This window comes from Poecilia reticulata, chromosome 7 (assembly GCF_904066995.2).
Source record: "Poecilia reticulata chromosome 7, P_reticulata-male-v2, whole genome shotgun sequence".
In the NCBI taxonomy this organism is placed as follows: domain Eukaryota; kingdom Metazoa; phylum Chordata; class Actinopteri; order Cyprinodontiformes; family Poeciliidae; genus Poecilia; species Poecilia reticulata.
In genome coordinates this window covers 7,055,457-7,338,177 of record NC_088836.1, presented here as the reverse complement: position 1 = coordinate 7,338,177, position 282,721 = coordinate 7,055,457, and the positions used below count along the sequence as shown (strand labels likewise).

Below are 282,721 nucleotides of genomic sequence, written 5' to 3'. Positions count from 1 at the left end.
AGTTTCATAGTTTCTACAAAGGACTGAATATACAACTAAAACATCACCTCTACAAACCTTTCAGTACATTTCTGATGAACATGATGACTATTTATCCAGCCCAGTGCTAAAGACCTTCACAGGTCTTTAGAACTTGCTGTCCTTTACAAATCAATTGGATATTTGTGATTTGATGTAGTGTGATCCAAGATGTGTGTTGATTTAATGTTATAGAACCTGTTTTATTCAGAACAGCTCTCTATATCGCTGCAATCAGCTGAGCTTACAGCACAAAAACACAACACTTTGGGACCAGACTGATTTCATGAAGGAGCAGCGACTGAGGCATCAGTGAAACTAGATTCATGACACGAGGAGGAAACCATGTCACTTGCCCGCATTGACCTGTCGTGATAATTACTGTGGGGTTGTCATGAACCGTGCCATGTCTGCTTCTTTACTTCACATTTCTGAAACTTACGAGAATCAGAGCAAAACAAACTAAAATGTTTAAGCTGAAGGCTTCAACATTGTGGCTGTGATCTATTATTTTCTATTACATCACAAAGTCTAGAAACAATGACGCTGAAGGATTTTACTTAGAGAGCCGGAACTGTGACACTTACATAACCGCGCTGCTATTAAAAGAAGAGTCGTAAACATAGCAGCTGGGTTTAGTTGGAAACATAGATTGAACTAGCAAAGATTGAGTTAGTATCTATAATATAGAAAATAGTATGATCAGCAAAATCACTAACTATATCAGAAGAGGCGGACATAAATAAGTCAAGTAGAAACCCCGACCTGAGCTGAAAAACGTCTGAATCATAACTCTGTGGCTGGTTTTTTAAGTTTTTGAGTTTATGGTGCAGCATTAATGTTAAACGTCTAAGTGTTTAGTCAGGAAGAAAGTCTCTAACATGTCGCCAAGTAGTACACTGTGTTCTCGTTTGCGCTGGAGGAAGCACAGCGTTCTCTCTGTGGTTCTTCTAGGTGATGTACAGTTACATCACTGTCAGACAGGAGGCTGCAGAAGGAAATCCATATCACTGGAGCAGAACAACTTTTCCCTTCAACTACAGTAAAAAAAAAAAATGTAAATGCAAACTACTTAATTTGAGTGCAGAGTTAGCTGCTAGCACCAGCAGGTCCTAATTTCATTTTATTTTGAAATACAGAAAAGTGATAAATAGTTATTGCTTTTAGCTAATTTTAGTAATGCAGGCTAAAATTATTTGTGCTTGCTTACATCCAATCAATTGGTTAAATCAGAAGTTTTCTATGCAGCAACAACATCAAAGTTTGGCTATAAGTTGCTGACACCAGTCAGCACATTAGCTCCTAAATAAACTCAATTTACAGGCCCTTGTTTCAGGTTTCAAGGCCTTTGTCTAAGCACTGTGTGTTTTGCAGAAGCACAGATACCTTTGAGGGAGGTCTCCACTAGCCGCAGATACTGCTTGGACTTCTTGTTACCGTGGCTCATCTTCTGGGCCAGGCCGTTCCGCTGCAGCACGCACTCCTCTAGTTGAACCACATTCTGGTGTCGGTTCTCCAGGCTCGTCAGGGCCCAGAACTCGGCCAATGCCAGTTCGACGTTTTCTGGGGCGTCGCACTGGAGCCTCTTCACCGCAACCCTGGCCCCTGTTCTCCGGGCCACGGCCTCGTACACCACCCCGTAGCTTCCCCGACCCACCTCCCGCAGCAGGCTGTACCGCGGAGACACGGCCGCCGCCGGCCTGGAGGGGTCACTCCGGAGGAAGGAGATAGAGAAGCAGTCCTCGTCCTCTTCCTCGTCCATGGCCTCGGCACGCTTGTTGTTGTTCCCCACTGTGAGGGAGCGGAGGACCTTCACTGCCTCCCGCTTCATCTTGGCGGCCACGCTGCGCCTGCAGCTCCGCACTCCGCCGCTTACCTTTCTTCTTCTCTTCCCGTCGCATATATCCATAACTTATTTTTTGTTGAAAGTAAACATGAGGCGATTACGTGTTTATCTGTCATTACTTAAACTCTTACCAAATAAAAGTTGGCCGTTCTTACGTCTTTCTGGTCGAGGTTTGGAGAAGTTAAACCTCTGCCTGTCTAAAATGTCAGACTTGCTTCTAGCTGTTAAAATATTAAAAGTTGCCGATAAACCTGCCGATGCGCCACAGGCTGCCAGTCCAGATGTTCTAAATATTTGGGCTTCCTAAACAAAATGTTCCAGCTCTTACAGAGAACAGAAGGCGTGGCTAGGCTGCAGCTCCGCCGCACATTGATTGGTGCAGAGAGAAAAAGCTCTCTAACATACAACTCCGTATTTGTTTTAGTTTGAAACGAACAATTGTTATTAATAGCAAGCTAATTGCTACTTAAGTTAAGAAACACATGTTTGCACCGGGTTATAAATTATTATCCAGCGTAAATGGTTCTGTCCTCCAATTGTAACATGGTGGTGGGAGCACGTGTACTCAGGCATGCTGCATGCACGGCTTTAAATCTGTCACATAACTGCACGTCTGGTTGCACATGCATGGATGGATGGACAGATAGATAGTAAAAATACAACATGTAAGTAATATATATATAGCCCACATTTGTACAAAAGATTGTTTAAGAGAACCAAATGAAGACAATTTACCTGTGCATAATTGTTTAGAGACGTTATTAGAGAGGGGACAAATAATTTAAACGTTTTTGTTAGCGGAGGTGGGGGGGGGGGGGGGGGGGGTTGTTTGTTTGTTTGTTTCTCCCAGAAGGAAGAAGGTGATAAAAACACAGTGAAGGAAATGTCCTTTGTGATCAAGGTAGCATTCCTGACCACATTTCCTCACCTGGTGATGAACAATATAAATGTTTCAGGCTGAGGTCAACCCTCTCCTCCTCAACATAACACATGAGCCTGTTGTAAAAATGTCAGCAACTTCAAGCAAATTTAAGTTCATTCATACAGATTTTCCTGGCTTCTCCAACTAATCTCATCTCTGAAGTTACATGTATTATTAAAAATGTAAAATCAAATGACAATCATCAAAACAATGATAGTATAGCCAACTAGTTTTGATTCAACACTTGAATCAGTTAGTTTTGGTTTCAGTCTAGATTTTAAGAAAAAAAAACATAAATGCTGATACATGTATTTTATACATGTATCAGCATTATCACCCTGAATCTTAAACAATAACATTAAAATCTCCAGTATATGTTTGAAACACCCATTAAATCACCAGACATTACTTTGTATTTATCCAAACCAAAGCCATGTAAAACACTGTCACATGTAACTAGTTCATATTTTTTACAATCACAAAACATCCAGCAGATTTCTCTAAAAGGCACCTACACTGTAAAAAGATATTAGTTCAACCAACTTAATTGAATTGCTTCAACTGGTAACAAGTAAATCAACTAAGTTTATCCAACCAAACTTATTAAGTTTAACCGGCTCAAGTTATTATGTCCATCCATCCATCCATTTTCTTACACCCTTGTCCCTTGGTGGGGTCGGGGGGGTTGCTGGTGCCCATCTCCAGCTGATGTTCTGGGCGGGAGGCGGGGTCACCCTGGGCAGGTCGCCAGTCTGTCGTGGGGCAACACAGAGACACACAACCATTCACACACACAGTCACACCTAGGGGCAATTTAGACAGACAAATTAACCTGACAGTCATGTTTTTGGACTGTGGGAGGAAACCGGAGTACCCGGAGAAAACCCACACATGCACAGGGAGAACATGTAAACTCCATGCAGAAAGACTGGGGCCGGGAATCAAACCCAGAACCTTCTTGCTGTTGCCTTGCAGCAACAAGGCAACAGCTCTACCAACTGCACCACTGTGCAGCCCCGTTATTATGTCCATCCAACTCAATTTACTAAGTTTATCAAACTCAATATATTATGATAATTCAAGTCAATTTACTAAGTTTATCCAACTCAATTTATTAAGTTGGAGTTGTAACTTTTAAGTTAATTGAACACAAAAAAGCAAGTTGTCATCACTAAACCAAATGAAATAAGTGAGATTAACGTAAACAAGTCCATAAAATAAACTACAGCCAAAAACACTTTTTAGAGTGTACATCTGGTTTTGTGCCGTTTCAACGATCTGCGTGTGTGGTGCTGCATAAAGTCATCAGAACTGTCTGGATCACGGTGACTTCTATTCACCATTTGCTTTTGCCAGCAGAACTAAAACCCCACAGACCTATAAATCCATCCCTTCTTTTGTATCCTTTCTTGCTGTGCTGCATTCAGAGTCCTGCATACCAGTCTTTTCGCTCTCCCAGAGTCGATGTGTCCACTGTCACAGCTCAGCAGCCAGTAAAGCTTTATTTGTGGAACTTGTCAAAAGGGGGAATTAACCTAGGCTCAGACCTCTCCACTGAAATCAGCAGGAATCTAACCGAGTCCACAGCTCTGTGGACTCACAGTGGGCGCTGAACTGCGTCATGTTTTATTTCTTTAGCAGAAAATAAAGAGGCTTTAATCATTTTTAATTAGCTTAAGTTTAGTTTTCACAACAATTTCCAACGATAAGTTCGGTTAAAGCCAATTAAGATAAGATGAGACGTTTTTCCCTCCAATTCCATCCATTCCTCCATTATCTGAACACTCTTATCCTTGCAGGGTTGTGAGGGGGGGCTGGTGCCCACCTCCAGCAGCCATTGGGCGACAGGCAGGGTACACTATGCAGTTTTCATTTTTATCCACCTCCTTTTTCTGAAGGACAAAGAAAGCTGCATTTTCTGTGCAGCACTGTGACTTTACGTTGATTGCGCTCGGGATGCGTGGTTGTGCGATCAGCTGTTTGTGTGTTTGTCCAATCCGGCTAGAGGCGAGGCTCTGCCCAGACAGGGTCGTGAAGGCCATTTCTCTACAACACCGATGGCCTCCCTTTACCTCATGGTGTGCTGTAATGTGCATTGTAGACACTCACTCATTCTTGTTGTGAGAAAACGTTGGGAGTCGTCTTTACCTACAGGAATTCATACAGCAGTAGTCTGTGATCCCAGCAGCTATACTGGATCGATGGCTGAGAAAGAATAAGGAAAGCGACAGATGGAGCCAGATAGACAAGATGGACAGGAAATTTGATCACTGATGTATGAAGCCCCAACTCGAAAAATAGAAATACACACAAGATATGATTGAAAGAACAGTATAAGAGACAAATAACAATCTTCGTTTTCTTCATACTTTTTTATACAAGCTTGCTCAGAAGACTACAGCCGTCTTGAAAAAGCTCTCTACACGTCCGCACACCGTGTGTCTTCAGGAAACAGCCCCACATGTGGAGAAACACATGTGGGGCTGAAAGACAGTGAGGAAAGAGAGAAATGTCTTTATTCCTGTGGTTTGATTTAAAAAAATTAAAAAAATATGGGTTTTGCAAAAATGATGATCAGGAACTTTCTCCAAGTGGCTACTGCACTGGATCCATGCTTTAAACAGAAGACGGACGACAGTCTGAGTCCAGATCCAGAGGAAACTGCTTCAGCAGGTGAAATATTATTCATGCACTATTGCTTTAAGTTATTAAAATCTTAGATCTAAAAATTAGCTGCATTCAGAACACTATACAAAGTAGACTGAGGAAAGGCCTGAGAACGAGGAGAATGGAAGTGCTACACATTTCTTTTATCATACTAATCTAATTTAATTTAATTGAATGGAACGTTATTAATTTTTTTAATACTTCTTGTCAATGTAATTTTTGATTTTCTAAATTTTATTCATACCAAAGATGCAGAGCTATTTGATCTCATGTCATCCTGTCAGCTCATCTTTTATGCCACTAGCAACAGTTTGCATTTCAGGTCCTGGAATGAATAATGGACTGTTGTTGTTTTGTTTTTGTTTTTACACCGTTTTCTAATATTTTATTTACTTTCCACTTGTTTCCACTGTGGAGATGATAAGCACATGGGAAATTATTACCAAAATAATAATTAATGTGGTTATACATGCAGGCTAAAACAACTGAATATTTTATGTTTTCCCATTTTGATAAGAATGATGCACAAACATCACAGAGCAGAGAGTCAGAATCCATCTGTAAGGCTTTTTGATGCCACTTTTTAGCCATTACATATGACTCCAGGAGCTATTATGACAAAAACAAGGAGCGCTAACACTTCAAAAGCATGCTCTCCTGACCTCTTGTGGTGGAGTTGGAATAACACTCTATAAATTACACTTTTATGGACTTTTCCCATTTGTGTTCCACCTCCTGATAAAGAAAAGGGACTTCAAAGCGTGGAGTGCCTTTAGATAATGTGGAACCGTAAAGACATCCTCAACAACTGGACGTGTGTTCAGCTAACGGTGATTATTCCAGCGCAGCTGATGACTTCAGCTCACATTGTTCTGAATCTAAAACTACATACGATTAGAAAAAGAAAGAGGAGAAAACAGTTAGTGTGTTTAGTTGAGTGGAGGCGGATATTCACCGTGGTGCTCTCTGTGTGTGTGTGTGCGTGTGCGTGCGTGTGTGTGTGTGTGTGTGTGTGTGTGTGTGTGTGTGTGTGTGTGTGTGTGTGTGTGTGTGTGTGTGTGTGTGTGTGTGGTGGCTCTGACCTCGCCTGCAGAGGTTTTGTGCTGCAGTCGAGATCTGGCTGCATTATTTTCCTCTGCTCTGCTCCAGGATGAATATCTTTCACGAGTTTCAGGGACGCTCACTTCAGCTTGTGAGTCAGAACAAAAAAACGGCGTTACCACGGCAACTTGAAGGCCAGTGGCGCTGAGGTAAAACGACGTGGATACAGATATCGTGATGCTTGTTAGTTGATGTCTTTTGTCTAGTTTCCTGAGAGGTTAATTTCTTGAGCTGAGGCAACAAAAGGCTCCTGAACGCACCACACGGAAGTCAGTATAAGGGGATGGCGTGTAGAGAAAAGGGAGGAAGTGGAGGCTTACCTGGAGCAAAAGTTATGACAGATGCTCCAGTTTGAATAGTCTAGGTGGAATCCATGGTGCTGCACAGTGACAACAGCAGCAGGTGGACTCACCTGTAAGCTTTTAAAGCGTTTCTTCAGTAGTTTTTATCTGGACTTTGTCTGCTTTTTCATTGATTTCATGCAAAGTAAACCATTCTCATCTGTTTCTGAACCAAATTTTGTATGGGTGCTCAACTCGCTCCTTTACTGAGTTAGCAGCTAAACAGCAACAAGATGATTTCCAGATAGCTCTTGGTGGAAAAGCTTCGAGTGTTGTTCAGGTTGTCCTTGAAGGTTCAAAGAAACTGTACGAGTACTGAACATTTCTCTGACTGGGCAGAGTGTAATCAAAAAATAGAAAAATTAAGAAACGTGACAAAAGCAAAAATCCCCCCCAAAAAATGAACAGGTTGCCCATTTCAGACTGGATCAGTACATGACCCAGCATCTGAGAGATTTAATGGACACAAACAACATGTAACTCATTCAGGTGCTGTTTGGATTCACTGCTTTCATTTGAAAGCCTGAGTTTCTTTCTCGCTTTGGAATCTAATGCTCGATAGCTTACACTTACACTTTTCTTTCCGCTCCTCTCCTGTTCATATTTGAAAGACTGATTATTAGCACCACGTCGGACTGAATTAGACTCAAGTACCCTTTCAGGATGAAGAAGCTGTGTTTCATCTCCTCTTAGTGGGCAAACAAAGAAAAATCCTTTCTCTCAGTAAATATTGATATTCAAATCAGATGTTTCATTGAGTTGTTTCTTAGAAGCGGCACATTCAACCTGTTACCTCGTTATCCATCTATTCTGTCATCCTGGCCCTTACTGCTAATCCAGAGGTTGGGTGAGTTTTTTTTTTTGTTTGTTTGTTTTTTTTTAGAATGGTAAGCCTGTTTGTTATCCCTGTCTGGGTGAAGATGTGTTCGTTTCTCACCTTCAGCATTTGGCGGAGCCGCCTGTGGAACCTGTGAAGCCCCATGTCAGGTGCAACAGGATTCCAGCACCTCATCTCCACCTGCGTGATGTGGACTGGCAGATTCTGCAGCAAGTTCATACAAATCACATCCACAGTGCCCGCCAAAAGATCAAACTTTTTCATGTTTTCTTAATGGAATCAGTAGAACTGGTTCTAGTTCAACAAGGAGAGGCTTTCTGAATCATAGGGGTCTTCACATTTTACACCCGAAGCTTCAGAGCTTCCGACTTACAGAGCAGTCGTCCCCCACTACTCCCCTGCTCAACTCCTCCAGACTAGTCAGCAGCAATTAGCAAACACCTGGTGAAACTGTGCATCTTCTGAGCTCATGATAGGAACTACTTGTCAGTGCAACGCTGGTAAAAACAGTGCTAAAGGGTTAATACTGGGTATTTTCACATCCTTGATGCCTTATTTCCGGCGTACTGAGCAATACTTTCTTCTATGAATAATGACGTTTGAGAATCCTAACTGACTTCATCTGAACATCGTATGTGACAGAGTTAAAACTAAACATTAGTTCACTTCAGCTCTAAATTACAACAAATGTTATCTCAAGGCACTTTGCAAGAGAATCATGTCCAATTCATATCCCGTTGTTTATTTATAATCAAATCAATGTGATTCATGTCAATACAATGCACTCAGATAGATTACCATAGTGCAGTTCAGTCAAGTTGGTAATAATTATAATACATTAGCGCATTTGTGTAAACATGAAGGGAAAAAAAGCATTTTTCTCCTTTTTCCTCACTGTAGAAATCACATTTTTTTAACCACACACTCATCTTTGTTTCTTCCATGAAAGCACAACAATCATTTACCTGAATCAAAGTGTCAGGATGAGGCGTTGATTTTCCTAGATTATTATTTGGATGAGGTGCTTTAAAGGAGAAAAAGAATTAAGCCGTAGTATGTAAGATACAGTGACGTGCGGTGAGGTTTCTATTTATTTTTTACAATTGTCCTCGCAATAGCAGGAAAAGCCTCTTCGCCTCTAAACGCAGAAATGGTTCAGCTGCAGAGAAAACTTCTGACTTTATCTTTATCATTCTGCCCCAGTGCTGGACTAAATGCCTGGTTCGCTACAAGGAGCCTGAGTCGAGCCCACCAGCAGAAATAAAGGATGATAGTCTTTATATCAGACGTGCTGGTATAAAGAAACGGTACCGCGACTGTCACCATGATGCAGTGATGTTTGTGTCGCGGCGATGATTTCAAAAACATGTTACAGAAGCAGACATTTGGTGCGACAAGAAAGACATGAAATCCTGCTTTCAAAATGAAAATTTAAGCAACAGTTTTAAAAGTTTTGAGAACAAAAGAGATGAAATCCTGCTTTCAGATTGAAAATGTGTGGTCTTGGATTATGGCAGAAAAAAAATTCCCCCATGTAGGACATGATCTATTTCATTACCTGAAATATATACTTAAAATGTGATCTACTTCATAATATTTACTTGTCACCTTTAATGTTTACTCTGAAATGTTTAATTACACATAAAATGCGTAAAGACGGGCTCTTTCATCTGGTTTGCTGGTTACATGAAACATTTTCTGCAAAATGTCTGATTACATAGCTGTTTACTTTAATCACATAAAATGTTTATTTAAAAATATAATCTATTTCATTACATGTATATTTATTACCCGAAATATTTTAAATATCAAATTTTTGCTTAAAATGTGATTTATTTCATCAACTGCTTACATGCAACTTGAAGTGCTTGAATCAAACGTTTCATGAATGTTTACCACATAAATGTATTATTTATTATTAATGTATTTTCTGTTAGAAAACAACGCTTTCCATGTTAGCATTCAACAGATTTCAGCACAAAATAATGAGGAACAAATACAATTTTCTTTTTTACTATCTGCATTTTACATAAAATGGTGTTAACAACTGTACAAATACTTCAAAAATAATGAGTACAGAAAATCTTTTTACAATCTGCATTTTAATTAATATCAGTTCATATTAACGCAGTTTCACATTAACATGTGCAGGTTTCATCTGCATTAGGTTTTACAACCACACTGGAACACATGTTCACTAAGCCGCAGCACGCACACACAATCTTGTCAAGAAGTGTCGCCTCTTCACCCTCACTTGTAAGCAGCAACCTAATTATTATAGTTCGGTGTAACGTTTTGTATTTGCTCCTCGTGCAACCGATCGCTCTTTCCACATGATCTCTGAGGTGAGCTGCAGCTCGTGTGCCTCCGACATGTTTAGCATCCAGTTGATACCTCCCTTTAGTGAATGATGGCATTTTGACCTCAGCACGCATCATTCCTAGACTGTCTTTAATATCAAAGCCTCTGTCAGCTAACACAATGTCCCCAGGTAATAAATTGGAGAGAATGCTACAGTTTTATGATGCACGTCCACCCCATCCCTTAGAAATACAGGAAATCCACCCATGTGGTGTTATACTAATAATGTATTTCATAGTGTGTCTGCCTTTGTACCGAGAGAAGGTCTGTGCACATGCTTTTAGATTTGAGTGTCTTTCTGTGCCTAATTCAAAACAGCCAATAATAATTGCTGCACGTTTTCCTGTCTTTAATACTGTTGACATATTAAATTTTAACCAGTCACAAACATTTGAGAGGAATCAACTTCAATCGAAAAAATCCCAGACTGAGTACTGAAGGGAGATGAGATTTCATTGGAATTGCATTTTAAAACAATGCTAGGCTGAGTTCCTGGGTGTATCTTCAATTTTGTTGATATACCCATGAACTGTACACGCCTAATCCTAACCCTAATTCAATTCACACCTTAATCCTAATAAAAAAAATTATATATATTTTTTTCTTTTATAAAAAATAAAAAATAAAATTATTTATTTTACTATCTATACATTCCATCACCATCTCAAGTTCTTGTGTGCTTTTTGGTCCCGTCAACACTTCACATTTTATGACATTTTCCAGATGTTAAAAAAAACACAATGTAGGAATATTTCATCCTGGAAGAAAGTATTGCTGAACCAGTATTCTGCTTTTCATACTTGACTTCTTGCATGTGTTAATGGATGTTTCTCATAGAAAGACATTACTAAATTGACTTTAGTTTTAAAGTAAGCTTTTTTTTTTATCTAGTACAATTATTTGCACAAATTTCCAATGGATGTGATCACTCTGCATCTGAAAGCAATGCCAAGTCACAAAAAACTGAACAGGTGAAGTTTGTAGAACAGGTTTGAGTCAGACGCAAAACTTTTTTCTATGATTATGTAACTTTTTGTGGGCTTTGTTTCAATGTGCTTTCCTCCAGTTATTCCTCCTAGATCAGCTTCTCTAAACAGAGTTTCTGTATTTCTTTGCCTTGCACTGTTATTGGCTCCAGAACGTGGTATAAAATTAATCTGATCAACTGTCTGTAATTTTCCAACAGCACTACATCAGGTGACCGTGATTTATTAGATTCAGGGTCATCTTTTCAAACATCTCATTTTTTACAATCTTTTGCAGCATATTTATTTGGTTTTACTCTCCTACAAGTTATCTTTCATTCAAAAGCTCTTTCACTACACCTCTGCAGTGCTCAGTTGAATTATACCAGCATGAAAAGCTCATTCTGCCCTCAAAACCTATCAACTCTGAAAAATTATCTCTTCATAATGTCATGAGATGTGTGCAAATAGAGAGTGACGTAAATGAAAGTTACACAGTTATTTGTTTTTGCGAACTCTCCGCTCATCGTCACCGCCTTCACTTTGTGCCTCTATTCATTGAGGTGAAAATGTATAAAGTGATCCTCCGCCCATCAAGAAGGTTTATTTCTGGTCATAATGGCAGCTTCTCTTTATGGCTGCTATGGTTACCTTCACACCAGATTCGGTGCAGAGCTCAGGTTGGCGGTGTTATTGTCGCTTGTGCGTTCACCTCACTCTCGTCTCATAATAGATATTTTTCATTGGTGGAGGTGTGAGGCATCTCGGAGAAGGTGGGAGGGGGTGGGGGCGCTGTGTTAGCATGTGTGTGTGAGACAATGATGATGCATGAAATGGCATATGGAGAGGTGACAGGTTACTCTTCAAACACTTCGTCAACCACCACCGTGTCATGATGGTGGTGTGTTTGGAGACGGAGAGACTGCTGCGGAACTAGAGCAAGTAGATGGGAAGTAAATGCCATTATTTTATGCCCATTGAACACTAGACAAACAATACAAGGTAACTCAGTGTAATTGTGCTGTAAACCATAGCATGGGAGATAACACCAGGCTCTCTTGCGGACTGTGTGTAAGTCCAGGAGCATGTGGGAGTTGTAAGTCAGAGATGTGAAACAGGTGTCTCCAGGTTACTGAAGAATGTAAATGTAAGCAAGACTGCTCAAACAAACTGGAGCAGGTAGCATACATCACTGAATACTGACCGTTCAAGACAGAAGTTGTGTATGCGTGTGTTCTTGTACTTGATATTGTAAGGACCATTTTCATGATAATGTAAGGACTGACTCCCAGGTCTCCATGCCTGTGCTGTTAGGGTTGGGGTTAGGATTAAGGTGTGAATTGAATTAGGGTTAGGGTTAGGATTAGGCGTGTACAGTTTAGGTTTAGGGTTAGGGTTAAGTAGCTAGAAGTCAATGCAAAGTTCCTCTGAAGAAAGGTGACGATAGAAAGACATGCTACATGCACGTGCACACACAAACACACACACAAAATGCGCACACAGACTTATATTAAACCAATTTAGAGATCAACAGTCATGTTTTTGTATTTTATGAGGTAAATAAAAGCCAAAATACCAGCAGGAAATGGAGGAGTGTCAGGACACACACCTGGGACTTTTCTTGCTGCAAGGCAGCTGTTCTAACCATTATGCCATCATGTGGAAATCATCTAAATTAACCTAAACTCAAACCAGTGCGAGTTATTAAGCAAAGTAATAATAAGTATTCTTACACATCATTATGTTTAAATTACAAAAAAAAGGCATTTGCAATAAATTTAAAACATGCAACTAAACAAATAAAACCATGCAGCAAATAAAAAAAACACAAATCAGAAATCTCATTTTGAATTAATCCCACCCCCCTCCAATACCACCACCAGAGACAGATCCAGTATGGTACAGGATCTGTCGCTGGTGACACAACTAATAAGCTGTCACTCATATTGGGCTGCTCTAAGGTGCAGGCCAGCAGAACATCCAAACTCCATGCAGAAAGATTTGAACCGAGGATCATCTTTCTGTCTCTGAAGGTCAGTAGCAGGTTGTTTGCTGATGAAACAGAATAATTCATGATTACTATTTAATTTTCAGTTCATGTTGGAAGAATTATTTTCCTGTCAAGTGGAACAGTTTGTACCATTTTTGCCTCGCAGGTTGTGGTTCAAATCCTAGTCTGAAGTGTTTCTGCATGGAGTTAGCATGTTCTCCGTGGGCATTCATGGGTTCTTTCTGGGTACCATGTCTGCCTCCCTCAGTCCAACGTTCAGAGGTCTCTCCAAAGTACACTCTAAAAAGTGTTGTTGGCTGTAGTTCATTTTATGGACTTATAACTTAATTCATTAACATGACAAATTTAAGTCACTCTTACTCAGATCATTTATGTTTTTCTAATAAATAATTCAAAACTCTTTGACCTAATTCTATAGAAAGTCAACTCAAACTTTTAAGTTGTTCCGACCTAAAAAAATAAAAAAATATTCAAAATTACATATCACTCACTCATATCACTTGCTACACCTTGAATTAAATAAAATTAAATGTATGTTTTAACATGTTAATTTATTTTTTCAATGATCCACTGAAAAAAGAATATACTAGAACCAACTTAATCGAACTGCTCGACAATTGGTAACAAGTAATTCAATTAAGTTTATTTAACTTAATTGGTTTAACTTAAATGAGCAAAGATCATCAGACTGGAATGGAACCTGCGACGGCCGTGTCGAGGACTAGGGTCTTCTTATGTGAGTTGTGCTGTCGTGGTGCTTAATAAATACTTATTTATTAGATATAAATATAAATTAACAAGCTTCATGTCTGGGACACAAACACAGCATTGAAGTTAATTGTTTCAAATAGAGGTTTTAGAGTACATTCTGAAAAGTGTATTTTTAGAGTACACTCCTTAGAGTGCACTCTTAAAAGCGAAATAAAAACATCGGTTGATGGAAAGTAAATTTTGGTTGTTAAAGTAACATAATTTGTTTATGTTTAGAACAAATGAAACACAAGTTCGCTGAAAGAGTGTTTGCTTTGTCAGATGAACACAACATTTAAGTGAGTTTAACTAACTTTTTTTTAGTCAATCTGAAGTGATTTGAAGTACTTGGGTTAATTCATTAATTATAAAATGTATAAAAAATTAAAAATAAAGTTGGTCTTCTGGCAGAAGATTCTGCAGGATCTACTGTAGAACAGTCGGACTCAGAAATAGTTGTTTCCCATTGGCAAGCGATGACATTTAATTGCCAATTTTACTTATGTGTCTTTGTGCAACAACAATGAAATAAGTCTAAAAATCATTCACAATGTAGGGAAAAGAAATACAATTTAGTGCAATGTCAAAGGTTCCTTTAATCACTTATTTGCCTCTACTATTTAGAACATAAAACATAAAAGAGATTCAAAATGACAATTGCCATTTCTGAAATAAAATATGCATATGTAGCAATATTCACTGTTTCATCATGCATACTGTTAATTTGTAATAAATGTATAGTGAATCTTTCTGATATATTCAATTCCAACTAGAGCCAGTTTTCATCTCTATTTCTCACCTTAAAAATAACAACTTTGTTAGTTTTATGACGTTTTATTAAAAATGTACACTTTAGACAATGAAAAAGTCGATTTTGGCCTTGCTTTTAATACAGTAATCAGTAGGTCTGCAGTGTGTCTGCGCATGTGTGTGAGTGTGAAAAGCCCGAGGAGTGGATTAATCATTTATTTTAAAAAAACAAAAAAACCCAGCAGAAACAAACAGAGGCACGTCCTTCAGGAGATGAGCAGAAACATCAGAGTCTTATTTGGTTTGTTGGACTAGAAGCTCCTATTATTTATGGCTGCTACCCAAAGATTTTTCTCTCTCTCTGAGAAACCGATTAACTCTGTTCTAAAACACAGCAAAAGAATAATGCAGGAGTAAAACACTTGGAATTTAACATCTAAAAGTGTCTTGAAACAATGCAAGACAGGTTTATTTGGATAGCACATTTCACAAAAAGATAATTAAAGGTGACACATATAACAAGAAACAAGCTACAAAGAATGTTCTCAAATCTCATCCTTAACATAATTAAAAATCATCTTTGTAAAATGTTGGAATGGAGACTAAAACGAATCTATGTTCAGTTTCAACTTTAAGCAAATGGGGTTTATGCATCTATTTAAAGAAATTCAGTGCTTCAGCTGTTTTGCAGTTTTCTGGAAGTTTGTTTCAGATTAGAGGAGCATAAACACTGAATACTATTTTTTCATGTTAGTTGAGGGCAGAGTAGTCTAGAAGCAGAAGACAGAGTGGTACAAAAGTAAGATATATTTAATGTATTTTGGTGCTAAGCCATTTAGTGATTAATAAACTAACAGAAGTATTTTAAAGTCTGTTCTCTGCGCTCCAGGGAACTGGGGTAGCCTGGTCATTCCTACGCAGTTCTGCTCTGTTCCAATCTCACTTCAGGGCTCAGTCTGGACTTTCTTCCATTCAGATGGGTTTCTCCTGCAGGATTTCTTCAGGGCCAATCAGGAACAGAAGGAGAAGTTGTGAACGATGACTTTGATTTTCTGCACCGCTTTAGATTTGCAGTCTGCCTGTAATGGTAGCGGAAGAAGTGAACAAAGTCATTCAGTCTGTGTCGGTCAGCTTCCAAATACTCATTCTCATTAGTTTCTACACTTCTCTCTTCGCAGTGAAGGATGGTTTTCTACAGTCCAGGCGATTTCCAGTAAGCTTCATAATGTTATTGCCAAACATTAGCGATTGGGTACAATTTTAAACTTCATCAGAGTCCAGAGTGTTAATGTCTTCAAACGGGTCTGAAGGTTCAGGTCTGAGTCCATCACTACATCCAGATTTCATGCCTGATGACGGGTTTCCAGCTGTAGGCGTTGAGTTCCTGTCAGCATAAAAACATCACTCTTTCTGGCAGATTCACCTTTTTTCTGGGGAACATAAGTCTCATACATTTTTGCAGCTTGTTTACAAATGTCTTCGTAGAGCACAACTAAAACATCTAAAATATTCGCTGCCATCTAGGAGCCCGATTTATTTTTCTTGGTGCTGATTGGCTGTACCCCCCAAAAGCAGAGATGAGGAAGACTGCTGTGGTAATGCCGCGGTGGTGTTTGAACTATTTAAATAAGCAGGTATTTTAGAGGAGGTCTCAAGCGTTCATAGATTTCACAGGCGGCTGTGATCCCAGTCCAACACCTCAGGAACTTTACTGAGATGTACTTACATGCAGCTATTTAAGGGTTTTTCATTTGTTATCTTTAAACTGGTTTGTGCTGTTATTGTTCATACTCCTCAATTATAAATAATTCCTAATGAAATGCTATTTCCATTCAGTGACATCATAAACATAATTTTGTGGGTTTTCTGGTGATCGTACTAGTTTTATTTCTACTCGTCATTAAATTTACATTTTAGTTATTGTACTGAGGAATTGTAGGCATGTTTGTCACCATGGACACTCTTTACAAATCTCCAACGTCCGTTTGATTAGTCCATTGCAATAAATCATTGGCTTAGCTGCTTTAAACAAAACCATGACATAAAAAAATCCAGCTAGAGGCTCCAGCAGGTAGAGGTGAATCATGTTTTACATTTCCAGGCTTTGTTTCTTACTGTGCTTGTCATTATACCTCAGGGCAAACATTCAGATCTGTAATGTTTCATCACACAGAAATTGTTTTTTTTTCTCAAACTGAGTCACTGTTGTTAATCAAGGTCAGTCTTTCAGGCTCTGTTTAGCCCAAAAATAGCACTACATTTAAAGAAGGTAAAGTGACGGCTTCGGCGTGGGCACGTTGCTATCTCTACTGTTGAAGAAGACACGACTTGCTACAGGGTAAGACAATGGAGCGGTTATTTAAAGTTAAAGAACTTCATGTTGGCTTTAAATAGTTTGCAGCGTAATATTACATACTCCAGAAGTTCATCATAATAAATAAATTAAAAACATGGAAGAGAAGAACAATACCAGAGTCCACTTTTATGAACAACATACATATTTACCTTAAATATTTCATAAATAAGCAAAAGAAACACTATATATATATATATATATATATATATATATATATATATATATATATATATATATATATATATATATATATATATATATATATATATATATATATATATATATATATATAGGCTGTACCAATATATATATTGGTACAGCCTTCTCTTTGGCCAAGAGAAGGCCAAAGAAATATATATATTTCTTTGGCCTTCTATTGGTCAGAAAATATAATTTTTTTTATATAACATTAACATTTTGTTCAGTGTTGCTTTTCTGCAAGGCTTGCTCTATCAAAACAATTAAAAGAAATGATCAGTCTGAGTTAAAGCACTGCTGAAATATTGTAGCTAGTTTGCATGTGTAGTGGAAAATGTTGATTACTACATGATTATAAGTAAAACAATGCATAACAGTGTAATGATTCTTGTGTAACGCATGAGAAAGTCTTCTGAAGCTATTTCTCTGGCCTTTGTACAATAAAGTATGACTTTGAACACTGGAAAGCCTTCGAATGAATACTGATTGAGAATATATTCTTTCTCTGGTTCTTTGGGTTTTGAAACAGTTCTTCCTGACTCTTTGTAAAAAAAACATTTCCACAACACATACAAAACATTAACTTAAAAAGAGGAGCCCACAGTGAACTGATAACAGAAGTCCCACAGAAACTGCTTGGAGTTCAGAGGGTTAATGAATCCAGAGATGCCGCTTTTCTGACTGAACTGAATCTCACTTCATTATTGAACACTGAATTACGGTAGAGTGTTTCAGTTTTGAGAAAAATTAATACCAAACCAAACAGTGATTAAGAGGAGTCATTAGAGAAGGCTTCTGTGGTGGGCAGAAATGACCTCAGTTCCTTTTCACAGCGAAGCTGTAAAATCCCTTTCTGACAAATATTGGCTGGTTTAATCAGTTTGCTGTGTACAGGCAGTTTTCACTTTTTTTAGAAAGAATAGGTAATGGTCAAGAGATGAGATGAAAAAACCTTTCTATAGTGTTCTTGTCAAGGGTGTAACAACTCTGACTAAACACCAAGTAAAACCACAGCAAATGATGAGCAGGAGATGTGTGTTAAGGCTGATCATTCACTGTTGACTTCCTCGTTTACATATTAAGATGAAAACTGCAGACAAATGAACACAATACACACAACTTAGTTATGTGTCTAAACAAACCTTACAGTACATCGGCTTAACCTAATTAGGAGCTGAAATCCACCTGAAATCCACCATGAACACCCAGATGAAAATATCAGTCACAATGATTAAACGTTAGTAATTTAACAAAATAATTTCTGAAACAATTCATTTTCAGATGTATGATCTAAGATCTATCTATTAGTGAATGGCATTAGCTCCACTTCACACTACAGACCAGATGGTGGCGGTAATGCACACTTTCAGTTTTTTCTTTAAAAGCGCCATAAAAAGAAGAACAGCATCATTGTGAAGCCGGGGAGAAGAAATGCTGTTCAAGTTCGCCATTTTTACTCACATAATATTTCCTTAAAAGTAGAGAGAGCCTTGATACTAGCTAGTAGTTTTGAATTTACCAAATCTAGCTAGTAGTTAGCTAGCTAGTTTTGTAGCTAACTACCAAAACTAGTAGGTAGTTAGCACCAAAAGATTACACACAATAAACAGGACAAGAATTGGATGGAAATTAAATGTGGGTCACGAAAGGAGCCTGAATGGACTGGATCTCCCAGTATCTGTAGCTCTGTGTCCGGTTTAGTACCAGCCGCTTAGGGTGGTAACCTCTGTTTAGGGTTCAGCCTTGGTCAGGTCGGATTGGTGGTTTCATATTCAGCATAGCTCCGCTAGCACTTCAAAGAGCTTCAAACTTTGCTTGTCTCAGCATGGCAGCACAGCATTTATTTTTTGCTCGTTAAGGGGATTATCACCAGCTGTAACCTTTTTCAGTTTTGCTCGTACAAATTACTCAGTCTTCTGGAGAGAAATGTTGAGGGTACAAAGTTGTGTTCAACTCCGTCTCTCTCCCACTGCGCTCTTCTCCATTTTTCGTGAGAAGCGATCCAGATTCACCTCACTTTTTTTTAAATTACAGCCAATAGTGACACAGTGTGGCATTATCTAAAATTACACCAGTCAAGCGCAATATAATAAACAACTGCTCAAGTAAAGTTAACCTTCTTGTGTTTCTTCCAGTACAGAAAGGTCAGCTGAGTATGACTTCACCAGGGCTGCCCTTGATAACTTCTTCTGTTTGTGCTTCTTTATGGACAGAATTTTAGGGTATAGTTGAGTAGAGAGGTATGTTGGTTTTGGGAACCTCGGGGTCTCAATTTTTCTTTTTGAGATCAGCTCTTCTAAGGCTACATTCACACACACCAGGCAAATACGATACAATTTTTTTGCCCAGATGTGATTCACATCCACCTTTTTCACAGCAGTCTAAGCAGTACAATTCCGATCTTTTCACCACGAAAAAGTCATCTTCGTTCCACCTCCACATGTGGTACTAAATTGGATGTGTGTTGGATAGTTTTCAAAGTGTCATCACATTTTACCCGACTTTTGCATCATTGGCGTGAGATATGCATCACAATTCTGAACCTGAATAAACCAGACACCGTAGATCTGGTAAAGAAGTATCAACAACGTAACTATAAGCTTCGGTCATCTTTTGATCTTATGACAATACTGCTTCACAACATCTTTAAAATTGCTAAATAGATGGCAACATCCATTAGCAGAAGTCTGATTGCAGTCAGGATTAATTAGTAGTATAAATAAACATGCTAACTGATTTCAGCAAAAAATAAAAAATAACATCTCTATTGAACATCAAGACCTGCTGTGTGAGCCTAACTCTGAGACCAAGATTTCAACCACACAAAAAGCAAAGTTTCCAATTCACTAGTCCATCAATAGTTTATTTCTATGGTCATGAAATACAGACAAAGACCCGAAGAATGAGATTCAAGATACAAGCAGTCACATTAGCATCCTCTATAGCGTAACCGAATTGAGCCTTAAAGACAGGGTGGAAATCTTTATCCTCTGGACGGAGCTTCAAGTAAGGCTGTTCCATCTCCACACCAAAAGCGGTCAGTTTTGGTGGTTCATGAATCTGACTGGGATGCCTCCTGAGCATCTCCCTTCAGAGGTTTTCCAGACATGCTCTATCTACTGGAACATGTCACAAGAATTATTTTGTTTTCGGTTGATGTTGAACAAGTCTGGAAGGAGCCCAGATGTCACTGGAGGGATTTTATCTCTTCTATAGCACCTTGGGATGCCATTGAATGAGCTGGAGTATGTTGCTGATGAGAGGGATGTCTGGGTTTCCTTCTGAGCCTGTTACCTATTCTTGTATTAGCAGAAGACAATAGATGGATAAACGAGGTCTATGCATCTCTAAATAGTTAGTTATATGTCTCTCTATAATGTTTGTTTTTTGTGTTATTGTTTTTATTTTTGTGTTCTTTTCTACTTTGCAAATAATTTAATTTCCAGATATATTTCTTATTAATTTTTTAAAATCTGTAAAGCTTAACTATTTTTCTATTGTTACTTTGTAGCACACATAAAATACATTTTAACACGGTGTCTTTAGACACATCAATGTGCCTTGTGTAAATTGTGTACATTACAGCTGATGAATGGTGCTGGCTTATTCAGTGCTACATCAAAACATTAGCAACAGAAAAAAACAGAAATGCTTCTTCAGGTTGCTTAGGAACCTTTTTGGCATTGTGGCAGAAACTCATTACACATGAGATAATGTGATACTCCAACACTTAATAGTGCTGCTCTGAGAGGAACACAGACAAGAAGACTCACACATCCAAAAACTTCTGGTTTACAGTCTACCTTTATTAATTCTAGATCAGGGTCATGATGGACATCAAATTCCCTGTCAGTTCAAGAGGAAGAATGAAATAGCTTCCATTCTTCCTCTTTAAAGGTTCAGAATGTTTAGACATATAGCTTCAAATTGTCTTTTTTTTTTTTTTTTGTTTGTGTGTTGTCTTTTCGCGATGTGCATTGACAGTGTTCTCTGAAAGGGCGTTTAGCTCATGCTAGAGTTTTCCAAATAAAAGCAAATAAAAGCTTATGTTCTGCAAAAGAAATCCATCACAATTCAAAAAGTTTTGACCATTTTTTTTTTTGTTTGAAACAAAAAATGTATTGCAACTCTAAAAGTTTTGAGCCCAACTTTATTGTTTTTAATTTTAGATTATTATTATTATTTGATTGAATAATTGTGAAACAAATTTAACTCCATAAATGAATTCACAGGAAGGAAAAGGGGACAAGAGCAGGAGAACTAATACAGCAAATGAAAGGATCCGGCAAATGTAGAGGGAAAGAGGAGGGAAAGGTGGGAATGACAACAGGGACCATATGAGTTGGTTGCAGGAAAGTGGATGTAGCTGAGGAAAGGAGAAGGTAGAGGCATATAAGGGAAAAATAATTTGCTGGGAGTGGGTAATGGTGGCAGAGGTTGTAGGAGTTTTCCCACAATCAGAGTTTGCCTCCTGTCTCTGTCTTGGGCAAGACACTTCACCCACGGATAAATGTGTGTGTGTGTGTGTATGTGTGTGTGTGTGTGTGTGTGTGAGTGTGTGTGTGTGTGTGTGTGTGTGTGTGTGTGTGTGTGTGTCTGAATGTTGTGTGAAGTGCTTTGACATCCTCTGAACTTCATACAAGTACAGACCATTTACCATGAAAATCTGTTAAATAAATATTGATCTAACAAAACAAATTCAAAATGCAAACAACGAGAACTAAACTAACCCTAAATAATGATCAATATAGAAAATAAGTGAAACTAAAACTCCAAACACCTATGGATCAAAACAACTAATGCATTTTACATTACACTTTTTTAAACACCTTGTTGGCCTTGCATACAGTTTTAACTAACGTTTTCTGGTCTTGTCAAAATATATTTCCAACAGAGAAATACTGGTCTTTTCTTTATTTTCTGTTGAGAAAACTTGAACTGATATCAAACACAATGACATTGTGTGCACTGAACTGCATGTAATATCAAGATATTTGAATTTCAGGGCCGTGCGAAGACCTTTGGAGGGGCGAGGGCTTAAAGTTAGAAAGGGGCACATTGAACAAGATCAGTACAACAACATAGCAACAACCCATAATAATCAAGAATCTAATATTTAATTGGATCACACTATATCTTTGTCGTCATGTGGGAATAATGCAAAGCAAATCTAGTCTGTTTTCCTGATAAGTATAAAGTTGCTGTTTCTGCTAACAGAGCTGGAGGGCTGAATTGATCTGAGACTGTAGCTGGTAAACAGACCAGAGGAGAGAAGGTCTCTGGTTATAAAGTTGTGAAATAAGCAAATTTGCTGATATTTTAATAAATAAGCCCTACGACTTCTGTTGAACCTCTATAACAACTTGGGTGCATATTGCTCCATAGATCAAAAAAGCTCAGAGAGATTGACTCTACATAATTTTTCGATGTTAGCTCCTCTGAGGTCTAGAATTGTAAAGTTGTGAAATATCAGGGCAAAGAAAACTCAGCTGCTGGTGAGGGCCTCCAGACACACCACACCACAGATCTAAACCTGAAGCATGCATTTATTGAGAACGATAATGTTATTAAATTTTATTTAATGCATTCAACTGAAAAAAAATAAATAAATAGTACATTTAGGATTTAATTAGGAAGTTTACTTTGTAAAAGTTTAAAGAATCATCTGGACATTTTGTTGTGTTACCATGGCTGCAATATGGTGTAATCTTTGTGTTTGTGCTAGGTTTGTTCACAAATACATCAGCTGCGTCACGTGACAGTCCGGTACTGTTTCTTTATATCACAATATCTGATATTCCATCTGATACTCCACATTCTTTATTTCAACATCAGACTTGCGTTTTTATTCACAAACAAATATATGTTGGGAAAAAAATATTGTTGCCCATAATTTGATAGTTAGAGGGTGCAAATCCGCCCCCTCCTCCTCACCATGAGCCCGGTGTCTGAACAACATGGAGGTGTGTAGTAATGAATCCTCAGAGTCATTATTAGATGAGGGCAGCCAGACTAATTTATGTTGCTAAATTATTATATTTAGCTAAATATTATTGTCGAGGGGTACAAGCAGGCCTCCTGACACACAGATAAAAAAAACAAAAAAAAAACCAACAAAAAAACCTCAAAAAGGGCACTAAGGGCATCAAAGATAAAAAGTTAAAAAGTTCAGGGGCTCAAACCCCATCCCCCCCCCCCCCCCCCTGCACGTGCCTGTTGAATTCACTATCTTTACTACTTAGTGATATTAAATTTGGTACATTGGACCATTTCAAACTAGACGATATATATTGCGAAATTAATAGGACGTCAATTGTGAAAATATAATTTATATATTTGCAAGCGCAAATATATAAAATTACTGTTTCCAACATGTCCCCCTGATAAATCTGCGGTGTCTATGGGCCAGAAAGCTCTTTCTCCCACTCCACAGAAACAACGTAGAACAGAGTTGAGGTAAAAAAAAAAAAAAACTGGAATCTTGAAGCCTCTAAATCAGCTGCAGAACGATTGCCAGAGCTGCTCTCTCTCCATCTTCATACTTTAAGGGCTCAGTTGTTTTCTGGGTCGCCGAAGAGAGGAAAATAAAGATGTCAGTGTGATTTACAGCCCGTGTTTTGATCCAGACGCCCCAGAGATGGAGTGATGATCGCTTCCATAGGCCACCTTTCAAATGTGGGCGTTGTTGAAAACTCCTAAAGCACGGAGGCGTTGGGATCACTTATGCAGCACACTTGTTTCTCATTGGTCGGCGAGCAGAAGTTGATCTGATGACACAGGCGAGGCTCCGCGGATAAAAAGGAAGGCAACGCGCGAGGAGGAAGTGTTGATCGGAGCGCAGAAAACCGCCAGAAGTATCTGTCCAACTTCTGAGGTAACGACTTCCACTTTATGCTTTTATTCAGCTTTGGAACTTTAATGTAAGTCACTGTTGTTTACTTCCTTATTCAATTATTTGTGAAATATGCAGAGAAAAAAATGTTGACGCGCAATTACGCACAAATCCAAAAATGCACCAAGTACATAGGTTGTGTTTTTATTATTATTATTATTACTATTTGTTGTTGTTTATACAAAATTGGTGTTACTCTGGAGACAAAAAATGTTCTTCCATCTTTCCAGGTGAATGTTTTCCATGAGTCTGTAAAATCCTGGAAGAGAACTGTTTGTTGGCCTGTCTTTTTTTGCGTGCGCCACCGAATCTGCTGAAGAATGGAGTGGTACGTCCTGGTGTTGATGCTGAGCCTGCCGCCCTGCGTCCACACGGACTGCTCTTCACAGTGCCAGAGATGCGCCGAACAAATGCTGCGCCCCGAGGCCGCTCTCAGCAGTCTGGTAGGATCAACTTTACGCGGGGAAACAGAGGAGAAGACAGAGCTACTTGTCGCTTTTTAATGTTCAAATTAAACCACATATGATAAAACTGGAATTACAGAGAGATAAGAGAAACTTTTATTTAATCACAATTCAATAACTTTGAAAGAACTTCACTTAATTCAAGACACAGATAGCTCCGAGACCGAACATTTAGAACAGGTGGTGGTGAAACTCTTTTGGTTTAGGAAATAATTATATTTGCGCTTTAATAGAGCATCCCCAAGTTAAGTTTAGCCGTCGTATCTCACTCGTGTGTCTGTATCATCTCCAGTCGTGCAGCGCGGAGTGTGACGAGGAGGACCTTGAGAGCTGCGCTCCGGCTCCGCGGCTGGCCGACTTCACTGAGGACCAGGCGGCGGAGGCGGAGGAGAGCCAGCAGGCAGAGCTGGTCAAGCGCTACGGCGGGTTCATCAAGAGGATCGACAAGAACAAGAACAAAGTGTTCGTCTCCTCCCCGTGGCGCGACAACTCCGTCCTAAAGGCCGCGGCTCTGCCCGAGCACTACGAGGAGCTTCTAAAGCGGCTGGAGGTGAGAGACGCGCCCGCCGCGCAGGAGCCCATCCCGCACACTTACGTGAAGCGCTACGGAGGCTTTTTACGCAAATTCGGCCCCAAGTCAAAAAGGAGGAGTTTTGCGGAGGAGGAAAGCCAGGAGCCCGAGGAGCTCCAGAAGCGCTACGGGGGCTTCATGCGGAGGGTCCGGCCGAAACTCAATAACCTGAAATGGGACAAACGTTACGGAGGCTACCTGCGGCGCCACTTCAAGTTCTCCGTCCGCTCTGCGGAGGAGCCCTACTCCTCCTCCTCTGCGGAGCTCAGCCTATAGAAGAACTCACACCGGTGACTTGTCAGAAATCGTCTCCTGCTCATTCCCGGCTGACTCCACTCATCTGTCACCGTGTGTTCGTCAATAAACCATGTCTGTTTGTAAGGGTCCTGTTTAGGCCGGTTACATCCCTGTTTGTCCCAGTTCGAACCACCTATAGCCCACAGTTTGAGCAGCTCTCCTTCTAGACTTGCTAGAAGTTTGGTCAAGATGAGAACAGGATCAGAGGAAATAGATAGCAGAAAAGCCAGAGTTTAGATCGGCTCCATCTGAAACCGGTGAGCATCCAAACGGACCATTTATTTATTTATTTATTCTGAAATTAAACTCTTCAAATACAATAACTGGGAAAATTTTGCGGTGGTGCCAAATTATTAAAAAATTTTTAAAAATTAAGGAATTCTCCTAGTCCACGCAATTTACCTAAATGGGGGTTTTCTCCTGTAATTAAAAGAAAAAAAATAAATTAATCAAAAAAACTTACACGTCATATAATAAAGGTTAAGCATTTGTATTCTTTTTGCCAAGCAGAGTTCTTGCGCCACCTCATGGGAAAACTGCGTAATGTTTGCTCCATCTCGGATAACCAGGAGCAGGTTACCATGGCTACACCTGATGAAGTGTTTCTGACTCCTGTAACCGTTTGTTTGCCAAAATGCTTTAAACTACGTTCAAGACTTCCAGCTGACAAAAAGTTGTAAAAAAGTAATAAAGTGACAGAAAATAATAATTAAAAAAAATCAATAAATCTTTTGTTCCTGTCAATTTCTTTGTGTGCGTCTTACAGATGTGAACGTGTGACAGATCTTTTTTATGGTCTTAAATACGGTCTCCAGACTCGTATTCATGAAATTTATTTTTTATTGACACCTAAGGAGAATTTAGACTAGTTGACCTAACAGTCATGAATTCAGACTGTGACCAGGAAGCCGACGCACCAGAGAACAAAGGAGATGATCAAATCAAACCCACTTTCCATCATGAGAGAAGAAGTGGAGGTGGTTGAAGAATATAAACACTTCAGTGTTCATCTGGACAACAGTCTGGACCAAGATGCAACAGTGAAGAGACAGTGGACAGCTCTGCACCTCGCTTCACCCAAGTGTCCAAGACATACGGCCACAGATCCGACGAAACACTGACAAAGTCGATCATCGAACTGCGGCCTAGGCCGTCCTGATGCCAAATGCACATATGGACACCCTTAGGCCTGGACATGGTGCTCGTTATGGATAATCCATAACGAGCACAGAAGTCCAACAACAGAACACCACACGAGTTCAGATCGGGGGGACTGTTCCTCCCAACTACGCCCCTCCAAGTCTCACTGTCATTACCTACGTGAGCGTTTATAAGGTTTGATAAGATGATCAATCACGTTTAAACTTCAAGAGGCTCAAATTTTCCATGGATTCCCAGTCATTCAGTTCATTAAGGGACTTGAACCATCTGGGTGGAATGAAAGCTGCTTCTTCACATTCGTCTGCGTCATGTCAGTCGACTTCGTTCAGGGTTTGAGCCCAGAAAAACTAAACAAAGAGAATGGATACTCAAGTTTAACACAGAAACAGAAAACTTATTTTACAAAACTCTTCTAAATTACATTACAGCAGCACATCACCTTGCTCATCAGTGTCTCACCAATTGCTAATAGCTCTTTCAGAAACAACAACATTGAGTAATTTTGATGAATTCTGACATGGGTTTCCTCCGCAGGGTGGCTGGGCTCTCTCTCCCTTAGAGATAAGGTGAGAAGCTCGGTCATCCGAGAGGGACTCAGAGTAGAGCCGCTGCTCCTCCACGTTGAGAGGAGCCACTTGAAGTGGCTTGGGCAACTGGCCCGACCAACCAGAGACAGGAGGAGAGTCTTAGCGCTGTCAATCAACTTACCATCACAGGAAAACCGTTTATCCACTGTCATCGATGTCCATGCAAACTAGCCTTAACTTTCATCCTATGAGAGGTTCCGTTAGCTGCAGCGTAGCCAAACGCAAGAGATCGGGGAGAAATGGGATGAGCAGCACCACAAGAGTTTGTGACTGACACACTAAGACCTGCCCCGTGGCTCTGACTGTTTGAATCAAGTTAACATTGTCTAACAGAAGAGCTAAAAAAATTTTCACAGATTATCTCTCATGGAATATCACTACACAGTGACAGCTTCAACAAATATGTAAAAAAAAAATATCATAAGTTACATAGTGCATTAGACATTATTAGAAAGACATATAACAAAACATTATGTCTATGTTACTGTATTGTAGAAAACACCACACATTTCTTAATTTAAACTAAAGGTTTAGTAAAACAAAAACACATGTACACACCTATTATAAAGATGCCTAGTTGCTTGCCAGGAAAAGTTCAGGAGGGTCTGGAAGCAGCTGTTCAGGAGAGAAAACAAAATAACCATATAAGGAGAAAGAAATATAAACACCAAAACATGCAAGTCATCCAATAATTAAATCAATCATTTGTTTTTTTTTAACAATTAAATCATTTGTTCTGACAACAAATTTAGTACTATTTATATAGTTTTTAAGCTAAGCTACAATAACCTATAATGAGTTTGCAAGCAGGCATTTCAGTAAAAACTCCCAATTGGAAGATTATTTTTTGCAAACGTCACTTTTATTTACTCTCAGTGATGTTTGTTCCTATTTCAGAAGTAGGAAAATTAACTATCTGTATGTACAATCCACTAACTTACAATTTATATGAGGCAAGAAGCTTCTGACCCACTCTAACAGTTTATCAACCTAACCTAATCTCAACATGCCTGATTAGAGCACCAAACATGCAACAAATTTAACGCTGAAACAAGCCGCCCTACCCCCGTCTTACCCCCGGTCTAACGGTTTCCCTCCGCCCCCACATTACGTTCGTTCGTCGTTCGACCCTACTACTATACTCCGCTCTAAGCGACATTTCCCATATTCTAAAACCCCAAACTTGACATGGAAAGTATATTTACCGAAGTTAAATGACCACCTGCTTTTATGTTAACAACCGGGACATCAAATCATGTTTAGCAAATAACACAACTGCATATTGACATTTAAAAAAAACAGGATTGAGACATAAGTAGCATGACGCCATGAACGGTTAGCTTTCACGCGCCCAGTTCAGTTTGATTTGAAAAAATGGACGGTACGAGTTCTGTAAAATAAAAAAATTTTTAAAAAAAAGACTGCAAAATAGTTCGCAATTATAGACTGTGCCAGGAGTGTCACGAAGTCAAACGAAGTCAACTACAAATATTTCAAAACATTATTCACAGAAAATGTGTTTTTATTTATTTTTACTTTACCAGGGAGGTGCCAGAAAGGTAACGCCAGCTCTTAATCCAACCGAAGTCCAAAAGATAAATGTTCCAGGGTCCGGCTAGCGAACTTGAAATGTCGTCTGACCAGTTGTCGCGCTTTGCGGGGGTTCTTGTTCCCATGATGCAATGCGTAAAATTGAAAATACAGTACAAATACCTGTAAAACTAAAAATGGAAAAAATCCTTCAAATTTCTACAGTGCGTTTACCAAGTTTTTTTTTATTTTTTTATCTTTTTTACAGTGTAGGGAAGATTGGAAAAATCATCTGGACAGTGGTCTCTTCATGGGTCCTGTCTTCTAGTGCCATTTTCATCCAAGGAGAAGTTCAGTATTCAGACTCAGCTGTCGCCTTTTCACAGCATACTTCCCCAGCCGGGGAAGCATCAAAATGATAAGCATCGACGATATCATACCGAGAGAAAGTGCACTCGTCCTGAGAGCTACTTTTTTCCAAATTGCTACCAGAAAGTAATTTGTCAAAACTGTTCCTCATTCCTGATGTAATAAAATATCCAATACCAAAACCCAGGGAAAATAACATGCTAAGTTCTCTGCCATTCTAAAAATCAGGGGGAGTGCCACAGATGTAAGATGCTGTCACTCAAGATGGCGGACAAGACGGACAACAAGAATTTCTAGCCTGATGTTTGTGGTGATATTGAGCCTGTTGATCGCAAGCTGGGCTTGCGGCGAATCGAACACGGTAGATATCCTTTTTTTTCTTGCCCTTTTCCGCATGACGCAAGTTAAGGTTCCAGAGTCTGATCTCTTCTTTTTAGAGCAAACGTCCTCAACCGAGGAAGTCTGTTCTTTAGAAAGTTTGGACAAATCGTTCCCTTCTACCGGCGTCTCTCCTAGTGTATAGTCATCAGACAGATCTGACTGAAACGAGTCGTCAGACAGAGCCAACAGAATCGAATCGTCAGATAGAGCTTTTTTTATATAACTTTATTTCAAACAAATAACATGAACATACATATGGACGTTAACTCAATGACAAATATTAAAATATAATAATAAAAACAAATAATAAAGAATAATTATAGACATTCAGGGTGTTGCTGTTAAAGTCTAGAGAGACAAAAGTTAAAGAAACATATATACATTGGTAAAATAAAACTTTGTGTACTTTTTTCAGTTATAGTTTTCATAACAAAAAGTGTAAAAAATATAGGATACATTACAGCAAAAAACAACAACAACAAAAAAAAACAAAAAGGAGAGAGATCTGCTTATGAGATGAAGTAACATTTTTGGAGAAGAGTTAAACAGTTAAACTGGTAAAAACCAGTTTCTTATTATTAAAGTTATGTTTTTCAACAGGCAATATACATTTTTAAGCCAGTTTCTTGAAAATTATTAAAAGAGGGGATTTTTTCACTCCATTTCATCTTGTGGACATAATATTTTGCTAGGATTATAATAAGATTCACTATATATATTTCATCGGAAGAATGATGAAATATATCATTCTTGTTAAAGATGAGTAAAATATGTAAATTTGATAAAGCAATATTTTTTCCAATTTTTTTTGCAAGCCCGACTGAAATATTGTAGTGTGAGAACATTCCACAAATAAATGTTCAATACTTTCGCCTTCACACTGACAAAAAGAGCAGTTGTTGCTGACATCTGGAGAGAAGCGACAAATGTTATTTTTAACTGGATAATATCTATGTAAAATCTTAAATAAAAATTCTTTGATCCTATTAGTAATTATATATTTATGAGGCAATAAAAAGATTGCACTCCACAATTTTTTGCTCAGATAATCCCATCTATGTTTACTTATGGGAGTGGAGAAAGTTTGTGAGTTATCAGTGAGTTCTGATAAACCCGTTTGTAAATTTCTTATTCATTATACTAGTTCCTTCAATAGAAATTGTGTCATGAAGGTTTAAATCGTTTGGATGTTTGGTTTGTGCTCAACAGAGCAAACTATGAGGAACAGCTTTAATGACCATTTCAAATTCTTTTTGAGATATCTCTATGTTATTGTTGTTCATAAAATGCTCATAAGTACTCACCATTGCTGTCAAGTTACTGATTTATCAAATCAATATTATTGTCAACCCACTTATGAAGAAATAATGATTTGTTTTGATGTATTATATAAGCTTTGTTCCATATGATGCAGTAATGAGGAAAGTAGTTGTGTTTATATAGAAGATTCCAACATAGCAAAACCTGCTGATGAAATTTAGCTAATTTGACTGGAAGTTTTACAACTGAGAAAGGACAATGCAATAAAAAATTTAGACCCCCCCAGTTTACGGAACAGAGCGATTTACTAACATCAACTGATGTGAAAAGATATGACAACCTTGATATTCCTTCTGCTTTGCTTAATAGTACTCTACCATAAATAGTTAAATCCCTAGCTAACCAACTGTTACATTTCTTTTTAACAGATTCACAAACAGTAAAATTACCCATCTTACTGTGGTCAGTGGAGATTTTAATTCCTAAGTAAGCTACGGTGTTTTTTACAGGAATATTACATATTTCAGTAACAGCGGTTGTATATAAGGGAAGGATTTCACATTTTTTTAGATTGAGTTTCAACCCTGAAATGCTAGAGAATTTAGCTATAACAGAGAGAGCTACAGGAATTTCATTAGCATCTCTTAAAAACACTGTAGTATCGTCAGCAAGTTGTGAAATTTTAAGTTCTCGATCAAATATTTTAATTCCCTCAAATGAGGTCTGTCTAATTAAATAGTTCAAAATTTGGCCAAGAAGCAGAAAAATGTAAGCTTTCCCTGCTATCTGATCGTCTTTTTTACTGCAGTGAGCCTCAATGTAGCCAAACTCCGTCAAGTATGCCATTGTTTTTATGTCGTATTAGCTTCGTTGTGTTGATGCATTTTGACGTGCTTCAATTTTCCGCCGCAACACGCAAACTTCCCCATTCACTCAGTGCATTATAGTTCCACATCGCTTAGGATTTATTGCTGCGCGTTTGCACAGTGTGAAGGAAAGAGGAGACCAGCTGCACAGGCAGGCTGCGAAATGAGATGCAGGTGATCGATATCGACAACAAGAGCCAATGATCGCCGATCACTGATCATGCACTTTTTCACGAAAATTGGCCCGATTATGATCGGTGATCGATCGATCGGCACACCTCTATTAAATGGTCTTTATTTGGTTTAGGGATCAAGGTAATAAGACCCTGTTTCATTGACAGGGGTAGTTCTTCATTGTTAATGGATTCATTATGAACTGCGAGAAGAAATTCTGAAGTTTCAGCCGAGAATTTCTCATACAATTCTGACGTTAAACCATCATTACCTGGTGACTTGTTAGATTTCAGGTGACTGATGCTCCATTTTATCTCCTCAATACAGAGTCTTTCATCACAATCCTCTTTTAAAGATTCATTAGCTTTGTTCACTTCTACTAAAGAGTTTAATATATCTGTGCTATTTATACAGTTATTTTTATAGAGATATCTATAAAAATTTGATATATATTTTGAAATTACTGAATAATCTTGCATTACAGAATTATTTATATTTAATTTGGATACTGATTTCCTTTCAAAATTTCTTTTTTCCATGTTAAAAAAGTATTTGCTATTTTTTTTCACCCTCCTCAATCCACTGTAATCTAGACCGAATAAAAGCGCCACGTGCTTTTTCTTTATATATCTCATCTAACTCTTCTTGATGTTTCTGTAGTTGTTTTATAACAACTTCATCATCTAACATGTTAGTAGTAATGGTTGAGATAGATCTAATTAATTGCTCCAACTTTTCTTTTTTTATGCAGTTTATTCTTTTCCTAAATTGGATTGCATACCTTCTAATTTCATACTTCAATAATTCCCAATATTTTCCAAATTGGTTATTATTTTGAGCGATTGTCCAGTACTGTTTGATTAGTTTTTGAATGAATTATGTAAATTCTATGTTATTTAATAATGAGTTGTTAAGTTTCTAGTGGTTATACACTCTTTTACTGTCCTTATTACAAAGATTTACTTTTAAACAAATGGTTTTGTGATCAGTTAAACTGCAGGGCAAAATTTAACCTCCATTACTTGACTTTCCATGTCCTATGAAATAAGCCATAAGTCACTTCTAGATTGAGTTGAAAGCTTTTGTTACTTCAGATGTATTGTATGTCAGTAGGATGACGACGTCTCCAAATGTCTAATAAATTTAGCCGGGTAGAGAAGTCCATAAGATAGTTCTGTCTGTTTCTAAATCTAGAGGGATGTCTATCCAGTTGATTGGAAAAGACCATATTAAAATCTCCCCCTAAAATAACCTTTGCTGATGCTTAGTACCAAGAAAAAACATGGTGTCCTCCAGCTCTTTTAAGAAAATAACATTTAAAGAATCAAAATTATAACCATAAATATTGCCCAGCAAAAAGATGTAAGAGTGAAATTCAACCACTATGAAAATCCAATGACCCTTATTATCAGATGTAACATCTAAAACTACCTTTGAAGTAATATTACTACACCCCCTGACTTGTTTGAAGCACTGTAAAAAAAAAACTGTAAAAAAAACGGGTAAATGTACTGTAGAATTTGAAGGAATTTCTCCGTTTTTTAGTTTTACAGGTATTTCTACCGTATTTTTCATTTTACACATTGCATCATGGGAACAAGAACCTTCGCGAAGCGCGAAAACTGGTCAGACGACATTTCAAGCTCACTAACCGGACCCTGGAACATATATCTTTTGGACTTCGGTTGGATTAAGAGACGTAGTTACCATTCTGCCACCTCCCTGGTAAAGTAAAATAAATAAAAACACATTCTTTTCTGTGAATAATGTTTTGAAATATTTGTAGTTGACTTTGTTTGACTTCGTGACACTCCTGGCACAGTCTGTAATTGCAGACTGTTTTGCAGTCTTTTTTTTTTATTAACAAAAAATTATATTATTTTTTACAATGCTGTGTTTGCTTGTGTATTATAAAAGTTAAATGCGGTGATTGTTGTGTTACTACTCATGTATTTAACCGAATTCAAAGTACCGGCTGTTTTTTCAAGTCAAACTGAACTGGGCGCGTGAAAGCCAACCGTTTATGGCGTCATGCTACTTATGTCTCAATCCTGCTTTTTAAAAATATCAAGCTGCAGTTGTCTTATTTGCCAAACATGATTTGACGTCCCGGTTGTTAACATAAAAGCAGGTGGCCATTTAACTTCGGTAAATATACTTTCCATGTCAACTCTGGGGTTTTAGAATATGGGAAATGTCGTGGTTGGGGAGTATGGTGGGGTCGAACGACGAATGAACGTAATGTGGGGGCGGAGGGAAACCGTTAAACCAGGGGACGACGGTAAAAATGGGGTGGCGACGGCTCGTGTTTCAGTCAGCGTTAAATTTGTTGCATGTTTGGTGCTCTAATCAGGCATGTTGAGATTAGGTTAGGTTGATAAAACTGTTAAAATGGGTCAGAAGCTTCTTGCCTCATATAAATTGTGGATTGTACATACAAATAGTAAATTTTTCTGTTTCTGAAATAGGAACAAACATCACTGAGATTAAATAAAAGTGACGTTTGCAAAAAAAAAAAAATCCAATTGTGAGTTTTTACTGAAATGCCTGCTTGCAAACTCATTATTGGTTATTGTAGCTTAGCTTAAAAACTATATAAATAGTACTGTTCTAAATTTGTTGTCAGAGCAAATTATTTCATTTTATTGTTAAAACAAAAAACAAAAAAAAAACTAATTGATTTCATTATTGGAAGACTTGCTTCCAATAATTGGAAGGTGTTTATATTTCTTTCTCCTTATATGGTTATTTTGTTTTCTCTCCTCAACAGCTGCATCCAGACACTCCTGAACTTTTCCTGAAAAGCAACAAGTAGGCCTGTTGCGATAAACAATAAATCAACTAATCGATCGAGATCATTTTAATTATCGTCTTTATCGTCTCTTCCTGCCTTTTTTTCTTTCTATTGATGACGCTGAATGAAAAAGGCACAGCTCTGGTACTCTCCACTGACCCTCATTTCCTTAGTCTAATGTCCAGTGCACATTACACGAGTTGTCGGCCCATTTTCAAACCCTGAGAGACACATTAGCCGACAGAAATCCCAGGTATAACGGTTCGATCGGGTTCGTCGTGCCGTGTGGTGTCCAGCCACATGGGCACAAAATAACGGCTGCAAGTCCATTTAACTAATTTTAAAATTCGGCATTAATCAATGCTTTACTAGAATGTACCTGTGATGCATGTGGCTATAGAGTCATCGTAAAGTCCTAGCTGAATGAAAATAATTATAACCTATTTATTTATGTTACGTTAACGAAGAACAGCTCGCTCCCCTTGTCATTTCTATATTCTTTGCACGAAACGGTAAATAAATATTAATGTTGTTTCCACATATCATCTCCGATGTCGCTGGAGTCAGCTGGGAGTCAGCTGTTTGGGATTCCCCTCCGTAATTTCCCCTCAAAAAGCAGGAGGAGAATCCACGCTGTGATTGGCTACCTGTCACATTTAGCGTTAAGCTCCCAGACGGGGAAAACCCCTGATTTAGATCGGAGCGGCCACCACCACACACTGCAGGATGATGGTTAGATCGACCAACGATCTAAGATTGTCATAAGGGGAAAATAGGGGCAAAAAATGGTGTAGTGTGAACTACTGCATTAGGTAGTCAGATGTGCCGGTTTTTTCTATTTAAATCTAGAGATTACTGAAGGGCAATACAGACTTCATAATCTGCACTCTTTTGGTTGAATGCAGTATTTTTTTCCACTTTGGCTTTATGTTGTTTAGTTTTTATTCAAGTACGTTTTTTGTTAATGGAGACTGAGAATCCATTTTATTTTTGTTTTTGCTTGTTTTGTTTATTTAGTTTATCAGTTCCAGTGTTACGTGTTATTTTGAAAATAAATATTAGGAAATCGCATGTATTATTAGTCATTTCCATTAAATCAGTGTCAAAAGGTCTTGAAACAATATTATCGTTTATCGCAATAATTTCTTTAGACAATTAATCGTCCAGCAAAATTTGTTATCGTGACCGGCCTAGCAACAAGGTTTAACAGGTTGTTTTACTCAACCTGTTAAACCTTCAGTTTAAATTAAGTGTGTGATGTTTTCTGCAATAACATAGGCATACTGTTATGTGTCTTTCTAATAATGTCTAATGCAGCACTATGTAACTTAAGATATTTCTTTTACATATTTGTTGAAGCTGCCACTGTGTCGTGATATTGCATGAGAGATAATCTGTGAAAAAAAATGTAGCTCTTCTGTTAGCCAGTCCTAATTCAAACAGTCAGAGCCACGGGGCAGGTCTTAGCGTGTCAATCACAAACTCTTGTGGTGCTGCTCATCCCATTTCTCCGTGATCTCTTGCATTTGGCTATGCTGCAGCTAACGGAACCTCTCATGATTGTTAAGTCTAGTTAGCATGGACACCGATGACAGTGGATAAACGGTTTTCCTGCAATGGTAAGTTGATTGACAGCATGAAGAGGTTGATTGACAGCGCTAAGACTCTCCTCCTGTCTCTGATTAGTTGGTTTTGGTTGGGAGTGATGGATTTCTTCAGATGGAAATAGTAGCTCAGGGGAAGTGGAGTTTTTATTTTCACAAATTATACATCTCATAACATAAAATCATGACATGGTGACTTTATTTTAACAAATATGCAAAAATCAGTGTATGTTTTTATTTTCAAAAGAAAATATTTGTGTATTGTGTATGTTAGGGGTGCACCAATAAATCTTCCCCAAATCCTTAATTTTGAAGATTGGTGATCCGCCAATACATGTGAAAGTGATTTCATCCACTGATCTTATCTAAAAATCAACCGCTTTCCTCTCCTGTTAGGGATGTTTGACTGATAGACTGGCCCACCAGGTCATGTCTCCATGTTTGCAGTTATCAATAGTCACCCCACTGTTGCCAACCCACTGACGTTTTCTGCATTTAGCAATATTCAGACAAGACGATCAGTATCGGCCAAAATCAGAATTGACAGGTCTGATTTTTAAAGATTGGCCAGAAATCTGCAATTGACGCACTCCTAGTGTAGATTTTTTATCAAAATTACTCTATGTTGTTGTTTGTGAAGAAGGTATTAGCAATTGGTGAGATGCTGATGAGCAAGATGATGTGCTGCTGTAATGTAATTTAGAAGCGTTTTGTAAAAAGTATGTTTATAACATGAAGTGTTTATGTGTCAAACTTGAGTATCCATTCTCTTTGTTTATAGATTTTCTGGGCTCAAACCCTGAACGAGGTCGACTGACACGATGCAGACGAAGGTGAAGAAGCAGCTTTGCATTCCACCAAGATGGTTCAAGTCCCTTAATGAACTGAATGACTGGGAATCCATGGAAAATTTGAGCCTTTTGAAGTTTAAACATGATTGATCATCTCATCAAACCTGGTGCACCAAGAACCTTTGCGAAGCACAAGAACTGGTCACTGAACATTTCAAGCTCTTGGTAACTGGACCTAAGAGTTGGATTAACCTTTTTTTGCAGAAATGGACTGTTTTGTTTTATGTTCACAGCAACTAGAGGTAATGAGAGCACACACTCATGAATCCAGTGTCTTCCACTATCGTTGGCATTAGGCTGTTTATGTAGCATTTGATTTTTAACTAAAAATTCATACCTGTATTTCATTTATTTTGAAGTATGTTGGTCCTGTTTAAAACTATGATTTTCATGTTCCAAAGCAATTTTTGTATGTTCCATCTTATAGTAATTAACAAAACTGTTTGACTACAAAGACTAGTCAAGATTGCTTTATATTTAATTTATACATTGAAATTTGTACAGTAAAATGCAATAAATTAGTTGTGATGTGCAGAAGATAAACATTAGCAAGCTCAAGAATATGTTTAACTCTTAATATATAATAGCAAAGGTTAGTTATGAAGACTAGATGACATCAATTTATGGTCTTAAATTGCAAAATAAAATTAATTGTTTGTCGAATGTTTTTATTTTTATATCACTTTACATGAGCTACTTCCAAACTGTTTCGTGTTCTACAACTACATTTTCTGTAGACTTAGGCCCCGTTTACACGACAACGATTTCGGGGGAAAACGGAAGAGTTTTGTTGCGTTTGTAGTGTGCGTTTACACGAAACCACCGAATGTTTTCTCTAACAACGGCACAGATTGAAAACGGGTTCCAGACCAGCTCATGCATAGTATGACGCAAAACATAGCTGCTTCCTACAATCCACAGAAGAAGAAGAAACTACTCACAATGCTGGTGTTACTGTTTCCCCATCAGATTCGGTTCCCTCAGCGCCTCTTCACCGCTCTGCACCGCCCAGGTGGCAAAATACACGGCTGCTTGTTCAGCGCTCTCATCTAGAGAACTACGGACCAGGACCAGCCCGGCTCCAGACGAGTTTAACAGGAGGGGCATCGACTTATTTTGGGGGGCAAAATGAGTCTACGTAGCTGAACATAGACAACAACACCAGCAGCCTACAGGCTACTTGTTAACAAGCTTAACATGCTGTGTTGATATTAGCCAGTCATCTTTTAGCTAACATCACCTGCATCCAACAGCTTTACTCAACTCAGTCGGTTAGTTCGGGGGAAAAACTGTGCCAAGTTATTTACGTTTTGCTGGTTTGCTGCCATGATTCTAACACACACACACACACCTGCGCAGCAGCAGCAGGTCTCCTTCGCTGCCTCACAGGTGTAAACCCAGCGCAAGCGTCTCAGCGTTCATGTTGCGTTTGAAGGCGGCTCGGAAAAACAGGTTACGACTTGTTAGCGACGGATAAAACTGTTTTAACTGCTGAAAAAGATAACAGAGGACACGGATATGGGACGTGCGGGAACTCCTATTTTATCAAATTGATATAGGAATAACAGACTATTGGCCATTCCAAGGTAAAAACAATAAACAGCTTCCAGTCCGGGCCGCTACAGACACCGTGAAAGCTCAAACAAGGTTTTTCGGCAAAGTTATCCCACTTTTTCCAACTGCATGCGCCCTAATCAGACGCACACAATGCGTGTTCTCTCACGGAAATCCACATGCCTTCAAGTACAACTTTTTTTTAAACACATGCGCACTTTCAAAGTTTCAAAGAACCTAGCACCAACTAGGCGCAGCAAGAGCATTACACGTTTTCGATGTGCACCGTTACTGTGTAAACACAGATCGTAATCAGAACGTTATCGTGTAAACGATCCAACAAAAACGGAACAAAAGTGCCGTTTTTGTTGGATCGTTGTCGTGTAAACGCCCCCTTAGAATTTAGTTTTGTTTCAAAATTATGCTAAGAATATATTAGATACATTAACTTTAATATATTTTACACTATAATTAATATAGAATACAGACTTCAATGGTTTGGAAGACAAAAGTATTTGGAAAAGTCCAAGGTTTTTTTTTTTTTTAAGTGTGTGAATATACCACAAGAGACAGAGACAAAGATTTACCGGGGATACACAGTACCTGCAAGAGAGGGGAGCGGCTGTCAACTGTAAAAAAAAATCAGTCGGTTCACTGTGCAGCTGTGACTGCACCCACTAATTAGCCATGACTAATTAGTTTTTCAAAAACAATCTAAAAGACTTAATCAGTTATTGAATACCTTTTTTCCCATTTCATATATGAAATCCATATCTTGGCTTCATAAAAAGAACACAATGTACTCTGATGCACTCATTTTAAACTCAGAAGTACATTGAGAACAATCTCGTTTACTATAAGATATTTTAATTCAGCAGAAATATACAAAAGATGTGAAAATGGAGTTGCAAACTAAAAAAGAGAAAATTAGTAAAGTAATAACCTTACTGAACACATCCTTGTTTAATTATTAAAACTACTATGACAGCTGAAATAGCTCCATGTTACTTTTTTTTATACTTTTTTTATAATCTGTCAACATGTTCATTTCTGAGTGAGTGAGCGTCAGCAGCACGCTGTGCTTAGCATTACGTCCTTACACATTACATACTTACCAGGCGGAAAAAAAATAGTTCCCATTAACAACGTCTCATTTAGGCAAGATCTCAATAATTTAGTTACTTTCTAACGTGCTCTTGTTAATCTACATTATCCCAAATTACTAAAGTGTTGAAAGTATTGATCCTTGGATCTGACAATAGATTTTAAAGAATTAAGTTCTGGTATCGGAAGAATCGATATTTCAGTATCAATCCGCACATCACTAACGGCAACGCCAGAGATCATTTAACTGCCCTCATTAACGGTTAATTCAGTTGTAACAGCCTAACTAAGCTTTTATCTACTGTACTTTTATAAGATTTTCTTTTGGCAAATTCTCTAATCTCGGTTGGACATGGATGAAGATGGAGGACTTTTTTACGTGTATAGACCCTACAGCTGCTGTACTCAGAGGTAAGTTTAAAGTCTGTCTTTCTAAGATAAGCTAACTGAAGCTAGTTAGCATGTCGTGATATGCCAATTTTCATCCGCGGTTAAAGAGCCGCTCTTGTAAATATGAGCTTTGAACAGTTATACCACAATAGCTGTGGCTTAAAAATAATATCGACACGAGTTCTTGGTAGCTTCCGTTTTTTAACATAGCTAAGGTGGCTTCTCATTCGTAGCTTCTGATTCGGGAAATGGTTAAAGGACAATTCCGCCTAGTATTTCACTAACTGAGGGTGTTTGATGTGCTGTTATTTAAAAACTTAAATGCAACGAGTCTAAAAGCCTAGGTTAGATACTCCACACTGTTACCAGGATATTTTAAACACTATTTTTGATTGGTGAATTTAAGTAGTCCTTGTTTGATTTAATTAAAATAACTTTCTTGCCATCTTGAATTCATGTAATATTGTAATTGAGCACATAAACTAAAATAAGACTTGTTTTATTTTTCAAGTAAACCAAACTGTTGCCATGGTGAAGCCTATGCCAGACACATCTCCAATCACGTATTGCACCATCTACAAGAAACTTTGGGAATTGCAAGTGACGGCGTCCTTCACATTCTTGAGGTAAGAAATTTATGATACTGATTCATCATTACACTGATTAGTCCCTAAAACGTGGTTTGTTTTGTGATTGTTTTTCTGTCTGTGCTCCAATTAGCAGATGACCCAACAACTTCAAACAAGACCACTTTTCTGTGGTGATCGTGAAACCAACTTTGTACTGGCCATTGGAACCATGCCTGCCCTGATCTTCTGAAAGGAGGACATCACAGCTACTACACCTTTCAGCATGCTTGTCTGTGGCCACTCCTCTCTGTGCTGCTGACAGACGTCTTGAGAACAGCGTCCGTAACTGAGGCAAGACTTCCACATATAAAAGGCTATGGCTTATTGGAAGAAGTTCATTGCGGAGGAAGCTCCTATTGTTGACATCTAATCCCAAGATTTTTTTTTTTGCTTTGGACAATTTGGTTTGCTTGACTCTTAGTGCATCTTATGAGTGCGGCAGATGTGTCAGATCGTCATTGTTCTGTCATTTTACAGGATTGTTTCAGAATCAGATGCCCATCCAGACTTTAAATTCTGACCAGTAGTCATGTTTTATTGTGTTTATGTGAAACTTAAACGTAATAAAGATGTTAAAAGTAATTGAACTTATGTCTTCATTTCAGCAAGCCAATAACATCTCTTGTTCCAGTATTCACAGGATCAATTTTTGGATTTTTGTCTTAGCATAAGAACCTTGAGTAAAGCCATGATGAAATATATATTTTAACCCTTTGCAACAATAAAAATAAACTAGTTTTAGGTATAACTCTGCAAAAAGTCCCCTTTCAAAAACAAGGGGGAAAAAGTACAAAAATAGAGTATAATTTTCTTAAAATAAGAAAAATTATCTGCCAACAGAACAAGAAAATGTATCTCGTCAAGATTTTCCAAACATCTTAAAATTAGTGTATTTGTTCTTAAAACAAGCCAATTTTACCAATACAAATAGAATATATGAGATTTATTTTCTTAATACATAGAACATTTTTCTTAAAATAAGAAAAATTTACGCTGATTTCAAGAAATTCATTTTCTTTACTCGAGATAATTTTTCTTAAAATAATATCTTATTCGTATAAGTAAAATTGGCTTGTTTTAAGTACAAATACACTCATTTTAAGATATTTGTAGGTCTATCTTGGTTAGATATTTTTTCTTGTTTTAGAAAATCTTGACAAGATAAATTTTCTTGTTCTGTTGGCAGATAATTTTTCTTATTTTAAGAAAATTATACCCTATTTTTGTACTTTTTTTTCTTGTTTTTGAAAGGGGACTTTTTGCAGTGTATTGTTTCTGAACTGTTCGTGCTTTGCTAGAGCAGCGGAAGGTTTTCAGTCTCGGCATTAGGTGACAAACTGAACACCACCAGGACGCTGTGACCAGCACGTCCTCCTCTGGCTCCTTATCAACACGTCCGTAACTTTATTAAAAGAACAACAACAAAAATCAACAAAACGTGTTCAAATTAATGACCCAACAACAATAATAATCTCAGTGATTATTGTTTCAACAAGATGCTGCGCAATTCTGTGCGTTTCGGTTCCATTACCAAAATAACTAGCAGAGCAGGAGTTTAAAATTAACTAAATAACCACCGCTGTGTTCAGGGGAGCGCTTATTAACAATAACAAAAATAAATATCAAGTCTGGGTAACGGCTCTTTGATACAATGTTTAACGGTTGGTTCTTTCCGGAATTCCCCGCCGCCTTCGCTGAAAATTATAGCAACAATTACTGAATAAACATCTAGCACTGCACTTAAACCAGAATCTTTCCGTCTCTTAATGCTATGTCCAAATATTCAACTCAGAAAAAACTTCTCTTGATTGTTGTCTTTTTTCCTCGCAAAGTGAGGTGAGACCGTTAGTGGCTAACGAATCTCAACCGCTAACGGCTCTATGATCCCGGATTTCTGAGTTGATGGTCGATCTGTTTTCTTTTTTACTACTACTTAGTGATGTTGAATATTTATCCAGCAGCGGCAGTCAGACGATCTCTGATGAATTTTCTCTATCGATGAACAGAAGAATCGCTGCAAACACTGTAATATTCAGCTCATACAGCAGATCCGTCTTTCCTCTTCTCTTCTAGTTTTGTCTTTTTCCTTTCCGCTCCAAACTGCTTTTTCGTCAGACAGAGCTGACTGAAAACTCCCACTATGGCCACAAGAATTTCTATCTTTGTGCTGATCGGCGAATTGCACACATAAGTCCTTTTTTCTTGCCCGAGGAAGTCTGCTCTTTAGAAATTTTGGATACATCGTTCCCTTCTACCGGGGTCTCTCCTGGTGTAGACCCCATCACAGCAAGCAGCCTGGGGCAGCTTGCTGTGATGTGCTATCTGGCTAAGTTCTCTGCCATTCTAAAAATCAGCTCCCCCTGATGTCCATCTTGTTGTCCGTCAAGATGACGAACAACAAGACGGACACCAAGACGGACAAAAAGTCTCTGGCGGATCCACAAATTCAACGCGGTGGATTTTCCTTCTTCCTTCCCCTTTCTTCAATATACCAGTTAATTTTTTAGAGCAGACGCCCTCAGCCGAGGACGTCTGCCCTTTATTGTCAGAACAGACGCCCTCAGCCGAGGACGTCTGCCCTTTATTGTCAGAACAGACGTCCTCAGCCGAGGACGTCTGTTCTGCCCCAGCCGGGGCAGCTTGCTGGACAGTTGGGGAAGGCTTGAAAAGGTACTGATCAAATTCGTCATACTCATTCTCGTCCTTGTAACTGCTTATGTCGAAAGTGATCCCAGGCAGTACCTTGTTAAAAAGCTTTCTCACTCCTGTCGTGATCAAATACCCTGCTCCAAATGTCAGGGGAAAAAACATTGTGGTAAATCCAATGTGTTGCATTATGAAAATGTCAAACACGGTGCTATTGCTAAAAGAGATACTTGGATATAACCTCCTGTTTTGAGACCCAAGCATTCATAACCTCAGATGTTCTTTGATCTATGTCATTGATGAGGTCATAGCTACAATGAGCTCACTGTAGTTCTGGGGGAATATCTTGCTTCTGATCATTGCTATGGAAACAGTCAAATCAGTTCTGCATGTCTCAAACTATTAACCCTTTGCAACTCCATCACTTAATCATTCGAGGCGCCATGACGGACTTCAGAAGGGTTAATTTCAGGAGGCTAGGGATTAAAACCACGGATTTTAATGGCTGAATATTAAGTTTAGATTGACAATGTTATGTTAAAATCATTAATTTAAGTAGGGTTTTTCATCATTCTATCGGGTTTAAAATTTTGAATTATACTTGACTAAAAATATCTTCAAAAAAAATTAAATGTAACTGACAAACATTTGCTGCAGCTGCTGTTGTAAATTGTGGCAAGAAATTTTGCCTGCTTGGAAAAGAGCTACAAATAAATAATTTTAGTTTAATAATTTTACACGTTAGCATAAAAATAGAATAAAGGATGATCCCAAAGAAATGACGCTGCCGCTCCATACTTGATGGGTTGTAAACAACCCACTCGAACACATTTGTTCTGTACGGTGCGGAAATGTAAACAATAGACAGAACGTAATGTCTTCCAGCTTTTTTTGTGTAACTGAGCTCGACACCAACAGCAGCACAGCGTCAGCAGCCCATATTGCTGATAGCCGGGAAGGAGATAAATGAGTCAATTTCTATGCTTTCCTGTAAACTGGTTATGAGTCTGTTGGTTTTTCACTTTTCTTGTATTTTAACTATTAAACCAACTGGTAAACAAATGTTTATATCTGTTTTTAGAAGAATAGTAGCTTCTCTTTTATGTCTCCATCAGACGGGCATTATTATTAATAATAATTAGATTGTTTTTTAATACGATTCAGGATTTAAAATGAACTGATGAAGATGGTCTATGTGTCTAGTCTGGACTGGGAGAGATGCCTGTGGTTCCCTTCTGGACCTGTTGCCCCATCAACCCGATGTGGAAGACTAGCTGGCCAAATGCCTTTCCATGCAATTCAGCTTGATTCGCATCTCCCTTCAGTGCTCTGTCTGAGATTTCTCCCATTGACCATGGTTTCTCCAGTAGAATTTCAACCGGGCCAATCGGCAAACAGAAGGAGAAGTTGTGAACAATGATATTGATTTTCTGGCTTCCTTTAGGGTTATAACCTACTTGTAGCTTCGTTCACTAACCCTGCAGTAAACAAAATCTTTCAGTCTGTGTTGGCCACTTCTCCAAGCATTGAGAAATTAAAGTTGAACCAAGAAGAATGTTTTAAGACATTTTATTGCTGGTAAAGATGCCATTTGACTTGGCATTTTCCGGTAAGCTTCATTGCGTAGATTCCTTCATGATCAAGATGGCACATTTTATATGTCACGGCCAAACGCCAGCAATTATGTATCGTAATCTAATTCTTTGAAACTTGAAGTTCACACCTCCATTAGGCAATCATTTCTCAATAGGCGAGGGTCTAGATTCTGTGTATGAAGCATAGCGTAACTCAAGGAGTTGTTTTTTTCCAGGCTAGTGGGACACAACAGATAGAAATTGATCTTAAGTATGTGTGCATCGCGTCTTTGTCAGTGACCCTTGTGTAACCCACAAGAAGGGTTACTTTAAATACCTTTAATAGTAGATGGCAAGTTAAGTTAATTTACCTTACTAAAACCAACACTACAAAAGTATAAGGAAGTTGGGCCTGATCAGGAGATTCTAAATTCGGGGGAGCCTAGGTGTGAACAGAGGAGAGCACACAATGTATATAAAAAAGTAGAATTTAATTTTTAAAAATATAAAATATAAACAACATTTGTGGATCCACATTGTACAAATAAACAAAAATTACATGCTTTAAAAAAATAAATAACCCAGTCTTTTTGATGTCTGTCAAATGTTCTTTCAAAGTTTGTTCAGTCTTTCCAATGTGTCTGTCAAATGTTCTTTCAAAGTTTGTTTAGTCTTTCCAATGTGTCTGTGAAATATTTTTTTATTGTTTCACGGCTGGTGACCATTCGGGTCACCGTCTACCAGTTCACTTGGTCCTCTGGGCTGGGGCTCACCATCCAAGTTCTTGTAAGGGTGATCTTGATGTCTCTGGCACAATGTTTCAAAAGTGCACCATAAGAAAAATAACCTGACCTGGAAGAAGGTCAAAGTAAAGCATCTTAAAATTCAGGATGCTAATATCAACAAAGCAATTCAATAATTCAAATTTCAATCTAAAAGTGCCAATGTACATTTATAACACTAAATCTAACATTCAAAATGTGGATTAGAAACCCGCATTAGCTCTGACCTACAGAGAACAGAAGTTCTCTGTAAGTAATAAGAGCGCATTACAGCACCATGACATTAATGTCGAAATATTAAAACGTACTAATGGAAAAAGAAGTACATTTACATAAGACAAATACAACATACACTATAATAATGATATAAAGTTTACAATACAATTACATTTTTTATTAAATTTGAACAGTTATTAGGTATTTTAGCCAATTTTTAGCGAATTTACTGGCCAACGGCTGAGCGCGTGCGATTACTCACCGATGCTTCAATGCTACACAACTACCAGGGATTTTTTCCGGACGTCAGCTTTCAGAACAGAAGGTTTTGGAGATCTAATTTAAAAAAAACAAAAACAGATTCACTATTTTGAATTATGAATTCTGCGATACTAATTTAACATTGTCTTACCAATTTCCAGGATTCTTCAAAGCATAATCTTCTAGGCAATTTACGGGACAACCGTCAGCTCTCAAGGGAGTTAGACACAATCTGAGCTAAATCAAGCGCTGCAGTTAAAGGGGCGGGACAATCAACCTGATTGGCTGATGTCAAATCAGACTGTGCCAGTTATTGGTTGTTTAAAATGTCACTAAAAGCAATCATTAAAGGTATATTTCACAGGTTTAAAAGATTTTTAGCACTTTTTAATCAATATTTATGAACATATTTACAAACATATATATATATATTTTTTAACTTAAATACTTTTTAATCTCGTTGTGGAATGAGATATTAAATCAATATCTATTCATTTTACTTGTGTTTTTAACACTGGGTTACACTTGGGACACTGAACAACAAAAACCTCCAGCAACCGTGGTAACTGTGGCCATCAGACAGCAGAAATAGATGCCAGAGAACATTGTTCTGGTTTGTTTTGAGTTTTAGCTGAAATTGTGATTTGTGGGTATTTCTAACCGTTTCAGAAAAACAGTTGTTCTGATTCTGGTGCAACGAAGAAAAAAAGACAAGCAGCACAACGCTTACTGTCGTCTTAGTTCTTGTTTACATAAAATTAAGAGAGAGATCATCTCAAAGCAGAAAGGGGTACAGTATACAACACGTCAAACATAGGTCCCGTGCAAAAACAAGCTAACAGAAGTTTTACTAACTGCATGACTAAGAACATTAAAAAAATGTCACATTTATATTTATATATACTCATGTATTTGGTCTCATTAATCACAACGTCATGGAAAACACCAGTTATTTTCGAAAACTTGAATTATGTAGCCCAACATCAGTTTTTGATGAAAAAAAAAACTGTCAAACAATCAGCGTTTTGGAGATTTTGCATTTCAGTTGATTATTTTGGTCCAATAACGAGCTCTTGAGATGTTTTTAGTATATTTACTGTTCCTGTCATTTACTCATATTTCCTCTCTAACCACACCATAGAAGCCTAATTTGAACTTTTCCAAGTGAGGATTCATATCTACCGTAGCAAAACCAAACATCCCTTTTATCTGGTACTTAACACTTCCCTAGAGCCTCCAGCTACGTCTTTCACCTCCATCCCTCTTTTTTACTGCATTTTAACCCCCTCCTACCTTACTCTCTCCCACACAACAACTCGTGACGTTTCAAGCAGATTTTCATTCCTTAAGACTACAAGGCCTTCTTCCTCTGCATCCTGCCTAGATAAGATGCTTTAACATCATTGAAAAGGATTCCCTTTGTCAGTAAAGTTTGCAAAAAAAACTGCATTTTTTTGTTTCTGACAGTTCTTGGTTAGTTCAATTGCAAACTGCTGGAAAAAAAAGGACAGAAATATTTCAAGGAACAGGATGACAAACTAGAGGAATTAAAGGGAAAAGGGAATAAATCAAGTTTAAAGAGAGTTGATTTGAGTAAAAGTGTTGGGACGTTAAAAGGTTTGGAGATGACTGAGAGATAAAGAATTGGTGGAGACGTGAGTCACCGTGGGTCTGAAACTGAATCTGTTATGATCCCAACCAGTGGAAGTTGTGGGAGGAAAGTTTCTCATTAGTGATCCAGCTACAGTGTTAAAGACCTAGCAACAGGGACACGGAGCCAGAGAGCACTGAAGAAACTAACTTTGACTAACGGTGGTACATAAAGACATTGAACAATTTGCTTCTTTTCCTCCCAGTCCAATGACAGTTAACCAGCAGGAACCTGTCTTTTCCAGAAAACACATGTTGGCTGTTTCAAAGTGTAAATTACTGCAGTGTTATGGTTTTAATGGGAAGATGATAAGTGAATGTTATTGACTTTTTGTATATTGTAAAAACTTATGACAGGGTGTATTGAATATTTGAGTGCGGCAGAGTTAATTACATTATCGTTGTACAATGTTTGTTTAATTCTTTAAAAAGAAAGGTCCTCTTTTATTTTAACACTCATAATACACAATTTTTGATCAACTGGCCCAATGCAAATAAATTGCAACTTGGTTGAAACTGTTTTGGTTCAGAGCAAAGCTCAATTTCTGGACTCTTTACTGACCACACAACAGCATGGCCGAATACAGACCAATACATGAGCAGATGTAACCGGTCTTGTGCCAGCCCCGGCTCCAGATGAGTTTAATCAGCTTATTTTGGGGGGACAAAATGAATACAATATTACTCAAATAAAAGAAAAAAGGTACAGTGCAGTAAAACTACTCGTATAAGTACCTCTTTTCCAAAAAAGTTACTCAATGTAACAAGTACTACACACTTTTGAACATAAACAACATCAGTAGCCTAAGTGTGTGTATGTATATATATAAACTTCTGTGAAATCAAACTGTCCACTTAGGAAGCAAAACTGATTGACGATCAATTTCCCCTGCTGTTGTGCAAATGGAATAGACAACAGATGGAAATTATTGGCAATTAGCAAGACACACTCAATAAAGGAGTGGTTCTACAGGTGTCTCAACCAGCGTCCTGCACGGTGTTAGGCTGTGAGCACAAGTGGTCACATTCCCCTTGTGCTGTGACCTCCCTTCGCAAGTGGCTCAGGTAGTGCAGCTCATCCAGGATGGCACATCAATGTGAGCTGTGGCAAGAAGGTTTGCTGTGTCTGTCAGCGTAGTGTCCAGAGGCTGGAGGTGCTACCAGGAGACAGGCCAGTACACCAGGAGACGTGGAGGAGGCCGTAGGAGGGCAACAATCCAGCCGCAGGACCGCTACCTCCGCCTTTGTGCAAGAAGAAACAGGAGGAGCACTGCCAGAGCCCTGCAAAATGACCTCCAGCAGGCCACAACTGTGCATGTGTCTGCACAAACGGTTAGAAACCGACTCCATGAGGATGGTATGAGGGCCCGACGTCCACAGATGGGGGTTGTGCTCAGAGCCCAACACCGTGCAGGACGCTTGGCATTTGCCAGAGAACACCAGGATTGGCAAATTCGCCACTAGAGCCTTGTGCTTTTCACAGATGAAAGCAGGTTCACACTGAGCACATGTGACAGACCTGACAGAGTCTGGAGACGCCGTGGAGAGCGATCTGCTGCCTGCAACATCCTTCAGCATGACCGGTTTGGCAGTGGGTCAGTAATGGTGTGGGGTGGCATTTCTTTGGAGGGCCGCACAGCCCTCCATGTGCTCACCAGAGGTAGCCTGACTGCCATTAGGTACCGAGATGAGATCCTCAGACCCCTTGTGAGACCATATGCTGGTGCGGTTGGCCCTGGGTTCCTCCTAATGCAGGACAATGCTAGACCTCATGTGGCTGGAGTGTGTCAGCAGTTCCTGCAAGATGAAGGCATTGAAGCTATGGACTGGCCCGCCCGTTCCCCAGACCTGAGTCCGATTGAGCACATCTGGGACATCATGTCTCGCTCCATCCACCAATGTCACGTTGCACCACAGACTGTCCAGGAGTTCCCTTTATTTTTTTTAGCAGTGTACACGGCTCTGTCAGAAGAACCAATCAGTCAGGAGGAGTGTCAATCACCCTAGTGTACCCCCTGCTCACGTTGTCTGTCTTTCTCTGCTACGCTGTAGCTGGTTCCCTACTCTGAAACCTGCCATGAATGCTAAGGTTATTTAGCATGGCCACCCAGAACAACAGATAAAACAGTTTTCCTGGAATGGTAGTAAGTTTTTTTTCTGTCATGAGTACATTTAGCAGCGTGTACAGGAATCGTTATGTATATATATATATATATATATATATATATATATATAAAAAATTCCCTTCTCACCCTCCGCGGGTGGTCTGTTTCATCCTCTGAGCTCGGGTCCTCTACCAGAGGCCTGGGAGCTTGAGGGTTCTGCGCAGTATCTTGGCTGTGCCTAGAACTGCACATTTCTGGACTGAGATGTCTGATGTTGTTCCTGGGATCTGTTTGAGCCACTGCTCCAGTTTGGGGGTGACTGCCCCGAGGGCCCCGATGACCACAGGCACCACTGTGGTCTTCACCTTCCAGGTCTTTTCCAGTTCCTCCCTGAGGCCCTGGTATTTCTCCAATTTCTCATGCTCCTTTTTCCTGATGTTGTAATCACTTGGTATTGCTACATCCACCACAACGGCTTTCCTCTGTTCTTTATCCACCACCACAATGTCCAGTTGGTTCGCCATTACCATATATATATATATATATATATATATATATATATATATATATATATATATATATATATATATATATATATATATATATATATATATATATATATATAATGTATGTACAGGGAGAACACACATTTACAGTATATATATGACTCCACTGCTCTAGAGTCCAGAGTGAATGCCACTGTGTGTCTGTTCCATTTGTATCACTTGATCTTTTCTGGCATTAAAGCCTGTTTTACACTTAACCAAATCTCATCATTTCTTAAGGTAATGACTGACTGTGGTGAACAAAAATGTTATTTTTTGGTGTGTGCACAACTAAACAGATAGTTTTGTGCACACACCTGTTTAGGCCTGTTTAGCTGAACATCTTACTGCAAAGCTCGATTTTTGTTCACTCGTTTTCTGGCCTTCATTTGTGACCATAAAGAGGCAGAGGGACATTCACTTAGTCTATAGATTTTTAGATTAATCAGATTGTTTGGGTCAGGGATAGGCTGAAACGCCGGAAAGGGCAGATACCATACTATGCAAAAAAGAGACCCACTCCCGTTTCTCAATTTGAGAAGCGAGTCATTCCCTGAAGAAAATTAGAGTAGTGTGTAGTTTTGGGTCTAATGGAAAATAATCACCAAGCTGATGTAGGCCTGTCACAATAACAAATTTTGCTGGACAATTAATTGTCTAAAAAATTATTGCGATAAACGATAATATTGTTTCAAGACCTTTTAACACTGATTTAATGGAAATGACAAATAATACATTGAATTCCTGGTAGATATGCCTTATTTTCAAAAGAACACCTAGCACTGGAACTGATTAACTAAATAAACAAAACAGCAAAAAACAAAAATAAAATGGATTCTCAGTCTCCATTAATAAAAAACGTACTTGAATAAAAACTAAACAACCTAAAGCCAAAGTGGTAATAAATACTGCATTCAACCAAAAGAGTGCAGATTATGATGTATAATCAGTAATCTATAGATTTAAATAGAGAAAACAGGCACATCTGACTACCTAATGCAATAGTTCACACTACACCATTTTTTGCCCCTATTTTCCCATTATGACAATCTTAGATCATTGGCTGATCTAACCGATCATCCTGCGGTGTGTGGTGTGTTACGGTAGATCGTAGTGGCCGCTCCGATCTAAATCAGGGGTTTTCCCCGTCTGGGAGCTTAAGGCAGTCTGTTGAATGTGACAGGTAGCCAATCAGAAAGCGCGGATTCTCCTCCGCGCTTTCTGAAGAGAAATTATGAGGGGAATCCCAAACAGCTGACACGTCCAGCGGACATTGGAGATGATATGTGGTATCATTAATGTTTATTCAAGATTTCGTGCAAAGAATATAGAAATGACAAGGAGAGGAGTTGGAGCCAAATTGCTACCTCAGTTCAGCGCCGATCTATGTTTTTGCATCCACCTGAATAATGTGTAGTTGCGCCACTGCCTTAATTGATAAACTCGGTAAGTTTTCAGCTGTTCTTCGTTAACGTGATATAAATAGGTTATAATGATTTTCATTCAGTCAGGACTTTACTCTGACTCTAGCCCAGTGGTTCTTAACCTTTTTTGGGGTACCGAACCCCACAGTTTCATATGCGCATTCACCGAACCCTTCTTATCTAGAGTATAGAATTTGATCAAAACGGTGAGTTTTGCTGAAAGACACAAGCTCAAATCCCTGCTGAGAGTGGAGCTCCTTCAATCAGGGCTGCTCCGCAGCTCTGATTGGCTAAGCAATGTAATGTGATCCTCTGCAGCAAGTGATGGCAAAGCAGCGCGTCATCACGACTTTACACAAGTGTGTCTTTATCTCCGCGGCAGAGGCTCCACCGAACCCCTGGGGTTCGATCGAACCCAGGTTAAGAACCACTGTTCTAGCCACATGCCTCACAGGTAGATTCTAATAAAGCATTGATTAATGCCGAATTTTAAAATTAGTTAACGACTTGTAGCCATTATTTTGTGCCCATGTGGCTGGACACTTCTGTCGGCTAAGATGTGGTCTCAGGTTTTGAAAATGGGCCGACAACTCGTGTAATGTGTGCTAAGGACTAAGGAAATGAAGAAGGGAAGGTCAATGGAGAGCATCGGAGCTGAGCCTTTTTTCATTCAGTGTCATCAACAGAAAGAAAAAAGGCCGGAAGAGACGATAAAGATAATTAAAATGAGGTCGATAGGTTTAATTTATCGTCCGATAAATGTTTATAGGCCTACAATGATGTTTTATCAGCCAGCAAATGCACACAGTGAGGCACTGTTCACTTCCAGAGCATTTAATCCCAAATAAAGGAGCATGTTGTGCTTCTAGAAGCAGCGTGAAAACAAGCTTTGTCAAACATATTATTTAAAACCAGGATTAAAGCACAGAAGGACACAAGACACACAGTCTGTTGATGCTGAAATGTGAGACAAATGGATGAGGAAAAGTTCAAAGTTTGTCCAGATGTTAGTCGTCACAAGTTCCTGAAAGCAGTTCCAGTCCAGACTAACTGGGAGCCCAGCAGCTGTTCTTTTTCTCACTGCTGCTCCTCTTCCTCCTCCATTGCCAGCCCTGGCTGACCTTCCTCCTCCCCGTCAGCCTGGCTCACCTCCTGCAACTCGTCAGCAGCCGTTACCGTGGCGTCCACCACGGTGACGGTGCTGACCTGCTGCTGCACCGCGGGGTTCTGAGTGGCCAGCGGCAGCGTGACCAGCTGGAACTGCGGCCCCAACACCTTGACAAAGGATCCGGAGGTGCCGGAACCTACGGCGGTCCCCTGACCCGTCGCCGCGGACAACACCGTCACGTTGGAGCCGTCGACCCCTAGCTCAGAGCCAGAGAGTGGTGAGGTGAGGAGGGTGTAGCTGCCTGCCTGGGCCCCGGCCACCGTCAGACCGCTCAGTTGGCTGAGCGGCAGGGCAATCTGAGTGGGCGTGGCGTTGACCGCAGCCGGGCCGGAGACGGCTCGGGTCAGTCGGGGGCGTTTGGCTGCCGGCGGGGACGGCGCCGGGGTCAGGTTCATCAGGACATTGTTGAGGTGCTGAGATTTACTCTTCAGCTCTTTGGCTCGCTTCCTGTGCTCATCACACTGCTGCTCCAACGCTGCAGAGGGACACAGACCCAGTCAGGCAAAACATTATGACCACCAGCTACCCTAATGGACTGACCAAGACCTAAAACATACTTCTTAACCAAATCAGAGTGGAGCTAAAGCTGTAGATGGAGCTAAAGCTCTGAGTTGTAAAGCTGCAGCTGAGAAACCTAAAGAGCTGATGAAGTTCCTGTTAAGAGAAATGCATCAAAACCTCTCCTGAGATGCGATGAGACCCGGTGAACAACTTTATGTGTCATCGCTCTGCTTGCTAATAAAGGTTTCATAAAGGCAGCTGCTGCTACATCCTAAGAGCCTCGAACAAAAACAGACCTAGTGGAGCCATCTGCTGACAGGGGTCTGACCTTCATCATCATCAGTTACGACTGACTGCTGGGAATGAAAGAGAGACAGAGATAACTCACCCGCCAGGCTGCGAGTGTACTGCTCTCTGTAGCGGTCCATCTGGCTCTTGTGGCTGGCCAGAACCCTCTTCACCAGGTCCAGCATGCCGAAGTTCTGCACTATGTTGTTAAGCAGAACAGCGTCTGAGGAACAAAGCAGAGGAGGGTGACGCACCAGCTCAGAAATCAGCTTCCAGGAGATCCAACAGCAGCTGTGTGCGCTTCCGACCTTTGACCTCCACCGGCGGATCACATACTCTCTCCTGCAGCCCCTTCAACATCTCCTGCACCTCTTTCTGGAAGTCCTCCACCACTTCCTCCAAAAGGCCCGCCTCCTTCACGGCCCGCCAGAACACCACAGAGTCCTCTGCAGACCAGACACACACACCATGTTATCACTGGGTTATACTGGGACGACTGGGAGGGGTCGGGGGTCCAGGAGCTGATGATCACCTCCGATCGTCGTGACCCACTCTGAGGGTTCCTCCGTCACATCTGGTAATGAGACAGCTGCTCCGTTCACTGCGACACAGAGCAGATGGGTTTAAAGAGGATCAGGTAGTGACGCTTTCCACAGTTTATACGTGAGCATTCACAATGTTATAAAAAAGTATTTGTTCTCAATACATGTCTTTCAGACTTTTTGTCACAGACGTTTCAAACTCTCATCCCAATAAAATCCTAATAACGTTACCATGCTATTTCAATACGTGGCTATGAGTCTTTGAAATCAATGAGGAGGAATTTGGTTCCACCCACGTATAAAGGATTGCATTAATTCAGCCAGGCTGTCCAGAATGTGACCCGCCGCTCCACCCACAGACCGCTGGGTGAGCTCAGACACCAGTTGATGGTTCAGGCTGAGGAACTCACAATCAGCCGAAGAGGCAGAGGCAGACAGCAGGTCGGCGGGCGGGTCGCAGTTGACCGACACCTTGGTTCCCACCAGGTCGATTTTGGTGCTGCGGCAGGTGTTGGAGCACACCTTACCGTGTTGATAGAAGTCCAGCTCACCGGAGTCCATGATCTTCCTGGGGCAGGAAGAGAAACGGCAGGGTCTTCACTGACTGGGGGAACAGCGCCACCCTGTGGTGCAACTGTAAATGATTAATGTATGAAATGATGACGTAGTCTTCTTTAAAACTATCAATTTTTATTATTAACATGGAAAACATTTCATCGCCCTTCATCTTAAAGGGGCAACATTTATTTTCCAGCCACATAGTGCCATTTAACAGCACAAACAAGTAACTATGTTAACTTCATTTGTTATGAAAATGCTGTATGTGATAGAAATTTGATTTTGTAATTTAACGCCTTGAAACTGAACACGTCTCTCTTTAAAAATGGCTGCTCTTTCTGAAACTCAGTCTTCAGAAATTCATTACAACATGGCTCCTTTATTAGCCCTGTAGCATTTTTATCACCATCGCAACCTTCATTAAATGTGCAGCTTAAGCTAAAAACAAAGTTATTACTTCTACAGTCCTGCTGTCTTTTAGACATGCTGATTTATCAATTCATGTGTAAATCACAGAAACATGTTCAGACATTTCAAACATGTCACCAATAAAAGTCCAAACCAGCATTCCCAACCTGAGCATGGTGCCGTTGAGGCGGATAGCTCTCTTCCAGTCCTTTAAGGTGGATTTTCCTGCTAAACACACAAACTCTTTGGGGCTGATGAGTTGATCAGTGAACTAAAAGGAGAAAAACGGATGAGTAAAAAGTTCGTTGTGGTGAGTGAGCTCAAATGTGATTCAGTATGAGCCAGCGGAGCACCTGCACACACTTCACGTTGATCCCAGGACAGACAAACTTCTTCCACACCAGCGTGGCCTTGGCGTCTCCACAGGTGATCGGGTAGAAGACGTCAGCCTCCACGTCCACCTCCTCAGAAAGCTTCACTGCAGAGACAGAGACAGAGACAACAGAAGTAATAAAATTTTATTTCGCAAAACCTCTGAACAGGAAGGAACCCAGAAGCTATGCGCCATCAGCTCATTCTTCCCGCTACTCAGCGCAGCTCGTTTTTACCAATGACTGCCTCCTCCTTCGACATGGAGTCAGCTGTGGCCTCGGTTTCTGCGTCCACTGGCGTTACGGTGAGGATGTCCTCCCTGGAAGACAGCAGAAAGATTCTGCTTCCTCAGAGAGACTTCTTCAGATATATGTCAAACACTAAGTAGAATTCACACAAACAATTCAGCTGCTTTTCAAGGGCTTTATGTCACCAAACCGTCCACATCCAGCCACTTTCTTGTTCTGCACTTTTTGAATCATTATTCATCTGAACTTTATGATGGTATTTTCGGTTTTCTGTGTCTTGCACTCTGGCAAAGTTCAAACAGAAGCAGGCCCACAGCATGCCTAACTGTAAGGTGCTTTTCCACATATTCACCTTTTGTTTTGTTCACACCTGGCCTGTCTGTTGCAGAAAAATCTAAATCTTTGTCCTGATTTTGTAACGGTCGGACAGAGCAGTGATTTTGCTACATCACTTCCTATTGTTACATCATGGAGACCCGCTGCTGCTCTGTGGGTCTTCAGATTCTTTACCCACCTGGTCTCCCACCTCTACCAGCCTACCCAGTGGATAAACCATGTATATACCCCACGGAAACAGACAGGGTTGCTATGGGAACCAGTAGCTACGCCTGTAGTAATTTTGTAAACCCAATTAGTTAACTCAACACTTATTTTATTCCAACTAAATTTACTTTCACTAAAGGCTGAATTTGTTTCAAAATGCTTAAATCTGAGATTATCCTGCTGCACGAAAAGATTAAGCAGCTTCACAGCATTTTGCAAAATTTTACCAAGCGGATAATGAAGAATATTGACCACTGTAAATAATGGACAGTCAAAATCAGTTAATCTTGTCACATAGCTAAAGGAGAAGGTGCGTTACCCAGCATGAGGAGCCAGCTCGGTGGCTACCAGCACAGCCTTATCCTCCTCCACCACAGAGGGAAGCTGGTTAGACATGACTTCTGGAAGGGTGACGATGACCACCTCACTCATCTCTGCCATGCTGACCGAGTTATGGACGGACGTCTGAAACCAAAGCTAGAGCAGAATAGAGACAGTCGTCATCGTCATTGACCTGCGCCTCAGAACGGAAGCAAGAGAAGCGTAGAAAATGTAGAAAACCACAGAGGTAGTTTTACTTTCCTGTATTACTTTCTGTGGACATCGTGTCACTGAATGTTTCATGGATTAAGCAGGGCTGAAAACTACTGAGTGGAGCTTGGAGTTAATATTAGTGTGGTTAGGGTCAATATTCAAAAATGTAAGTTTCAATAAAAGATATTGTATTATTTTAAAATAACCAGAAATGTTGGTTGCTTAAAAATTTATATTATTTTCATAAGAACTACTTCTCTAGTGAAAGAGGGAAGAAATGTGAATGGAGATAGTGGAAAATGGAGAGAAAAGGTCAGGAAAAAAGTTTAACAAAATAGTCAGTTCTTACATTTTCACAAATATAATAAAAGGTGTGTTTTTTAGTCTATCATTGGTGCCGAATAATTCTGATGTGTAGTTGCGATGTAGTTTTAAGCAGAACCACGTAAAGCGGTCTCAAATAAAATAAAAGTTTCCTAAAAGCTACAACCTATGAAGGTGAGGTTTTGCCGTGGCTAGACGCAGCGGAATGGTCCTTTAGTCCGGTGAATCAGCTGTGAATCAGATGCCAACTTCAGCACCTCTTTATTATTAATTTTAAATATTTATCGCCGCAACTGTGCTCCTCTCTCCAGATGCGACTAAGCTCCTAACAAATGGGAATCTTACCTTCAGTCTTTGCCTGCTTCCACCAGAATATGAAAACTTGTCCACCACAAACACTCCAGTTAGACTTAAAATGTACCAAAAAGAGACAGGACAGATGGTTAACAGATGTCCCGTTTATTTGATTATTTTTCTATGAAATAATGAAATCTAATAATGTCTGCCGCTTCAATGTTGGGACGAGAATCTTTAAACTCATGTTAATCTACTCATTTACCACTGAGCGGTTTTCTTTTCTGTGTAAACATTCGCCTCTTCCGCCTCAATTCTTCTTCTGTTGAGCTTTTGGTAGTTTGCTCTACCCCCGCCCCCTTGTGGCGCATTCTTGCATCACCAGTCTTTGTTCATCAGACGTCCCCAAGTCCAGTCGAAAGCGTCCCAGTCCACACTCCACTCCACTAGATGGCGGTAATACAATCCATTTGATACGTTGCTTGCCATTCGCCATAAGAAAAAGAAGAAGAAGAAAAAGCTATGCTTCTCCAACACATCTGCACATGCGCACTGCACAGCTGATTGTTGACGTAACACATGTTGACATATGGTTTAATATGGCTTCCAGCGCCTGGTCCGAAAGAATACTGCAGCTCCTCCGGCGAATGAACAACTTTTATTCAGCAGGTATTCAAGTGAAGCGCCACACATTCACTTCTACCACACGGAGCCGTTTTTAAAGAGCTGTGTTCACAGGTTCCAGTAGGTCCAGCTGCTTCAGGTTTGAGATAGACGGAGCCCAGGTTGGCTGGATTCCTCCCCATGTAGCCTCACTGCTCATGCCACACACGGACGTGTTCCTTCCGCCACAAAAGGGCGCTGTTTCCCTCTGTCCCAGCCTCGACTGCTACGAGAAGAGGTCAGAGGCGGTGAATGATGTTGTAGAGGCCCTCAGGCAGGAGAGCTCTCTGACCTGCCTCAGAGGATGGAGGGATGAGGTCAGACTTCACACACCTTGATTATTATTGCAGTAGCACTTGAGGATTTTATAATCACCAAAATGACTACATTAAACTGGAATAAAACAAGAAATAACTAAGTAGTTTCTTAGTTACAAGTACATGTGGAATAATAGGTATGATCTGTGATGACTTTCACCTGTCTAAAATATAAAAAACCCAAATGTCCATTTGAAACCAGAAATTTACATAGGCATGCAACCTATTTTTTTCCCCACAGGGTCCAATTTTAAATCAGAGTAAACTTTTCTAATTTTAGGTCAGACAGAATTGCCACACAATTTCTATTTGCATATTATTGGAATAATGTGAGATATTTTTAAAGCTATCTTTAAGTAGATAAGTTTGCATATACTTCCTCTGTATTTAGTAGAATTGCTTTTCAAACTGAATGACTTTGGTCAAACGTTTGAGTTAAAAAATGTTTAAAGTTGACAGGAAATTTGAAAATGTCACTTGATAATTATGTATAATTGAAAGATTGGAAGATTAATACCTGAACACCAACTATAAAGTAAAAAAATGCAAACATAAAAAAAAAAGCAATGCTAAGCCTGGTGGGGGCACAAGTAAAGCCTGGTGGCCCGCCAGGCTTGTAATACACTCGGGGGAAACCCTGGGTGTATTGAGGAATTGCATTACGGCTTTTCTGTTGCTTTTGGAGTAATAGCTTTGTCTTCTATGAGCACCTGTTTAGTCTATGTCAGTACAGAACTTTTTCACACCAAAACATGTTTATTTTTAGGACACAAACTCTTCTTATTATTTTGGCATTTAGCAAACACACTGGCTCATCCTGTCTTACCTTAAACAGGAAAGTCTTAGTTTGATTCATCTAATAACACAATCAAATCTAAAGCAGTCATATTTTTTCAGAGGTACAGTGTGAAACCGAGATTCTGTGACGTGCCTCTGATGTGGATGGAAAGAGCAGCCACAAGTACGTTTCAGCACACCCAGGTTTAGACCCTGCAGCTGCTGCATGACCTGACTGTGCTCTTGTTCTGCAGGTCTTTTTGGTGTGAAACGGTACGGAGTTCATATTAATGGATACACCGTGAATGGCAGTGGGGAGATTAGCATGTGGCTAGCCCGACGGTCCAACACCAAGCAGACCTATCCTGGACTGCTGGACAACATGGTGGGTGCAGAAGGAGACTTAAAAGGCAATCAATATGGCTGGATCCAAACGTTTGTCAATATTTAAGTCATATGAAGTAATAATAGATAAGTCTTAATGCTAAACCCAGCGCCAAAGTTTGAAGATGAGAGGATTTGACTTGAATAGTGACAGTTATGGTCTTGATTCTTTTGTCTTGGAAAAAATAAGTACATAGCTCAAATTTAGGAAATTTCTTTTATCCCAACCTAAACTCAACATTTCTGCACCAACTCCTGGAAAATAATTTTAACCAGCCACAGAGTCACAACAGAAATATTTCAGTTGCTGACTAAGATCTTGCATAGGGATAAAGAGACTTTAGAATCTCATTAAAAAGCGGTTTCCCCCTCGTTCTATCTCTACTGAGTAGTCTCTTCGTATCTTTCCCCAGGCGGCTGGTGGTCTGGCTGCGGATGTTGGAATCAAACACACTCTGATTAAAGAGTGTGCGGAGGAAGCTTGTATCCCAGCAGACATCGCTGCGAAGGCGTGTCCAGTATCGACTGTAAGGTCAGCTATATTCTTTTAAGTAATCCCAGAAAAAAATTGTTAAAGGAGTAGCTATGTCTAAATGTTGGATCATTACTGATTATTGACAGTAAACTAGAGGAGTTATCAGTTCATGTCATCATCCATTTGACTGATTTCCCCAATAAAAACTAAAGAAGAGTCCTTAATTTTGGGTGAGTGATGATCGGCCAAAACACAAAAAACTGACCTTATTCACTTCCACGAAGGTCTGAAGATCAGCCGCTGGCAGTGAGAGGGGCTGACTGACAGAGGTCACATCAGGTCACATCGGTTCAGCACATGCATTGATAAACTACAGTGACCTAATTTTTGCAAACTTAGTCACAATATTTAGAGACTTTTACAACAAAACAATCTGCATAGGCCAAAATACAAATTGGAAGGTGAGGCTTTTTAAAATATTTTTAAAAGCAAAGAAAGTGCTTTACACTACAGTCCCATTCACAAACACACACACACACGCCAAGATGCAGTGGGCAACCTGGTGTCTTGCCCGGGGCTTTCTGAGAGGAAAACCCGCTTTCCTGTTTACATGTCTGCAAATCCTGAATATAGCTGAATTAATTGACTTGATTAAACTACTCTGGGTCAGTTTGATTACATCATAGCATTGAGAAACACATCCTGTATTCCTGCCAGGATTTCTCCCTTTTTTATCATCCAAGAAGTTTACTTCCATGAAGGTTCCCAGACATTTAAAATCTCCCTCTCTTTTGACTGGAATGCCCACGGCAGCTACACCTATGAGGATGAGGAGGGGGTGTTCCCAGAGAGCCAGTTTGTCTTCGATTTAGAACTTCCTCTGCACTTTGTGCCCTCCGTAGGCGATGGAGAAGTTCAAGATTTCTACCTGCTGCCCATAGAGAAGGTGAGGTCTTTAATTTACCAGCGTTCCCAGAGCCTCTTCAGCTCACTTTGTCTTGTTTCAGGTGAAGGAACTGCTGGCCACTGATGACTTCAAGCCCAACTCTGCCATGGTCATCCTGGACTTTCTCATTCGACATTCGCTCATCGAGCCGGACACAGGTTTGTGGCTGTTAATGGCCGCTGCGATAAATGAAACCAGCCACGCATTTGACACATGACGATGCTTCTCATTTCAGAATCGTACTATCAGGAGTTTGTAACGGGACTCCATCAAACATTGTAGACCAACGATGCAGTTTTCACGTCATCCGTAAATGCAGAGGCCATCTTGGATTTCGGTAACCCGGAGCCGAGCATTTAGGGGAGTTGATCACTTGACAACAGCAGACTGGGCGTCAGAACTGGGACAGATCCGGTCTACCTCAACTCTCAGAAGTCTTTCGTACAAAGAGAAGATACCAGATGGGTTCTAGTTAGAATTTTACTGGACAATCTCAGTACTCAGAGATGCTTATATAATGGGTGAAGGTTGTGTTCAAGTTGAGATTTTGATCATTATTTAAGAGATTCTTCCAAATCTGTACAACGAGGAATTGAAGGTGGAACGTTTAGGTGCAGAACCCAACCTGAGGAAGATCTCCAATGGACCAGACTTCACCCAGCTCTCCTTTCTCCTCCTCAGCCTTCTCGTCATCTCTTAAAGCGCTCCTCATCTCTGAAATGACTCATCCTTTTAACACAGCCTTCTTAAGTTACTGTAAATCATCAATGTTGACATTATTTGAATGAAATGAGCTGGGTTTTTTGGTTTTGGTTTCAGCTGTTTAAAAGCCAGATGTTTGTTTTTAAGACTATAGATGTGTGATAACTAAGCATAGTCAACAGGGTCTTCCAGTGAGTAAACCAGGTACATCTTCACATTTCCTGTCAATACAGAATTTTTTTATAACAGAACCATGGCAGCCTGCTGGTGAACTGCCTCAGTGCCCCATCACCAGGCTTAGCAAGTTTTTATGGGTGAATCTCTGTATTGCAATGATCTGCTTCCCAACAACTGTTTGATAGCCTATTAAATATGGATGCACAAACATGAAAATTGGGGCTGATAACCGATATTTACCAATATCACAGATTTAAAGTATTTCCTTTCGATTTTGACACTGTAAAGGCAACCAGGCCACTTTCATTCTCTACTTCAAAACTGGATCAAACCTGTTGCCTCCTCTCAACATGGATATTCTGTATGGCACAGGGACAAATGGGTGGAAAATATTCATAGACAAAATATTTTACTTCATATTAGTACATCGTTTCAGGTCTTTGTCTTTTGGCAGTTTGTCATGTTTGGATGTAAACGAATAATGCGGTCTTCACTTAAATCGCTGGAAAACAGGAACTGGTAATAACTGGACCACTTCAGCTGCTTTCCCACATCTTGATCCATTTTTTATGAGAGAACTCCGTTCCCGTTTTAGAAAACATTTAATATCTTTGACTGTGAAGCACTTCACTTGAAATCGTCTTGACAAATCAAACGAGAACGAGCCGCAGCGCCTTTCTCCGTTTACTTTATTTCCTTTAAAATACATTAAAATCTGCAGAAGTTTCAAGAACGGTTTTGTGTATAAAGGAACAACCGTCTTACAAATCCCTCAGGAGCTGTGTGCATTTCAGAATGTTTCCAGAGTGTACACAACACTGACCTAATGTTTAATATTTGTGCAAAGTACAAGGTAAGCCAGTAGAATATCACATAAAGTAACAGAAAACCCAAGAGGAGGCGAGTTAGCTTGCAGACAGGAAACACGTTAAGCTGAAATTAAAAAGGTCAACTTTAAATAACGGGAGAACGACAAAGTAGATGAGTTTCAGCAATTCAGCAGAATCTGTCACTGAACAGCAGAAGTCACATCAGTGCAACAAAATCCTGAGAAACACCGACGGGGTTTTTTTTTTTTGTTTGCTTGCCCATTTCAAGGGTTTGTCAAAGTTGAAAGTCGTTCTGTTGCAAATGAAAAGCCTACAAAGGTAACAACTAAGTGATTTGAAAAACAGCCCTGCTTCTGCAGAATGCGACGGTCGACTGTGGAGACAGATTTTACTGAAAGCACCAAGACAACATGGGAGGAGACCAGAGAGCGTGGAGAGCTCTGCCTCTCCGGCCCATCTTAAAACTGCTCCCAACGCCTTAATATTCCATTCAATTTAGTTCTCAAGCAAAATAAACAGGTTAATGCACGAGTTAGATGATATTTGCCATTTTTAGACGTCTTTAAATACAGAAAAAGAAGCAGAGGAGTATTCAAAAAGCTGTCACTACACAGTTCAGAGAATGTGCTTACTAGTTTTGATATATCTTGAATTATTCCTCCTTTTCCAGAAAATATACACATAGAAATATCTCAGTAATAACTAAAAGATATATATATATATATATATGCGTGTGTGACTTTCATTTGGAGAATTTGGGGGTTTATAATTGACTTTGAGAAACACAGGCTTGCATGATATCTAGGGACAAACTGTAAATTCTAGCTGAATAACTGAATGTGAATCTGCACTAAACACAACGGTTGAACTAACAGCTGTGTGTTTACACAGGAACAAAAAAAAAAAAGATCATTTAATACTCTGCAGTCTACAGGAAAAAAACAATTTTCTGACTGTGTAGCCAAGATAATTTCAACTAACTGAATTAACATGGTTATGTGTTGAAGCCCAAACGCAAAGCCAGCAAATACAGTTTTATAAAACAGAAATTTAGGCCCAAATAAAGAAACCTAGATAATACGAAATGAACCCATAGAGATCAGGTGGGAGTATTATGGTGACCTACTTTATAGATGCTTTATGTCATAATGAGATACTCTTTCAAAAAGAAAATTAGCCAAACAAAATCAGAAACAACCTGCGATGTTCCCTTCTCTGTGTTCTTTTATATTCTCTTTTATGTAATGGTGAATTTATAGCTAAACATGTAGCCTTACGTTCATAATTCTCCCTTTCTTTTTTCTTTTAAATCTTGGTTAATTTTTCCCTTTGGCTGACAACAACATATTTTGGACTCATCTCAGTTAAGAGCAAATGAAGTCTGCCTGCTCTGGTGACAAAGCAGACCCAGGAGGAATGCTTGGCCTTTCCCTTCCCACCACGGACTCTGCAGTGGACTCTCTATAGCAGAGCGCAGCCACTCTTCCTGCCCCTTTTCTTGGCTTGCAGCGCCGCTCTGGTGGCCATCTCAAAAACCTCCCTCACACCATCTTTTGTCTTGGCTGAGCACTCCAGGTAACCAGAGGCATTGATCCGGTTTGACATGTCCCTGCCCTCCTCCGTCTTCACCGGTTCCTGGTTGGATAAAACATGAAGGAGAAAAACAAAAACTTGATTCAGTCAAAGCAAAAAGAATCAGAGTAATAAGTTACTTGGTACACTGCTGTTACAAGTATTTAGGAAACCCTTTTTAGGGTGTTTTCACCTGTCAATTGCAAATGTGTTTCATGTTCAGCTGGTGCGGTTCACTTTCATACTGCACTTTGTCAAACAAACCAGCCCCTCTGAAAAGCCTTTTGCACCCCTGCTGCACCAAGAACCACTGAAGGAAACAACATGAAAACCTCCGAAGAACGCAAACACTGAGCGCAACGTCTACCATCATGAAACGTAAAGAGAAATTGAGTGGCGTCAGATTTCAGCAGTTGGAGGTTTTCTTTTTTTTTTGCCATGGCAAAAATACCACAAGCCATTTGTTTTGGTTGCATTTACCCAGAATGCCCCTCACTTCCTCTAGTTAACTTCCTAATTTTGGAGTGGTCTTTGATCCACTTGCATCCACATATGCATTTGGCCAGAGTTTAGCTCTGTTGGTCCTCATCAGAGGTCAATTGTGCATTCACACCTCCCCAAATGAACCGAACTTTCTAGACTTTAAGGTGGACTAAACACGACTGGTGTGAGCGCACACTTAGTGCCATGTTTGTTTATTAAACACCCTAATTCTGACCTGGAAACTTTTGGGCATTAGAAAAGCTAAGATCTACTAAAAGGTGTACAGTATCGGCACATACAGACGTGGGCGAACGAAATGAACGAAAGGCTCAAAATGGCTTTGGAATACCTTAAAACTGTTGACAATAATAAATTATAATGTACTGAAAATTAACCAACAAAATAAACAAAATCATTTTAAAACAACAAACTAATAAAAAAAATAAGATATCTAATGAAACCAGATTGGACAAAAATGACGGCACCTAGAATTCGATATGTTGTTTTTCAACTTTTTGAGGCAATCGCTGCAATCAAACAACCTCTGCTGCTTCCAGAGAGACTTGTGTGCCCGAACTCTGGGCCACTCCTCATCGGCAAACTGCTTCAGCTGTCTCAAGTCTGAAGACGGTATGTTCAGATTCTTTGACAGATGTTCAACAGGATTTACATCAGGGCTCACAGACGGATAGTTCAGAACAGTCCAATGTTTTTGGTCTCATCCGTTCTTAGTTGTTTCTAGCTGTGTGTTTTTGGTCATTATCCTGATGGAATACCCATGACCTGTGACTTGTGACTGAGACCAAGCTTTCTGACACATTTCTCTCTCCACATTTCCTGCAGATTCAAAACACCCTGTGGGAGCAAAGCAGCCCATGAGCATAACCAAGCCTACTCCATGTTTCAGAGCAGGGACTTTTTTTTTGGATTATCTGAGAACACAGAGCTGATATCTTGCCAAGAAGCTCCTGTTTTATCTAATCTGTCCAAAGGACTTTCTACCAAAAGCTTTGTGGCAAATTCCAGCCTGGCTTTTTGATCATTTGCTTTCCTACCCAGTTGTCTCCCATGAAGTCTACTTTGGCTCGAGAAACAGATGCTGCCATCTGACACTGATGTAGCCATGCTTTGGAGTCCATCTTTACTTTCTTTAGAGGCGGGGAGTTCAACCTGCTTTAAGCCATTAAAGAAAAACATACATTTTAAATACTGTTCATCTGATTCGGAGAGTTGTGGAGCTACGATTTGTAGACTTTTGTCTGGTTTCTCCCTTTCCAGTGGCGTACTCTACACCATGGCAAGCATATAGTGTGACTCCACACTTCAACTCTGCACTGTGTGCAGTGTCACAATTTTGCTCTTCTCTGTTTATGTGATATTTTCTCTTTCTTATGAAATGACTTCAATAATCCATGACACATAGTGTGAAATGTTTTTGTTACTGTGCTTCGATTGAATGGCAATGTGTTGTTTGAACCGTTACCACTGAGTAGAACACATTTGAAATTTGGACAAGCAGAAGCTTTACGAAGTGAAAGCTTCTCCGACCTGTTTCATCTTGGCCAGCTCTCTGCGGGTGTGCTCATCGTTCCGCAGGTCTTTTTTATTTCCCACCAGGATTATGGGCACGTTGGGACAGAAATGCTTCACCTCCGGAGTCCATTTCTCGGGAATATTCTCTACGTGAGGAGCAAGGAGAATTGCGGTTCACTTGGAGTGGAGAAATCCAGGAAACAAACGAGTTGAGAAGTCATACCTAAGCTGTCGGGGCTGTCGATGGAGAAGCACATCAGAATGACGTCTGTGTCTGGATATGAGAGAGGTCTGAGACGGTCGTAATCCTCCTGACCTGCAGTGTCCCACAGAGCCAGCTCCACCTGAGACAACACAACAAACACACAGCTGTCTGAGTAAAGCTCTGTTGTACATTTCAGAAAAACAAGCCTTGGGTTCGAAGACAGACATTGGTTATTTAAATCAAGAAGAATGCCTCTTTAGGCCCTTTAAATCATACTTACTTATCTGGGATCTGGGTATTTTGTACACCTTGCGATCAGAGAACAGAGATCCTCCTTGTCTTCAGCATGACCTTCCAGTGTTTTGTCTGATCTGAGCAATATGTCAATTACCTGAGTCTAACGCAGATTAATTGACTGCTAAACATGCAAGATTTCATGGGACTTGAGTTTTTAAAAGAAGGGCGGGGCGCACTGTTTGGTCTGGGAGAGCATGTGGTGGACAAAGAAGTTTAGGGCTGGCTGCTGCAGGTGGGCTTTAAATTATTCGAAATAACTTGTTTTTCATTTTTTATTATGATGTGCTTACTGATAGTCTTTCATAGGCCTCTATTGTATGACCACTTCTGCAGCCGTCAAGAACTGCAGAAGGATGTTTATCACCCACAGATTCAATCCAGGTGTGGCAGAAGGGAAACACCTGAAACAGGTAAGGCAGGTGGGCTGAAACACTGATCTAAACCTGCTAACGACTGATTCAGTCTGTTGATTTTTGGATTGGTAACTGGTTAAACAGAACTATTACTACTTTTGTGAAACCTTTATCAGCATTTTTGAATTAATTCAATCATCAACATAGTTGGAAATATTTGTGGTTAATGGAAGATTGAACCAGTTATTTGATGGAAGTTTATCATGTATATATTGTAAATAATGTTTCCAACTACAATATAAAACACCTTTTGCTCTATTTTTCTGTCTCTGGAGTGTTAAATCAACTCTGATCCTCACTGAGTTTTATCTTTAGGTCTTCTGATAAACAACTCTATATTTTAAATATTGATTCCCTCACTTTAACATGAGTGCAGCATCACAAATGCTACACTACGCTGGAGCTTGATAGGTAAATGTAATTGTATATGTCAACTAACACTGAGATACATATTCATGAATAGTCATTAGCGTGTCCTTATTAATTTAACTGAGTGTACAGGGGGAATCCTACGGTTTGTGTTTGTTCCCAGACTTATAACCAGTACACTATTTAATATTTTATTGTGTTTCAAAACTTTTCAAATGTTTTTTATCGTCTTTCTAACCAGCCGAAACCAGCGGCTTCCTCGCTCTTATTTTTGTGTTTTTCAGCTGCTGCTCAGCAGTTTGACCCAAAGCTGACTGTTGAGGACTTCAGTGAAACTATCAAGAAGTGGCATCATTACGCGCCAGAACGGGAGGAAGGCATCAAGGAACCAAAGTGACGCCAACCAGAGCTAATCTTGGGTTACCCCAACTGGTACCGTTTCCCTGGTTCATACAGTACAACGGGGAATTATTGAGAAGCATGCTCAAGTTTCACTCAAGATTAGAGCCAGTAAAGAGGAATACAGGAAGAAGCTGGTCCAACAAAACAATATCACAGATGTGTGGTCAGGGATGAAGAAGAGCACAGGCTTCAAGAACAAAGAGGATTGGCTGGATGGAAGTCTGGACAGACCCAACAATCGGGACACCCATCGGTCCTCCATGACTGTGGACCTGTTGTCCTGATATCACATAATGAAGGTGCTATAAATAATGAAGGTATTTATGCTTTGAGTTGACGCATAAATCCCTGAGTGTTAACCTGGACAACAGACCAGATTGGAGATGCAACAAGGAAGTCGTCTACAAGAAAGGACAAACAACTACAACACCCTCCTTGTGGAAACGTGCATGTTATGAGCAATAACAACGTTTCATTTCTCTTTGGGATAAATCCAGCATCTTTTGAATTGAAAATATATGAACGCCGTCGTACTTTTATCAAATCATCAGCTCACCTGTTTGCCATCCACCTCGATGTCTGCCACGTAGTTCTCAAACACGGTGGGAACGTAGACCTCAGGGAACTGATCTTTGCTGAACACTATGAGCAGACATGTCTTCCCACAGGCTCCATCACCCACTATCACCAGTTTCTTTCTGATCGCAGCCATCTGGTAAGACCACAAGACAAATGTGACTGTGATCACCAAGTTCAGGATGGTTTACAGCAAAGTGGGAAATGTACAAGACAGATTACATGTATTACAAATGTAGAAAATGAAACTGATGATTAGCAAATCATTTTTGTGTTAACATAAAATGTACTGACATTCTGTCTTGTTGTTATATATCTAGTATGTAAGCAGTCAGATGTGTATTTATTCTTTAAATCTTCATCAATAATTCTGTACATTGAAATATAATTTTCAGATCCCACTCGTTTGGATTATCACTTGCAGATATCAGAAGTGTGTCTAAAATATTTGAAGGTAGCTGAACAAGTCTGGAGCCACCGCTTGTGCTCCAACTGACTGATCTGTGACTAAAAAATAGATTTTTATTTTTGCTATTGTGGGTTGTAGTTTGGAGTCTTTCCACTGATCACTAAGCACAGCCAGGATGTCAGTCGTTATTGTTTTTTTTTTCCCCATTCTTGTTAACATGATATTACAGATATTGACTTTTGCACAGAAGTGATTTTGAAATAGGAAAAAAATAAAATCATTTCAATTAGAAATCTTCATAAAGTCATATTGTACTCATGTTGTACAACTATTATTAGTTGAACAATAGATTTGTAACTACATGTAACCAGCGATCAAAAAAATAAAATTTTTATTTTTTTCTTCCAAAGAAATGATGAACAGATTTAGAGATATGATGAACATATCTCTAAAAATCTGAATTTTTTTCTTAACTTAAAACGGGCTCAGTTCAGTGGCAGTTTCTCTGTGCATGAAAAATACACAAGATGTTTTCCGGAATGAAATGACCTGGTATGTTTTACATGGATACTGAAACATGTTTTTAACCGGTCAAGTCATTTGGCGCAACAGAAAATGCAGCAATCTGCCATGTAGGGGGACCTTCCTATGTCGTCTTTTGTCTTTATAGTGAAAGACAGCTAGGATTTTAATAAAAAGTTCAATCCGACCTGAATGTGACTATGACGTTCAGTACTATTTCTGTGTTCTTTACGGAAGTGTCAGGCAATCACAAGAAGCTAACTGTTAGCCTGTTAACTTTGGGTAGTTGTTCGGCAGGAGCTGGCCTTTTCCTGAAGTGAAAACAAACTCATTTAAATGCGTCCGACTCTAGCTGCTGTCCTGGTGTACAAAGCGCCCGAGTAGAGAGTGGTTCAGGTCAATAAATTATGAGAAGTTCGATGGTTTTAGGTGAGATACTTGCCTTTCTGTAGTTTTCCTGTTAGACACAATAGTCCCGCCCCGGTGACGCGTAATCAAATTCCTTGCCCACAATTTAGTCTTCCACCCAATGGGACGCAGAGAAATCTAGACTGACAGGTAAACTGACCATCCGGAGGCATGGATACTGATCATCAAGTTTTCCGTAAGCTAACAAAACTTTATTTTGTTTTACTTTATCCTATCCTAATTTTCACTCGTCAGTATTTCCACCTGCCTACTAACACGTTAGGTAATTTTTTACTGTTTGAAAACAACAAAAAGTATTAAAGTCGCTATATTGAGTTGGTAAATCACTGCTGGATTGTATTGGGATGCAAAATATTTGCACAAACTTGGTTAAATTAAGCGATTTGTTCCAGTCTGACTGTTCTGAATGTAAACGCAGCTTGATTGTGTAGAATAGAATTAGATTTCAACTGAACCTCAACAAGATTGAATTTATATTTTTGAGTTTTTTGTGTAGCTCTCTGGGTTGATTCCTAGTCCCGTGATAAAAATCCAACCCATTGATACATGAACAGCTTTCAATTATTCTCATGGCAGTGCCATGTGTTTTTTTTTCAAGTTCAAGTAAAATTTGATGGACCTCAGACTTGTGTGGCCCCATGTGAAGTTACTTTTGGGATTGGGTCACAGAACAAAGTTTCACCATTCTCTCAAAGTGAAATCTTTAGGACATTTACACACTGGTGACTTTTCATTTAGCTTCCTCAATCCTTCGTTCAGACTGTTATAAAGATGAAAAGTGCCATGGTTATTTAAGTTAAACTGAAAACCATGAGAACTGTTGTAGTAAACCCATTTTCCCTCCTGTGCACCACCCAGGTCCGTTTACCAGAATAATTTTATCCCTAACAGAACAATTCTTACATTATTATATTCTATTTATATTATTGCTATGTACTATGATTATGTCCAAAATGTTAGTTATTTGGCTTTTGGGGGAAATTTTAAGATGAACTTAAAATGCACAATAACCTCTAAAGGTGAATTTAAAGTTACTTTCTATGAACTTTTTATTGCACATGTCCAACTGTTCTGTGTGTCAGTACTTTTTTGCACAACTTGTTCTTTAACAAGGAGGTTAACAACAAAAGTCACAAGTGTTTGATCTATGAATCGCCCATAAATTTCCTGGTTCAATCAGAATCGGTGTTAAGACAGTCCTCATCATGCTGTTCACATTTTGACACAATGAGACAAAGACAACACCTAACAACTGATTAACAGTAGCTCAACGTTGCGAGGCGTCAGACAGGATGTTCTCAGACGGAAGTGGCCTCTGAGCTCAGAATGTCACAAAGTGTCATCAGCAGGTTGCAACAGAGACACAGAGAAAGTGGAAGAGTTACAGAAAAGCATCGAAGTGGATTTTCTTTGCCTGAATGCAGTCGTCATCTGTAGGGTTTCATTGTGAGCAGTAGCTTGCAAAGCTGGATGATAAACGGCAGCCAACTTCAGGAGCATTTAAGGGAGGTCAGAGGTATCCAAACCATTCAACCTGTTTACATCATCTCTGTCTGCATCCCAGACAAACTGCAACGTATACTTGACCACACCACCAGACACGAGCGTCATCGTACTAATCAGCCATGCAAGATTTACTGATCAGTTAATCCAAAGTTCCCTTATGGTGAAATACTTTGACTTTTTTAACCGAGCATTTATGCTTGACAGGGGGCCAATGGGCCCCAGTGTTGTGTTGTGTTGTGTTGTGTTGTGTTGTGTTGTGTTGTGTTGTGTTGTGTTGTGTTGTGTGTTGACCAGGAATGATGGCTACCATAAATGTTGGAGACATCAAGGAGAGCTTTATGCTATGTCTTTTTCCAACAACTGATTGTCGGAAAGAAATGACGCCAGATGAGCCTTTAGAGGTCGTAGTGTAACCATATGGGCAGGTGTATCTAGTCAAAACAGACCTATCCAATACTTTTTGAATATTAGTGTCAATCCCATACTATCTGAATAATATCATTAACCTGGTCATTGTGCCCCTGTATGAATAACACAGGCCTAATTTCATTTTCATGAACCAGAATGGTTCCAGCTCAATACGATCGCCTCATTAGGGTTCGGCACTTGTAGTCTGGGGGTACCTCAAATGGAGTGGTCCACATTTTCTCCAGACCCAAATCCCTTTAGAAAGCCTCTGGGATCAGCTGAGTTGCTGTTTAGAGGCTTGTAACCTTGTACCCCAGAACTTAATTACCTGCAAGCCACCCTTCAAATTTAAATTCAAAAATACTTTATTGATCCCAAAGAGAAACTAAATGTTTAATCCAATTTCTTTAGTTACTATAGATAACTCTGAAGTTGGCAGGAAAGATCTCTTTTAGCGATTTGTGTTAATCAAGAAGAGACAGACTTGTGAACAGAATGAGATGCTGTTGTCGAGCTGTAATTGATTGTACATTACACATTATTGAGACATTGTTGTGGCATACCAACCCCAACACTTGGCTTTTGTTTCAATGCACAATCTGATCTCTCCATCCTGGCCATATACACATCTTGTATATTATTTAAAATTTTGTTTGGTCTGATGCTCTTTCTACTTTAATAACTTTACAGTTATATTTTTCCTATGCTGTAAATTTTCCCCTACTATACAGTCTCTTATTTATTTTACGTTTTACCTTTGTATGAATTTGCAAGGTCCTGGGTTTGAGTCTTGGTTTGGAGTCTTTCTGCATTCACATGTTTTTCCTGTGCTTGTGTAGGTGCACTCCGGGTAGGTGTGTGTGTGTGTGTGTGTGTGTGTGTGTGTGTGTGTGTGTGTGTGTGTGTGTGTGTGTGTGTGTGTTTGTGTGTGTGTGTGTGTGTGTGTGTGTGTGTGTGTGTGTGTGTGTGTGTGTGTGTGTGTGCGCGCGCCCGCATGCGTGTAGTGGTGACTTGCAGGGTGTACCTCTGCTGGGTTGTATAAAGGGTGCATGGATGAATTTGCATACTTCCATTTACTTTAAACTTGCTACTATTTCCCCACTATGGGATATTCTATTCTATTCTATTCTATTCTATTCTATTCTATTCTATTCTATTGTACAACATGTTAACTGAAGGACATAATCTTTTCCTCATTCCCTCAGTTTGTACTGCTCTACCACTAAAATAATCCAAAGAAAGTAACAATAATATCAAGAAGAACTTATAAGGTTTAGCAAAGTTGTGGAGCTTCTAATCAGATTAACAGTAAAAGTGATAGTAATTCTTACTTTAGAAGAAATTAAAATTAACATTTTTGCAATTTCTTCTGTGGTGCACAGTTATGAATGATCAGTTGCATAAAGTTATTTAAATTTGTAAGTTGTCTGAAAAAATGTAGTCACTTTTATAGAAAAAAAAATCATCGCTTAAAATATTATTCAAAGACTCTAGATGGCAGTTTTATTTTTATTCTTTGCTGTCTCTTATTGAGAAAATATGTTTATAAACAAGTAATTCAGTGAAAGTTAGCTGGACCCATGACGTTTTGTGCGTAGAACTCGCTACGTAATACGTTTTTGTATAAACCAATGAGCATCGAGTTGATGACTTACGCTGACAGCCATTGGCTGGTTCGAAATGGACCGGTCTTTTTAAACGTTAACCTCTCAGCCCGACGGTTGCGTTTTAATACTGTGATACTGAGGAATAGATTAACACGGTGAGTTCTTCGGATCGTTTCTGAGAATACATAAGTTGTCTTAATATAGTTTTGGGATATTCTTGCCAGTTTGACGCTTTCTCCAATGGTCCAGTTACAATTAGGCGGTACTTTGAGTAGAATTTTTTGAATATTGGGAACGTGTTACGTTTTGGAGTTTTTTGCTAGCATGTTTTGGTAACCGGGGGAGGGGAGAGAAGCTGACATGTAAAGTTGTTTATCGTTATTTATTAACTCTGTCTAATAATTTTTAATTAAGGCTGACGAAGAGCTATTGAATTGAACTGTTTTAGAGAAGCTGTTGGAGAGACGTGATTATGGCCGACACGGACTCTGGGGAGACTTCTGGGCGCTACGACTTTGACGCTCCGTCTCATGTTGTGGACTTCAAGGAGCTTTTAGATGCAGAAACCGACGACCATTGGTTTGGTAAGTGTCTACGAAACTCCTGAATCCAGCATCGATTCTAATTTGGCTCTCTGTTTACGTTTGGAAACCCATTGTTGCTTTGTTTCTATAATTTGCCACTTCCTGTTTAAGCTGAAATAGGCGGTGGAGATGCTAAACATTTAAACCCGACTTCTTTGAATTGGATAAAACTTTCCTATACAGAGGGAAGGTTTTCAGAAACGTGATGCCGTCTGCATTGTCTTGAACATTCAAACACGTTTGCTAGATAAGTGGACGGATTCAAAGGAGGTGAAAAGCGATTCCAAATGCATAGACGGCAATTTAAAACGCTAAGCATTCTAACTCAAATGTTACTGTACAAGATCCATAATCTGTCAGCAGAATGGTGTGTGTGTATATATACAAAAGCTGATAATTTTAGGTACATGTGGTGGTGCTGCTTCTTCGGTGTTGTGGTGGCTTTAGGGCAGATTGGGGGAGGGGGTTTCGTTGGGCCTGGCTAATTTTTCTTCCAAGAAACCACACTACCTTTTTAAGTGACTCCTTTTGTTAAGGGGAACTTGATGGAAAGAAAAAATACAATTTGTCGAAAAGAAATCTGACCTTAAAGCATATTAACCAACTTTCCTGAGGAACATGTGTAATTTAACTTTATTTTTATTTTTTAGTTGTCCTAATCTTCCTCCATATCTTGCAGAGATAACTTGTTCCCATTTTCGTATAATTGTTCTTGCTGCTAATAATTAACAATGGAGAATTTTGTCGACTAGTCAGCTAAGAAACTGCTACATTCTGCAGATTTTATTTAAAAATTAAGCTTATTTATGTCTGCAAGCACTTGTATCAGTGCAAACCTTTCTATTGAGGTATGATGACTTTTAGAATTAAGTAGATTGTATTTTGATGTTATTGTTATATGTAACAGACCTTTGTAAAATTAGACGAGTCTCAAGAGATTTTTCTGAATAAATGAAGGATTAATTTACAAAATGTTGATAAAATGCAAATTAACAACTCAATTCCCTTTTCTAAATAAGAAAATAAGCATTTTATTTTCTACATTCAATTCCATAGCATTCCTCCAGCTTAATCATTTGTAGCAAAGAATCATCTACAGCTAAATGCTTCAGTAAACCATTTCTGCTCAACATCAAATAGTGTTGGACTGAGCTTGTGATTATTTTTATAACAACTGATAACTGGATGGCATAAGGTGGGAGAGTTTTACAGAATTTGAACCAAGTGAAGATAAAACTGCTCCACAAGCAGTCCTGGGTAGAAACTATTTACAGTTTTTTTTTTTTTTTTTAACTTTCTGGATTAAATGCTAAATGTCTTTTGGCATAGTTTTGGCTTGATTACTGTCGAGTAAGTTCTTTCAGAAAATGGTTGTATTTTCAAGTTAACTGATTTCTAAATTAGTTGATTTTCATCATTTATGTTTAATCTGATTAATTGTTTGAGCCCCAATTTCTCTAGGCGTAGCAGAATCCTCCCCACCAAATAGTGATGTGAAGTAAAAGCTGTGGCTAATTCTTGTCTTTATGCAAGACAGTTTTTTTTTGTGTGTGTGTGTGTGTGTGAGAGGGAGTAACACTGTAACACTCTTTGGACTGTCCTGAACAGACGTACATGCTGACGGAGCAGGTCCTCAACTTCTCACCCCTGCAAGACCAGACCAGCAGTTCATGGAGGCTGATCGTTCTGGAGCTTATGGGGATAAAGTTGAGAAAGATGTGGAATCTGGTCGGTGCTTCTGTACGCTTGTCAACAAGATTAGAATTGTATTGGTAGGAATAAAAGATCTCTAAAGGCTGAATGAAAACTTATGAGTGATCGCTTTGTTTCAGGTCAAAGCCAAGCTAAACGTGTCCCGTCAAACGAGGAGACCCAAAAATCAGGCCAGGCGAAAAGAGAGCCTGTCAAAGAACGCAGGTACAGTTTGTTCAGGAATTATTAGTAAAGGATTATCGCGTGTTGTGTGTGTTGCGTATAGCGTTGCAGAACTGTGACCTGCATTTATATTACAGGATTTCAAAACGTAAAGAGGGGAGCTGCAGTACAAATGTTCCTCCTTTAAAGAAACCAAAAGGGTAAGAAAACACCTGAAATTATTACATTTTCCTAAAAAGAAAATCTCAAATTACCAACAAACCTTTATTTATTTATTTATTTGTTTATTTCCTGAGTAAGTTTTATTCTTCTTAGTTTCTTTGATTCTTTCATGTATTCTTGAGAAATCCTTTTATCTCCATTGGAACCACTCTTCTGTGCAAAATGTCTGGATGAACCAAGTGCTGCCTTCCAGACATGGATCCTCCTCTGATCTGCAGTTTCTAAGATTGAGCCTCAGAGAGCAGCCCTCACACTCGACTCTTCTAGACTAGTGGCAGCAATTAAAAAACACTTGATGGAATGTTGTATCTGCTGCATTACACAAACTATAAGCTAAGAACGGTGCAACTGAGAAGAATGCAAATTGTTTTACGCTGATAAATACGTGACTTAAAAGAAGGGCAATGTGATGACTCCCTTTCTTTTTTAGAAAGAACAGGAGTTTTTAAGGAGACAGGTGTCCAGATTTCAGGGTATTAATTTACAAAGTCAATTTTCTTTGGAGTCATATTTGATAAATACAGCATTTTTATTTAAAAAAAAAACTGAAGTTAACCGTTACTTGATTGGGCTTATAAATGGCAATATGCTCCTGGAAAATGCATAATGCTGACCATTTAAATTACAGGGTCAATATACAACAGTCAGGAACATTCACTTTGTCCACACAGGCTGAGTAGCTCTGAGGAGCTGGAGTTGGAACGCATCAAGAGCCTGCAGAGGGAAGTCGCTCTGCATCGGAGGAAAAACGAGGCCAGCTACAAAGCTGCTCTGGCTGGCAGTGAGTAAAGACGACTCTATGCACTAACACTTGTTGCAACGGACAACAAGTGTTTGAGAAATTTCAACAGCCTCTCTTTTCAGATCCACCACCAAAGAAGATGTTGATGTCTGTAACTGTGCCTAAAGACTTCCGCTTCAACACAGACTCCCGCATTAAAGCACCTGCCTCATCAAATGCCTCGCAGAAGGAGGTGGATTTCATCAGTCAGCTACGACAGCCCTCCTCCCCTGTGAGCGACTCCTCCCACACATCCACACACACGTCAACACATACACATCTGCCAGCAGTGGCTGTTCCTGTTCTGAAGCAGGACATCCAAGTTACCAGAAGTCGGAGGACAGAAGTCCAGACCTGTTGGCTTTTCACCTGAGATTGTTGTTCGATTGAAGTCATTATTAAGTTGTATTAGGGCTACAAGCTGACGACACACTTCAACTGAGTTGTTAATGTTCGTTTTTAAAGGCCAAGGCGAGGAAAGGAGCCACGGTGCCCAAACCGTTCAACCTGTCAGCAGGCCACAAGAACTGTAAGGAGGGGCCTGGTGTCTATGTTTCGATGGCTCAGCAGATAGAGCAGTTCCAGAAGAGGACCCCCACCCGCTACCACCTGCGCAGCCGCAGGACTCAAGAGAGAGGTGAAGCAACTTCAGTGGTGTGTCTGTAGTCTGACGCTTGGAGCTGAGATGTTCCTGATGCTTTCATGTTAGTTGGAAACCTGCTCCTCACTTACTGTGGTCCAATATTGTTGAAGATGGAACCTGTTTCCATGCCAGTGTTTGGAGCCATCGTCTAAAAAGTCATCAGTGGTTCATGTCTTGAGTTTAGGATCTTTTTAAAAGGAAATGAATGATGGTTCAGACCGAGTTGACCTGGGTGATATGACTGAATATAAAATCAGGTTTTTTTTTGTTTTTTTGTACAAAGTCAGATTTCAGATTTTTCATGCTTACAAATGACAGAAAATATATTCAGAAAGTGACTTATTCCAATCATTCCTTCTGTGAGTTGACCTGAGTTTGATGGATGTTTTGGGAAACCTTGAGCTTCTTCACAATCACAGCATACTGTATTAATAGAAACTATGAAATGTACTGCAGACCATGCACAGCTGAAGCTCTGTCCCAAGATCTGAAGATCAAAAGAAAGGCATCAGTTTCAGTTTGTGGCAAAATTTATTTTAAAAAAAATGCAGAACAGGTCTCCCCTCTTTTTTTTTTTTCCCCCCAGCATAAATTTAATCTTTGACTTTTTCAATTGAGTGATGTTAAAATATTCTTGTGAACTCTATCTTGTGTCAAGTTTTGGGTGTGGTTACACCCCAATGCCAGTCAGGGTAGAACCAGTGCCAGTCTCCAGGGATCACTGGATGTGAGGTGGGGTACGCCCTGGAAAGGTTAGCAGTCCATCACAGGGTGACATGCAGAACTAACAATACACTTACACCTGAGGGACAATTTTGAACCACCAGATAACCTAACCTTTCTCTGTGGGAGGAACCCCATGCATTCTTGGGGAGAGAATGGCATCCTTGTAGAGAGAAACCAGCAGTTAAAAAAAAAACCCAATAGAAACACTAATCCTAGTCTCATTAATTTATTGTCCAGTCCCATTTCCATCAATCTAGCAATATAAATGACAATAGACATGCGATCAATATCAATGGATAATTGGGTAGAATATTCAATAATGCTGAACCAGAACCTCACGGTATTTTGGGGGTGTAGGCAGAGGACGGGTGTTAGCTGCCTAACCTCTCTCAACCATCTTGGCAAGATGGGTGGCATCACTCACTATTTGGTTACCTAGTAACAACATGTTGAGCAGCATTTTCAGAACATCTCAACAGCGTGCCTCATAACTGCTTCAAAATAATAAAAAAATAAATAAATTGTGGTGTGAAAAGATAACAGGTGCTTGAGAGGAAACTGTTAAAACAGGAAAGATCACATAATCCGTTTGGCAGTAATTCAGATGTGCAAAACCAAAATCAACATGAAACCCTTGTACTGCCATTCATTTTCCCACCATGTCAACCAACTCTAGATGGAAATATTGTCATTTCTTGGATTTTGAGTCTTTCCTGGACTTGTCTCAGGGCCGTCTCCGCTGAAGGGTCAGCACCTGCACCTCACCCAGCCTCACTCCCCCCAGCTGATGACCCGAAAGAGAAGCCGCCAACCTTCTGTGAAGAGCAGTGCAGAGCTGGAGGCAGAAGAGTTGGAGAAACTTCAGAAGTAAGAACCCGTCTCTAAAGAGCTCATCATTAGAGCAGCTAGCTCTGTAAGGTGTCAACTCCTCCCACAACGTCGTGTGTGTTCAGGTTTAAAATCAAAGCCCTGGAGCTGAACAAGAGGATTTTGGAAGGCCCTGAGGAACTGAGGAAGCCAGCAGTGAAGGAGCCCACGGTACCTGAAGGATTTGAGCTGGAGATAGAGAAACGACTTCAGGAGAGACAGCTGAACAAGAAGTCGCAGGATGAGGAGAAGCCCCCCAGTTTCAAAGCAAACCCCCTGCCCAAGAAGGTCCTGGATGGTGTCGTGGTGAGTCCCTCCAGACAGTTCATCTGGAACAGTCTTGTCTTCAGAACGTCAAACCATTATAAGCGTCTATAAAGCAGACATTCTCCTGTGGGCAGGGCTTACCTGAGAAGAAGGTAATGTATCCGACTGTACCAGAGTCTCCAGCATTTGCCCTGAAGAAGAGGGTTCGTATGGAGCGAAAGGTTGAGGAGGTAAGGAAGGACCCTCGCTTTTCTGGGTCTCCTGTTACTGTCGCTTCAGTTTGGTGATCTTGTTGTTGTGTTCAGGTAAAGCCACCCTCACCGGTCAAAGCCGTCTCCGTCCCCCACTTTGGGATTCCATTCCAGCCGCAGCTCCCCGAGAGCCACCAGGTGGAGGTCTGTCCCTTCTCGTTTGAGCAGAGGGACAAGGAGAGACAGGCTCTTAAGGAGAAGAGGCTGGAAGAGTTGCAAAACGAAGAGGTGAGGTTTCATTAATCCAGAACTGGAAACGTCGCCCTTCAGAGTCCATACAGCTCATGGTGTCTGCGCTGCTTCCAGGTGCCCCACTTCAAGGCCCAGCCACTGCCAGACTTCAATGCAGTGGTCCTCCCTGAGAAGAAGAAGCTGGAGCCCACCAAGCCCGAACCCTTCAGGCTCCACATCGACGAGCGAGGAGCAGGCAGGCACAGGCAGTGGGAGCAGATGGTAGGACTGGCCGCCTACAGCTGACTGTCTGGGACTCGTGGCGGAGTCTCCTAGCCGACTGACTTGTCCTGTGTCCTGCAGGTGAAGGAGGAGCAGAAGCAGCAGGAGGAGGCGGCTACGTTCAAAGCCAGGCCCAACACAGTCACTCACAAAGAACCATTTCGACCAAAGAAGGAGAACCGGACATCAGTGGGTAAGATTAGAATCCAGCCTGTAGTGAAATGATGCTGATGACTAGGGCTTGTAGTTAAACTACAACAGCTGCTGACTTGGCCATTACTTAACTGCCTACAAGAGGACGTATTGCTAAACTATCATTTTCTTCAGAAAATGACCAAGAACAATCATGTTCTGACTCCTTGTTCACACACAGCTGGGTCTCAGTATCTCCACCACATTTAAAATAATGTGCACATGGGATCTGTTTCAGAAGTTTTCATCTACATGCATTTTAAAAATGCCAAACCTATAGGGTCAGGGTAGTGCAAAGCTAACCCGTCATCCAATCGGATTGCTTCAAAACGACCACAATTTGCTATTTGAAATTAAACACTGCGCCAGGACGTGTGGCTGTGGATATAAAGTTTAAAAACAAACAAACCAAGATTTCAATTAGGAATTATGTCAAATGAGTAAATTGGATATATTGGCACATTATTTGTCAGACTCTGAAGTATTGGACCCCAACTTTTGGTCTGATTGGCTGAAGATTTGAGAACTTTGTTTTTCTAAATCATTATAGAATCCACAATGATTAAAGTTAATTTTAGTCGGAAACTGAAACATTCTGACTTTCCATTGGAAAAATTAGCTGGAAGTTGCAACACCCTTCAAAAGTCAGACTTCACCCTGATGAAGTGGGAGCAACTCTGACGACCCCAGTTATTACTTTTAAGGTTGACATCACATTCAATACGCCTGGTATTCATATGAGTACTATGGGAAACTTCTGATAGCATCACACAGTCTTTGCATCTGCTTTTCCATTAATGTCCTGACATGGAATACTAAAATCAAACTGAGTCTGGAAAATTTGACTGTCCAGACTTCCTTTTTTCTTGGATTTTCTGAAGAAGTAAAAAAATTATTTTTTTTTTTTTTCCCTCCACTATTGACTTTAGTCTTGGTGATCAGTATTATGCTCATCAGTATGAGTGGAAGACTGTGTAGGAATCCTGCTCACGTGTCCTGAAGGTTGTTCCAGCCTCGTTAATGAGGCTGAGACACTCTTCAGTGGCGTCACTCAATACATGGCGTCATAATTCGGGGCACCTCATGAGAAAACATTGATTCTTCCATAGCGGTGGAGCCCTTCCAGTTGGCCACAGAGCGCAGAGCCCAAGAGTGGCAGGAGTACGAGCGTCTGATTGGTGAAAAAGAGGTGCTGAGGGCGCGCATGGAGGCAGAGCAGAGGCTGGAGGAAGAGCAGAGAGAGAGGGACGAGATTGCCAGGCTGCGACAAGAACAAGTGAGTTTCTGTCTGGGTGACTTATTTTGTTAATTTAAACTGGGAATTAAAAAAAAAAAATTTTAAATAAGACTTTCACAAACATTTGCAAACTGGGCTCCAGTTCATTCACAGTCATTGATTCTGTTCTACTTAAGAACCGAAACTGGAGTTGACACAAGTGTGCACATCAAAAATGCAATATGTTGATCTCAGTCATGCTACAAATTGATCTGGTTCTGAACATGGGAAGCATTGAAGATTAAATCTGCCTTTGAACCACTTTACCATGTGACGTTTCCTCCTGCCTTCAGGTCCACAAAGCTCAGCCCGTCAGACACTATAAACCTGTCGCTGTGAAGAAGAGTGACGTTCCTCTTACAGTCCCAGAGTCGCCAAACTTCTCCAAACGCTTCCGGTAACAAGCAGCAAGATCCCTTTTACAGAAACATCCTTAAATGTGTTTTCAGTTTTTAACTGTTGTAATGAGGTGCCTGAAGACCGCTTTTGTTTATAGTTTGACTTGATCTCAGCTTCAGCTGGCGATTAATTTTTCTCATATCTTGAGTTTCTAGTGAGTTTCTTGGCAAAATTTGTTTTTTTTTTGTTTTTTTTAGGTTTTTAAAGGGTGGGCATAAACTTCCACATGTAGTACATTCCTGTAATAAAACTTTTATTTGAAATCCTAGCCTGTCACTGAATCCAGAACACAAAACTGGCAAAAAATTATTTGGTGTTCCATCTCAACATTGATGTTCTTGTGTGGCTTCTCACAATTATGCAAATGACTACGCATTAAACACGTGACTATAATTCAACCTTTACTCTCCTCAGGCTCAAAACAAACAGTGCTGAGTGCAATTTGGCATCAAAACATGTTGCTGTCCAGCAACAAACCTGAGCTTGGTAACGGCCATGCAGCTCACATCTGCTTGTTTGTGGTGCAAAATTCAGACTCTGGTCTCAGGTCAAGAAGCTTAATAAATAAATCAAGTACTCTTCATGTTTTGCATATTTCCCTAATTTAAGATGGCTGATTAGTTCAACTTGTTAATCAGTTGAACTTGTTTTCTTGAAGCAGGGAAAGATCTAAAACATGCAGAGCAGTGTGCCTTCATGACTGAAGTTGGGAAATGCAACTCTATGATACACATTACTTAAAATGTAAGAAAGCTGAATTAAATGCTGCTTGAATTTAGCAGTCTGACAATTGAAGGGTAAAAACCCTTTGAGTCTGGTGCTCTTGCTGTGGATGCTCCTCAGCCCTTTCCCTGAGGGAAGGGGTTGGAAGACGATGGGTGGAGTGGAAGGAAAAAGGTCCACTAGCCACAGGAATAGCCACAACCGTGAGGATAGTCTAGCAAAGAATTTGCACAAGAACTAAGGGGAGCTTCACAAGGAGAAGCCTGAGGCTGCAGTAAGAACATTAAGAGCCTCTATGCCTGAACGATTTGCATTTTATTTGGAAATTGGAGTCTGAAGGAAGAGTAGAGAGAATTGACGTTGCTTGAAGTTTCCATAACCAGTGACGGTTGGGCTGCCATCTCCTGGTTCTGGTTCTCCCATTCAGTCGGGTTTTTTTCCCACAGACTCTAACAGGTCAATGCCATAGTTGCACTAACTCAGTATAGTCTTTCTCTTTTATGAAAACATTGTGTGTGTACTTTAAAAACTGATTCTGATTTTAACTGTAAGTTGCAATCTTACAAGAAATAGTCTAGGGATATTTCACTGTGCAGTGAACCTTTACAAATGTCCCTTTATGAAATAAGTGAAAATGCTTGTTTGTATTTTTATTTTTTTTTGTTAAAAATAAATGCATTTAAAAAAAAGCTTTAGGTGTTCTGGCATTCCGGGAGTAATTTTGTATTTCTTACAAAGGTTCACAGCCATTCTGTGTCATGTTTTTTTTTTTTTTTTTTTTTTTTTTTAAATCCATTGTTTTTACTCGAGCATTCCAGAGCCAAATGCATTGGTAACCCTGAGCAAACTGAGTTTAAAAAAAAAAAACAAAAACTAGTGATTGAATTTTTTCAGAACGGGATGAGGCTTTGCCATCATGAAAAACCTGATTTAATAAGGCAGAATTACTTTTTCCAAATCACCAGGTTTGTTTTGGAAAGCTTTTCTTCCCCTCACTACATGTACTAATGTTGGCATAAATGACACCAGTATGAATATTTGACTCCATTTATCCTTTAAGGTTGATGCTTTTAGGAGGAAACTGAGCAGCCTGAAACGCATGTTGGTTGGCTTTCCCGCTTTATTGTAGTTTTCTTCAAATCTCTCCCATAAAACACATTCAACTTTTTAATGAGACAGTGTTACTGACTCCAAACATCTGCAAGGAGGCAGGTAGTCCAACTGTTTCACATCTAACATATAAAAAAATAAATAAACTTACTTTGGAGTATTTCGGTAACAGCTAGCATACAGAAAAAGGCACTGGTGGTTTAAGCAGCTGCAGTTTAAAGCAAAGCTTGACATCGAACTAAATGCATCTAAAAAAATAAGGGTTTTCTCCTGAGAGAATCTGATTGTGATCTATAAACGCAGACCTACTTCACCTGCTGTGAGCTATTGTAAAGATAAACGTCGGAGAGGATGATCAGTTACTTGAAAAAACAAAATTATCCGTTAAATCCACTCCAAGCTGGAGCCTCGGTGGTCCCTGGAGAATCAATGATAAATCTTCAGTTTAAAATCGGATATTTACTTCAATCTAATCACTGATTGTAAACTATATTACAGCGGCCTACAACTCCCAGGATGCACGTGCACTGGTAACATTTGTTCCATTGACTTTTACAACTTTGAGTAAGAACTGGGAATGACATCATTTTATGGGTTGCAGTATCAAGTCAGAACATGTAATTCTATTATGTTACTTAAATATGGTCATGAAATATCCATCATTGCAATTATTTCTGGGACAATGTATTGTCCAGCAAAATTTGTTATTGCAACAGGCCTATATGCAATACCGCAGTTGACCACAAGGGACAGCCTCTTGTCTCATAAAATACTGAAGAATAATTTTGTATTTGACCAACATCCTTCATTTATCCCCAAAAATCCAGTTAAGGTTGCAATTTTTATATATATATATATATATTAAAAAGTGTTTTTAACTCATTTGCCAAAACTGTCGCTATGCTATGATACGAGACTGAAAAATTCTCCCTGTGGTCCAACTGCCATCTGCAGAAAAACAGCCAGTCGGTCAGAAACAACCAATCGGTGTCAGGAGGATGTTTCGGCGACTGGTTCACACTCCTTTTCTGTTTTGTTCTGGGACTCTAACTGGGACACAGATCTGGTGAAATGTCAACTCCCACTTCCAAACTAACATAATTTTACCCCTTTGGTGAATCAATGAGACATGAGAACCTGTCTCGAGGCTGACTGGATCCAGGTGCAGACCGAGAAAACTGCTTCAAATAAGGCACGATTTGTTGAGAAATCTTTAGATCCCATATCTTCTTTACGTTCCCAGTAAGTTGTTGAGTTTTCACATGTTAGAATTAAAACTTCCCCAGCTCAGTTAGTAAATGATGAACTAAAGCTTACAGTCAACATGGAGGGAGTATCGGTGATTGAACTAATTAGAAATGTTTCGGAGACAGAGATAAAAAAAAAAAAAGTCATTATTTTGGGTGTTGCAGTGTCCCATTCAGTCTGGAATATGCGGGGAAGTTCAGGGGTCCACAAAGGACACTGCAATGTAGCGGACCCCTGCAGTAGTGGGCAGGCCTTCGTGGTAGTGAGTGAGGCGGCCGGGGTGCATGAGGGCCCAGCCTTTCCGGGGGGCCTGGATGGAGCAGTCGTATCGGAGGAAGCGGCATCCACCACCCTGCATCCATAAAACAACACTTTACAGCTTTCACTCTAAACACATCTCAAACACATCTCGACTGAAGGTCGACTCATCTTTGAATTCAAGCAGAAACAAAAAAAAACACAACACAGTCTCTAAAGATACAAAAAAATCTTAAAAAGCTTTGGCCTGATATCAGCAACATGTTTCAAGGGGAAAACTGGGCTTCCATTAGGCCACTGATGGGCGTCATCAGTAAGAAATTAAATGTTTCTGACTGGAGCATGGCAAAAAAAAAAAGATTAAGTTTTTTAATAATATTTCTTTCCAGTTTGAAAGAAACACTTTTAATGCTGAAGTTGAGATTTAAAGCCAAAATGACATTTTTTATTGCATCTGAAGGATGCAGAAAGCCATCAAAGCAGCTCCACACCTTTTTTAAAATAAAAATTATTTCTCAATCTGGAAAGACGTCAAACTTTAATAAAAGCCAATATAATCAGTCACATCTGATTTCATCCTTTTATCTAGTTGTCAGGAGCTATGACTACTGTACCTCCTCACTGTATTTATCACATGTGTGAACGCTCCAGACGTTTACTGGGAACCAGTTAGAATTAAAACTTCCCCAGCTCAGTTAGTAAATGATGAGTAAATGATGACGTTTACTGGGAACCAGTAAACGTCTGGAGCAGCTTTCACTGTCGGTCAGCATTGTTGCTCCAAAATCTGTGAGATGCAGAGCAGAAGGGCCGCTGTCTGCTTACCTGGTAGTCGATGCCGACTTGGTTGAGTGCAATGTTTATAGTGAATGTGGAAGCGTCATGATGCGGCCGCAGAGACGGCTGCTCGTCTGGCTTGTATCTAACTACGAAGGCCAACTCAAACTGAGCCTGCAAACACACAGACACGCAGCAGACATAAAAACCTAAAACAAAACTAAGAACTGGAACCTCATTAATTCACTTTAGATTCCGTTACTTTATTTTAGCACTGTAATGTAATGTCTGTAATCACAGACATAACTGTCAATGTTGAATTGACTTGTTGCTGAAATTTACTATAATAGCCAATAAACTTGCCTTACGTTGCTTTAAGACCTATGCAGAAAATCTCCATGAATTTGTTTAATTTGAAAGCTAGTTTGTAGTTTGGTCACAAGGTGGCGCTACAGGACAGTGTAAAGTGCAAAATTCCAGCCTGTGTCCTGTAGTCTTTTAAAGCTGTCTTCATTATTGGTACGTGAAGAACTAGTTTCACTAACTAGTTAATAGTTAGCAAATGCAGAATTCTGTTGTGGCAGCGGATCATTTAGGGTTCAGAGGTCTCACCTTGGTGTAGTACCCGGGGAACATTTTCTCTGTTATGGGTGCAACAAATTCCAGCAAGAACTTTTGCCATTCCTTTTCAAAGTTGACCTGGTTCATGTGGATGTCGATGGTGGGAACGTTCTCATAGCCCCCCTGGATTCTGGTATCCTGGGAAACAAACCAATCCAAATGCATCACTGAGGCTCGGCATGGACCGAGACAACAGAGAAAACACTCATGACACTGGCAGCTACGTCCGCTCTGAGCCTCACTGATGCAGGTACAACGTACATCGTACAACGTGAGGGATGAACACGTCGGTGCAACAGCTTACCGTATTTCCCCCTCCTGACCACTTGCCAAAGTGTTCCATTTCTTCAACGAGATGGTTGCAGGCCACGTCAGTGAACACTGGGAACCAGTAAACGTCTGGACACGGCTAGAGAGAACACAGAACCGATCAACCTCGGGTTAGAGAGACAGCTCAGTTTGGTGGGTTCTCTCTGGAATCTGGCTTCATGCTGCTTCTCACATTTTCAATCAGTTTGTCCTTAATCATGCGGGTGTAATTCTCGTCGATGTAACGTTCCTGCCAGTCCTGAAACACACACAGACGGACCACACTTGCATCAGTTCAACACTATCCATCCGTCCATCCATCAGTCCGTCTGTCCGTCCTTACCAGAGGATTTTCAAAGATCTGCCACAGATCATTGTGAAGATGTTCTGTCTTGTACTTCTCTGTCGACAGAATGCGGCCAAATGTGTGTAAGTTGTTTACGTACATGAAGACGCCCTGGCAAAAGGACAAGACAGAGTCGCAGGTTTAAGGCTACGGAGAAACTTTTCATAATAATGTTTAACAAAACCTCTGAATCAGAGTCTAATTGTGAATTTCCTCTGTCCTGAAGACCTTGCTGCGAACGTTGTGGCAGAAAGCCATGTCGGGGTCTAAGCTCTCCGAGGTAAACAGCTGGTAGTCCTTCAGCTCTTCCTGCAGCAGGCTCGCCTTCACCAAGTAGACGCTGGAAATGTACGGCACATTCCACAAACCCCTGCAAAAGAATTTCAAAGTAAACACGAGGATCCAACATAAGGAAGAGACTATAACAGAACGCTGCAGATTCTAAAAGAACAAGGCTTTAACAAAAGGCCTTTTAGTATTATTGTCCCTCTTCACTGATTCTAGAATCGTTGCAACATGTTGGAATAGCTCTTTGTATAATATAATTTTTCTTTTAGTTTATTTGGACAATTATTCCTCTGGTTTTGGATTCTGTGCAGCTGGACGAATTTGGGCTCTTGTATTTTTTACGGTTATGTTTTTACAAGTAGTTGCAGCTGATTAGCTTCTCAAAAATAAAATATTTTCAATTGAACTGAAATATTTTTTAATTCTTCAGTAAAAACTGTCTGTTTCCTGGTCTGACCCAGAAACAGGTTCTGTTTCGTCTTCCCTCTGATCGTGTCTGGATCTACAGCTGGCTTCAACTATGACCTTCTCTCTCATCACGACTTTTCCCTCCAATAGCTGTTTTTTGGGGTTTTTTTATCACCACTTTAGATCTTCCCAGTGGTTGGACCGATCTAAGTAAACATAATTTTCTATCAAATTATTGATCATCAGTCTACCCGGTAACATACATAGCATTCAAGTCCTTGGGGGACACGGCAGACTCACACTCTCCGTCCTTGGACGATGTCCACGTAGTCCTCAGAACGAGCGTAGTAGCCGTCCGCGCTGAGCGCCCCCCAGAAATTGCTCCATAGTCGGCCCACTCGAGTTATCATGGGCGCCACGATGGGCCTGGGGTACAAGTTCAGGTAAGAGGGCATGGTGACCGGGGGACAAGCAGAAAATAAACCATTACAGTTTGTGCAACAGAAATCAAATCTGATCTTTAATTATTATTATTTTTTTTTATGTACTTACAGGTTTTGCTTAATCAAGATTTTCAATGTGTTCTCGTTCTTTAGGACCACCTCAATGTCCAAGTTGAAGAAATAATCACACTCCTTGTCTTTCCGGCACATGTCACTGCAAGACAAAGCAGAGGTTTTTAACTTTTCAACTATAATGAAGTTTTCTGCACCATCATCTGTAAAATGGTGTAAACAGCTCAGGCAAATCCAGGGACCCGGAACAGCCGGCATCAGAGCTGCTCAGATTTACTGAGACCACAGATCTTACAGGTTGGTTCAGGGGTGTTCAAATGTTTTGTTGTGAGTATTTGCAGCTCACATTTTTGTTAAACTTTTCTTGTAACCCCTCAGCAATAAACTGTGGATTTGCTCTATTTTTTTCCAAGAATTTAGTATTTTAAATCAACAAGTAGATTTTTTTGTAGCAAGGGTTGTGTAAATCAGTGTAGATCCAAAGCTCACTGCAACTTTGCCTCATTAGATGTCGAGTATGAATTCATCTGGCCTCAAACTGAAAAACATTTAGTTTATTCTCAGTAATGGAAGAAAAAATCCAAAAAGGGAAGAACTTTTTTATTTTTTTGATCAAGCTGTGTGTATAAAGCTGCTTATAAATACTCTTCAAACTATAAGGCGTGACGAAATTTAAACGGGGCCTGTTGGAACCCAGTGTTCTGATGCTAAATGTTAGCATCAATGCTAATCTTCGCTAAACATTACTAAACAGCATGTGGAGAATCACAAGCATGATGACTAACATGGACTTACTCCATTCACTATGTTAACATTAGTGTATAAGCTAAAATTAGCCAAAATGCTCATTTTTATCATAAATGCTGTCAGTAGCATGTGAGGTATCACTAGCATGTTCTCTTACATTGACTTCCTAAATTTAGTATAATAGCTAATACATAAACAATAGCTAAAATGCTCATTCTGGAGAAAAGGCTAATGCCTACAAGGGGGCAGTAAAATGCTAATATTTTTGCAGCAGTATGGGACTCATCCTTTCTTGCTTTTATTCTCACTCCTTGTTGAAAGAAAGTAACTTTTAGCAAGTTAGCAAATTGGATTAGTGGGGCTTCTCTATCTATCGACGCAGGATCACCTTTCTATGCTGCCGTAGTGGTTGCCATGACACTGGAAGTCATAAAAAAAATGTTTTGAGCATAAACTGAAACCCACAAGGCCAAGTCACGAGCATCTGCTCCGTCCATCTCCTCCTCGGGCCGGATGGATTTTACATCCAGATACAGACTCCCGTGATTCTGCAGGAAGGAGCTGACCTGCTGCTCATGGTGAGGCTCCTGCAAGAACAACAGATTTAATGAGTTTCTTGTGTACATTCATCTCTGATCTTTGTAGACACAGCAGGACAGACAGGAATGTTCATGTTCACAATGTGGCAGCTTCAGAACAGCTGGATGAGGATTTACACCAGGACTACTGCAATTGTTTCTTCCTATTAAATCGACACACAAAAATAATAATGTTCTGATTCTCTTCACAGTGGTTCCTTCCACAGAAACACTTTCATGACTGAGAGAGCGTTAGAAATAAAAAGAGAAACGATGTCCCATGGAGCTACTGTTTCAGTTCAGTCTTGCAACCAAGCCAAAAAAAACACTATGGTCGCCTTTAACCCAAACTTCAGAACCCTTCACTACTGAAACATGCTTACCTGTAAGAGTCTTAGTCCTCAGTGAACCAGCTGGTCTACAGGCTGTCAGTCTTTAGGTTCCCTTTTTACAGTAGTTATAATCACCAAAACTATTTCTATTTGCTAAATGTCACAATAGCAAGAGAAACAAAATGTCTGAAATGTATTTATTAGTCTTCAAAATTGTAAGTTTTCTAACTGAACATAAACCGGGGTTGTATGGCCTGATTTAACTTCAGACAGTGAGGAAAAAGTTGGATCTGCCTAGGATGTGACTCTAAATCCAGGCCTCCACAGGATAATAACAATACATTGACCATTTTATGCTATTTTGTTCTCAACGCATTCCACTACGTAATAAATAAAGATTTTCAACTGAAATATTTTCATTCAACGTGATCTAGGATGTGCTATTTTTTTAGAAGTGTACATCAGGGATCACCTGGTTGGAAATGAAGAGCTTGAGCCTGTTCTTCGGGTACTGGAGCTTCAGGAGACGTTCGAAGAAGACGGACACAAATGGCGTCGGCTGCTGAATGAAGATCCCGATCACCACCAGAGGGTATTCACTTTCCTGTAGAAAACAACAACGGACTTCGTCTGACTACTGTTTTGCGCAGACTTAAATGAATTTCATGGAAAACCTGGTTGGAAAAGCCATGGCTGGTCGAGAAGTGAGCTGACCTTCAGGGATGAGAGTGAGCGCAGGTTCTCGAGGCAAGCGGTGCAACCGGTCTCAAACGTCCATGAGTTGGGGACGTAGTTACCCAGGTAGTTCATCTGGAGCTGGAAAACAAACGTGTTCCATCACGGCACACCTAGGAGTCCACTTTTCTCAACCCGAAACAGATATCTGTTCAGTGTCGGAAATAAATGTACTTAATTACAAATTTATTTGATAACTCTGCACCAGCACAGCACAGTTCAATACACCGATAGCCTCACAAGCTCGATCAACATGTAATAACAAACACAACTTTTGTTGTCCAGTCAGTGCAACTCGGAGTACAACAACCGATGTAATTTAAACAACAAAGGAGCTGGAGCTGACAAAAGCAGTAGGTTGATCAAACACGTAAAAAATGAAACGCAACAAACCTTTTGTCAAATGGTTCAGAAAGTGCAATTAGTAATTCTAAATATACTGTAAAATAAATAGCTTAGAGCTCAGAGCACTGAATTTGCTTTGTGCTGAAAAGATTTGCCCATATGAATCGGGCAAACCCATGTGGAATGTTTTTTTTTTCCAATACCAGAACCAGTGCATGTATTAATACTGGATCTGTGCATCTCTAGTCGCATCTTAAAAAATTATTTTACAGGCTAAACCTTTTCTGCCAACAGAATGCTGCCCAAGCACTCTGTGTAGCTGCTTTGTAGCTGACAGTCGTGGTGAAAGTTTAGCAGCTTTTCATTCCTTTTCTCTGTCTGCAGTACCTTAGTTGGTCCGTTCCCATGGAGGATGACAGGCAGGGTGTCATATTGGACATTTCTGGCCCGAACTCGACCGTCTTCAAACTTCAGCACCACCTCATCTGGAAGCACAAACATAAATAGAACTGACCAGGCACATCATTATGACCGACCTGCAGCTCTGTACAGCTGAACCCACGTGAAGTTCTTCCATGTTTGAGCTCATTTGTTGGATCCGAACAAGCTCACAGGCGTGGTACGTTTACGGCACATTTAAAGGCAGCAACAGCTAACCAGCATGATAAACTACCATAAAACTCTGAAATACAGACATGTTAAAATAACTGCCTAAAATAAACTCAGGCAATATAGATATGTTCAGGCAATCTTTTTTTTTTTCTAAACAGATTTAAGGTGGTTCCATGGATTAGTTGGATTCACCGCTGAAGCTCTGTCTAACAACAGCTCAGTAGTGGACCTACATGCTCTGACTGGACCTAAAGTTCTGACAGGACGCGTAACAGAATTAAACTGGATCCTGAAATGAACAGAAAGGCAGTGAGTGTAGAAATCAGAACAGGCTTGACAGCGTCTGTTTCACAGCATTGTGTCTTTGAGAGTTCATACCTGCTGAGGTGAGACTTTATCAAGACTGGCACAGAGAGTGTTGCAGAAATCCTAGCAAGATATGACTAAAGCAAGCAGATCTTATGCAGATGAATGTGAATTTTATGGCACTATGTCACATGTGGGGCTCCCCAAATTTCAACTCAGGAGCCCCTTCTGTTTAATATCTACACTCCCACCAGCTCAGGTTATCACAAGCAAAAAGATTGGTTACCATAACTACGCAGATCTACATTACAATGTCACCAGGTCACTCCGACGCCATCCAGTCACTGGACCAGATGCTTAGAGCAAGTCAAAGGATGGAGGTGATATAACTTTCTCTTATATCTTATAAGATATATAATGACTCTTATATAGTCATTATATTGACAATATTGAAGTCATTATCTGTGAACCTAAAGGAACCATGCAGAGTCAGCGCACAGCTTCAGTTATTACCGCTAGAAACTAGCAATCAAAACCTGGGAGTAGTGATGAACTCTGACCTGAACCTCCAGAAACGCATAAAGGCAGTAACAAAGTCGGCCTTCTATCACATGACGAACATTTCCAGGATTAAAGGACTAATGTCTCAGCAAGATCTAGAGAAAATGTATTTACCTTTACTTCCTCTGATGTACAAAACTGTTAGCTGGAAAACTAATAAGTTTCACTAAAGGTAAAAACACAAATAGTTATCTATTCCAGGAAGGATATTGATGGCTCCCAACAGAGCAGCAAATATAACAGGGTGGGCTTTCTGGCCTACTGAAGTGTCAGAGTGATGTGTGGCCACTAAGCTAAACGGTGAAAATCTGGTTGAGGTGTTAAAACACTCACCAAGAGCTCCATGCAGGTTCTGGAACAGCCTGCACTTGGTGTCCAGGGTGATGTTTAAGGCCTTCTGAAAATACATTTAGAAACAGTCGAGTGAGTTAAAATTACTAGTTGATTGTTTACATTTTCAGCTCATTCATGTTTGCATGTAAATATTTATTCGTGTGTTCTTTTCCTGCACGATTGAAGTGTGGCTGAAAAAGGAAAAGTTGTGCCACCGGAAGCTTTTTAACATGAAACACGTGCAGGACATGAGGAGTCTCATTAGTTGTGGCTGAGTGCTTTGATTAAAGGGGCTTGTTTGTGTAATTGCAGTGACACATGTCTTACCCTTCTAGCTGGATCTATGTAAACCTTAGTGAAGAAGAGCTGGTCGCTGTCGCTGTCTGCTCCCGTCCAGTTAGCGACCATCTCTCTGATGTTGGGAATGTAGCCCATGAAACCTGGGAACCAAATAAAGTCAACAAAACACCGCCTGACTTCAGTCACATCTCCATGGAGGTGTGGGTGCGTGTGTGTCGGTTCCACGTCGGCGGTACTAATGAGGGCTTCCAGGCACAGATTTACAGGCCCCATAGTCAGCAATTCACCAGCCTGTAAAATCTATGAACAGCCACATCAGCAGCTTCTGTGCACACAGAACACCACTCGGAGACAGAAAGTTTAACTAGAGAACGCCGAATTTAATATTTCAAAGAGAGCGACGAACGACAACAGGTGATAGTTTTCTACAGCAGCAGACGGCAGCAGAAGTTGAACATTTTTCCAACGTTCTCGTCTTGCGCCGTTAGCCCGAGTGTGCACATCAAAATTTCACACGCACAAATTATGCTGCTCACTCCACTGCAGGAGGACAAGTGACTGCTGCCTCATCGCACACAGTCCATGTGAAGTTATTGTAAAGGGACATTTCTAAATGAATGTTTAAATCAAAATGACTTCCTTTATGCCAGAAAATTAAATCCTTGAAAACTGATCATCTTCAGACATGTTTGGTTTGAGACAATAAAACATTTTCTTAAACATTTTTTGAAAGCGTGCTGGATTTTGATATGGACTATATGGGCAGTTCTCCAGGGCAGCATAAGAACGGAGTGGGGCGTCCGAGAATTAGAAAAAAAAACATATCTGTCAGCTGCACAAGTTTGCTGCTACTTGTATGTGTGTGAAGTGGAGTAAGTTTCCCTTAGGGAAGTTACATCACCTGCTTTCAGATAATTTCTTACTGGTTGGAGTGTGGTGAGTGTGCACGACTGCATGTATATTTATATTTCAAGCTTACAAAGTTAGGCATGGTCAGTGGTGGGAAGTCACAAAAGTACAAGTACTTCGTTACTGTACTTAAGTACAATTTTTGTGTATCTGTACTTTACTTAAGTAGATTTAATAATGGATACTTTCTACTTTTACTCCACTACATTTTACAGTAAGTATCTGTACTTTCTACTTTACTACATTTCTACAAAACCGTCGCGTTACTCGTTACATCCAAGTCGGTTGCCTGTCCTCTCCCTCCCACCTTCTTTCCATCCCCTTTCTGTTGGATTTCTTTCAAAATAAATACCACTAGTGGCAAAAAAAAGTGAAGTTCATGCTATGTTAGGACAGGAGATGTTTCCATCCCTGAAATTATGATGCATAGAATCACTTATCTAAGTCTAAACTATGTTACAGAGTAAACACAATAAAAACATGCTTTATCTGTGGCACTGTTCATTTAAATGGCACATTACTAATGTATTAAAATTAAATACGATTGGTACACTTAATGATATTAGCGATTAGGTAATGCATTCAGCAAGTTCTTTTACTTTTAATACTTAAGTATTTTTAAAAGCCAGGACTTTTTTACTTTTACTTAAGTACACATGTTAATGTGGCAGTTTTACTTAAGTACATTTTTTGAGTACTTTCTCCACCACTAGGCATGGTGATTAAACTTGATTAATCACAGTGCCAGAGTGTGATTAATCTGATTATCTGATTGATTAACAGCACTACGTAATTTGTTACATGTAATCAAATTAAGTTTGCCAAACTTTACATCATGCTAAGCAAATGTAAAGGGTTCTCTTTACATTTGCTTAGCATGACGACTTAATATATTTACTGAGATAAACTGTTGTCTTTTTTCAGTGTAGCAAATAACACAATCTGAGAAAATAATCCATGTTTAGCTGATTTAATGAATTAAATTATATTTTGTCCACCTATCGTAGCTGTTAGCAGTAAGAGCCACTTGAACCGCCCTGGGAGACCCACCTCCTGAACCCAGAAACCTGTTGCCCTCCCTGACATGGGGGTACTTGTCCTCCAGATGTCTGTCTGGCCAGATGAGGCTCTCTGAGGAGAACACCACCTTGTGTTTTGCCTGCTGGAACTTCCTGAGAAGCTCTTTAGGACCCGAGGCGAAAACCACGTCGTAACTGTGCCAACAAGGGAGAAAAAAAAGGAAACATTCACAGCTCGAATCTGGCTCCGCTGTGTGAAAAAAAAAAAAAAAAAGGCTGAGAAGAACGCTATAAATGTGAGGAGTTAAAGTGCCAGTGGTTTCCATTCAAAAACACTGGTTTTTGATTTTGCTTTTCTTCCTATTTCTATCTCAGAGATGTAGTTTACGTGTACGAATCACATTTTCAGTGAATGTTTCTTTAAAAGGATAGTTTGGGATTTCCAATGTTTTGACCACATCTGAATGTGATCAAATGGACCTATTAGCTATAACACACTTTGGCTATAACACTCTGTCAAAACGTACAGAAAATGATAACCATCGCAATAAAACTAAACACGGCAAATTTTACATGTACGGGACTCTTTCAACCTCTGACTCCTTCCCGTTTTCAAAGCAGCCAGATTGTTGACAACTGTAATTAAGCTTTCTAAATGTCTTTAGCTGGACTTTCCTTGAAGTCGAACATCTTCAGAGGAAGGTTTCTCTCATTTTTATCGCACTTCACTTAGATCTATGAAACATTCTGCTGTAAAAGCAAAAGGGAAAGAACAGACAAGCCAGCAAGAAGGTGGATGCAGGTTAAATGTGAGCGTCAGTCCCACCTGTCGATAAAGAGGATGACCTGGTCCTCGGACTTCATCTCCGCCACAGCAGCTTTCAGCAGGCGAACCTTCTGACCTCCTCCTGGAGCCGACATGTAATCACCTCCCCTCCACTTCTCGCCTTGGCCGAGCACCTGGGAAAACAACACAAAATAGTTACAATTACGGTTTTCTTTTTTTTTTTTTTTACCTAAAGAAATAGATTAGCCGTGTTCTTACTTTTACAGTGTAGTTGAAGTGCTTAGCCGACCTCAGGAAACGCCTGAAGCCATCTGTCTCTTTGGTTGCAACAGTCAAAACTAAAAGTTTATCTGGAAGAAAAAATTATGAGATGGAAGAGTGGTCAAACGCTTTGCTTCATGTCCTACAACATATATATTTTCGGTTCTAGAAAAAAAGTGTACATAAACATATAAACTTGTTTGTTTCAACTTTGAAATGTTGCTTGGTTGTAAATTATAGGTTCTCCTTCACAGAGTAACTGGTCTGCTCAACACAGACAAAGTAAGAAAGTGTTGAGCGAAATGACTCTGGGCACAAGCACAGGGCTACATTTTCTTTGGCAGAGAACCAGATGAAAACACAAAACAAACTTACAGAAAAGAAGCAATTAAGTCTTGAATTGTTTTCATGTCAGCACAAAAAAAATAATACAAAAATGTCTATTTGGTTTATTATTTAATTGTTGTAGCAATGGTTCTAAATAGTAAGTTGGAAACCTTTAAATGGTATCACATTAAATTGAGCCGTAGACTTAAGAATCCATGAAAAACCTCTGACAATGCCAGACAAATTATTCTGCTATTGACGTTTATCTCTCTGAGTGAACTGTGTGTAACCCAGTGGAACAGTAGATGAAGTCCTGCGTATCAGCAGGAGGTTGAGGACTAACTGTCTTGTAACCCTGTTGTCAAGGTTCAAATTTCAGAACTGCTTCCGAAATTTGGGATTATTTTTCCTGATACGCATGTCTTCCAGTGCGTTCTGATCTAGATAGATATCACTTCCTGTGTGATTAAATGTATAAAGTGTGCAGTCTTTGTTTTCCAGAGCTGTGTACTCTGTACTGTAAAAAGGTGTGTGTGTAAACTACTTTGCTGGAAATAATACATCTGCAGAAACAATTAATCTCTTCACTGTTTTCTTTAGTTTAGAACTCATGTTAAAAATCCTACAAAAGCATGTGCCACCGTCAACCGAAGACTCATAATGCTAACAAACAATATGAGCCATTTAGCCTCAATTGTTAGCAAACTTTAAAAAAAGTAACAATTGTTAAGAGCTGTCTCAAAGGCCACAACAATCAGTAAAACACAACATTTATAGGAGTTTTGAAAGATGAAAATAAAAAGATAAAGTTCAAATCAAAGCATGGTTTAGACCATGCATACAGCATACATGTGCATGGTTCAGACCATGCTGCATGCACAGCATGGTCTGAACCATGCTGCTTTTACCATGCTGCTTTTAGATGTGTTCCTTGTCCAACAGTTCTCCAGCGTCCTGCTAATGACCATGTTACTCATGTGTGCTAAAATAGAGACACATCTAAACATTGCAGGACACAATGAACTACAACTCCTCTAAAACTCTCAGAACTGTATATTTTACTCAAATAAACTGAATTTAAAACATTTACAAATGTAACTACAGAAAATGTAGACCTATCTATTTTTAAAAGTATTTTTTATTCCTTTATCATTTGCTTCTAAAAAAAAATAAAAAATATTATGTCTGGAGAAAGATAACCGGTGTTGCACTGACATAGCAGGAGCACTTAAGAAGCGCATTTGACAAGAATGTTTGTAAAATAACTGTAATATCTGAACTTTGTAAAGATAAAGTCAGTGTGACAGGGTTCTCTCTGAAACTGGTTCAATTAGCTGAGAACTATTTCGTGTGGTCTCTTTGTTTCTTTAGCGTCACTTCTACATAGTTCAAGTTTTGAGCTATGTTGGTTAATAATTCTATTAAACGTTGTGAATGATTGATGATGTAGAGAAGGAGCTGCAGGAGCCGGAGGCTATGTTTAACCAGAGCCCTCGGTCCTCTGCGGAATCCCGTCCACGTCAGCGGCATGGAAGAGCTTCTAATGGTGCCGAAGTTAGCCTCTGCCAGGATCATTTCTGTTAGGGAGCCTCAACTTAACAGAACTATTCATAGTTTAAAATACTGGAAACTAAACTGGATTAGTAAATATTTTACAACTGCGTTTTGGGAAAAAGCAAAATAAAATAAAACATTCAATTACAATCAATTCTGGGTTTGGCAAGTAGGCTCCTGTATTCAGCAAGACACTATACAATGTGGTCTTAATGCTAAATCCTCAAAACATTGCAACTCTCGGTTGTTGTTTTTTTTTTAAGAAATAAATTATTCACAAATATTTGATTTTGCAGTCAATGTACACTAGGTCAAGTTTAAACCTGTGAAGGTTGAATCGCTAAAATCAGTTAAATAGCTCCTTATTACGTGTGAATCGGAAGTCAACTTCAGGACTGAGTTCTGAGCAGAAAGCAAATATATATTTATCACAAACTACACTATATACAGATTGAAAAGCTTTTATTAAAGTCCCCAGATAAAGTAGTTTAGCATGAATAGTGATAATAATTAGGAATGAGGACGTCCCAAAACTGAAAACCGTAACGACTAAAACAGATTTTTCTAACCGAGCTGACATTACTGCGTTGCCGTGTTTTAAATTCAGCGAATCTGCTGGAACGTTCTCTAAGCGAACCGATATAACCTCAACTACCAGAACACAGAGCGAGTTTAACTTCACCCGGAGCCACAGAGGCTGGTGAGGAAAGCCAGACACCGCGCTGATAGACTGAGAGTAGCCGCAGTCTGAGCGACATAACCTGGTGGGAATGTGAGCGGGGGCTCCGGCGGAATGCTCCACTTACCCTCCGGGATACGCTGAACTTCACAGTTCACCAGCGAGGAAAGTGCACATAAACACATCCATGAAAGGATGCGGAAACATAAGAGTTTCATGTTAACCAGAGTTTACAAAAATATGTAGCAGAATCCCAATGTGTGCGAGGGTTTCCTGTGTGCTGCCTGGTCCCGGACCGAGAGCCTCACTGACTGTACACCCTACTGAGCTGCCTGGACGCTTCTACCACCCCCGTGTGCCTCTTCCCACCATTCCACTTTTCTTGTCTTTGTAACAAACGGTCCCTTCACATCCGTGAAAAAATATTATAAAACGTTCAAAGTCTTGTTGTTGTGGCGTTTTGGAAATGAACACTTCTAGGTCATGGTGTAAATGAACCACCCTCTCCATGAGTGGGTGGGATAAAAACTTTTGGGAAAGGAGGACATTAGCCTCTTGTCTGGAGGACATGATTCCTTGCACGTAGACTTCCCCTCATACGACACACCTAAAGGGTGAGTGAATGCCTCATTGTTTTAATACTAGGCTTCTGTGCGAGGCAGAGTTTGCTGGGAAAATTGATCTTGAATTACAATAAAACGACCTAATGTCCCTTTTGACTACTTTTTCAGTTCTTTTGCTCATTTACCTTGATGCCATGACCACCACTTATTCCCAAAATTTTCAAAATATCAGGTTAGACAAGTGAAGGACTACACAGTCCTGGTCAATTGACATCAGGTACATGCAGGGGTGAAAGTAAGGGGGTACGGCAGGGTACTGCGTACCCCTAAAAGATTTAGCGGGGGTACGCAGTACCTGCAAGAGAGGGGAGCCGCTATCTGCTGTAAATGGGTTCACTGTGCAGCCGCGTTCTGATCTAGATAGATATCACTTTCGGTGCAATAAAGTGTATTAAAAAATAAAGCATGTAGTCTTTGTTTTCCAGAGCTGTGTACTCTGGGCTGTAAGAAGCTGTGTGTGTAAACTACTTTGCTGGAAATAATACATGTGCAAAGACAGCTTGTCTCTTCATTGTTTTCTTTGGTTTAGAACTCATGTTAAAAATCCTACAAAAAAAGCATGTGCCACCGTCAACCGACGACTCGTAATGCTAAAAGACAATACGAACCATTTAGCATGAATTGTTAGCATACCAAAAAACCAACAAGTGTCCAATTGTTAGGAGCTGTCTCAAAGCCTACAACAAACAGTAAAACACAACATTTATAGGAGTTTTCAAAGGTGAATATAAAAAGATAAAGTTAAAATCAAAGCAACATTATGCTCTGATCTCTTTTTTTATTTTTGTAAATTCGAGGAACCATCAGTAAGCCGTCTAAGAGTGAGATATCTAAAGTATGTTTCTCCAAAGCCACTGTCCTGCATCTTTTAGACATCAGAATAAAATGATTAGGTCATTTACAGAACTCTTTAGTAGGGATGCACAATATATTAGTCATTTTTACATATTAAAATCGGTCCGATGGCTAAAACTGGACCAATATTAACAACTGATATTTATTTCCATTTTTTGCCATTTGTTTTTTTGGGTGCTGGAGGGTATAGGTTATGCTATTTGTTTCATGTCAGTGACAGTGATGCAGCACAAGACTGGGGAAAGTTTAACTGAAGTAGAGAAGTAGTGGTGAACTCAGCGGTGTGGTTTTTTTTTTAAGTTGTTCATTCAAAATAACAAATTCAGACAGAAGAAACATTTCCAAATCTATCTGTTTATTTATAAATATATAAGAGTTTTTGAACTCAGTACTTTACGATAAGTAATGTCTGACGTATCCAAAAGTAAGTCAGATATTGTCTGCACTGTGTTAGAGGAACACAGGCAGTGCCAGTAGATACTGTATGTTTACTGACTGGACTGGCAGCCTCAACCAAAAGAAAAGAACCTGAACTTAGAGCAATAAAGCCTGTGTTCATACAAGAAGTCTAATTTCAAAAGAATGCTGTAGTTTTTTTACTCAAAAAGTTACTGAGGTGAATGCATGTAGTTGCTGCCCACCTCCATGTATTGGTCAGGATAATTTAACTAAAACATAATTGAAACTGTGAAAAGAAGATCTGAGATAATGCGAATGTATTTTTCTTAGTATGAGACAAAATATGCCGCATCATAATTTTAAAATGAATATTCTAATCTCATCTGTACTGTGTTGTTCTCAGTTCCTGCAGATCGAGGCGGTACTACACTAAAACTATTATCACAGGAAAGGGAAAAAGAAGAGACCATCGAAATATTTAAAAGACAAAAATAGAGCTGAGAGGATTTAGTGTGTTTGTAGTTATTTCAGGTTATTAAAGATATAAGATAAAATGAATTTCTGGATTACTCCTCCGTCCAGTTGATGGCGGTAATACACTAAGTCTGTAAACTGCCAGTAAACACCATAAAATCAGAAGAAGAAGAAGTAAAAGAAGAGACCACCGGAAGTGTCAGCCGTTGGAGTCTACTACAACGTCAGGTGATTCCTTTTCGGGTTGATTAACAAACGCAACTAAAATATTTTGGACGTGGTATTTTTGATGAGCTTCATGCTTACTTGGTGAAGAATGTCAGACTTAAAAAGATGCGAGAAAGAAATGTTCCACTGAGTTGCTTCTCAGCGCTAGCTACTTAGCTAAGCTATCCTCCCCGGTGGAACCTGACAACTAAGCTGAACGGGACACTTTCAGTTTACCTTCAGCTGAGGAAACGGAACCTTGAAGTTAATGCGGCTCCTTAGACTCATCTCTGCCTATCGGAACTTGAACTAACACCATAAATGTAGCTTCCTGAACTGAATCCGACACCTGAAATGAATGCAAGACTTTAAAGTGACCCGTAAGCACTCGGGGTGTCGTGTTGACACGCAGACTCGCATCTGGGCTTCCGTTGTTTGAACAGAAAATGTGGCTGCAGCAGAGACTGAAGGGGCTACCGGGCTTGTTGTCGAGTAGCTGGGCGCGAAGGGTCCTCATCGGGACGCTCCTCTTCCTCATCTTCTACTGGTTCCTGGGGGCAGAGCGCAGGTGGACGTTCCTGGGCGGTTCGGCTGTGCCCGGAGGCGCTGCGGGGGAGTGCCTCCAGAGTGAGATCCACAAGTGGAAGTCCACAGCGGATCGGGGAGAGGGGATCTACAGCACCCCCTCTGAGCCGCTGGACATGCCTTTCGTGTCGGGAAACGGCCATATTCTCATCGATGTGGGCGCCAACAAGTTGTGGGTGGCTTCGTCTTCACAGCCGGGCTCAGCGCCGGTTCACCAAACCGAACACTCTCCGAGGGTCAACGTCCGCCTTGCGGGGGGACTGGCCGAGGCTGAAGCTAACTTGCTGGGGTACCGGAAGGGAGCAGTGCTCTCGGTCCGGTGCGCCTCGCCGGCCGCGGTGCAGTCCGCCCGGGACTGCGTGTCCATCCGAGAGGAGTTCATCGCCCACCGGAGCCGACCCAACGTGTACCTGCAACGAATCCACATCAACAACCCCTCGGATCGGGTCGCTAACGTGGACATATCAGCCGGAAGCCCAGGATCGAGGAGCAGGTTTTCCTCCAGCGTGGACACGCTCGGCGACAGGGAGGTGGAGCTGTCCTCCGGGACGGTGCAGGTGGAGAACAGCCAGGTCGTGTTGGTGGTGGTGGTCACCAGAAAGCTGAAGAACAGGATCCAGGTCGCTGCAAAATCCGAGTACTCGGACAACATCCTGTCTGTGGTCTGGACCTCAGAGCCCATCGAGTCCTCGAAGCTGGAGGCGACCTTCAGCAGCCTCAGAGATGGCGCCAAGAAGGAGATGGAGGAGCTTCTGAGGGCTGACGTGAAGGAGCTGGTTCAGAAACACCAGCAGGCCTGGATGGACCTCTTTAGCTCAGGTAAGCAGCTCACTGACTGTGTTTTTACAGTTCTGAGCCAAACATCATCCAGATCTGTGCTAAGCTGTCAGCCCATCATTCAATCCTTTATGCCTTCCTTCCAAGCTGCCTGAAGTTCTTAAAGGAGCTCGTGTTATGTACATTTGAGACACATAGTGCCATTTTATAGCACAATCAAGTAGGAGTGCACCGATTACAGTTTTCTGGCTGATCAATGATCTTCACAAAGCCTGACCTGCCATACAAATATTTTTTGTCGGAAATGTTGCTATATATAGAAAGTAAGTCCCTGAGTTTGCAACTGTGGGGTGGTAATTGTTAACTGCAGACATGACCTGGTGTGTGGGTCTGTCAGTCAAGCCGGTCTCACAGCAGAACATCAGAGGACAGTGGTTGATTTTGAGACCTTTGCTCAGATAGATAAGATAGGTGGATAACAACGTCTTCACATTTAAGTATCGGCCAATCACCGATCTCTGACAATTAAGGCCAGTTTATCAGTGCACTAGTCAGGGCTTCCCCCAGAGAACTTGCTAAGTTCTGTGATCGGGGTGGCAGGCTGGTCCACCAGCAGCCCATCATGTTTTTTGTATTGAAAAATGTTACGTTGACAGGAATCGTAAAAACATTACTGGTTAACTATACTACTGGAAAACATTGTTGACGATGCTTAAACACACAACTATGCTTTTAAAATCAACAACCCAAAAAAACAACTAGTTTAACAAATATAAATTTTTTTGTACATCTGTATCTCAAATAAGGTAATGAGCATGTGAAACAAAAAACACGATGTACGGCTGATAACAAAATTATAGCAAAACCAAAGCATACATGAACCAAGCAGCTGCTGCAAAACTGCAACAAAAACGCGTTTTTCGAATTACACTAGTCACACGATCAACAGCATGATCAACGTTGCCACGGGCAAAAATGATGAAAACAAGAACGGCATGAGGATGATGGGGTTTTTTTTCCCAGACAACGTGCAGCTGGCTCCACCAGAGCTATCACAGTTCATAAAAAGCTGTGTTATTCCAGTGTGTTTATTCCATGTCTGTTCTGTAAAATCACTGACAACAGTTTGCCCAAAACACCAGCCTCTGAAGGCTGATGGATGATCAGCGCCAGTTTCACGGCTGAATTATGAGTATAATCTCATGTAGCGGTTTACAACAGTCACTGCCATATTTTTTAATGACTTATTGCATGAACAAGTATATTCACATGTGATTTTAATTTAACTTCTTATTTAATGGAAACACAGCAAATGTGAAATTGTGGGGGGTTTTTTTTGACATGAGCAGAATATTGGAAAAACATTTGCCCACATTTGGAACGGAAACCCAGCTACTGACCAGATGAAATTCTGTCTGTTGAATTCAGGTATCGAAATGAGAAAGATCACGGACTCCCACACGCCGTCCAGTCGCACTGTGAACAACACCCTCTACTACATCCTGTCCTCCTCCACGGCGCCTCTGCTCGACCAGCGGCCGAGCGCGGAGGAGCGTGCGCGCCTCATGTCCAGCCTCAACTACGCCGACCACTGCTTCAGCGGCCACGCCACCATGCACGCCGAGAACCTGTGGCCTGAACGCGTGAGCAACACGGCTCAGATCCTGCAGCTGATCACGCTGTGGACCCTCACCCTGCAGAAGAGGGGCTGCAAGGTGCTGGTTGCCGCTGGCGCCCACGGGGCCATGCAGGGCATGGTGCTCAGCTTCGGCGGCCTCCAGTTCACAGAGAACCACCTTCAGTTCCAGGCCGACCCGGACGTGCTGCACAACAGCTACGCCCTGCGGGGGATCCACTACAACCAGGACCTGATCAACCTGGCCGTGTTGCTGGACAGCGAGGGGAAGCCCTTCCTGCACCTGTCGGTGAGGCAGCAGGAGGCGGCAGTCAAGCTGTACGCCTGCGAGGCCGGCTGCCTCAACGAGCCTGTCGAACTCACCTCCGAGGTCAAAGGCCACACGTTCCCCGTCATGGTGACCCAGCCCATCACGCCGCTGCTCTACATCTCCACCGACCTGCGCCACCTGCAGGACCTGCGCCACACGCTGCACCTCAAGGCCATCCTGGCTCACGAGGAGCACATGGCGAACAGATACCCTGGCCTGCCCTTTCTGTTCTGGTTCAGTGTGGCGTCGCTCATCACCCTGTTCCACCTCTTCCTGTTTAAACTCATCTACAACGAGTACTGCGGCCCCGGCGCCAAGCCTTTCTTCAGGAGCAAGGTATAAACGGCGCTGAAAAAAGCCGGCTTCACTCTGATCTGCTCTCTTGTTTGTGTCCAGCGTGTCTTCTCTCTGCTCACTCTCTCTGTGGGGCTCTTGGTCTGAAATGAGGTTCTGTGAGTGAACACCAGAGTGGGCCGCCATAGCCTTAAACACTTTCCTCCCCCCCCCCCTCTGTTGAGAGATGATTGGTCAGCGTTGGCTCTGGGTGGAAGGACTTGGTGCTCTGCAGCTGCAAACAATGAAACGATCCAAGCTGAAATCCTTTTTCTAAGATCGGCAACACCTCTGGCTTCCAGCATCTCGTTAGCACACTTCCTGCTCTCTTCACGTCCGCCGTGGATTGGAAGGAAACGTTGGTCGCTGTGGAAGGACGACAAGCACAAGAAATCTTTTCCTGTCAATATTTTGCTGTTCATCTCTGCCGGTTTGAGTTTGTTGGAAGAGGTGTTACGTTTTTTATGAAGATCTTCATCTGATGGTTTTTCATAGTTAAAAAGAATCTGCAGAATTTTCTGTTCTTTTCTTCCCAGCAATCAGACGTTCTTTTAATGTTTTAAAGAGGCCCTCATTTGCAGTTCTCCAGACTTTCTGAAGCAACACGTCAGAAGGAGGTTTTTTTTTCTAAGAACTCCTAGCTCAAATTTTTACGTCCCCGAAGTCTAGGATATTCAGACATGTTGAACGACTGGACAGAAAATGTTGGAAAACGGCAGTAAAGTTGCCAGAGAACCTTTTAGAACTGGTCTGATCCAGACCAGTTCAAGAGATCACTAGAATGTCTGAGTGCTTGGATGGACTGGATCAGAATCCCCCATTGCTGCAGATCTGTCTGTCATAGAAACCTGTAGCCTCATGTTGAGCAACAGCCAAGTCTTCACCTTATGCATAAATGGTGTAATGTAGTCAGTAGGAGGCGCTGTGGGCATGATGACAAGTGTTGATGATAAACCCAGAGAAATGAAATGACACCAGACTAGGTTGGGGTTCGGTTATCATCTTTAACTGGGCTGATTGGCTCCTGTCCCTGTGCCAGAATCAGCTGATCACTTCTATAATCCAGTATGGAGTCCTACTCTGGTGAGTCCTGTCCAAGTCTTTGTGAAAAGTACAAATTTACTTCACACATCCAGACACCTAAAACCTTGTTGGTACCACGGAGTGTTGGGGCCAGAGTAAGAGATTTTATTTATTTATTTTTTTTAATTACAGCAAAGTCATAATATGCAACATTACCAGATAAAAGTAAAAAAAAAAAGTTGTTTTAGTGAGAAAAAGGCTTTGCTAACTGTTACGATCTGACGTGACCAGCTCAGCAAGTCCTCGATTCTTTCTTCAAAATATACTTCGTTCTTTGCAGAATCGCTTCAAAGTGTTAAAGCCGCTGATAATAATTTAACTCTGATGTTAAAAGATTAAGCATTTCTTTATTTGTAAAACCAATACTAACGTATAACTTCACAAGTTGCTCAACATTCCCCATTTTATCTTTTGATTATTGTTCGTGGAGAAATTCTCATAAAATGACCACTTCATTCTCCTACTATACAACCATATTCTGGTCATACTATTACTTTATTCTTGTATTGTCGTGACTTAATTGTCATACGTCTTTTTGTAATACGACATTCTTGAAGTGAAAAAGCATTCTTGGCCTGACCCTAATACTCCATTGTATGTTGGAAACACTACATTTGAAATTTATTATTTTTATTACAGATAAATATAGCTTTTCAAGAACTATATTGATTCTTGGTGCAGACATATTTGTTCCACACCTCTTATCTAGACACAAATGCCACACACACACACACGTTGATGCTCAGTGTGATCAGTGAGCCACTCTGAGTGTAACTCCTTGCGGTCTGATGAGTCGGTGTGATGAGGGATCAGAACCTGGTGCTCAGGAAGTCATCTGGAGGAACATCCTCAGAGGATTCTGGGATTCATCAGGAGGCAGGTTGAGGTCGACATGGAGCCCTTCACAGCCGTTTGTCTCCTCTCTGAGGAGGGTTTAGACCTGCGTAGACGCCTCTTAGTCGGTGCAGGCATCAGTTGCTGTTTCCAGCTGTGGTGCCAAGCAGCTGGGCGGACCTGCCGCACTCTTGAGACGGGCCGGACTCTGAATGCATGAACTGCTCTGTCTCTCTGCTTGGACTCCTTCTGCTCTTTTTTTTCTGCCTTTTTCATAAATGTTTTATATTGAATCACATGATTAAATTAACAACAAACCTGTGGCTTTGGTTCTTTACTTCTCACACCTCCTCCTCCTTCTCTTTCTGCCTTTCTGTCTGTGTCTAGTCAGGGGTGGGGGCAGCCAGTTTCCGCCATGCCTCACCTGTTCTAACGATCCGCTCTGACTCCACCAGGTCTCCAGCAAAAGGGAAGATGACTGCTGCGACTCCTCGGAGGTCGCTTAAGCGTAGCTTCAGCGCCGGTTTGCTGCTGCTACTGTTGTTGTGGACATATTGACATGGTGGGTGGCTTGTTTGCTGTTCGCTCTGATTCTAAAACCTCTGACCTCCAAATCAGAAGTGTTTTTTGGAAAATAACATCCAACATGGCGGAATATTGCCCAGGAAACCAAACCCACAGGGCTGGAATTAGCAATAGCGCTCATAAAAATAATTTGTTTTACTCTGCATGAGCACATGTACTGAAATTTTGTTTAAAAAAAAAATCGTAAGTTAAAAGTTAGAACTGTATATGAAACCGGTCTTTTGTAGAAGAGTCTCTAGATTAAACCTTTAAAAAAAAATAGATGCTTACCATTTCCAGGTTCATCTGAACCAGTCCTGATTGGTTCAGACATGGTGGTGTGAGCCAACCTGGTCAAACAGGAAGAGCTGAATATAAGCCAGGTGATCCAGGTGGAAAGCAGCAGTTTCGGCCTTCTGTTTACCTTTCATCCATTTCATTAGAACCTGTAAAATCACTGCATCATGCAAAGGTTTCCATCCACCATTTACTTCTTTAAACCTGGCTTCAGTGTGATAAGCAGGCATGTTTTCTAATGGCGTGCAGTAAAAAATATTTAAAAACCAAGTTATTTTTCTGGTTTTAATATAACAAAAAAAAAAAAAAAAAATCAGAATAAATAGTTTGATGCTGGTGGTAACAAAGTGCCTAACTATGATTTTAAATTAATTTTTTGTCAAGTTGGTACATGTTGATTATCGTTTTTTTTCTGTGTAAAACACTAAAGACACGACAAAGGACTGTTAATCAGAGGTAGGGACGGCTGGACCAGGCATGTCTGTATGGAGGATTAAAAAGGACAAAATTAAGTCGTTAAATTCACCATAAAATAAATACTTAATCAGATGTTTAAATAAATATGCCATTAAATAATTTAAATACACACTTGAGATAGTTAATCAAATGTATGTTTGTGTATTTCACGGTTCCTATTTCTGAAGCATAACAGTGAAACAATCGCCTATCGATCAAGAGGCAGGGCTAACACCGATTTATTTAACTCCACTAGTGTGATTTGATGTTCGGCATTCGACCAATTCTTTGACTTTACCCACCACATAGTCTGGATGCTAATTATATAATCTCTCCATCTCGCAGAAAAGCTCCTGAAAATTCTCCGTTAGAAAGGCTGCCATGATTTTCAAAGAATCAGGCTAGTGGAGTACAAGTTGCCCCCTCTGATTTTGATGTGCGAGTTTAACTGATTAAAATTATTTAATTAATTATCTCCATTGACTGTTATAAGTTTGACCTTTTTTTTCCCGTCCATATGTATGAGGGGACTATGGGCTGATTAGACAGCAGAAGCATAAATTTGTGAAAATTGTTCTGAAACATTTGGGCCCCACTTGGGGTCTGCTGGTCAGATATTTATTCACTGCCAGTCCCAGTGTTGGTCTTTAGAACTAAAATCTTCTGCAGAGGAGGGTCTGGGTTTTTCTTTAGAGCTTTAACAGTTTAACCATTCGATGCTTTGCTAATTGTTCACAGGGAAACTGAACAGTTCAGCTAATGAAGCATTCACATGGTGACTTGTGATAAATGAAATAAACAGTGTTAATGTCGGTCTGCATTGGGGTCATTGCAAACATTGACCCCAGTAAAGGAGTCGTCTATCCACCTACTAGGAAGTTTCTTATTTCCATCTCGATAAAGTGTTTTTTTTTTATTAGCTTTGAGTCAAAGTTTGTAGTTCTGCCTTTGAAACAACATAGTTGTAGATTTGTCCACCTTATGACCACTTTTTCCTCCAATATATAATCCAATCTGCCACTGCCAGTACGTCTGAACACATCTTTACAATATGATTTGTCCAGAGAGGGAAAAAGTGAAAATCTGGCTCTGAGGGAAAATCTAAAGAACTGGGACTGTGGTGAGTTCTAGACGAATTGTGGCCGTAGTTCTGTGACTGAACTGAAACATGGCATGTAGCGACAGCTTCAAGCATGACTCTGTGACGAAGAGTCCCAGGCAGACTGTTAGTGGGTGAACACGACTCCTTCCTTTGGTTGACTGGCAGCCACTGTTTAGCTTCTCATGCTAATGAAGTCCATCCTCTGATGGCTCGTATTTAGTCTTTTTCATCAGTTTTTTTTTTTTTTAACCTGAAGCATGTAACCTTTCTCCAGTTCACCATCTTTACTTCTCATTTTCAATATTTCTCATAACATCTAACCAACATCAGCTTTAACAAGTCATATTCTGCCTGGTTTTTCAAGCTTTACTTGAGCTCTGGAGGTTTCTCTGAAAGTCTCACTCAGGTTTCCTGACCCCTAGTCTGGATTTAAGCCCCAACATCAGACTCGCTTAGGAACTGGACCGTGATGGACAGCTTCCCCACTGTATTCGGGAAATGGATTATTCTGGGAATGCAGGGTGCATTGAATCTTCTTTGGGCTTTTCCCCCCTTCCAGACAGAACATTAAAACTGATTCCTCTGTTCACACATGTAAATTCCACTTGGCTTCACTCTGATTTTTTAGGTCTTTCTCCCTCTGTTTTCACTTGCCAGGTGATTTATTTTTGTTCCATTTCTCTTTATGTTTTTTTTTTTTATTATTTCTTCTTTAATGTGAACTACTGAATATGTCTGAATGAAGAAATAAGTTAATTTATTGAACATTTGCAATAATCCCAATGCTTTGTACTTGAAGTCTTTGTGCTTAAAAGTTTGATTTGGGTTTATTTTGGGGAGAATAAATCACTTATAAAAATGTGGCATTGTGTTGTCACTTTCTTAAAGATTCTTTAGCACAGTTTAATCTTCTGCTGACGGGAAACCTCAGACAAAAGTTAAAGGTAAAAAGTCCACGATGTAAAAAGAAGCAGCAGGAGGACCAAGAGGACTCTTAAATAAATCATTATGAAAAGTCATTTAGGTTCAAAAAGCTCCTACTAACCACAGGCTAGAACCAGCGTTTTATTTTCTATCAAACTGTTTGCATTGGCGTTTCTTAGATTCAGCTACAAAAAATCTGAATAATTTTTTGGCATGAGGGAAAAAATCTGCCAGCAGTACTAGTGCGCAAGTAATTAAGATGGACTTCCATATCTTGCTGAAAAGTTGCAAGTTGATTTAGTCTTATTTCAAGTGTACTAAGATAATTATCCAGAGTTCCTCTAGATATTCAAACTCTAAATATTCACCACCATTAAGATAAAAACAGTAAGTCAGATGTAAAGAACAGATCTATTGACTTTATTAAAGTGTGTTTTGTGTGTAAGGCTAGAGAACATGTCCAAGGACTGACACACAGTCTACTCTAGAGGAGAGCGTCACCATTCGCATCTAGCAGTATGTCAGCAGAGCATCTCTGGCTTCAGTTCCACATGACTTTGGTAAAGGCTTGATGACGGAACAGTGTCTTTTTTTGTGTGTGTGTGTATTCTCTAATTCCCAGCCATTATTTTTGGCAGCTTTCTCTCTCCACTCCCACAGGCACTTATTGCAGTCATATTTGTGTGCATAGACTTTCATATAAATTGCCTGGGGGGGGAATAAAAATCTGTTTGCTCCGAGTCAGGTTGATTCAGAGCAGCATCAGAGGAAGTGAACGGAACATTTACAGCCAGATCATTCATCCATTCATCGACAAAACACCAGATGCAAAGCAGAACTTAAGGATTTTCACATTCAATCTTAAGTTTTTAATCCTATCGAAGAATTTTGGTAACCCGTCTGTCATTATGCAGAGAAGTAGAGAATCAATATAACAAATAATCACAGTTTGTGTGTCACAGTGTTTATCAGCAGAAAACAGCTGCCAGATGTATCATCCGTTTGTGAGCGAAACCAGAATGAACCTGAACATTTCCAGATGTGGGCTGGTAGAGCCGGTGTGTTGCAGTAAGAAGGTCCTAGGCTTTCTCCCACAGTCCAGAAACGGAACTGGGAGGTCAACTGGTTCTGCATGTTGCCCTGGAATGGACTGGTAACCTGTCCAGGGTCTACCCCACCTCTCACTCTCACTCTAGCCAATGGATGGATTTCAAAACATCACCACAGTGGGTCAATGACAAATACACTTGTATTCCATCCTGACGGTTTGGAACCTGGGACATCTACTCCTTTCCTTCTCTACAGCCACTTTTTTTATTGTGAAGTTTAGATTTAAATTGCTTCAGCATAAACTTCCATCTGGGTTGTAAACACCGTAGTTCTGATTCAGGACTGTTAAATTTAAAGTTGCTGTGTGTAACTTTAATTTAAAAAAATTTGTTATTCTTTACCAATTTGTTCAAATACAGTATAATATAAAAGAGATAATCTGGGAAAAGAGATCATCTCCATCTCTTCCCTGAGCTTCTGTTGCCTCTTCATAAATACATCACTCCTGGTCAAAAACAACCAAATCAAAGCCAGGAGGAGGGTCTTAGTGCTGTCAATCAATGCTGTTCAACATGTTAATGGTGGAGAAACAACTTATTACAGGTAAACCGTTTATCCGTCGTCATTGGTAGTCATGCTAACTGGACTGAGCATTGACAACAGGCTCTGCTGACGGGGAGAAGCTGCACCTTAGCACAGAGCAAAGTGGGGAGAGATTGTGACCGACAATGCTAAGACCTGGCTCTGATTGGTTGTTCCTAGATAGCACTGGGAAAAGCCAGAGGAGTTACTTTTTTTTTTTTTTCCAGAGACTGTCTCATACCATACAGTCACGGCATACTGACGCCTTCAACAAATCTGTAAAAAAAAAAAAAAAAAAAAAAACTTTTAAAAAGTTACATACAGCAACTTTAACAAAGCAGTGAGAAAACGCAGACTGTGATTGAAGAGACTTTGTTCCTGAAATGTCCAGCGTGTCGTCATGGAGCGTGATGACACATTGTCTGAGGACACAGCAGGACAGAGCAATGATTATCAAACAGCTGGAAACACTTTACCTCAAGACAGCCGGGAGAAAACGCCCCACCCTCTTTCTCCTCCGCCCATGTCCACAGACTGGGACATGGGGACCAGACTGACGGTCCAACCGCCACCTGCTGGTGGTATATAACTGGTATATCAGCCCAAGTTGGAAGGCAGCGTTACTTTAGTAGTTTTCTGCTGTTTAACAGGGAAGTGACTTGTGCAGGTTAAGCCATCAGTCATGCTAGTACATTTGCACACAGAGCACAGAGAAAGTCCTGATCTTCGGATCAAGCAGGTGTCTTTAGTGGAGACATCTGACTGCTGCTGACCTGAAGCAAGGAGTGAACCTACTGGATGGTCACATTACCAAATCTAGGTGGATTCTTGAACCCAGCATCTGTCTCCAGCAGAGAATACCTTTAGTCCCTGAAGTAGTGTGAACGTGTAAGAGGTGAGACGAGGAATCACTGAGAGTCTTTGAGGTCATGATGGATATCTGAAGATCCTGAGCAGGCCTGCTGTGTCCGGTCAGCGATGGAGACGAGCTACGAGTCTTTGAGCATGCTAATCTGAGCGAAGATTTTCAGAGCCGGGCCCAGTTTGATGTTCATGGTTCCCATGAGGTGGTCCTCCTTCAGCAGGAGCAGAGCCTGTCCGTCAATCTCCTGAGAGCGGAACTCCTCTGCAATCTCCAGGCAGCCTGCGACCAACAATGACCAACAACCTTCATGTCAGGGTACGGTGCAGTGGTTTTCATTCACCTCTGTCTGTTCAGCTGTGAAATACAAAGGTTTACTAGGGCTATTGTAGATAGAAAAAAAGTAGATTTGTTTCCTGCTAAAAAAAAACCTGAAATTTTACAATTGATTTCAATCTTTTTTCAAGAAAAAAAGTTGAACATTTTCTACTTTTGAAACTCAGAAATTTCAACGTTTTTTTTCTAGAAAATTTCTGACTGAACTCAAAATTTGTCTTTTTCAAGCTCAGAAATGTCCTTGTTTTGTAGAAAACTGAGATCCTAATATTTCCATGTTTTTTGTCGAAAATTTACTCTTTTTTTCCCCATCTACAGTGGCCCATTGGACATGCTGCCATTGGTTTAAGTTGCTAAGGGACAAACTGACCTCTTTTCCATCACTATGGTACTTTCTTGTTCTACTACTCTACAATTTGCAATATGCGCTGTTATTTAAACTATTAACTATGTTTTTTTGGGGGGGGGTTTCTTTCCGTAGAGGGTCTAAAGCATGAGACAATGCTGTCGGTAGCTAAATGTTCTCCCTCTCCTGCTAATGACTTTCTACTTTTCTTTAACAAAGAAACGACTTCAAAACCAGTTGATCTGTTTCTTGTTGTGCATTCTGCTCCGTCTTCTCAAACCTCCGGTCGGTTGTGGCAGCTGGCCGCTTGTACTGAGCCCAGTTCTGGTTCTGCTGGAGGTTTCTTCCTGTTACAGGGGAGTTTTTCCTGTCTATTGTGGCTACATGGATGGTTGGTATGAGGGTTTGCTGCAAAGTCAACAACGCAAGACAAACAACTTGAAGTTGTGGATATGTGTCTTTTATACTGATAAGTTCAAACAGGTGCCATTACTACAGGTAACAAGTGGAGGACAGAGGAGCCTCTTAAAGAAGTTACAGAAATCCTGCTTGTTTGTTATTGACCAAATACTTATTCCACCATAATTTGCAAATAAATTCTTAAAAATCCAGACAATGTGATTTTCTACTTATGTTTTCTCATTTTCTCTATCTATGATGTCCATTACAGGCCTTTCTCCTCTTTTTAAGTAGGGGAACTTGCACAATTATTGGCTGACCAAATACACCCCCCCCAAACACTGTATATTTGAACCTGTATGTATAATTCTGACCCTGAATACAGTCAAAGAAAATCTTCGATAAATTCAAATTTGTGTGCATAATTTTTAATAAAAAATTTTTTTTTAAATCACCGAAATCAATTGTTGCACAGTAATTCTTCTAAGTGGAACAAAAACTATCAAAGACCCACCTGGCAGGGAGGATATGAACCTGTAGACGTCCTGGATGTTCCACTGACCCGGATCGCTGTGCACAAAGCTGTAGGGGAGCGGCGGGAGGTCGGGGGTCGGCACCGCAGGAACCCGAGGGACCGTAGACAAGGGGGGTGACGGGACTCCCTTGTAGCCGGACAGGTCTGAACACTGACTGGACTCTCCGTGTGCAGGGTGAACATTCTGACCAGCAGAGGGAGCAATCTGGCAGAAACGAGGTAATCAGCTCATTTCAACATTTGAACCTTGAACTAAAACCTGAGGTCAGCTGCAGAGAAGACAGTTTGTCCAAAGCTGAACAGTAGCTTCTTTGCCATGCCAGAGCCTGCTGTGAATGGTAAGGCTAGTTAACAAGGGTACCATCAGATAGCAGCAGGTAAACAGTTTTCCTGGAAAGGTGAGTTGTTTCTCCGTCATTAGTAGGTTGAGCAGCGTGTACACACAGCGTTAAGACCCTCCCCCCGGTCTCTGATTGGTTGCTTCCCAGTCCTGTATTTCTGCAAATGGCAGTAAGACCACAAGGAGGAGCAGAGGAGCTTCATTTTTTCATTTATGTCTTATATGAAATTACAATGTTTGTTTGTTTGTTTGTTTGTTTTTTTACAAATACGTAAAAACCAACAATTTTAAGCCTTATTATAAATCCTGAAAATAATGATGTCAGGAGTTCTGTGCTCTGTTTTGCAGACCAGTTACTCGTCATACTGTCAAAGTTGGATTCATCATATAAATTATGAAAGAGCAGAAATCTTCCACATAACATGTCAAATAAAATGTCTCCAGCTGCCTCACCTTCTTTTTAGACTCCAAGCTGCTGTTTTTGTAATTCCCATTCAACGTTCGTCTCTTCAGGTTCTCCAGGCTGGTTCTGCGGTTCGGGAAGAGACCCATTCTCTTTGTGCATCCCACATTGTAGCTACAGGAATATTTTAGAATATTGAAAAGGAGATCAGACTAGTGTAAATGCAATGTTTTCCATTATTTTGGTTTATCATAGTTGCACCTTCGTTAAACTAAAGCTAAGGGAAACTCCATGTCTTGACATGGATGGAAAAAGATAGTATAATCAGAGCAAAAAAACCTCAGAATGAAAAATAAATCAGACTCACCGTTTAGCACACACTGTGGAGCAGAACCTCTTGGATCTTTTAAAGATGTAGGCAAAGTCCACCTTACCGCACAGTTCGCAGGTCAACATGGGCTCCTGTTGGGCCTTTAGCTCTGAGAGAACACACAAACAGCACACACAGTTACTGTTGTGACCATTTATGTAAAGTTTGCAAATTGTAATTTCTACTAATTTAGTTTTCTATTTTGGGAAGTTGGAATTTATTTAAGTTAAGTCTAGATCCAAAATCTGTAATTAATTTGTATATTTGAATTGATTGTTGGTAATTGGTTAGACCCATTAATTTGAGTAATTAAATACACACCAGGATCTTGGTGCGTTCAAATCAGAGACCACCTGTTAACACCCACGGCCTTTGTTGGAGTATTGCTTTTTGGAGCCAAGAAGGCCGCGACAGTTACTGTCAAGCGACTCCCTAGTTTTCCTTCTCTAGAACTGAAAAAACTCCCTTTCAGATGAGGAAAAACAAGGAGAAAGGCAAGGAAACACGCTTTTCAACAACTCTATTGCAATTCACTGTGTTACTTACATTGTGCAGACTAACTGGAGAACAACACTGCAGTTCAAGGACGAAGAATTCACAGTTCCCAGCACATCTCCCTGATGTACTCTACAGACATTTTCTTAGAATGTCTCTGTGTTGCCCTGCGACAGACTGGCGAACTGTCCAGGGTGACCCCCCCTCTCGCCCGGAACGTTAGCTGGAGATGGGCACCAGCAACCCTCCCGACCCCATTAAGGGACAAGAGTGTAAAGAAAATGGATGTAAAGAAAATGGATGGATGCCATTAAATGCCATTAAGGGACAAGAGTGTAAAGAAAATGGATGGCTGCCATGGATGGATGGATGGTTGGTTGGTTGGATGGATGGAAGAATTTATTGGCTACATATGGACGGATGGAAGGTTGGTTGGTTGGTTGGTTGGTTGGTTGGTTGGTTGGTTGGTTGGAAGAATTTATTGGCTACGTCTGGATTGATAATAAACGTTACTATTGATCTAAAAACAAAAACAAAGAAAACTGTCGTTTACCCTTGGAAGATAAGCCGTCCATCTTTGAATCTGCTGCCCGTCTCCGGAGGCTCTCTATAGAAAAAGATGGACGCTCCACCTACAGAAAAGAAATGTGTTGATTCAGCTGACTAATAAAAATGCCAAGTATAGTGCACTGCTGGTATGAGCTCAGCTTAAGATGGTGCTAATAGCATTAGATTGTTGAAACAAAAAGAGCTTTGCATATCTAAAGAAGATTAATGCATTCTGAGGCATCGAAACAAGAAAAATTCCTTGAAGGATTACCACCAATGACATTTGGAAAAAAAGACTTGCCCCTAATCAAGCCAGCCTTCATTACTGCAAGTCAAAAATCACTTTAGGCGTGAAGCTGTATGTCAGAAAAAGTTCTGCTGACATTCCTCAACAGACCAATGCATGACCAGGTACTCACAGGGAAAGGCTCGGCACCTTCCTGGATGACGAAGCCTTCGATCAGATGCGTCAGGATGTGGGACTTGTCTATGGCCTGCTGAGCTGCTTTGCCGTCTCCATTGTGCTGGCTGCTGTTAGTGCTCCCATTCCCAGAGGTCATGACTGGAGCACAGGCCGCCCCAAACCTGTCAACACAACAGCAAAGTACAACTGCATGAATCTGAAAGGCTGTTCAAATATAGAAATGCAGCAGAGCCAGTGTGTCCGGTGGCTGATGAACCAGGATCGTTCCTTTTTAAATGTTGCCCTTCAGACACACCTGAGCATCTTCAGATAATAACCAAGAAGCAACATTGGGAAATGTCCAGCTTAAAACCAGAAATCAGCTGGGAGGACTGGAAGTGAAGTTAAATGAAACATCTCCACCACCATATCTACAGAGGCACAGAAGATACCAAAAGCAGACGGGTGTATCTAGGTATTGGTATCTAGGTACAGTAAAAGGTTTCTCCTCCTTCTTCTCTTTCAGTTTCTCTCTTCAGAGGTCATCACAGCCAATAATATGTCTCCATTTAATCCTGTTTTCTGCATCCTGCACCACTCCTACATACTTCTCTCAGCATGTGTGTTCAACAGATAACTGTAGGCTGTACCCAAAGCGGCTAATGTCAGTTTGTCATACTTGTTACAGAACAAAAATAACAATTTTTTGCTCAATAAGCATTTAAAACCTATGTAAAATACAGCAAGGTCTTAATCTGGTTTTTTTACCCCAGTATATTATTTTCATAGAAGTAGGAATAGTTTTTTTTTTTTTAAAGTAAGCAGATAATGTTCTAATTACTGTAAATTTCAGATTACATAATTTATCAATCTTGAAATATCTAACAATCCATACTTTTTTACTTATATCAATAACGTCAATGTTGTCTCAAAGAACGACACAAAGTTACTCTCATAGCTGACATACAAATTTATTTTAAACATAAAATTTAAATTCAGCACACAGATTCATCAAAAAGTATTCATCCACACCTTACCAGCTGTATTATGCTTTTAAGCAGCCATATTGTCTCAGTACTTTCTTGGTCAATTCACTTCAGCTTATTTATAAAGCGACAGATTCAAATCCTACAACATACATTCTAGCTTGATCCCAGATCTAACACAATGTAGCCAAATTCAGTATAAATGCCATTTGGTAAAGATGGATTTAATCCCAGCAGATTAAATCCAGACACCAACTCTGCAGCAATATCTCAACTGAGCACTCGTTTTTTGACTATGGAAAGGAACAACAGCAAATCCACTTAACATGAATAAAACCTCCAGCAGAACCAGGATCGGTCTGACGGGTCATCTGCCTTTACACAATAACACTTCTCAAGGTTTTCTGAAGACCTGCCAGTTTGTTTAGCCCACTTTTAATCAGTCCACAAGATCCTTCAGACAAAACATAGTAATAATAAACTCAAGCATTGAAACATTTGACACTATCCTGTTCAAGCAGATTTAGCTCCACTTTCCATCTACTCTGAAAAAGAGCAACTTCTTTTTCAACAATCTGGCAGTGAAACACGGCAGCTTCACCTCGTCGGCCGCTACATGAACAAGACTATAATGTAATATCCAATCCTCTAGTGTGTTAAATATTTGTTCTGCCGTTTCTGCACAAACAGCAGAAAGAAAATAAACCTAACTATTTTAGAGTAGTTTGGCGCTCCATTACTACAAAGCTGTGTTTGGCATTCAACAATAAGGAAGCCTTAGATTGGAATAAATAAAGGCGCAGACTATCAGGGAACATTTCCTCTCCTGGTTAAGTTTAGGTTCCCCTTGGTGAGAGCAGTTTGTTTACATCCATGCTTGAACTCCACCGAGCCCGTCGGAAGTTTCTAACTCACTTTAAATCGCACAAAGTAAATCTAAATTGACGTGAGGGCGACTTTAATCCAGTTAGTTGGGAGCTGAAATCAGTGTTGGGCAACAAACATGCAGCCTTCTTATCGTGTGTTGCTTAAAAGTACACCAGGCTAAAGTCATTTCACCAACACGCGCCTGAAGGACTGAAGCTAGCAGTTGGCTTACTTTAACCGTCCGAAACCAGTTCGGAATCAGTTTCAGGCGCCCTGCACGGTAACAATGGTCCGGGGAAGAAAAGCTCTTTGTTCAGCGGCTCCAGGCTGAACAACTGCTCCGCTCCCGCCGCTGGGAGGAACACCGGCCAGCCAGCTGGAACCCTCGCCGGCAAATATTCACCGCACAAAGCGAGCCGAACCTCCTCGTTACACCGGCAACCGCGATGTTACCGACTGCCTCATCTTTTCACCGCGGTCCCACGCTGCACTTTCAAACGGGCATTATCAACATCCATTACAACTCATCTCCAAACTGATCAAGTCGGGATGTGATCCCGCATAGTTTCCGCCAACAAACGTCAAAATAAAAGCACGCTCCGTGTTTTGTCGGCGGTGCAAGCCGGACATTCGTCTACAGTTCACCCTTACTCTGAAGAGAATCCCTGCCTGGTGTCTTTGGCCGCAGGTGAGCTTCTCGGAAAGGCGCTAAAATCACTTCAAACTGGGATCAAGAAGCGCGTTTATTTTGATATTCCCCATGTTCACCAACAGCTTGCCTAAAACAACTGATCTCCAACTGATTAGTGAGCGCTGCTGCGGCCCACTGGGATCACATCAGTTATGGAAATGTGTGGAGGTCCGGAAATGCATTTTATTATTTTCTTTTTTGGCTGGTTTTTTTTTGTGTGTGTTTGTTTGATTTAAAGACCAAATTTTATAAAGAGACGTAACACCGGTTCGAACCACGGTCCTTCTCTGGCGGTTGCCTCAGGAAAGGCCTCCAGGGTCAAACATCTGGCCAAGTCAGTATACAGAGTATGGAGCAACAAGCAGAGCGATATTAGCAGCAACATAAGGAGTTAGATAATAAAAACATAACAGGAAACAAACAATGGAAGTGGCAAAAATAATTTGAAGTACTCTTATAACCAATAGTCACTAATAATCATTTATCAGTCTACTAATCAGTTATTATGAGTCAAAGGTAACTCTAACTCAGGGTCGCCGCAGTTTTCTTGAATTTTTATTTTTTTTTTCACGTTTTTTTTTATTCACCAAAAACTGTTCTGTAATCTGGAACGTTCGCTACCCGCCTTATCGCACTGCGCGAGAGGCAACAGCGTCATGTGTCACGGGCAAAAGGTCAAAGGTAACAAGGTGACCGGAGGGCTTATTATGTTGTACAAAAAATAATATAAATAATTTTAGCACATTATGTGTCAGAAGAGGGCTTAGAAAATAATAATACAAAAAAAAAATACATAAATAAAATAAAAATAAAAATTTACCAAAAGTTCACCTGGGGGCAAGGAGCAAAAAGGGCAGGTGCTCAAGCAACCCCAGCCCCCCCCCTCTGCACGTGCCTGCTGCGCAGTGCAGCGGATTTAACTCATGCAGGGCCGGTCCAAGGCTGTATGGGGCCTTGAGCAGAATTTGACTTAAAGGCCAGTCTTGCTGCTAAAAACATCAGCACCTCTAACAGCTTCTGGGTTAGATTTAGTGAAATCTGGGAGAGTGGAATAGTTTAATTGGCAAACCTAAAAACAATCATTTATAATTGCAGTTTACTAATTTGTATTTGTAAACAAACAGCTCAAACTCAAAGATTAAACTCACAGAATCAGATTGTTGCTATGGTAACAAACCAATCTAACTATGAGTATTGTTATTTGAGCTTTTACAAATTAAACTTGCCAGCTTCTTAAAATCTTATATTTAAATGTTAAACAATTTATGTATGCTGAAACCATTAAATCAAATTTAGTGGCATTGATAATCTCAATGAACAAATGCTACGTTTATATATGTGTGGTCAGTGTTAAAATATCAGCATTTTGGGGCCCCTGGGGGCCTTATGGAGCCACTGACTTATTTTGGATTAAACAGAAGTGCAAATAATTGATATTCATTTTAATTGTATTTTTTTGATGAGTTGTTTTTAAGACTAGTTGTGGATTTAAATAGCTTTTCACTGATGCTGTTTTCCCGCAGCATATAATTACCCAGTAATATTTTTATTTTTCCTGTCTACTTAGCATCTTTAATGCAAAAGCATGGTGGACCGCCGGTGGACCACCTCAGTGCCCCGACCACCTTAGCAAGTTTTCTGGGGGAAACCCTGCTGTATTATAAATGGACCCAAGTGCACCAGGTGAGAGACATAGTTAATTTAAGAATATTTCATGAAAAAACGAGTAACGACTTACAAAAATGAAAAAAATCCAGGGAACAAAAAATATGCAAAACAAAGACAAACTGGAGACACAGGAAACCAGGGAGAAACGAGAAACAAGCAACTAACGACTAACAATGAGGTGCTTAAATACTGGAGAGGTTGTGAGCTTGACAAAAGACCTGGAATGATCCATCGATCCATTTTTTTACACCATTGTCCATAGTGGGGTCAGGAGAGGTGCTGGTGCCTGCACAGCAAAAACTGCTGGGTTAAAAATAACCTAATTCGTAACCCAGTGCTGGGTCAAATATGGACCGACCCAACGCTGGGTTGCTTTAATTCAACTGGGTTGGATTGAGGGTTTGACCCAGCACCTCAGTGCCATAACCCATGTTAGTTGGGTTATGGCAACCATCTAAAGGTTGGGTTAAATTGACTTGGTTAAATTGGTTAAATTGACCCAAAATTGGGTTGAAACTCATAACACAACATAAGGGTTATTATACCACTATAGTGGGTTTAAAAAAAATAAAACATTTAAATTTCACTATATAAAAACAGGATTAAAAACAATCTGAATTTAAAGCCTCTTTTATTTCCACGTGATACATATATAGAGCCAGCAGATTTCATTTACAAAAGTTACAAAACATAAGTTGTTTCAAAAGTATATAGTTAAATCACTTCAACTCATTTGGTTACAACTCCAGAAGTATCTGTTACTACACACTAGAAAACATTTCATGTAAAAAGTCTGTTTTAAAGCAAACTACAAGTAAAACTTTCAGCCATTAAAAAAGGATCATTTTTAATGACACTTTAGCATTTTTGCCTGTCTCCATGCATGAAGACATATGGGTTGTCGCATTTCATAGATGTGCCACCGGGTTTGTTCCAACTTGATGGAGAGAGGAGACAGAAAAAACAGGCCATTAGTGATGCACTTATTTAAACAGCAAACAATTGGAGCATTATTCAGAGATGAAGGCTGACTTACAGGCTGGATATCAATTAAACCATCTGAACTTCCAGGTTGATGGGTCTGAAACTCTTCTCCCAAATGTGTAAGGTGGAACAGGGAGGAGTACTGGCAGCAGTTCCACGGCTATATCATCTTGTCTGTCTGGCAAACATAAGCTTGTGTTAAAATGTTAGATGTTAAAAACAGTTTAGAAAACATCTCTTGAGCTTCAATACCTTAAGAGAGAAAATTCATGTTGTTGAGAAGATGGCTGCTCCTTTCTTTTCTTGGCCATGCAAAAGATCTTTGTTGAGAACAAGAGAGAAGACACAAAAACAGGCCTTTAGTGAATTTAAAGGTAAAGGGCTACATTCTCAAAACTAATTTAAGACTGATTCTAGTTTAACACAAAACCTCACTATTGAATGTGATGCACTTATTTAAACAATATAAGCATTATTCAGAGATGAATGTTGACTTACAGGCTGGATATCAATGAAGCCTTCTGAACTTCCAGGTTGATGGGTCTGTAATCCGTCCGTCCATCCATCCATCCGTCCATCCGTCCACTTCATCCAGGGTTGAGTGGCGGGGGCAGCAGCTTCAGAAGGGAGGCCCAGACTTCCCTTTCCCCAGCCACTTCTTCCAGCTCCTCAGGGGGAACCCCAAGGCGTTCCCAGGCCAGCCGAGAGACATAGTCCCTCCAGCGTGTCCTGGGTCTTCCCTGAAGCCTCCTCCCGGTGGGACGTGCCCGGAACACCTCACCAGAGAGGCGTCAAGGAGGCATCCGTACCAGATGCCCAAGCCACCTCAACTGGCTCCTCTCGACGTGCAGGAGCAGCCGCTCTACTCTGAGTCCCTCCCGGATGACCGAGCTTCTCACCCTATCTCTAAAGGAGAGGCCCAGTCACCCTGCAGAGGAAACCCATTTCGGCCGCTTGTATCCATAATCTCGTTCTTTCGGTCATGACCCAAATTTCATGACCATAGATGAGGGAGAGAACGTAGATCGACCGGTAAATCGAGAGCTTCACTTTTTGACTCAGCTCTCTCTTCACCACGATGGACCGGTACAGTGCCCGCTTCATGGCAGACGCTGTGCCAATCCGCCTGTCGATCTCCCACTCCCTTCGTCCCTCATTCGTGAACAAGGTCCTCAGATACTTAAACTCCTCCAATTGAGGCAGGACGACCCCCCTGCCGCGGAGAAGGCACTTTACCCTTTTCCGGCTCAAGATCATGGCCCCGGATTTGGAGGCACTGAGCCTCATCCCGGGCGCTTCATACTCGGCCGCAAACCGCTCTGATGAAGCCAACAGGACCACATCATCCGCAAAAAGCAGAGATGCGATCCTAAGGCCACCAAAACGGATCCCCTCAACACCTCGGCTACGCCTAGAAATTCTGTCCATGAAAGTAATGAACAGAATCGGTGACAAAGGGCAGCCTTGGCGGAGTCCAACTCTCACTGGAAACTAAAACTGGTTTGAAACTCTTCTCCCAAATGAGTAAGGTGGAGCAGGGAGGAGTACTGGCAGCAGCTGCAGGGCTACATCATCTTCTGTATCAAACATAAGCTAGTGTTAAAATGTTGCAGTAACTAAAAAGCATGAAAACATTTTAGAGAACATTTCTTCTGAGCTTCAATACCTTGGGGGAGCAGACTCATGTTGTTGGCCATACAGAAGGTCTCCTTTGAGAACAAGGAGTATGGGTTTCGCTTAATTCTCCTGAAGATCCTGGATGTAAAATTACAAAATTTACAGAAAAGACAAAATCACAAATCAAATTTTAAGAATGACTGAATTCAATCTCATAGCTGTCTCCACTGCAAATAACTTGCAATTAGCCAGCAATTTCAAATGTTCATAGTAATTTTATGTTCTTAAAAATAAATATAGTAACTCAACCTATGACCCAACAGATTCAACCCAGAAATTGGGTTATGAAAATAACCCAGCATTTTTTACTGTGTATCTCTAGCAGGAGGCGGTGTACACCCTGGAAAAGGTCGCTAGCAACACAGAGACAGGACAAAACAAGCATGCATGCACACATCCATACATAAGGATGAGTTTACAGAAATCAATTAACCTAACAGTCATGCTTTTGGACTTTGGGAGGAAGCCGGAGTACCCGGAGAGAACGTACGCATGCATTGGGAGAACATGTAAACTCCATGCAGAAAGACTCGGGGCTGGGAATTGAAGCCAGGACCTTCTTGCTGCAAGGCAACAGTGCTACCAAGTGCACCACTGTGCAGGGCCTGGGCTGATGAGCAGGTGTGAGTGGAGGGAGTGGAAGCAGCCTGTGAAGGGAAAGAGAAAGTGGCAAAGGAAAGGGGGGAAGATTACACAAGGGGAAAAAACCAAAATACAAACACAAAGGAGTAAGGAGACTAAAGGAACCTAATTAAACTAGAACAAAGGAAAATAACTAGAAACAAGACATAAACATAATTGGAAGCACCAATGAAGAACAGATGTGGAAAACAAGGCAGAATTAAATGGAAACAACTAAGGAACACCAAAGGAATCTGAGGAGGATGCTGGCAAACAGCAGCCTTGGAGGACGCTGGCAGGGGAGCAAGTACCTTCGGGGACGTTGGTGGCAGAACAGGAACCTTGGAGATGCTGGGGATGTGTCTCGGCCTGACCAACCTCCTGAGCCTGGCTGGGAGGTTGATAGGACCTGCGACACTGGCAGTGGAGCAAGTACATGCTGGCAGCAGAGCAGGAACCAGGAGGCAGATGGGACCCACGACGAGACTCCGGAGGCCGACGGGACTCACCACAAAGCCTTGGAGGTCGTCCGGGAGACCTATAGGTCTTGTCACAAAGTCCTGGAGGTCAGCCGGGAGACCAACAGGACTCACACAAAGCCCTGGAGGTCAGACCGGAGACCAACAGGACTTGCTATGAAGTCCTGGAGGCAGGCCGGGAAACCTACAGGACTCACCACAAAGCCCTGGAGGTCAGCCGAGAGACCAACGGGACTTGCTATGAAGCCCTGGAGGCAGGCCGGGAAACCACCAGGACCCACAACAAAGCCTTGGAGGTCATCCGGGAGACCTATAGGTCTTGTCATAAAGCCCTGGAGGTCAGCCGGGAGACCAACGGGACTCACCACAAAGCCCTGGAGGTCAGACAGGAGACCAACAAGACTCACCACAAAGCCCTGGAGGTCAGCCGGGAGACCAGCGGGACTTACTATGAAGCCCTGGAGGCAGCCGGGAAACCGACAGGACCCGCAACAAAACCCTGGAGGTCAGCCGGGAGACCAACGGGACTCACCACGAAGCCCTGGCGGTCAGCTGGGAGACCAACTGGACTCACCACGAAGCCCTGGAGGTCAGACCGGAGACCAACAAGACTCACCACAAAGCCCTGGAGGTCAGCCGAGAGACCAACGGGACTCACCACGAAGCCTTGGAGGTCAATCGGGAGACCAACGGGACTCACCACGAAGCCTTGGAGGTCAACCAGGAGACCAACGGGACTCACCACGAAGCCTTGGAGGTCAACCGGGAGACCAACGGGACTTGCTATGAAGCCCTGGAGGCAGGCCAGGAAACCTACAGAACCCACAGCAAAGCCCTGGAGGTCAGCCGGGAGACCAACAAGACTCACCACGAAGCCCTTAAAATCAGCCGGGAGACCAATGGGACTCAACACAAATCCCTGGAGGTCAGCCCCCAAGTGTCAAGCTCCATCGACACCGTAGTCCTGTTGTCCTCAAGCTTTTCTGCCACTGACAATCAAACATGAAGCTTGGAGGGCTCATGACACTTTATTTAGAATGACCATGCTTCAACTCAGTGCCTGACATTGACTGTTTGGTACATTCTCCCAAGTGTACTGGTGAAACCTCTGACCACACGTCTGAATATAGGTGGATGCTCCTGAGGCTGGTCTAAAAATGTCTGGTTGTCTTCGTCGTCTTGGTCTTCAGATAGCTCCTCGTTCTGCTGCTCCTCGTTCTGCTGCTCCTCTTTGTCCCTCAGCCTTTGGTTCAGCTGTTCCACTTCAAGCTCAAGGTTAGTATTCATACGCTCCAAGACTTTTATTTCCTGCTCGGAGGCGACGCTTCTGTACTGCAGGCCCATGTAAGTCAGCTTGAGGTGGTTTTTTTCCTCTGCCAAGGCGCTCTTTGCCTGGCGGAGCATGTCGTTTTCCTCCTGCAGGGAGGCGTTATTGTCTTCTAGTTCGGTGTTCTCCTGCTCCAAAATGTTGTTGTTCCGCTGCAGGGTGGCGATGTTCCGCTCCAAGGCGATCTTTCTCTCCTTCAGGGCGGTGTTCTCCTGCTCCAAGGCGGCGTTATCCTGCTCCAGGGTGGCGTTTGCTTGCTCCAATACGGCATCTATTCGCTCCAAGGCGATGATTCTCTGCTCCAGGGAGGTGTTCTTCTGCTCCAGGGTGGTGATGTTCTGCTCCAGGGTGGTGATGTTCTGCTCCATGGTGGTGCCTCTCTGCTCCAAGTCGATGTTTCTCTTCTTCAGGGCGGTGTTCTCCTGTTCCAAGGTGGTGTTATCCTGCTCCAGGGTGATGTGTGCCTGCTCCAAGGCTTCATCTATCTGCTCCAAGACAGTCTTCTGCTGCTCCAAGGCAATGTTTTTCAGCTTCAGTGCGCTGTTCTCCTGCTCCAGGATGGTGCCTCTCTGCTCCAACGCTATTTTCCTCTCCTTCAGGGCGGTGTTCTCCTGCTCCATGGAGGCATTATCCTTCTCCAGGGTGGCGTTTGCCTGCTCTAAAACTGCATCTATTCGCTCCAAGGAAATGCTTCTCTGCTCCAGGGAGGTATTTCTCAGCTCCAGGTTTGTGTTTTTCTTCTCCAGATCAGTGCATTTCTGCTCCAAGATGGTTTTTTCCTTCTCTAGGGCAGTGAATTTCTGTTCCAGGGTTGTGTTTTTCTGCTCCAGGGCAGTGTTTTTCAGCTTCAGGGCGGTCTTCTCCTGATCGAAGGCGGCGTTTGACTGCTCCAAGATGGAGTCTATTTGCTCTAAGGTGGTCTGTTCCAGGTAGGTGTTTTTCTGACCCAGGGTGGTGTTTTCCTTCTCTAGGGCAGCGCATTTCTGCTCCAGGGTGGTTTTTTCCTTCTCCAGGGCAGCGCATTTCTGCTCCAGGGTGGTTTTGTCCCCTGCCAGTGTGGTGTTCTTCTCCTTTAAACTTTTGTTTTCTGCAAAAAGTTTTCTAATGTTCTCATCGTTTTTTTGAAGAAGCTGTTCAATTTGCATCTTCAGATCCTCGTGCTCTGTTATAAGGTTTTTAGTTTCCATCGACATGTTGATTTCTTTCAAGATGGCGTGGAGCTTCTGTCTGTAGCTAAAGTTTATGTAGTCTGGACAAATCCAAAATCTTCTTAGGAGACAATCCTTCTACTTGCTCTGTGACATTGCAACTCTGTTTTCTCTGTTCTCTGATCTCTTTGTGACATCAATTTGCGTGATGTCACAAATTGATGTCACTACCTCAGCAGAACAATTAGAAAACTGCTGAAGTTTGAATAAAAACTAATTTTATGACTGAATGCTAGTCCATGGGCCAGAGGCCAAAATTTGACATTTTTGTCCATTTCAGGGTGGCAAAGTCTATCAATCTTTTTTGGTAAGATACATGTCTCTAGTTAATATTTTGGTGTGATAGCCCTTCCAAAATGGTAGTTGAGTCATAGTTATCAGCTCATGAAGTAAACAACCACTTTGGAAAAATTCTGTTTTTTGAGACTGGTGAATGTCTGGTTTAGGCTCATGGTATGGGCATTTATCAAAGGTTTATAATATAGTGTTTGGTATCTTCTTAAAGAGGTTTTGAGTGTCTCTGACCAACACAGAGGTCACTAGAGCTCGTTAAACCAAAAATTATACACATTTTTTCCACACCTTTTGACCAAACTAGATACATTTATTTTATTCCAGTGGTATTTAGGGACATCAAGGACACAAGAGTTAACAATTAAAATACTCAGCAGACTCTAAGGCAGTGGTTCTTAACCTGAGTTCGATTGAACCCCAGGGGTTCGATGAGTCGGTCTCAGGGGTTCGGTGGAGCCTCTGCCGCTGAGGTAAAGACACACTTGTGTAAAGTCGTGATGACGCGCCCCGCTTTGCCATCACTTGCTGCAGAGGATCACGTTACATTGCTTAGCCAATCAGTGCTACGGAGGAGCCCTGATTGAAGGAGCTCCACTCTCAGCAGGGATTTGAACTTGTGTCTTTAATTACTTCAGCAAAGCTCACAGTTTTTACCAGATTCTGTAGCTTTCGATGTACTTCTAAAGCTGCTCCTTAGTCACGTCTTTTCGGGGTCGGGCTTTCAGAAATCAAAATAAGGGATGGCCAACCTGTTGAAACTGGCACATTTTAAATACCTTGCGTCGTTCCTGGACAGTCAGCTCAACTTTGCTGAAAACACTGAATATATTTTGAAGAACTGTTCTGAGTCCAGTTTCTAGTGAAAATATGTTAGTACATTTAAAATAAGACAAAACTGATTAATAAGATTTTACTTTTGCTTGACAATCTTTTGAGCAAGATATATAGACGCTTGTTTCAATAAATAATTCCTTAATATTGATTAATACAACTACTAGTTCCACTGGTGAAATATTTCATTTATAATATGAAATGTTATGTGGAATAATCTGATGATGTAAGAAATTAAACAAATAGATCAGTCAGTCTTTAAACAGAAAAATAAAACTGATTTAAAGCTCTGACATCTCTATATTTCCTCCTTCCGTAGCACAGAAGGTTCTCATATGTGAGCATTTATCAGAGCTAGCTTGGTAAATCTGGCTAATCGTTGCTAATATTCTCCATCAAAATAAGAAAATTGACACTTGGCATGTTCCATAATTAAAGAACAAACTATTGAGCTTAAAGACATATCAAGGAAATGTCCGGTTATTTTCTCTGTTTTTCTATCATACTGTTAAGCTGACAGCTCCATCAGCCTGTAAAGAGCCTGGTGTTCGGATCTACTTCTTCCCCGTTCAAACACGCCGTGTTCGAAAGGTTCCGATCATCATGAGTCCGCGCAGTCAAGAAATTTAGTCTAATTCCTATAAATGTTATCAGGAAAATACAAAAGATCCGTGCTATTTCGTCCATTACAAAAAACATGCACCTACAAGCAAAAATGACCATTTCTAAATGTGATATTTTCATTAATTATTAGTAAACATGTCTGGGGAAAGATTTCCACACATAAAGCGAAAAACTGGTTTTGTTGTTATGAGTGAGAAAATATTTGATCATCAACTACAACATAAAATAAAACAAAACGTGGTTTTAAAACATTTATCTTCCAATAAAAATAAATCTGAGAAGTGTGGCCTGCATTTGTACTTAGCTTCATCCATCTTCCCTTTAAATCTGACTCCAGCTTTTCAACTGAAGTTAAAAAATAAGAAAATAAAAACATTTAAATGGCTAAACTTTATTTATTTTGGAGCATCATAGTTAGGTGGGGTGATAAATATAAATGCAACACTTTCCTGAACATTGCAAGATTTGTGAAATTTGTGTATTCTTATACTTCAACTATTGATCCATCTTAAGGAAATCTAATAAAATGTAGAAACAGTCAGTACTGGATTAATTCTGACAGGCTTATAGGAGCTGTTTGATGTAGAAAAATCAGGCATATTTAAAATAAAATTCCTCAGTTACATTTATTGTTGACTCTATAGCGCCCTCCAGATGTCTTTTTCACCTCCTTCACCATCCTGGTGTAAGGAAATACTCAGGTTCTCGGCTGTTCATATTTGCAGGTTTATCTCATGATCCCTTGGCGTTATGGTTGCCATCTTTCAGAAATCAAAATAAGGGACGCCCACCACGGCGTGTCACCCTACTTTCATGGGATGGGATGGCCGCTGCAGCGATAGACAATATTTATGGCAGTGCTTTCTGTTTTTAAAAAGTGATCCAGAGGGGGTGCTGTGATGGCGCAGGGGCAAAGCACAACCCACAGGCCTTAGTCATCGTGGCGGTGGTCGCAGGCCGCAGGCCGCATGTCTTCCCCCTCTTTCATTACACACTTTCCTGTCAAACTACTTCCAAATAAAGACAACTATAGCCAACAAAACCTTTAAAAAGTGATCCAGAGAGCAATCATTCATACATAGAGTACTCCAAAATTGTACTCCAATCAGTTAAACAAGTTTAATTAAGCAAGTGTAAAATGTATTTGGTAAACTGCTCAAGTACTGAGTAACTGATCATGATACCTAATTTAATAATCACAATGTGTCCTCAAACAGGGCTCCAAAAGTATAAAAGTAATGTGAAAATTATGAAATTGTAAAGAGTATTACTAAAATATTTATACAAGTGAGGAGTTAGGTTTGGGGGCTGGTTCTAGATCAAATTTACCACGGGGGCCTGGGTAGTGAGTGTTTTTCCATGGCAACACTTAAAAAAGAATGAAACAAAAAAAACAGAGCAATATTTCATCATTTGATGTAATAAGTGAGCCAAAGAGCCACTTGTGTCTCCAGAGACTCAGTTTGCAGATCCCTGGTAGATGGAAAGTGTGATCCTATCTCCATACAGCAGCTAAACGTTCAGCACTATAATTTTTTATTCATTGTTAAAATAAAATTGTGAAGGTTAAATAAAATCCACCACTGAGTATCAACATAAGACATTTATTTAGTATAACATTTGGTTCGCCGTTGGCCCCCGTCTAGAACCGCCCCTGGGCTGCAGGTCTGGGTCTGGTGCATTAATGACCACTGAACAATGAATTCATAAACTATATAAACATTTCAAAATAAAACATAAAGAAAGCCCTAACAAACCTTTTAAAGTAGGAAGTATTTATGTATTTACTGTTAATCTAATGTATGATTTGTTCTTTAAATGATCATTTGTATTATTTTGGCTGATATTATTTTTTGCAAATAAGCAATTAACCAAACCAATATAGTCTACTAAAAGCACAATAAGTAACTTAATCATAGCAAAATGTTACCATATCAGGGTCTGCTACAGGCCCGTGCAGAGACCACTAAAGGGGCAGGTGCTCAAAAACAAAAAAGGGCACATCTAACTGCATTCTAGGACAGAATATTAACAAAGCCACTCAGCTTTCAGAGTTTAATAAACAATGATAAATTACAAAAATGTGACATATACAATCAAAGCTAACGAACATCTCCATAGCATAACACTATGCCTATATAAGATATTTTATTAGTAATTTCTTTCTGCAGGTCTATTTTGTTCTAGGAAAGTATTGCAATATTCAAACCCGCAATTTAGCAAGATATGTAAACCAGAGCTGGACCATCAGACATATTTTGTCTTTACAGAATTACACTATTAAAAATATAAACAACCTTTTAGTGACTGTAATCTATAAAAGAGCTGCCTGTTTGCTGCAGTGGAGATGAAGATGGTCCATTCAGGAAAGCAGAGCTGCATCAAACTTTAACATGGAACTGCAAAAAAAAGAAAAAAACAAAAGCAAAAATTTAATTGTTAATGTATGTCACCATGCGAAAAGCCTACTGAGTTTTGCTTAAAAAAACTTTTTTAAACATTTAAATCACATTCGTCTCATGAAGTGCATTTTTTTTGCAAAACAAACTTATGTTGCATGTCAGAAATCTATTCTTAATATTCTAAGTTTTTGTTGGAGTCAAAGTTTTGCTTGGGATTCTCACATGAGTCGTGGGCAGGGCCCAAAATCGCAACAAAAGATTTATGATGTGTGCAAATAAAAGTTTATGTTTGGCAAATAACTTTAAGTTCACAAGACAAAAATTATTTATTTAATTAAAAAAGTTTTTTAAACAAAACGATTTCTTTTTTTTTAAATAAATCATTACAATTCCAAAAGTTTTGATTACAATTTTATTTTACTTAACTGAGGTCATTTTTTTCCCCCCATTGAATAATTGGGGGGAAAAAATTAACTTCATACTCTGCGAACCAGACCCTAAACTTGAGATTTTTCCCCCTTCATTAATGTCACTTTTATTACATTCATTATATCTATCGTGGTAATTCAGGGCGAGTTATTTTTTATTCTAAATGAATATCCTTGTTATTCAAGTGTTATTCTCCTTCAAGATACATTTACCTACCGCCTGAATAAATGGCGTTAGGTAAAGGAAATGAGAAGATCGGACATATATCCATTATGGAGATGATCGGTTTTGGACGGGCGATGTGCCTCTATTGCATAAGCGATAATGAAGAATGACTGATGTCATTAAAAATACAGGGAAGAAGCTTTTTAGTTATCTTGTTTTGCTAGCAAAGTCGTTAGCTAGCAGCTAGCTAATAGCGCACCAACAACAGCCTAACGTCTGTATGATAAAAATACTGAATCGATAGATAAGAACAGTTTCTCCTCACCTGGCTGTCTCCTGCCACTCAGTAGTTCTTCAGAGAAAGGCAGACGCAGAGGCCTGTCAGTGTCTGTTGTATTGCATTACCTCTCTGCTTAAACCGCGACTCCGAGCTGAAGCAGAAACGATACTTCAACGTTTTCCATCATCTGACAAGTAGCAAGTCTACTTCACTTTATTCACCAAAAACGTGTTTGTTTTTTTTATAATTCACCAAAAACTGTTCTGCATTCTGTAACGTTCGCTACCTTTAGCTCCAGTTAGCCGCCTTATCACACTGCGCCAGAGGCAACTGCCATGCGTCACGGGCAAAAGGTCAAAGGTAAGAAGATGACCAGAGGGCTTATGTTATACAAAAAAAGAAAGAGAAATCAAAGAATTGTAGCACATGTTTTTATGTGTCAGGAGAGGGCTTAGGAAATAATAATACCCTCCCCCCAAATAATAATAAAATAGATAAATAAATAAATTGACCAAAAGGGCACTTGGGGGCAAGGAGCAAAAAGGGCAGGTGCTCAAGCACCCCCAGCCCACCCTTCTGCACGTGCCTGATCTGTGTGTTCCTGCTGCTCAGCGGCATGTTAGGGAGCCGCAGGCTGACTGACAGCGAGGCGCTCTCAGGTCGTAAACTCTCTGAAGGAAGCGGATCTGACCGGAGGATCAGCTGGAGGAAACGGTCTGATCAGCGCTGGACCTGATGAAAAAGCAGTGTTTCACACCTGGGACTCTGTCCTCTGCGTCTCTGAAGAGAAGGCTGCTGAGGAAAAGGAGGAGAGTGGCCCCGGAGGCGCAGCGCTCCGCGGACAGCGACTGTGAGCCGTGCAGGTCAGATCCTACCTGTTCACGCTGCTGGAAGTTGTCTGTTTACAAAGTTAAGCCAGAAGTACGTACTTACTGAGCTCTGGTGTCTTAGTTTTATATACATAAAAAAAAGATAGGATCGAGTGATTCTAAACGGGCCTCTTCTTCGTTTTATTTCAGTGGACTTCATCAGCAGTTCTTCGGTCTTAACACATATTATTTGACACCATCTGATCATTCTGAGGATCAGGTTTTTTGTTGTTTTTGTAGTGTCTTAGTTCTTTATCTCTGTATTAGCAGTGCATTTGTCATGGCAGCTTTTATAAAACACATACATCTGTTTCCTTTCTATGAGTTGCATAAAAAAAAAACAGTTTTGCTTACAAAATCATTTCCCAAAGGACTAAGATCACCAAAGCTATAAGTTTCTGAAAGGAAGGTGTGCTACGTTTCATATAAATTCAATTTAATTCAGTTTAGGTAATAGCGCCAATTTATAGCAAACAAGAAAATACCACATTCAGCATCCAGGAGACAGTGTTGTTCAATCAGCCTTCTTACTTAAAATAACAGAAAGAAAAAAAGCCCAACACTATTAGAAGTTAGATAGAATTTAAAACGATTTTGCAAACAAATAATAATAAGAAAAGTATAACACTTACTCCTGAGTTAATGTGATAATTTGGCATTGGTGCTGCATCAAAGAAAATATAATGTAAAAATTGTGAAATTTCTTATTATATGTCATTTATGCTCTGAGCAAAGGAGGGCTGATCGTGGGTTAAAAGAATAGGGTGTTGTAGCAATATTGCTATTAATCTTTTAATATTTTCCTTTTTCATCATTAAATGCTTGTTGGTAATGTACAAATTTATGATTGTAACTACATATATTCTCAGGGTATGTCTTTTTAGTTCTTCTCTTAGTCCAATTTCATCAAGTCTCATGTAGTCTCTTAGTCTCATCTCCCCTCGGTGCACCAAAGGGAGATGAGAACCAGGCAAAACTGCATAGGCCAGGCTATCCTCCAGCACACCTGAATAAAAACAAAGACTTGTACCAAACCTTTACCATTGTTCATGACATGTTCAGGAGGTTTTAAATCATTATCTGAAGCATATTGGATCAGAAAATATAACCGGTTGTTTTTCTGTGTTTCAGATGTTCCATATTTTCCTCCTCTGGCAGCAGTCGCTCTGTTCGGCGGATTCTGACCGCCTGTGTCTTCTCCTTCCTGGCTCTACTTGGCTCTGTATCTCCAGATCTCAGCTCCAACTTCGACATGCTCGATGCAACGGAGGCCGCGTACAGCGAACTGACTTCATGCAGGACGACAGCTCTATTGCAGCTCCTCAGTGAAATTCAGAAGATGAGGCTTTTATTAGCCAAAGACACAAGCAATGAGACACTGGGGTCCGGTTTCCCAGCACTGGATCACCTCTGTGGTAAAATGGTGAACTACAGTAATAATCACAGACTTCACTGCAGTGCGGAGATGTCTGGATTTTGCCTTCAGATGAGGAGAAACATACAGGCATTTCTACGTCCATCCCAGGATGCCAGGGATGGATCGGTTTTCACGCAACTCATAGAGAGACTGTTGACCATCTGGGGCTCAGTTGAAGTTGCTTTAGCTAAAGCCAAACAAAACCCTGCCTGGGCAGATGTTCTTTCTGCCAGACTACTGGTGACCTTCACAGAACTAAACTACCAGCTGATGTTCCACCACAACACCTTGACTCCTGCTAACTTCCAGCGCAGGTGGACCAGCACTCTGTATCATCTGAGCTTATGCAGACTGATGACGGAGCGGCTGAATGACTGCTGGTCAGAGAACGTAGACCTCAAAGTAAACCTGAGTCTGGAAGCTCAGCCAGTGGATATTCTGGACCCGCGTCCATGGCAGATCTCTGGAGCAGGAAGCAAGCTTCTTTCTGGGTCACACACAGGAATTCAGGCTCTCCTAAAAACCCAGCAGTGCTTGTTTGATCGGGCTTCGCTGGCTCTCCGGCTGGCATCTCGAGCCGTGTCTTCCAGCCTCAGCATAAGGATCTGCCTGCTGGCCATGGCGTGCCTCATCTATCCTGCGGTGATGTTTTCTTTCAAGGAAATGACAGAGTGGATCCAGGACTATGCTCAGAGCTTAAGGGAGAAAACCGAGGACCTGAAACGCCAGAGGAAGCTGGCTGAAGATCTGCTGCATCAAATGCTGCCAAAATCAGTCGCCAAGCAGCTCAGGAAGCGTAAGCAGGTTGAAGCCGAGAGCTATGAAAGGGTAAGGGAAACAGCACATTACCTAGAATAATAAAAATGTATAAAAACTTTCCTTGAAACGCTTTCGAAAGTGCTTTTCAAGAAGGCACACTTCTAAGTTTCAGACTTTCCTAGAAACTACAGTTGTGTTTTTGACTGTGGGAAGAGAGCCAGAGCACTTGGACAGAACGAGGGAGAACGTGGGAACTCCATGCAAAAAGACTCCAGGTTAGGATTCAAACCTAGGACCTTCTTCCTGCAAGGCAGCAGATGTTACCAACTGCTTCACTGTGTAGCCCCACCATTATCTCATCTCCCAGGAATAGAAATAATACATTGTTTAAATAGCTGTTTAAAATCTAAACCAATCATCACTTTTCAAAAGTGATGGAAAAAGTTGGAGATACTATGTGGTACTATAAGTACTTTTGTTGTCCCACACCGCTCACATGGAGCTGCAGACTTTGTTAAGAACAGATCTGCGTCTGCTCTCCTCCTCTGTCACTCTTTGGCTAAACCCCGAAGCTGCTATGAGGAGGTTTACATCTGCAAGATGTGCAAACACCCTGACTGAACGTGTGTGTTTGTTGCCTTTGTTGCTATTGTTGGTGTAATTACCTGTAATTGCCCTGTTGCATATTCATGTGGAGATAAAACAAGTTGTACAGGTGAAATTGCGTCTGGCTTATTGAAGAGGTTTGAAGCAGCTGGACCAAAAAGCCTTATGGTGGCGAGGTGGGGGTCTGAGCAGCTTAAAATGATCAGGAGGGGTTTCTGTGTAGAACTCACTGGAAAGGGAAAATACTGCTCTGATATGGAAATGTAGTTGCAGACTCTCAAACGGCACACGTTACTTTTAGCAGATATGGAGGAAACTTGGATGCTGATTCCACAGATTTAGTTCATTGTCCTGTTCAATGCAGAGAATGTAATTTTCTACAGATAGAGGCGGTACGGAATATATTCTGATGAGTTGTAGCAATCATTCTCTAAAGACTCACTTCAGCTCAAACCCTGAACGTCAAGAAAAGGAAACGTATAAATCAATATTATCTATTATATTTCTGTTACCTCATCCTGTGAGGCTGACACAGTAGAAGAAGGCAAGCTGATATGTTGTGAGGGAGCAATCATTTTCTCTCTTGTTTTCCAGGTCACCATATTTTTCTCAGATATTGTGGGCTTCACGTCTATCTCAGCATCTTGCAACCCTCTGCAGGTGGTGGAGATGCTCAACAACCTGTACATGTGCTTTGACACTCGCATTGATTCCTATGATGTCTACAAGGTAACAAACCCACGCCAACAGAGCACGTTTCTGTAAGTCTGAAGCTTTCCGTCAAGACATCCATACTGTCTTCCACTCTTTAAAAAGAGCTCTTGATCAATAGCACTCATGTCTGTCTGGAGGTGTTTTTAAAGTTTTCTTTGGACTTTGGCTAATTTTTCTTGGGTTAAATCCCTGTCTGTTCAGTTGTGTTGTTTTATTCATCTTACTTTAGTGAAATAAAATGAAAAAATAAATAAATAAATAAATTGTCCAAAGTTGGACTTTGTCCCTGTGCATGACAGACTCCACCAGCATTATCCCTGGTTTCGCATTCAGTTTTCTTGTTTTGGTCTTCAGAGACAGGATCTCAGGGATGTGAGGATTTGGTTTTTCTGTGTGCTAATTTAAGTTTCTGTGTTCTGTTGCTGTCTCGGTGTTGTCCCACCTACCCTTGATTGCTCCCAGCTGTGTCTCGTGTTCCCCGATTACCTTCTGTGTATTTAAATCCACCCAAGTCTCTTGTTTCCTTGTGGGGTCTTTCGTTAGTTGTGTTCCCTGTCAGTTGCTACCAGTGTGAGAGTCTTTGCCGTTGCTCACCTGTGCTGCCTGGATTATTGTGTGTATTTCTTCATTAAATCATCATCTACTCTTCATATCTGGGTCCACTGCATCTACCTCACCACGACACACCACGAGGTCTCCTTACATGAGTTGTGCTCTACCCCTGCGCCACCTCAGCACTGTGATTGGTATAGGAAAAAACCAAACCTCTGGATTTATTGACAGGTTATGATACAACCCTCGCCTATGATGGAAAGACTGACATCCTGGAAACAAGCAGCTAAATGTAGAGTGGTTGGACTTGGTCTTGGAGGTATTGGACAGAGTTTGATCAACTGGGGGAGCATGGAGTGGAGCTTCAACTCTTCTACATCAAAAGGAGTCAGCTGAGGTTTCTTGGTGATGTTGCAACAGGGGAGAGACCAATAATTTACTAGATTGTTCTGCCCAGAGAATGCTTGGTCCTAACCAGGATTGAGAAGAGATGTCTAGAATGTCTTCTAGGAGCTGTTGTGTACAGATGGCAGTCTACAACAGACACTGCTGTTGTCTTTAACTAAACTTTTTCCCATGTCATTTGAATGAATTTAATGGAATGCTCTAACCAGGTGGAGACAATCGGAGATGCCTACATGGTGGTGAGCGGTCTACCTGAGAGAAACGGTGACAAACACGCAGATGAGATTGCCAAGATGGCGCTGGACTTGTTGGCGGCGGTCAGGCAGGTGTCCATCCCTCACATGCCCAACGAGAGGCTGCAGCTCCGAGCCGGCATTCACACAGGTCAGAGGAGCTCCACGAGACCGCAAGGTCCAACACATCGTTCTGGTTTTGTTAGAGTATCGGTCAATTGCATTTCAACAAGGTGGCAGTTCAGAGTGCTTTTCATCATGAAAAACATCATAAACTGGTTTCACATTGTCAGCAATTGTGAAACCAGTAACAGACATTGTATTTTGTCAAGTGCCATCATTAAAATCATCAATACAAATCAAATATTTTGATCAATGTTAAATTTATTATGGTTCAAAAGCAACTCTAACCAGGGGGGATTTAAGCCTTGCATTTTAAGGAACTCTGTGTTACAGCTGTTTTCCAGTTTTCTTGAAGTTTGTTCCAGATTTGAGATGCATAGAAGCTGAATGTGGATGTTTGGTTCTGGGGAATAAAACCTGTGGTTTTATTTGTAGTTTTTTTTTAGACTGAGATAATTCCAGTTGGTTTTCTGGAGCTCGGGTTTCATGTTTGTCATGAACTGTACGTGTTTCTATTATTTCCAGTGCCTTGAAAAACCCATGACATTGAGGCTTATTTGGGACAGCAAAGTGCTGTAATGTGTCCACTGCTGAGACCAGCTGATCCATCTCTGACGTTCAGCCTCTACAGTATTTAGATAAAGACAGCATAACTAGATTAATTCACAGTGAAGCAAAAAGATAGCTCACTAAAAACAGAGCTGATCTGGAAGCATGTTCACTTTATTGTCTGGCATTTTATTTTCTTCATTTAAAATAAATTATTCAAAGTCTTAATTAAAAGGTTTTTTTTAAGTGTTTTTAAGCTATTTAGATATTTTCTGCTCTCAGCCTTCCTTTCTAACCTTAACCTAATCTCGACACCTTTTCTTATTTTGAAATGCAGACAAATTGTAAATTTAGGGAGCTTGTAAAATGTTTTCATGTCCAGTTTGTTGAAATACAAATTACAACATACAATAATTATCAGGTTTTAGGTTAGATGTGTTGTTTTTTGATCTGTGTGGTTATGTTTGTTCATATGGATTTGTAATATTTAGAAGTAAGTTTTGCTACACACGTAAGGTTTTGGCTGTAGAAATTAATAAAGCTACGTGGGAAGTCCCCACAAAAATAAATAGCCATGCAAACGTGTATGTGTTGGCCTGCAATGGACTGGTGACCTGTCCAGATTGTACCACAACTCTAAGGATAAGCAGGTATAGACAATGGATCAAAAAAGATATTTAAAGATTTTTTTCCTTTTGATTAAGATATATTTCATAAACAAGGTGAGACATTCATAAACAGGTAATAGAACAATACATAAGGATTCAATTATTTGTTTTTATCTCTATTTTATGTAACTTGGTTTCTGTCTAAATAAAGTTGAATTGACTAAAAACCCAGAGAAACAAATATTCAGTTGAACCCACAGCACCATCTAGAGGAAGTGCTGTGGGTTCAGCTGATCAGTTGAAAGTTTTAGTGTGTTCATGTGTGTGTATGCATGGCCTTGTGCTACAGTGCAAGATCCATTTCTCCAACAAGTACTACTCCGTAAGGACTGATTGGCCAATAAGAAGAGGTGCTGTTTAGAGGTTAGAAGTTCGATTTAGGATGTAATTTGACTTTAGGTTGTGGTTAAGGTTGGGGTAAACTGAATGACAAATGAATAAAAGTCAAAGTACTGAGGATAGAAAGATACACAGACGCACGAGGATGTGTATGTGTTTTTTTTTAGATCATGAAATCACAGAAACGTAAAAAAAAAAAAAAAAAATTAAAAATGAGGTGTCATGTTCAGCACTGAATGGGATGTGAAGCTTAATATCCATATAGAAACTCGGGGAGATGAAGCAACATGTCACAATATTATTCCTACTATTGCCTTTTTAGGTTGCTCTAAAAAACATCACTTCCTTATTTGTGAGTGATGGCATCAAAATTAGTTTGAAATCTATTTAAACTCTTCTGTTTTATTTCTGTGTTCTGGTTGTATTGGTACCTGAATGTTGACCTAACAATTGAAGCTCTAAAGCAAAACGAAAAGCAATTTGTATTTTTTGGCTCCACAGGTCCATGTGTGGCAGGAATTGTGGGCTACAAGATGCCGAGATACTGTTTGTTTGGAGATACAGTCAATACTGCCTCCAGGATGGAGTCCACCAGCCTGCGTGAGTCCTCAGTAATAATTAAACCTTTACAGCTCTTAAAGAGAATTAGATTTTTAAATATCCTGTCCATAACTTGCTTTTCCTGCTCTTCTATGATGATGATGATTATGTTAAGGCCCTTGCTGTGCACTGGCATGCTGCAACTTCCACAAATGAACTTTTCAAAAGAATATTCTACCCAACAGAATATTGTACACCAGCATACATTTCAAGTAGTTGATTTTATTTAGATTGGTATTAACAGCAACCTATAAAGTTTAACTTAAACCCAAAATAGCAACAAAAAGGAAGCTAACCTACTCAAGTGTAAGAGGAAAAAGAGACATTCTGACAGTTTGAGAAGCAGAAAACTAAATAAAACCTTTATGCTATGTTGTTTCACAAATTGAAGGACCCAAAGTCTGGATCTGTTCACCCACCTACAGAATAATCCACAAAGCTTTACCAACAGAAATCTCATATAAAAGATGAAAACTGAAATTGTTAGGCAACTCTAAAAAGAAAAAGAAAACCAATCTGGGTTTAACACTGGTTCTCACTGAATCCATTACAAATACAAATGACACTATTACGCTCTGTAGAAAAACAGAAGACTATTTATTAATCCATTAAAACAATTAATTGTAGCGAGCAGGAGACCAACTTCAACACCATGTAACATAGGTGTTACAGCAAAAAATATACATAACTGCAAATATGATGTAGTTTTATTTTTATTCACTGATTACTTGTAGCCATTGAATTCTTAACCAATAATTTCCAATACCGCCTGTTCCAAATTGTACAAATGCCTAAAACGGTAATAAATAATCAACACTGTAAATACTTCAATAAAATAATATATTTTTTTAAAATACTCTGCCAGATATTTCTCATAAAAATCTTATTCTATAATTCAATCACAGCTAGAGCTGTTAACTGATTTTGTACTGATGTGGAAGGTCAGATAAGTTGTGTTTCTACAAAAAACGAAAAAAAAATTTCAGGTAACTCAGGCACATACCTATAATTTACAAAGTATTAAATGTTCACAATGTTCTTTCAAGTATATTGTAAAGACATATTAGTTCCCTTATCAATCACACCGCAAAAAGCTTTGCAGAGAATGACCTGGGAATCTGTTTAGAGCTAAAACAGTTGCTGCAAATGTATTTCAAATGTTTTAATGTTCCAGCTCAGAAAATCCACACCAGTTCAGAAACCTATTTGGCTTTGATGAAGGACAACGCCTATGAGCTGCAGCTACGTGGAGAGATTGAGGTTAAGGTAACGGATACAAATCAAGCTCTCAACTTTTTACATTTTCTTTGCAAACTTCAATTTTAACAGCTTCATGTTTTCTTCAGTCTGCTTGGAAAATAATACATAGTGAAAACATGAATCTCTAGTTCTACTTAAATGAAAATTCAGTACATTTTCAAATGATGGACTGTAGATATGGTGAAGATGAGTGGGGTCTTTTTGTTTAAACCAAATAATCCCACTCAGTGTGTCTGTGAAGAAAACCAACATATATTAAATATATTACTTTAAATGCAGTGATAACGAAGTTAAATTGTAAGTCGACTGAACTTATAAAGTACCTTTCAAGTCATATTTACGTCATTTCGAGTCAGTATCATATTAAACCATCTTCACAAAAAGCAACTGGCCAAAAATCTCTATGCTGTTCTCATCTGTTAAAAGGACACTGTTGCTCAAGTTCTGTTGCGTGATTAAACGCAATTCTGCAAACCCAAGTCATATTGTATTACTTTTTTTTTTGAAGGAAGAGGTATTTTGCTGGCAGCATCTAGATTGTAGGTGCTACTTCTCTCATTCAGCATGCAATGACATGGCTCTTTCAATACAAATTAAAGTCAACTCATACAAGAAAGTGAAACCTTGTTTTTCATGGTTTCTCAAAAATCCCAGTCTAGTTATTTTAATGTAAACATTTGATTTCAGTGCTGTCTGTAGCCAATTGTTTAGTCAGTATTCATCACTTGCACCCATCACTCTCCTGTCAGGGTAAAGGCAAAATGAACACATACTGGCTTGTTGGCCATAGAAACTACAGCGTGCAGAATGACAGTCTGGTTTGCAACTGGAATCCCAACATGGCCAGAAAGAAGAAGATAGTGGCTGGCAGTCAGGCCTCTGTAGGGAACGTGAGTATTAATGTCATCAGATTGTTCAGACATATTGTCTGACAATATGTGAATCTCTTATTGACAAGTGTTCTTATTGTAATTTTGTTTACAAAGAAATATTTGTTATCAACATGTCTGGTAGAAACGACCATTTTTTTCACAGGGAAACTTTGCAAAATGCGTCCAATAAACACTAATTTATTGGAGATTTCAGTGGCTGAAATGCCCAACTTAAGGACATTAAAATATCCCAAATAACACAGAACGATTGAAACAACACTGAATCAATGTTAGGCAGAGACATTGAATCAACGTTGAACGCTGACAATGAAACAACATTGAAAGTGGTTGGTGACTTGTATGTTGAATCAACGTTAGGGTTTCAACCATAACTGACATATCAATGTTGATTCAACCATCATCTGTATGTCAATTTACATGCATATTTGTGTTGATATTGCATTGAATCAGCTGGGAATCAACGTTGGTTCAACCATCATCTGAACGTGGATCTGCACACATTTGTGTTGATTCTGCATTCAATCAATGTTAATTCAACCATCATCTATATGTGAATTTACATGCATATATGTGTTGATATTACATTGAATCAGTTAGGAATCAATGTTTATTCAACCATCATCTCAATGTGGATCTTATTAGACATTTGGGTTGATCTTAATTGAATCTAAGTTAAAGAATCATTTATTCATGTACACCTTTAGGTCTGACATACCATTAAAGGTTCCTTTACTGGTGTTAAACACATAATTCTGGTGACAATGGTATGTCACCAGAATTATGGTATGTCATTCAAAATTACCTTACATTACCCAAGGTCCTAAAATGTGGTCACACAGACTTAAAAATAACATGGCATAACTTAGACATTTTATTTCATTTCAGTCTTCTTGCCGTCCCTTTGGTTGCCTTTCAATGCCTCCCTCCCGGTCTGGCGCATAGCGAAACCATTTCTTTACAGTTTCGCTATAATTTTGGTCAGTTAGCCTTGGTTCAAACTGGCGAGCAGCAGCTGAAAGACACAAAAGAAAGTCATAAAGATAGAGGGTATCTGACATACAATTTATTATCCCCTACCCTCACTTTGTTGAGGGGTGTTATCTGCTCCTATGTCCTGGTTCTGGTGTGTGTGCACAAACTGTCCAATAAAAATAGTACATTCACACTGGCAATGAATGGACAAATTTGAGTATTTGTAAAACGGAGGATGCAATATGTTATTGGAGTTGGATTACAATTATCCACTTTATGGCAAACTTAACAGCACAGTTAGATTCTGATTCACCAACAGTCTCATTTCCTACAATTAAAATTTAAAGCCCTTTCCAGTGGAGGAAGCTCACCTAATAGGCACTCTTGCAGGATTGTGTCCTTGAATGGCTTTTTACTCTGGGAACACCTATGGTTTTTCCCAGCCCAGTTGAAATGACTTGCCAGGGCATTTGTCATACAAGTCGTCAACATTCTTCTTATCATGTTGGCTGAATCTGTGCCTCCTACTAGAGCCAGCCGAGCAATCTACATCAGAGACAAGTACATGAATGCACAGTGTTACACAGCAGCATTATATCATGCAATTTAAAAACACAGCAGAGACATAACCTTGTTCTGATACTGTATGTATGCACTGATATTCCACTCCATACTGTTCATTCATGGTCATGGATGTTAACCACATTAACCGTCCTGGTCCCAATTTGGGCCAGGTCAATATCTAAATGGTCTATTTGAAAAATTGCGAAATGTTTCATAAATGGCATATCTACAAGCTCTGTGACATGTTCAGAACTTGTAGACTACAATTTGTGCTCAAGTAGCTAAAGAGCTAACACTTTTCCCCTTAGAAAAATAAATATTCACACTGACATAATCTACATTGAATAAATTAATGCTGATCAGTCTTTCAAATAAATTACCATCTTTTGACGCACTGTCTCTTCAATCAGTAATGACTCTGCTTTACTGAAATCTTCTTCACTGGCAATTGGCAGCTGGAAGGGGAGCACAAGGTTTGCTGGTCCTCTGGTACCACCTGGTGTAATGTTACTCTGAGCCAAATTGTTCTTGATGAATTGGACATCTCTGGACAGATCCTTGACCATAACTAGCACTTCAGCAAGCATCGATGTCATATTATGGATAGCAAGGTCTTCAGGAAAACATTAAAAATCATTAAGTGCAACATCAAAATAACCTGCAAATGACACATTACAAATACATTATGCCCAATAGACTTGCCTTTCAAAAGCTGCCCATTATCGCTGGCCCTTTGTGTGGTTGCGTCTGCAAAACACAAATATTCATGCACAGAAGTTTAAAGGTTAGGTGCCAAAATGACACCGACTTTCTTTAGGTTTGAAATGTTTCCTACAGCTCTTTTGTAGATAAGGACATTTCTGCATCCAATCAGGAGAGAACTTGGATGAATGGAATACACAGGACCACAATGGAAAAAAATACTATCAGGGCTTTGTGTTATGCATTATTTTTTAAAGGCAAACATAAGTTTACAAACTGTCGACGCATTTAAAGAGTTGGAGTGAACACAGATGTGAGCAATGACCACAATTCGAATACAGACACAGCCTCACACATTCAGATCACAAAATGTCTACAAATGTTAGATGACGGTCTTGTTACCTTTGCAACCTTGATTAGGCGCTGAATCCAATACATCATTCTGGTGGGAGTTTGCTTTTAAGTGAATAACAAATGCAAAAACTTAGCTACAGTGAATTAATTAATCAGAACACAGATCACTCTATATGTATGTAGTAAACTGGGTTACTTGGTGAGAAATCCAATGGTGGCCTATTTTGTGCACATTGTGAGAGACCAGGAAGATGGTTATACCGCCTTGAGCTGCATCCAGACAACCCTGTAGATGGTTACATTTTGCAATAGTTTACAAGTATAAACACAACAAGATGCATAATCTAAATGTTTTATCAAACTAACTTATTAGCCATAATCACTAAGGATGCCCATCACCATTACTGAGAGAGTACAGTATCATACCACTACTTGTACTTTGTCGCTGTGGATTCTGCAACTGGTGGTATTGGGCACAGGCTGTAGCAAAACCTGGCATCTCAGCTTGAACACAAAGTAGGAAATACAGAAAACGGTGAAGTTATTACTGTTACCTCCCATGTGAGACTTGGATTCAGCTGACTGCTCTATATTTACAGCATTGCTTCAACATCAGTCTTATGAGACTGCTTGACGACTCACCATTACGAACTTCATCAGTTAGTGATTGTTGGTAGGTACAACACATTTATGATTGTGACATGTCTTGAAAATTGTGAAGGCTTGAGTATATCTTGCAAAGCACATACATGTAAATTGATGTTGTCTGCTGCATGCATGGTGCCAGCTAGCTCTTCACAAGAACAACAATATGGGTTTACTTACTGTTGCTTTCATCAGGAGTCTGCAACTCTTCTACATTGCTGTAGAACATGCCATCAGATGATTCTGAAAAGGGTAGGCCTGAGTGAGAAATGAGGATGCGACAAATTGTGTTTAAACTGTTATTCTGTTGACATTTTAACATTGATAGCAACATACCATTTACTGCACGCTCTAGACCTAGTCTCTGCAGAGTTGGAGGTTGGGCAGATTTTAGGACCGTATAAGACTGGCTCAAGTTTGAGGTTGGGCCTAAAACATTTTAGTTGGCATGTTATTCACAAAGTATTTATTTTGTGCTAAAACTACATACAAATTTGGCAAGAAACACGCAATTTCAATCAAATTTAAATGCTTTACTTTTATTGGTACAATGTCGGATGCCATTTGTTTTTTGACTGTGTAGCAGTGAGCATAGTGTCAATATAAAGGAAATGTCTTGCATCAATACCTGGACATCCAACACCAGGTGGTTTGGCAAAACGCTTTCTTTTTGCACTGCTACTCTGGTGGTCTTCAGGATCAGAATGCATAAATTGCTGATTTGGCCTACAAAACATTATGATAATACACAATGCGCATATTACAAATGTAGTTAAGATACTACACCTATTAGTCAAGGCTACAGTCTGAATACATGGACACTCTGGCCACTTTGAGTCATCCTTTTAGCAGTGGTTAATTTTCTAGTTGCAACACCCTAGGAAAAGTTATCACTGTGACAAAGTAATGTACCTGGATATTCTTTTTTGGCGGAGAGCTCCTTCATCATGAGATTTCATTTCAGAGGTTGGACACATAGTTGTGTTGTACTTTGTCTCTCGTTTTTTCGCCTCATCAAGGGTCTCTGTAAAGAGCAGAGGGTAAATGCCAATTTGCATGTCTGCAGTCTAGTGCAGAAATACCCTAACAGCTTCTTCCCAACTCCCACAAAACGGAACAATCACACCTGTGTGAAGAGCTACTATCATACATCATCTCATTCTGGCCAATCACTATTTGCATCCTCACATTTGTCTTCGCTGATTTTACCTACACAAAACATCTCAGCTGCACCTCTGAAGTGTTGCTTTATATACCTACACTGTATACTTAGTTTAATGTATCCTCCTAAACAAACTTTTACATCTGTAATGTCATGTCCCAATAACGAACATACTTGAAAAGAAAATATTGAGCTGAATTATCTATGACAGCATGACTGTGTAGAACAGCTGTGCATGTGTTGCACCAGTTACTCACCACACGTAGTAAGGACTCGTACATCCTTATAGGTGATCCATTTGTCATCTGGTTGCATTCCATCTCGAAGGGCTTTTTTGAGTGTTATGTGTTTTGGGGGCCATGACAGTGTCTGTTCCTCAGCTTTAAACCAGCTCTCTAGAACTACTGCTGTTTCACCGTGTGGGAACTGTACAACCGACCACAGTACCACCTCTCTATTCATCTTCGAAGGGCTAGGGATGAAATGAGAACTACTCATAATGATATATTCTTACAGGTCATCCCCATTTCATTCTTCAAAGCCAAAGCGCACTACAGACATTGTAGTTTTTGGCCAGCCAAACATGTTATTTGCACAGGTAATAATTTGATGTTATTTGTGAGGTAATTTATGCCATGATATACATCTCAGTTACAGATACTGCACTTTGTCTTTGGCTTGCACTTTGATAGGGCAGCATGACTATGCTAAATGAAGTAGTGGTATTACAATGGCACCATCCCCGTCTGGACAGCGAAGGCATTTGTGCTTGATGGAGGCCAGTCTACCTACCCCTATATTTTCTTTCAAGCCACTGACTTTGTATGTGGCAATGAATGATGATTCACAGGGATACATGTAATATGGCTGTTTGTGTCTGTACATTCTGGAAATTATATATGCATTCTCTTCTGATTTAACAATATTCTCTACTAATGCAAATCCATCTCTAACTTCAACACAATTGTCTCCTTTCTTTGTGGACAAAGTAAACCGATGAGTGGAGACCTTCCTGTACTGTTGTGAAGAAATAAACTGTGTGGGGACTGGACCATCAATGTGGATGTTAAGCAACTTTGGATAATCTCTAGAACATGTGGATCCAACATGTGAGGTTTCAGACAACCTTTTAACTACCAGTTGTAGTGTCTGATGTGGCTTGCGTAGAAGATGCTTAATTTGACTAAGACAATTCTCAGAAGGAAATCCTGATAGATTATCTAGATTGCTGAACCTCCTGTATTCCTCAGCCAAATGAGTAAGCTGGTGTATGTTGTACACAATTTCATCTTTTCCGTGTAATGCCCCAAAGTGTTCAACAAAAGCAACCATCAACTTTTGTGCAAAGGCTAACATTTCCTCAGATATACTAGGGGACAGCAACATGCACATTCCAACAGAAAACATGAAGTTGTCATACAGCTCACTGGGGAGTGAATCCTTCTAAACAGGACCCCAAAATAACATGAAGGATTGGAACTCGGTAGCTTTCCACCGATCCATCTCTGACGGTCCCCTTGGTTTACGGTTAAACTCAGAAGGCGTGTAGAAACGCAGCTTTAGGAGTTTATCGGAAATGGTTGCTACAGTTTGGGAAGGAACCTTTGTTGCCAAATGTTTCCCCTTTAACCATATATGAAGCATTTTCCTTGTAACTCCAAGACAACAGAGATGCATGTAATCTGGTGGAAACATAGAAACCATTTTAACTAAACCAGATAAAGGGCTCTTCCCAATGTGATGTCCCTCAACCATGTCAGAGAAACTGGAGTCTGTCCTAAGTTTATGCTTTGTTTCAGGAAATGTCATTTTATTCATCCATACACCCTCCTGAAAGCATTTGTCACAACCTGAAAAGACATTGAATCCTTTGACTTGCTTAATATAAGCTCTTGCCGGCACATCACAAATAAAGGCATAAATCTCTACATTAAATTGCTTAGCATTATACATAATGCCATTAGACAATACATTCTGAAGATCTTTGACAAACTGATCCAGGTACTCAAAAACGCCCACTGGCTTGCTTAGACCACAAAACATACCAACAACAAATGGGGACTTTGTGTAGTCACATGTCAGACATCAAAGTATGGGCCAAAACTGTAGTTTAGAACTTTTAAATAAAGGTAAGCCATCTATACTGCTCAAAAAAAATAAAGGGAACACTTAAACAACACAATATAACTCCAAGTAAATCAAACTTCTGTTAAATCAAACTGTCCACTTAGGAAGCAACACTGATTGACCCGACGAGGGTCCCCGTTGTCAATCAGTGTTGCTTCCTAAGTGGACAGTTTGATTTCACAGAAGTTTGATTTACTTGGAGTTATATTGTGTTTAAGTGTTTCCTTTATTTTTTTTGAGCAGTGTATATTAAACTGGATATTAATAGTAGTAATAGTTAATGGTACACACAAACATGTCAACTGTGAAAGCACCCCTTTGACTATTCCAAAATGATGATAATCTCCCCCCTGAATTTTAGTGATGGGCACATTTCTGGGTGTTCCAAGCAATGTTCTCCCATCTTTTGGTAGGGTAGGGTGAAACATCGTCAAAATAGACAGCAAAGATGACAGTGGAACCAGAGAGACTGAATAGGATGTTGCTCAATACTTTAAACTTATCCTGAGCAAATCATTATGGTCATCACTGTCCAAGCTCATCCTCCGCTATACTTTCAAAATGTGCATCAGACTCACCTGGCGAGTCAATATTTTTATTCACATCACTGTTGGTGGTCTGTAAAGTGGCAAGTCTGAAATAACTTGAAAATGTAGTACATCTTACCTGCACTGACAACAAGCTGCAACATGATATTTGTTCTGTTTTTTCCTTGGATTAGCATCAACTATTAACTTGTACTCAGTGAGGATTTGCTGCGCTGTCTCTTTCAATAATTTGTTAACTACGTCTTTTAGCCCAAGAAGAAGCTGACATCTTAAGAGTGTTGTGGTGCTGTAGTCTAATAAACTGCACGTTTGCCTACAATTGTCTTCTTTCTTCAATGCAGTTATCTTTAAATCAGAGCTGGAAAAATAAAAAAAGATGATTCAGAATAATATGCTGCATTGTAATATGCAAGGTGAAACGAGCTGAAACATAACATATTTGTACAATTAGATCCATATCAAGAAAGGTAATTATAATGTGAAGGTTACTGTTCATTTTAAAATACCAGCATAAGTAAACGCCTCACTATAGCAGGACCAAGCAGCTCGAGACCTCAAAGGCACAACCCAACTTCGGTGTCCTACGTCAGAATGGAAATTAAACAAAGGCCATATTATTTCCTAATGCCTTCCTCAAAAATTTTCTTTAGGGGATTAATCAATGTGAAATTAGATATTCTACGCATTTAGAATATATAACCAGTCTCCTCTACAGCTTGTTCGGTCAGATCAGCATTTGTCAGATCACCATAGGTGTAGCTCAAACTGACGGCTTTATCAGTCAAACAGGTATATGCTGTGATGACCATTATACCACTAGCGGAACAAGTCAGCGTCAGGCCGGGGGGCGGGGCCAATGACGGGGCCCCTCACGTGCATCACCTGAGCTGCTGAAAACTGCTCAGGTGATACTCGTTTCTCGTTTCATATTTTTAAGCACATTGGCTAAACCGTGAGTCAAACAGTCACTGGGGCTGACTACTATATATTCCATTGAGGGACAGTAACTTTAACATTACATACACCTGTCTGAACAGGTGAGGGCGCACTTTCTCCATCTATAATCAGACATTAAAATGACTTGAAACCATTCCTCCCTCCCAGGCACCTCCAGACCCGGGCACCCGCCCGGGTCGGATGGGGCCCATTGGTTTACAATAAATAGGCCCCTCCATAGCTCCGGGCCTGCATTATACCTATATTTAATCAGCATGACATACCAGTTACATTACACTTTCTTATAACAGCTGTATCATATGACATCCTGACTTGGCAATTAACCAGTCAGACCTTCATCAACGACCTGGCAAAGCTCTTATGTAATTGTCACAGGTGCTGTAGGTTTAATTACATTAAGCAGCTGCTTAAGGTAATTTCAAAAGTAACATATAGTCTGACTTAGCTCCTTTCCAAATGAAGTAACAGTAATGTCACCAGGTTATGGTTTGAAGGAGTTATCAATCTGAGTTAAAGTTACTTTTTCAACATAATTATGCCATCACTTATTTCCCTACCAAGTTACAACTTGAGCACAACACAATGCAGTTGGTTTACAATAAATGGGATAAGATAAAAGTAGATTGGCCACACTTACCACAAAAGTGCTGAGGGTTTAATAATTAAATTCAGAAACACTTTGCACCAAGCCTGCTGGAAAGGGGTTATGTGATTGGGACATACCAGTCGTGAAATGGGGGAGGTGGACTACTTAACTCCTTGTAGTGACTTCTATGTGTTTTTGTGTCAACATATCACACACAAATAGTCAGTCATAACATTTACAGACAAGATGATGTACAGGACAGAATCACAACCCAATGTTGTCAACACATTGTGCTTAAATTATAACGGGATTAACGCTCACAAAAAATAAAAGTTGTTTCACCTGGAACCAAATGAGGAGAGGGGGAGGGAGGTTGAGGGGTTGGCGGGCCAGGTGAGGGGTGGGCGGTGGAGGGAAAGGGGTGTGTGTGTGTCTTTGGCGGGTGGAGGGAGTAGGGTTGGGGGTTTGAATGGGAGAGGGAGAGGAAGAGGGAAGTAGAGGGGTGCAAAAAACAACTGACATTGATTGAACATTTAGATTACTAGTTCTTCCCCAAACCTTGTCCTCAATCAAACTGACCTGCGTGTTTTCAGTTCAGCAAAACCCCGTTAATCAGACATTAATATCATGTGTGCTGATTTAGGGAAATGCCTAAAACTTGTAGGGCTTGGAGGACCAGTGCTGAAACGCACTGGATTTGACGTTGGCATTTTATTTTATTTGATGTCAACCACAAAACAACATTGATTCAATGACAGTTTCAACATTAGTTAATTGGCTAGAATTGGATGGTTGTTTGATGGTTGATCCACCATCAAATCACGTCAGTTGTCGACCTCAACCATGCATGCAACCTTTGTGACGATAATTCAACATTGATTTAACATCGTGTGCTATCTGGGATCCCACTCATGTAAATAGCGGGGGTGGACCACTCCAGTCCTAGTAGTAAGTTGTAGATATTATGTGTCAACAAAATATGTTTAAACAGTCAGTAATATTTACAGACAAGTAAAGTGTACAGAAAAATGAATCACAGCCCACTGTTCTCAATATGCTGTTTTAAAACATAATTAACTCCCCCCTCTATAATAAAATGCCCTGACCCAGAGCTCAAGGAGGATGAGTGGAAGGGAGAGGAGAGGATGGGTTTGGGGGGGGGGAGTAAATGGGGAAAGGTTGGGTGTGTGTGAGGTGCTAGGGGGGCAGGACAAATGGTAGTTGGGGGTGGGGTAGGGGCTTGACAAACAGCATACTTTGAATCGAAATTGATAAGCTGTTTTTCCCAACCCTGGTTCTTAAATCAAACTGACCTGCATGTTTTCAGTTCAGCAAAACCCTGTTAATCAGCCATCAATTAAAATCATGTGTGCCTAATTATGGACATGCCTAATACTTGCAAGGCAGTGTGCTCTGAAAACACTGGATTCGATGTTGGTGTTTCAACTATTAGAATTTGACCACAAAACAACATTGATTCAATGACACAGTTTCAACGTTAGTTAATTGGCTAGAGGTGGATGATTGTTTTATAGTTGACCCACTGTCAGTTGTCGACCTCAACCATACATGCAACCTTTGTGATAATAATTCAACATTGAATTAACATCTTTTGCCAACAAGTCAACAGCGAAGCAGCTGTGTGGTTGGGCCATCCCACTCATGTAAATGGTGGGGGTGGACCGCTCCACTCCTTGTAGTAAGTTGTAGATGTTTTTGTGTCAATATATCCCACACAAACGGTCAGTGAGAATTGTTATGAACAAGTAAGAAAAGGAATCGGCACCGACTATCCTCTACAGTGCTTAATTTAAAACGTGATAACCCCCCCTCAGTAATAAAATGCTCTGACCCAGAGCTCGGATGAGGGGAAGAGGTGCGGCAAAACAGCTGACGTTGATTCGACATTGATCAGATGTTGATCAGATATTGGCATTTCAGTCATTAGATTTCAACGACAAAACAACATTGATTCAATGACACAGTTTCAACATTGGTTACTTGGCTAGAGGTGGATGGTTGTTTGATGGTTGATCCACCGTCATTTGTCGACTTCAACCAAAAATCAACCATTAATCAGACCTCAGCATTTCATTCATTAGATTTCAACCACAAAACAACGTTGATTCATTGACACAGTTTCAATGGTTTGATTGGATGGTTGTTTGATGGTTGATCCACCATCATTTGTCGACTTCAACCAAAAAGCAACGATTCTAACTATAATTCAACGTTGATTTAACGTCGTGTGCTATCTGGGATGTTAAAGTTCTATATATTTTAGCTGTAACTCTATATCTTTAGCTTGTGTTTACAAATAACTTTCATTTGCAAGAAGTTGACAGTCTGAACAGTTATGTTTTGCATGCCTCTATCTGTATAACCAGTGGTGAAAGTAAGCCGGTGTCAGAACACCGGTCCGGTCCGGTACTGCGTACCGCTAAAAGATTTTGCGCCGGTCCGGTAACCGGCTGCAATAAAGCCATCATTCAGAACGGCTGCACTTCGATCTGCTAGCGATAGACGGACCAAAACACAAGTTAATCTGTTTATAAAGCGCTTTTTTTCCCTTCTTCTTCTTATTCCAAAATGTTTCTGAACTGTTTGTGCCGCGTAATGGAGCCTCTCACCCTCCAGCCGTCTCTCTCTCTCTCTTCTCCCCTACCTGAGGTCGTAGCTTTGGTCTGCAGCCTTCAAACCCGTTTCACCGCTATGTTTAACGCCTGTCTGCTTGTTACAAAATGTCCCAATTAAAAGCAAAAGGAGAATATCTAGTTGAGTGTCATGTTATTTTGCTCAATTAAAACAACACAGTACACCTGGAAAACAACTACTTATTAGATTATGACCGGAAATATCACTGGTATTAAACGACAGCGCACAGTACGAGCGTCTTTCTCTAAAAGACGGGGGTCGGTCGCTGATGGGATTGGTGCGTTTGATTTATGGACTGGGACATTTTACACAGGTGGTCCACAGACATAAAAAATGCCGCTTGCACTGGGACAGCACGAACAATAAATCGCGTATCATTTATAGACTTTAAAATATAAACCGGGAAAACTCCCGCAGGACAGTGAATTTTTAATACAACGAAACCAAAACCTGATAAAAGTGCAGAAAACAATAATATGGTCAAAAGAAAAGACAGTGATGCCGAAGTTATTTATAAAAAAAAATGCAGTGAAATACTATTAAAAGTAACAAGTACCTCATTACAATTTTACTTCAGTTTTTTGATGAGCAAAGGTTCTGCTCATCACAAAGGAAATGAGAACAGCTTAAATCAAACTGTTTTGATTTAAAGGAGCATATTAATATACATAAAAAGCAAAACAAGATATGTGCATTTTTACTGACATTAATTGCAATATCTAATGACAGCTGCTGTTTGCTACTCCTATACAATAGTTTTAAATAACCGACTCCAAACTAATCACCTGATTTTCTGTTTTCGTCAATGCAAATTATAACCTGATAAAATTGGCATTTACATTTGTTGTTCAAATATTAAAGTTTACAATGCATCATTTAAATTCAGCAAGAGCTTTTCTTTTTCTCAGAAGTTAACCTGAACTAAACTTGATGGGTTGTGCTTGTTCCTCTGTCTTTCCATTGATGCAACACCATGAGGTCTTAATACAAACCCAGCCAAATGCGTTTTTTTTCTGGTGTTTTCTTACGTTTTATCTTTACTCATTAATGGATATGATTTCAAATGTAACAGAGTAACTTTATTCAAAACAAATTCAAGGAAAATTAAAAGTTCAGGTTTTGTAAACAACTTAAAGGACAAATTAGATAAATTGTAATTACATCAATAGATGTAAATGAAACTACTTTCCACCTATATGGCAGAATATATATTTGTTTCACATTGTGAAGTGCTTCTACTTTCTGCGTTATCTATACAGAGACCCTGTAAACATTAATATACCATACCTTTATGTTTTTATTTATTTTGGTTCGCACAATGAGCCACTGACGATTTACCGGCAAGAATTTAAAACTACTTTCACCTCTGTGTATAACTCAACCTAGAAATAGATTTTTTTTTTGTAATGGACATTGCAGATACGATAACTGATTGCTCTCAGCTTTTATTACTGTATACCTTATCCTTGTAACTGAAACTTGTATATCTGTGCAGTCATCTGTCACGGTGCAGAGTCTCAGCGACAATGCGGCCACGCCTGTTTCCCTTCCCTCTTCAGCGCTCAACCAAACGCCCAAGATGCCTCGGACAGAGAGGCTCAGTCTGAGCGTGGCCGCTCAGATGGAGCCGTACGGGGGAAGCTACGGGACCCTGGGCTCCATGATTGGGGGCCTCCAGGGTGGAGACGAAAGTCCAGTAACCAGCCAGCGAAGTGGGCTCAAACCAGACCTGCTGCCTGGTTCTAACCAGCAAATGTGACCATTTCATCACTGTTGTGTCCATTGAAATGTAATTCCAAGAAAAAATAGTTTGCAAATTAAGTTAACTTTTTATTATGGGAAAAGAATATCATAATAAAATTCCTTTTTGCACTTAGAATTCAACAGTACTTTCAACTTGAATATTTTGTCCTGTGTTGCAAGTGTTTGGACTGCATTGATTGGAAGAAATATGTCTGGAAAAGAATTTAGTAAATGGCTTTGAACTTGTGTAATGGCTTTTTCAAGTCCAGAGGACCCCAAAGTTACTTCACACAACAGTCTTTCACCCATTCACACACCAGTCTGACAGAAGTGAGGCTGCCATGCACCAGCGCCACCAGGGCCTCGGACCCTCGGACCAGTGCAGTGCCCTGCCCGAGGGTACAACAACAGAGGCAGGTGGAGTGGGGAGCAAACGTCAAAACTCCAGTTTGCTCCAGTTCAAAACTGTTTGAACTGGAACAAACAGTCTCCAGCCTTCCTCAGGGAGTGCTCTGCAATCTTTAAAGAGCTTATTAGAATCAACTCTCATAATTGAAGGGGCATTTAACATTAAAAACTGAGGAAAAACATGCTTATAAAGCTACTCTCAAACTATTTTGGTTAGTTTTTGTTTTGCCAAGATACTTCAAGAGAGCTGCGCATCAAATGACCTGTAGTAAGCACTTTATACAAAGTCCAGAGGACCCCATAGCACTTTAGGCTACATTCAGTCACATTCACAAGCAAGTTACATTGTAGCCATCGCTGCAACTGGGGGCAAGCGAAGCTACCATGATTGCTTCGCCTTCACCTTTTTTCCTTTGGACTTGGTCTTGTTTTTATATTACACGAATGTGGGCTTTGTTAATCTAAAGTTATATCTGAGACTTTTTCATGGCAAATGTTTGCTTTAATATGGCTGACAAAACTGAGAAGGTTTCCCTGCATTTCCCATTGCCGCACAACAAAGTTAACTTTAGTTTTGAATGAAAGGGAATTAAGATTTAGATAATTATACACACACTTGAAAGGGGAACTAGGTGTGTGTGTGTGCGTGTGTGTGTGTGACAGAATCAGATGCCTTGTGTGCTGAAATGGAGAGCAAACAGACTGTTTATGTTTCTTAAAAAAAACTTTTCCTGAGTGAAAGAACTTTCTGTTTCCTCTGTCAGTGTAGTTGAGTTGTACCCTCATAGTGGTTCTTCGTGCTGCATCACAGCAGCTCAAAGTCACCTCCGCCTCCCTCTCATGTCTGGTTTTATGTATTGGTGAGTGCTCGGTTTCCTGTATGAATGCTAAATGCAAACCACGTGGTGTGAAAGCAGACTGCAGCTTCTTTTGTTCAAATCAATCAAACCGGAGACGGACAGAGAGCTGCTGAATCAGGAAATCACCGGTATATATCATTTCTTCTTAGTTTTAGCAAACCACTTAGCCAGACTACGGAACACCAACGAGGGAGCAGATGTTATGGGATAGAAACACTTGTAGTTTGGAAGAGGTTTTAAAGTTTGTTGGTGTTGTATCGTTCGTATGTAACATCAGACTCTTTGACTGTTTGTTAGCATACACTAGCGAGGTAACGTTAGCATAATGAGCCCCATCATTCAATAAGATTTTACTCGGTTTTACTCCAAGTGTTCGCCGCTTTGAGACAATTCACATGCTGTTTAAACACACAAACTTCACAGAGCTTGTATGTGGAGCGGGAAACCGTCTAAGTTCACCTGCCGTACCGCGGGTCTTTACGGCAGCTAGCACGCTAAACAGCCGAACAAAGAACGGTGGAGCTTAGCCTGGTGAAGCTAACGGATACCGGCTCACGGTTCGGTCTGCTTTCGGGTTATGGCTCCTCTTTCATCTGGGGAACCATCAGGGACAACTGATGGGTTTGTGGTACCGAGTGATATGGAATAATACGGTGAACCAGCGGCAGCTAAATACCATTCGGTGAACTTGTTCTATGGAGCCCTAACAGTGCCCAGAGCAGAAAAAAAATTGAAAGGTCAGGAGTTCCTTAAGTCAGTGAAAAGCGCCAGCTGAGTTTCTATTTATATGTTCCTGTCAGAGAACAAACATTATTTAGGTTGATTCTTATTTTATCCCACCTTTTGAACTCCCAGGACACTCTTGACCAAACCTTGAGTAAAAACTCAATAATTTAGGTGTATTTGACTAAAGTTTGGTCAAAATTTGACATGCCACTCAGGAAACCATGAAGGTAGAATTTTGTCTTAGAAAGTCAGTAATTTCTTCCCAAGTTTGATATTAGTTGGTTAGTTAATATATATTAGATAGCTGACATACTACATACTGAAGGACTCTGTATCTGACGGGTGTTTTGCACTTCTGACTGGCTTCGAAAAACATTAAGTCAGTCACAGATAGTGCTGTACAACAGAATGCATAAGACGTAGATGCATTGGTATTGATTCATATCTCTATGAGCCAATAAGGAAGTACAAAATATGCAAATCTCATAGAAGTCTCTTTTATAAGACTGTTGATTTGGCAACATTATTTTAACATTCAGATAGAAAACACATGATCTAAATGAATCATCTGTTCAAATTATTTTCCTTAATTGTAACAATTGGAATGATTTCAACTGGTGGATTAAATGTCTGTGGAATAAATATTAAACACAATAGTAAGTGTTGTATATACTTTTAACTAATGGGGAGAAGGTTGCGAATGTAGGCAATCCCTGAACTAATTTTGCATTGGGTGTTTTTAGTTTCTGTCTCCTGGTCACTTGAGGGAATAATGTTAGGAAAAGACCACATTAACGTTTTTTCTGGCGTATTTTTTTTTTAGTCCAAAACAAAATTGAAAACTTTTTTTTTTCTAGATGTTACAGCACATACTCTTACAAGTAACAATGTTTAACACTGCTGTACCAATAGATGAAGAATTTCCTTTGTATCAAAATCCGTCTTGATACATGAATCACTGATGCATTTCCAGGTGATGGATCAGCAGTAAACGGCCCGTCCTGTTAGAAAATATGTCCTCAAAGTGCTCGTGTTGTTTTTGTAGTTTTAATTACAAGCACCAAAGTGTGGAAAGTTTTATTGTTAATTAGGAATGAGAAGGAATGTATCTCGTCTTGCTTCTAAGTTGATCTTATTTTGAAATGTACTAGTATTATAATGTGAGACGTGTTTGGAGCAGCTTTTGATATCGTTTCCTTTTCTTTACAAGTTCTTTAAAAACCACAGTTTTTCTGTTTGGCTCCAGTCTTCTGCAGTTCAGAGAGACATGTCCCCACCCCCCGTCTCTCTGAACTGTCCAAACCTTTGCTTGGTCTGAATGCGTCTCGCTTCTTTCCAACTATGAACAGCTACGTTCCCACTGCAAAAAGATGCCCCGTAAGAAGGTGACTGACGTATCAGGGAATGGAGGGATGAAGAGGAAGAGGGCGACAGGGAAAAGGAAAGACCGAGACTTCAGCAGTGACGACGAGTTCGACTTTGAGCAGGAGAACAACAAGAAACCCGGCAAACCTGCAGCAAAGTCCGGGCTCCAGCCTGTCACTGTGGCGGACGACGTCAAGGAGAAAATAGTGGGTTGGATTCAAACTTTCCCCCCCCCCAATATGGTAGCTGGCTCTGCTTTTATCTGAGTCCAGTTGATGAAAATACTTTAACTATACCTGATGATGATGATTGTTTTGGTCATTGGGATCCTTTTCATGTGACAGGATCTAATCCTGGGCCGTGAATTTAAACGGCGTCTAACAGTAGAAAATTCTTCGCACGTCTTTGCTCAAGTGAAGCTTCGAAATCCAACTTGTCCCTTTTAATTAACTTTCCTGAGATGAAACAACAAAAGTTGTGGTTTTTTGAGCTGGTTTGCATTTTTTTCCCCCCCAACTAATATTGTTTGCTTTCTGCAGAAACTGGAGCTACCAAAGGTCAGAGGTCAACTTCTCATCTTTGGGGCAACCAACTGGGATTTGATTGGAAGAAAGGAGGTTCCCAAACAACAAGGTAGAGTGTTAACTTCACAAACCAACCCTCAGGACTCACAGCATTTCCTCTGTTAGACTCTGACAACCTTCAGATTTTCATGCTGGATTCCTCTCGTCACAAACACAAAGCCGGTATTTTTCTCGGTTTGGTTGTTGTGTTCGACTGCGGTTGGTGTGAACAGAACCCTGCCCCACAGAGGAATGTGCCGTTTTTTTTTTTTTTTGCTAAGAAACAACTCCTACCTGAGGCGTCTTGTTCTCCTCCTGGGTTTAGGCATCAGAGGTGTGTTCATCTGTTCGATTCATTAAACATGTTTGTTGTGGATTGAGTAGAGACGGCTGACTCCAGTCTCACTGACTATTCAGAGCCTGATGGCTCAGAGCTGTGTGTTCGACGCTCTCGATGCCACATCGGTCCCAAACATTGTGATGAGGCCTGAGGGGACTGTCGGAGTCTTTTTGGGGCTTGGGGTTGATATCTGCGTTTAGAAGGTTGTCCTGACCCATCAGGATCTCGGCCAGTGAAAGCGGACGGGATCAATAGGGGATTGATCGGGTTCCGCGTTGTGTCTGCCACGGGGAGTGAAAGGAGTGGAGATGACCACATGGACTTCTTTGTTTGGTGTGTGCAGGCAGCGTGCACGTTAACAGCCAGCAGGATTCTTTTAATTGATTGTGACAGTAATGTCCATTCATATGCATGCATGCTGCGCTGTGAGCCCCCCACCCCCGCGAGCCGCCCTCCCAGCAGGCTGTGCGATGCCTCAGGCAGGCTGCATGTTGCTCTTCTCTGCTGCTCTCTGATAAATCTGCTTTGTTAGGGGTGGTGGTGGGTGGGGGGTTGTCAGCAGGGAGCAGCAGCAGAGACAAAGATCATCTACAGATGGTGATGTATCTTTTGAACATTTTTGGTGAAAGAGAAGCTTTGTGTGGATCCCGATTGCTGCAGTTTGGTTCTTAAAAGATAGGGACCGTAATTGGCTAGTTGAAATGTTCAGATCACTGTGGTGGGTCCGGTTAGCACTCCAAGAACGCAGAGTCGCACTCCAGTGGGTTTAACTTGCAACTTGCTGTTTGTTTCTTAATTTGACGTAACTGTGCGGTTCTAGAAAAGATAAATGATAATACAGGATCAGTATCTGAATAATAGCTTGGTGCTGTGTGGTTCATTTACTACACACACCTGCTCTACAAACACACCCTACCTCACACACACATGCACATAAGGCCGAAGGTCATACCAACACAGAGTCATAAATCATGCAACCTGTCTACATTAGTGCTGCAGTTAAATGTTTTGGTAGTCGATTATTTTGATAATCAATTATTTGGATAAAAAAAATTGGCACATTCTCCAGATGTTTTTATTTAACCACTTAAGCCTATTTTCTACAATATTAAAAATACATTAAAATGTAAATAAATATTTTAGTTCATTTTCTAAATTAGAAAATCAAAATTTTCTTGCCTAAAATGCAATAACAGGCACCTGTAGGGGGACTTAGGGGCGAAGGGGGCTGGAGCTCCTGCCCTTATACCCTTGATCCCCTAGTACCGTTTTTGAGTTTTCTTTACAATTCATTTATTTATTTATTCTTTATCTGTGTGTCAGGAAGCCTGCTTGTGCCCCTCAGCAATAATATGTAGCTAAATATAATAATTTGGCAACATAAATTAGTCTGGCTTCCCTTGTCTAATAATGACTCTGAGGATTCTCAGTTCCTCTGCCTCCATGTTGTTCAGACACCAGGTCCATGGTGAGGAGGGGGGCGAAGCTGCGCCCTCTAACTATCAAATTATGGGCAGGAATTTTTCTTCTCCCCAAGATACACTTGTTTGTTTGTGAATAAAAACAAAAGTCTGATGTTGAAGTTAGAAAAACAGTTTCTATTTATTTTTGTAATTGTCCTCGCAATAGCGGTAAAACCCTCCTCGCTTAAACACAGAAATGCTTTGGCTGCAGAGAAAACTGACTTTAACTTCATCATTTTGCCCCAGTGCAGGACTAAATGCCCGGTTTGCTACAAGCAGCCTGAATCGGTCCCACCGACCGATATAAAGAATGTCTGCTCATGGTACCGTCCTGCTCACTGTTCGCTCTGCTTCACCTTAACGTTTCTACCAGACGGTTCGAACCGCTGCTGACGGGATCTGGACTGGAGGGTCGAGGCTCTAAACAGAAGTTACTGCAGAACCTCAATTGATAAAGAAAGATTCGGCCCACAGCATTTTGAGTTCACAAAATATTACATAAACATTAGTGAAAATACTGAACCAATAATTTAAACCACAGCAAAAGCCAGCAGCAAATTTTGCTTTAAATAACACCATGATGGGTGTTTGGATTGGTAGCATATAACCTACTTATGGCAATGTAGAGTACATTCCACTCAACTAGTATGTGCTTTTTTTCCCTTTCTATTTTAATTTTATGCCAAAAACAGATTGTGATATATTATTACTTCACCCATCACAACAGATATTGGGATATGCATTTTATGCCAAATCGAAAATCCCCAGATGTTCTTTTTGAAGAGCGAAACATTCCATGGTGGATGCTGGACATGTGATAGAAAAGCTGTTCTGTCACAATGGCAGCAAGGACAGAGGGTCTTTGATCAGGAGCATTCATCATGGCTGCTGCAACCTGCAGAAACTGCATAAAGGACACAGAATACAGTTAACGGGTGGTGTGTGTCTGTAATTACCGAGTATCATTACTGTGTGGTCTTTGTGTGTTTTCCAGCTGCTTTCCGTAACCTGGGCCAGAACCTGTGGGGTCCTCACCGCTACGGCTGTCTGAACGACGTCCAGGTCAGCTGCGTGGTGTCGGGCCCCTGCGCTGCTCACAGTCTCCTCATGACCACTGAGGGCAAGCTCTGGAGCTGGGGTAAGCTCCACGACGCTCCCTCTCTCTGAACTCCTCCTCCAGCAGCGTTCTCTCCTGACCTCTGCGGTCTTCTCTCCTCCTCAGGTCGTAATGACAAAGGTCAGCTCGGTCACGGGGACACCAAACGTTTGGAGGCTCCAAAGCTGATCGAGGGCCTGGCCGATCAGGTGATTGTTTCTGCAGCCTGCGGACGCAATCATACCATGGCACTTACAGGTGGGCAGAAACTCTCAGGTCCAGCAGCGATTGGACCGTTTTTCCAAACAGATCAGAGTGTTCGAATCTCTGTATGAATGGGAAAAAATACAGAGTTTTGCTGCTGTTTCCTCAGAGGACGGCACCGTTTATTCCTTCGGTGAAAACAAACTGGGTCAGCTCGGCCAAGGCAGTCAGACTGATGCAGTCCTCAGCCCGGCACCGGTGAGTGTGGCTTCCATCCAGATCATTCCTGATCCATCCCAGATCAGTTGACACTTCCAGGTTCTCCAGTGATTCCAGCATACCCAGTGTTTTAATCTTTTTCCCCAGATTTCCTACAATGGTCAGCCTCTGGTGAAGGTAGCCTGCGGTGCCGAGTTCAGCATGGTGGTGGACTGCAAAGGAAACCTGTATTCGTTCGGCTGCCCTGAGTACGGACAGTTAGGTAAAAACTTTTCCATTATCTGCTTTGGTGAAGCGAGTGTGTTTTGCACCCTTCAAGAACACATTCTGTCCTGTTTGATTCAACTTTTTAAATGGCACACATCACTTTATGCTCAGATAGGAAATAACCAATTTTACTTCACTTTTCCTGTGACAAATGACGGTAAAGCTTACTGATCTGTGTCTCTGCAGGCCACAACAGCGACGGCAAGTTTATCGCCCGAGCCCAGCGCATTGAGTTTGACTGTGAGCTCATCCCCCGACGCGTTGCTATCTTCATTGAGAAGTCCAAGGACGGTCAGATCATGCCGGTGCCCAATGTGGTGGTGAGGGATGTGTCCTGTGGAGCCAACCACACGGTGAGAGAGAGCCCTCCCCCATGCTGCTGGTTCAGCTGACTGCTTCAACACTCTTGACACTGTTTTGTGTGTGTGTGGGTGGGTGTGTGTGTGTGTGTGTGTGTGTGTGTGTGTGTGTGTGTGTGTGTGTGTGTGTGTGTGTGTGTGTGGGTGGGTGGGTGTGGACAGCTGGTGCTGGACTCCCAGAAGCGGGTGTTCAGCTGGGGTTTCGGAGGCTACGGCCGTCTGGGCCACACAGAGCAGAAAGACGAGATGGTTCCCCGACTCGTCAAGCTGTTTGACTTCCCGGGACGCGGCGCTGCCCAGATCTACGCCGGCTACCAGTGCTCCTTTGCCCTCAACGAAATGGGTAAGAGAGGAGCGGAACACAAGCCGTAGATGACATGTGCTGACCGTCTGCTGACCGTCTGCTGGTTTGCAGGGGGGCTGTTCTTTTGGGGAGTGACCAACACCTCCAGAGAATCCACCATGTACCCCAAAGCTGTGCAGGATCTGTGTGGGTGGAAGATCCGGAGCCTGGCCTGCGGGTGAGCTGGTTCGACAAGCGCTTCCTGCTCCTGGTTTTCAGGGTTTAACGGGGCGTAAAACCAACTGCGTTGTGTGTGTTTGACAGGAAAAGCAGCATCATCATTGCAGCAGATGAGAGCACAATCAGCTGGGGGCCGTCGCCCACCTGTGGAGAGCTGGTAATTCTGGTCATGGTGTTGGCTGTGTTGCTGCGAGTCAGGAGAACATCCAATCGATCTGTTTCTCCATCTGACTTTTAGGGATACGGAGACAACAAGCCCAAATCCTCCACAACTGCTCAGGAAGTTAAAACTCTGGACGGCGTCTATATTGAGCAGGTACATGACCGCAACTCGGCACAAAACTACGCTACACATGGAGTCGTCCAGGTCTAACCTTTAGACACGAGTCGATGAGAACCGACTTCAGCACTTCAGAGCCTTGTGGCTATGTCGGAGCCTTTAGGCTTTTGAAAAAGAAGGAATTAATCTGCATGCATCTTGGAGGGTTTTCTGCATAAACTGGTTAGATAATTTTTTGAGGAATCTGAAGGAGGAGAATAAACCAACTTCCTTTGTTGATTTTCTGAAGTGATGTTGAGCCAGTTTACTGACAGAACTGGTCATCTGAAATAAATAACCCTGCTTATACGGTTCTGGAACACAAAATCCTCCTGACCAGGAGTCTCGCTAAGACAGAAGACAGAAAATCTGCTTTGGGAAAGGTACAGTTGCAGCTTTTCGTGTAGACTGGATGTCTTTACGAAGTGTAATCACTCCGACAGACTCAGCAGGCCATGCCAGTGGAAACACAACACGCAGGTTTAGGTCCGTCCAGCAGATGGACCTGTTGTCTCTTTTTTTTTTCCATTTTTGGAATATGTTTTTCACTGGCAAATGGATATCTTCTTAAATGAAAAGTAGTTTTCTTTACAACCCATGGTTTTATGGATTCATGTAAAATGTGCCAAAAGTATCCAACAACTTTTTTTTAATTTTTTTACCCAAGCTCAGACTTTGCTCAGTCGTTCATTGTGGCTAAATCCAGTGAAAGTTTTCTGAGACGGTTTTCTTAAGCCTCAAGGTGGTTGTGGCTTAAGAGAGTCAATGTAGCTAGTTAGCCATGTGGACCGGGTCACCTGGAAGAGGGTTTATGAAACACCTGGTTCACCTAATGACTCCAAGAACACCGTTAATGATGTGTCCAGATGCATCAGTGGATGTATTTTCATATTCTGGTTGCTGTTGGTTATATAATAAACAAGATCTTGACCAACAAATATGAAAAACATTCCACCCAAAATGTTAGGAAACTAACTTGTAACACCAGGATATTTATTTTATTAAAATCTTTCATGTTTCTTTAACTGAGCAGGTAAAATGAAAGAAATATATTTTAAACATGTTTTCAATGGGAAAACCTAAAATGACCTGGAGTACATTAAACTTCGTGATTTTTGACCTCCAGGGCTAAAAGCTTCTGGTGGAAACTTGTAGTTTGTTGAAAACAGCCGGCCTGTAGGAGCAGCGGCTCCTCGGGTCTCAGATTTTCAGCCCCAGATGTTTGAAACGTGTTGGTCTCCCCAGGTGGTGATGGGCTACTCCCACTCCTTGGTCATCGCCAGGCAAGACTCTGAGCAGGAACAGGAGAAGCTGAAGAAGCTGCCCGAGTATAATCCCCGAACCATCTAGGAGGAACCCAGCTGCCTCAGCCAGCTGGCGCTCCTGGCCCGGTAACCGGTGGGGACAGAGGAGTTCGTGCAGAAAACATCTCAACTACCAGCAGACTGGCTGCAAGCGAATTGGGACACTAAAAACCAGAGTTGGGAGAGGAGGCAAACGATGAATCTGCAGAGTGTCTCTCCCAGCTCTTCAGGATTTGCAGTCGTGCTTCCCCCCTCCCCCCACATTTGTCCTTGTATCATTTGATTTTCCACTTTAACCTTCTTCTTCTTGTGTTGTTTGAAAATGTCATGTTTCCTGGTGCTACAGCAGTTCTTGGCTGCTGAGGGGTTTCAGAGACCAATCCTCCATACCTGTGCCTTTTCTCTACGTCCATTTCGGGGTATGGAGGCCATGATGAATCTGTTGTTTAGCAGTTTGAGCCCGTGTCTGCTGCTGCCGCTGCCTCCGATTGCAAACAGTTGGAAGCTGATGTTCTGAGCTGGTGCACTCCACTTGATGTTACATTCCTTTAATCTTCTTCCTTCAGTGTTTGTATCCAGGATGCTCACTCCATAAGCGGAGCCTGTCGGCGCCAAGCCTTCGTTTATCCCAACGCTCAAAGCGGATCCACGAGCAGGCCAGAACTTCCAGAACTGATCTGTTCTTATCAGGCAGAGTTCTGTTTGTACTGCTTTCTATTTTTATGATGAGATTTCTTGGTTACATTTGTTTTTCATTGCAATGATTAAATAAAGTCCATGTAAAATGAGCTCATGTTGCTTTTTTGATTAAATCAATACATTTAAAAAAAGCTGAATAATTCACCTGCGAGCACAATAAACATTTTTACTTAAAGCTGCTGCATGTAACTTCTGTAAATGTATAATGTCTGGGTTTGTGGGGAGGGTTAAACTCTAATTCCTCAGTCTGGCCACTGCCTTCCTGTGCAATTCCTTTCCAGAAAAGTTCTCTCTTCCAACAGCCAGGACTTGATTCCCCTCGACTCTGGATTCTCTCTGTCAATTTTTGACTAAAACCTTAAAATTGTGGCCTGCTCGTAGTTTCAAGCAACGGCAGCAGAGGAAGTGAAGGAAGCCGTCGGCCACGCTTCCAAACATTGAACTAGCAGATGCCTCATTCGGATCGGTACTTCTCTCTTAGCAGCACAGGTAATTTCCATTGAGCTTCAGTGTCAAACTGGCACACTTCATGTGTCACCAGCAAACATTAACAATTCAGTCAAATTTAAAGCCTCAACGAAGCGATCGTTCCTCAATACAAGCCCAACACCTTTGATGCTACACGCTGGGTCGACAAAATACCAGACCTATCCTGGTACCGTATGGATTCCATCAACTGAAAACCTCAGAAAACACAGACAAGGTTTTGTACTGTAAACAAAATTTATTTAAACCTACGAAATGCCAATTTAATCTTCATCCTCCTCCTCCTCTTCATCCTGATTGATCTGGAAGTAGCGGAGCTCGTAGCTCTCCTTGGTGTTGGCGACAACGCGCAGCCAGTCGCGAAGATTGTTTTTCTTAAGGTACTTCTTGGTCAGATACTTCAGGTACCTGCAAAATAACAAATTAGTCTCAAACACAAATACTTCCACCAATTGCATGACTTGTGAATGAGCAACATGTCCGAGAATGAATGCTGTTCCAGTGAAAGGTTGGTCACAAGTGACCGTCAGAGGGAGTAATGCGGACAGAAAAATGCATATTTTGTGGTACTATTATGATAAAGATGGGTGACTATTTCCTTTGCTACAATATTAAAATACCCATTTGAAAACAGGCATCTTCAGAATACATCTACAGTGACTTATCACTGAGCACCATGCCTTCATTTAATCATTTTTAATGTAGAATTGTTTCAACAGTACAACTTGTACAAGTTACGAACATAAACGGTACATAATCCAAATTCATGCAGCAGCTGCATTTCAGGCATTTTAAAGAGAATTTTCAACATGGCAAACTACACTTCCTAGCAACATTCAATCTGATGCTGAGCTTTAAAGACCCAAAAATAACTTAAGATAAAAATGAATGACTGTTACTGTTGATTCTAAATGAATTACTTGAGCTTTTAACAAACAGGGTTACTAATCTTTCTTCAACAAAACAACCAGGATGGAATGAATTAATCTGAAAAGATACTAAATGTCATATAAATGACTGCACAAACAGACCCGTAAAATCAGTTTCAATATACACTGCTCAAAAAAAATAAAGGGAACACTTTAACATTTAAGTGAACACTGAAGTGTTCCCTTTATTTTTTTGAGCAGTATAGTTAAATTAATAAAAGCACAGGAACTCAACATACACTAAAACAACAGATAAGAAACCTGAGAGTGAGCTTCGTCTCTGTCTGGCTGCCTGCGCGTATGTTAGTGTTTGAAGTAGGGCTGTGTAATAATATCGATTTTGCGATATATATCAATATTTTCTTTCCTAGAAAAAAATTGATATTCATCCGCAAGTATCGCAACATCCAACTGTCACCTTGCTCACTCACTGCTTGCTTCGCCGGGAGAGTGATTAGGTCATCAGGCTTAGAGTGATTCCTTCAGATGTTAAGTGTGAAGGTTAAAAAGGTATCAAACTATTCAGAGCAGGTACTTGGTGACTTTATTTACTTTACAAATGCATGTAAGCTACAGTTGGTACTGTTTCAATTAAAAGAAACATGTTTTCTCACCACTTCTTTTATTCATTTTGTCCAGCTGTCGACTTTTAAGTCTGGACACAGACACTTCACTTCACACACACTTCACTGATCCATCCGGAAACTTGCTACTAAGGGGGGAAATTAGTAGCAAAGGTGTCAGATCTTTTTATACAGTTTTACTCCTGGGAGGACGCCATGGTTATTTAATTTCTTTAGTCCAAATACTTGCTATCCACACTATGGGATAAGAGAAAATGGACCATTCTTTCATCCTTTTCCATTGTCTGAATCTGCAGTCGACGTGTGCTCCTGTTTGTCCTGCTGGTGTGATTTATGGAATATCTTCTGATGTTTAGCGTTCCTGAACATTTCCTGACTCAAAATGCCAAGATAACTCGTCCTTTTTTAGGAAAACGTTCAAGCGTCAACACAAAAATCACACGTTTCTGGACTTTCTACAACAGCCAGGTTTGATATGCAGAACCTGTAGAAAGCATAGACAGATTGACAGACACATGGATGAATGAGCTGCTGCTGCTGCTCGGCTTGTAGAGTTGCAGAGAAGGAGACACATCTGCCCCCCCTTCACCCCAACCCATGGATGACTGTGCATTTCAGAGTTCCTAAAGGTTTACAAGGTCTTGTCCCGTCTTCCCTCTCTGAGCTGCTCCTATGCCTCAGGCCGGCTGATCAGCTGAACTGAAGCTCAGAGGAGATGGAGCCTGTAGAGTTGCTGCTCCCACATCATCTGCTCTTACACTTAAAACACATTTGTATTCCTTTTATTAGTGTTTTACTGATCTTATTGTCTACTTTCTTTTGTCCTATTCATAGACTTGATGTTTCCAATCTGTACACTTTGTCAAAGCTGTTGTTTTTCCTTTCCTGTTGTTTTATAAAGTAGCAGAGCAAAGAATTTTGCACATCTTTTTTTTATATAAAGGTATGAATTCTATAAACAACACAAAAAGATTGTAAACAGTGGTGATACCAGCTGCCCTTTCACCCAGACAGCAGGTAGAGGTGATCCGTTTCCATGGTGAAGTTTCATCCACAGTACCCTGAATATAAACACTGACTGGTCCTCACCTCTTAGAGAAGGGGACCTCAGAGGAAACTGTGATCTTGCTCTTGCTCCTCTCGATGGACACCACCCCTCCGCCCAGGTTGCCAGCTTTCCCGTTCACCTTGATGCGCTCCTGCAGGAACTGCTCCTGGAAACCAGTCACACAGGGGGTTGTGTTAGTGCAGTGGCATTAACACAAGTTGGTTTCAACAGAAGTTAAAGTCAACTTGTCCGGCTGTCCAACATGGACCTGCAGCTTCTCTTGCTCACATAACGAGCTTTAAAACCAAACTGCTAAATATTTTCTGTGTTCAGATTGGGTATTTGTGCTGCCATGTTACTGAAAATACTGCTGTGCATGTTTTCTGCTGACATGGCTACAAACTCGCGCACATTTTTTATTTTTATTTTTTTGAAAGGTTTTGTCGGTTCTAGTGGCCTTTGACACCAAACTTTAAAATCTGTCAATATATGTTTTTTCTCCATTTGAAAGCCGTCTTACACAATAAATAGAATCTGACAGTAATGTGTGTAACAGTGACTGACTGATTTTAATGCATTAATAGCACAGACTGATCTGCTGATCATGAGATTTAAAAGTCTTGGTGTATCAAGTGTTTCAATGGCGTCTTCCAGCCCCTCTGCATAAACACACACACACATTAACACACATGATGATTATGTGCATCCTTAAAGTCATTCTGTTTAGATCTCTCCACTCACACAGTAATATCCTTGTTGTGACCCACATGTCAAGCTGCTGTGCAACATCTTCTGCATGTTAATCTACAGACAATCGGACATTCTGCTGATTTCTCAGAAGAGCACAATCCCAGACTTCCTAACAGGGAAGCTGCTGTGGTCGCTAATTTGCATCTCGTCGACAAATCACATTTGTTCCCTGATGAGAACATGATTATTACTAGCCAACCCCCCATCTAGGGGTAGAGCCGAGGTGAGCGGCACTTACAAAATTAGCAGCGTCCATGATGCCATCTTCAACAGGATGGGTGCAGTCCAGAGTGAACTTCAGCACCTGCTTCTTCTTCTTCCCACCTTTGCCGGTGTTCTGCTTCTTCTGCTAATAGAAGAAAACACTGTCAATAAACACACACATATTTAAAAACTGGACTAAAACACTCGTCTGGTCTAACTGGGGCTATTTTCTGTTTTATAAACGGCGGAACCAAAAGCTGATTCCTGGGTGTTTCTAAAAGATTTAGCCGTTTGGTTCAGCTCGGTTTCAGGCTTCAAATACTACAGGATTATAAAGAAAGTAATAAACCAAGCTTATCATCTGATCTCGTTAGCCATTTAATCTCAGCAGAAGCTAAGCGCAGCCATCAGCTGGGGGAACAACGTGGTGACTTACGAGCTAACAGCTAACAGGCCGCCGCAGACCCAAACTAACAACAAGCCGCCTCATAACCGGCCGTTAGTCGGATTTTATGACACTAAAACCTTAAACCACAGTTGCACTGTCACGACAGCCATTTTCTCGGAAGCTACCACCGACTATTGAGCTGTAATTAAGACTGTAATAACAGAGCGCTTCACTTACAATAGGCGCCATGGCTGAGAAGCTAGCAGAAAGGAAGAGCCAGTAGTGCGCATGCGTTCAAAATAAAATACCGAGTCACTGATCGTATCCTGTTATCCGTGATCGATTAAACGGCACTAATTCAATCTCAACTTAGAAAACCAAATAAGAAATGTATTTAACGAAGGGTGGTTCTAGCAATTGTGTTCTTTAGGATATCATCGTATAAGAAATATGTCTTGTATTTTTTAGCTTTAAACAATGTGCATCTTATTTTTGAATAATCCATGTATGTTTTTTTTTACTATAATAGAAAAGACTACTCCCTAGTTTTTGTTCCTCCTTTGTAAAAGTTAGACGATCCCCCCCCTAAAATCTGAAAATAGAAACACATTTTAGAAAACTTCCTTAGCTTTCAAAATAAAGAATCATATTTAGTTCATGTTTAGAAAACCTGGTCTAAATAAGAGCAGATTATATGCATTCTAGGGATACATAAAATATCAGCAATAACATCGGAATCGGCCGTCATTTGTTTTGAGCATATTGGACCAATGTGAATAATGAACCATTATTCATCGTGACCCCTGTTGATGGGGTCATTATTCATTATACAATAATGAATAATTGTTTTATTAATTTTTGTCTAATGAATAAAACCAGGCGATATTAACAACCGATATTTATTTCCATTTTGTCGCCATTTGTTTCCGGAGGGGGTGAGGAGGAGGCTGGTCATGTGGTATTTACTTGGTCGTGTGATGATGGTGATTGTGCTGCAGCGCAGGACTGAAGCAGTGGAGAAGTCAGCAGTGTGGTTGTTTTATTTAAGGTGCCTAAAGTGTAATAAAATATAATACATATAATATCAAATATCAGTTATTGGCCATGACAGAAATATTAATATATCAGTATCAGAGGAAAAAAACAGCCGTTTAGATACCCTCAACTTTATTTCATACAAGCAGTGCTGAATAAATAGTCAACAGTTTTCAGTCAAAGTGGAAAACCTGCCATAAAGGTTCTCTATTCAGGTAAAATGCAGCATAAAATCCATGTATTTACCCACAGCTTTTAATCATTTACCAGAAATCTCCCACCATGTACTTTGTCGAGAAGCTACATGTGTCACATTAAAAGATAAACAAAAACATCACCTTTACTGAGCTGTTTTTCAAATTTAGACCAAAGTTTTGGAGTGTTGTCTTGTTGAATGTGGTGGAAATGAGTCGTCTCTGCAGTCAACGTCAGAGCAGGCGCTGCAGAGGGACTGACGGAAATAGATGATCAAACTCTGATGGGTTTTGGAGGCCAATCTGCTAAAACAGTAGCTGAGACAAACTGTAGGTGCTGGAAACATTGCTAACAGGCGATGTTTGGGCCTTGACTAGTATACAATTCATTTAATTGTGTTAATGTTTGTTCCAATTCAATAAAAATATGAAACATTTAATGTAATAAGGGGAATTCAGCACCTTTCAAATGACATGTTTAAGTATTCAGTTGGTATTTCATGACACGCGTTTCATTTTGATTAAAGCCAGAGGACTGATGGAACAGAATGTTATTGCCACTTGACTATTAGATAACTGATTAACATAGGGTGTGTAATCAGCACAACAACCTGTCAGTGAGCTTTCAAAGCATGCAATGAGATATGAAATAGGAAGTTTTAGGAGCAGCAGTCAAGGTAAGAGGTGATTTTTTACTTCTAATTATATAAACCTTTCAATTTTGGATTAATTAGCCCACTTCATATTGTACTGATAGAACCTTTTAGAGACCAAATTATTTCTATATTAAACTCAAAAGAATGACAAGGGGATGCACTTGGTTTCAGTCATGGCTATATGTATATATATATATATTTATGCTTTATTGAATTGGAACACACTTGATTGAAGAAGATGGCCCGTATGCCTTTGTATGAATTAAACATGATTCTCTGGGAGGCTGCTTTCATCAACAGGGGTCACGACCCCTTCTGGGCGCCACTGCATACCTGACTGCCTGACGCCTCAGAGTGGCCTCATCCATCCTTTAATACAGTCTGTTTCAGAATTGTAAACCATGAAGGGAAGACTTTATTATGAAACACAAAGTGTGGAGGTCAAGACTTTAGTGCAACATCCTGACCGCAACATTCCTTCCCACTGCGACGTGCCACGCATACATCTAAACATCTTTTGCATAATACTTTGGTCTGTTTGTGGTTTGTACAGAGACGCACAAACTATGGAAATGTGTGATAGAATTATTGGGACAACTTTGGAACTCAATGCGCTTCCAACATGAGAACCTAGGAGTTCTTAGAGGACGTCAGAGTTTGTGCTACAGTCGTTATAAATTATTGATTTAAAACAAACAACAAAAAAATGCTTAAATATTAAACGGTACAAGTCATCATGCCTGGTGACTCTAAATGATGCTAAGTGATGCTAATGAACGCGAGGGGACGCCACAAGATGAGAACACATCTGGAAAGCAAAATGGATGAAAAAGCAGCCACTACCAAAGCAAAACCCTGAGCACCAGAAGATTCCCCAGACCCAACTCTGCCACACGTACAGCTTCACCCATTACAGAAAAGACCAGAGGCTCACCTCTACAGTTTTAAAGAGAGAGAAAAAAAAACTAAATTCAGGTGTCCTATGTTATGTTTTAAACAAAGGACACCCTGCTCAGCTAAACAGCACATGTAATGTGATATTGCAGCATGTCTCATTGAGAGAGAAAGAAAAAGTAGTAAAAATCTACAGAAACATTTACATTTAGGCGTCTTAGAAGTGAAGGTCAACTTTCTCCTGCTGGTCCCTTTTCTATCCCTGCTTCAGGCAGTTCTTAATTTTAATTCATCTCTCCCTGTGTAGAAAATATCATTAGATGAAAGAAAAGCAGGAAGTGATCACAGGAGAGGGTGACCATCTTCTTCCTCCTCCCAGCCAGACTGTCAGAACCAGGTCCAGACACCAACCACAGGCCGTCTGTGGTTGGTGTCTGGACCTGGTTCTCCTTTCTGTAGAGAAGGTTTCATTGTTTAATTGTTTTTGCAGACATAGAACAAGATGCTCAAAATGAGAAAGTGCAAATGAGAAAAAATGGCTTTTGTAGAAATAGTCATATTACGATGCCAACCAGGTGACAGAAAATGTCACGTTTTTTACGACCTTAGAGAGTGGGGTCAGGAATAAATATGGACATTGATTTTATGGTGAGTAAGCAAGCAGAAGATGTAGAAAAAAAGCAGTAGAAGATTTAGACTCTGCATCAACAGGTCCTCCATTTAAATGCTTCTGATTGGGAAAAACCTTAAGCGTGTCCCTCCACCGTAAAACCTCTCAATATTGTTCATTTTCTGCGAAACATCTCCAATACATAAAGTCAACTCTGACATGTGATGCTGAAGTGTCCGGGCAAAGCAGCCGGCGGATGAGAAACCTATCGCCATGGTGATGGCATGCAGACAGAAACAGGCGAGAGTGGGAATGTGTGTACAGCTGAGGTTCTCTGTTCATATACTGGACGTTGGTAGAAAAACAGCAGCCCAGCTGCCGTCACTCTGCCTCTGCAGCTGCTGCGGGCTCTCAGCTGGGGCTTCACCTTGAGGGGGGGTGGCAGCTGCTCCAGCAGACCACACATCGCCACCAGGTCTGACCTGCTAATGAGCTTGAAGTCTGTTGGGCTTGGTGTCCAGGTCTATGGGGACTAGTTGACCCGGATGCCAGAGATGAAGGGCAGCCCGGTGGGGACCTTCCTCTTGTACTCCACGTAGTCCTCGGCAAAGAAATGGATGAGCGAGAGCTCCTCCTCCTCTATCCGCTCCCGGAAGAAGCGCCAGCTGGCTATCGTGTAGCCCAGGATGCAGACCGGGTTGCACAGCAAGACCTGCAGCAACGGACGCTCGTCAGCAAACAACACAACATGGCAGCAAACTAACATTTAAAGAGGGCAGGCCGTGGCGATATGCATGAGAAACGCATCACTATATAAGCATTTCTCATCAGGTGATGTTGATCATCATTCATTAGATTTTTGCTGCCAGACCAGTTTAATCCAGTTTCCTCGCCAGCGGTTCTCCTTCCACTCTGAGTCATTGCTGTTTATTTTGAAGCAGTTAAAACCAACTTTATGTAATTTTTTTTTTGTAGAATACTTTGGATTTTTCAATAGCAATACAAATATTAACTGACAAGACAAAATCACTAGTAGTAAGACAGTGGAAATTCACTGGTGTCTATAACCAGTGAATTTCCAAGCTCAGCGTGTCCATCCTCATGTTAATGAATCAGATTAAATGTCATTTATCGCTCTCGGTCCCGTTTAGGGCTCAGATAAATGGCTCTCAAGAGATCAGTCAAAGTGGAGTCCTGTCTCTGCAAACGCTTTATGTTGGAATGCTGTAGATGTTCTAGTAACTTTTCATAAATCCTGAATATTAACAGATCAGACATCCAAAGCTATAAGACATGACAGAGATGGATGAGGACCAGTGAGGAGCAACAGCTGGTAAATAACTGACTGAAGCTGTTCAAGTGGTTGGTCCTAAAGTGAAGTTTTCATTAACACTAAAGAGCAGCATGAATCGTGTCACCTGAGTTCCTATGCTCCAGTAGAACCAGCCCACGTAGGACGGGTGTCTGAAGTAGGCGTAGACCCCGCTGGTGACCAGAACGTGGCTCTGGGCTTTCTCATTCTGGACAATGTGGTTGAAATTGGAGCCGGCCGTCAACATGGCAGCCTTCCGCAGGCCCTCGCCGCACAGCACCATGACCAGTCCAACCAAGCTGACCCAGGTTAGATGCTTCAGCTCTATGGCAGGAGACGGAGGCCAAGAGAGAGGAACAGCATGTAAATGTTTCGGGAAAATCTAATAAAGATGTAGGCAAAACATCCACATCTAATTCACTGACTGGAGGAGTGACCTTTTTATTTTGTTTTCTTTATTGTTTTTGGTCGTTTTATTTGGAATATTTAAAATATCTTCCAGTTTAAAGTGTTCTTTTCCAAAATTAGAGTGCGTTAGTCTTTGGGAGAGCAAACTTGCATTATTATACCATCATCTACAAATTAATTGAAAATGGTCTCAAAACAACATTATAATTAATTTGCCCCAGTGATGCTATTTAAAGCAGCTGTTCAGATCAAGCTAATCTCATTCTACTTTGGAAACCCAAACATCCTGTTAATAAAAGCCACACACAAGCCAACAGCTGTTAGCTCACAGAGCAGAAACCTGCAGGCAGCGGCACCTGGAACAGTGAGCTTCTCCACGGTGAACTCCAGCCATGACGACGCGGCGGCCAGAGTGTACTCCAGGCTGTGGTTGAGCAGGAACGAGTCCAGCGACAGGCTGCGAGGGTTGATGACGGCGGTCACCAGGTATTCAGAGTAATGGAAGAATGAAAGGGAGCACATGTACCTGGAGGAAGACACATTTGACACGTTACAACTTGTCTGACCCTCCTGATAGAGATCGCTGCAAGACATTTTTTAATTGACAAAAACCAAACAATGCCGTTCATTTTTGATACATACCAGCCAAAATGTGTCCAAGTGGTGTCAGAGAAGCTAATGATTAGGCCACAGCCGAACGTAAATCCCAGGAAGCAGGCTCTCACAGCAACCTGCAACAGGCCACGACACTCCGTTAACATCAGACCGTTCTGTTCTCATGGACACAATTAGCTGGAGCCAACATGTCCTATAAAGAGAGTCTGTAAACTCCAGAAACACCATCTAATATTATTTACTGTAATATAGCATATGTATTGTTTATATAGTATTAGATAAACACAATACTGTTTATGGTGTTTACAGAGGAGCGGCAAAAGCAAAGAAGGTGGATTAGCAAAGCAACTTATGATGTCATCATCCAGGATATGTTCATGAGGAATACTGTGGATGTTGAGCTGTTAGCATGAGTGTCATACAACAACAGTCTTCAGTCAGAGGCTTCTGCAGATTTGTTGTAAGACCGACTGCCCCTGGAGATCCTTCCTGCCCACAGCAACACTGTTCAAAATGACGCTTTGAAGATACTTATACGATATGAGTTACGACAGCATTTAATTTCCCTTTGGGATAAAGTACTTTTTAGCTTAATCTGAACTGAAGACAAACATCATGGGAAAAAATGATGAAGGGAAATCGTTGATTAAAGAACACGTGTCGCCATTTTTAAAGAACCACTATTAAATTTCTGTTTATAAGTAAAACAAAAGAAAAACATTCCTGCATACTCCAGGGTTAGTCTCTGTGGCTGGAATAATTCAACAAAGTTACGAAAACGACCGAGTTCTTCAGCAATGGCACGTCTGAGCTTCCGTACAGCTTCACATGGGAAAGTAAAACAATATGTTGCTAATGTGCCACTTCAGCGCTGTGTCCGGAGGTTCTATGCTTAGCTAGGTAACACCAGCTGTCTTCTCGATTCGCCTAATAAGATTATCTGCACCGAACATAAGCTGGGGGTTTGCTAATCCTTCTCTCAGGCTGAAACAGAGAATGAAACTCTCTGCTCGTCCCAGCAACAGACTGAAGAGCAGGAAACATTTTAAGCACAAGCAATGGTCTGTTGGTCAAATTTACGGGATGTAGAGCATCGTATGTGCTTACCTTATACACTGGTCCTCTGTATATGACAAGCAAAAGGCCGTTAATAGCCGCAATGTGGACACAAATTGCAATTTTCCCTGGAGTCTCTGTCAGATAATCAAAGACCCAATCCAGGTGTCCGAACCAGGTCCGGATGAGCGGGATAAGGACGACGCTGAGGCCTAAAAGAAAGCTTTTTATACTCACTCTGCCTTCCAACACCAACTTACTGCCTGCCATGATGGAAGTACCGGGATGTGCCAAAACAAGTCTCGCGAGGTCTCAAGGTTGTTGACGTATGCCGCATTCAATGACCATCAGAGAAAGAAAAAAATCTTGGTTTTTGTAGAAAGTGGGCTCCGAGTTCGTTAATGGCAAAGTTATGGATTTTCCGCTCCAGAAATGCACGGCTAGTTATACAGCCATAGTAACAGACTATAAAGAAAACTCAGTGTTTCTACCGGTGACAGGAGTTGAGGCTTCTAATGCTGGAAGAGGACACTGGATAAAACCAGGTTTCATGCAAATAATCATTCCTTCGATGTTATATAGGCCAATTTTCATCTGTGACCTACTTCATTATTTTTGCAGAGCTTCATCCTCATCCCTCTAACACAGGCGCGGACCTATCCCCTGCCGGGCCCTTATAGGTGCCCATGGGGGCAGTGGCGGAGCCAGAGAGAGGGCCGGTGTTCTGTCAGATAGCCATACATGTCAGAATAGCATACATGTAGTAAGTGCGCATGCGCACGCATGCGCATTCTGCAGGAGGTCTGCGATATCGAGAGGAGCCGTCAGCTCGTCATACGCGAGAAGAAAAAACAAGACCCAATAAAAAGTAAGTAAATAAATCAAATTTAATGCTGCTGCAGCTGCAGTAAACTACAAAACAAGCCCCGTTTAAATTCACGTTCCCCAGTTCATTGATATTTTTGGGTTGGATAACACGTCTGCTAGCTTGGATACAGTGATGGCTTTCCAGATAGGACTTCGACACATAGGTTTACTTATTAGGATTACTTAAAACTCTTAAATGTTGAATTTGAATTATTTGTTTATTTTTTTTAACTTTCCTTATCGTTTTTTTTCTTCACGCTACCAGACTGTACAAGCAGAAACCGTGTTGGTATGGGTATTACCCACACTGAAACTGGGGCAAAACCAGTGTTTCACCTTCAAATAAATCTTTATCTTTATTAATGTATATGAAAAGCATTCATGTTAAGTTTGTTTTTATATGTGCTTCACATTTACATATATTAAGATTTTGCAAATTGAGGTTGCTTTTAGAACATGAAGGCTTTTCTGGTTAACAGATCACATACCCCAGTACAGCCCCTGGGTTATGTAGCCAACAGTCACTATCTGTGTGACTTTTGCCTCAATTAATGAAAGACAGGAGATGTTCTTGAGTCACTTGAAGTCCCTGTGTTCACCATGCGTTGCCAGGAAGGACATGGTGTCCACCAGTGTTGTCAATAAAAATTGGGATCTGTCAATTGCATTTAAACTCGCTGTTGCGTTTTCTGCAGTATTTCAAGAATTGCATTGTTGGATGTACATTCATAAACATGTAGATTAGAAGGTTTTTTTTGTGAATGTTCGGAGATTTATAGCTTTGGACAGCTATGATTCTAAGAAGTCTTTGGTCAGAACACAAAAAATTATATTAATGTTGGGTATAAAGAACCAGTTCCCCTGTTCAGGGAACTGTGGAAGTCTGTGTGAAACCTGTTGATCAGTTTTTGTTAATATTCTAACAATCAAAAACACAAGATGGCTTAGGAGCATATCACAGAATTTCTCATTCCAAAAAGAACAAATTTTCCCATAGGCCATGTAGGAACAGTCCAAAGCATTAAAAAAATCCAAAGATATATGAAATACTAAATTGCAGTATTTTCTGTTATGTACAAGTAGAACATTATGGCTTGTCAACAGAATATAAAGAGATAGTACTTGACTATTTTTGGTAAAGTACACTCAAAATGCCTTTATTTGTTCCCAGACAAGGTGGAAGAGTACTGTGTGGCATGCAACATGCTTCATTATAATGCAACAGAGAACATCATTGACATGGTAAACAATTAAACTGTACAATTTAACACTTCAAACACATTACACTTGCTAACTCATAACTGTTTTCTTTTTCTGTCCACTTCACAGATACAGTGTGACTACTGTTCAAGGTGGACACACAAAGAATGTGCCACAGACATGGGTGACATGTTCAAATGTGAAAAGTGTAACATCAATTAAACAGTTTTACCCCACCAGTGATAGTGTGGATTATTAAAAATACAGAAGTAAAATGTTCTATATTAAATATATTGCATTATACAACTGATGTCATTGGTATTAATCAAGAAGTTACATAGTCGCTAACAACAAAGTGTATGACAATCAGACAGGTTAACTAATAAATCAGGAAGTCAGACAGTAGCTAATAATAAAGTGTATGACAATCAGACAGGTTAACTGAGAAATCAGGACGTCATACAGTAGCTAATAATAAAGTGTATGACAATCAGACAGGTTAACTAATAAATCAGGAAGTCAGACAGTAGCTAATAATAAAGTGTATGACAATCAGACAGGTTAACTGAGAAATCAGGATGTCATACAGTAGCTAATAATAAAGTGTATGACAATCAGACAGGTTAACTAATAAATCAGGACGTCATACAGTAGCTAATAATAAAGTGTATGTCAATCAGACAGGTTAACTAATAAATCAGGACGTCATACAGTAGCTAATAATAAAGTGTATGACAATCAGACAGGTTAACTGAGAAATCAGGAAGTCATACAGTAGCTAATAAAGTGTTATTACATTAGCAGCTGTATGACGGTCTAACACTGACTTAATAAAGATGATTAAATATAAAATATGGTGATCATAGCGTACAATTGTCTGACAGAAATAGCTGTCAGTTTGTCCTACGTGTATCGCGATCTGACAACGTATGATGATCCGACAGATATAGCCATCAGATTGTCATACGCGTATGACAATCTGACAACGCATGGCTATCTGACAGAACACCGGGGACTGGGGGTGGGGTGGGCTTGGGGGCTCTCTCTGGCGCTCTTGTAACTCATCCTGGTTACGTGAACCGACCAAAGTTCCCTTTCTCACAGTAATTCAAGTGATACTGTCCTCTGCCTCCCTGCATATGTTAATTTATGGCCTCCTGTCTTGTGTAATAAGACCACAGGGGTCCGGGCAGAAGCTCTACTACAGATCTCTCTGTTTCAATACTTACCCAGCAATAGTTTTAGTTTCAAATCACTAACAGAAACCTGTTCAAAAAAGTTTAAACTATATTAAACACTAAAAATAATAATTTTTCCTCAACAATAGTCACATGACATGTGATATAGATATATAATTTAGATATGAGGATATAGATATTCAAATTTACCTCACAGTATTTTTAGACTGTCTTTGAATGTTGGCCCTTAAATAATTTGGTCTTTTTCTTGTCAATTTCTGTAAACCTGAAAACTCATCAGATATAAACGTTCTCTCTCTGTAAGGGAGCGAGTTCATCATCAGCTCATATAAAGCTGTTAAAAGTTTATTTTATTTGAGATGTTTCACTTTGACAAGCTTTACACAACAAGATGAAAAAGGAAAAGGACCAACACTCAAATACTGCACGTGGTTCTCTCAGCTCGTCATTGATGACGTGATCCTTAGGTAGCAAATTCAAAGCCCGAATCACACGTTACAGCTTGACGTCAATGAACAACTGAACCAGAGTCTTTGAATGTAGGTCATCCACCATCATTAAAGTCACTAAACTTCTTTTCGTCTTGCAGAACGAACAGTTAGGTTCTCAGGATAGAATAGTTTATCCTTCCTGTCTGTCTGTCAGTCTATCCCTCTTAGACTGAACATGAGGGTTCAGTGTTCCCACACGAGACGAAAAAGAAGTTTAGTGCCGGGACTTTTCTATAAGCCCCATATCTTACGCCTTCCCACAAGAGGCGCAAGGTAGGAAACTGGCGCTCTGCGGGGTGGGGGAAGGACGAGTTGACCCTGCTGCGGTGGCGCCAGGCCCGGCGGCATGGTCGGGCATTGCCCGCCCCCAGAGTCAGCCGTGCCCGTCCTGCATGGGAGCCATTTTTTTCCTTTGAAACCTCAAAGTGGCAAACTTTCTTTTTTCCTATCTCCATTTTTCAGTCATACAAATCAACCAATCATCACAGGCCAACTGAAAATAAACAGGGGCGGGTCACTGACTGATATATTCATTTTTGTCTTCAGAACAGACCTGCTTTTGTTCGTGCGCTGTGTTCAGTCTGGCTCCATTGGTCTCTACAAAGTTGGATGTTAGGAGAGGACTACTCTGCTAATAGAGCTTCAGTTAAAATATAGCTAAACAGTATGAGTTTAATTTGCTGACGCCACTGGGGTTAAAATAAATTAATCTTCTATGGCACAGTTGCCAAATTCAAGTCCATGAGCCAGATTTGGCCCACAATGCAATTACATTGATACATACACCATTAATATTACAAATCCAAGAATCCTCTTCAGGCAGACTGCCTTCTTTATGATCTCAGAATATACCAGATATCTGGAAACATTTGGACATTTTTCAATACATTAAGTCTAGCCTGAGACTTTTTTTCATGTCTCACAGTTTCAGCCCCGCGTATGAGTGTGACACTCATGTTCCATTGAAATAACAATCACACTGAAAAATACAATTTTTTTTATTTATTTAAACAGTTGTAAACATAATAGAAGCATGAGCAGAAAAATACATTTATTTTTATTCATAAAACATCTGAACTTTTCATGACCGACTGATACAAATAAGAAAAAAATATAAATTTATATTAAAAAGGCTATTACTGAAGCCTGGGCTTCAGAACAGAAACCTCTCTCTGTTTGGCTCTCATCAGGTAAATGTGTAATTCCACATAATCTGTAAAAACAAGCAAGTTCATCTAGTTGTTTTCAAAGCAGACAAAATTCTACTGGATCTGAGCTGCTGTTGTGTAACATTTCTGTAGAAATCCATAATTCAAAACCCAGAAATAACCAATGTGTTGGCCGATAGGTGGAGTATTCTGATTTGATCTGATGCAAAGTCATGTCCAACACACACACACACACACACACACACACACACACACACACACACACACACACACACACACACACACACACACACACACACACACAGCTGATTTGTGAAAACCAAACACAACCTGAAGGGAATTAAAATGCATCAATGTGGTCAACATCTTCATCAACATCAACAACTTCTCAGAATTTATGCGGATCCTAATTTGGGAAACATTTGCTGAAAAAACTCCAGGTTTCAGTATTGTCCACTGAAGTTCACAGATGGTTTCCTCATTTTAATCAAGCAGAAAACACGAAAAACTTGAATTTTCATTGGCTTTCCTCACAGAGGAAAACAGGTCCAGGTTGCTGTACAATATAATTATTCAGGCTGATCTGAAACAAAAGTCCAGGGTCAAGGATCAGACTTTCTTTCACTGTTGGAGAAAAAACTGGAAATCTTGCTTTGAGTCTTCAGAGGTGGTGAGAGAGGAGCTGAAAAACAAAACAGAATCCTAAACACGGTGAAAAACCTTCAGCCATTAGACAGAAACGTCATCTCTAGTATGGAGCTGTGATGACATGGAACTGCAACAAACTGAAAACCAGACATAAAGTCAGAGATGCCTGTAACATGAGTAACATCGCTGATGGATCCTGACCTGCAGAGAGCTGCTCCTCACTCACAGCAGGACTGTCAGCGGCTGACACGGGCTGACCAACCAGAGCATCCAGCATCTCTTTGTATCGCTTCTTGTGGCGAGGGCGAACAAACACACCGAACCCTTGAAAACACACAACACACACATCCTTATAGTCAAATATCCAGCATGCAGAAGCCAGGAGATCTGTGGAGGGCTCGGGCAGAACCTACTGATGAGGAGGTGGAAGTTCTCATCCCTCTCTGTGAATAAGCTCACCACGGTGGTCACCAGGCTGTCGTAGTCGTCCGTCTTCTTGTAGCCGTGGATGGCCTGGAAGAGCTGGGCGGACCTTTCAGGTCCCAGCGCTTGCTTTACGTCGGCCAGGAAGGCAGCGTGGATCTCGCTCTTATGGTCAGAACCTGGCCAGAAGAAAGCTCAGTGAGCTTATTCATCCACACTGCAGCTAATCTTCCCACTGAACTATTCAATATAAGCTACTGCTGTCAATCAATTAAATAATTAAGTCAGATTAATCACACTAGTTTAATTACGATAATTACGTTTTTTTTATTTGTTTTGTAGCAGAAAGCAGGTGATGTAATCTACCAGCACTCAACAGAAATTAGGAGAAACTTACTTTACTAAACATGCAATCAAATAGCAGCAAACTTATTCAGGGGAAAGCAGACCGATGAGATATATTTTATTTCATAGTTTTTGGGTGCCCCACCCCTTTCTGATGCTGCCCTGGACAACTGCCCATACAGCGCATATCAAAAACCATCACTATATGCATGCTTTCAAAAATGTTTTATTGTTTCAAACCAAACATGTCTGAAGATTCTCAGTTTTCCAGGTTTTTATATTCAGGAAGACTTACAGGAAGTCATTTTGTCTTACGCATTCATTTAGAAATATCCCACTCTGTTCATTTCCCATGGAACTTGTGCCATGAGCCACTTGTCCTTGTCCTCCTCCAGCAAAATGACCACCGTAATTTGTGCGTGTAAAATTTCGAGCTCGTATACGTAAATGCTCACATGCGGGCTAGTTGAAAACGTCAAGTTGAAAACGAGCAAGTTGAAAACGTCAAGTTGAAAACGAGCAAGTTGAAAACGTCAAGTTGAAAACGTCAAGTTGAAAACGAGCAAGTTGAAAACGTCAAGTTGAAAACGAGCAAGTTGAAAACGTCAAGTTGAAAACGTCAAGTTGAAAACGAGCAAGTTGAAAACGTCAAGTTGAAAACGAGCAAGTTGAAAACGTCAAGTTGAAAACGAGCAAGTTGAAAACTAAAACTTTTTGTTCCCGTCTGCTGTTGTGTAAAACGATCGCCTTCCGCCTATGTTCATTGCTCCCCGTCTGTAAGGTCCATAATGTTCTGCTGTGAACTACAAATCCCTCTGCGGAAGAGGGGCTTTTAGGTAGTTTGCTTAAGCAAACCTGCAAACTACTGCAGGTTAAGTAGTTTGCAGGTTAAGCAAATTAATTTTCTGATTAATTTGAAAACTAATCAGAAAATTAATCAGAAAATTAATTAATCAAATTAATTAATCGCATGCGTTAACGTTGAAAGCTAAAAAACTGGCTTTTCAGAGCTATGACAACTCCGTCAGACAGACAAAATGGCCAAACACACCAGTTGCCTCCGTAGCCTAAGATCTCCTACCAGATGGAGCTGCTCTTAATCCCTGCTGGCTCAGGTGGTGCCCTCCTCTGTTGAGCTGCTGAGTGTCGAGCTGACCGCATGTGGACCTGGAGCTCAGAGTTCCCACCGCTGAGTGATCTGCAGCTGGAAGACAAACGCATCAAAGTTTTTACCTACTTGTTTTTAGGAAATGACTGTAAATTTGTACTTTTTAATGATCATTTCTTTTTTTTCCCCTCTCCACTGCTCTAGTCTGGATCACTGCCATACAAGGAGAGTTTCCTCTAGACGTCCACAGAAAGAATGGAAGTCACCAAACAGTTCCCAAGTTGCAACAGTGTATGAGCGTATAAGTTCGTTCTTGGTGGTTCAGAAGAGTTTCTCCGATGACTTGAAAATGTAGTATTTTCTTGCTGTTGTGAAGCGTTAGTTGACTGCTTTGCACCACAACTTATCAACAATGATATTTGATGTCGCCAGTTTTTGTTAATTAAGCATGATTTCTTGCTTGTTGTATTTTAACTGCAGCCATCTCACTGTGAGCACTTACGCGGGTTTAATTCAGCGTTTTACAATATCCAGCTTAAATGTTGATAGTTGATCGTTTTCTCATTTTTTTGGTGGTAATTCCAGTTACTGAACCACCTCAACTAGAAAATCTTTAGTTTTATTTTCTCTGCGTGTAATTTAGTTCAAGTTACATATCCATTGTCAGAAAGGGCCACATAAATGGAAACATAAGAAATATATTTTCCAGGTAAACCACACGAGAAAGATTTCAGTGAACAGCTGAAACAAGCTGCATACAAAGCATTACAAAGGTAACAATTTCATTTTCTGTTCTACAAAGTAAGAGCTCTTCCAGGCAAACACTACCCATGTTTGCAGGCCTGATTTGCTCAAATATTGTCTACAGCCGAGCAAAGTCATTCGTTGGGTCATAAATGGCCCGCGGGGGGCACTATGGACACCCCTCATCTAAGTCAATATGCCCACCTGAACTAACACCACATGGAGATGCAACATCAGCAGCTTGTCACATGTCTGCTGGTCACAAACATACTGAAGGAGTGAACTTGTTGGCAGTTAGCATTTAACTCAAAGCAATCCCAAGAAAGTTTCTGCTGTGACTTTTTTTTAGAGCCTCCGTCAGTAGCACAAAGAGAAGTGGCTCAGTTTCCTACCGGTCTGCAGAATCACAGCTTTCTTCTCCTCCTTAGACAGCGAGTGCTCCGGTTTGAACCCACAGCCCTGGCCCACCAGCTCCTGACATTTCTCATCAAACGTCTTTTTGTGATGCGGACGAACAAACTGGTAGAACCCTACGGCGGGGAAGCAGTCGTGGTTAGAGCAGACGCGCTTTTACAGGCTTCAGAGTCCGAGGCAGAACGACGCACCTCGGAACAGGCTGTGAGTGTTGGGGTCTTCAGCCAAAACAGCCGTCTCTGTCAGCAGGACGCTCAGGTCGTCCGTCTTCTTGTAGCTCTGCAGAGCCTGGACGATGTGGTCGAAGCTCACCTTGCTCAGAGACTTCTTCATGTCGGCCAGGAACTGTTTGGCCCTGCCGGCCTTACTCTCCTCTGACCCATCCTCGGAGACACTCGCTTTCTTTAGGTATAAAAATGAAAGGATCAGATCCTGATACAAACATGTTAGGACAGTAGCAATAAAACAAGCAGCTGCTCAGTTTGTTTGGACCTTGGTTGATCCACTGGTTGATTTAACAGAAGTGCACATTTTATTTTAATTGAGTTTTTTTGTTTTGTTTTGAGACTTGGTGCCCCGACCACCGGACTTGGCACGTTTTTCTGGGGAAAACCCTGGGTTCAACACTTCAGGTCTGAAAAAGCAGCATTTAATCATCAGTGTAACGTGTACCTGTTCCTGAACCAGCTTGATTTTCCGCTTCCCTCCCCGCAACTCGTCCTCCATCTTCTTGTCGTATTGGAGGGTCAAGGTGGACAAGCGGCTGGCCTTCAGAAGCAAAAAGTCCAACAAATGATTTGAAATGACAGCATTGTGAATGCAGGTTGATCATGAAGTAACCAGCCGGCCCACCTTTTCCTCTCCAACATTGTCCTTGTCGTCCTCCCAGCACTGGTTGCCTCTCTCCAGAGCGTCCAGCAGGTTGGTTGGTTTCCTCCGACTTTGCTGCACCTCACTCTCATAGGCGATGCACAGTTTAGCCACTCCGTTAGCTCTGCTCTGCTCATCTGATCACAAACACGCCACACAAAGTAGCCACTTTAACATAAAATACGTCAGGCTTTGTTCTTTGTCTGTAGTTCCTGTTAAGTTAATGATGTCACAGAGAGAATAAGATTAGAAGATAATGTAAGGCTCACAAAGGTATATAATACAGAATATTCTTCCTTCCTTTAAGATGTGATGTATTAAAAGATGTATGTATTAAAATTTCAACTATGAACTCGGCCTTTACAGAAAGTATTGAAGGGTGGGCTGACAAATGAATAGAATAATGAACATAAAGATGACAGATTGATGGCTTAGCATTTTTAAAATACAATACTGACCCAGTTTTCTTCTCTTGAGGCTGGGAAGGTGTGCATCCAGGGCCTTTGCTTTCTGGGTGTGGTAACTTTCAGAGGCAGAGCCGGAGGAAAAACTGGGAGTGTTTGATGAGCATTCGGTTGGAAGAGTTTCTAGTGTAGGCATCTTCACCACAACAGGCCTCTGGGACAACCAAACCACACTGAAGCTATAGTCACACGTACAGCATGTCTGGACTCACTTAGAAATATTTTATCTGCACTTTACAGGTCAAAATGGTCAAATTCATAAACAGAAAAACTTTTCATTGATAAAATCATTCAAAGTCATGCAACGTACCATTTTCTGTGCAACTCGAAAGAACTGAGACACATCACGGACAACGTTCCCAAATTTGTCGTAGAGGCGAACATACGGCTTGACCCAGGATGGAAGCTGAGCTCTGGCATCAGAGCTTTTAAACCTAGAGGAGAAAAACAAAACAAAACAAGTTTGTTCCCTTGTTCCCCAGAGAAACAGAGATATCCAGTGTTAGGAGTTGTGGTTAAAGTTATTTTGGGAGTGGTTTACATGTAAAAATCAACAAACTTTCAATTCAGTTCAATAAATAATTCATCACAAAACAAAATTAAATGTCATCACGCCTCATATCATCAAGGAGCGATTGTGGAGTCAACTCCTGTAATATCTAGAATTCATGTATTATTATTATTGAGCTTTTGAGATGCTAAATAATCAGCTGCTCCCATTTGTAAACAACCCCCATCACATCATAACAGCTGTTCAAAATTTTAAAACGCAAGAGCAAAAATCCTTCCAGCTGCACAGCACCCAGAACCTGAGAAATAATTGTTCATAAATGCAACACCTGAAGGAGAGAGAAACAAAACAAGTCTGCAACTCTCTTAGCGACCCGGTCTTGTTACTTCACAAAGTCAAATACTAAACATTTTTGCCCCCAAAATGTATTGCTCTCAAACTCCCTGGATGAACCGATATTAAATACATTTTAAAATAACTGTGTATGTTTGAATGTAAATTAATTTCCAATGCCATTCCAAAGTATTTAGAATTAAAAAAAACTTAACAGAGGCTTGAAGAACAGTGCAAGAAAACTTGATAAATAAAAATCATGATAAAAAAATAATTAAATTCATGACAGCTGATTATGGATTAATAATAATAGAACCACTTTCTGTCATCGTTAAACATTCAGCTGTTGATTAAAGTCTGTTCTAATCACCAGTTGCCTAATTATACCCAAGGAACTTAAAACTACGATGAACTAGGAACTAATTATAATGCTACTGCTACCAATAGTAATACATTTAATTTATAAATCCCTTTTTATATCACCAAGATAAAAACAAGGATATGTACCTTTGATCACAGAGAAAGATGGCTCCGTAGTCCTCCTTGTGGCGGATAACTCTCCCGATGGCCTGGTTCACTGCTCTGAAGGCCTGCTGTTTGTACCACTCCTGACCTGACAGGTACTGACAGGAAGAGGCATCGTGTCACCACTGAACATCATCACGCTGGCCTCCCTGGGGCTCAGCTGCCAGTCTATCCTCACCCTCATTCCTGGAGATTTTTTTCTGCTCATTTCATCCAAAAACTGCATCTTCAGGACGACCCGGGGGTCAAACTTAGGAGGAAACGGCAGGCCAGTGATGATGACGCCCCGGCCGAAGGTGTCTGCAAAATCCAAACCTTCACTAGCCTAGGGTGAGAACAACAGGAACAGAGCTGCTGTGAGACAGACAGTAATCCACACAGTGATGATCCTGTCTACTGCAGGTTAAACTTGGGGAGTTTATTAAAGGGTTTTTGCTGAAAGGTTGAGGAGCAGTAAAATCCCTGCAGAAGTCAGGAATATTTCTGCCTACTATTTCTCCATGGCCTCTCACAGAAACCACACAAGCCACTTGGGCTTCCAGGACCCATCAGCTGCTTCTGGTCAATAAAACCTCCAACATGGATTTCTCTGGAATACTTCCCACAACTAAGATGGCAAAGATTAAACATTTTGTGAACATAAATTAACAAGTTGTTCCTGATTTCAACTGAATCACACATCTACAAGCGTAACATGAAGAGAAGTGAGACTTTCAGCTTCTTCCATTCACTTGTTTCGCTTCAGAAAAGTTCAGAACTCTTAAAACTAAAACATTTGACAGAATCCGTGATGCATCATCAAAACACATAGAGCTGTAAGAATCATTCTCATCATTAAGATCATTCTCAACACACCATCAGGGTCTGGTGTACCGAGACAACAATCAGCTGCATATTTCTTCCATCATCCATGAAGCGTTGGAGGAAAAGCACAATGAAGATGATGCGCTGCTATATGAGCTTACCTTCCCACGACAGACGGCAAAGAAGCTTCCTCCTTTTGACGCTGGATCATTCACTTTGTTGTAATACCCATCCATAACCTTTAAACACACAATCAGGCTCAGGTCAGCAAAGAAATCCTATCCAACTACTATGATCCCGGAGATCCTGAATATGGAGGTTCTTAACATTAATTATTGAAAAACCAAGAAAACCCCCCCCCCACAAAAAACATGCAAAGAAGTTGGACGCACTTTGGCAAAAAACAACAATCAAGATAATGCGGTAAATATATATTTAATATTATTTAAAAAGACCATTTATTCTGTAAGAAGAAGAATTCCTGATCCCCCCCTTTTGTTCTTCATTCCTCTGTGTCTTCCAGTTGTTCCATTTAATGAAAACCCAGCTCACCTCGTTAAAAGTTCCCTTTCCTTTGGGTTCAACAAACATGGGCTTTATGTTCTCGATGCGATCCGTGTGTCCGTTGGCCTGGAGGGAAAAATCAAACTCGGAGCAAAATGCTTTGACACGTAACACAGAGTAAAATCTTTAAGGAGAGCAGAAATATGGTGCTTCATCAGTTAGCATGCATCACTTGGAACCTTTACACACACAGGAGCGAAGGGGGTTCAGTGTTTCCCCCAGTGTTTTACAAGCCTGGCGGGCCACCAGGCTTCACTTGTGCCCCCACCAGGTTTAGCATTGCTTATTTACTGAAGTATTTTTAAAATGTTTGCAGTTTTTAAGACTTTATTGTTGGTGTCTAGGTATTAATCCTCCAATCTCTCAATAACACATAATTATCAAGTGATATTTTAAAATTGCTTGTCAACTTTAGACATCTTTTAACTGAAAAACATGACAGCCCCCTTAATGAATGGCTGCCCTAGCACCCCACCACCAGGCTTAGCAGAAAACAGAGCTGCTGTTTCTGACTGGAACCTATTCGCAACGCTGGGTCCTTACAGCACTGACTGCTGATCAGATGATCCTGGTGTGGGTTGGTTGATAGAAAACAGTAGCAACATATACTCTGACACATGGCTGATGTGCCCAATGTGTATTGCTCTTTACTTTCAGAAATGTAAAAATTCTGTCCAGCAAATCAAAACTTTAAATCATTAGAAAATAAGACAAATGTGGGAGGGGGGGGGTTCCTTGAACTGTATAGATGTTTTCTAAAAAGGTGTCCTAGAGATTTTGGACTCACCCTCCAAAACTCCAGAGTTTTCTCCATCAAAGGGAAGGAAGGAAAAAACACCAAGAGGCCATGAGGAACCACCCGGCTAAGGTTGGCTGAGGAGAAAACAAAGACAACAAGAAACCAGAAGGAGCTTCAGAAATGAAATAATATGGGAACAGAAACTTTTTATTATTTCCAAAACCTGACAGCTTGTGATTGGATAATATCAACTACCACAGCTGATTAAAATCCAACTGAATGTTCATCTACCAACAGCAGCAGTTAGAAAACAACTAAAACTGGATACAGTTGTTTATTTTTTTGTTTGCTCAGAAAATGTCCTTTTACACATTGATCTAGGGCTGATTGTATTGTAGCTAAAGAGTGTTGATTGTGTCTATTTCCAACAATAGGGAAAATAATGAAAAAGAAAGTGGGAAAAAAAAGAAAAAAAAAAACAATAAAGAAGCTGGATCTTACCTACAGTGTTTCCTAAAGAAGTCATGTTATCAGGATTAAACCTAGCAAAGAAAAAACACATCAACACAGCTGCTGCACAGGCGCCATCCCAGCTGTCCAACAATACATTAACATATTAAAGAATACACAGATATTTGGATGTAGAACTTTGTATTTTTGTGAATTCATATAGTGTAACAACTTAAATGGAGATTGTCTGCATGATTCTCTAGTTTTTGTATTTTATCTTATTTTGTCCCTATGTGTGTTCAACATGCAGCACAAGCAGCTGATGCAGACTGGCAATGTTTATTATATTTCTTTAAAATGGTAAATGTTGAATACAACATAACATTTTTCTTTTATTAGCATTGTACTGTATTTCATTTTAACTTTATGGAAAGTAGGATCGTAGAACATCCAGTGACTAAAAACTAACAAAAAACAAACAAAAAAACAAAACCATGACTTTGCCCCAAAAGTTCATTTACTTGACAAGACAGAGCAGTTATTTTCAAACTAGAAAAAGTGACTCGCATCCAATTATTGATCAAAGCTGACACACACAAAAAAAAAGTAGACCAACAAAATAAAAAATAAAATAACAGAGCAAGAGAGAGAGACAGTCACTCACAGCTTCTGACTGCAGCATTTCTATTTTTAATGAATCTAGATTAGAAGAAGTCCTTCATTTAGCTGATGTTTTGAAGGCTTCGTGCAAAACAATTTAACATCTGTGAGGAAAAACTGAGAAAACCCGACGCCACGATTCTCCTCATGCTGTGAACATTCACCTTCGATCAAATGCTGAACTCAGGTGAACTCCATCTGGACCTCGATCAATAACGCTCACAAAGATCTGGTCTCGATCGATCACATGGCCATTTTCGAGAAGCACCGGAAATTTTCTGGAACAAATAAAAGAACCGAATCACAGCGAGACACGGGTTCGAAATACTGACAACGCAATCCATCACAAGCTGTTCAAATGCAGAAGGTCAGAATAAGCAAAAATAGAATAAAGGCTGTTTTCATGAACTTAATTATTGAATAAAAAAAAACATCAGATCTATAATTAGCTAAGAAAACAAAAAGTGAATGATTTAGGTAATGTGTCCAGGCATGGGCCAAATATCAACCAGGCCTGTTTTATCCTCGTTGTTTCTTATTATAAACTGATTAGAGGAGCCTTACATCCTCATCTCAGAGGTGAAAGAGGTCAGGGGTGAGAGGGTGCCACTGGTCAGAATAACACAGCGAACGTCTTGATTCACCAGGTCCTGCATGCTGAAGCCAGGGGAGAAGCACCAGTAGCTCAGAACGTTGCCTACAACACACACAGAAGCAGATCAAACATTTAAATAAATCTAACAGTCGGATGAGTTCACCGTTGGATGAGTGAGCTCCTCTCTCTGCCATGAGAGAGAGCTGACTGATCAATTTACTCACAGATCAGAATAATTTAAATCTGAAGAAAATTAGTCTTCAGTGACAACACACGTTTTTTGTAATCCTTTAAAGTGATCTTCATCAATGGTTCTCGGGTCGTTCTTTGGTAGCTTCCTTCTTCATTTCCAGTCATTTGCATAGGAAATTAACAGTCATCTATAAGATGAGCTGAACTTGTAGAAAAATACTAATCATGAGACTTTAGATGAAAATCTGGTAAATTTATATGATGAAAATCAGTTTATAATTTATGCACCTTGAAAATAAGTCACATGTTCTTCATCTACCAGAGGTGGTGTGTTTTGGTCCTACATTTCATTTGTTCTCAATTTGTATATTGGACTGATGATTTTAAAAAGAGGTTCTGCACCCAGAACCATTTTCTAACTAATAATAAAACAAATACAGAAACCAGATGCTGAAGACCAGATGTGGAAAATGTATATTCCATCATTCCTTTTTTATTCTAAGGACGTAACGCTACAGAATAAAAACCTCGAGTTAAATCTAATTGTTTTAAATAAATAACCATGTTACCAGAGATCCATACCTTGTTTCTTTGAAGAAGAAGAAGGAGCAGACCACAAATCAGGGGTCTGTTTCTTTTTCTGGTAGCTTTTGTCAAGATGGATGTGAACCTGAACCAAGCAGACCGTCACACCTTATGTTAGCGTGCAAGCAGGTTCAGGAGGCAGTAGATAAAAATATAATTATTATTTTTTGATGGAACAAAAAAAGGGGGTGACAGATGTAGGAGTTCTCCCTGAAATTGGTGGTTAGCTGGTTCGATCCATGCTCCCACTCGATGTTTGTGTCCTTGTCACAAATGTCGACCACCTTGCCTGCTGCTGGTGGTCAGAAGGGCGGATAGAGCAAACTGGCAGCTTCGCTTCTGCCTGACTGCCCAGGGCAGTAGCTACAATCCACTAGCTTCCCATCATCAGCGTGTGAATGTACTCTTTGAGATCTCAATTTGATATAAAGGGCACTATAAAAACAATCTATTATTATTATTATTATTATTATTATTAACTGAACAGACCTTAAAATGGGCTGAGTTGAACTCCATCTGCTTCTGTTGGTCCTTATTTGATGGTTCCCCACAGAACACCAACTAACAGACCAGAACACAAGAAGAAGTCACTGTTCCACTGCAACAGGCTCGGGAAGAATAAATTAGCTTTAGATGGCTAAAGCTGATTTTGCTTTAACCATTTAAAGCTAATTTTGCCAGCATATGTGGCTAAATGTGACCTCAGATAACCTAAGATTTTACTGTAAAATAACAGAAAATTTAAACTCAAAATGATCATCATTTATTCATAAGTAAAATTCAGAAATATCATCAATCTGGTAAGGAAGAAACACAGACCTTCAAAAAACAGCATGTCAATCAAATACTACACAGAATCAAGGACTTTGTGACAGTGGAACTGACCGAGTGAACCTCCTGGTATATAAAAAAGTCTGATTTTACAGGAAGTTTGATTTTTCTCTGCATAAAAGAGTTTCCTGACATCCTCTTACAAGAGCTACTAGTTTTCATCCAACAAACGGTTTTATATTCCACTAATGTGACTGGATGAAATGTAGAAACACGAACTACATCCTAAAGATGGAAATACTCATAATCACAACATTTTCTGAGTTCTTAACACACATTGGATCCTCCAAGTCAAAACAGCTAAGTCAGGTAAATTCCTACATTCCCACATATTTGTCTGGACATCTCGACAGCTACCAGAAGCGTTTTCCTCAAACTTCATCCTGTGGCTCACCTGTATCATATCAACCAGTTTCTGCAGTCCAGCCGTACTGAGGAAAATTCCTGGCACTGGTGAAAAACATCATGTAAACGATTGGTTAGAGCAAAACATCTGCACATGCATAACATTATTGTAACACAATTATTCCATTAAAGCCTATGAAAAGGAGTAGAAAACGTATAATAGACAAAGCAGTAATATGAAGAGATGCAGTCATACTGACGTCCAGATAAGCTTCCAATGATCTGCTCCAAAGTGTCGTGGATCTCTGTCTTGGTCTTGTAGGTCAGATGGGCTCTCTCCAGCAGCTCATAGATGAAGCTGATGCAAAAAGAAGGGGACGTGTCATATTTGTCTATGATATGGAGAAAACAGTGCAAGAGCAAAAAACAAAATCAAACAAAAAAAAGGGTCATTTTTTGGTAACTGACCCTGTGTCTTTGTTAAGACACACCTGTGACCTATGAATCATTCTAGCACTCTTCAGAAATGTACCCCTCTGCCATGATGGATGTCAAAACAACCTATGAGCTCTCGTGTAGCCTGTCAAAAAACAGACATCTGGTGGCCTAATGTCACTTTTATTTAGTTGATTTCACTTTAAAAATGCTCTTAGGATGCTGCACGGTTGGCTGCACAAACAAGCAAGAATGCAAACTTTTAATGAGGAAAGATGTATTGTGGGTAAGGCATTATTTACTGTCGGGACTGAAAGTGATGGTCAACATTTAGAATTTGGTAATGTTCTAGTAGTGTCTGCCATGTTTTCACATTAAAAAACAAAAACAAACCAAAAAAAAGGGTCTTTCTGCTGAATTACGGCGCTGGTGTCAGCTGCTCTACTTCACATCATGGCACACCGGCCTGAAGCAGAAGCAGAATCCTGAGTTTGAATTAATTACAACATAAAAGCGTTTCAGATCCGCAGTGTTTATTCCTTCAGTGCTGCACTTCTTCTGCTTCGGGGTCAAAGGTGAACGGGTTGTACCACTGTGTGTCTGCTGGTAGCCATTTTCACATGTCTGAGGTGCCGATGTAAACACCGAGTTAACACTACAACACGTTCCTCAATGGGCTCAAAACAAGCAGAACGGATTGGGTGAAATCTCAATATCTAAGAATGATTTTGTGTATTAAATGTAATTAACATTGTTTTGCATAGGCCATAGAAGTATCCTAGCTTATTCAAGAAAGCATAATAGTGGATATTTAAGGGTAACTAATGCCCAACTCAACTTTTCTGCTGATAAACTGTCTGGATAGGTTATTATTTAGGGTTATATCTTTACGTTTCTGTGCAATTGTTGACATTCTAACATAAAATTGTCTAGTTCTGCATTCTTTTGCCTTAAACCGTCTCATTGCCTGCCTTCAGTTGAACGTTACCTTGGTAATAGCTTGGCACAGCTTGGTACAACTACATCACAGCCCCACATTCAGGTCTAAAACCATCTCACTCTGACACACAGCCTAGTAGCAAGTGTGGACTTCGAATAGTGAGCATGGCTGCACAAACCACTGATCAACTCCGAATGACAAATGTGTGCTTAATAAGTAAAGTGGACACAGAGTGAAATAAGTCTCTTCTCTGCTCTGACTGTAAGCTGCAGGAATGTGGGCACAAATTCCAGTCATGTATATTTTGTACTTGTAAACTAGAATGCATAGCTGTGACTTGAGTTTTGTACACTTGTAAAACAAAAGGTTGAAAATGTTATTTTTGTGTATCAAAAAATAAAAATGTATGTATGTGCAAAAGATTTTGATTTTTTTCAAAATAATTTCACAAACTGTTAAAATCACCTACATTCCTGGTTTTGTGATTCCTCTGTCACTCGGAACTTCATACGAATCAATGGCAGCTTCCAAATTCAGCAGGATTTCTGTCAAAGCAGACAGAACATCTCCTGATCTTCAAATACAATCAGAGAGATACTACCAGAAAAGTGTTGCTCATAAATTATACTTACGTTTGATTTTAGCAATTGTACTTATATCCATTTTTAAACCTGAAAAAAAATACAGATGAAACAAAGTAACTTTTTTTCCTGGTACAAATCTGCAGTTTATGTTTTCATAAATTCTCAACGCAAATTACTCCAATTTATGACTTCAAGACTTCCCCAGCACTGCATTACAAAGAAAAGGGTTAATTTACTTGCTTTTTAGGAGTCAATGACTGAATTAGCTATTCAAGAAACTTAACCTGAGCCGAGGGACTCTACATTGTGGTCTTCTGTAACAGAGTCTCTTTGGCTGACTTCTCTAGCCTGCTCCACCAGCAGCCGGTCCACAGCAGTGATGGCAGAAGCGATATCGTATGGAGTCAGGTCAAAGGATGTCGACTCTTCACACGTCTTCTCCTGCAGACAGCAGAAAGGCTTCATCTGAGGCATATAAAATCATCAAAACAAGGTGGCTCCACAAAGTATTCAGGGTGATTAATACTTTTGCACACCGCACTTTTCAGTTTTTTATTTGTAAAACACGTTTTGAAATCTTGTATAGCTTTCTTTCTACTGTCTGGACAGTGAATGTTTGAAGCCGAAGCCAAATTCTTTGTTTGGCCACACAATAAGTGACATGCAGTCGATTTAAACAATCAATATTTTTAGAATGCAGGGAACAGATCTTACCACATTGTGAGCTTCATCAAAAATCACCACGGCTCCGTTCAGCTCAATATTGTGAGCCCTGCGGCTCTGTGGAGGAAAGGACAACATTGCAATTTTTTCAGAGACCTTTGGTTTTGTTAAGACACACCTGTGACCTACAAATCATTAGAACATAACAGGCTCTTCAGGAGCACACCTGTTAGAAAACAGGGAGCTTTATCAGTCAGAACAATCATGTTAGGAAGATACAAGTTATTTCTTTTGCAATCATGACTCCTTTTCTTAATTTAAAGTATTTGATTATATAAAGAGAAATGAAAATCAACACAGACGAAGACAAAGCCTTGTATCCATGACTTAGCTCACTTTTGGATCCAGCAGATAGTTGTATGGCATGAAAATGACATCAGCTTGCTGCTTTAGAGAACGACTGAGGTAGTACGGACAGACCCTGGAGAGATACAGCAGATCACACGTCAATGCTTTAGAAAAACGTTCAAGTAAATACACAGTCAGAGAGATAGTAGGGTTACCTTTGTTTGTTGCCAAATTTGACCAAGTCCTCCACATCAAGGATAGAATTAACCAAGTCTCTGTCTGTGCTCTTCTCTAAAGGAAGACGATGAAAAGGAAGAATCATAATTTAGACAACTGCTAATCTTATTTTAAAGACACCATCTTGGGATATCTAATTAATGAACCTCTAATGCTTGTAAACAATTAATGCTGTTATTTACGGTGCTTTGGACTTAAAAGAGATTGTTTAAACACCAAAATATGGGATTCTTTGTGTTCATTTAAGAAACCTTTGTGGTACTCCTAATTATTAAATTCTTGATAAATATAGTAATTGATAGATTAAGAATCAATATTCCAAAAAACATTATTTATTTCTACTTCAGTCAAAATTAATAAAGCATAACTTTCTGATAATAAAATTCTGTATTTTACATTCTGTGTATTTGGAATATGTACCAAATCTGTTGATAACTCTAAACTAATGTTAATTAATTCAGAGCTAATTGGCCAGTGCTGGACTTATGCCTGTATCTATTAGTTTAAAACCTAAACCTTATTAGGCAGGTATGATAACTGAGACTGAAATATTTGACTATTTTCTTGTTGTGCCCCGATTTAATTTTGATCTGAATTACTAGCTTCATTAATAATTGCCCAAAGCAATTATTTCACATGTACATAACCAACACTAGACTCCTAGTAGCACAACAGCATTCCTCGTGTTTTTGCTCAGTTAAGGTCACTTCCCTGGTAAAAACTGATCATTACCGTCAACGTTGTTGTAGAACTGACATGACCTGGTGGACACTTTCCCTCTGCACATATGAACCTGGATAACAGAAGATTTCAAATAATTATCTTCAGATATGTATAAACTGGCTTAATACAAGTATTCATTTTGAGCACAAGAATACTGAAGCATTTATGGAGATGACACGAATGGCATGATATGACATATGATACAATATGCTGTCACATGATATGGCTTAATGGTACACAGTGGCCTTCCAATTCATCTCCAGAGACTCAAAAGCAGAACAAGACGTTTTGGCTCATGCATGGCTTGAAGGAGTTTTAAACTAGGTGTGTACCAATTAATCAGATCCGATTCCCCAAATTTTGTATGATCAGGAAATTTTTGTGACTGAAAATTTTGCTTCTGAAAACCAGTCGTTGCTACCTTCTGATCTGCCATAAGAGCGGGCTGACTGACAGACCGCCCACCAGGTCATGTCTTCACCTGTGTGGTTATCAGCAGTCACTCCGCTGTTGCCCATTTTGAATCTCTGCCGTTATATTTAGCAACTTTTCAAACAAAAAAATCTGTATAGGTGAAAATCGAACTCAGCAGGTCAGGCTTTTCAAAGATCAGTGATCAGCCAGAAAACTGCTATCAGTTCATCCCTATTTTAAACCACCAACTAGACTGCAAGCATGACCCAATTTATTAGCTTGATGTGTAGTTGGATTGGTAGCAGAATTATTCAATCTACTTGAGAGGACAGGTGTTACAGTAAGCACTTCGGTGTCAAGCTTACCTTGATGTGGTTGCTCTCCTGACGCATTACTTCCTGGTTGATACACAGCTGCTCTCTTGAGCCCAGCACACACACCTTTGGCCTAATTCAACAGACATACAGAGAAATCCAAAAAGGACTTTAACGCAGACAGCCTCCCCGTTTGACTCTAGAGTACTTTGGTACACACACGAGTTCATGGCTGCATAGATGCCTGCAATTAGGGATGGGCATTTATTGTATCATTTATCCATATAAACTTGACTTATTATTGTCACAATAAATTCCAATCAATGATATTTATTTATTTTTTATTTGACTGGAAGCGCATTACACATGGGTGTTTTTCAAAAGCACCGTTTGTTTGTGGGGTTATGATTGCTGTGCCATGCAGTCAGCTCAAATTTAAATGTATCACATACAGTAAGAAGTAGTATAAATAACAAACTGGGTAAGGAATGGAAAGCCAAAAGAGCCTCAGTTAAGCCAATTAAAATGATACATGTGAAAATGTTAATAAAACTTGAGATCTCTTCATCAAATTGATTAAGATCTTTTATCTTAGTTTTCTAAAGAAAGAATACCATCTAGAAACCATTATCATTTAGAACAGGAAGCGAGTAAACTAAAAAGAAGGAGACAGACCAAAGTATCAATCATGTCTTCAGAGGGTAAATATAAATTATCTTCTACTAGCTCCAGAATGTCATTGCAGATGATCTGGCCCATGTAATATTTACAGCAGTGTAATGATGAGAAGGCATTCTTACATTTCTTAGCAAGTGTAAATGTATGCCAATCAGCAACAATGGCTTAAACAATTGACTGAATAGAAACTAACAACTTGTATTTTGTGCAAGTTAATACAGCAAATGTTTACCTGTCTCATCTCTGTAAAATCTTAAACACTACTTTGAACTCTCGCTATATACGATAATCTCCATTATGCAAACCCCAAAAAATGACACTGTATAAAGCTTATCAATAAGACTGTTTACCTGTATGAAGTGTTCTTTAACTCATTGATGACCTGTGCGAGCTGTGAGTGAGTCCTGGAAGCGTAGATGATCTTAGGAATATCAGTGTAGTAGGCTGAAGGACAGAAAGATCAGAAGAACCACTGTCAAGTGATGAAGTTGAATCAACTTAGTTGCTGCTTCTCTCTCAAGTTTCTAACAGGATGATCAACTCCATCAATCTATTATCTTCATCTTAACCCAGGGTCAGGCTGTAGAAGTCCAGACTTCCCTCTCTGCAGCCACTGGGGCCATTGTGCCAACACTGAACCTCCAGCACATCCTGGGGTTTTCCTCTGGGCCAGTTTTTATGCTCCTCTAATCTGGAAACAACCTTCCAGAAAATTGCAAAGCTGCTGAAACTTAAACCCAGGCTGAAACCTCACCTGTTTATAACTGTCTCTGACTAATAATAACTGCTACATTAATTAATTCTAATCTGTATTCCAATCTTTGATCATTATTCTAATGGCATTTGAGAAAATGCATATGCAGGCTGTTTACCACAGCCAAGTTATAGAGGACTGCTCAATTTATGGAATCACAGTGAACAACAGGAAGCATAATACAAGAGATAATAAAAACATAGCATGAAATAACATTGAATTGCAATGAGTCTGGCATCCAAAGATATCTATCTGTATAATAAATAAATGTTGTAGATTATGTTATAAACAAAAAAAACTGCCTTAACATGAAATCTTGGATAGTTTTTGCTCAAGATGATCATCCTGTAAGAACCTCCTGCTGGTCAGTATCTGACCGTAGAAAATACCAACTATGGTTCAGACATCCAGGGACGTCTTCTGTGATGAAGACACAGAGAAAACAAAGTAACATACTTGGCTTGTCCCCGTCAGTAGCAGCTGTGCCCCAGGAAGCCAGAGGTGTGTTTGGGAACAACTCCTGTCCTTTCAGCTTGTCTGCTAGCCTGCGAGCAGAGATGGAGTCCCTGAAGTGCTCCCTCCATGCCAGAGTGGCACACAGCAGGCACAGAGTTTTGCCAGTTCCTGTAGGACTCTCCAGAACCCCATTAGATTTCTGGAAACAAGAAGCCAGACACACATCTTTTACAGAATGTATTTTCTTTATTGCGCCTTAACTCCTAATAGACCAAGGAGGGCAGTGGCAGCTACATTGGCACTTTCTGGTGTCAGCTACCACAGCTTAGTAGCATCAGCTTCTGACTTTTGTGGCATTAATATAAATATTAATTTTTGCACAAATAATTTAAAAAGTACATACACGTTGTTGACAGCAGCCATGACTTTGAAATACATATGCATATGTACTGAGTTGAGTAGTAACTAATAACATTTATTCACATTTATTGACTAACTTTTTTGCTATGCTTTTATTTGAGTAATTTTATGATAAAGTATCACTGTTCTTGAGTAAAATTTCTGGATTCTCTACCCACTGAAGGAAAAATAAACATGTTTTAACCAAAAGTTCACCATTCATTCCTCCTCAATGTACACGAAACAGCTCGGTACTTATTGCTAGCTAAACAGTAGATGTACCGGGTGTGGACGTTTTTAGAAAGCTTTCGTGTTTCCATGGGAACTTACCTCCTGCAAACATTGTAACACTTTACTCATGTAGTCTTTCTGACACTCGTACGGAGTGAAGGGAAAATTTACTGTCACTCCTCTCAGATTCAGTGAAGGCATCTCTCTGTCTCCCCAGCCGGACTAACTGCAGTTCAGACGGCTTGTTAATGCCTGCTATGTTCAACACAAAGAAGCACATTACAGGTAAGCTTTGTTGTCACTGATGGAAACTTCATTAGCTTCGCGCCAGCTTCTTCTTCTTTCTTATTTCTTCTTCTTCTTGAAATTTATTGGCGGTTGGCAAAAACCCGCTAGGTTTTGTAGGTGAGCATTACCGCCACCAACCGGTAAGGAGTGTGAACCACATGACATAAAAAAACTACAATATCCTGTTATACAACTTACACTTAAAAAAAATCCAATATATCTTGATGTCCTCTGCTTCCTGAAATCTTTTGCAATAAATCAACAATGTTAAATTTGATTTTTATATTGCTAAGGTTCCTAATTAACTTCTTTCTCTGAATCCGGTAATTCATACAAAGCAAAATGACCTGCTCTATTGTCTCTTCCCCACAATCACATTTTCCCTGTCACATTTCCTTATCAGAAATAATGAGCTACCAACTTTTTGGTAATTTCCCATCCTCCCATACCTGGTCATACAGTTCTAATAAAATATTTTTAGAAGATTCACTTCAGTTACTAACCTAGAAGATTTAAGACATAAATTCCTAACCACTGCATAACAAATTTGATCTTTCATTTGATCAAGGTTTGCACCAAGATGTTGCATATCTTCTATAATCTGTTGTTGATAGCGTCATCTCTTCTGTCATCACCTGTTGGTGCAACATCTCCAGCACCAGGGGCCTAAAAAGGCTCAACAACCTGAAAAAGAATTATGTTTCTGTTATTATTAAAAGCAAGAAAATTATGGACAACTCTGACAATCCCTTTCTTGAAACTGTTGTAGAAAAACAGAGTGTCTTAAGTTGGATGCTTCTTCAAATTTGCTGTAGTACAGACTACAGGAGATCTTTCCTGTCTACAGTCATCACCATCTATGATAACTGTTTAATTAAGTTATTAACATTCGATTTCCCTTTAGGATCAATAAAGTATTTTTGAATTTGAATTAAGTCACAGGACATTTTCCTTGGATTCCAATAACTGTGGGAAAGGAGGAAAATTAAGATTTGGACATTTTTGCCAAACAACAATTGCTATAAGGACGTAGATCTTCATCTAACTCCAGTTTGCATTAGGTAAGGCTGAATGTGTAAGAATCATCAATAAATTGTTCAAAATTTTCGACAGGAATATTGTGAAATGAATGGGAGTCTACCAGGATTTGTAGGACATGCAAGCAGAAACCCCCCCACCCCTACAGATTTTTTTGTCACAGATTACCCATCTCATATTATACTGTTATGACATAGAGGCAGTTAAAAAAGATTACATACTGCAGCTTTAACAAACCTAATTTCATTAAAATCATTAGAAAACCTTAATCAGGGTAAAAACCCTCATTGAAGTTTACTTGAATTTGTCCCGAATGTTTTCATGTATGGAGGACCAGGAAAAACAAGATATATATTATGCTTTTATTTTTTTATTATGTCAGTTTTGGTCCTCTATACTCATGAAGGTGCATCACATATGAACCACAAAGGAGCTCAAACAAGGACTGAATAAATTAAACACACAAAAGAAAATATTTTTGGAAGCACCGTAATTAAAATAATAGATCAAGTCATGTCACTTTTGAAAAGCAAAAAAAAAATCTTCTGGAAAAAAAAATCTAATCGTTTTTAAAAAAAAATTTCAAACTCCAGTCCAGTTAGTGGCGATAATTCTCAACCGAGAAGAAGAAGACAAGTTTCTGTCTTTAGCGGATGTGCCTCTGTTTCCGTTTCCTGCGGAGTTCAGCTGTCTAATTGGAGAGAGGGGACAGGACGAAAATAAGCTAATAGGAACGACGCTAAGCCTGTGTTGCTTTTGCGCTTGTTGCTTTGACCCAACAGCATAACTGATATTTATAATTTTACGAACAGAAGCTGTTAAAATTGCAGTGTCGACAGAAATGCTTGCGGCGTGACGGGTTATACTCTCGTCTTGTCAGCTCAGATGGTCACACACTAACCTTCGCAGCCCGTGTGCATGCAAGGATACCGACCCTGTCCTAACCAATGATGCAAGGTGTCTGTTCGTGAAAACGCCCTGATCCAAGGCAAGTAGCTTAACTATTTTACAACATCAGTTTTTAACATTTGCCTGCGCCTCTGCAGTGGAGACGAAAACTCCCGGATTGTTTTATTCTATGAGACGTTTCTTTTAATGATAAGTTGGAATAACCATGAATGCAAGACTTTTGAAAAATCATTATAAGTAGCCTTTCACGAAAATGTCTCATAGCACATCAAGCAGACGCGAAAAAAGACAATTGGGTTTTGTTTACGGAACAACTGCTTTGCCTAGTGCAGGTGACGGCAAGCCTTTGGAACCATTTTGGTTGAACTCTTAAGTAAAATTTGTCTACAATTACAAAATCTATATGGACTTTCTGAAGAAAGTTCACTTTTAATAGGTGAATAAAATATTCTAGAAAAGGCTTGCAGTTTGTAGCTGAATAAAACATGATTAAACTATTTTCTTTTATTTCATTAGTACAATTCTCATAATATTACTTTTATTTTTTAAGGTATATTTAAAGTCTCTTTGTTTTTAGGGGGACACTGATTGCAGTTTTCTGACCAATTGCCAACAACAGATCTTTGACAAACCTGACTTGCCGGTGCCGATTTTGGCCAATACAGTTTTTTTTGTCTGAAATGTTGCTATGTATAGCAAGAAAATAGCTGAGTTGCCAACAGTAAGGGTGACCATTGTTAACTGAAAATGTACAGAGATGACCTGATGGGTGGGTCTGTCATTTAACCCCCTCTCACTGAAGGGCAAAAGAGGACAGTGACTGGTTTATAGGTAGATAAGGTTGGTGGATAAGATCGGCTTCATATGTAAATATCGGTTGATGACTGATCTCCCAAAATTAATGAAATCGGGACCGGTTTATCGATGTACCCCTATTTGTCTGTTGAGAGGTTTTACTAATATTCATTAACCACCTTTAACGAGCCTACTGATGAAAACCTGGCTGTTCACACAAAGTTCTTCTTGTTTTTCTTTTTTTAACATAATTGAGCAGACTTACAAAAGTATGGAAAGAGAGGTGTTAGAATTGACTCGTAGCTTCTGCTTACAAAGCCGTGGACATCTTAAATTTTTATTTTTTTTAAGGAACTCGCTTAAAGCAGTTAAGGGTCTTGAGGGTATCGGACAGCGAGATTTATATACGTGGATTACTTTTACTATAAATGTTTGGGCAACCTTTCTTCTGATTTCTGCAGTGCCATGTCTATATCTGTTTCAAGACCCAACCCTGTCCAATTTCAATGCAAGAAGAAAAACAGAACAATGGCTGAAGTAAATGTGTCACCACTGAAGCATTTTGTCACCGCAAAGAAGAAGATCAATGGAATATTTGAACAACTTGCGACCTACATCAAGGAAAGCGCTGCCTTTCTGGAAGGTATTTTTTATATATAAAATTATCACCTATGATAACCTCTGGTAAAAATGTCACTGGTATAATGTATTACAGTATTATGATCACGGATCTAAAATGTGTGATTTTGCTTTTTTTTTTAAAACATGTTTTGATGTGAATATGTAGCTGATTTGCTTCTTAAATATTTGCTGGATTGTGGGCTGATCTTCACCCTCCTACATGACCTGTTGCTGTCAGAGCCATAATAATAATAGATTTTATTCATAATGCCCCTTTATACCTATGAAATAATCATAAGTGTTATTTATGAGGCGCTAGTAGAGACAAAGCTTTTCCGTTTTCTAACTGTAAAGTTTTTAATAAGCGTCCTCTCACTGCCACTGCCAAGAAGCAACCTCCTTCCTCCCAAGCTGCCATCCATCTTCTCATGGAGCAAAAGAATAGCAGATTTTATTTGGATTATACCTTGAAACCCGAAACCAACCCATGCCTAATCTCCACAGATCTACTGTAAAATGGGAACAATCTTCCCCTTTGCGAAAGTATTTGAATCAAAAACAAAAACCTGAAAGTTTTATGTGTGTGTGTGGTCTATGAAGAAAAGGTCATTCAAATACAATCTAATTTTAACATATGGCTTATGTCTGTTAATCAAATAGAATTTAAAAAAAAGAAAAATCTAGCATTTATATTAGGAAAAACAATGTTTTGAGGGGTTTTATCCTGGATATCCCCTTGTTGAATTTAAAACGCAGCAGAATATAATTCCTGAAATATAATCTTAGTGAAATGACTATATTGTCTTCAACATTGGAGAAATCCTCAAACTAAACTTTCACATGGGCAAAAATAGACATTTATATACTAAATATTTTGCCACCATATAACTTTATGCTAGGCAGCATTTTTTCCTTCCCATTTAAATCTTGAGTCCCAAGTTGTCCTTCTTTTATCAAACAGAAATGATCTGCTCCCACCTTAAGATTTCTCTCACTTCTCTATAAGTAGAATATGAAAATATGTTTAGCTCCAGTTTAACCATTAAAACATGTTTATGTAAATACAACAATCCCTCTTTTAGGTAACTGATTTGATTTACTGATGATGGATCTCAGTGTTGCTCCTGCATTTTGTCTTTGGAAGACCATATATGCGTAGAGTGTACTTTTTCAAGTTGTAGTAAGTAGTCTGTGGCCTTGTAAGTGTAACAATCTGATAATTTACAGTGGGTAAAACACTGCCTGTCTCTATAGTTTTCATAGTCTGAAATTATACAAAATACGATGCCTTATATTAGGATTGTTTCAAGGATAAGGAAGATCATTAAGCGACTAACTGCTCTGTCTCTCACCGTTTAGATACTTACAAAAATGAGCAGCTGGACCCACTGACCACTGAGGAGCAGGTTCAGGAGGTCTGCGGCTACCTGTCCAAGGTGGCAGGAATAGGAGAAGTGCTAGCGCGGAGGCATATGAAGGTGGTTTTCTTTGGAAGGTAAATTAAATTACATTTTCTTGCAGTTGGTACTTGTGTATTTATCTTCACACAAACTTTTATGAGGAAGTTGAACTGTTTTGTTTCTTTCCTACAAACATTCAAACTCAATTCAGTTCCCCCTTATTGGTCCCAAATGGAAAGTAAATGTTGTAACTCAGGTTATGGTGATGGCTGTGGGCAGAAAGGATTTGCTATGGTGGACTTCTGTGTTTCGCTTGGGTCTTGGTCTTGGGGGTGGGTAAATTTTAGAGGTGCACCGATTGCCAAGATTTCTTTAATTTTGGGTGATCGACGATCGGTCGACACATATCAAAGATTTCACATAAAGTGTAGGTAGGCTTCTGAAATTACTGCATGTTTAACTGGCTTTACATGATTTTCTTTCACAGAACCAGTAATGGGAAGAGTTCTGTGATCAATGCCATGCTATGTGATAAAGTTTTGCCATCTGGAATCGGACACACAACCAACTGTTTCCTGAGGGTGGAGGGCACAGATGGCAATGAAGGCTTCCTGCTCACTGAAGGCTCTGAGGACAGGAAAAGCATAACGGTTAGTGACCTGACTGACAGCTCCAGCTACCAGCGTACACTAAATAGGTCAGTTTGTGATAGGATGTTGTTTGTGAGTAAAGATTTGACCCATTGATGTCTCTGATCAGACGGTGAACCAGCTGGCCCATGCTCTGCTTCAGGATGTGGATCTGGACGCTGGCAGTCTGGTCTGCGTCATGTGGCCTAAAGCAAAGTGTGCTTTACTAAGAGATGATTTGGTGCTTTTGGACAGGTTAGCTGAAAGTTGATTTTTAGCTTTAACAGGAGTGTTAGTACTCAGTTTTGAAGAAAAATGTAACCAATTCTTTCTTTCACAAAAGCTAACGCTGCCTCACAAAGCTTAGTTTTTCTTGCTTTTCTCCCCTCCAGCCCCGGCATCGACGTCACCACCGAGTTGGACAGTTGGATCGACAAGTTCTGCCTGGATGCAGATGTGTTTGTTCTAGTAGCAAACTCTGAATCCACGCTCATGCAAACAGTGAGACACAAAAGCTTTGTTCTGCAGAAACAACTGACTCGAGTATTTTACGAGATAAAGCTAAAGCAACTGGGAATTGTGCAATTGCTTGTTTAATGTAAATTATTTAAATGCCCATTGTGTTCCAGCTAGCCGTTTTAAAACGTTTCTTAACTTTCTGCAGGAGAAGTCCTTCTTTCATAAAGTCAATCAGCGTCTCTCCAGTCCTAATGTTTTTATCCTCAACAACCGCTGGGATGCCTCTGCCTCAGAGCCAGAATATATGGAGGAGGTTAGTCAACTTTATGTGATAAAAGTGTGCACACACTTTTTTTTCTTCTTTTTTTCCCAACAGTTATACTTGTTGCTAATAAAGTAATTTTCAGAATGAAAACGAGACAGACTGGCAAAACAGCACTACTGTTACCTCAAGACAAAGACAGCAGGGTCAAGCTCAGTTCATGGCATAGCTACTATTGGTAGCTGCCAGAAGCAGCCGCAGTGTAGTAGCATCAGCTTCTGACACCAGGGTACCTAGTTCCCTGACAAGCATTTCATTTTTGTCGGAAATGTCAAAACATCAGATGAAACTAAGATGCACTTGCTTTTGAATACCTTACAATTACAGCCTTAAATAATATTTTAAAGACTATTAAAAATGGCTTACAGGATCTTCTCTGTTTGCTGGGAAAGAAAGTCTCAGTTTTGGAGGAATTTTATGTTGATGGTAAACTGTATAGAGCGCTTCTACATGAGGCCCCCTGGTCAGTTCAGAACCTTTGTTCCCAAATCTGTTGTGTTTTTTTACAACGTATTTTTATCTCGACACAGGTTCGCAGACAGCATATGGACCGCTGCACTAATTTTCTTGTGGATGAGTTGGGCGTTGTTGACAGAGCCCAGGCCAGCGACCGCATCTTCTTCGTCTCAGCTAAAGAAGTGCTCCAGGCTCGTGTGCAGAAGGCCCAAGGGATGCCTGAATCAGGTTGATTGGATTCTAACTGCTTGTGGTGTTGAACAGGCTTTGTGTCAGGGGGCCCAGGGTGGGGAGAGTGTTTTGTTTTGTTTTTTTTATTATTTGGGAACAGAACAAAAGAATGACACAAAAACAAAGGCTGTTCATTTACATTACCTTGCAATAATCCCAACCCCTACAATGACTGTCAACTAACAATGGATTTTATGAGGACCAAATCTTAAAGATCTGTTCACTTTAAAGAGACATTAAAATGATCCATTTTTGAACATTTAGAAAAAGCCATTTAAAAAAAACAAGCCATTTTATCTCCAATGTAATTTTTGGTTACATGGTTTCATAAAATACAACATTTTAAAATGTAAATGTCAAATACCTGTGCTATTTGTTTTACTAGGTTTTGTGTGCATTAATAACACTTCAGTGCTATAAAAGAAAAATAAATATACCTGCCCAATACGTAAAGTTAGTCTTGTTATTAATAAAAATGTGACGTGTGAATAGGATTTTGAAGACGGTTTTGTTCTTGCCATTGTTCCAGGTGGCGCTCTAGCTGAGGGATTTCAAGCCCGAATGTTTGAGTTCCAAAACTTTGAGAGGCGATTTGAAGTAAGACCCTTTTACTGTGGAGCATCATAACATATATTTCCATTCCTCTTATAGTGCTTTAGCTAACTTCTGCATATCATTCATACACACGTTTCAAAAGGACAATTTTACAAGACATTCACATTTTGCATTGATGTCCAGGTTGCTTGACTGTCTGTTTAATCGGTTTTCTGTACTTAGGAGTGCATATCTCAGTCTGCGGTGAAGACCAAGTTCGAACAGCACACAGTAAGAGCGAAGCAAATATCTGAAGCTCTGCGGCGCATTATGGACTTGGTGCATGTAGCTGCCCAAGAACAGAGGTGAGTGTGTGTTGTACTGTCAGGATGAAACACATGAGCACTGTCACAGTGGGGTGTGTCTCCCACAAACTGAAGCTGCACTAATGATTTGGTGTCAAATGACTAAAATTGTTTTGTGTGTCAGCGTTTTGCAAAAGTATTCATAACACTGAGCGTTTTTTATTAACATTTTTCATTATTAAAATAAAACATATTTTAATAATTTCTTTTGGATTTTGGAGGGGACTGATTTGTAGTTTAGTGGGGAAAACAAACAATACTACAAAGTGTTAGATCTAATTATGCCTCCCTGCTCTTATATGTAAATTATTTAGACCAGCGTTTGTTGAAAAAGTACTTTGAAGACATGTCGGCTTGTCTATAGTGAATCTCCTCCATAATTCCTTGCCAATGATCCAAACTGGGGTGGGAGTCTCCAGGTTCTAGTTTTTTTTTACTTTTAAAAAGATGCATCTTATTTTTTAAACACCTTTCCAGATATTAGCCCCAATAGGAGAAAGTTTGTCTATGTCGCGGTGCCCTGAGTTCTACTTTTAAAAAATATATCTTTACAGCAAGTTATAATCAAACTCCTTTCTCCAGCTTAATGAGTTTGTACTTTTGTGCATGTTTGCTCAGACTTTACTGCTTGGAGACAAAAGAGGATCGTCAACAACGGCTGGAGTTTATAGAGAAACAACTGGATCTGTTGACTATGGACTGCAAGGCTAAGATCAAGAGGATTACAGAGGAGGTGGAGAGACAGGTGAGATAAAATTATGACATGTGACATCAAAGTTTGTTATCATGTTTAGTATTTGTTTTAAAAGTAATGATAGTGCTTGACGGTTAAAATTTGCTTGATATTACTGTATTTTAGTTCATTACATCCGTATTAAATGAAAACTTGGATAAATTGTGGCTTTCATTTCATATATTTTCAATAGCAGACGTAAAGTTAACAGAATGGCATTAGGGTTGAAAATCCAACACAGTTTAAGAAACATTAAACAAAATGTGTACATGACCGGTTTATCATTGAAAGAAACGTCTTATTTTGACTGACGGTAAATCTTTTGTCCTTGACCACTGTCCATTGTGGTCCACTTCAACAGTGTTTGAACGGAACTTCCTTTTTTCTCAACCCGAGCTATTTCAACCTTGCTCCTACTTGAACACCACTGAAGTAGTCGACGTAAAGCTTTATTTTTCTAATATTTTTTGTTAAAAGCATAAAAAATTCCAGCTCAAAATGGTTATTCAGAGAATCAGTTTTGGCCGTTTTGGTTTAACAAAACGACAAAAAATAAAAGCAATAGGCTGTGAATTAGAATGTGAAAAACGATTCATGAACATTTACTAATTGACATGGTGTGTCTGTTGTCCTGTCCAGGTAACTAACACTATGGCAGAGGAAATAAGGAGGCTTCATGTCCTAGTGGATGACTTCCACATGGACTTCCACCCGTCACCTGTGGTCCTCAAGGTCTACAAAAATGTGAGTTTCTAAAATGGCTCATTCATTAGTCGGTGCATATCAAAGAATTAAAAAAGGGGAGAAAAAGAAACCTTTTAGTGCTTTAATTTGTTTGGTGCACTTTGGGGTCAACATATATTCATTTAGAAACAAGAACTACCAAACTCAAATGGCTAATTTCCCTTTTTTATGTAAATGTAAGGAATCAAAAAATAGAAAATAAATTCATGATTTCTTTAGCTAAGAAAAAACTGGGGGGAAAAAAAAGATTAATCTTAATGAATGATGACATTTGGAAATAAAATGTCAAAGGTGTAATATTTAAGTCTGCACCCAGCCAAAACAAAATAAGTTTCAAAGATCTATTTCATAACCTGATTGGTTGCTAGATTACTATATAAATGCTGTATAAATTAAATTTGACTTTGTAATTTTAATGCCTTGATATTGAGCCTCTGTATCTTTTTTACATAATACTGCCCCTTTAAGCAAAGAAACTAATGTAGAATTTAGTTTCTAAATTCTACATTAATACTAAATCCCAATCTTCACAGAACACAGTTTTTAGTACTGTAACTTCCAGACCATTGATTATAAGCCACACCCACTAACTTTGACAAGAAAAGCAGTGTCCATGTACAGGTCGCACCTGCCTATTCTGCAGGTTTCCACGTTGTAACATGAGATATAAAATTTTTAAGACTTAAGCAGCTTGTACCGCGACTGCTTAAAAACAAAAGAAAAAGGATAGATCATATGATCACTACCTGCGCACTAAAGTCGCCTTCTTCAGTGTTGGAATTGAACTCGTTTTAAGTCTGTCGCTATTGCTCTCATTATCACTTTTGTCTAGAAGCGAATTTGCCCTGGAGTTTGTCCTGTCTTCATCATCGCGCATTGACTGAAAAGTTGTGCTTTAGCTGCATCACCGTGTCTAAAACATATGAGAAAAGCAGTGGCTTCTAGTCTGGAAGGTATAATGCTTGCTTTTAAATGTAAAACATTTTCAAATTGCACAGGAGACATTCTTCACAGAATAATATGTATTCTAAATAATAATGATCAAATCAGTTGCTGTTGGTGTGGCCTTTACAAACTCAAGCAAATAGTGTTTTGGTCACTTGATGACTGTGCAGCATTTTATTTATTTGTTTTTGTGTAATTTTGCCAGCAGCCTATCATCAGGTCAAACTGGTTTGGACAGGTGAAGGAGAGGTAACTGTGCAGAGTGTGAGATGTATGTCAGTTCCCTGCAGCCTGACAAGCATGTAAAGTTAATTGTGTTATACGAGTTTTAAACCAACGGACTTGATGGATGTTTTATTTTAGCTCCTCACCCAGTTTGAATTACACAGTCTGAGTTTTTGCTAAACTCCCAAACAGTTGTCCAGTTTTAACGATAAACAACAAGGTCATTTTGTGTTGTAGGAACTCCATCGGTACATAGAGGACGGTCTGGGGAAGACCATGTCCGAAAGGTGCTCAAGCTCCATCACAAACACCCTGCAGGCCACACAAATGGAGATGATAGGTAAAATATCAAGCAGCTAAATACTAATACTTCTCTGCACGGTCTCATGTTTGGTTTGTGCCATTTACATATTGCTGCAAGCTACAATGTTAGATCAGTAACGTCTATGGTTAGTCCATCAAAATTACGTTAGATTTCATTAGACTTCATACAGTGTGCATGCTTGATGTGCGAGTCTTCATGAACACCTCTGACCCTTAGTTATGTGTCTGCTGTCAGCAAACTAAACTAGCACCTCTCTGTCCCCACATTGAAATGCAGGGTTAGATCAAACCCCATTTCCATCGTGGCAGTAGAAGTGTAAGTGGTTGAGGGATATAAATACCTCAGCATTCGCCGGGACAACAGAACGGACTGGAGATGCAACAGTGAAGCCGTTGAGAAGGATCAGAGCAGACTGGACTTCTTGAGGAAGCTCAGATCAAGTTTTGCAGCAAGATGCTGCAGATCTTCTGTAAATCTCTTGTTGAGGCCATCATTTCTCCTGCCGGTACCTGTTGGGGCAGCAGCATCACAGTCAGGGGCCTAAGAAGGCTCAACGACCTGATTGAAAAAAGCTGTTCTGGAGACGACTTTGGAGCCTCTGGAGATGCTAGTGCAAAGAAGGATTTTACATAAAATAAAGATTTTCCCGTGCCAGCCGCAGTGTTGTCTAATTAACTCGAAAGCTGTGAATCTGTGCCGTCGTGTCACAGGGACGTGACCAGGGTCAGGTGGCTCTATCAGTCTGACAACCTCTGTCCTAAAGAGACTTCTAATGAAGAAAACATTGCTTTCAGGGAGGGAGACGGGGAGTTAATGAGCGCACAAACTCAGCTTAAAGTTTGCACTTACAGTTTGCGGATTGTTGTTATTAGGAAGATGAGGATTTTGATCATATTTTAATGTAAAAATCACTTTCACCATCTATTTAAATTGGGTTACTGTAATTATTGATCCCAGTAATCAACTGTTTTATGCTTCTTTTTGTCGCCATCTCACGGATGGTGTTTTGTCTCAGTAAATGTAAATTGATCTCAACTGATTTTTAAATTATTTTTATTACAGAGGGTCTGAAGCCTCTGCTGCCAAATTCGATCAGAGAGCAGGCCAACAAGATCATTCCTCGTCAGTTCTTCAACCTTACGTACGACCTGGCCTGTGACAAGCTCTGTAGTGATTTTCAAGAGGATATCAGCTTCCACTTTTCCCTTGGTTGGACCATGCTTGTCAACCGGTTTCTAGGGCCCAAGAACACACGACGGGCCCTCATGGGCTACAGCGACCAGGTAATCTTTCCCTGGTTTTGGAAAAAGAAACTGCTTGGTCAGTCATGTTATCTGGATGACATTAAATTGACCTCTGGTGATAAAAGAACCTTGTTGTTGTCTTTTACCAGGATGTTATTTATTTTTTTATCTATTATTTTAGCAGGTTTCTTCTTTGAAATACTGGTAACATTGGAGTATTTTGGTCAATAATTCACTGCATTTTACATGTTTAATTACTACAAGAAAGGTTGTGGTGCTGTAGAAGCATGACCTTTAGTCACGCCTGAATAAAAGAGATCTGTGCTTCTTTTTTTTGCTGCTAAACTTGCAGGTTCCTCGGCCCATGGCCCTAACACCAGTCAGCACCAGCATGCCTCCATTCCCACAAAGTTCTGTGACTCAGGAAGAGCTCATGGTCACTATGGTGACAGGTCTCGCATCTCTTACGTCGCGTACTTCCATGGGTGTCCTTGTGGTCGGCGGTGTGGTAAGTTAATTACAGGGTCAAATACATTTTTATGAAATCTTTCCAAATCTGCGTAGTCATAAAAACATTCGACAATAATTAATAATTCCCTTACGACTGAGTCACTATTCACTAATCACGCCTCGTAGGCAAATGACATAGACAGCATTACATAATTGTTTATCATTACTGTCATTAATCAGTTTTTACGCTCTTTACCTCGCTAAGAAAACCTTTTAGAGTCAGGCTACCTAGCTGCTGCTGGTTAGCTCTGTGTTTTTGTGATGCTGCTTGAAGTTAGCTTAACTGTTTTTGTTGGAGTTAGCCAGTCCCTGGTAAGTGTGTCTTCCTGCAAAGCTCCAAGTCTTCTGGTTTGGCTTTATTATCTGTTTAAAATCCTACTCAGTGTATTATTTAATTACCTTCTCTTGTCTTTACTGTTCCACTTTGTTAAAATCTCCCATTAATATCACTTCATTTCTCAAGTCACACTGCCTGCATAGTTCATTAAAATATAATTCATCATAAGACTGCCTCGCTTATCAATGTGGGAACAATTTTTAAATGGGTCGAAATATTATACAGCAATCCCTCAGCTGAAATAGTAACAGAAATGTATGTAAAACAATAAAGATCAACAGGGGCTACAGACGAGGTTGTGGGAGTGATGATTGTTTTCTTTAGTATGTTTTAATGCTAAAGCGTTTAAGATAACTTGAGGCTCTTGCTACTGTGTGCAGATTTGGAAGGCAGTGGGATGGCGCCTGATTGCGTTGTCACTGGGTCTTTATGGACTTCTCTACGTCTACGAGCGACTCACATGGACTACCAAAGCCAAAGAGAGAGCCTTCAAGCGACAGTTTGTGGACTACGCCAGTGAGAAGCTGCAGCTAATTGTCAGCTACACTGGATCCAACTGCAGCCACCAGGTCCAGCAGTGAGTTTCAACCGTGGTGTGAATGGATGCAAAACTCTGATTACATGTTCCGACAGCAAAAAGTGTCCACTACTTGGTCATTACAGAGCTATGTCAACTTGTGTTTCGGTCTCGTCTTTGACAGAGAGCTGACAAGCGTGTTTGCACAGCTGTGCCAGCAGGTAGACGTCACCCGTCAGAACCTCGATGATGAAGTCAATGAAATGAACAGGAAGATTGAGCTCTTGGACAATCTACAGAGCAAGGCTAAACTTCTACGGTAAGATGTGCTTGGAGTTACAGGATGGGCTACATGTCGGCGTCTTCGCTGTCCACATGACTGCGCAAGGGCGGAATTTCTATTCTGAAACCTGTTTTATTCATTTATATTTTTAAACTATGTTTATTGGTTTACATTTATCGATCACATACAAAACAAAAAACAGAACAACTGTCGGCAAGAGAAATCACTTACATTCTGACAAAGATAAAACAGTTACAGGTGTGAAGCAGCATTCAGATTTACTTTCCAATTTTAGAGCAGCATATATAATGTCAAAGAATAAGAGACATGATTCAGTTTTCGCTCTAGAAATCTAGTCCATTTGCTCCATCTCTTTTTGTAAAGAACGTTAACTTTTCCATTTTGTGTGTTTCCTCGATCAGATTCAGTCAGTCCTTTAGCATCGGTGGGGTCAGGTTGAAGCCATTTCCAAGCCATCCTTTTTTTTTTTTTTGGCTGTAGCACTGAAGATTTTTACTGAAACCTGTTTTGGGTTCCTTAATATTTCTTTGTGGGTGTGGGGCACAAATACCGTATTTTCCGGACTATAGCGCACACCTCACTATAAGCCGCATCTACAAAAGAAAAAAAAAGAAAAATGGAAAGTACATGTATACAAGCCGCACGGGGCTATAAGCCACTGGTATCTCTGCCTCTCTGTTTTCCACAAGGAGGCAGTAGAGGGCTACGTCTTTAATAAATCTGCTATTAAGGACCCAGCCCTCCGTCTCCAACACCGAACCATGGATCCGTTCACGTCGAGCTACTATTTTTATTAGTATTTATTTTTACCCTGTCAGACACTGACTGATGCCTAAATGCAGGTCTGAATTCCGTCTTTTTTTTCTCTCGTTAGGAACAAGGCAGGCTGGTTGGACAGTGAGCTCAATATGTTCACCCAGCAGTACCTCCAACAGAGCAAGTGACCCAGGCGGAGCTTCCTCTGAGACTGAGCATCATCAGGGGAACATGTAAAATGCTTGCATGGCTAATTTGTGATGTAATTGTAATGTTCTGTTCAGAAGAGACGGCTAACCCGAGTCAACAGAGGTCTGTAGTAATTGCTATGTGTTTATATGGAGATAAACGGTGCAGTATGCATGTCATGCAAAGCCTATTTGAATGACAACAGAAGTAAATATTCCTCTCTGTACATCTCCATGTGCGTCCTTTCATCCTCACATGCGCAAATTCGGTACATCTGAGGAATTTCAATGTCATGTTTGTAGGATAAGTTATATGTTAGCTGAAAAAGAAACACACCCTTTGTTCTCACCTATTCACTGTTAGCATCTTATCTTGTGGATGTTCTCAACCAGTGTGTAAAAAGCTTCAATGTACTTCTGCTTTTGGAGTTACTTAATTTCAAATCAGTTTGATTTTATAGCTCTGATTCAACAAGAAACGTTTCAAGTAGGGCTGCACAATTTACCGCAAACATTTTGTCGTCACAATATAAACTGTGTGCAATATTCATATTGAACAGGACTGTTTGGAGTGCAATAATTTTTGGCTAATGTAATTCGACTGTAATGAACTTAGTTATTATGCTAATGCTATGTTTAACCAGTTTGATAGTCTCATGGCAGCAGATGCTCTCACCAAACACTAACGATTTTAGATAAAATGCTAAAGGTCAGAGAGCAATGGAAGCACAGGTCAGGAAGGAAAGGAGAAACTGATGTTGTCGAAAAAATATTTACCAAAGTTATTGCCGTCACAAGATTTTCTAATATTGTGCAGCCCTATTTTCAAAGCACTTTACGAAACAAACAGATGCTGTTTGTGTACAAATATATGCTATAGTCTCTGTCTAAACATACAGATACCAAGTCAAGTACAAAATCATTTCAACTTGATCCTATTTATAATACAAAGCAGTAAATGTTATTCATTATTCAAATTGGTCAAAGGTTTCCATCAACAGAAACCTTTTGATGCATGTTTGGCTAAAAACCAATTAATCCATTTTATATTTAATGTGTAGCCTAATTTATTGTTGAGCCAAATTAACAATAAGTTCAGATGTATGATGTTTGTTTTTGTTGAGATCTTGTATAAATGTAAAAACAGTGTATTTCCCTCTTCAACAATTGGCAAACATTACTTCCAACAAAATGATTACACTGTTCTTGTACGTGCTTACAAATAAACATTTTTCTTTCTCATTATTCTGGTACTTCAAAATGAATAACTTTAGTGAGTCTCGCTCATCTACAACTTATGTTACTGCTTTATTAATTGCACCTTATCCCTATTTGGGGAAAAATGCCTTTGTGATGTATATATATTTTTTAACAGTTTATAGTGCGAGGCCCACTTAAAGCTGCAGTACGCAAATTTTACAGTATATGACAATCTGTGAAAAATTGAGCTCCTCTGTCAAAAAAGGAGATCAAGTAGCTTGATCAGAAACAACCACAGCCAGCACAAGAGTTGTCAATCTCTGTCGTGTATTCGCCGGTGTCGCCCTCCCTTTGCTCTCTGCTGTACTACACCACCCTTTCTCCGTTTCCTTGAAAACGCTTCTATTTTTTTAATGTGTAATGTGCTTAGCTTACAGTAAAAATGACTTCTGGTCAACCCTGCTTTTGTTTTCGTTTTTTACGAGCTTTTTGTTCAGAGACTGTTTATACCAGGAATCAGCTGCTAGCTTGTGGTAGGTCTGCTGTACTGCATCCCACCGAGCTGAGGAGGAGACATGGGAAATATGCTGGTATTGTGCAACGTGATGATGGACTTTCTGTTGCTCTTTAAGTGAGGCTAGCCTTTTTCTCACCACTTGGGACTATGCACCTGCTACTGCCATACATCACCACACGGTGGGACTACTTGCCTATCATATGATTTGTAGGTGACCTGTATTCTTCGTTGTGGATTCTTTCTGATGGATTCCTACGTGCGAATACAGGCTGGTGTGCTCCTCAGTAACGTGTGGTGAAACTGGCACGTTATTTCTGATGTTTAAATAAGTACTTGTGGAGAGATAACAAGTCTTTGCTCTTTCGCCATCTACCTCCGCAGCTGTCTTCATAGACATGGATACGCAGACACCGCACTGAACCCAGGGTTTCACCTCACTGTAGCAGCGAACGGGAGTTGATTTCCTGCCATTTTCCCCAGGAATCTTGGCTCCATACTTCTATATTCCTCTGTGACACCAAGAGCGAGATGAAAGTGCGTCATATTGACCCGTCCCGTGCGCCACTAAAGTTTGCATACACGTATACAAGAAGCAGCACACAATTACGCGGCAATTTTGAAGCGCTTTGGCTCTGGTGGAAAACATCGCCAATAGAAGAATTCAGAGGGAGCGTTTGATCAGAGAACATATTGATCTGCTGGTAAATGTTGGTTTATTAGCGTTTAGATTGAGCCAGAATGAAAGGACTATTTTCTTTTTAAATATGGCTTTTTTTTTCTTCTTTAAAATGCATTTTTATTTTTGTGAGGTGACATGTGCCCTCAAAGCACCTTTTAAATAAAAACATAATATCTATACTACTTCAAAGGACGTTGCCATGGTTATTGCTTCACGTGGTGGCAGATTTCCGGGTATTTATACTAATTTACATATGTATTTATAGGTGGCACTCCATTTCACGCAAATTGGCATGTATAAAGGAACGTGCGTGCGCAGGGCTTTATACGTCCGGATTTTTTTTTTTTTTTTTTGTGCGCCGCACTTTTCTAAATTTGTCCGTCCGCCAAGTTTTAGAGTGAAAACTGCGCACTCTTACATAAGGCCCCGGGTTTGAGCATTTCTGGAGAAATCTGAAAATGGCTGCACAGACATCTCCCATCAAATCTGATGGAGTTTGAAAAGTACTTCAAAGAAGCACTTGCCAAACTGCCTAAAGACAGATGTGCCAAGCTTGTAGAAAAATATTCAAAAAGACTGAAGGCTGTAATTGCTGCCAAAGGTTGATCAACAAAGCTCTTAATAGTTATGTAAATATGTTTCTAGTTTTCCATTGTAATAAATTTGCAAAAACAAATGTTTCATTGTCATAATGACCCATCAGGAAAGAGAATAAGAATTTGAAATAAGGCTGTAGTGCTGTGAATACTTTTCAGATGCACTATAAAAGCTTGAAATATTTCACTCAACATTTTATACAAGTTTCACTGATAGTGACTATAAAAACTTGTTAAACTACTTTAAATAATTAAGCTACTGAACGGTTTGACAGAGACAGAATGTGTGACTGAATTAATTTTTTTGTGAAGTGTTTCATGACTTATGTTGTGAAGCGGCACTATATAAACACAGTTGAATTTCTGAAATAAAGATTTCATTTTTTCCACATTATTTTTCTTCAAATGTACCTGTAAATGTCAACTTAAGCAATTTTCAAATGGGTTAACCTAAAAAGAAAACTACAAGTTAGGTTTCTTGCAACAAAAACAGAACTCTACTGAAGATATTTTGCTGCAGGTTGAGGTAGTAATTTTAATGAAATTAAAAAGTTTGTTAAAAAAAAATATCTAAGAATTCCACTATAATTGAGCCATGTCGGCACACTATCATTACAAAGTACGAGTTAAAAGTTTGGATACACCTCCCATCGCTTCTGGAAAGCTGTCAGTGGATGTTTTTGTGGGTGACACTGATGAAGAAAATCAGCAATAAAGAAAAAGATTGTTGGATTGCAAACTATTTGCGAACAGACAAATGTTTACCATGCTTGGGTCCTCCGAAGAAAAACATTAGTGAAAGAAATATGTGAAAGCAAAAGTTAGAAAGGTGCAGATAAAAGGTTCACTGAAAGTTATTTTGAAGTATTTTTGTTCACCTACACAATCTCCATGTAGAAAAGAATCAAAATACAGAAAATAATTTATCAGGAGGTGTGAGCCATTTTTTAACAAGTACTCTACACATATTTCCATTGTCCATAATAGAAACATTATACATCAAAATATGATAAGGCAGAGGTAGGCCATTTACATTAGTCTCATAGACTTTCACATACATGTACACACATATGCATATATGTGTGTATGAACATACAGTCACAGTATTCACTCTAATGTAAGGTTTAACAAAATAGAAGATAAATGGGAAGCTGCTCTGGTTCCTAGAAGGTCCTAAATATTAATAATAATAAAAAATTAGTTAACCTCAGATGAACAAGATCATTTAAATACCGTATTTTCCGGACTATAGAGCATACCTCACTATAAGCCGCACCCACAAAGTAAAAAAACAAAACAAACTGGAAACATACATATATAAGTCGCTGGTATCTCCGTCATGCCTGCTGCTAGCATGTGCTTGTTCTAAATGCAAATTAGTGCTTTCTTATTTGATTTCCAATGATTCACTTCCTGCTAAAGAGCCCCCTGGCAGTTGAAGAAAAATCCACAAGCCGCATGGTTCAAAGCGTGGGAAAAAAGTAGCGGCTTAAAGTCCGAAAAATACGGTAAATCCAAAACTCAGAAGCAGTGGATAGTAAAAGTCTACCCTTACTGTATCCATGTGAGTTAAGAAGCAGCTAGCTGCTCCTGACAAGATGGATTTATTCAAGTCATCATTGGCATGAGAACCTCAAGAAAAGTAGCTATTTTGGCATTTTGCTGGTACAGCGGATACATGTAAAGGACATAACCCAACAGAAGCAACAGTTACTGCCAGCAATCAGGGATTATCCATTAGCTGACTTTAAATTTTTAATCTAGAGGCAACTAGTACGTAAGGAACAACTACACATCCACATGTGTTTGATACATCCTCTTGTAACTACTGTAAGTGCTTTAATCTAGTCAGGATTACACACTCTCACAACAGTAGCAGAGTAAGATCCCGGGGCAACACTATGAAAATTAGAATAAGTTTCATAAAGTCTATAAAAAACAAAAAACAAAAACAAAAAAGAACTCCACAAAATTAATACTAGAGAGAAAAATCTACCAACCCCTCAAGGCATCAATTTTTCAATTTCACCTCATTTTTCCATACAAAGCTGAAAGGAACTCGGAACAGTTCCTTAATATATTTTAAATTTGCTGGAGCAGGACAACATGGACTCTGTATGTAAGGTATCTGCTTCCTTCAGCCTTTCTAGACATTTTGTAGCAGAACAGTTGATCAATATGAAACATATGACAAAAAAAAGCTAATTGGAGAAGTGCCTGCAAATGTCTTTAAATTAGACTTCAGCATTAATTTAGAGAAACATATTTACAGCAGGTCAGTGGTTTCTAGGACAAAATATAATGACTAAGAGAAAGTCTCTTAGACCCCCTTCTGAGGTGGATGATCACACATTCAGACATCTACATGAACTGCTTTATGCAGAAAAAAACATGCTATCAAATTCTGGGCACATACCGTTAGACCAGTGGTCTCAAGCTGCAGTCCTAAAGCACCAGAGTCCGGCAACTTTTCCTACGCACCTGCCTTCTCCTACACACTTGAATTAAAACTGCCTCCCTATTATGCAGACAAGCTCTACAGAGTTCTGCTCAGGAGCTAATACCGGAGCCAGGAGTGCTGAAACACACAGACATCTAAAAGTTGCAGGACAACTGGCCCGTAAGGACATGAGTTTGAGACCGCTGGTTTAGACCGCCTGCTGTCCATAAGCTTACATTTTCATTTTTAAAAGTTCTTCTCCTTTAACATGTTTTTCTAGATTGATATGGTAGAAGACATCTTGCAGCTTAATGAAGGCATCGTTTTCGAACAAGCGGAGATTTTGATTCTATTTAGTTCACTTCATTGCAAATCAGAAACTTTGGTAGATACCCATTTGATGTGACAAATGTTTCTGGATATTTTCAGCAACTTAATACAAGTCATTTTACCACAGCTTCCTAAATCCACATTAAAGCAGCAGATGAGAAACATCCTAAGAAAATTCCATCAACACTTTTGTCAGAAAGGCACAGATGATCAGAAAATAAAGGAAGCTTTTCTATATATATATATATATATATATATATATATATATATATATAGAAAAGGTGACTTTTTTTAGAGGTTACGTGTCTGCATTCAAACATTAAAACATTTTCCATGTTAAAAGTGGAAGGATTTTGAGGGTTGGGAAGGTAGTGAATCTCAGCTGAATTTTCTAAAACATTCAAATCTTTTCAGTTATGAGGTAATACTAATGAGGTGACTTGTTGCTTGGATGCTCGTTTTCAAATAATATGTACAACAATATATACAACAAGTGCATATGAATACTTCAGGAAAAGAGCTGTTTACTGCTGAAAAGCATGGTAATAGTGAGGTAGGGAGCTGGAATTGCTTACAGCAGGACTATATGACTGAGGTAGCTGGCTGTGGTTAAAAACTCCTGAGCCTTGTGGTGCGTGGGACTGGGGGGGCTGGAAAAAAGTGAAAGGCCCTGGTGCTTGGGAGGAGAACCCTGATGAAGAAGATGGAGAGGAAGTGGGGGAGGAGGATGGTGGATAGCCCATCACTAACCCCATGTGAGGGTTATAAGGTGGCAGGCTGAAAGGCAAAAAGCTAAGCAGCGACCCAAGGTCCACGTTAGTGTTGCATGGCAAATCATTAGAGATAGCAGGGGTCCTAGGTAATGCATGCGTGTCCCCACCGACGTCCGGCCCGTCACCCAAAATTTGCTTCTGGGGTGAAGCAGAAATGGAGGAATTCATCGTGCTTAGTTGAGGTGAAGGGTTACTCTGAAAGTCCAGCAGGAAGCTCTCCATGTCAGAGCGCGGATATGAGGAAGGCCCGTACTGATATTGTGACATGTTACCATAGGGTTGCTGCTGTGACGCTGCTGGTGGCTGAAGACCATGGCGAAGTGAGTGGGAAGAATGTGTAGTCAGATGATGTCCTACACCCATGCTTGAGGACAAGGACCCTTGGACGAGTCCATGAGGATGCCCCATAGCAGGGATTAGATTTGTCAAGGTGTAGGAAGTGCTCATTTCCCTGGTAAAAGCTTCAGAGGTATCCTTAGTGGCAGAACTTATCGTAGAAGACTCTGGACTCGGCTCTTCTTTGACTGGACAGGGGTTGGTTGAGGTCTGAGGAGCTACATGAGTGCTGGGAGTAGATGGTGGCATCAAACCAGACTCCTGTGCATGGCTCTTTTTCAAATGGCGGGTCAGGTGGTCTCTGCGGCCAAATCGTTGTGCGCAGCACGGGCAAAGGAAGTCACGGCGACCAGTATGCACCACAGCGTGACGGCGTACATCCTTGCGGGTATAAAACCGCCGGTCGCATCGTTCACATGAGTACTTCCTCTCTCTCAATGGCACATTAGGGCTTTCCTCTGTTGAGAGAGGCGTGTCGCTATGTTCAGCCAGGTTCTCCAACATAGCTGCAGACTCCTTCATGCATTGTTGGCCCGAAGTAGTGCTGTGGAAGGCAACCAGGTGGCGTTTGTAACCCAACTGGGTGTTGTACTGTTTTCCACAATCCTGGCATTGGAAAAGCTGCCTACTGGCTGGGAGGTCCTCATAAACATGCCCTTTGAGATTATCCTGGTGAAACATGGTCTAATTACATGGAAATTGGTGGCTCTGCAGCTGCGCAGGACGCTGACCAAGAGCCTAAGCAGATACAAACAAGAGTCATGAGGAGAAATAACCATTAGTCACTAGCATTGTGGTTATTCTCTTAACTCCAGAATGAATAAGTATTGGTAGGAACCATTTTTTTAAAGTTTGCTGTTCTTCTGCAGGAATGCAAAATGATCTGATTACTGTTAGTGGGGAAAGTCCAGAATTTTAATTGTGCTAAAGAAGATGCCATAGCAACCCCAAAAGGGCTGAGATGTTTTCAAAGGATGGCTCAGTCTAGTGTTTTGAGAAGGGCAGTTGTGCTGACCTCCAGCCTATTTTAGGACCGAAAAGATCTAAAAACAGACAGTGCCAGCTGCCAAATCACCTGGATAGTCCACCGTCATTACATACCTGAAAAGTAAGAACACAAAAAGACAAACAATGTCACTAAATGTTAAAATCACCAGTAAATGGTGCGACAAAAGATAAGACAAGTAGAAATATGAATCACTACAGAATCATGGAACCAGTAGAATCAGTTAACTTAATTTGCAGACGTACATGCAATATATATCTATACACATTTATACACACATTACAACTATTATTCCAGTTAATCCAGTTGAACCAGTATATCAACCAGTACTACTTCAAAGGACTTCATTCCACAACCTTTCTCCCCCAAATCCATCTCGTCTCTTTCAAAACTTCAGGTGACGAACAAGCTGCGAAAGATCAAGATGCTAAAGGCTGCAGGTTCAGGCAGCACCGTAAGAGCCCCGGGGTCCTGAGGTGGTGCTCCAATCAACTGTTTGACATCATGGGGTTTATGTTCAACCTTAGCCTGAAGCTGGGGGAAGCACCATAACTGTGGAAGACTTCTTGTGTGGTACTGGTACAAAAATCCAAGCTTCCAGAGGACCTCAGCAGCCAAAGGCTGGTTGCATCTAATGAAGGACCCTCACAAAGTTGGTCCTCAACCATCTACACTTTCTGTTGATGTTTTTCTTTTTTTTTTGGATCCACCGCAGTTTGCCTACAGTATAGCATTGGGGTGGATGATGCCATCATCTACGTGCTGCACCAAAGACCTTCTCTGACTCTAGCAGCATCAGCCATCTTCAGTGGTGTTTGTCTGTTAAAACAACAGCTTATCTACAGCTGAGACGAAGTGGTTAGATAAGCTCATCTGGAAAGCCAGTTCTGAGCTTGAATGCTCCCTTGACCTAGTGCAGGTCAAGAGACCTGCACTAGATGGTGGAGACAGAAGGACTAAAATACCATCCCCAGGGTTTCCCACAGTGTATTATAAGCCTTACAGGCCACCAGGTTTTACTTGTCCCCCCCCACCAGACTAAACGTCATTTGTTTATTTTAAATAGGGTTTTTAATATACAGCAGTAACAGTGACAGGAAAGACAGATTAAGCTACAGGTTTATAGTTGAGAAGAATCCGCGCTTTATGATTGGCTACCTGCCACATTTAGCGTTAAGCTCCACGGGGAAAACCCCTGATTTAGATCGGAGCGGCCACGACGATCTACCACACACTGCAGGGTGATCGGTTAAATCGGCCAATGATCTAAGATTGTCATAAGGGGAAAATAGGGGCAGAAATTGGTGCAGTGTGAACTATTGCCTTAGGTAGTCGGATGTGCCCGTTTTCTGTATTTAAATCTACCGATTACTGAAGGGCAATATAGTATACAAACTTCATAATCTGCACTCTTTTGGTTGCTTGCAGTATTTATTTCCACTTTGGCTTTTTGTTGTCTAGTTTTTATTCAAGTGCGTTTTTTGTTAATGGAGACCGAGAATCCATTTTATTTTTGTTTTTGGTTGTTTTATTTAGCTTATCGGTTCCAGTGTTACGTGTTCTTTTGAAAATAAGGTGTATCTATCAGAAAATCGCATGTATCATTAGTCATTTCCATTAAATCAGTGTCAAAAGGTCTTGAAACAATATTATCGTTTATCGCAATAATCTTTTAGACAATTAATCGTCCAGCAAAATTTGTTATCGTGACAGGCCTAATTGTTCCTCTCAGCAGCTGTTTAGTATTTACATATACATGGTGGCATTTGCACAATCTACTCCTTCAATCCCAGATGAGGCCTCCCTTTTTAAATCCACCACTTCATGAGAGAAGATGTGACTGATTCTTTGTTGAGAGAGCTTGCCACTTTGCCAGGTGTTTGACTGCTTTACATAGCTTTGTCTTATTGTGGGCAGAATTTGACTTAGGGGCCCGTCTTGCTGCTAACAACATCAGCACCTCTAACAGCTTCTGTGTCCGATTTATTGAAATCAGAGAGGAGGAGTAGTTTAATTGATCAATCTAAAAATCAATCAATTGTAATTGTAGCTTACTAAGCAAATGTTACATTTATATAAATCAGGCCCCTGGGGAGGCCTGATTTAAACAGAAGGGCAAATATTTGATATTCATTTTAATTGTACTTTTTGATTGGTTGTTTTTAAGACTCTATAGTTGTAGGTTTAAATAGCATTTCAATGCCAATGTCTTAATGTAACATATAATTACCCAGTAATATTTTACATTTCCTGTCAACTTAACATCTTTTAATACAAAAACATGATGGGTCACTGGTGAACCACCTTGGCGCCCTGACTGGGCTTAGCAAGTTTTCTAGTGGAAACCCTGGGCTGTGGTGTCAAATGTTTCTAATATAACAATCTTGCTGACTGAACCTATGTCAGTTTTTTGTCTAAATGAACTATCAAGTTAGACAATGGATTGTTGTCTGAACAACAAGTAAGTTCTTTTACTCTTGTAAATACAGCAAGAAGTTGCAGGACAGTGTGCAACTGTCATTTTGCTAGTAACTTAAGCTAACCTGAATGTTTACAAGCCACCTCCTCAAAGACTGAGATAACTTATTGTCTTTCAACTACTTTGAAAAGGTTTTTTTTTATATCCCTACAACATCTTTATCCTTCTCCCTCTTCCAATTTCTGCCCCTGAGAGTTTTCTGCCTCTCCATCTTTGGCTTCCTGTCATCAGATGACAACATAATCCAATTAAAGAAAACCTCCTACTCAAAAACGCGCCTAGCGAAGCCTGGAAGGGGCCCACGGTGGAGCGTCTTCAGTTTGGGTGTGATGACAGGAAGGGAGGTGAAAGAGCGAAAGGGGACATAATAATAATCATATTACTTACACAAACAGCTGTTAAATACAGTTAGTCTATTTAACAGTGATCCAGTTCAGCGCCCCCAAGTGTTGCATGTAGTGCATATCCACTTGTGCACCACAGATCCTGTGAACTGTTTGCCTGTAATCTGTGTGTGTGTGTGTGTGTGTCTGTGTGTGTGTGTGTGTGTGTGTGTGCATATCAGATCAGTGAATACTTGGGTTCCTGATGGACCTTTGCGTCTTTCATCAAGTGCTTCACTGACATCTTTGGTTTCTGAGTCATGGGGAAAGCAAAACAATTGTTAAAGATCTGAGAAAATGGTAATTGAACTATATAATATCAGGGTTTCTCCCAGAAAACATGCTAAGCCCAGTGGCTTATATGTTGCGGGTTTTCCCGTAACATACAGCTACCCAGTAATATTTTTGCATTTCCTGTCTACTTTACATCTTGTAATACAAAAACACGGTGGACCGCCGGTGGACCCGGCACCTCAACCACCGGGCGTAGCAAGATTTCTGGGGGAAACCCTGAACCTGATGCTATGAGTTTAATCTTTGAGGCTGAGCTCTGTTTGTTCATAAATGCACCTCAGTCAACTACAATTATAACTGATTGCTTTTAAGACTGGCCAATTAAACTAGGCTCCCTCTCTCAGAATTTACTAAATTCATTGTGAAAAGCTGTTACTGGTGCTGATGTTCTGAGGAGCAGAAGGGGCCCCTAAGGCAAATTCTACTCAAGGCCTCATTCAAGCTTGGACTGGCCCTGCTTCATGAACTAAATTTGCTGCACTGAGCATCTCTCTGCTGGACAAAGAGGGACAAACGGGGAGATTTAATTTACGTGGCTTTGGTAGCTCTTCCATTTTGTGTCTATTGTGTTTTTAATAAGTGCCACAAAGACTGTTTTGGTAGCACAAGCCTTAAGGGCTCAGGCTATTTAAGGTTCGGCTTTGGCTCAGTACACCCTCAATAAGTTGAGAAAGCATTTGATATTGTGCCGGTTGATGCATTAGGTTGTCGTAAAAAATAAAATAAAACCAGTGTACTGCGCGACTACGAGGCAAACGCAACATCTCCACGAGCTGAACCACTGGTGGACTTACCGTCTAACCAGGAACCTATAAATGAACTTTAAATGTAAACGCACATGCCACACATAATTCTTTTTTCACAATATCAATCTCACTGCACACTCAACGCGAACCAATACGCGACTATTGATGCTCCCGAGGCTGTGGAATAGTTCACCCCTTGCAGCTCCGTTTAGCTGACTCTGTGGATGTTTTTAAAAAGCAACTAAAAACATTTTTTATTTTCATTCTTGATTTTATTGCGTTTCTTATGTTGGTTTTATGTTTTGTATGATTTTAAGGTTGATTTTATTGTATAGCGCTTTGTGATTTTATGTCTGTGAAAAGCACTTTATAAAAAACTTTACTTACTTACTAACATAACATCCTTTGCAGACTCCTTAGCTGTGAACATTTGTGGCTTACCCATCAAATGGAGGGCATCAAGTCTTCCCCACATTGAACCAAACCGAAGCAATATAACGACACCTGGTGGTGCTTTGAGTTTAGTAGTCGATTAGTGTGTCACAGTCAGTTTACAACATTCATGCCCTCTAAAATTTGGGCTGATTCTATGAATCTATAACCTATAAAGGTTTAACTTTTTGAATGGAATTATGGTAATTAAACAACTTTTGAATTATATTCTAATTTTTTGGAAAGGGCCTGGTGAGAATGGTTACATTTCACAGACGTTCAGACCTGTCTGTGTCAACTTGTGTGGATTGAGCCAAAATCCCCAGGACATCTAAACTTTTGATTAGGGTCATTGGGTCATTCCTGTGGTCGTTATGATTTTTAAAAATAGTAAACACCCATTGACAGAGTGAAAATGGCGTTTTTGTGTTATTCATGTCAAAAAACAAATAAATAAATCAACAATTCCACCAGAGTATGTACACTTATGAGCACAACTGTGAGTGAAGTAGCAAAGTTTTCAGAAGACAAAGTAAGACTATTCAAAGCTCGTTATAAAACTGATGCGCTGCTGCGGCGTAGACGCTTGGCCGAATCGATGACTGTGAAGCCCAGTCCCAGGCTAAATTTCACAGCTAGCCTGCTTGCGGAAACTAACTTTGCACAAACGTATTTCCACCTCGTTTGTTTTGAAGTAATACGCCAGGTTTCTCTCAAGGTCTTTCCAAAGAACAACTAGCGTGTCTTTGACAAACGGAAGACCTTTGTCCAGAGCAGGAGGATTATTCATAAACAAAAGATGAACGCTTGAAAACTTCTGTCGAAGGTTGTTGTGACTTCAATTATCCAGTTTTCTTGCAGGAAACAGACCAGACAAACAGCTTTGGTTCTTTAGGCAGACGAAAACACGACTGTACTCACCGGATGCATGTCTTTCCAGCTTTCTGCCCAGCTTTCGTTTTGCGCTTCACGACGACATAGTGGGATAAGTTTGAAAGCTGTTTCTTGGAGTTTGGGCCTGGACTGTGGGGCACCGCGCTGGAACCCAGGCATTCTGGGAGAGTGACGTAACAACGGGGAGGGAGACTTTCCTGCAGACATTAAACAAGAGAAAACATTTAGCTGCCCCTAGTTTGTCTTTCTTCTTTAGTAAAGGACAAAGTACAACAAGTATACAAAGAGCAGTATGCGATATTATAGTAGTCACAACGTGAGCCAGGGGTTATTACAACATCATGTACAAAAATTAAATTTAGATAATACAGAGTTACAGTTACAGTTTTTTTTAAATTGAGATAGTAACTGAAAGTAGCTAAATAGATATAAAAAAAAGAAAAGTCACAAACAAGGGATTTTTCTATTGTATTTACACTTGTGAATTAAAAAAAACTTTGCTAAAAATACAATCAAATTAATAAAAAAAAATTAATCTTTTCTTGAATAGTTGTAAAAACTAAGGACAATGCTATCCCAACATAAAACAAACACCTTATACTATTGATTATAAACTGACAGACCTTCAGGGTGATAATTGCATAATAAAAATTTTTGTATTAATATAATTTTTGAATTTTAACATATGATTAGCTGGATAGTATTTGTGTGTAATTTTGTAAGAGTCCTCTCTAATTTTATTAGTTATTAAAAACGTATAGGGAATATCCATACTTTTTAATTTTTTTTAAAATATTACACCACCGGTATGAAATAGCATATGGGGCAATGTGTTTTTCAAATAGGGCAAGAATTTCTTGATTTTTAGAGATGCCCCTAAATGTCTTCCCATGCGTGTCGAATTTTACGGCGTCCCGTAGGGGAAAGAGAATTTTTATTTATTTATTTTTATTTTTTATTTTTTTTTTATTTTATTTTTTTTGGCGTTATTTTGCAAAGTATTGCATTCACTCGCAATACATATTGGGTTCCCTCGCAATAAATTTGCAAATACACCCTGGCCTAATTTGTACACAGTCACAGTGATGACAAATGTAAACTTAAAGTTGCAAATACCTTAAAGAGAAACAGTGAAAACGTGCTTATAAACCCTTAAGTCTTTGGTGCTAACAATGTTTGAAAATCGATCTAGCTTGTTAATGTTTGCGTAAGGTTGAGAAAAGACTGTGCATGAAAACGGCCCTTTATAATCAGACTAACACAAAAAAGATAGTCAAAGCTGTCAGATGACTTTATTGCCCTGTAAAAATAACTCAAAATAGTTTGAATGCGTTCTTTCGTTATTTTCTTCTTTTACTTTTACTATTACTTCTGCACAGTAATTTCCAGAGGGTCCAGAGAATCCGGCTTGTCTGCCAATCTTTGCCCCTTACGATCAGTGGAAGAGATGAACTTCCTCCCTCTCCCCTCATTTTTGGTCCTTCTTCAGGTCCATAGTTCTTCTTTTTTGTGGGTCTAGTTGAGGTATTATTTGAGCTTTTGTGATGTTAGTCAGCTACACAAAGCTTTAAAACACTTTGTTAACATTGCTATTATTTTAAGTGTAAAGAAATTGTTTGGACTAGAAATGAAACAAAATATTCTTGGTAAAATTTTGTTATCATTGGCCAACTCTTACAGTACAGTAGACTTCATCAGACCTTGTTGCAGAAATGTGATTAAAAGTTCAAACACACAGTTCCTCTTTAATTGACTGAAAGTACATTTACTGTCTACAGAGGAGAAGAAATGTGAACTAGCTTACCAAATGACTCAAAGAGAAGAGCTGATGCTTCATTTGTGGTCAGCAGAGTTCTGTAGTGGGCCATCTTTGTATGTAGCGGCATAATTGCCCAATAGAAATTATGCTGGCTAACGAATTATGTAAAGTTAATCATAGCCAAAACCAAATATATTGTTGCACAGCAACGTGAAAATGCTGAAGACACAATTTGCATAGTTACAATAAATGAGCATTAGACACCTAGTGACTGATGACTCACATTTGTATTGCATATTATTTTTGTATTTATAATTGGTCACTGTACTGAGTGACAGGTCAGTTACTTTGCTTTGGTGCTGAATAATTTTTTGCTAAAAAAAATATTTAGCACAAACACAAGGAACATCCTCTGGGTATGCCGGAATCCTGCCATTACATTAAAAAACAAAATTAATTTAGGTAATTTAAATAATTTGAAATTGACATAAGTAATCAAAAACTAATAGTGAGCAAATAAAAAGAAAGTGATCATTAAAAAAATTATATTACTTAAAATGGCCTTGAGAGAAAGGATTGAAACCTCACTTCTTATTTTCTGGTTCAACTTTTTAAAGCACTCCGCACAGATGTATTTCCACCACCATTTCCACCACCCTAATGAAAAAGTAAAGTGTACCTCATAATTATGACTTAGCTATCTCATATTTATGAGATCTCATTATTATGAGATAGCAAAGTCACAATTTTGAGATAGTATCTCGTTATTATGAGACCGTAATTATGACATACTATCTCAATAATCTTTGCTTGTATCATCCAATTATTAGAAATGACCTAATTTCCAATTGCCTACAGTTCATTAATTATCTTCATTCCCTAGAATTAATTTATCCCACATGTAGGCTATATCTGTTTCCTATCTAAATGTTGCGATGTAATTCACATTTAAATCTGTAACGTCTTAAAGTTACTAAATTGTAAACAGTATTTTATAGAATAAGCAGACTCCATTGCTTTGTTGTCATAAAGTGCAAGCAGCCTATTTCCTGGAGGGGGATAGGTTTTGTTGCATTCCTGCGGAGGATTTGACCTCTGAACTTAGCTTGTCCTGCAATAGTACGGCTGCTAGCACTGTAACTCTGCCTCGACAGGAAGATGTGTTTGTAGTGTTGGTTTAAACTCAGCAGCAGACACACCAGCAACCACTGCACAAAAGCGTTGCCTTGCGTCGAAAAGAGCCTTTTCTTCGATTATACTTAGCCGCTGCTGAACAGATCAGTCGGGATTGCTTTTAGGTTGCTTAGTAGCCACCCAGCAGAGGCGAGCGCTAAAGAAATGAAGGACAAGCAAAAGAGAAAGAAGGAGCGGACCTGGGCTGAAGCAGCTCGAATGGTAAGAAATAAGACTTAATTTGCATGTAAACCATGAATGTTTTAGAAGAGAAACGATTTTAATCCATGCACGTTGCTGCCTGTGGACATTCCACTCACGACCACATCCTAGCTTCTGGTGTTTAGTTAGCCAACTATTTAGCAGCTAGCAGCTTAATCATATTAATGCGAGAATTAATCTTGCCAACAAATACTTTGTGTTTAGCATGAACGCTACTCCGCTTTTGCGATTGTTTGCGTAAAACGTGTCTTGTGTAATGTATTAAAATGCGACGTAGTGAAACCCTTAAAGCCTGGTAACAAAATAGCCGCTTCTGATTCAGGTCTTTGTTTGCTAGGAAGCTAGTTAGCTAGCTGGTTAGCCAGTAGCTCGACGCTTTTGAGCATCTGAACAGCATCAATGCGCAAATATAGCACAAACTGGCACACATCGCGACTCAAATACCAAGGTAATTTGTATGTAACACATATTTAGAGGTGAATGTGAAGCAAAACATTTTTTTGGAAATAACATTTTGATGGCAAAGCTATTTTACCATTATCAAGGTTAACGTCTTCAAGTGTCTTGAGAATTTACTCTTGCTGTTAATAGTGCACCAGAGCTGGATTCATTGTAACCTTCGTGTAAAGCAACACCCAATAAAAAAAAATGCAAAGCAGTTTGCAGAAGGTGCATAAATGGTTGTAATTGAAGTTTTTCAGTTGCCAGAGACATAAGTACAAACACAGAAGATTTGTAGTCAGGTTAAGGCCTGTCTTAGTTTAGGCTGTCTGCAGAATTAATATTACTATTGGCTGGATTTTATTTAAAGTAACAGACACCACATATGTTGTTGTAGACATTGTTTTCTAAATAGTGGCATGTTTTCACATACATAGATAAATACAAGTTTTCACTTTATGGTCTTCAATTTATTCTTTGATTACAAATGAGGGTGCAGTTTTCTGGTCGATTGCCAATGACCGATCTTTAAAAAGTCGATTATGATTTTGGCCGTTGCCAATTTGTTTTGTCCGAAACATCCTAAATTTGCTAACAGTTGGGTGACTACTGCTGACTGCAAATGTGCAGACATGACCTGGTGGGTGGGTCAGTCGATCAAACTTCTCTCACGGGAGAGCAGATGAGGACAGTGGTTAATTTTTAGACATTTGCTGAGGTAGATGAGATCAGAATCACATGCAAGTATCGGCTGATTACTGATCTCCCAAAGTTAAGGAAATCGGCACAGTTGCCGGAGACATAAGTACAAACAGTGGATTTGTGGTCAGGTTAAGGCCCAACCAGTCACTTCCTGTGTTTTTGGGACTGAGCAGATATTAATATCATATTGGTGCATGTCTAACACCAACCCAAGCACAGCCCCTCACCTGGCAACCCAAGTGGAGCTCCACCCACATCATTACAAGAGACGTGGATTTATACTGCACAGTGGCTGACTAGAAAGAAAAATGTTTTGTTTTTGCCTGCAATACAGAGCATTTGTCCATGCATTTTGTCCCACTCGCAGAGAACAGAGCTGTGTGGCTTCATTTTATTTTTGCTTGTAATGTTTCTGCGATATTGCCATAGAAAGTTGTAGTTTGCGCAGTTCAGTTTAGGAAGGAGTCATTGCAAACTACCTTGGAGGATTTCCTAAAAAACTTGGACCTACTGTTCATAACAAGTCTACAAATTATGTTGATGTAAGCACATAATATCTTATTTTGTGCTTTGTATTGTTGTTCGGCATGTACATGAATTTGTCACTTGGCACAAGCTAACGCTGAATGACAGCCTCTGCTAGTCCCGTGTCTCGTGTCATTACCCACAATATCTGCGCATTTACAATCGAAATTATAGTAAACTGAAGGTGATGGTCTACATTGAGAAGATGCAGAGTTTGTGAAAACATGTCGGATGCTCGGACATTGCCTGAGTTTTTTTTTCTTTTTTTTAAAATGTTGAGAGAAGTGCTTCTCCTCTAACCTCAAACATATATTTTAAATAAAGACAGCAGAAACGGTCTTTGTGCTAAATTATTGTGGTGATGTCAGCTGCTGGATGTCATGACACACTGCCCTGAAGCAGAATCCCCAGAGTTGAACAACATAAATGTGTGTCAGATACGCAGTGTTTAATCCTTCAGTGGTTGTGCCTTGAAGGTTTGTTCAGGGTTCTGCACTTCTTCTGCTTCAGGGTCAAAAATATGCGTTTGTGCCAATGTTCATCTGTTTGTAGCCATTTTCACACGTCTGAGGTGCAGATGTAAACGCTGAGTTAGGAGTGCGAGATCAACAGTAACTTATTTACATAGTCGTGACGTAGCCCTAAAATGGCGCGTTCCAAAATGAGGTCAAGACAGGCAGAACTGATCAGGTGAAATCTTGAGGAAGAAGAGAAATGAGAAATATGTTTTCTCCAATGTAAATCATTTGTGTTGCATTTTGAGAAACCAGTACAAGGTTTCCCCAGAGGATTTGCTAAGCGCTGTGGTGGAGGCATTGGGGCAGTCCACTGACGGCCAATCATGTTTTCGCGTTAAAAATGTTAGTTACACAAACCTTGAGGTGCACAAGCAAGCATCATAAGTTAGAAATTGGGGGTGCACTAATTGCAGTTTTCTGGCCAATCGCCGATTACCGATCTTTTAAAAAGCCTAACCTGCCGATTCCGATTTTTTCCGATACCAAATTTTTTTGTCTGAAATGTTGCTCAGTTTAGCAAAAATATTCAACAACTATTGTTTAATGTAAATATGCAGACATGATCTGGTGAGCTGGTCTGTCAGTCAAACCTTTTCTTGGGAAAGCAGAGAACTGTGGTTGATTTTTAGACCTTTGCTGAGGTAGATAAGAACGGTGGATAAGATCCACTTCATATGTAAAAATCGGTTGGCCGATCACTGATCTCCCACAATTAAGGAAATCGGCTGGCTGACAAATCAGTGCACCCTTATCAGAAACTATGTGTGAAGCAATCAGGCAGGTGCAGCAGATTAATTCAATTCAATGCATCAACTATAAACCTAGCTTAGTCTGTCTTTTCTGTCACTTTCAGAGAGAGGTGTAAAGTGAGGAGGAAAGCTCGGATGTTCCAATAATAGCTTATTAACTCTTTATATTTCAAATTGTCTATTTCAGATGCATTATTAAAAGATCAAGTCCTCCAGAGTTAATCTGGGATTTAAAATAAACATACAGTGAAAAAATGCATCCCATAAATTCAAAATAAGACATGCTCTGACCCAAGATAGATTCAAAGTACATTCACTTATATGACTAATGTATAACTTGTAGTTTTGTTCTCTGTTAGCGAGGCGTGCAATTCAGATCGATGGAGAGGTTCTACTCCATCTCACAAGCAGTGGTCGGTTTTATGACCTTATGTCATTGCTTGAAACTGGAAATCATGCACTGGGGGAGACCCTGTGGTTCTTGTGACACGGCTCCCAAAGAAGAGCTTTGGGCTCTTTTGACTCCGAAATGTCTCAGTTTATTATCTGCAGACCCATATTTTAGTTTGACTTGGCTAGATGGGTTTTGCATGATAAATCATTTTGCATCCTTTAAAAGAAGCTTTATACTTGCTTAATTTTATATGTTTGTTCTATTAGAAAAGCAAGATTTTTTTTTTAACTTTTGTATAATATTTTAAAGCAAACTACATTTTTATCACAAAAACGAATGAAAAAAACACTGTAAGCAAGTCTAATGAACAGACCCATAATTCACAATTATTATATAAACAAACTGCCAGCAGATGTTGCACTCTTCTCCTCACCACTTTCTGACTGCTGTCTGTTCCACTTTCTGTTCTCACATAATGGTATGATCCCATATCCTCACACATGATTGGCCACAAGGCTGCCATGCTAATCCAAACAAAGTTCTGCTCTGAGCCGAGTCACAGAGTGAGAGCTGAGCAGAAAAAGGGGGAAAAAATGCGGAGCAGTCTGTCTCGAAGCCCCGAGTCGTAATGGTCCCGATTGACCCATCACTACTGCGTAATACGTATGCATCCTGAAGTACTAACTAGTTCATTTTAAGGTGTTCATCATTATGTCAGTACTTCTCTGGATCTATTTACCGTACTGAACAATAAAGAAGGATTTGTCTGCTCATCAAAACACACGCTTCTGACCTATGTATGTGTGAAATCAGGGATCCTCAATGCTAATGTCCTGCGATTTTAGCTGCGTTCTTGCTCCAACACAGCTGATTCACATGGCTTAATTAGCCCCTCGGCATGTTATCAAATTCTACTGAAACCTGCCGACTACCCATCTGTTTGATTCAAATGTGCTAAAACATGGAAGCCTCTGATACATCCAAGTGACTTTCCCTTAGGACTGATTTTGGACACCCTTGTGTTACATCATTCAAAGAGGTCTGCACAGTTCTCTCCAAGTTTTCTTAGCTGAGTTTTTGTTCTTCAAAAAAATAAATGTATCTTCCAGGTCCTGGAGAACTTCTCTGATGCACCCATGACTCCCAAACAAATCCTCCATGTCATCCAGACCAAGGGGCTGAAGGAAATGAGGTCAGACACAAACGCACAGAGTCACAGTTTTGCTGGATGGATAGAATAACTTGAGACTTTACTAAGTGGTTTCTTTCAGACTACAATTGTCTAGTCTCCTTTAAGTGAGCAGGTGTCAAATCAAGGCTCTTAGTTGTCATGGTGCACTTAGCTTATAGAGGTAAGTACCAGTGAATATAGGTCACTTCTTCACTAATTTCAAGTCATATTTTAGACATAATTGCCATGGTGGGTCTTTGAACCACATATTCGTCTATGTGAATATATAACAAGCCATCCAATTGAACAATTGAGTGACCTCAAATATCATGCTCACGTATGTTTAACTTTTTCATATTTATTTGACTTAGGACAGGAATTTTGTAATTCCAGCTGTATAGCATTTTTTCAGTTTGAGTTCATAAGTGAAATTTTCATGTTGTTAGTAACTGACTTTCTTTCTGTCTCCATGAACTTCTTTGATTGCTGCCAACTATAAACAGAAGGTACGTTCATAGTCTTCAAGTAAATGTTGAAATTGGAGCGGGTTTTTTCCCCCTGTTGCTACAGAAAACATTTCCTTTTCCCCTTCTGTTATTTTACCCACCCAAGGATTTATTTAAAGTGCTACTTATTGAACAAGTATAAAATCAACATATAGGTGGCATTTTAACAGCACAAGAGTTTTGCTTTTTGGTTCGTACACCATAATAAAACTCTTTAAACTTCCTTATATAAAAGTTTCTCTTGCAAAACACAATCCTGTTTAGTCCAAGACAACATGACTAAATTAGAAGTGCTTATATTTCAACTACAAACATCATTTTTGTGTCAGAATTTTGGAGAAAACATAAAAATAAACAGGGACAAACCAATTGCACGTTTGGTAAATACTATAAGGACTAGAGGTCTTATTTATAAAGCTAACGTACCACAAAACGGGGCCTGAAACTTGCAAATGCCACTTTCCATGCAAAAGTTCTGATTTATAAAACGGTAACAAAGTGTTTATATAACACCATTGCTGCTCTTGAATAGCATTCCTATTTCTAATATTCTTTAGGACATCAATCATGTAAACAAGTGTGATTTCTATCACTAAATACAGTCACTGTATTTTCAAATTTATTTACAGATGCTTCTATTGAACAAACACTGGATAGAATAGTGAAACTGCCAAAGCTGAAAGTTATCTTGATAAATGCCCACCTCTAATTTAAAGCTGTTGCACAGTTGTTCTCCCTCAAAAAGAGGAAAATGGAAAAAAATATACATGTTCATCCATAAAGTGTTTGTTGCACTTTGTAATTTAATGCCCAAAACCAAACAAGATTCATCAAACAAAACGTGGAATAATTTTAAAGTTACTTTTTACATTTTAAAAGGACTTGATATATCATGATAAGCTAATGGTAGAAACATAAACGTACTCTACCATCTCTGTAGACAGTCTAAAAGTTGATTTGTGTGTGTGTGGCTGCAGTGGCACCGCTCCTCTGGCCTGCCTGGTTACCATGCTACACTCCCAAGTGAGGGGAGACAGGGTCAAGAACAGCATTTTCTTCAAGCTTCCTGGACGAATGAGCTTGTTCACTCTCAAGGTACTTCATTCTGAAATTGGTTTGCCGTCTGCTGCAGGTAGATAGTTTTAGTTTACAATCTTAGTCACAAATCGCCAGTTTAACCACTAGTATGTGATCAGTAGCTAAAGATCTTTAACTCGTCCCAAAAGCCCCATTAAAGTTAAGTTTTGTGTCACTTGTGCTTCTACACTGCTACCTCACTTTTGTGCCTTTTGTTTTCTGTAGAAAAATGCTCTCCAGTGGACAAAACCAACTTCAGAGTCAGAAGTTCCCCCAGAGCCAGTGGGAAATGTTGCACATCCCACTTCAAGCTGCAGTACCTCAGTGGCGGGATCTGCTGTTGCCCTGGTTGACTCCAGTGAAACCATTGAACAGGAGAGCTGCGACTCCTCAGAAACGATTGTCGCAGCCATCATGGACAATGATGGTAACTCAATAATACACGCATCATTAATTCATGTTTTTGTATTGAATCTTCAAAAGTCTTAAACTTTTTCTTACACCTTAAAACATATGCAGTGCATCTATATTTTCCATAATTGATCTTCAGATCAATTACTACTTAGTTTTGGATAGTTTTGAATTGATTTTATAACAGGTAGTCAGTCAAATATATTGCTAAAAAGTGCCTGTTTTAGCAATAACTAAAACATATTTGTGGGATGCAATTCTGTTATTTAATAACATATTAGTGCTCAGTAAATATTACCTATAAATTCAATAAGTAAATGCTACCTATTCATTAGTGACAGGCCACATAGTACCTTAGCCCTTCAGTGGGGATTTACCGATTTAATATGCCATCATGATGTTGTAATTATCCAAGCCACCAACCAATACTACACAAAAACATCAATATAATGAGGCCTAGTATTATAGAGGTCATCAGCATCAATATTAAGTGACTGGATTTCAATGAGTTTCCCCCAGAAAACCTGCTAAATCCCGTGGTCGGGGTGCCAGGCGGTCCACCACCAGCCCGCTGTGTTTCTGTATTAAAAAAATGTTAAGTTGACAGGAAATGTAAAAATGTTGGTGGGTAATTATATGTTACTGGAAGACATTGCCAACGATGCTTAAACACACAACTATGGTCTTAAAAATGACCAAGAAAAAAGAAATACAATTAAAATAAATATAAATTTTTGCGCATCTGCTAAATCTCAATTAAGTAGTCAGGCAGTGGCTCTTAAAACACAATGTAATGTTTAGAGGTGACATTACATGCTCAGGTCATTTGTGCCCACAGTCCTTCAGGGATTATAACAGATCTAGAATTTGAACATTTGTTTATTGCGAATGACAATGGCGTTAAATTGGATTAGGACAGATTATTCCACCAGCAACATCTCCCTGAAGTTCTGCCCCTTCAAGTCGGCGCCATCGCTAAGCATCTTATCAGACACTCTACATTTGTTTTAAATCGGTTGCAAGCAGTGTGATCAACTGTTTGAGGATGTTGGACGTATTTTATCTTTTTGTTATTGTTAAAGTTCTGGACATTTTGCAACATCTCTTTTTGTGAAATTTATATATGCACCCCATCTTGCATATTTTCTAAAGCAAAATACAGAGTGTGTGCAATACGTCATCACGCAAACGTGTCGCATGTAATGTAACCGATGAGTGGGATTGTTAAGCAAGCAGCTGAACTATTCCAAGGAACTGAACCACTGGGTTCTCTTCAAGAACCAGTTCTTGATTCCCATCCATATATTGACCCCTTCTCATATCTGTCGAGGAAAAATATTTTTGCAATATATATCGATATATATTGTTTTATTACCTAGCTCTAGCCATAACATGCTAAGGTGACACTTATTTATATTACAGCCAACATTGACAGTCTTTCCAAATCCCACAAACTCACAAGTATGAATATTCCAATGGTTGCAGTCAACACTGTCCAAATAATATCACTTGTGAGTCAAACTTGGGGAAGTTTAACAGATCCACCTGCTGGTATGTTTGTTCCTTTTAAACTGCTAACTTCACCAGAATTTCCACAGGTTTGGTGCTGTCACTTGGCCATTTTCATTGCTGTTTAGAAACTACCATAGATATTGTCTCGAATAATACTTGCTTAATTTAATCTGATTTTTTTTCCTGGGTTATAGCATCAGTGGATGAGAATTCATCCAGTGCCTCCTGCTCCACAGAGCTGCAGACTCCCAGCACCCACCCTCAGACACGGCTCAGCAGGGCAACAGGACAGCAGGGACGCACGGATCCTCAGCAAAGCCAACATGCTCAGACTAGACTGAGTCGTTCAAGACAGGTGAGCACTCTGCGCAAAGACGTCGGATGTAATTTAGTTTCAGACTACACTCTCCTAAAGACTACTTGACTTTTTGACTTCTCAGCCAGTAAAATATTTGTGACCTGCTACGCTCAGTTATAGTAACATGGCATTTTGTTGAAACGGCTTTCCATGCATCACAGATATATTCTGCCATCCCTTTACTTTGGTGTTGCTGTATGTAGATTGTGAGGATCTGTGTGTAAGTGAAGTGTCTTCAAGGTAGGATGTTGCATCTGAGGATTGCTCCATATCACAACAGTGGCAGGATAACCTTTGCTGTAATGTTTGGAATGAACTTTGCAATGTAACATTTTCTTAGTTGAGGCATTGCTAGCTTACTGGGGTTGAAGTTTAAGTTGTCGTTTTACTTTCACATCCAAATCATAGTTTTTGCAGCTTGCAGCTGAAAAATCTGCATAGAAATGTTTTTGGTTAAAATGCTCACTTGCCTGATGTGTGTGCATAAAGTTCTGACATCTTCTGTTTTTCTCCTATTTTCTACAGTCAGGAAGACAAAGGAAGAAGGCTGTCATGATGCCTCGTGTTGTCCTCACTCCACTTAAAGTCAACGGAGAACACGTGTCTACAGGTAAAGATGTGAAAATCGTAAACTGTGTAATGAAATTCTGTTTTGGCTTGCTGCTTTTCACATACTAGATTAAACATTACTTAAACTGTATTTTTAAATATAGAGAATGTATTACAGATTGCCTGAATATGGGTCCGAACAGGAAATATTTCTCAAATTATCATTGTTATTCAGAAAATATTGTCACGGTTGTGGTCAATGACTTTGCTCTTCTGTAACTTATGGTGTGTTTTATTTACTTTTTACAATGTGTCTTTTTACCATGTGGAGCAGAAGCGGCGCTCCGTCTGTCAAATACAGGTCCTTCTCAAAAATTAGCATATTGTGATAAGGTTCAATATTTTCCATAATGTAATGATAAAAATTAAACTGTCATGTTTTAGATTGATTGCACACCAACTGAAATATTTCAGGTCTTTTATTGCTTTAATACTGATGATTTTAGCATACAGCTCATGAAAACCCAAAATCCTTGTCTCGAAAAATGTGCATATTTTATCCGACCAATAAAGGAAATGTTTTAATACCAAAAAAGTCAACCTTCAAATAATTATGTTCAGTTATGCACTCAATACTTGGTCAGGAATCCTTTTGCAGCCTTCAATACGGCATGGAGGCAATCAGCCTGTGGCACTGCTGAGGTTTAATGGAGGCCCAGGATGCTTCAATGGCCTTAAGGCTTAAGCTCATCCAGAGTTTTGGGTCTTGTGTCTCTCAACTTTCTCTTCACAATATCCCACAGATTCTCTATGGGGTTCAGGTCAGGAGAGTTGGCAGGCCAATTGAGCACAGCAACATTATGGTCAGTAATACCAGTGGTTTTGGCACTGTGAGCAGGTGCCAGGTCATGCTGAAAAATGAAATCTTCATCTCCATAAAGTTTTTCAGCAGATGGAAGCATGAAGTGCTCCAAAATCTCCTGATAGCTGCTGCATCGACCCTGCCCTTGATAAAACACAGTGGACCAACACCAGCAGCTGACATGGCTCCCCAGACCATCACTGACTGGGTACTTGACACTGGACTTCTGGCATTTTGGCATTTCCTTCTCCCCAGTCTTCCTCCAGACTCTGGCACCTTGATTTCCGAATGACATGCAAAATTTGCTTTCATCCGAAAAAAGTACTTTGGACCACAGAGCAACAGTCCAGTGCTGCTTCTCTGTAGCCCAGGTCAGGCGCTTCTGCCGCTGTTTCTGGTTCAACAGTGGCTTGACCTGGGGAATGCGGCACCTGTAGCCCATTTCCTGCTCACGGTAGCTCTGGATGTTTCTACTCCAGACTCAGTCCACTGCTTCCCCCAAGGTCTGGAATCGACCCTTCTCCACAATCTTCCTCAGGGTCCGTTCACCTTTTCTCATTGTGCAGCGTTTCCTGCCACAATTTTTCCTTCCCACTGAGGTGCCTTGATACAGCACTATGCGAACAGCCTATTCGTTCAGAAATTTTTCTCTTACCCTCTTGCTTGAGGGTGTCAATGATGGCCTTCTGGACAGCAGTCAGGTCAGCAGTCTTACCCATGATTGCGGTTTTGAGTAATGAACCAGGATGGGAGTTTTTAAAAGCCTCAGGAATCTTTTGCAGGTGTTTAGAGTTACTTTGTTGATGCAGATGATGTTAACTGCTCGTTCAGAGAACCTTTTCATGATATGCTAATTTTTTGAGACGGGGATTTTGGGTTTTCATTAGCTGTATGCCAAAATCATCAGTATTAAAACAATAAAAGACCTGAAATATTTCAGTTGGTGTGCAATGAATCTAAAATATAGGACAGTAAAATTTTTATCATTACATTATGGAAAATAATGAACTTTATCACAATATGCAAATTTTTTGAGAAGGACCTGTATTACTGCCTGTAGAGCATAGCAGCGGTTCAACAGCGAGAGCAGAACCAGCGTCTTACATCGCAGCTCGAAGACTTAAATTATTTTGCGGGTTATTTGTTTAGCTTTCTGACCGTCATGCTAATCCGAGTGAGTGTTTGTAGCTGTGCGCTGCTTTACCTGCTATCTGATCCTCCGTATATCTTTTTTACTGCAGTGAGCCTTGACATAGCCAAACTCCGTCAAGTATGGCATTGTTTTTATGCCATATTAGATTTGTCGTGTTGATGCATTTTGATGTGCTTCAATTTTCCGCCGCAACACGCAAACTTCCATTCACTCAGTGAGTTATAGTTCCACATCGCTTAGGATTTGTTGCTGCGCGTTTGCGCAGTGTGAAGGAAAGAGGAGACCAGCTGCACAGGCAGGCTGCGAAATGAGAAACAGGTGATCGGTATGGGCAACAAGAAACTGATCGGCGATCACAGATCATACACTTTTTCACGGAAATCGGCCGATTATGATCGGTGGCAGATCGATCGGCACACCTCTAATATATATATATATATATATATAGCAATATATATATCTCAAATGATTGAATCAAAAGATTCAGTCATTTGAATGATTCAAATGATTGAATCATTTGATTAAATCAAATTAAATAAAAACAACAGTAGTTGTTTACATTTATACTGCAGACTGCAGTCCTACTATTCACGGCATAAAGCCATTCAAAAGAATCAAGCGACGGGCCAAGAAGGACTGAAGGTTTTCATTGAATTAACCCGATGTCCTTCAAGAAAACCAACCACTCGGTAAAAATTATTTCTGTTACATTTTTTTGGCTAAAGTGTGCATCAACCCACTCGGGATTGTCCAGTACACCAGATGGCCAGTCGACGCCTGGACAGGAGTACAAACTGAACAGTTTTTTTTCCTGTTCAAATTGCAAACTCTCCAAGACGACTGGTGGTGTTCAAAATCACACACAACTTCACACATTTACCCACATTTGACCAGTGGCACCCAGAGTGGAAATTTGCAAAAAGATTCAAACCATTTTGAGTAAGATGTGAAAAAAGTGATTGTGCTGTAAATGCTTCCTGTGTGGACTGTACAGAGAATTTTATTTAACTGGACCAGCTTGTCTTGTAAAGTGTAAGGATGTCATTTGTTTGCATTTCGATTCAGTTTAATGTCTTCCAAGTTGAACTCAGTCCTTCTTTTTTTGTCTTAGGTCCCATGAAAAAGAGTCGTGGAGGCGTAGACATAGACTTTGAAACGCCCGGTTCCATCCTGGTCAACACCAACATTAGAGCGCTCATCAATGTGCGGACCTTTTCAGCTTTTCCCTCGCATTCACAGCAGCAGCTACTGCAGCTGTTGCCTGAGGTGGATCGACAAGTAAGTTACTGGTTTTTTTTGTTCATTTAGTGTAGAGTTTTCTCTGACAAAATAGAAGATCTCTTTCTGTCCTTTTTCTATGATTTAGTAAAAAGGACAAAATTGCAGCAATGAGGACCAAAACAAAGACTACTGCACACCCACCAATGGGTATCTCCCAGTCACAGGAGGCTTTATGTATTCATAAGCTACCTGCATTAGCATTGGAGAAGCTACTGATAGGCCTAGGATGGTCACTCATTGGATCATCTACTCCCTCTGCTGCATGAATTCTACATGTGTTAAGACCTGACTCACTGAGCCATAAGAAAAGACTTCAAAAACAACTAAACTCTATTGAGGAAAAACTAAACATCCATCCATCCATTTTCTTGACACCCTTGTCCCTCAGTGGGGTCGGGAGGAGTACTGGTGCCCATCTCCAACAAAGCTGCCATGGGGCTGGTGGCCCCATGGCAGCTGGCACAACTACAGGGTAGTAAAAAATTTCTTAGCTTTGCATCGAGAAGCTTTTTGTTTTTAGAAAAACAAAAACGTTGCTCGAGTTCTTTTTTTCTTATTTTTTTTTAAACAAGCCGGATTGCAAGCATCTCTATTGCACTGAGCGTTTTACGGGCAGAGCAGAATCATTCCTAAAAGAGGTTAATAGTAGATGCATAAACCCACAAAGCACCCAGAGCTCGGAGCAATCGCACCACTGGCGCCTCTGCAAGTTGGCCGACTTGCGCACTGCTGCTGCTTGATGTCTGAAATTTACCTCGGCGTGGATCGCACGCACCGAGATTGTTCTTTTAACTTTTACAATATAAATTTGCCAGCTACTCAAAATCTTAAATTTAAAGCTTAAACAATTTAAAATCTTTTATTTTATCTATGCTGAAACCGTAAAATCAAATTTAACAGTATTGATATTCTCAATAAACAAATGTTACATTTGTATATCTGTGGTCTGTGTTAAAATATGAACATTTATGAGGCTTGGATACACACTGTTTAACTCCAACTTGCACACTGTCACAACACAATTATTTTAGACCTTATAATAAGGGAATATACAGTATTTTATTGACAAGAAAGATTTTGAATTAAAAACCTGTCAATTTTCAATTATTTTAGGTAAATTAAGTAAATTGACATGTAGCAAATATATACTTAAGATTCCATTTTACAGTCATTTCATCTTAAACTTTTCTGTAAGTGTCTTACTATCTTAGACAAAAAAGTGAACATTAATTTACTTTTTTTTTTTTTCCCTTTCTGCTTTTAGATTGGGCCTGATGGTATGACCCGCCTCAGTACTTCAGCTCTTAACAATGAGTTCTTCACCCATGCCTCTCAGAGCTGGAAAGAAAGGCTTGCTGAAGGTAACTTGTTACCGCTAGTAACATTTTATGACACCCGAATTTACAGTTGATGTTAAAGGCAGACACCAAACTAGAAGAAATTTTAAAAAGACGTTTATCAATTTCAGCTTTACACCCTGTAAAGCTCAAATTGAGTCACTAGGAGGTGACATTGAGGTCAACAGAAGTTTAAAAAGTAGGAAATGTTCATTATGGTGGCTCCGACTGGCCTGTTTTTGTCAAGAATGGCATGCTGTTTTGAGGCTTTCAGCGTACAGTAGTTGCATTAATTTTCATATTGGAAATTAAGAATTTTTAAAGTGCATAAAAGAAAGACGGCACTAAGGAGCCAAATTTCTAATTAAATTATTAGGTTCAATTCCTAATTTTAGGATCACAATTCGATTCAGAAGCATCAGATGATATTTGTTAATTGGAACTATAGAAATAAACTGAATTGAATTTTCCTTTTTGTTTGAAATGATTGAAACACTTTCATTTTTCAAAGTAATTTTTAATTTAACAATAAAAGGCAGGTAGGGCAAGGCTTTGCAAGAAATGTGCTCAATTTACATTAGAGTTTTAATGATGATGCATTTAAACAGCTTTAAATGTGTTTTATTTATTTTTTTTTTTTAAGGTGAATTCACCCATGAAATGCAAGTCCGTTTCCGACAGGAAAAGGAGAAAGAGAAAAAAGTAGAGGCTTGGAAAGAGAAATTTTTTGAAGAATACCACGGGCAAAAGTAAGATCATATTCATTTTATTGAAATACTGATTTGTGTTTTGCATACGTTTACAATTTCATTTGTGTTTATCGTACTTGTATAGCAAACAGAAGTGATGCATGTTTTTAACATTACTGACATTTGGTCATATAAATCCACAATTTGCTAAAACTCACCCTGTCCACCTTTAGGTCTGGCTTAACACGAGACGAGTCTCTAAAACTCATAAGCGAAGCTAGTGAAGTTGCAGGCACTGTGCTGGAAAGTGATGCTGACGTCGTCTCAGCCGGTGTCCCGAAAAGACGCAGTGTGGGTCGGCGAAGGAGAGACGGCAGGATGAGGAGACGCACACGGGCTGACCTGCGTCGTAGGGCCCGCCGGACCCTTTGTAAGACCGGTCCAGCTCTGCAATCAAAAGAGACTAGTGATGACACTACTGCTGTTTTGGACATAGCTGCAGTGCCCATTGACTCTCCTATATCCAACAACACAGTTGTCCAAGGAGAGGTCGTTCTCCATGTTGACTGTGGTGTGGAGCTCCCACTTGAGAGTACCGTGACAGAGCCTAAGGCCTCTCCCGCTCCAGAGCCAATGACGTTGGCAGTTCCTACTCCTCTTCCAAGTCCTAGTCCTAGCACAGCATCCACCAGTGCAAATGAAGAGACTGAAATTACTCCCTCTATGCTCCCCAAAGAAGCTGCACCTGCTCTAGCTTCTACCACCTCTCCATCTTCCTCATCCAGTTCTTCCTCTTCACCTGCCTCCTCACCTGCCTCGTCACCCTCTTCTTCTGAACAACAGGGAGCTTTTACCACAGGTCTGGACTCTTCGTCCTCTTCAGGATCTTCCAGTGCCACTGTTCCTGCTGATCCCTTGGACGATACAGCCTCTGTGGTCACCTCCGTCACAGGAGGGACCGTCACTAGCAGCCGTGAGAGCAGCCCATCGGCTAGTCCAGCTACCACCCCCATGCTCGTCACTCAGCTTAAGGAACAGAAGAGAAGGCAAGATGAGGTTGAGGCTTTCTGCAGCTTTCCCGAAAAAAGGGCACGTCTTAATGACCGTCGGTCCTTTCGTACCACAATTGACAGTGTCTGTTCAGAGAAGCCACAGCCGACAACCGAAGAACCCAAGGTGCCACCTATCCGGGTAAGACTTGGATGCAAAGCTAAGAAATTTTTTATGTACAAAAGTACAAAATCCTTAAAATTATCTAGGGAAATACTGATTTACTGTTTTGTCTGTTGTGCTAGATTCAACTTTCCAGAATCAAACCTCCCTGGGTCAAAGGGCACTCCACCTACCAGATCTGCCCCCGAATCGTGCCCCAGACCGAATGCTCGCGGAGGTCGGGTACGGGTGGCGCGCGGACCCTCGCAGACATCAAGGCCCGCGCTCAGCAAGCCCGTGCCCAACGCGAGGCTGCTGTTGCGGCCTCTAGCGAGGGGCCAGGGGCGACCAGTGTCCGGCTGTGGTCTTCTACTGGGTTATCGGATAGCAGCAGCGAACGAAGAACAAGAGAGCATCCAGGACCAATCGAGCCCGGAGGAGGAGGAGGAGGAGGAGGAGGAGGAAGAGGAAGAAGAGAGGGTGGGAATGAAGAGCAGGAATTTTCTTCAGAACCTAATTCGTCTGGAACACAACTACAGCTTCTCGATGTAGAAGCTACATCCCACTCATCTCCTTCATTGTCAAATACATCAGCTTCCATGTCACCACAAGTTGCAAGTCCTCATCAACACAGACCAGGCATGGCAGCAAAGGTTCATGTGGATGTAGGGGAAACGTCAGCCAAACCCCTGAGATCATGTAATGAGTTAACAGATGGGGATTTCACAGTTCCCCCAGAGCCCGACTCCAAGTCTGTGTCATCAGCCACCAAGTCAGCCACAAACAGCCCAATACCTGAGTCTACTGCTCCCTTTTCAGATGTGGCAGATCCAGGTTGTGTAAAACTTACCTTAACCCAAACTTCAATTCCAGATTCCTTTCCCAGGTTTGGTGCTCATGGTGTGGACGTTATTCAAACACTGGGGACCAAAGGACAAGAAAAGGGAAAGGAGGTTGGACTGGGTGGTGTTATCCATCACAGTTCACATCATTTGGACCCACAGGAAGAATTTTCTCATTTAGCCACATGGCCAAAAACGGTGTCTTCTCCAAAACGTACAGAGATCGTTGACGTTTTCAGACAGAAGGATGACGAAGACGGCGTGCACAGTGATTCAACAGAAACTGCTTCAGACTGTGAAAATGAGACTCAGGAGGATGAGCAGCAACAGCAGCAGTATTCTGACCCCAGCTGGACCTCCCAGCCGAGCACCCAACGAAATGGCCAGTTGGTAATCTGCAGCCTTTCTTCTCAAAACCAGCAGCCAGTGATTCAAGGCTACTTGTCTAGCCACAAAGGTCAGACTGTCATCCAGCCTTGCTTCCCCAAAGGTCTGCCTCAACTGCATGACAATCGGCCTCATTCCCAAGACCACCACCCTTTTAGTCCTAGTTCACAAGGAAAAAAGGAAAACATTGCTTTAAAAGTGGAAATTGGAGAAGACTGTCAGAACTCTAAAGAAACCTACGCTGAAGGGGAATGTTGTGGATCTTTGAAGTCTCCTGTCACTCAGCCAAATGGCTTAGTGACCTCCAAAAAACTGACAAGCTCAGCCAGGCCTGTGTCCTCCGTAGAAGCCAACAACCCTTTGGTCACACAGTTACTACAAGGCAGTCTGCCTCTTGAAAAAGTTTTACCATCACATTCTGCAAATAGGCTTGCTTTTAGCATATTACCTGGTCAACCAGCAAGACCACCAGAAGCTGGCCATAGGTCTGAATTTTCTGTCCAGTGTCCTGCTCCAGATTTGACTCATAACCTTCCGAAGTCACCCACAGACAGTCCAGTCTCATGTCTTACGGGTGCCCAAGATGCGCCTCAGTACCAGCCCCAACTAGTTGTCGGGGCTGTCCCCGTCATTACCTCTCTGCCCATTTCTTCAGCTTCTTTGTCATCCAAAGGCAAGTCAGAAGGTGTGTCTCTGGCTGCTCTGGAATCTAGAGTTATTAAAGAGTATTGTGGTCATCAGCATTCACAGAGGGACACTCCAGACAGATCTGATCAAATCATGTCCAACAATCTCTCTACTCCTGCAGAAACCTACCATGCTGAAGCAATGGCCAGTGCTAAGTTTAACATTCAGCTTTCACAGTCTCAGCATCCCCACTCTCATCAGAGAAAGCTGTCTCCTGCACCTGGTGTGAAAAATGAAATTAGTCCGCGGCCTTCTTGCCAGGCCATTGCCAAGTCTGTACCTACCATACTTGGTGTGACTAAAAAGGAGCCGGGGAACTCCACTGATGGGTATTTAACCGGAGGAGCAATGGAGGGACTTCTCAACATGGAGATGACATTGACGAGGATATCAAAGAAAGAGCACAGCAAAACCCCCTGTTCATCCAGCTCCCCTTCCCCTCTTTCTCCTTTACCCTCGTCTTCATCGTCCTCCCTTCCCTTCCAAATATATGGAAAGTTGCCTAAACAAGGTGGAAGTGGTGGAGTGGTAAGCTACACAGCTAATGTGTCAATGATGGATAACGGTGGCTTCTCCCGCGGCATGGCTGACGGCGTACTCCAGCTGCGTCCCCGCTTGGCCTCCAGCCACGCCACACTCAGTATTCAAGCTTTTACGGACACTACAGCTGAAGAAGTAGCACTGAAGTGCTCATGTCGCCTCAAAGCCATGATCATGTGCCAAGGCTGTGGTGCTTTTTGCCATGATGATTGCATTGGACCTTCCAAACTCTGTGTTTCGTGCTTGGTGGTCAGATAGTGTGTTCTAGTCTCTGTGCACTGTAGAATTGCAGTCTGTAAAATACCAGCAGCATTATTGGGCAGCTTCGGAGTGTACAGAAGCCTAATGAGGCTAGAGAACACAGGGCAATCCAGACTGGCAAAACATGTCTTGTAAAATAAGTTTCTTTTGTTGTTGCAGATTTTGTGAGGAATTTTTTTTTCTTTTTCTTCTAGGTGTATTGATTTATATTATTGTTGTTGTGAATCTGGGGCATGCTTAACTGTGTAAATCTTGCCATTTACCTCATTGTCTTGCTCCATTTTGCATCATTTGGAGGTCACTGTTTTTTTTTTTTTATGTCTTATTTGCTCTGCAAATAGGAACTGACTGTATGTCCAAAGAAATATTTTTTTATCCATTAAAACAAGTAAATAAAATGTCACCTTATTTGACTCATGCTATAATTATCTGCAGCTAGGCTCAGATTTAAATACAGTTGACATTTGAAGGAATAATAATTATTGGAAAGTGTTATGTTTTCCAGTCACATTGTATCATTTTATAGCGCTAAAGTGACTTCTGTGTACAGTATATCAAATATGACTTCAAAGAAATTTGACATCTTTAAATTGGGTGTCTGTCTCTTTAAGAACCTCCTGCTCTTTGGAGCTCTCTGGCTTCAGAAAGTTGGATCCGCCAAGGTGGCGCTCGGTTTCTCCAAGCGTTTTGCACACCTGCATGGTCGCCATGGGAGATAAATTGATTTCTCAAACATGCATGGAACAATCAAAGCATCAAAAACACGTATGTTTTCTATAACATGGAATAAAAAACAATCTCATCAGTTTGATCTCTGGATTCAATCCAGCGCAGTGAAAATGTTTAGAAGTAGAGCTGTTAACAAAACACTTGTGCTAATTTGAGGAGTAGCCCAGTAAAGCTCAAAAAAGTCTTACATTTACTACCCCTTTAAAAAATCTGAATAGGGCTGAAGATACAACTTTTGCTCTCAGTAATATTTCTAAGATGTATTAAAAAAAGGTACTGGTGGCTTATGGATTTCGTATAGGTCTTGTGAGAAATGGTAGAGATTACATTCCATGAAGAAATTTTCATAAATTTAGTCATCCAGAGTTTACCCCAAAACTTTGGCGTGTATCTATTAATATGTGCTCGTTGCAATGATCGTAACATTAAGAAAGGTAACAAACCGAAATTTAATCTGAATGGGAATGCAAAGATGTAAATATTTCCATGTTCTGACCTAGACAGAATAACTCGGAATACTGGAATTTTCTGACCCGTGGAGTTTATCCAAAATGCAATGGCAAGAAGATGCAATAAAACATATTAAATATTCAGTAAAACTTGATCAGAACGTGCTTCTGTCATTGTACAGAAGCGCAACAAAATTTCTTTTTCTGTACAGCCTGTTCCCTGTAAGCTGAAAACTCTGAGCTTCTGACCGTGATTGAATTGTTTACCCGTTTAGGAGTGCAACTCTGACCGCGAAGGTTTACATCGGGTCCAGACTGTGACCCAATGTTTTTAACACATTCTGAAAAGGAAAATAAGTTCTGAAGAAATATTACATCTGTACACCTCAATTCAAATGTGATCAAGACTACAAAAAGATGAAGAGAACCAAACGGACTGCGACTGAACAGCTGGAACAAACCAAACGAGACGTTTCATCCGTTGGAGTTGAGTTTAATTCACTGGTTTAGATCTTGGTTGCATTTTGTTCTGCATGCACCCACATAGTTGGAAGTAACTACAATTACTCAGTTACATTTACTTGAGTTCCTTTTTTTTAAAAGTACTTTTAGTATTTTTTACTACACTGTACTTTTTACTTTTACTTGAGTAATTTTATTATAAAGTATTGCTGCTCTTGTGTAAAATTTCTGGATTCTCTACCCACTGAAGAAAAAACATGTTTCATCCAAAAAATTACCAGACACAGTGAGACATCTGCAGTTTTTGTTAAGTTTCATACATTTTATATGGAAAGAAACTGAGTTTGAAAACTGTACCCTTTGCCTGATTTTGTTATTTTTGTTTTACTCATATGAATTGTTTTGGTCCTTAAAATAACAAAAATTTCTACTTCACATTTTTGGTAGTTTTTAAATATTAAATAATAATTTGATCAATTACTCAGCACTTGACATGTTGTAGGCATGTTACCAAATACTTTTTTACTCTGACTTGAGTCATTTCTTGGATGAAAGCAATTTTATGGTTGATCACAGATCTTTAAAAACCTGACTTACTGATTTTGTGTATCTGTGTGTGCAAAATATAGCAAAAAAAGTCACTAAGTTGACAACCATGGGGTGACTGATGTAACACTTCCATGGGGAGATGACCTGGTGACATCAGACCTCTCATGGTGGACAGTGGCTAGTTTTTGTGACGTTGAGGTTGGTGGATAGGATCGATTCCACAAGTAAGTCACGGCCAAACACCGACCACCCAAAGGGAAGGAAATATACATCTGTGTGTGTGTGCATGTAAATGTGCAAAGTGTATAACCAGTGGTGGAGAAAGTACTCAAAAAATGTACTTAAGTAAAAGTACAAATACACAGACAAAAATGTACTCAAGTAAAAGTCAAAGTACCACATTAACATTTTACTTAAGTAAAAGTAAAAAAGTACTGGTTTTTGAAAATACTTAAGTATTAAAAGTAAAAGTACTTGCTGAATGCATTGTCTAATCACTAATATCATTAAGTGTACCGATCATATGATCATATGCCACAGATAAAGCATGTTTTTATTGCGTTTATTCTGTAACATAGATTAGACTTAGATATATGATTCTATGCATCATAATTTCAGGGATGGAAACATCTCGTCTCCCGTCCTAACATAACATGAACTTCACTTTTTTTGCCACACATTTATTTTGAAAGAAATCCAACTGGCACAGGAGGACATGGAACCAAGGAGCCACGTAGCAGAGTTGTAGTCTGGACCACTGAACCCAAGACCAAATCAAAACCAGCACCCCATGCTACATGACAATAAAATTTAGTGCACCTATCAAAATTGCTTCTCAAATTGATCTGAAAGATTCACTTTCCCACCTAGATATTAAATACTTAGAGCTGAAATAAATTTAACCAGTATCAATTCAAACTCTTCCTCATTCTGTTTTGCTTTCATCTCTGTGCCACAATCCACAGAGGTCTCCTGCCATCCCTAAAGAAATAACGCCCTGTGCAGTTGCCCATATTGCCAATGTCAGAAATAATAATTGTCTGCACCATTAAACAGCAATTAACAACGCTCAACTATGAACACTGTCCAAGGCCCAATAAGCAACAAGTAACCAAGCAGGAGGAGCACCGTGACTGTTCTCATCCTCCCTCCTGCTGCAATGTCTTCCACCACGACAGGTGACGAAAACAAAGAGCAATGAGCATGTTCTGTTTTCTTACATTCTTGTTTTATTTATTCACTAATTAAATATAAAGATATTTTAATGAAATAAAATAGCTACTGCAGTCTACGCAGAGCATTACAAGAACAAAGAACGGCTCTCAGTGAGGCTTCAGTACTATATGACTTAGTCAAGATCCGTCCAGAAGAATCGGATCGTCCATGAATGTCATATTACAATATTGCACTTTGGTCACAGCGTTGTCCCATATCTGCGACATGTCAGTCATCGCAGATGCAACATGTGTCTCAGTCAATACAGCTAACTTTGCATCACGTCCACGGAGCTTACCTGTCTTTAAGCTTTCCTTCCAAGTGACGTTAAAAATTGGACAAAGTCCCACTGTCTGTGAAAGCGAAGCGCTGCTGATTTTACATGTCGCCATATCTTATGATTTATGCAGCGCTTCAGTACTATTATATTACTGACGCTCAGAGGAAACCACTGCGCATGTCTTGGAGCTCCGCGTGCGAGTAAAGGTGGAGCCGATGGGTGACAACAGGCACGTAAGTCACGTTATTGCTCGGATTTTACGGCGCCACCTTAAGACCCTGAACTTCACATTTTAACGGAAAAAAAACACAATGCGACTTGGATGTAACGAGTAACGCGACAGTTTTGTAGAAATGTAGTGAAGTAGAAAGTACAGATACTTACTGTAAAATGTAGTGGAGTAAAAGTAGAAAGTATCCATTATTAAATCTACTTAAGTAAAGTACAGATACACGAAAATTGTACTTAAGTACAGTAACGACGTACTTGTACTTCGTTACTTCCCACCACTGTGTATAACCATGATTAAGTAGGGCCCACACCTTGGCTCAAGGGGCCCACACCCTCCTAAATCCGGCCCCAACTGTGAGAGACATAATTAAGAAAAAAAAATCTGGAAATCACATTGTGTGATTTAAAAAAAATAATTTAGTTGTGTGTTCTGCAAATGTTTCTCAGCTGTCCTGGGAACGCCTTCAGGTTCCCCCGGAGGAGCTGGAACAAGTGACTGGGGAGAGAGAGGGAAGTCTGGGCCTACTTACCTTTATTTGAAAGTAGTTTGACAGGAAATAGGGTAATGGAAGAGGGGGAAGACATACGGCAAATGTCGCCAGGCCAGGAATCGAGCCTGTGACCACCGCCACAAGGACTAAGGCCTCAATACGTGGGTGGTGCTTTGCCCCTGCGCCACCACAGCACTCCCATTGTGTGGTTTTAAAGGCTCCATGTTGAAGATGGTAATAAATAAAGGTATCCTTTCTCTTTTACAGCCAACTGCTCTGCAGTGTCACCCCTCTGCTCTCGCACACAGAGCTGTCGGCCGGCGGTAACGCTCAGCACCTCCCTCCCGTTTCAGACTCTTCCTATTAAAGTAAAAGTGAGAGAGCTAAATATTTTCATGGACTTGAAAAGCCCTGTTCCTGGGCGATCCTCACACAGCCTGACAGAGCTTCAGCAGTTTCGCAAGGAAGAAAAAAGTAAAACTGTTGTGTCTGGATGAGCAAACTTTTACTTCAGTCACAGCACAGACTTAAATACTGACTTCAAAGGGCGACTGCAGTAACTTATTTTATGCTAAATATTTACATGATTTTGCCATTCTTTTGCAGAAGTCAGGGTTTTTTTTTTACTTTGAAACTAAAAAGAGGTGAAGGAATTTAAAAAAAAAGTCAAATTACTTTTGATTTGTAAAAGCAAAGTAAAACATTAAAGAGGATGGCATTTTTTTTCATAGGCACAGTGTTTTAATGTTTAATACAGTAGACATTGTGTTTGTTACCGTGGAGCTTTCTGGTGCGTCGCTTAAACAAAGAGCAATGGTGTCAGAATACCTGAAGACTACAACAGATTTATGGTAGCTTTACTTTTATTTCAAGATGAAGGTAAAGGCTAATCAATATACAACCATCATTAGCACATAGACAATAAAAAATAAATATTCACCATCACTTCTTTTTTTTTTTATAAACCAAATAAATACCAAATATGCACAACTCCGCCTCCTTTTCTGTACTGTATAGCAGTGTATTCAAAATAGTTTGGGGAAATAAAAGGCAAAAAGTACAGAAGCACAAAAATCTTTACAAAATTATTTAAAAACCTGTAGTTACAAAATTTTTGCACATAAAAAGATCCCAGTACATAAATAAACAATAAGATATAGAAAATAATTCATAGTTGATATCTTAAAATATTTCCTCTTTGTTCAGCCATGAAGGAAACGACCATTTGTCTCTTATTGTGTTGGAATATTTTAAATTTGGATTTTTGGAATAACTTAAAAAGCAGATAAATAATAATAATAATAATAATAATAATAATAATAATAATAATAATAATAATAATAATAATAATAATAATAAATAGCTATAAATGCAGCAAATATAAGTAGTTAGTTATTCAACTAACAATTGCACAGGACACAAATAGTTACACAACAATAGCAAAATAAACCTACAAACTAGGTATTGGAGGTGCAACAACACTATTCTAATGTAGAGTACTATCAGATTTCTTGGGATATGGTAATAACTAAGAGTCACTTAAGCTCAGGCTATTTTCTGCTCTTTTTTGTTATTATTTTGTTCTGCACACATTTCCTGGTTATGCACTTTGTCTTCCTGACTTAAAGTAACATTTGGATGCCAGCGCGGTGACACACACTCGACATGCAGTCGTCTGTTCTGGCTCATACGTCATCCAACAACATGCTTTAAAAAAAAAACAAAAACAAAACAAACAAAAAAACTAGTGGAGTTATTAAATAACAGAGTAAGAAGAATGATCACATACAATATGTAAGAACTCAGAAGAAATGTGGCAGCTGCTTGTTTCGTTGTCGTCTTGCATCATACCTCTATGCCTTTTACCGCTTGGCTGATGGACTCCAGCAGGGCCCGGGTGTCGGGGTTTTGGTAGCAGTCTTTATTGGTGAACATGTACGTCAGAGTCTCCACATAATTATCGAAGTTCTGCTCGGATACTGGTTCCTGCTGAAAACACGAGTTCAAGATTAGTGATCAGGATCAGTTCATAAATGTGTGCAGTTGATTTGGATAGTCAGTGTGGAGAATTGTTCTGTTCTCCATGCTGAGCTCTCCATGTGTGAGGTTGAAGGAGAGTCGGTGAGTTGCATTTATTAATACCGAAATACAGCCGGTCCATTTATCATGCTACCTTTAGGAACTAGCAGGACAAAATGGCATCAGACAAAAGTTTTTCTTTCCCTTTGTTAGCCTCTATCTAAGCTGGGCCCTAAGTAGGGCGTTCCCTAGTGTGTCATATCTTCTACCCTGAGCTTTGAGGGTGTTTCCTAACATGTCATTTCCTTTAGCTTTAGCTTTGCAGCTTGCTAAAAGAGATAGAAGGAAAAACACAGAATTATTTATTCTCAACATCAGACAGCCAGGTAAGTCAGGCTCTAATTGTTTTGATTAATTAAGTATTACGTCCTTGGATTGAAATTTCTACATTTTTACACCTTGATTAAAAAAAACAAACAAAAAAAACAACAACCTCTGTTTCATCTGAACACCAGGGAGGAAGTGTGATCTGAATTACTTGTTTTATACATGAAAAGAAAAAAAAAATGACAGGAATTTGCTTGTTTCATTCCTTTATTGTTTGAACCTTGACACGACTCACCATGGTAGGTAGGCGGATGTTGGCCAGGCTGCGAATTAATACCTGACTCAGACCAGATAGCTCCAAGAACAGAGCTTCATTCTTCTCCTCTATCTGTTTATTTTCCTCCTCCATGTTCTTCAGGTTCTTCTCCATTGAAGAAATCTGTAGCAGAAAGACATAAGTTCTGCATTGGGTTAGGCAAAAGACAGATTTCAAATGTCCAACCCTGGTTCTGTAATAGACCCGTTTCCAAGGCTTTTTAAATTGAGTTTAATTAAAGAGGCAGATAAAATGCCTCTTAAATGAATGAACTTTATTCTTCCTAGCAGCAATCCCCACAGGCTTAAAATATCTAACCCTAACCATCAATGAACAGTGACTGACTTATTTCTGTTTCTCTTGAAATCTGCAACGATCTCAACTGTGGCAAGATGACTGTTTCCACACAGTGGCAAAAGGTGGTCAACCGACTCTCTGCTCTCGGCTACTGCAGAGCGATCTGACTACGTCTGAAAGTGACAAAACTCACTTTAATCTCACCTGAGTGTGCAAATTCATCATGTCGGCCTCCATCTCTGCGTTGGACTCATTCAGGTCACTGATGTCCTTGTTCAGCTGCTTGATATCTTCATCATTATCCAGAACTGGTGGACAGAATCACACGCAATGTGTAAACACATTATATTTGCCTGTCACGTGTTACAGTAATAGCTTCCTTCCTGGGCTGGAGCTGCATGTTTTGGTATTGATTTCGCGAGGGTACACACGCAGAGGTTTGGGACGCGTTTAATCTCCAGCTGCTCCCAAATTGATGTTCTGGATTGAATTGATTTGATGACAACAGTCAGGTCATCAGGGGGGAATGCAGGAGGACAGAAAGGAAGTGGGTAAAGGACTGGCTACACGTCTCATTTGAAGCACTAAAGGAAAGTAGGAATTGTCATTACAGAACTGTAAAGATTTCCAAAACTACTTATTTTTCCAGGATTATTAATGCCAACTTGTATGACTTTTGTTACAGGAGCCATTTCTCTATTGTTTGTTTGGTTAAATCTTAAAATTTTGATTATTTTATTTCATCAGTTTGCTTCTTGTTTGGTTGATTCATTATGAGTATATTTGTTTTTGTTTCTAAGAATCAGTTTGTTGGTTGGTAATTTATGTAATTAATTTAATGAATCCCTTTGTGTCTCTGAGAGTTCATCACTGTACCCAGATTTTGGGCCAGTTCAGCACTGGTGGGTCGGCAGTGTGCTCTGACTCTCGATTGTTTTCCTCCTTTAGCCATAAAATAATTGGTAACACTTTATTTGAAGGGGGGTGAATAAGACTGACATGACACTGTCATATACACCTGTCATGAACATGAATAAGCATTAGTGAATATTTATGACTGTTGTCATAAAGCGTCATTCAGTAAATTATGACACTTTTAGTACAAAATTGACATTATTCAAAATGTCTTTGTTATGACATTAACCAAGAAATCATTACCGATATAAATTTGTTCTGAAAGTATTACTGATTGCACTTTAAGAATTAGGTAACTTTATGTTATTAAAGGTAAAGTTTAATCAGTCTTATTCACCCCCTTCAAATAAAGTGTTACCAAATAATTTCTTCAATTTTGTTCTCATTCAGCTGCAGAAAGCTGTGGAACATCCCCGCTTTGGCTTGTTCTGTGATTGTACTTAACGCTCCAATGGGTGTCATCTGTGTGTCATAAACAAACTCATTTTATATTTTACACATCGCTGACCACGATAATTGCAGTTTATTTACCGAGGAGCAAAGGAACGAGACCCAAAATGAAAAAAATAAAAGGCAAATAGACTAGCAATAGAAATATGAATGTGTTTTTTGTGATTACGCCTAAAATAATCTAAATAAAACAGTGTAAACACATGGTAAACATCATTGCTGTGTTTGTCTTACCGTCACTTGCTCTGAATTTTGCTGTTATATATTCGTCTCCAGGAAGCTTGACTTTCTTCTTGCTGGCTGGAGCTCTCGGACAACCTGAGAGACTAAAGAAGATTGTTGTCATGATTTTTATAGCTCAACAGTTTTTGAAGCCTCAAGGAGAGAAGAAATTACTTCATCAAGAAAATGTTTTGTTTTTTTTAGTTATATCAGGACAAACTAAGAGGGATGAATGATTGAAAGCAGCTAAGTAGCTCAGAAAGTCAGTGAGTTGATTACAGTGTTTGACACAACAGCTAAAATGCTCAACAAAAGATGAAAAGCTTTTCTTTTGCTTTTGGCTGTTGTAATTTATTTGAGTTTATTTTATTGTTTTTAATTTCTTTGTACAAGGTCTTTCAATTATCTCTGACTGAAGGATGCTGTATAAATAAAGTTGCCTTGCCTTAGATTTATTTATTTATCCTTTGCCAGATTATTGCATCAGTGTGCGCCTGTCACATCCACTGCATAGTTAAATTTCATCATTTTAGTGTAAGATCATTTTTTTGTCACACTGTACTGTAAAATTCTAATTTTCACTGAAATGCCTGCTTGCTGATTCCTGTATGTTCTTAGGGGATATGACATTGAAAAAGCAAAAAAAAAAAAAAAAAAAAAATCAACAAAAAACTGTGGTACTAATAGACCAGTTTAAAAATCAAAATGCCATTTTTTAAAAGTTGGAAATACTGCAGAAATCTCGACTTCCTGATGAGTATGTTTGTAAACTGTTTCACTTTTGTGCCATTAGAATAGTTACAAGCATAATTCTTTAAAATCTACATCGGTCAATAAAGTATTGTGTTCAACATCCAGCCACTCCACACATCCAAATGTACTTGGGCAAGACACCAAAACCAACATTTTCTACAAAGAGCAGGATACCTGCGGTGTGTCAAGAAACTGCCATTAGCATGACCAGAACCGTCACAGCCTGGTGTCGGGCAGGTCGGGCCTTCGGTCTTAAAGGCCTTCCAAGAGAAAGGAGTGCCATTTAGTAGACCTTCCCTTTGTCGCTTTGCTGCAAGGGGACAGCCATAGGCACTACGGTGGGTAGCATACTTTCCACTGATGTGTCCAAGACTGTCACAGCCAGGAACTGGACACCTGCAGATAAGCAGAAATCCTAATTTGACTAAATGCTTTCTTCATGTCCCATTCAATACATTTTTTGGTGAATGCATGTCGGTAAGGTAAAATGTTTTAGAGTTGCACAAAAACTACGGCCTTTGCAATTTGATCTGATTGTTATTTAAAATCGCTTATGGTATGTTGTCTCTATCCTGACACAAACGACGGTCTGGCCCACGACAACAACCGCATCGTTAATTTGCTGACGACACCACGGTGATCGGACTCATCTCACAGGGTGATGAGACTGAGAGAGAGTTCAGAGAGTAACCTCACTCTGGACACCAAGAAAACCAAGGAGGCCACCATGAACTTCAGGAAGCTCAGCACCGACCCAGGTACTCTGAGAGGGTCCACACCTTCAGGTTTCTTAGCGTCCTCATCTCCTGGACTGACTACATCCCAGCAGTGATCATCGAGGCTCAGCAGCAGCTACACTTCCTGATAATCCTCAAGAAGCACAAACTGAACTCCAAGCTGCTATTGACCATCCATTGATGGCCTTCTGACATACTGCATTGCACTGTGGTATGGCAGCTGCACTGTTGCATACAGGGTGAGGCTTCAGGGGGTTGTTAAGACCATTCAGAGGATCGTTGGCTGGATGATTGGCTTCTATATTGCATTCTGAATTTGTACAACTGACTCCAGAGGAATCGTACCTCACCAGTCATGAACCTCACTGCTACCTGTGGCGGTGAAAGTGAAAAGGCTCTGCACAGGTGAGTTTGACTCTACAGTGTGTTCGGTTGAGGCAGACGCTCTGCAGAAACAGAGCGTCTGCATTACAAGTGCTTTTACAAACTGCTTTTTTTTCGCATAACTATAAAGTGTGGACAGCACAATCGTGCAAAAATCATCAACTGTTTGCTAATGTTTATTTGTCAATGTAATGTTAATCATTTCAGAAAACAACCTTACCTAACCATTACATTCCATCCACTGTCTGAAGCTCACTCAAAGCCCCATCCAGAGGCCGGAAAATTGACAGAAACAGGTGCCACCGAAGTAAAAGCATGCTAGCACTGAACCTCAACAATGGACGAGAAGAAGTATTCATATCTATGAATGTGACTGTTCTGATTAATACTACAAGCCCATGACGAGAACTGACGAGTCTTTTCCATGAACAAGAAGAAATGATCAGCTGCCTTCTATTTAACCCTTAGATTTCTTATTTGATCCTAAAGTGTTTTTAAATGTTTGCATTAGTAGAATGTTTTATTTTTGCCCGTCCCTAACTTCTTGTTTGAAAAAAAAAAAGTCCTAACAGCATTAAAGCTTTTCTTTCCTGCAGTATTAACACAGTAGAATTTAAGATTCTATTGTGTTAAAACAATATAATAATGTCTTAACCAAGAAAGAGTCTTGGCTTGGTATGTTTCAGGATAATCAGCCTTCAAGACAACTTAACGGCTCTGTCTACTGATATTTTAAGAATGCTTTTTAATTCTGTCCTCCCAGCATTATTCACGAACTGCTAGCCTAATAGAAAACAGAAACAGGAGTGACACTACGATACAGTCACTTACCTCAGCAGCTCAGATTCTTCCTTGTCGTCCCTGGAAGGTGCTGATTTGACACCTCCTTTCTTGGCCCGTGGACATCCAGACAAACTGGCAAAGTCACGCGTCAAAATGTAACACTTTTGTAAGGTACAGATGCCAAATAGTTAAAGTACAATTATTATTATTAATTATTATTAAGACGTCGTCTCATTAGGTGTCATTATTTTACTTATACGGATCAAAATGCAAATGTGAGGAGCTCCCACCTCCTGTGCGACGCATAGTTTCCAGTGATGTGACCCGATCCATCACAGCCTGGAGTCGGACACCTGAGACACATGTAGGCAGGTTTTCAGCACACATTATTTTTATTTTTTTTATTTTCCTCACTATGCACCTAATAGTTACTGTTGTATGCTTCCAACTAGATATCCACCACCCATATTTGATGTTTTGATGTTTTAATCGAATTGAAGCATGGAGATGAGAAAATGGACCAAGCCATAGCTGCAGAGCTTTCAGTAAAACTTGTTGAGGTTTAGTCAGGAAACAATTAACTCAATAAAACACACATACTTCAGTTCAGCTGTGTGGGCAGCCATGAGGGTCCGAAGTGATTTATCAGCAAGAGGACAGCCTGACAGACTGAAAAAGTAGAAGGAGAGAGTCAGAAAACAGAAGTTAGAACAGATGGAAAGAGCTAGATCACAAGCTCAACCAGATCGGAAGTCAAGTCAGAACTGGGCTGCACCCATAAGAAGAGATCTGATTCATTATCTACCTGAGCAGTGTAATTGTTAGAAAAAAGAAAAAAAAAAAGAATCACCATGTGCAGTGTAAACGATGTCGTTTGCTCCTGGAAAGGTTTGTTCAAATTTCAAATAAAAAAACTCACAAACTGCCTAGACTAGATAGAATACACAGGGACCAAATGATGCCACAGCATTTCTTCTGTAGATGACATCATCTTCAAATTACAAATTAGACATGTGGACAAAACTGTCGGGACACTGTTACAGCTACTAAGACAACAAAGATCCTTCAATCCTTCAAATTGAAGAGAAGGTTAACATGAACGGTAAACAAAGAGCCCAGAACACAAAAATTACAAAAAAAGAAAAAAGAAGAGGACTGAAGTAGAGAGCTTAAAGTCGCTGCTATGATAACCACAGGAGCAATATCACAGATGTGTGGTCAGGGATGAAGAAGATCACAGGCTTCAAGCAAACGAAGGATCGGACAGATGAAAGTCTGGACAGAGCAAATGAGCTGAACACATTGTTCAATAGGTTCAGTTCTGGAACAAGCTCATCCCACCCTGCTTTGACCCACAGCTTTCAGACTCTCTGTCTTCCACCTCAGTCATGGACTCTCCTGCTTCTACAAGTTTGTCTTCAACCACATCAGGAGATGCTGCTGCTCCCTTTGCCTCCACCTTCAACTTTTCTGTACCTAGAAGTCAGGTGAAGAGGCAGCTGGAGAGACTGAACCAGAACAAGGCGGCTGCAGGTCCAGATGCTGTCAGCCCCAGAGTCCCGAAGGCCTGTGCAGAGCAGCTCTGTGAGATTCTGCAGCAGAATCTCACACAACAACAGGTTCTGTTATTGTGGAAGACATCCCGCTTGGTTCCGGTTCCGACTCACCCATCAGTCATTAATGACTACAGACTCTTTGCCCTGACATCCCACATCATAAAGGTCCTGGAGAGACTTCTGTTAACCCACTTGAGATAGCATACAAGCACATACCAGGACTCCCTGCAGTTTGGTTATTATTACCAAGGAGTTGAAGATGCTGTCATACATCTGCCTCAACAAACCTCTGTCATCTGGACAAAGCAGGCAGCACTGTGAGGATCATGTTCTTTGATTTCTCCAGAGCAGTTAAGAAAATTCAGGCTAATCTGCTTTGTCAGAAACTCCAGAAGACACAGGATCTATGGCTGACCGATAAACAGACTACAGATCATTAGACCACTGAAGGTCTGTGTGTCTAACCAGGTGATCAGCAACACAGGAGCACCACAGGGCTCTGTACTCTCACCATTCCTTTTCACTCACTTCCAGCACAAGTCCCACTTCTGTCATCTACAGAAATGCTCAGATGACGCTACAATTATCGAGTGTATCATAGATGGACAAGAATCTCATTTTACCGCTTTGTCCACCAGCTTGCTTATGGTTATGGATTTCACGAGAAATATGATTAGATCAAACCCTCTTCCCATCGCATGAGAAGAAGTGGAAGTGAAAGTTTGTGGTTTAGGTACCACAAACTGTGCAAATCAGGCCTCTGATAGGTTGGTGCAGTGATGAATATGTTTCAAAATGGAAAAATCTGAAAATTGGTAGAAAGGATATGGAATTAAGAAAATGAATAGCCCACAAAGGAGTATTGGTATAAATAAGCTAAGTAATTAGTTGGATTAAAAAAATAAAACTACAATTGAAACTAATAACTATAAATTAGAGAAAGAAACCAGGAGCTTGAGTTGGTTTGCTTGGGCCTCGAGTTTATAATTAAGGGTTTAAGCTGCTAGCTTTAATAACTAAAAGACAAAATTTGGACTAGACAACTAAGATCAATATTGGTATCTACAGATAAGAGATTATTCTGAGAAAGAGATACAAACCAGCATAAGTAAAATTGAGAGATTTCAGAAAGATACGAGGGGAAAAAATGTAGAGTAACTTCAGCACCGTAGGGACTGATGGTAGACAAGAAAACATCTAATATATTAAAAGAAAAATGGAAAAAGGAACTTAAAGAACATAAAAATAAAATAATAATAAAAAAAAACAATAGGATATGGAATACCCAGAACATGTAGGACAATCTATTTGGTGTGTCTGACACATGACATACTACAAAAAGAAAACAAATATCTGGTACAAATAAGTCGGAAAACCATCACAAGATTATGATATAAAGAGGGACCGACTGTGGAGCAATGGCTGTGCATTATGGAGGAGATATCTGTGATGAAAAAACTCACATATAAACTGAGTTTGCAAATGGGTCAATTTGTTGGAAAATGTAAAAAATGTAATGATTATAGAACCAAGGAAGACACCACTTTCACAGCCGGACAATATGGACATTAATAATGAACAACAGTATCAGGATGTAAAGTACAATGAAACCACCCCCCCAAAAAACAACTTAGAAATAAACTTAACAGACTCCCTGGAGGGCAAAAAGCTGCTCATCGTCAGTGACCACTGGTTTTAGCTGTCGAGCTGCTAATGCGCTAAGTCTTATGTGTAATATTTATAAGAAAAGAGACGCAGTGCTTTGGTACTAATTGTCAATACTACAACAAGATAACAATGTCAGGAAAAAGTTAGAACTTAAAACTAAATTAACGAGAGAGAGAAGAAGTAGGTCAGTACTGACAGCTTGACTTTGACAACCATAACATGTAGATGTGATGTGGAGTTTTGTGTTTTCAGGTCATTTAAAAAACTGAAACCCCAACTCAGATCATCGGTAGACCTGATGCTTAAACTAGCCAATCAACTACTGCTATGGCCGATAGTAATCACATTAATAATGGTAAAAATCACATCAAGCCTCAAAACATACAACCTTTATGTTCAATTCCAATATTTTGCTAAAATCCAAATGTTTTCTGCATGGTCGTTCATATAACTAATTGCACCCAACTGCTGTGTGAACTGTTTATATCCTCAAAGCGACCCACATGTGCAGAAGAAGAACAATGGAGTCACATACCGGTGTATGGAAATTAGTTGTTTTGAGAGCCTTACCTTTGACATGTTAGTTCCTCCGTATAATGTGGTGACTACGTTAGCTCATTACAGCTCCTGTTGCCTGAGAGGTGGATGTGATGGGTGTAAAGGTGGCTTAAACACAGTGTTCAGGTCTCTCTCAGCTTTCTGTTTCCCTCTAGCAAACTGGTAATGTTTTTTTTGTTGTTTTTTTTTAAAGTTTTTTTTGTTTGTTTCTGGGTTATTCAACTCAGTCAATCAGAATGTTTTTTTTTCTGTTATTGATATAATTATCTCTTCTTTTCACAGTGAACAGTTTTTTTGATAAAGAAATTTGAGCAAGTTATGGTTTGGCTGTGGAGTCTCTTATTTTGTTGCAAACCATGAGCCACGCTGGTAACAGAAGTAACCATAGATGGGATCGTTTATGGATTGATTTTAAAGTTTATTCAGCAACGTGAGCCGACATTATTGTCACAAGACCATGACAACATGAAGGAAGGTAATAACAAAAGGACAAGTAATGGATTTTTGTGGCGCATTTACTGCAATTTCTGTAGAGAAGTCCATCTGGATCCATAGTCAGAAAACAACAGTGGTCTGACTGTGATGTGATGACCTTCAGTGACAGACTTGTTTCAAAAGTTAATAAGCATAGTTTTCAGCCATTAAATCTTTTCTTGGACTCATTTATAGACTATTTATAGATTAACACATTTTCATACGAAGTCTTGTTATTTTATCTATTTATTCTTTGGCCTTTTACACGGAAAAGAACTGAGTTAGTCTATTCAGACTATGGTGAAAAACTGGAATATACATCCCACATGGGCAAAAAAGTCTCTCTAAAGTGTATTGAACATAGAAAGAGCTGGAAGAGGCCTTTTTAAAAAATTCACCCTTCAAACTTAAGACAGCTGGAGGAGTTTGTTCACTAGTAGTGGACCAAAATACCCGTGGACAGGTACAGAAGTCTTATTAACAGATGCATAAATTATTTCATTGCAGTGATTGTCTCAAAAGGTTGCTCAACAAAATATTAAGTTAGAGGTATCATTTTTTGTCCAAGCCTGCTTCATTTGTTTGCTTTTTAAAATGATTGTATTCAACCACATTTCAAAAGCAATGCTGGATTTTCACTGGTTGATTTCTGTAAATGCTATGTATTACTTTTGTCAGTTTTAAATTATTTCAGGGACCATTGTGGGCTTTTAGATCACAAAGTGGTGCCAACAATTTTGTACACGTGTGTGAAGAAGTTGCTATAAGAGGATAAGAAGATTCTTATTAATAAAATTTCAGAAATTAAAAATTTTGCTACAAATATTTTGAAAATAACCCAAAGCGCATGTTGAATTTACTTGACTGTTATTGTCAGCCTCATGTTAAATGTACTTAATCTTTAATAACTTTATAAAATACATTTATAGAAATGTACAAGACCACCATTCACACATATGTAGAATTCTATATATTTATATTCATAGTCATAAGTAACTTATGAGGATAAACTAAAGGTAAGTTCATAACTATAGCCTCAGTATTTTGTCAGTTAAATTAACAAATATACTGACAAATGAATGGCTTAACGTGATAAAAAATAACACTTTCGCAATACACACTCAAGGTCTTACCTTCGATGTGATGCATAATTTCCAGTGATATGCCCACTGCCATCACACCCTGGTGTCGGACATCTAAATCAAAGAAAATAATAATCATGGATTAAACCTGAGTCAGGTTCTGCTGCAGGTTTCTTCCTGTTGCTACAGGCATGCTTTACTGAGCATGCACTAAGGAGTTGTTGCAAGCAGTCCACTGATATCACACGTTCAGTGAAGGCTGCGAGTCAGTGACTCTATGATAGCTGCTGGGTTTTCTTGAATAGAAGGCTACTTGGCCAATTTAAATTATAAGCTAAACTTGAGCACATTTTTTTATATCTAGCATCAACTGAAATGGATGTATAATTAGATTCACTTGATTTTCTTTTCTTTTTTGTAAAACAGGTTGAGATGAGTCATGGGCTGCTGGTGTTGAAAGATGACGTGTTGTGACTATATACTATATACATGAACCAAAATGAACTCAAATGAAATCACGCAAAACAAAATCTTCAAAAGATTTCTTGCAGTCAGCATCTATCATGAGGTTGAGTTATGTGTGTAACAATTACGTTGCACATGTGACGGCAGATACGTGTAAAAGAGTGTCTCTATTCTGTGAAAACAGAAATCAGATTCTTTAGCAGTGGCTTTGCTGTGATACTGACGACTGTTCAGCCAGTAGATATGTTTACACTGATCTTCTTCTTTGAAAGGTTTGGAAGTCAGCCTCTCTTGTGCTGACTTCCAAAAGCCATTTTACTGCCATCTGTTGGCGCAAAATGGCATTGCACCAGAAATTACTCGAAGGAATCCATGATTAGTTGTCACAATAGACTTTATCTTAGAAGTGTTTATTTTAGATGTAAAAACAATACAGTAATAATAATGTAGGTTGTTTAGTTTCTATAAATTTTAATAAAATATTGTCACATGAAAGTCGCCATGTTGTTCACTCTGAAGTGCATTCTGGAGTAAATGACATCCAAAGGTCCAACTGTGCTAGCACAGTCCAGCCAATTTTTATTTTTTTTTTAAATTACAGTCAATAGTGACACAGTGTGGCATTATCAAAAATTACACCCGTTAAACATAATATGATAAACAACTACTCAGGTAAAGTTAGCCTTCATGTGTTTACTCTGTAGACTCCAGTACAGAATGGACCAAAACGAGTCATCAACCCAGCAGGTTTAAAAATGGCGACCTCCATCGATGTAAGTTATAACAAAAGATGTACATTTTTGAAGTAATTATGAGTTTTGGTGTATCGCAAACAGCAATTTCTCAGTTAAAATAAAAATTACAACATATTTAGGCCAACATGTTCAACTAATCCTGGATCACTTTGAGCTTTTCAGCTACAAATCTACTGTAGATCCTGTTACTTTTAATTAAATCTTTGACAGATTTAATTAAAAACTGTATTTTAATATTTCTGCTACAGTAATTTTAATTTATCAACAAGTCTTTCTCCATCTCTTCAGATTCTTCAGCAAACCAGATAATTGAGTCAGCATTTCATATTCACACCGCTGTTTGATAAATAAAATATTTAACTCTTGATTTAGGTCTGACACTACTTGGTAGCTATTGTCAAACACTGAACTGTGTGTCACGTGCCCTATTATAGTTTTAAAATGGGAAGTTCTTGAACTTACACAATAACTTCTTTTTTGTTGTCTTTGGGCTGAAACTTGACTTTAAAACTGCTGGTAGTGACTTCACCGGGGTATTTCCGGTCCTCTGAGTTTTCTTGGTTCTCTTCCTCATCATCAGATGATGTATATGAAGGAGCTGTGTATTCCATCTAGACAAAAGTAAAAACAGAGCATAAATGGCTAAGATACTCCAGAAAAAGATTATCCAATCAGAATTCTGTTATCAACTTTAAAATTGTTTTAATGTATACAGTTGCTACAGGCATGGGACTCTGATATTTCCTCTTTTCCTTGAGCTTTTGTCTTGTACAGAGATGTCCGGAAAGTGGCAAAATTTATTACCTCTTCATGGTCTTCCTCCTTGTCTTCAGTGGGTTTGGTGAAATCCAGTGGACCTTCCCAATCTGACTGAGGATGGTCCTGAGACAACGTGGCATCCACAAGCTGAGAGGAGGAAGGCAAAGAACATGCAGCCTCTGCAGACTGTATGTCGTCTCTCTTGGTCTTTTTCATGCTCAGGTCTAAGGTGCCATTCTCATCCACCTCAATCGCGACCTCCTGTAGTGTTAAAATAAATGGTGAGAGTGAAGTATGGCACAGATGTTGGGCGTAACTGGAAAAGCCAATGTTCACATCCTAAACTGGCTTTGAGCCACACAACAGATCTGTATACCTTGGTGCAAGGCTCCAGGGGTTTAGTGCTGCAGGTTTCCGGTCTCTCCCAGCAACGGGTGGACAGGTTGAGGATTGCCGTTGCTGCCATATGGGCTGCCTCTGCGTCCTCTGCACCCCATCCACTGGAGGATGGGGTGTTCTTGGCGAAACCTCCTGATGTACCATGGCTTGGCGAGGGTGCGTTGGAAAATGGTTTAGCTGTGTGCAAATAAATAAATACTTTGTAACAGAAAAGGACAAATGAAAGCCACTTCAATGTAATGTCTAAGAATCATAAAATGCTAGTGAGATAACAAACAAATAAAAAGTTAAGAAGGCATTTTGGTAGCCTCAGTATTGTTTTTTTTTTTGCAAATGATGTAGTTCTGTTAGCTTCATCAGACTATAATCTCCAGCTTTCAGCATGCAGCTGAATGTTTAACGACCGGAATGAAAATCAGTGCCTCCAAGTTCAAGACCTTGAGCTACAAAAGAGAGCCGTGCTCTCTGCAGGTCGTGAATGGCGTCCTACCCAAGTAGGCAATAGGTCAATAGATTGATTGATGTGGCGTCTTCAATTATGTGAGCTCTCATTTGCCAATTAATATATTCCACCCTCATCTATGCTCATGAGCTCTAGGCAGTGACCTAAAAAACGAGACTGTAATGAGTTTCCTCCAGGGTGTCTGGGCTCTCCCTTAAGGCAGAGAAACTGAGAAGTGCAGTTTTCCAGCAGGTGCTCCTCCACATCAAGAGCAACCAGTGGAAATGTCTTGGGGAAGGACGCCTGGGACATGCAGGAGGAACGATGTTTATCAGTTGTTCGGAGGATCGGGCTCAGGTGGGGCGGACTGGGAGGACTGGGGAGAAAGGTGGCCTGAGAGTTTATGCATATCAACGCCTCAGCTCTTGCTCTTTGCCATACCAGAAATTACGTTACTGATTTTCACAACATTTCTAAATGTAATCACACCAGCAGAAGAGGACTTTTAGTTTTGTAAGGAACGACTATTCAGCGTTCATAAATATTGTTTATTTTGACTAACAAATGATAATTTTATTAACCCTTTAACTGTCACCACCAAAACAATCAGGTCAGTGGGTCCATCAGGACACTAGTGACACTGCTGTCAGCATGATAGTTGATTAAACAGAAGTGATCTTGTTCTGCTAGTTGTCCAAAACATAGTTTTTGTGCAATAATTTGTACATAACGTGCAGTATGACAATGTCTTAACTTTGCACATCTAGATGCTTACTCTTCTTACCTGAATTTAAATTTAAATGGACTTAATTGTTTGTGCCTTTTTTTTTGCTTTTATGTTCACTTGCTGGGTTTTTGAACTGTGAATCAAATTACATCAAGCTGAAAATGGGTGTTTATTGAGTTGTGTGCAATATAATTTCTCCAACTAATACAAAGTAGCGTGAAAAAACATGATGCTTTATGCAGCAAAGGCCATCAGGCCGGGACTCAAACCTGTGGCGGCCGCGTCACCCCTGCGCCACCACAGAACCCGTTATAAACACTCAACACTTGTTTTGTGGCAAAATCTAGAGCAGGACTTAGACTTACATTTGAAGACTTTAGTGGATGTGTCAGTGGTGTCGGGCATCTTTGGAACGATCATACGCTTCCCAAACACTTGCACATCAAAGCTTGCATAGTCAAAAGAAACCTTGGAGTATTTCTCCAGCTCCTTGGCAAGGTTAGCTCTAGGCGTGGTTGTCACTGTGTTGGGCCGGTAGCTGCCATACTGAGGGATCTCCAGCTGTTTCACAAAACACATTGGCCTGCAAGAAAAACCACAGGTTCGACCAAAATGCACCAGCAGACGTGGACTTGCGTGGAGGTGAAGAGGAAACCAAATGTTGTTTCCTGTCTTGCCTTAGCACTCTGTCAGAGTTTGATGTTGGCTCGCTGGCTGCAGCTTGTAGATGAACCTGCTTGTCCTGGCTCTTGTTCAGTTTAGCTGCTGCTGCTATGGGGCAGCCGGACAGGCTGAAAGGGGTTGAAGATCCAAACATGAATTTTTAATTAGCAAAACAATCATCGAGATTTTTTAAAAAAAATCTTAGATGATTTGATCAAATGTGTGTTAGTTCTATTAGAGGACGTTAGTTTGTCTTAATTTTCTGTTGCTTATTTTCTAAATGTATCTTTAAAAATCAGTACTCGTGCTATATTGAAAATAATAAAGATAAATTATACTACAGCATAAAATGACCTGCTGTGTGCATGCCTTTGTGCGTGTGTGTGTGTGTGTGTGTACGTGTGTGTGTGTGTGTGTGTGTGTGTGTGTGTGTGTGTGTGTGTGTGTGTGTGTGTGTGTGTGTTTTAACAACCTGCGGTGTGTGTTGCGGTTACTGTTCACATGACCTTGGCCGGTGCAGCCGGGAGTGGGACACTTCAAGACATTTTCGTGCATGGCCAAAACTACAGACAGCAGAAGTAAGGTTAGTATATTTAGTGTACTACGAGCACACACAGTGACTGTGAGCTAAAGAAAGCAGTGTGTTACAACAGTATTAGTCTGTCTTCAGTAGTAGTGTTAGTTGAACTGATTATGTTACAAGTGCTAGTGAAGACTTCTTCATTTTTTGTCTTGATTTTCAAGACAGAAAGATGACGGAAACACTTTTCTTCTAGTCTAAAATGTCTGCGCCATCTTCAGCTTATTGCAGTTGTTCCCAAAATTGTGATCAGAGATACATTGAGGGTTGTGAAATGTCAAGTTGGTAGCCTTACAATTTCACACTGAATTCAGTACATTTTTGAAGTGATAATATATATATATTTTTAAAATAGCATGAAACAGCTGTTTGGTCGATCCGTCTGAGTTTTCATACCCTCCTTTTATTGTTCTGTGAGTGAAATTGTTTAACTTCCACCAACAGCAGCCGTAAGGTGAAAGGTTTGGGAACCACTGGGTGATGAACTCACTCTCTGGAGGTATTCTGTCTTTGTGTGGACATCCAGAAAGACTGCGGTGGTGAGGATACAACCCAGTGATGTGGCCTGTTCCGTCACAGCCTGGAGTTGGACACTTTACTTCCTTCTTTTCTGAAAAGATGTGAAGAAGCTTAATTAAATGTCATGAAAACACAAGAGGCTTATGAAAAAAAAAGTATATTTGCTTGTATTTTAACTGATTACGGGAAAAATTATTTTTTCTTAAGTCGAACATGGGAGAGACGAAACAATCCATATGTATTGCATTTTTCTGATAAGATTCAACGCGGCACAGTTTGACACAAACCTAATTTCTTCAACATTAATGCTTTAGAATCAAAAAGTCAAATCTGTGTCACATTAATTGCAATAACAAGACGGCAGGGCTTACAGATAGACATGTTGCTCTGTGTCAGGGGTGTTGAACTCAATTTAATTTTGGGTCAAATCAAGATCATGAATGTTCTTAAAGGGCCGGTTGTTCCAGGATCTATTGCTAAAACCTGTCAATGAACAGTTGAAATATAAACAAAATTCTTAAAATTAAATGATATCGAACATCCTTTCAGTCCCTCCAGGATTTTGCAACTGTCTGTGGGAATTTTTTGCAATAAAAATTAACATGTTTGTGGTTGTAATTTTGAAATATTTGCACTTTTGTAAGATGGGAAATAGGGCATTTTATGACTCGCTGTGTCATTATGGATTGTAGATAAAGTAAAGCTGAGGCAGATATTTAGTAGAAGTAAAAGAAACATCCACCTGCAGGTGGGAGTAAACAGTCACTTTTATCCAATATTTTTCACAATTTTTGCCAAAAATCTACAATAAACTCACAACTATGTTTCAGTGCAAAAAAATGCAGGGCTTTGTTGATTTTACTGAATTTACACAATAAATCACAGAAAAGTGGGGGGAGTGATTGATGTAATTTAACAGTAAAAACTACTTTGATTTGATTGAAACAATAATGTTTAAGCACACTGTTATCTTTTTGACGGTTCTAGGGCTACATAGAGTTTGACACCTTGAGCTCCATGCCATTGGCAGACAGTGTACCTTTGCTACAGTGGGTGGAGCGGCGGAGTCCAGCAGAACCGTCGGAGTTCTTCATGGAGGAGTTGCTCGGTTGGTAGTCAACAGAACTGCTGCTCTCCTGACCGCCTTGGACCTCCTCTGCCTTCAGAGCTATGGCCTGCTCCAGCAACCCCAGGTTCCCTCGAGTCATGTCCCAGTTTTCAGAGTCGTCCGTGACGCCTGATCCCTCGGAGACGCGATCCAGTTCCTCTCCCCTGTCCTCCTCCTCCTCCTCCTCTTCCTCTTCCTCTTCCAGTTCCTCGTCATCTTCCTCTTCCTCCTCGTCCTCCTCGTGTTCCTCCTCCTCTGCGTGAACTTCGATGATGACGGTGCTCGGAGAGGCCTTGCTTGAGTTTCCTTCTTCTTCATCGTCGTCTTCATCTTCTTCCTCCTCGTCTTCTTCTTCTTCTTCTTGCTCCACTTCTCCGGCTTTGCTGCTCTGCTTCTCCTCTGCTGCTTCTTCCTCGGCCCTGAGGGTGTCGCACTGTTCTTCCCTGAGTGACACAGTCGCTTCAGATTCCTGAATGAAAACTGTCTCAACTTGTCTCACTTCTCCGTCGTCTTCGTCCTCTTCATCCTCTTCCTCTTCCTCCTCCTCTTCCTCCTCTGCGTCCTCCTCTTCCTCCTCCTCTTCTTCAGTCTCATTATTCTCCATCGGTTTTGACTCTTTGGCCTGATTTTTGTAATCTCCACTTGAGTACTGGTGATCAGAATTTTCCTGCCTGATCACCTGTCTTCTGATCTCCATCTCTTCTGCAACATTCCTCTGACTTTCCACTTCCTCCTCCTCCTCCTCCTCCTCCTCCTCCTCGTCTAGGTTTGCTGTTTTTGCTTTATCTTCTTCCTCGTCTTTTGTCTCTTCATGACAGGGGACGGTTGTTTCTTCTGCTGGGAGCTCTGGTGGGAGGCACGCGGATGCTGACTGAACCTCCTCTTCCTCTGTGATTATCATACATGTTACCTCCTCGCTAAAGTTCTCTGTCTCTACTTTGTTCTCGGTCTCTGAGGCGATACTTCTGCTCTTATCATCAGGTGAAGGGCAAGGTTGTTCTGGGCTGTCTGTGGTCACCGAGGTACGTTCAACTGTGGAACCCAGGTATACAAACAAATGTCAGAGCTGCTATGTTGTTCATTTGTAACCTGGTCTGCATCCGTACGTAAAAAGACTGGTGACAGATTTGCACGGTTGGTCTAAGCAACAATGAACATTGCTCACATTCACTTTCACATTTCTGAGCTGAAAGAAGTTGGTGGAACGTGTGAAAGATTGAGTTACACACCTTTTCCCGTCTCGCTCTTTGTTTCTTTTTTCTTTTTGTCTTTGATGCCATCTTTTTCCTCTCCGTCTTCCTCATTCTGCTCCTCCTCTTCTGCCATGTCACTGTCCTCGTCGGCCTGTTTGGTGGGCTGGGTCCTCTTCCTGGGCGACAGCGGGTTCTCTTCGATTTCGGCCTCCTGGAGCTTCCTTTTCTTTACAATTGGGCAGCCCAACGCACTGAGAGCAAGATGGACAAAACAAAAGAATTATAATGTTGTATTGTACTCGGGCAGCGAACTATATGATGCATTAATTTGACTGGAAATTAATGTTTAGTCAAATAAATTATCTAGTTAAAAGTTGAAATGATGCAAGCACGCTGATAACGGAGCAGTGTCATAACCGTGGAGAAAGCTGCTTTCACAACAAAGCTGATAAAAGTTTTCTATTATCATCTCCATATTTTAATTCACCCAGTGTGTCTGTAGGAATTCATGGGACAAAGAAAACAAGTGGATGAAGGCCTGAGGGAGGTGCTTTCTGCATACGATGAAACAAATGAAATTTCCAAATGTTTCTTGTAAATTAGATCTATTTACTTGTGTGAATAAAGTTGAAATAACAAAATTATGCTGCTTAGAAAAGCTTCAGAGATATGCTGGAAGGATGACCTCATGAAATAGGCCAGTTCACAACAGCAAGGAGACTGTGGGCTATTCATCAGCAAAACAATGTCACCCTAAAAGGAGCTGAGGAAAACCAAAACGGCTTCCTCTTGAGTACAGGAAACGTTTTGGGTCAACAAATATTTCAGCACCCAAAACTCATTATATGGATGTCTTTTCCCTCTGTTTACCCACAAAAACCGAAAGTCCGTCATATACAGAAGTAAATCGTCAGGCAGATTTTAAATACTACGACACGTTTATATTGTTGATGATACATGATGCTGTCAAATGATTGCTTATCGTTTCTGCTGAATCCCACCTTCTGTGTCTCGAATATCTTCCACTGACGTGACCTTTGCCATCACATCCAGGGGTGGGACAGCTGCTGCTGGCACAAACCAAGAAAAACCTACATTTCAAACGCATCACGTTGTTTGATTTGAGAGCCGATCAGGACAAGAATACTTTACCTCATTTCCAGCTTCATTGCTTGTCCAACTTGTTCTGCTGACAGAGAATAGAGTTCACTGCATTATCCGGGAACACAAACAAATATCTCACTTTATATGTCTTGTGACAGAATAGATTAAATCCATGTGTCAAGATGCACTTTTATTACGTATACGACTGAAAACCAATGGGGAGATTTTTCTTTCAATTTGGACAAATTTTTTATGTTGTTAAAAATGTAGATTTTTTTTCTCATTTCAGAAAGTAAAATAATTCAATTTACATAGAATGGGATATATTCAAGTCTTTATTTATTCTAATTTTGATGATTGTGTCTTGTAGAAAACAAAACCCAAAATTCAGTGTCTATATATTTATATTTATAACTTCGCTTAAGCACTTCTGGATTTATGTAAACTGCATTTCGTTGCCTGTACTTGAGACATGTGCAAAGACAATAAAGTTGAATCTATCTATCTATCTCATATTTCTCATTTCATTTGTAGACAATAAAAAAACATAGAATGCTAACATAGAAAATGTTAGCATTCTGAAATTTTCTAAAGATTAGGCACACAATGAAAAATGTATAGGAGAAGCACAAACTAAAATCACTATTTCACCTGGTGTCAAAAGAGTTTTGAGAAGTGAAAAGAATCCTTAAATGTATGGGAAGCCAGTAGAATAAGACAAGAATCTGGAAAATATGATTATTGCTGTTTCCTGCCACGGCCTTTTGTATTTTGCTCACAAGCTCTATGAAGATGCTGATTTTTATTTTCCAACAGGGCAAACACAGTCCCAACCAAATACTGAGAGCACATTAGTAAACACACTCTTCAAAAGCCTGACACTTATGTTTAAAACACCCTTTTCAGTGGTCTGATGTTAATATTCAAATTCCTAATTGTCCGTAAGCCACGATCATCAAAATTCTGAGATATAAAAGATCTCAATATTTTTCTCTGCGTAATGAATCTATAGGCTACATAAGTTTCACTTTCTGAAATGAGTCAAAAGAAAATTTGAACTTTATCACAACTTTATCATTTTTGGAGCTTTGTTGATGTCAGCAATCCACTTATTTGTAATTTTTGATTTGCTGGAAGGACGAGTGATTGATTTAATGAACCAAAAATGAACAGAAGAAAATATCTGATACAATGTGCTGGTTTCTCAGCTTTCTAACACTCTTGACGTGACTGGACTGGGCTTTTAGAATATGAATGAGAAGTGAGACAGAGTGAGGAGATCAGATCTTTGGGAATCAAATCTCACTTTCTGCATGCAGGCTTGTCGGTGCTCACACTCACCCCGGATGGCTTTAGAACGAGCTCGTGTTCTTGTCTCTGTGTCTTGACTCATCTATGTGACAGAGGGTTGGGTGAAAGGTTTACAACAGACAGACAACGCAGCATGGAGGAACAATTAAGATGGTAAATTGTTGTCAAACAGACACAGGAGAGATGGCCAGACAGATGGAGAAAACGGACAGGGAGGGGAAAAAAACAACAAAAAAATTGCTTTGTCACTTACTTTCATCTAGCTTTGAACTCATTTATGCCTAGAGTTGGACACAAAATAGGAAATCAACTCGGATAAAGCTTTGAGTTCACTTTTAAGAAGAGCAAACTACATTCTGCCTTTCTGAAGGAAAATACAAACTTTACTGGGTCCTATGAGATCAGAGTGATCCAAAAAAAGAGAACAAGTTTGGCTAATTGATCTCATAGGTAACTTTAAACATAACAGATAAAAACAGAAGCTACATGCTAAAGAGCAGACTGATTTGCTGCCTTTATAAAGCAGCATTTTCTAGTAAACCTTAAGAAATGCTATGCGTTTGAGTCTTTTCTTTTCTTGCACATTGGACCATCAACTAAAAATAATTACAGATTACACTGTTGATTTCAACACTGGGAAATGCCAGTGTTAATGCCAAGTTCATATTTAAGAAATATTTGGAAATCAAATAAAAATACTTCTACAAACATATGTATCAGCTTTAAATCAGCATAATTATCTTTGAAGTTTTTGATAAGTCATGGTTATAATTAAATATTTCAAAACTGCATACAGGTGTCATGTCTAACATGATGTATTGTATAGGCATACCTCTGTATACCTATCCATAGGTATGTTGATAGCTCTCTATAGGCATAAAGGCCACTAATCTACAGATAAAACCCCTTCATTAAAATGCTCCTTTCCACCTGGAGCAGCTTCGGCCCCTGATCCTGCAGCTCAACCAGGTGACTTCTTCTCTGAAGAGCATTAACCCCAACAAAGACCCAGGGCCTGACAAAGTGTCGGGGAGGACTCTGAGGTTATGTTGGCAGGGGTCTTTTTAGACATGTTCAATCTGCAGTTTTCAGCTGTCCCGGTCTTCCTTAATTGCTCCATCTTTGTGGTTGTGCTAGTAGTAGAATCTGTTGTGACCTGCTTGAATGACTACCGTCCAGTCACCCTAACCCCAATCGTTACAAGACGATGTGAGAAGATCGCCCTAAAACACATGAGGAATAGCCTTCCTGCTACTCACGACAGGCACCAGTTCGCCACAGAGCAGGGCATGCTCCATTGCCCTTAGACACTTGCAGCATCCTGACACTTATGCTGAACTTCAGTTCACCATTTAACACCATCATCCTGGGAAAGCTGACAGTGAAGCTCCATAATCTGGGACTTTAAACAGCAATTTGCCTTTGGATCAGGGACTTCCTCAACAACCGGTTTCAGGTGGTGACAACAGGGGGTCAAACATCCTCCACTCTGGTCCTGAATACAGGCACACCACAGGGCTGTGTGCTTAGCCCGGTTCTTTTTACACTGCTCACTCACAACTGTGAAGCCATCCACTGCTCCAGCAGGGTTCAGATGATACTATCGCAGTGGGTCTAGTAACAAACCATGATGAGACCCTGTACAGAAAAGAGATCCACCGCTTGTCCCAGTGGTGTTCACTGAACAATCTGGTACTCAACACCAGCAAGACCGACAAGGTCATAGGGGAGATAGAGGAGGACAGCGCACCCACCTTTTACAATTCAAGGAGAGGTGGTTTAGTGTGTTTACAATATCAAATTCCTGGGCATCCAGATCACCTCGGATGTGACCTGGTTGGTGAACAAGTCTTTCCTGGGGATGAAGGCCCAACAAAGACTCTTTATCCTCAGGAAACTGAAAATGGTTGAACTCCCTGTTCAGTTGCTCAAGAACTTCTATAGAGATGTTATTGAGATCCCTGTGTTGTCATGATAGGTGTCAGTGGATGGACCCAAATGGAAACGTCAAGCTATGCTGAAGATTTAATGAAAAATGAAAGAACAAAAAACTCACAAAAATCAAAAGAAAGCATGGAATCCAGAGAAGGACAAAAACCAATAAATCTAAGGGAAAGACAGCAGAGAACAGAGGGGAAGAACAACAGGATATAGTAGGAGTAGACGAGGGGAACTGGCAAGGAGTGAGAGGAGGCGCATAAGTACTGGGAGAGTGAATACAATGGGCCTGGGCTGGGAGCTGTGGCCTTGCAGCAAGAAGGTCCTGGGTTTGATTCCTGGCCCCGGTCTTTCTGTTTGTTCTCCCTGTGCATGCGTCGGATCTTTCCGGGTACTCTGGCTTCCTCCCACAGCCCAAAGACATGACTGTCAGGTTAAATGGTCTCTCTAAATTCTCCTTAGGTGTGTGTGTGTGCGCATGGTTGTTGGTCCTGTCCTTTTCTGTGTCCATTGCCCTGCGATGGACTGGCAACCTGTGATCCCACCTCACTCCTCTTGACCTCTGAAGACCAGGACCTCTCAAGACCCCACTAGGGATAAGCGAGTAAGATAATGGATGGATGGTTGGACCTGGCCTGATTTGCTAACTGACTGCAGGTGTGAGGGGAGAGAGCAGAAGACAGACTGAGGAGAGGGAGAAAGTGAGAAAGTGGTACAGGGCGCGAGGGAGAGTACACAAGGAGTAGGAAATGAATCTAACACTAAATAATAACAAGAAACATGATAAGAGTAACAAATAATAACTACACAAGAAGTAAACATAATAAACTAGAATTACTAAAGAAGGACAGAACTAAAGTAAAACAGAAATAAGTGCTGTTTTCTTTCTATTAGACGGGTCTAATAGAAAGAAACTCAAGAATACAGAATTAACAAACCTCAAAGCAACACAGGATCCTAACACATTCTCCCTACAACATATGCATATATGCGACAAAATTAAAATCTTATTTTATGTCTTACTTATGCTGACTGCAGTTTTGTGGAGGTGAACTTTTATGACATCTGACATATCAACGCAACTTTGACCGGCCGGATCTTCTTATTACAAAGTCAGCGACAAAACGGTAAAACTGCGAAGTTAGAGCTGAAGTGACAAGCACCCGCTAGACAGTATGGTGTGATTTAAGGTATTTAGTAAATTCCATATAATAAATTATATGGGAGAATATCGTGTTTAAAGTACAACGTTACGAAATGGTTTGTTTACGAATTCAAAAAAAATGTGGCTGCAAAACGGAGGAGTAAAAACTAGCGACAGGAATTGGGTTGATAAGCAGCTCAACGATTATTATGTAATCAAATCAAAGGTGACGAAAAATGTAAAAAAACATAAAAATAATAATAATAAAAAACCATGACAATAAAAAAAGCTGAATTTCCCCAGGATCGACAATAGATGAAACACAAAAACATTCTAAGTGCAGTTGGATAAAAAGCGGCTGCTTGACGGCACCTATCTACGGGTAGCCTGCTGCCTGATGCGCGGTGACACAAAAGGAAACATGAGAACGCACATGCAGAGTGAAGGCGTTCAGTGCGTTGACAACAGAGACGTGAAGGCCTGCTCAGGCCTTTCCCTCTGCTAATCTGTCACTCTGAACACATAACCGCAGCTTTTTTACAGTTCTTTTATTTTTATTGTCCCCCCCCCCCACCCCCCCACCCCCCGCGGTTTGTGTTTAGACCAAAACAGTAAGCAGAGCATAAAGACCATCCAATAATAAAAAGCTTTTGAAAGCAATGCCCGTACGCATATTTGGATCGAGCCTGTCGGCTCTCTAAAACAAAACTGGGCAGAAAACGTATGATCCCGTTCAGTGTCACCTCCACCCTGCTCGTTATAAAATCCAAGATAATCTCTACTGTTAGAGTGCAGATAAGAACAGAGAATAAAAGAGCTCTTTGTTGGTGAACCAAAGCCTTACCTTACTCACACTACAATCCTCCCCTCCCCCTCCGCCTTGACATATCTAGGGAGGCGGACTGTCGCCCCTCAGCAACGATGTTCCACGCAAAAAAAAAAAAAAAAAAAAAGCAAAACTACAAAAGCAAAGCACCTGAACACAGCACAAAACTTTGAATTCTCCAGTGGTGTCCACGGATGAGGTCCAGGCCCCATGAGCCTTCCAGCACCCTGGACAGAGCCGATTCTGCTTTCAGCACCACGGAGAGAGGGCTGATTTTACTGCCCCCTGCAGGTGTAAAGGAAAGATGCAGGCCTATCGTGGTTGGGACTTCCCCTGCCCAGTCTGTGACGTCATGTCAGTATTTAAAGAGGCACCCAGCACTGGGCGGATGGGGTGCGGTGGAGAGAGTAATGTCAGTACAGACGGGATTACAGCCTGTTGTTTAAACATACGTTAACGGCGGTGTGCAGTTTTTGAGAACATTTGGCTTACATTGTAGAATTAGAATGAGAATTTATTGTTGTTTGTCATTGCACACATGTACTGCTTACCAACTCCAAAATAGTGCAGTGTAAGAATATAAACAGAAATATGGTGATGAGCATGTAACTCTGATCACTTATGATGCTCTGTGTCGACCTTTCACCAGATGGAGACACGACTCAGTTACAGTTTGAGGGTTTGATGTTTAA

The 282,721-nt window shown here is 40.2% G+C and overlaps 19 protein-coding genes and 6 long non-coding RNA genes across 46 annotated transcripts in view; 12 read left to right on the top strand and 13 right to left on the bottom strand.

Annotated features, from left to right (window-relative positions):
* stk35 (serine/threonine kinase 35) overlaps positions 1-2,234 on the bottom strand; it is a 19,075-nt gene extending 16,841 nt beyond the window's left edge. The window contains exon 1 of the mRNA XM_008412998.3: positions 1,405-2,234. Within this exon, the coding sequence (XP_008411220.1) occupies positions 1,405-1,927 (523 nt within the window). The 5' untranslated portion in view covers positions 1,928-2,234. The remainder of the gene's footprint in view (positions 1-1,404) is intronic.
* Positions 2,235-23,885: 21,651 nt separating this feature from the next.
* On the top strand, positions 23,886-26,080 carry pdyn (prodynorphin). Of its 2 annotated transcripts, none has more exons than XM_008412997.3 (3): positions 23,886-23,998; positions 24,247-24,459; positions 24,773-26,080. In XM_008412997.3, the coding sequence occupies exons 2-3, from the start codon at positions 24,337-24,339 to the stop codon at positions 25,325-25,327; spliced, it is 678 nt and encodes a 225-aa protein (XP_008411219.1). In that variant the 5' UTR covers positions 23,886-23,998; positions 24,247-24,336; the 3' UTR covers positions 25,328-26,080. The 2 variants fall into 2 exon arrangements, with proteins under 2 accessions (XP_008411219.1, XP_008411218.1); XM_008412996.3 differs by having other exon boundaries at positions 23,912-24,044.
* A 7,095-nt stretch (positions 26,081-33,175) lies between these two features.
* Positions 33,176-37,588, top strand: LOC145552178 (uncharacterized). The gene is made up of 2 exons (XR_014088131.1): positions 33,176-33,401; positions 36,856-37,588. It is a non-coding gene; the product is annotated as an uncharacterized LOC145552178 (long non-coding RNA).
* Positions 37,589-39,623: 2,035 nt separating this feature from the next.
* LOC145552177 (uncharacterized) lies at positions 39,624-41,184 on the top strand. The gene is made up of 3 exons (XR_014088130.1): positions 39,624-39,994; positions 40,485-40,599; positions 40,694-41,184. It is a non-coding gene; the product is annotated as an uncharacterized LOC145552177 (long non-coding RNA).
* Positions 41,185-45,296: 4,112 nt separating this feature from the next.
* Positions 45,297-46,448, bottom strand: LOC103474348 (uncharacterized). Its single transcript, XR_535168.3, has 3 exons — positions 46,233-46,448; positions 46,083-46,156; positions 45,297-45,674 (listed from the first exon to the last, which is right to left on the bottom strand). It is a non-coding gene; the product is annotated as an uncharacterized LOC103474348 (long non-coding RNA).
* Positions 46,449-52,623: 6,175 nt separating this feature from the next.
* Positions 52,624-57,992, bottom strand: gmeb2 (glucocorticoid modulatory element binding protein 2). Its single transcript, XM_008412992.3, has 10 exons — positions 57,637-57,992; positions 56,753-56,910; positions 55,879-55,961; positions 55,624-55,748; positions 55,438-55,541; positions 54,715-54,872; positions 54,295-54,363; positions 54,071-54,208; positions 53,863-53,985; positions 52,624-53,448 (listed from the first exon to the last, which is right to left on the bottom strand). The coding sequence occupies exons 2-10, from the start codon at positions 56,872-56,874 to the stop codon at positions 52,883-52,885; spliced, it is 1,488 nt and encodes a 495-aa protein (XP_008411214.1). The 5' UTR covers positions 56,875-56,910; positions 57,637-57,992; the 3' UTR covers positions 52,624-52,882.
* A 113-nt stretch (positions 57,993-58,105) lies between these two features.
* On the top strand, positions 58,106-62,242 carry tpk2 (thiamin pyrophosphokinase 2). The gene is made up of 8 exons (XM_008412993.3): positions 58,106-58,254; positions 58,324-58,565; positions 59,463-59,526; positions 59,597-59,727; positions 60,140-60,258; positions 61,015-61,147; positions 61,209-61,305; positions 61,383-62,242. The coding sequence occupies exons 1-8, from the start codon at positions 58,131-58,133 to the stop codon at positions 61,427-61,429; spliced, it is 957 nt and encodes a 318-aa protein (XP_008411215.1). The 5' UTR covers positions 58,106-58,130; the 3' UTR covers positions 61,430-62,242.
* Positions 62,243-62,698: 456 nt separating this feature from the next.
* Positions 62,699-70,186, bottom strand: LOC103466989 (rho-related GTP-binding protein RhoA-C). Its single transcript, XM_008412994.2, has 5 exons — positions 70,080-70,186; positions 68,687-68,842; positions 66,668-66,788; positions 66,460-66,590; positions 62,699-64,491 (listed from the first exon to the last, which is right to left on the bottom strand). The coding sequence occupies exons 2-5, from the start codon at positions 68,840-68,842 to the stop codon at positions 64,318-64,320; spliced, it is 582 nt and encodes a 193-aa protein (XP_008411216.1). The 5' UTR covers positions 70,080-70,186; the 3' UTR covers positions 62,699-64,317.
* Positions 70,187-70,221: 35 nt separating this feature from the next.
* Positions 70,222-83,612, top strand: tpx2 (TPX2 microtubule nucleation factor). Of its 4 annotated transcripts, none has more exons than XM_081608727.1 (16): positions 70,222-70,241; positions 74,036-74,171; positions 75,780-75,911; positions 76,004-76,088; positions 76,184-76,246; positions 76,940-77,049; positions 77,133-77,281; positions 77,515-77,686; positions 79,147-79,285; positions 79,372-79,591; positions 79,687-79,782; positions 79,858-80,031; positions 80,110-80,256; positions 80,338-80,449; positions 81,558-81,724; positions 82,018-83,612. In XM_081608727.1, the coding sequence occupies exons 2-16, from the start codon at positions 74,060-74,062 to the stop codon at positions 82,123-82,125; spliced, it is 1,986 nt and encodes a 661-aa protein (XP_081464853.1). In that variant the 5' UTR covers positions 70,222-70,241; positions 74,036-74,059; the 3' UTR covers positions 82,126-83,612. The 4 variants fall into 4 exon arrangements, with proteins under 4 accessions (XP_081464853.1, XP_081464850.1, XP_017161092.1 ...); XM_081608724.1 differs by lacking the exon at positions 70,222-70,241 and adding an exon at positions 73,625-73,742; XM_017305603.2 differs by lacking the exon at positions 70,222-70,241 and adding an exon at positions 73,626-73,742 and having other exon boundaries at positions 75,780-75,899.
* A 336-nt stretch (positions 83,613-83,948) lies between these two features.
* On the bottom strand, positions 83,949-99,623 carry plod1a (procollagen-lysine, 2-oxoglutarate 5-dioxygenase 1a). The gene is made up of 19 exons (XM_008412990.3): positions 99,239-99,623; positions 96,549-96,640; positions 96,330-96,463; positions 95,535-95,698; positions 93,603-93,715; positions 93,276-93,339; positions 91,851-91,948; positions 91,098-91,199; positions 90,856-90,987; positions 89,939-90,060; positions 88,764-88,868; positions 88,512-88,637; positions 87,744-87,885; positions 87,513-87,626; positions 87,363-87,428; positions 87,165-87,269; positions 86,852-86,998; positions 86,288-86,413; positions 83,949-85,556 (listed from the first exon to the last, which is right to left on the bottom strand). The coding sequence occupies exons 1-19, from the start codon at positions 99,327-99,329 to the stop codon at positions 85,401-85,403; spliced, it is 2,199 nt and encodes a 732-aa protein (XP_008411212.1). The 5' UTR covers positions 99,330-99,623; the 3' UTR covers positions 83,949-85,400.
* Positions 99,624-101,619: 1,996 nt separating this feature from the next.
* On the top strand, positions 101,620-110,509 carry kiaa2013 (KIAA2013 ortholog). Its single transcript, XM_008412989.3, has 3 exons — positions 101,620-103,073; positions 104,460-105,313; positions 107,683-110,509. Exons 1-3 carry the CDS (start codon positions 102,116-102,118, stop codon positions 107,731-107,733), a joined length of 1,863 nt encoding a protein of 620 aa, XP_008411211.1. The 5' UTR covers positions 101,620-102,115; the 3' UTR covers positions 107,734-110,509.
* A 460-nt stretch (positions 110,510-110,969) lies between these two features.
* Positions 110,970-119,881, bottom strand: phc2a (polyhomeotic homolog 2a (Drosophila)). Of its 2 annotated transcripts, none has more exons than XM_081608723.1 (7): positions 119,745-119,881; positions 117,257-117,422; positions 116,842-116,920; positions 115,791-115,902; positions 115,474-115,597; positions 114,660-114,885; positions 110,970-113,346 (listed from the first exon to the last, which is right to left on the bottom strand). In XM_081608723.1, the coding sequence occupies exons 2-7, from the start codon at positions 117,395-117,397 to the stop codon at positions 113,192-113,194; spliced, it is 837 nt and encodes a 278-aa protein (XP_081464849.1). In that variant the 5' UTR covers positions 117,398-117,422; positions 119,745-119,881; the 3' UTR covers positions 110,970-113,191. The 2 variants fall into 2 exon arrangements, with proteins under 2 accessions (XP_081464849.1, XP_081464848.1); XM_081608722.1 differs by lacking the exon at positions 119,745-119,881 and adding an exon at positions 119,326-119,678.
* Positions 119,882-121,845: 1,964 nt separating this feature from the next.
* LOC103466983 (uncharacterized) lies at positions 121,846-124,094 on the bottom strand. Its single transcript, XR_534016.3, has 4 exons — positions 122,935-124,094; positions 122,689-122,756; positions 122,489-122,614; positions 121,846-122,389 (listed from the first exon to the last, which is right to left on the bottom strand). It is a non-coding gene; the product is annotated as an uncharacterized LOC103466983 (long non-coding RNA).
* A 9,207-nt stretch (positions 124,095-133,301) lies between these two features.
* LOC103467072 (uncharacterized) lies at positions 133,302-156,812 on the top strand. The gene is made up of 8 exons (XM_008413127.3): positions 133,302-133,636; positions 134,774-135,887; positions 137,019-137,153; positions 138,305-138,479; positions 140,509-140,607; positions 141,782-141,873; positions 142,617-142,757; positions 155,528-156,812. Exons 1-8 carry the CDS (start codon positions 133,509-133,511, stop codon positions 155,789-155,791), a joined length of 2,148 nt encoding a protein of 715 aa, XP_008411349.1. The 5' UTR covers positions 133,302-133,508; the 3' UTR covers positions 155,792-156,812.
* LOC103466981 (uncharacterized) lies at positions 140,810-154,464 on the bottom strand. Of its 7 annotated transcripts, none has more exons than XM_081608716.1 (14): positions 151,429-154,464; positions 149,953-150,192; positions 147,417-147,631; positions 146,910-147,021; positions 146,626-146,723; positions 146,334-146,426; positions 146,178-146,240; positions 145,779-145,856; positions 145,549-145,638; positions 145,401-145,454; positions 144,999-145,043; positions 144,677-144,909; positions 144,104-144,278; positions 140,810-143,772 (listed from the first exon to the last, which is right to left on the bottom strand). In XM_081608716.1, the coding sequence occupies exons 3-14, from the start codon at positions 147,619-147,621 to the stop codon at positions 143,642-143,644; spliced, it is 1,377 nt and encodes a 458-aa protein (XP_081464842.1). In that variant the 5' UTR covers positions 147,622-147,631; positions 149,953-150,192; positions 151,429-154,464; the 3' UTR covers positions 140,810-143,641. The 7 variants fall into 7 exon arrangements, with proteins under 7 accessions (XP_081464842.1, XP_081464847.1, XP_081464843.1 ...); XM_081608721.1 differs by having other exon boundaries at positions 154,043-154,159; XM_081608717.1 differs by lacking the exon at positions 149,953-150,192.
* A 104-nt stretch (positions 156,813-156,916) lies between the features above and the next one.
* rcc2 (regulator of chromosome condensation 2) lies at positions 156,917-166,579 on the top strand. Of its 3 annotated transcripts, none has more exons than XM_008412975.3 (13): positions 156,917-157,043; positions 159,119-159,340; positions 159,674-159,767; positions 162,495-162,638; positions 162,723-162,854; positions 162,970-163,058; positions 163,167-163,281; positions 163,473-163,639; positions 163,808-163,988; positions 164,061-164,166; positions 164,253-164,325; positions 164,407-164,484; positions 165,733-166,579. In XM_008412975.3, exons 2-13 carry the CDS (start codon positions 159,140-159,142, stop codon positions 165,835-165,837), a joined length of 1,485 nt encoding a protein of 494 aa, XP_008411197.1. In that variant the 5' UTR covers positions 156,917-157,043; positions 159,119-159,139; the 3' UTR covers positions 165,838-166,579. The 3 variants fall into 3 exon arrangements, with proteins under 3 accessions (XP_008411197.1, XP_008411196.1, XP_008411198.1); XM_008412974.3 differs by having other exon boundaries at positions 157,031-157,171; XM_008412976.3 differs by lacking the exon at positions 156,917-157,043 and adding an exon at positions 157,636-157,780.
* Positions 166,580-167,194: 615 nt separating this feature from the next.
* Positions 167,195-171,239, bottom strand: LOC103466979 (large ribosomal subunit protein eL22). 2 transcript variants are annotated; one of them, XM_008412972.3, is made up of 4 exons: positions 171,117-171,239; positions 170,526-170,636; positions 169,579-169,703; positions 167,195-167,384 (listed from the first exon to the last, which is right to left on the bottom strand). In XM_008412972.3, the coding sequence occupies exons 1-4, from the start codon at positions 171,126-171,128 to the stop codon at positions 167,240-167,242; spliced, it is 393 nt and encodes a 130-aa protein (XP_008411194.1). In that variant the 5' UTR covers positions 171,129-171,239; the 3' UTR covers positions 167,195-167,239. The 2 variants fall into 2 exon arrangements, with proteins under 2 accessions (XP_008411194.1, XP_008411195.1); XM_008412973.3 differs by having other exon boundaries at positions 170,526-170,633; positions 171,117-171,207.
* Positions 171,240-172,029: 790 nt separating this feature from the next.
* On the bottom strand, positions 172,030-177,963 carry icmt (isoprenylcysteine carboxyl methyltransferase). The gene is made up of 5 exons (XM_008412971.3): positions 177,711-177,963; positions 176,631-176,719; positions 176,345-176,514; positions 175,687-175,904; positions 172,030-174,980 (listed from the first exon to the last, which is right to left on the bottom strand). The coding sequence occupies exons 1-5, from the start codon at positions 177,927-177,929 to the stop codon at positions 174,801-174,803; spliced, it is 876 nt and encodes a 291-aa protein (XP_008411193.1). The 5' UTR covers positions 177,930-177,963; the 3' UTR covers positions 172,030-174,800.
* Positions 177,964-178,373: 410 nt separating this feature from the next.
* On the top strand, positions 178,374-180,136 carry LOC145552176 (uncharacterized). Of its 2 annotated transcripts, XR_014088129.1 has the most exons (3): positions 178,374-178,527; positions 179,698-179,768; positions 179,856-180,136. It is a non-coding gene; the product is annotated as an uncharacterized LOC145552176 (long non-coding RNA). The 2 variants fall into 2 exon arrangements; XR_014088128.1 differs by having other exon boundaries at positions 179,698-180,136.
* A 2,260-nt stretch (positions 180,137-182,396) lies between these two features.
* Positions 182,397-202,284, bottom strand: rtel1 (regulator of telomere elongation helicase 1). 2 transcript variants are annotated; one of them, XM_008412966.3, is made up of 33 exons: positions 202,011-202,282; positions 201,282-201,480; positions 200,422-200,515; positions 199,445-199,526; positions 198,675-198,735; positions 197,921-197,996; positions 197,754-197,838; positions 197,409-197,474; positions 196,979-197,135; positions 196,743-196,781; positions 196,580-196,655; positions 194,996-195,093; positions 194,785-194,840; positions 194,049-194,120; positions 193,557-193,644; positions 192,752-192,884; positions 192,352-192,465; positions 191,579-191,619; positions 191,126-191,211; positions 190,327-190,404; positions 189,936-190,013; positions 189,149-189,295; positions 188,953-189,068; positions 187,912-188,035; positions 187,596-187,755; positions 187,120-187,274; positions 186,940-187,035; positions 186,459-186,669; positions 186,246-186,383; positions 185,083-185,205; positions 183,647-183,835; positions 183,435-183,557; positions 182,397-183,267 (listed from the first exon to the last, which is right to left on the bottom strand). In XM_008412966.3, the coding sequence occupies exons 1-33, from the start codon at positions 202,110-202,112 to the stop codon at positions 183,188-183,190; spliced, it is 3,543 nt and encodes a 1,180-aa protein (XP_008411188.2). In that variant the 5' UTR covers positions 202,113-202,282; the 3' UTR covers positions 182,397-183,187. The 2 variants fall into 2 exon arrangements, with proteins under 2 accessions (XP_008411188.2, XP_081464840.1); XM_081608714.1 differs by lacking the exon at positions 185,083-185,205 and having other exon boundaries at positions 202,011-202,284.
* Positions 202,285-203,907: 1,623 nt separating this feature from the next.
* Positions 203,908-218,031, top strand: mfn2 (mitofusin 2). Its single transcript, XM_008412967.3, has 18 exons — positions 203,908-204,225; positions 205,403-205,584; positions 206,922-207,057; positions 207,450-207,612; positions 207,722-207,846; positions 207,984-208,092; positions 208,256-208,363; positions 208,903-209,056; positions 209,589-209,656; positions 209,837-209,958; positions 210,577-210,703; positions 211,331-211,435; positions 212,843-212,945; positions 213,993-214,213; positions 214,527-214,682; positions 215,402-215,598; positions 215,723-215,857; positions 216,717-218,031. Exons 2-18 carry the CDS (start codon positions 205,407-205,409, stop codon positions 216,784-216,786), a joined length of 2,277 nt encoding a protein of 758 aa, XP_008411189.1. The 5' UTR covers positions 203,908-204,225; positions 205,403-205,406; the 3' UTR covers positions 216,787-218,031.
* A 2,306-nt stretch (positions 218,032-220,337) lies between these two features.
* plagx (pleiomorphic adenoma gene X) lies at positions 220,338-230,238 on the bottom strand. Of its 3 annotated transcripts, XM_008412964.3 has the most exons (3): positions 229,919-230,238; positions 224,733-224,758; positions 220,338-224,395 (listed from the first exon to the last, which is right to left on the bottom strand). In XM_008412964.3, the coding sequence occupies exon 3, from the start codon at positions 224,336-224,338 to the stop codon at positions 223,073-223,075; it is 1,266 nt and encodes a 421-aa protein (XP_008411186.1). In that variant the 5' UTR covers positions 224,339-224,395; positions 224,733-224,758; positions 229,919-230,238; the 3' UTR covers positions 220,338-223,072. The 3 variants fall into 3 exon arrangements, with proteins under 3 accessions (XP_008411186.1, XP_008411187.1, XP_081464841.1); XM_008412965.3 differs by lacking the exon at positions 224,733-224,758; XM_081608715.1 differs by having other exon boundaries at positions 220,338-224,758; positions 229,919-230,237.
* A 2,476-nt stretch (positions 230,239-232,714) lies between these two features.
* Positions 232,715-251,562, top strand: asxl1 (ASXL transcriptional regulator 1). Of its 3 annotated transcripts, XM_008412961.2 has the most exons (12): positions 232,715-233,045; positions 237,484-237,566; positions 238,049-238,051; positions 239,029-239,146; positions 239,354-239,555; positions 241,246-241,406; positions 241,935-242,019; positions 245,085-245,251; positions 246,519-246,615; positions 247,235-247,340; positions 247,514-248,471; positions 248,576-251,562. In XM_008412961.2, the coding sequence occupies exons 1-12, from the start codon at positions 232,989-232,991 to the stop codon at positions 251,144-251,146; spliced, it is 4,608 nt and encodes a 1,535-aa protein (XP_008411183.1). In that variant the 5' UTR covers positions 232,715-232,988; the 3' UTR covers positions 251,147-251,562. The 3 variants fall into 3 exon arrangements, with proteins under 3 accessions (XP_008411183.1, XP_017161153.2, XP_008411184.1); XM_017305664.2 differs by lacking the exons at positions 232,715-233,045; positions 237,484-237,566 and having other exon boundaries at positions 237,613-238,051; positions 241,288-241,406; XM_008412962.3 differs by lacking the exons at positions 232,715-233,045; positions 237,484-237,566; positions 238,049-238,051; ... (2 more) ...; positions 241,246-241,406; positions 241,935-242,019 and adding an exon at positions 244,557-244,662.
* A 4,838-nt stretch (positions 251,563-256,400) lies between these two features.
* On the bottom strand, positions 256,401-282,321 carry LOC103466973 (myelin transcription factor 1-like). 2 transcript variants are annotated; one of them, XM_081608713.1, is made up of 23 exons: positions 282,048-282,321; positions 278,375-278,402; positions 278,152-278,203; positions 276,859-276,895; positions 276,708-276,776; positions 275,743-275,957; positions 274,445-275,545; positions 273,377-273,496; positions 272,779-272,869; positions 272,321-272,434; positions 272,009-272,226; positions 270,452-270,651; positions 270,121-270,336; positions 269,779-269,927; positions 268,148-268,210; positions 263,359-263,427; positions 263,049-263,111; positions 262,807-262,890; positions 261,029-261,250; positions 260,114-260,205; positions 258,719-258,822; positions 258,197-258,340; positions 256,401-257,541 (listed from the first exon to the last, which is right to left on the bottom strand). In XM_081608713.1, exons 2-23 carry the CDS (start codon positions 278,378-278,380, stop codon positions 257,401-257,403), a joined length of 3,570 nt encoding a protein of 1,189 aa, XP_081464839.1. In that variant the 5' UTR covers positions 278,381-278,402; positions 282,048-282,321; the 3' UTR covers positions 256,401-257,400. The 2 variants fall into 2 exon arrangements, with proteins under 2 accessions (XP_081464839.1, XP_081464838.1); XM_081608712.1 differs by having other exon boundaries at positions 256,401-257,544; positions 282,048-282,320.
* Positions 257,668-260,095, top strand: LOC145552175 (uncharacterized). The gene is made up of 2 exons (XR_014088127.1): positions 257,668-257,960; positions 258,610-260,095. It is a non-coding gene; the product is annotated as an uncharacterized LOC145552175 (long non-coding RNA).
* Positions 282,322-282,721: the final 400 nt, after the last annotated feature.

Coding starts and splice junctions, on each gene's coding strand:
- LOC103466989 (XM_008412994.2), bottom strand. CDS start 68,842: ATGGCTGCGATCAGAAAGAAACTGGTGATAGTGGGTGATGGAGCCTGT. Junction 66,591..66,667: donor CGACAGCCCCGACAGCTTAG/GTATGACTTCTC, acceptor CTCCTCACGTAG/AGAATATTCCCGAGAAATGG. Junction 64,492..66,459: donor AGCTGGCCAAGATGAAACAG/GTCGGAGAAGCT, acceptor TTATCCAACCAG/GAACCGGTGAAGACGGAGGA.
- gmeb2 (XM_008412992.3), bottom strand. CDS start 56,874: ATGGCAGAGATGAGTGAGGTGGTCATCGTCACCCTTCCAGAAGTCATG. Junction 55,749..55,878: donor GAAGGAGGAGGCAGTCATTG/GTAAAAACGAGC, acceptor CTGTCTCTGCAG/TGAAGCTTTCTGAGGAGGTG. Junction 53,449..53,862: donor GTACACTCGCAGCCTGGCGG/GTGAGTTATCTC, acceptor GTCCCTCTGCAG/CGTTGGAGCAGCAGTGTGAT.
- rcc2 (XM_008412975.3), top strand. CDS start 159,140: ATGCCCCGTAAGAAGGTGACTGACGTATCAGGGAATGGAGGGATGAAG. Junction 163,640..163,807: donor CCTGTGGAGCCAACCACACG/GTGAGAGAGAGC, acceptor GGGTGTGGACAG/CTGGTGCTGGACTCCCAGAA. Junction 164,326..164,406: donor CGCCCACCTGTGGAGAGCTG/GTAATTCTGGTC, acceptor TCTGACTTTTAG/GGATACGGAGACAACAAGCC.
- pdyn (XM_008412997.3), top strand. CDS start 24,337: ATGGAGTGGTACGTCCTGGTGTTGATGCTGAGCCTGCCGCCCTGCGTC. Junction 24,460..24,772: donor AGGCCGCTCTCAGCAGTCTG/GTAGGATCAACT, acceptor TATCATCTCCAG/TCGTGCAGCGCGGAGTGTGA.
- rtel1 (XM_008412966.3), bottom strand. CDS start 202,112: ATGCCTTCACTGAATCTGAGAGGAGTGACAGTAAATTTTCCCTTCACT. Junction 192,885..193,556: donor TTCTTCTTCAAAGAAACAAG/GTATGGATCTCT, acceptor TGTGTGTTGTAG/GCAACGTTCTGAGCTACTGG. Junction 190,405..191,125: donor AAACTCTGGAGTTTTGGAGG/GTGAGTCCAAAA, acceptor TTTTCCCTCCAG/GCCAACGGACACACGGATCG.
- kiaa2013 (XM_008412989.3), top strand. CDS start 102,116: ATGTGGCTGCAGCAGAGACTGAAGGGGCTACCGGGCTTGTTGTCGAGT. Junction 103,074..104,459: donor GATGGACCTCTTTAGCTCAG/GTAAGCAGCTCA, acceptor TGTTGAATTCAG/GTATCGAAATGAGAAAGATC. Junction 105,314..107,682: donor AGCCTTTCTTCAGGAGCAAG/GTATAAACGGCG, acceptor TGACTCCACCAG/GTCTCCAGCAAAAGGGAAGA.
- LOC103466981 (XM_008412977.3), bottom strand. CDS start 147,657: ATGAGTAGTTCTCATTTCATCCCTAGCCCTTCGAAGATGAATAGAGAG. Junction 145,857..146,177: donor GACTCCTGATGAAAGCAACA/GTAAGTAAACCC, acceptor TTTGTGTTCAAG/CTGAGATGCCAGGTTTTGCT. Junction 144,910..144,998: donor TAATGGGCAGCTTTTGAAAG/GCAAGTCTATTG, acceptor GTTTTCCTGAAG/ACCTTGCTATCCATAATATG.
- LOC103467072 (XM_008413127.3), top strand. CDS start 133,509: ATGAAAAAGCAGTGTTTCACACCTGGGACTCTGTCCTCTGCGTCTCTG. Junction 135,888..137,018: donor AAGCCGAGAGCTATGAAAGG/GTAAGGGAAACA, acceptor CTTGTTTTCCAG/GTCACCATATTTTTCTCAGA. Junction 138,480..140,508: donor CCGAGCCGGCATTCACACAG/GTCAGAGGAGCT, acceptor TTGGCTCCACAG/GTCCATGTGTGGCAGGAATT.
- tpx2 (XM_081608727.1), top strand. CDS start 74,060: ATGGCCGACACGGACTCTGGGGAGACTTCTGGGCGCTACGACTTTGAC. Junction 77,282..77,514: donor TACGACAGCCCTCCTCCCCT/GTGAGCGACTCC, acceptor TCGTTTTTAAAG/GCCAAGGCGAGGAAAGGAGC. Junction 80,257..80,337: donor ACAGGCAGTGGGAGCAGATG/GTAGGACTGGCC, acceptor TGTGTCCTGCAG/GTGAAGGAGGAGCAGAAGCA.
- mfn2 (XM_008412967.3), top strand. CDS start 205,407: ATGTCTATATCTGTTTCAAGACCCAACCCTGTCCAATTTCAATGCAAG. Junction 207,613..207,721: donor AGGACAGGAAAAGCATAACG/GTTAGTGACCTG, acceptor GTCTCTGATCAG/ACGGTGAACCAGCTGGCCCA. Junction 215,858..216,716: donor AGCAAGGCTAAACTTCTACG/GTAAGATGTGCT, acceptor TTCTCTCGTTAG/GAACAAGGCAGGCTGGTTGG.
- LOC103466973 (XM_081608712.1), bottom strand. Junction 263,428..268,147: donor AATTATGCATCACATCGAAG/GTAAGACCTTGA, acceptor CTACTTTTTCAG/TCTGTCAGGCTGTCCTCTTG. Junction 260,206..261,028: donor AGTTTCTTGACACACCGCAG/GTATCCTGCTCT, acceptor AATCTTCTTTAG/TCTCTCAGGTTGTCCGAGAG.
- icmt (XM_008412971.3), bottom strand. CDS start 177,929: ATGGCAGGCAGTAAGTTGGTGTTGGAAGGCAGAGTGAGTATAAAAAGC. Junction 176,720..177,710: donor ACAGAGGACCAGTGTATAAG/GTAAGCACATAC, acceptor GGCCTGTTGCAG/GTTGCTGTGAGAGCCTGCTT. Junction 174,981..175,686: donor ACTGGAGCATAGGAACTCAG/GTGACACGATTC, acceptor CCGTTGCTGCAG/GTCTTGCTGTGCAACCCGGT.
- phc2a (XM_081608723.1), bottom strand. CDS start 117,397: ATGACCTCTGGGAATGGGAGCACTAACAGCAGCCAGCACAATGGAGAC. Junction 116,921..117,256: donor AAGGTGCCGAGCCTTTCCCT/GTGAGTACCTGG, acceptor TCTTTTCTGTAG/GTGGAGCGTCCATCTTTTTC. Junction 113,347..114,659: donor GTTCATATCCTCCCTGCCAG/GTGGGTCTTTGA, acceptor TGTTGGTCGCAG/GCTGCCTGGAGATTGCAGAG.
- plagx (XM_008412964.3), bottom strand. CDS start 224,338: ATGTTTCACCAGGATAATCTCAAAGGGCATGTTTATGAGGACCTCCCA.
- tpk2 (XM_008412993.3), top strand. CDS start 58,131: ATGCGCACTGCACAGCTGATTGTTGACGTAACACATGTTGACATATGG. Junction 58,255..58,323: donor GAACAACTTTTATTCAGCAG/GTATTCAAGTGA, acceptor CTGTGTTCACAG/GTTCCAGTAGGTCCAGCTGC. Junction 61,148..61,208: donor ACCTGCTGCCCATAGAGAAG/GTGAGGTCTTTA, acceptor GTCTTGTTTCAG/GTGAAGGAACTGCTGGCCAC.
- asxl1 (XM_008412961.2), top strand. CDS start 232,989: ATGAAGGACAAGCAAAAGAGAAAGAAGGAGCGGACCTGGGCTGAAGCA. Junction 245,252..246,518: donor TGCCTGAGGTGGATCGACAA/GTAAGTTACTGG, acceptor TTCTGCTTTTAG/ATTGGGCCTGATGGTATGAC. Junction 248,472..248,575: donor CCAAGGTGCCACCTATCCGG/GTAAGACTTGGA, acceptor CTGTTGTGCTAG/ATTCAACTTTCCAGAATCAA.
- plod1a (XM_008412990.3), bottom strand. CDS start 99,329: ATGAAACTCTTATGTTTCCGCATCCTTTCATGGATGTGTTTATGTGCA. Junction 88,638..88,763: donor ATCTTGATTAAGCAAAACCT/GTAAGTACATAA, acceptor CTTGTACCCCAG/GCCCATCGTGGCGCCCATGA. Junction 87,270..87,362: donor AGGACAAACTGATTGAAAAT/GTGAGAAGCAGC, acceptor TGTTCTCTCTAG/CCGTGTCCAGACGTTTACTG.
- LOC103466979 (XM_008412972.3), bottom strand. Junction 169,704..170,525: donor TCATGGACGCTGCTAATTTT/GTAAGTGCCGCT, acceptor ACTGGTTTCCAG/GAGCAGTTCCTGCAGGAGCG. Junction 167,385..169,578: donor GAGGTCCCCTTCTCTAAGAG/GTGAGGACCAGT, acceptor GTTATTTTGCAG/GTACCTGAAGTATCTGACCA.